The 288,358-nt window shown below is 45.0% G+C and overlaps 1 protein-coding gene and 1 long non-coding RNA gene across 3 annotated transcripts; one reads left to right on the forward strand and one right to left on the reverse strand.

Moving 5' to 3' along the window:
• Positions 1–6,970: 6,970 nt before the first annotated feature.
• LOC146798336 (uncharacterized) lies at positions 6,971–24,503 on the reverse strand. Its single transcript, XR_014968668.1, has 3 exons — positions 24,352–24,503; positions 7,901–8,279; positions 6,971–7,259 (listed from the first exon to the last, which is right to left on the reverse strand). It is a non-coding gene; the product is annotated as an uncharacterized LOC146798336 (long non-coding RNA).
• On the forward strand, positions 23,153–214,238 carry LOC146798337 (RNA-binding protein Nova-2-like). 2 transcript variants are annotated; one of them, XM_085625594.1, is made up of 4 exons: positions 23,153–23,751; positions 79,386–79,529; positions 151,422–151,588; positions 200,988–214,238. In XM_085625594.1, exons 1-4 carry the CDS (start codon positions 23,583–23,585, stop codon positions 202,002–202,004), a joined length of 1,497 nt encoding a protein of 498 aa, XP_085481720.1. In that variant the 5' UTR covers positions 23,153–23,582; the 3' UTR covers positions 202,005–214,238. The 2 variants fall into 2 exon arrangements, with proteins under 2 accessions (XP_085481720.1, XP_085481721.1); XM_085625595.1 differs by lacking the exon at positions 23,153–23,751 and adding an exon at positions 26,919–27,202.
• The last annotated feature ends 74,120 nt before the right edge of the window (positions 214,239–288,358 follow it).

The following is a 288,358-nucleotide window of genomic DNA, read 5'->3' on the forward strand; positions in this document are numbered from 1 at the left end:
GTTGGAAATTATATTATTTTTTACTAGAGGGGTTTAGAGGACTAAGAATGAGGTATTACTGATGAGAGCAGCGAAGCAGCTGACAGAACTGCCTAGAGAACTAAGATTGTGGAATTTCCGCTAGGAACAGAGAGACACAGCTCCGGCACTGTCTAGAGGACTAATAATGAGGAATTACAACTGGGAAGAGAGAAGCACCACACCTTGCAGAGCAGCGCATGCTTGCTGCTAGGCTTGACCTAAAAAGAACCCAGAGGAGCGAAATAAAGGGGCACAGAGTGTCTGGTGGTGGAAGAATGATGCACGAGGAGGAATCCTGACTAGGCATGCTTGATATCTGGCAATCCTGCTGGCTTTAAGAAAAGCTTTGGCCACTAGCAACGAATTATCTTATAAACTGACATTTGTGCGCAAACAGGCAAACGCTTTCCCACTCAAAACAGAAAAGCACAAACATGCCAACGTAGAATGTAATGCATTCAAGAAAACACATAAATAAAAGATGAATGCACCTAACACAAAAATCCAGAATCTCACACAGAAACACATAAAAAAACACTAACTGCAGTGCAGTGCAGACATACTGAAGTTTGCTGTCATAGTCACAGACACACACAATAAGGAGAATTCCACACTCAAACACGGACACTGCATTTGTGAAATTAAGAGCTATTGGCGTTGTAAATGAATTTTTTTGTAATTTTTTTTTTTTGCAGTCAAGTGATTATATTTGCATAGCGATATTGCTATCCGTATGATCTCACGACGCTGAAGAACCAGAAAATAGGAAATAGGTTATGAGGGAAGGAAGGTGGAAAATAAATGACACCAATGGAAAAAGGCATAAAAAAATACGGAAGGAATTGCTGTAAAGGGTCGGGGATAAAGCATGACAGGAGAGTGTGATACCAGAGCAGAATATGTGTGCGAGAGACAGAGTGCGAAAGGGGGTTTAGAGAGAAGTGTGCTTGAGTGGCAGGGAGAAAGAGATGGTTAGCGAAGAATGGGGCAGGGGAAAAGAAATATGAGAAGGAGAGGGAAGCAGAGGGCAACTGCGGGTTTTTAAGAAAGAAACTAGAGCAGAATTGACGAAAGAGAGCTGAGGGAGTTGGCGCATAGAGGCAGAGGAGAGAGTGAGGAGTTGTTTGGGAGTAGTCAGCATTCAAACATCAGCTGAAAGCTTTCAATTTATGTATACATAAATCAGGGCCGGCTCTAGGGTGGTGCGATCGGTGCCACCGCACTGGGCGCTGACTTGGATTGGGGGCGTAATTTTTGCAAGTATATTATCATTTTAGGAGCACCTGCTACAGCTCCTGGCTTCTAGCAATTTTCAGGCATCAATTAAAATGTCAAGATAACTCTGGTGATTAATCGTCTTCCTGGAAGGAGACCGAGGTTTGTCTAGTGGAAGTTTTGACTAATTCTAAGGTAGTGCAGAGGGTTAATATGCCTGCTGCTAAGAACGTGTACCATGCAGATCACAAAGTGTATATAATGTAAATGGGTCAGTGGGTTACTGCCGCTGTCAAGAGAGCTCGTTTTGTTACTTGTAGTTTATAAGTCAGAACAGTGAGCTATTAACTGTCATCAAAGAGCTGCATTCAAACTGCCAAGAATAAATTAGAGATATATGTTTTTTTGCCCAGTCGTTTATTATCCTAATCTTGCAAAAAGGGTTAATGTGGGTAGAAATCAATTCCTACTATTAAAGAGAACCCCTAACAATGGAGTTACGTTTTAAATTCTGAACTTGTGATTTAAAGAATAAGAACTCTGAAACTATACTGCCTACCAGTATCAATGACATGTCACTCCTACACTACACCTTGTAGTCCTATCTGATGTAACATTTTCTATACAATGATTTACACACATATAGATTGTCTCTGTGCAATGTGTGTGTGATGTAAAGTGCTCTGACACCTTACAATGATATGAGTGGTTCTATAAAACTAAATGAATCTGAGAGACAGTGGTTTTGGAGACTTGAGGGGCACTGATAAATGGTGGCAGAAAGGGTATCCGTGGCAGAGGTAGTCACTGGGAAGGGGGCGGGGGGCGCCAACAAACATTGTTGCACAGGCTGCCACTAGTGTGAAAGCCGGCCATGACATGAATATTGGTATGGGACTGTGTCACGAAAATTGCCCAAAAGGGCAGGAGTATTGGTATGAACTATACTCCAGGTTTTAGCTAAGAAATTTCTTTTTTTAAACAAAAACTTAGGATAAAACTTCTCAAACGTGGTATATTGAAAATACTGCTGGTGTTTTAATTTACAAGGTATGCAATGTGATTCAGAAAAATCAACACAAATGTTAATCAGATGCACCCTAATAAAAAATAAAAGCCCATTCCCCAATCTCAGGCATGATACTGTAGGAAAAGATAACAAACTGACAGATTCTTGAGTAAATAGTGTGCTGGTGGGTATCTTTAATATGGTAATATTTCACCGTGCACTTGATTTGACGCATCCTATTGCAAAGTTATTGTGGAACTGATGCTTGCCTTATTAATTAACTAAATCCCCCATTCCAAAATGGCCACAACTCTAGTCCGTTATTGTTGTGTATGCTCCCGGAGTCTTGAGCATCATGCAGGCTCATATCCCTTTGCCATCGCATTTAAGAGCTCTTGAAACACATCAGTTCAGGATGTGCACTGTATAAAAACTTCCCTTTGCCATATTTTGACTCCATCGGAGACCGCTCTTGATTCCAGCTCCTTTGCACACGGCCCCTCGGCCCCAAGACTGCACCGCACTTTACCTAGAGTCCCTGGAGGGACGAGAAAACCGGCGTAGTGGTCCCGCAGCGCGGGAGACCGCTCTTGATTCCAGCTCCTTTGCACACGGCCCCAAGACTGCACCGCACTTTACCTAGAGTCCCTGGAGGGACGAGAAAACCGGCGTAGCGGTCCCGCAGCGCGGGACGCGCGCGGGGCGTGCCCGGGCTAGGCCCGGGCCAAGACGTGCCCATCTTAGCCCGCCACAGGCCAATGTAGGCCGGGCGTAGCGGGAGACTGCTCTTGATTCCAGCTCCTTTGCACACGGCCCCTCGGCCCCAAGACTGCACCTCACTTTACCTAGATTCCCTGGAGGGACGAGAAAACCGGCATAGCGGTCCTGCAGCGCGGGAGACCGCTCTTGATTCCAGCTCCTTTGCACACGGCTCTCGGCCCCAAGACTGCACCGCACTTTACCTAGAGTCCCTGGAGGGACGAGAAAACCGGTGTAGCGGTCCCGCAGCGCAGGAGACCGCTCTTGATTCCAGCTCCTTTGCACACGGCCCCTCGGCCGCAAGACTGCACCGCACTTTACCCAGAGTCCCTGGAGGGACGAGAAATCCAGCGTAGCGGTCCCGCAGCGCGGGAGACCGCTCTTGATTCCAGCTCCTTTGCACACGGCCCCAAGACTGCACCGCACTTTACCTAGAGTCCCTGGAGGGACGAGAAAACCGGCGTAGCGGTCCCGCAGCGCGGGACGCGCGCGGGGCGTGCCCAGGCTAAGCCCGGGCCAAGACGTGCCCATCTTAGCCCGCCACAGTTCAATGTAGGCCGGGCGTAGCGGTCCCACTGCGCGGGAGACTGCTCTTGATTCCAGCTCCTTTGCACACGACCCCTCGGCCCCAAGACTGCACCTCACTTTACCTAGAGTCCCTGGAGGGACGAGAAAACCGGCATAGCGGTCCTGCAGCGCGGGAGACCGCTCTTGATTCCAGCTCCTTTGCACACGGCCCTCGGCCCCAAGACTGCACCGCACTTTACCTAGAGTCCCTGGAGGGACGAGAAAACTGGTGTAGCGGTCCCGCAGCGCAGGAGACCGCTCTTGATTCCAGCTCCTTTGCACACGGCCCCTCGGCCGCAAGACTGCACCGCACTTTACCTAGAGTCCCTGGAGGGACGAGAACACCGGCGTAGCGGTCCCGCAGCGCGGGAGACCGCTCTTGATTCCAGCTCCTTTGCACACAGCCCCAAGACTGCACCACACTTTACCTAGAGTCCCTGGAGGGACGAGAAAACCGGCGTAGCGGTCCCGCAGCGCGGGACGCGCGCGGGGCGTGCCCGGGCTAGGCCCGGGCCAAGACGTGCCCATCTTAGCCCGCCACAGGTCAATGTAGGCCGGGCTGGGCCACAGCTCTTGGTTGCATTGTGGAGGAGCACTTGATTTACAAAGCTACTGTAAAACATAAAGGGAGCGGGTAAGTCTTGTGCCGTCTGGCCTCTATTTCATCTTAGTATCGCAATTAATTGACTGACAGCGATCTCTTTGGCAGCATATATTAAGACATCGTGAAAAGGAAAACTATGTGCCAAAAAAATCCCCATAAGGAAAGCAGGGGGGGGAGCCACCAGACTCTTCTGAAATATCTGACTGGAGCTATGGGGGCCATAGAGCAGCAGATCTCATCTGTAGAGGAGGCTATAAATATCGAAAGATCTGGGCCAGCAGAAGAGGGTGATGGGGGGGGGAGACTTCAATCCCTCCATTAGATATTCCTGAAATCCTTGAACCCAGTGTTAGCATCAACGGATGCATTGCAAACCCCTCTGAGCACATCACTATTTGCGAGCCAGAACTAGACGGTGACCCCCAACCACCGACTAAACGAATGCGGAACACTACCAATCCAAAAATGTACTTAATTAATATTTCCTACAATCAGTCAGAAGGCAGAGCTGTTACTAATAACATTGTACCCGGCATTGTGCGGGACAATATTTCCCAACAGATCAAACCAGTGATGGAATCACGAAACCGCAGGAACAACACTAATAAAGGTCCGCCGTATAACACTCCAAAGGATCTGGTGACACTAAAGAACAAGTTTGACATTCTGGACTCTTATTTACGTGAAACATAATCCGATCTCGTCAAAAGAGTGGGTACCATGGAAGCCACACTTTCAAGTCACATGGTAATTTGCCAGTCGGCTACTGTAAGACCTAAATTACCTTACTACGGGGTCCCTGTATTGGAAGGACAAGCAAACAACTTATCTGTAAAGGCAGTTACTATTCCCAGTATTAGCACGATTCCAACAAGTCAAAATCAGATACTTGCTAATACCGATGTAGGCATTAAATTAACGTCCCTACCCGCAGATCCTGTACAGGGGTCATTAATTCAGGTGTTAAATCTACCAAATATTGGAACTCCCCTCTGTCCTGACGTTGCCCTCAGGTCAGGCCAGCAACAGAAATATCATTCAGGAATCTACAATCGTCCTGTTTCAAATGATCCAGCACTTGATTACAACCCAATTGTGGAATCTAAGATAGTCTTGGACCTCCCTCCTGCTGTGTCCCCATATACTATGATTCTGGCCAACGTCCTGCGACTACGTGCCGGGGCCATAGAACATTGGGATACATTAAGGAATAAATCACTGTTCTGGCTAGGCTCTAAAACTGGCCCCACAGATAACCTCTTCCATAATTTCAAAATGGCCAGAAGAGTCAGCTGGTTAGGGAAGGGCAAGAAGTCTATGCCAGGGGACTGTGTGATACTGACTTTTAAGTCAATAGAATTGGTTCACCACATCTTGTCAAGGGCGGGCGCGTCTTCTATTTCCTTGCATGATATCAATGTGGTCCCGCTGGGCTTCTTTTACCAACCTTCTAACTCCATATATTCACACCCACATGATAGGGAATACCATATGAGGCATACACTTTATAATGTTCCAGTGCAGAATCGTTATGACCTCTTCTGTCATTTGGAGCAGGTGGACTGACGCCCTAAGAACAGAGAGGGGCAGAACCTGCCGAATAGAGTCGTCACCATAGATATGAGACCAATAGCACAGGGACTAAGGGCCATATGTAGGTAGAACAGGACTTGTGATTCTGAAATTGCGATTTTTCGCGAATCGCAGTTTCAGAATCGCAAATTCCGATGTAGGTATTTTTTCGCAAATATTTTGCGATTCCCAAAAATTCGCAGAATAATTTAGCGACTACCCAAATTGCGATTCCTTGATTGCGAGAACGCAATTAAGAAATCGCAAATCTGGGAATCTGCAATTCAGGTGCAGAATGATGACATCACACCCAGGAAGTGTGACTGCCCATGCTGCACCTGATTGCCAGCAGCTGTGTTAGAGCCAGTAGCTGTGTGAGAGCCTGTGCAGAGAGGAGAACAGTTGTGCTCAGCTACTGAAAGCAAGCCAAATGGAGTCCCAGGGGCCAGAGAAGCAGTAGGAGGAACCACCAAGGAAAAGGAAACAGAAATTCAGTGAAAAGGAGCTGGAGGTCCTCACCCAGGAAGTTGTCAGCAGCCATGATCTCCTGTTTGGCAAAAGTTCCCTACGTGTGCCAGAGGCCAGAAAACGCAAAATATGGCGTGACATCCAGGAAAAAGTTAATTCCATTGGCGTCACACACCGCACAGTCGAAGACCTCAGAAAAAGGTGGTCCGATATGCGGCAAAGGTCAAAGGAGAGGGTGGCTACAAGACTGGCCGAGGCCAAAATAAACGGTGGTGGCCTGTCCACAGCAACAGAACCACCGCCCTCGGAGGAGCTGGTGGAGGGCACACTGCAGCCTGAAAGTGTGAGTGTAGTGGCTGACTTGGACAGCTCCAAACACACAGACACCAGACAAGATAAGATGCATGCCAAAACCCCCTGATACATCCCCAACCCTCTCACACACCCCAAAAGGCAACCTGAGTGCAACTCCAGTACATGTCCACCAGCACACCCAGAAATGTGTTATGGGAGATGTAGTCACATGCACTGATAACTGGGCCAGTGAGACACAGCCAGGTGGAATAGGAAGGACTTCATCATGCAAATAGGGAAACAGACAGATAGTACCCATGTGAATTTTATTGTGTAAACTATAATGCATTACAAATGCGAGACAGGAACACAGAACTAATGTGTGCCATTCAATTCACAGCACCACCACCAACACAGGAAATCGTGCCTGAATGTGACGAAACTGCTGAAATGGAGGACGAGGCAGGGCAGAAGGAGCAGGGCGAAGCCAGAACTTTAGACTCTGCACCATGCAGGCGCCGCAACATTGTATCACCACTGCCACTGTTGGAGGCACAGGCACCAGACACAGCAGCAGAGCAACAGCCAGTGCACAGGCAGCGTGCAGGACAGCAGCCATCACAGTTCCCTGAACACTCCAGAGTAGGGAGAGGGATGAGACGCAGGGCACGGCCGTCTACCAGCAATGCTCCTGCCGAAGAGGACACGGTGTTCTCGGGCCTTGAGGGCAGCATGCTCAAACAACAGCGCCTGCAAGTGAAGGGGATACGGTCAATACAGCGGCAACTGGCAGCACACTACCACAACATGACCGAGTTGCGGGCAGGAGTAATGGCCATGACTGGTGCTTTGGAGGGACCGTGCAGGGAGATTATGAGGGACAGGGCAGCCCGGCGCAGGGAGAGACATCGCCTCCACACACGGCTGGACTTGTACACTAGGGCAGTCAACCGCCAGTCAACCGCCACATCCCTGCTGGCCAGAAGATGTGTGAGCATGCAGCGTGAGATGGCCCACTGCTGGCAGGACGTTGGCAGTGTCCTGGTGCAGTCCAACAGGAGCAGCAGCACTCCTCCAATTCCACTGGACAGATGCCGGAGTGCACGCCAGGGCAGAGTGGATGATGACTCCAGGGAGGGCACTGCGCAGACACAGCGAGGGGCAACAGGGCGTGCACGTAGGAGGTGAAGGGACACCAGGGACTAATGGCCATGTGTGACGCAACACAGTCCATACTGACTCAGTGGCTGATGGCACTTATTGCGCTGTGACACAAACATGTGCAAGCACGAACTATAAAGTCACGATGTAAGATAGATGTATTCCTGCAACTAAGGAAATAAACATCACTGTCAAACACCATTCAGTGGCATTGTGTCCTCATTACTCACTTAGAAGTAGTTCTGTGTGATCTCATCTCGTCTCATGCGCCCGGCAGCCGCACCGGCTCCACCTGCTGGTCTGCGATGTGGAGCTGGTCCCTCCTCATCTGATGATTCTGAGTCTGTCAGATCCACTGGGGTTCCTTTTTTGGTAGCGATGTTGTGTAGCATTACACAGGCAACCACAATTTTGCAACATGTCTCAGGGCTGTACTGTAGCGCACCTCCACTCTTATGGAGGCATCGGAAATGGCTCTTAGGATTCCAAAGGTCCTCTCAATGGCACAGCGTGTAGCTCTGTGTGCGCTGTTGTACCTCCTCTCACCTGCAGTTGCTGGATTCAGGTATGGTGTGAGGATGTAGTCTCGTACAGCATACGCACTGTCACCTGCAGGGTATAAGCAGATTCATGTTCAATACTGTCCTGCCACTGCATCACTCTACTGGTTCTGTGTCTGTTTGGCATGCATTTACCTAGCAGGTAGCCCTCTCCAAATTCGCCATTTGTGAGTCTGCGATGTAATGCACTGTGGCGAAACATGAATGAGTCGTGTGTGCTATCTGGGTATTTGGCCACAATATCAGTGATTATATGTTGGGCATTGCACACTACCTGGATGTTCAGGGAAGGATATGACTTTCTGTTCCGAAAAACATACTCATTCGGTGATGGGGGTGAGATTGTGACATGGGTCCCATCTACGCAGCCAATGACATGGGGGAATTGGGCAATTTGGTAAAATTCCTGCTTGGTCTGATCTAGTGCCTGTTGTGTGCTTGGAAATTGTATGTGGTGATGCAGCCTCTGTACCATTGCATCAAGGAAAGCGTGGAGGAAGCGCGAAAGTGCACTTTGCGAGACACCTCCTGCTGTGGCAATGACCCCCTGAAAACTCCCTGATGCCAGGAGGTGCAGTGAGCACAGGACCTGAACATGGGTGGGAATGGAGTGTGCCCTGCGTTTGGGGTGTTCAAGTATGGGTGTAAGCTCCTCTATTAAATCCAGGATGCTGTCTGGGTGCAGCCTGTAGTTCACATGGATCTCCTCCTCGGTCAGTTGGAAGAGGGTGATGCGTGCTCTGTAGATCCTTTCCTGGCGTCTCCTTCTCTGTGTGGCATCCCTGATTCGCAGCCTCCTGGCTATCACGTACAGGCCAGCCATGGTGGGAAGTCCCAGTGGCATTGTGGGCCTGTTTAAATAGGTTGCACATGGTTACCACCTGCTCAGAGTTGGTGGTAATTGAGAAGTGCAAATTTGCAAATTTCGTGGATTCGCTAATTGCGATTTTTCTGTACATATATTTTTGCGCATTCGCTATGTCGAGATCGGTAATAGAGATTTTCGCAGTTGATGTGACGCAGACTGCGATTACGCTAAATAATTCGCAGAATCTGCGTTACGCAAAAATGCTAATCGCTAAATTAGCGATTCTCATTTTTGCGCAACAGAAACCTTTCCTACATAGGAGCGGTCTGTTTTGCGATCGCAAACACCCTGATTTTTGCAATTCGCTGTGTTTGCGATCGCAAAAGTGCTTCCTACATATGGCCCCAAATGTTTTGGATTCCATAAATGATATGGTAAATTCATCTATAACCTCAGAGATGGCTATACAGGAGGATGCTAGGGAAGCTATTCTCTCGGCCTTAACCAGCACAGTCCTTGAAACAGTACGTAAAAATTCAAGCACAGTAGTCAATCCTGCCTTTAGCTTAGATAATGGTCTAATAGTGTCCCCCAAAGTGGGCTTTGTCACAGCAGCAGAACCAAACACAAGTGTGGCAAAGGAGAAGTTCACAGATTATATTTGTAATACACTGTTTTGGAATATTGCAGGCCTAAAGTCTAAGATTGTGAATCCACAGTGGACAGAGTTTGTATTCAGGTTCGACATTCTATGTCTGCAGGAAACATGGGCTGAAGATGCGATCCACCTCAATGGGTTTAAGACATTTCAGTCGCCTGCAGTAGCATCAACGCATGGGAGAGCAATGGGTGGACTTTCCCCCTACATAGCATATCATACAAACCTGTTGAATATAGTAACATTGGTCACTGATTGCCACTTTCAAATAATAGGGTCCGACTTGGATAGATCTACTGGTCTATTGATTGTGAAAATTTACAACAATGCTCTGCGTAAAGATCAGGTTGAAATGTTGAGGGCCATATCCCTACATGTTATCAAGATCCAGGAGGCCTCCCATAAAGATCTTTTAATAATTTGGGGGGGAGATTTTAATATCAGTCTCTGTCAGCATTGGGATACTGGAGTTTGTGGCCTTGGATATAATTGCGAGACTAGCCTCCCTCATTTTAATCACTCTGGTCCAGGGGAGATTCTAAATGATATTATGCTCACTGGTGATTTGGGCTTTGCAAACATCTTATGTAGTTCTCCGGCCCCATTTAGTCCAACCTTCAATGGACGTGGACTTTGTTCCATCATTGATTTTATTTTAATTTCAGCAAGACATGCTTCCAGACTTATAAATTTCCAAACTCATGACATCGCCCTTAGCGACCATTTCCCGCAAAGCATTGGAGTTAAGTTGAACCACAGACCAGTCAAAGGGAAGGACTCCTCTACTTATTGTGTAAATGATGTCACTCTGACAAGACAAAATGGCTATACGTTAAGCTGGAAAAAAATAGACCCAGACTCACTCATGAATATGGTCATATCTAATTGCAGTGAATCTATTAATAAATGCACAGGGGGAGGCCATACAGCATCCGAAATAGTGGAGGGGTTTTCCGTCCTATCTAAATTTATAGGTAATTTTCTACACGTAAATTCTAATAGGAAATCTACTCAAAAGAAAGGGTGGTTTGATCACAGTTGTAATAAAGCTCATTCCAATCTCAAATCTGCTCTTCATAGTAAGCCTCCAAATAATGATAGAATAAAAGAAGCGAGAAGGGCATATCGAAACGCCCTGAAATCAAGGAAAAATAGGCTAAGGGAGGAGGCATGGAACAATCTCCGAACTACATCTGAATTGAAAGACTCCTCAGCGTTTTGGAAAGCGGTAAATGCCCTGTTTTTAGCCGACGCAGAGAGGGCAAGTATAGAGATAGCGGTAACTGGAAAGGAATGGGTGGACCACTATTCTAAACTTTATTCTACTCCTTCCCCCGAATCAAGTATTACCGACTTGGAGGGCGATAGGATAGAATCTCAGATTGTTAATTATCACTCACAACTTCAACTGGACCCTAAAGAGATTGAGGAGGCGATTAGATCGAGTAAGAGTGGCAAGGCTCCAGGGCCAGATGGCATCCCTGTGGACCTTTTTAAATACAATATAGCCTTCTAGGGACCTATTTTAAGCCACGTTATCAATGCCTGCATATCGACTAGTCTTATTGCTACCTGGAGCGAATCGATTTTGGTCCCGATTTTTAAAAAGGGGTACAGGCATAATCCTGCATGCTATTGCCCCATTTCGCTCCTAGATTCCACGGTTAAAATAATTGGAAGGGTAATTTTATCTAGAATACAGACTTGGGCAGATGAGCACTCCATCATCAGCAATATTCAATATGGCTTCCGAAAGGGCCTGGGAACGATAGACCAGTGCCTAAACTTAGAATTAATTACCACCAAATATACTAAGGCTAAAGGGGCCCTCTTTATTTAGCCTTTGTGGATTTATCCGCGGCTTTCGACTGCGTTATCCACAATAAACTATGGCCGATTTTAGAGCAGCTAGGAGTAGAATTACCTCTAATTTCCTTAATGCGTGAATTTTATATCGAGGCGAGAGCCATGGTGCGCTTTGGGACAGGGGGTGAGTGCACTGACTGTTTTACTGTAGGTAGAAGAGTACGGCAAGGCTGTGTCCTGGCACCCCTTCTTTTTACCCTGTATATTAACAACTTAGATCTGACTTTGCGAAAGGAGTGCCAGGACCTGCCGGGGCAGGGAATTGCCCTCTCCCTGTGCTAATGTATGCTGACGATGAGGTGCTCGTGGCCCGCACCCCAAATAGTCTCCAGACGGTTTTAAATAGATTTGTAAATTTTATGTCTAATTTGGGACTTACAGTCAATTCATCTAAAACATTTATACTAAAATGTGGTATGGGGAGAAATAGGAGCCGCACTTTCTTCCTTGAGGAGAATAGCTTAACCTGTACTAATACTTTTTCATATCTGGGGGTTCTTTTCGATCGCACTGGTTTATGGTCAAAGGCTGTAAATTTACGAAGAATGTTGTTTCATAAGGCCCTGACAGCTCTGAGCAATTTTAGTAAAAAATTAGGCAGACATCCCCCATTGAACTACTCCACATTTACAAAGCTAAATGTGTATCAATAGCGACCTATGGAGCGGGTATCTGGGGATATGTAGACGTGACTTCTATACAAAAGACTGAAAACAGATTTCTTAGACATCTGCTTGCTCTTCCAGCAAGCGTTTCTGCTTTTAATTGTCACATGGAGTCGGGCCTATCGCATATAGAAGATGTCCTTGGTATTCAACCATTTCTCCTCTGGCATCATATCTGGGGTGAACAACCTTTACAACGCAACTGTTACAACGCACTACACTTACAACAAAATTTTTACAACGCAACATCCACTACAACGCATTCCATTACATAGCATGACACTACAACGCATGTTTAAAAACTACCTTTACAACGCATTCCATTACAACGCAATCCAACACTTACCCTACTGTTGCACCCCCTGGAGTTAGAATAGTAATTTTTACCCCTATACTATGCGTTGTAATGGTATGCGTTGTAAAGGTAGTATGCGATGTAATGGAATGCGTTGTAAAGGTAGTTTTTAAACATGCGTTGTAGTGTCATGCTATGGAATGGAATGCGTTGTAGTCAATCAATCAATCAAAGAAATTTATAGAGCGCACTACCTACCCGTAGGGTCTCGAGGCGCTTCGGGGGGGGGGGGGGGTGCCGCTACTGCTCGAACAGCCAGGTCTTGAGCTTCTTCCTGAAGGAGAGGTGGTCTTGGGTCAGGCGCAGGTCGGCCGGGAGGGAGTTCCAGGTCTTGGCGGCCAGGTAGGAGAAGGACCTTCCTCCAGCAGTGGTTCTGCGGATGCGTGGGACGGTGGCGAGGGCGTGGCTGGCAGATCGGAGGTGGCGTTTGGGAGCGTAGAAGTTGATTCGGTTGTTGAGGTAGCTCGGGCCTTGGTCGTGGAGAGCTTTGTGTGCGTGGGTAAGGAGGCGGAAGGTGATTCTCTTGTTGACCGGGAGCCAGTGCAGGTCTCTTAGATGTCCGGAGATGTGGCTGTGACGTGGGATGTCGAGGATGAGTCTGGCTGAGGCGTTCTGGATGCGCTGGAGTCTCTTCTGGATCTTGGCGGTGGTTCCGGCGTAGAGTGCGTTGCCGTAGTCCAGTCGGCTGGTGACGAGGGCCTGGGGGACGGTCTTCCTGGTCTCTGTGGGGATCCACCAGAAGATCTTCCGAAGCATGCGCAGGATGTTGAAGCACGATGAGGAGACGGCGTTGACTTGCCTGGTCATGGAGAGGGAGGAGTCCAGGATGAAACCCAGGTTGCGTGCGTGGTCTGTCGGTTTGGGTGCGGTGCCCAGGGCGGGGGGCCACCAGGAGTCGTCCCAGGCGGAGGGCGAGGAGCCCAGGATGAGGACCTCCGTCTTATCTGAGTTCAGCTTCAGGCGGCTCGTCGTCATCCACTCGGCTACCTCTCTCATCCCTTCGTGCAGGTTGGCTCTGGCGGCGGCGGGGTCGTCGTTGGTCAGGGAGAGGATCAGCTGGGTGTCGTCGGCGTAGGAGATTATGTTGAGGTTGTGTTGGCGTGCGATGGCCGCGAGAGGGCTCATGTAGACGTTGAAGAGAGTCGGGCTCAGTGAGGATCCCTGAGGGACGCCGCAGATGACTACGGTGGCCTCTGACTTGTACGGTGGTAGGCGGACTCTTTGTGTTCTTCCGTCGAGAAAGGAGACGATCCATTCCAGCGCCTTCTCCTGGATTCCGACGTTGCTGAGGCGCTGTACTAGGGTGCGGTGGCAGACCGTGTCGAAAGCCGCGGAGAGCTCTAGGAGGATGAGGGACGCTGTTTCCCCGTTGTCCATCAGGGCTCGGATGTCGTCAGTGGCGGCGATGAGGGCGGTCTCGGTGCTGTGGTTGGCATGGAATCCGGACTGCGATGGGTCGAGGGATCCATTCGTCTCGAGGAAGGCGGCCAGCTGTTTGTTGACGGTTTTCTCGATGACTTTGGCTGGAAACGGGAGTAGAGAGATGGGGCGGTAATTCTTGATTTCGGTGGGGTCTGCTGTAGGTTTCTTGAGTAGAGCGCTGAGTTCGGCGTGCTTCCAGCTCTCGGGGAAGGTGGCGGTGTCGAATGAGGTGTTGATGATGTCCCGCAGGTGGGGTGCGATGACAGCGTCGGCTTTGTTGAAGACGTGGTGAGGGCAGGGGTCGGTCGGAGATCCGGAGTGGAAGGAGTTCATCGTGTGGACGGTGTCTTCGGTGTTGACCGGGGTCCAGGCGCGGAGGGTGGTGGTGGGTGGCGTTGCTGCGGTCGTGGCGTGGGTCGGATGGGTGCTGAAGCTGTTGTGTATGTCCGCGATCTTGTTGTGGAAGTAGGAGGCGAGGGAGTTGCAGAGGTCTTGCGAAGGGGTGATGTCGTTGCTTCCGGCGTTGGGGTTGGAGAGCTCTTTCACGATGTTGAAGAGTTCCTTGCAGTTGTGTGCGTTGTTGTCCAGTCGGTTCTTGAAAGCCGTCTTCTTGGCGATGCGGATCAGTTGGTGGTGTTTCCGGGTGGCAAGCTTGAGGGTGGTCCTGTTGTCCGGCGTGGGTTCCCTTCTCCAGGCTTTCTCGAGGGCGCGGCAGTTCTTCTTGGAGCTCTTGAGTTCGTCGGTGAACCATGGGGCTCTCTTGCTGCCGGGTCTGCTGGGCGGGGTCCTCAGTGGGGCGAGTTCGTCCGCGCAGTCGCTGATCCACTTCGTGAGGTTGTCGGCGGCCTGGCTGGGGTTCGCTGAGCTGGCCGGAGGGTGCTGGCTCAGGGAGGCGGCGAGCTGGTCGGCTGTGATCTTGTTCCAGCTTCTTCGGGCAGCCTGTTGCTGGTGGTGGTGGATCGTCGTTCTTCTGAAGGTGAAGTGGATGCATCTGTGATCCGTCCAGTGGAGTTCTGTGGCGTGGCTGAAGGCGATGTCTTTGCTGGATGAGAAGATGGCGTCGAGTGTGTGTCCGGCGAGGTGGGTGGGGGTGGACACCAGCTGCTTGAGTCCAAGGTTGGCGAGGTTGTCGAGCAAGGTGCTGGTGTTGCAGTCGTTGTTGTTCTCCAGGTGGAAGTTGAAGTCCCCCAGGTGGATGTAGTCGGCGGAGGGGAGGGCGTGCGGGCTGACGAAGTCGGCGATGTCCTCGCTGAATTGAGTGCGTGGTCCCGGAGGTCGGTAGATCAGGGTGCCTCTGAGGGTGGTCTTCGGGTCGGTGTGGATCTGGAAGTGCAGGTGTTCGGCGGAGGGTGGGGAGTTGTCGGTGCTGGTCGTGATGCGGATGGTGTTCTTGTGGATGATGGCGATGCCTCCTCCCACCTGGTTGGCGTTGCGATCCTTCCGGGTGATCTTGTATCCTTCTGGGATGGCGATGGCGATGTCGGGCGCTGAGGAGGCGTTCATCCAGGTCTCCGTGATGAAGGCGACGTCGGGGGCTGTGGTGTCGATGAGGTTCCAGAGTTCGATGGCGTGTCTGTGGACGGAGCGGGTGTTGAGCAGGATGCACTTGAGGTGGTTGCTGCTGGTGTTCGGCATGGCAGGTGCTGGTGTCGGGCAGGTCCGGATGCAGGTGAACTTGCATGCGTGGCAGCTGAAGGGTCCGTGGGTGTGCTTCGGAGTAGCTCGGTAGCATCCCTGGGTTCCGCCGGTGTTGAGTGCGATGAGGGTGGCGGCGTTGTACATCAGGCGGGTCGGTCGGGGTCCTCGAGGGACAGGGGTCCTGGCACTGGGCACGGGCCAGGCGCGGACGGGCGCAGACGGGCTTACCTTTGGCGCGCCTTCGGCGCACAATCGGCGCGCCCGCTGCGCGTGACCGCTGCGCGTTCGCACGGTCGCCATATATGGCGAAGTGCGCGGGTGGGCGGGGCAGCTGGGAGGCGGGAGCGGGGAGGGATACAGAAGGCAAAAGGGGCGGGGCTTAGCGGCGGTGGCGGGAAGCGGGGAGCGGGGAGGGAACAGAGGGACAGAAGACGACAATGCTGACAATTAAGAGAAAAATGAAGAAATCACACAAAATAAAGAATACAGATCTAATTAGGGTTGACAGAAGACAGCAGGGCACAGGAGCAACCACGGACCTCGAGGCTCGAGGGAGGGGGCGTGGTCAAGCGGCAGCAGCCGGGCAGCGAGGCACAAGGCGGAAGGGGCACACGCAGCAGCTGGTGGCCGTGCGGCGCGGGGGTGTCCTACAAGTAGTGGATGTTGCGTTGTAAAAAATGCGTTGTAAGTGCATGCGTTGTAAAAGTGTGCATTGTAACGACATACATCCCATATCTGGACCACAGAGCAGACCAGCTTAAACCGCCAAGTGATAAGAGATTGCTGCGCGTTAGTCGGGGTCTCTCATATAGGATGGCTTATGCATATTAAAGATTTTTTGCGCAAATTGGTTCACCCAGAATATTTTGATAACCCCAGTAGCTTGACTAAACTAAACTTAGTTGCCTACACTATCTCGAAAATATAAGACTAAACAGAGAGATCCACAAAATCTCAGTCCTGGCACACCAAAATATCCTCATTACTTTCAAGATACAGCCGTATTTAACATATGTACCCCTTGATTTTGATAGATTCCTATTAACACGCTTTAGGATGTCTATTGTGCATAGGCTTTTCAGCTTCTCTACAATTAACCCCTTCGATGCGCATGACGGAGCGGTTCCGTCATGCGCATTGGTTGCGATGTGCGGATGACAGAACCGCTCCGTCATGGCTCCGCCCGCGCACAAACCCTTCAGCACAGCGCGGTAATCCGTGCCGCGCTGAAGGGGTTAATGACTGGTCCAGGCAATTGTCTAATTGCCCTTGCGATGGTGTGTCCGCACAATCTACCATGCACGCCTTATTTTTCTGTAAATTTTATATTTACCAGAGGAAACGGTGGATATTCCCGGTGCTCAGAACATTAGGGCTGTAACAATGTCGCCCAGCTTTTTTAGTCATGCAATCTCTGGGGGAAGAGCTCATAACCTTATCAGTCACATTGTTTCTAAAGTCTGTTTTTAAAAGTAGGAAGACCATATTTATGTAAGAAACTGTACTGTAAAAATGTATTTATAACTTCGAGGTCAGTCCTCTTTTATTCATTAGATATATGTGTTTTGGCCCTTGACTGTACTGAATTTCGAATGTGCTTTTATGATTATCTTTTTAATCGAATAAAGCTTGATTTGATTGATTGACTCCATCTATATTACAAACATAGACCACATCTAGGGTGCGCCTGACAGCTGATTTGTCTCTTGCTTCACTAAAGGCATTTTGTTGAGCGGTAAAGAAGGTGCATCTGTGGTCAACCATAGGTATTCATTACATTGGATGCTGCATGCTAGTATGTTGTTGCTTGTGTCTTGGTTTCTGGTCAGTTTTCTTTGAAGTCGCTGCAATCCGTGTTTATCCCTGACAAATTAGCCTTGTCAAATCAGCGTGATTATTTCGGGGGCGTCTTATATAGCTACCGTACACTTTCAACCATGTACACAACAACTGTGTATCATGAATGCGGGCTCAGCCAAACTGGGATACACAGCACTTTGGAAACTGTACCTAGGGGTTAATAGGCAGTCTGCTCTTTATGCCCAGCTGCTGATTAAGAGAGCCCCCCCCCCTTTCTGGAGATGGCCATTTTAAAGGTAACGGTAAATGGAAATGCTCCTGTGGCCACCACATAGCGTCCCTAGATTAACTCATATACCATCTTTCACCCTTGTTCCCTCCTTTCCTAGTTCAGGAACAGTCCATAGGGCAAGGGGCTTCAACACTGACCCACAACCACTGCAACCCAACAGCACAGAGGCTGCCACAAATGAGACCATAAACAAGCAGGAGACCCTGGGCCCTGAGGAAGAAGCACACTGGGTAAGAAGCGTGGATGCCCCAGCACAGGCAGGCCTGGCACCATCTGTATGCACAGCTACAGTGCACAGCCTGCCTGTTAAAATGTGAAGCGCCTTACAGTTACAATATGTGGGCCTTAATTTGAGATTCGTGATATTTAAAAAGCACTTTCTTTGCCACAGAAGCCCTCCCCACCTTCAGTTATCTGCCAAAAGCAAGAATGTAAGAAATATTTTCTAACTCTCCATTTTTCTAAGGCTCCCTGAAATTCTAGAAGCTCTTTTAAAAGTTAAAATGGCTTTCTCGTGTTCTCCTTTGTCTGTATTTCTCGTGCAAAACTGTGTTACAAACATAACTCCTCATTAAGACAAACTCACTACAAATGATATTGATATACAAGAGAATCATGCAGAACTAGTGCAAGGATTGTTACCACTCTAGTCAGAAAAGCATTTTGACATTGGAGCACTCCCTGCATTTTTTTGGGAAACCAAAAGGGATGTTTTTCATCTGATAAACAACATTTATGCATGTAATTAGAACCGTAAAGCATATAAACAGCATCTGTGAATACGTCGGGCTCACATGCCATGGTACATCTCTCCTTTTTTAGGTCTCGCCTGACCCAGCGCATGCGCTGGTCTGGTGAGACTTTTTGAGAGGGCTCCAAAAAGTCCTACCAGGCCAGCCTAGAGCTACAGTGCATGTGCACGGGCGCGCGCACTGTGCTTGACCACGATTACTTTCACTTTCACGGCCGCTTTGATGTTTGATCGCGATGGCGATCACTTTCACGGCCGCGAGGCATAGCCAATAGGTTTTGGGACCTTATAAGTATTTAGCTATGCATCTGTTGCATGGCTAAACACTTATAAGGTCCCAAAGGCGAGCCCTATTGGCTATGCCAATGCTTGTTTTTCTTTCTACCAGTTTTTAACCCTTCTCATTACTCTTTCTCTGTCTCCTCCCCTGTACGTTGCTGATTTTGCTGCACTAGCCCCGGCCCAAACCCCACTGTATCATGGTATATTCTCATGCAATGTTATTCATCATAGGCTTCAGACCCACCTTTATACCCGCTGTTGTCGGAGCCACACAAGGATGAGTCAATTATTGTAATTGTAATTGCATTTATATAGCGCTTACTACCCTTGATCATACACATTTTAATTCATTAGATTTCACAAAATGAATTGGTGCATGTTCTCTACACCATGAATTATCATAAGCAGCAGATCAGTGGTTTGTTCTGGCTGGCTCATGTTTTTACATATGGACTATCAAGTCGTAAACAATTCTCTTTGGTTATGTATCACTTAATCTCACATCCGATTCATACTATACTCATAGTTCCATTCCTTTTATCATATGTTTACCTGGGAGCTTCAAGATAAGACCATGTGACTGTACAATACTATTCTTTATTTATAAAAAACACAATATCTATATTTGATTAAAAAATACTTTTTGTTTCGATACTTTTCTTTGCGGGACCGGGCTAGACGGAGTGACATACGGTGGGATCGCCGTGGATTAGGGGCATATCATAGCCCATGTGCACTCTACTGTTGAATAGAGCAAGGGCGTATCTTGGCCCTCATTTGTTGACAATCGCTAATATAGTGCTTATCGACTAACTTTGTTGTCCGAATACAGACACTTCTTTCCCACTTAAAGCTTGACACCTATCATATAACAGTGGTTAACTTATATAGACTGAATATTGGAATCTGGACATACATTTTCCGGAATCCTCCCGGGACCAACCTTGTTTTCACGTGGATCTTTCAAACAACTTTCTACGATCCTGGTATCTTTTAACATAAGGGTCTCATGAATTTCTCATGATAAACTTGTATAGCTGTTCATTATTTAGGATAGCGGAAATCCTTAAGGACTTAAGCCTTGAAGAAGTTACAGTAAGTAACGAAACACGTGTCGGCTGCCATCATCCTTTGACACCGAGGAGGCCTCAGGAACACGACCTCTAACTGTCTAATATCATTTATCTTACTATGCTGGACTGATTTATATAAATTATTGAGACATGATTTCTTATTGTTAAGTGGAGCATTGACGATTGATAATTAAAACTATTTTGGAATGAATTATTAAGATTGATATTTCTTGTGAGTGGCTATATTGATACTTAGAGAATTATGTTTACTGGTTAAGAATAGAAAAAGGACATTAAGAGTGCCGAGGCACAGTGTTTTTCATGTTTAGCTATTTATATGGTAAATTAAAATAGACGCTCACAAATTAATAGAGGCAGCAATTTTGCAAACATGCAGCAGAGCTTCCGGGACATGAGGACACTTACAGGAAAATCAACGGGTAAGGTATTTTCCCTTATGAAGCCCATCCTCGCTGAAGAAGACACAAAGAACGCAGCATGTCTAGACAGGGTATGCCAGAGCAGCTCGATGGGTTGGGAGCCTGAAACAGAGCTCTGCCCTGAAGGTAGCCCGGTGACTTGCTCTCGCCAGCCCATGGCCTCCCCAGAGTCGATAACATCCGTCCCACATTTTTCTTTTGTTTAAAGCGCTAATAGGCAATTATGTGGGTAACCTGTTCATGTCAATCAGATCCCATTCTCCCCAGTTCTCGCCCATTACTATGGAGGAGTTCATATACGTCCCCGAAAGGGAAAAAGAGACGGTCACATTTCCAGAGGAGCAGTTTGACTGTGATACCCACACTGCCACACAACCTCAATGGAACCGCATTTGTCGACATCCGAACCCACGGAATGAGATCCTCTTCCCTATACACAGCCCCAGATATGAAGAAACCTGACCGCTGCTCAAAGGAATGCACCCGCAGTATCACTGAAGTCACGAGGAGCAGATTCTGATGAGCGAATCCAAAAGCACACAGCAAATGTCAGCAAACTACCTATCGCCTTAAAACACCATCATTGACCCAAAACACATTAATAATGACTGTTTAGTCTCTCCTGTTCAGATGTTCATAGCTCGTGTGTTGGGACACACGTTTAGTGTAGTGCTTTTTCTATGTGCACATCCGCCAGTCTATGGCGTCACTTCCTTTCTGGATACTAGTGTGCGGTATTCCTAGAAGCTCAAATGTGTTTAGCACGCCACAATTTCTGCCCTAGCCTGGACTGGAGTTTGATAGTCAACAGAAATTTATTTCACCAATATCACCAGGAAAAAAATGCAATGCCCTTACAGGAGAAGGGGGAGAGAAGAGGGGCCATTGCACGCTGTACAGTGTGATGGCCAACCAAAATGTTCTCTCAGTGAAATCGTGTGAATGAGAGCTAAGCACCCAAAGTAGCGACATTTACAGAAATGCACCAATAACAAAACAGCATTTCTAAATGGCACATGAAACAACCAATGGCAATTAGAGGGTGTGCCAGAGCGCATAGAAGAGGATGCAACAGGTCGAGGCGCGACCTAAAAAATAATCCAACAGTTAAGTAAGATTCCATGCAAAAGTTTCCTTTCTTTTATATTTGAAGTTTGGAGAAGAGCAGGGGAAGAACAGACACTTTTATCTGTAAGAACGACAACCTGAGCAGAAAGAGCAGACAGTGAGGGATTGGGGGGCGGGAATGTGTCAATCATTAAGTCATTCAAGGGATAAAGTACCCCCTGACGTACGTTATAAGGATATTGAACGTCACCAAAGAGTTCCATAACCATATGCCGAAGGCAGAGTTTCTTTATAAGATTATGGTACTCTGAGGTGGCTTTCAATATCCTTATCGTTTATGCCAAGGGGTACTTTATTCCATCTAATACATGGTCATACCATCACTTTTCCAACAGACCACTTAAAACATTGGTGATTAGCTCTTTCATATGAAAAGAGTGAGCATGTCTGCAAACATAAAGGAAAAAAAAAACTTCTAGTGCAAAATTAAAGACATCAAAAACCAGTTACATATTTGTTGCATACAGATATTAGAAGCAGTTCAATACAAGTCCATTTGTTAGTGTTTTTCTTTTAAACTGCAATTGCCCAGAATATGTGCAAACATGCAGAAAGATTTCTCGATCTAAGGAGTGCAAAAATAAAAATATTCTCTCTACACGTCATTGTAGGCTATTAAAATAAAGCAGAAGAAAGAAAAGCAACATTACGTTTTCGTTGCTTTAAACAGCTGCTTCAATTATGCTCTGTGGCCTGACCTGCCTTTTACTTCAGCTGCTGGCAGCAGCCATTGTAAAGTCAGAACTCGAATGTAATAACTTATAATGGTCGCGGTATGAAGCCTTTTTTATAATTGGTGACTGAGTGTGTCACAAGTCACTGATTAAAAGAAATTAGAGACTTCCGTTTACACAGGGATTACAGTCCCATGCACTGTACAATACTTCGAATGCTCAAGGCTGGAGTTGATATCTTACAATCTAAGGAACTGCAAAACTTGATTTTGTACCCTTCTAGTGTTTAAAGGGACAGAAAGCATTGTGTTTGCCCTGCGTGGTTTTGGCTGAATGCGTGATGTACATTGTGTTCGGGTGAAGTTGATGGATGCCAGGGCATAGCTGTCAATGGTGCTGCAGCTGCAATGGCAGACAGCTCACTGCACCTACAAATATAGCACTTTTTTTAAACTTCCAAACTGGGGATGGGGACCCTCTTTCATTGCGTGTATTACAGCATATGCTACCCTGGCAACTCCACTGGATGGATGGGTCGAGGTTGTGGCGGGGGTGAGGATGGAAGTGTTGAGGTGCACAGCACCAGTGATGGGTGTGACGTTACTCACGTGACCAGCACTGGAAGTTGGTGCTCGGCTGCCAAACAGTGGAAGTCCGCTGGTTTATAAAGTTGTGGGACAGGACTGGTAAAAGTGCAGAAACTGCGACATTAAACGGGGTACCAACGTAGATTTCTGACACAATGTGCAAGGATATTTTATAATAATTTCGTCTTCAATAAAGTAACCACTGTTCCACTCATTTAACATTTTACTAAGAGTTAGCTGTGTTAACTCATCAAGATGTATGGTGTTTAAAAATTTGAGAAGTGTCTTCAATATTAGAATATTTAATGATATCTTTAAGACTGTAATAATCTCAACCTCTGCCAGTGTGCTCCGCGTTCCCCAGACCAATGAGAGAGCAAGGGACAGGGCAATGTGAAAGTCTGTGGCCAATGGCGATGATGAAGGCGTATCCTCTCTGGGTCGTGACGTCAGGGCCGTAGCCCTCGCCTGCTCTCTCCCAGGCGCTTGCGAGGGATGCACCACCCGCACCCGCCCCAGGCAGCAGCAGCAGACTCCAGCTGCATCCGCGTACTGCTTGCCGGGCTCCGCCTCCCTGCGCTCCCTAAACCTGCTCCCTCCCTGCCCCGCATCTTCCCCCATCATCCCCGCTAGATATTAGGCCCTGCGGTCCGCAGCCTGCCCACGGTAGGATCCTTTGTGCCTCCTGAGCATCTTGTCGCTGCCTCCCCTTTGTTATTCCAGCACAATCAGGCGGGCCCAAGTGACCCCTTCCGGACTGCTTGTCTTGGCTTTTTGGGGGGTGAGTTACAAGGATTTTGGAGGAGCAGGGCGAGTTGTGGTTGATCGGAGGCAGTGTGTGCCTCCCCAACCCCCTCCTGCTCCCTGGTCCCTCTCCCCTCCTCCGGTGAGTGTGTATGTGTGTCTGAAGAAGATGATGGCAGGAGGCTCCGTGCACCAGAACGGCATCTTCTCTTCCTCCGGCGGCAGCCCCCACCAGCAGCAGCAGCCCCCACACATGGACTCCGAGCCCCCGGACTCCAGGAAGAGGCCCTTGGAGACCCCCACCGAGGCCACCAGCACCAAAAGGACCAACACCGGCGGTGAGTCAGGGATGCTACGGGCAACGAAGGCTGCTCGTCTCTCTGCCTTTCCGGGATGGGGTGGGCTACCTCCTGTGTGGTTGGGGGGCGCTCGGATCATTTGCGGAGGATGCATTGTGCTCCTGTTGTATTAACTGATCTTGTAATTGGTCTGCAAAGGTCCTCTGCCCGACGTCTTTAGATGTGTTTATATGCTTTGGCGTGGGTGGGAGAGGGCTACACGTCTAGAGAAAGTGGGGTAATGTACGTCCAAAGCGGGTGCTCGACTTCTGCTGCCTGTGGGGCTGCCTGTCCTGCCCCACTCGCATCTGCTCTGCTGCTCTCGGAGGATGAGGGTTGGCATGCCCTGCTGTGAGGTGGAGGTGAGTGCTCATGCAGACATGCCAAACTCCCTCAGAGAGCACACAGACGAAACGTGTGCTCATTGGCTGCTCGCACCCCTGTCCTGTCAACAGCGGAACGAAACGTACTTTTTTACAGGCCTGGTGAACCTTACGACATTCCTGTATGGCACCTTTTGCTTGAGGGCCTGTGTCTGTTTTGTGCCCAATGGTCTATCTTCGGATGTAGGGGACAAAGTAGCCTTGTAGCCCAACTCACCAGTTCGTTTTGCACATAGATGTAACTCCCTCGTCGCCTTCCACCGGAAGACATTGCACATAGTTCATGTGCCCAGGGCAGTCATGAAGGCACAAGCACATACGGGGGCCGCTGTTCTAGCCTGGCTGTGTCCTGACTGTGCAGGTGGCGCCTTGGATGCTGGAGGGGGTGGTATTCTTCTGCCCCCACCCCCCAATGTTCCGCACAAAGCCCGCTGTTGGCTCCCCTAGGGCGCATACAATAGACAGCACGGCCAGCCAACCCGCACACTCTATATTTACGATATCGCGATTTGTAAACCGGCGACTTATCGCCAAGGCCCATCTGGAGTGGGCTGGAATAGGACTTTGTAGTCCCGAAGGAGCATCATTGAGGTGGAACCACAATAAACAATGGGCGCACGTCGGGGAGGGCGAGTCTTTCGGGGTCCCTAGCTCTGCCGTGTTTATATCTGACCCCAGACCAATCGGCCGCGCAGTGTGGGTGCTGTTACTGCCCCTCGGCAGGTGTAGGTGGTTTGTTGATGAGGGGGCAGAGCTGCGACACTACAGGCTCGCGGTGATGGCGCGCGGCATCTGTCTGTGTGTGCCGGGGATGATGGGGATCTGGCGACACTGGCGAAGATGGAACTGCGACACTGAGAGCTGGGCTGGCGGGGGAGGGTGTGTGTGTGGGGGGGCAGGGGATACACTGAATTGAAGCTGAGAGTGCCGCATGGGTCTGGGGGTGAGACAGTGGAGTCGGGGTCGTGAAAAGATACAGGAAGAAGGAAGCGTGCACAAAAGAAGGGTGCTGAATGAAGGAATGCCTCTTTAGGGATGCAGGAAGGCGGGTGCGAGGCGGCAGGAAGCAGGGGATAAGGACGCAAGGAGGAGGCTGAAGGGATGCAGGAAGGGGGGAGCCGAGGCAGGAAGAAGGGTGCCTGGTTACAGGAAGGAAGCTGAAGGGATGTTGAAAAGTGCAGGGTGATACACGGTGCAGGCTGCGGAGATGCAAGGTGCGGATCTGTGGATATACGGAGAGGAGGCCAGAAAGACGCAGAAATTGCAGCTGGGGATGAGAAGGCTGGAAGTGCGGGGGTGGATTCTAGGGGGGTGCTGAAAGGTCGAAGGTTATACTTTTAGAGGCAGCGTCAATAGCACAGTGCCCTACAGCTATTGTTCTAAAAATGGGAGCCTAGCAACAGGAAATGCGGAGGGTTCCTACTGTGCCTGCGGGGACTGACTGTGCAATGGCCGCAGGCATTCAGAATGTGGCAGCACAGCAACCACTGCTGCCCTTCACCCACCCGAGCCCTTCTTTGTCCATCTGTCTTCTAGCTGGCACACTCTGGCACCGCTCTCGCTCTCGCCCACGTTCTCCTTTGTGGCCAGCCATCTCATGTACAGCCCTGCTTATGTATATAGGAATCTGTAACGTGTTAAGTGTATCCTATCCGTCCGTTTCGGGCACCTTGAAGGGACTTGCATTAAGGAATTGTGATTTGGTTTGAGTGGAAGGGGGAGGTGGGCTTTTCATGTCACCGGGGATCTTTGTTCCGGTTGTGTGCGCCGTGCTGTGTACAAGAATCTCCAGCTGTTCTATAAATATTTAAAGATCTTCATTTTGGAAGAAAAAGTTTATTGTTGCAAATTGGAGTAGGAAATGTTGTTGCAGTAAGCAATCTTTCAAAATGAAGTGTCGACAGAAACAGTGTCATGTGTGTCATAACAAAAGTCTCATTTTAACATGTACTTGTATACTGTTGGCATCTCTCAGTGCCCGTTTAGTAATCACATCCAGTCATTCATGGATGTCTATCCATCTGTAGTGTTATTTATTTAAGTGCTGCCATTTGCCTATTCCAATCTTCCTCTTTTTAGACCATTGTTTGTAGAAGAAAATGAGTTCTAAACGAGCATTTGATGTGCATGACTAATGTAATACATTATCTATCTATCTATCTATCTATCTATCTATCTATCTATCTATCTATCTATCTATCTATCTATCTATCTATCTATCCAGTTTTTACACACATATTTAATTAATATTTCATTTTTATTTCTCGACGGTCTGTGGATCGTATATCAATACAATACCCCTTCTTTCTTCCTTTGTCGAGAAAAAAAATATTAGACACAGATATTTAAATTAGGAAACTGTCTCAGAGTGGAATTTATTAGAGTATCTTTGTGCTTCCTGTTGAGACCAAATTACAATTAAAGCATCTAAATGTAATCTTACATGTCAGCCTTTCGATCTATAATGTTGGTATCTATTGCAAAAGCTCTATCTTTATCTACTATCTACATTTCAATATCATTCTATTCCATCAAACTACCATCCCATTCATTTCTAGAGGCGTTCGCTGTAAGGCCAAAAGATTCATATGCAGTAGTCTATATTTAATCCCAGCCTCTACCCTCCTCCCATTTTGCCCGTCACTCTGGCCAATATGGCTGGAATAGCACGTCTGAGTCTATACAGACAGTGTAGGGACTCTGCGCAAGACACTCGCTGCGGATTGGGTGAAAATGACTGCGCTATGCTAAAGGCAGAGGAGCAGGCGCCCTGAGGCGTGCGGCGTGTCAACGGCGCTGCCGCCAGGCGTACGTGGCTTCTGGGGTAGCCGCTGGTTGTGCAGGAAAAAACACCTCCCATTGTCTTTGGCCCCCGTCTGACGGCGGCGAGGAGGGCTCCTTCATTATGTAGGTGCGAACTGCGGGCTTTTGTGACGATGACAACAATAGTCAATTTCACACCAGCTCTGAATACGCCGCAGTCGCTCTACGTCTCCTCCGCCGGTGCCCACTGAGATCGCGAGGGGCAGCCATGCCGTCCAGCCAGAGCCCAGCGGGCGAGCCAGCAGGTGCGTCCCTTTTCCTTAGCACGGCGCCCAGGGAGTTGCTGCGGCAGTGCAGGATGAGCGCGTTTTGGGACAATCCCTGTGGAATAGAGGGGCGGGGGCACGGGGTTCCCCCCATTTTCTACCCGTCCTTTTGTCCCATGCCTCTGAGCACACGACGGTGGCAGATGCCCCGAAAATAAGCAGCCAGGGGGGTTGTTTTAGGTGCATTTACCACTCGGTGTAGGAAATCATTGTGGTGGAGTTTTCATTCATTCAAGGGGTCACCCATTCCACCCTCCCCCATGACAGATTGCCATTCACAAGCACCCTCGCCTACACTAGCTTTCCATTTTCATCTGGTAGAAATTGACGATGAACCAGCAACCTCTAGTCATTTAATTCGGGCGTTAGTTCCTTTTTGCTGCTTTTTATTCTGTACAATCTCCTATTTCTGAGGCAAATGGTTGACAGTTCTCTCTCTGAGAGGAGCCTGAGCTGCTTAATTCTGAGCAGGTCCATCTGGGACGCACCGGTTCCTGCTTGAGGCAGAGCGGGGATGGAACATCCCTTTGTGTAGGCTGCGCTTGATTCTATGGCGAGTAGGCAAAGGCAATCGGGGCTCTTTTCAAAGGTCGGACGCCGGTAAGTCATTGATGGGCAGATGTGAAATGACTCCTGTGTCTCTCGCCGAACAGGCTTTGGAAAATCGTGATGACATTTCTTGGTGCAATAATTGCTTTAGGATTGGGCTGTCTGGTTAGTGGGAATGTGTGCGCCCCAGCTTCCGGTGGTGCAGGTTGTTTGCAGCATGAATGTAAAAAAGGACTAGCAGCAGCTGTCTCGGGTTCTGCTTAAACCGCAGTCCTTGATGACATCATCTCAGAGTCCTCCAGCAGTCAATCGCAAGGGTCCATATGTCTGCCCGCTCTGGCTACCTGGGTCCGCCTCACGCAAGATTCCTGTGTAGTGTGGGTCCACTGGACACAGTCCCATCTTTGCGCCATGGAATCTTGGACGTGTGCACGGGGGAAGGATGGGGAGAGGAATTGGGATATGGGTTCCAGAATGGGATGCTGGTTTCTCTTCCTATGGCATTGCGGCGGTTAGCGGTTGCCGTGCACCGCCATCAGCACCCAATGAGCCTCTTGAGACCGAAGCGAATGGAGAAAAATGAAATGGAGAAACCACTGTTCTTCTGCCACCAGAAACTCCAGACTCCTTAAGTGCACCATAGACTATACCCGTCTGTCACTCAAGTGCTGGGCACCATAAATATCCCCCACAAATGCTTCTCATACATGGACTGTACTTCCAGCTACACCTTTATCGCAATGCCAGTGCAACCCTGAACAGCAACATTTGCTGTAGTTGTAGTTCTACAATCGACACAAAGCCCTGGCAATGCACCTTGAGCAGCCGCAGTTTTATAGGACTTTCGCACATCCACTGCTTTGACATTGGCACCCCTGATGAATTTGGCCAAAGCTTACATTCAGTTTTAGTAAATAAGGCTTCTCTCATGCATTGTGCATCAAGACATGTGGTTCTGCTATTGTACAGCAGGCCTCCTGGATAACCCTATTAAACTATGGGGATATGTGTTGGGACGACGTTTGTTTGCAAAGTCTACCCAGCGCTGCTGTTGCCTGTACCTGCTGCTCGATGTGATAGATGTGCCAGAAACGCCAAGCATGTCTCTAGATTTTTTTACATGTCATTTATTAAGGTTACCAAAATATATTCCTTTGGTAGAGGAGAGGTGACGCTGTGAATGTGTCAGTGTCATCAATTTCAGTTGGGGTGATAATTTTAGGAGTTCTGGGATGAGAAGACCCATGAGAATCAAGAAAAGATGTATACTTTCAGCAACTTCTGGGCACCAGTTAATCAATCAATCCTTTATTTCGGCAAATTGCCATAAAAGCACATAAAACGTGATACATCCGTACAATAAAACCAATTCAAATCATCTCAATAAATTATGTAAGAGAAATCCAATAGAAAATAACAAATAGCAGCATATGAAAAACTTTTATTCATAGTACAAAAATGAAAAATGAGATACATAAAAATCAAATATTTTGCTAATGATCCAGGTGAATGGCATAAAGACAACATAAAATTCATATGATAGGCACCAATCGCATGATACAGACATCGATTGCCTACCAGACCCCTAAACCTAGTCTAGTGCCAAATGGACAGCCCTTTTCTGCCTACATCTCCACATATGCAGTAGGTAATGGTAAACAGCAAACACAATTGCTTGTGCTGTATTTGATCTGAGAATCCTTAATACAATTCTAAAGTCCCTTGCACCCGATAGCAACACAATGGCCGGATCCATTTCTTCCTATAAGCATAGTAGTATGTGTCGAAAAACAGTATATAATCTAAACATTCCTTTGCATCAGGGCAGAAGGGGTGGTTCATATTCTGATCAGAGGAGGGACGATGTCATTTTGCAGTAAATGTTCAAAGTGGCAATGTGCCTATCCGAAATGTAATATATAGAGTTCTAGCTAGCGGGGGGCTCAATCGCATCCATGTACCATTCTAGGGGGATGCCATCTTTAAACACCAAAAAGGCTGAGGTCAAAGAGCCCCCCCTCCCAGACCTATGGAGCTCTCTATCAACATGTTTCCAGTACAGCCCCTTAAGTTTGGGATTTTTTAACGCTACATGTAGTCTCTGGGTTCACCCACAGGTTCTCACACCCAATCTCTGTTAAAGAATGTTTGATGTATCCCAACTATGGGATGCCAGCGCCCCCAGGGAGCTTTAAGATATCACCTAATCCCATCCAATAGGGCTCTTGATCTGAAGGGGACCAGATCCACCTCTGGTACAACATGGGTCTCAGTCTTACTCTATGAACGAGGGGTTTGAATCCTAGATGTAGCCAGAGGGATACAAGTAGGGTGCTAACAGGGAGATTGGTGAGAAGTCATATGAAGAGATTCCCCACCAGCTCCATGTCACTTGCATTCTCATGACCCCAGAGCGCACCACCATATAATGACCCCCACCCCCCCCAGAGCTTGTAGGTTGTACATTTGTGGTGCAGAGGCTATTGGACGATAGCTGGATCCCCGAAAAGCCATAAGAATACTCACATAGTGTTCCAGCCGAAATTTGCGCTTCTGATTTTTTTTTGGGGGGGCAGCCAAAGTGCTCATTATGAGTGTATCCTGAATACTCAAAGGTGCGGACCCTCCCCAAGTGAATGCCATTGAGGACTGGGTGCAGTCGTGTCATATGGCAGGGGTTCGGGACCATATACTTGGTTTTATTAAGTTTGATCTCCAGCCCTCTCTGCCTGCAGAAGACACCAAACTGATCCAACAGGTTTTGGATGCCCACTTCTGGGCCCCTACATTCCAACCCAAAATACAATTTCCCATTCTTGGGCCACTCCTCAAAGAATAATTTTATACATTGCCCATTTAAAAGGTGGTGTGAAAACATTTATTTTTTCTGTGCTGCAATTAAAAGTGTGGGTAGATGTTTTTGTGCCCTCCCACAATAGATAATTGACATTCTTAGACATAGTGCCTCGAAGATCTTTCTTTCCTTTGTTTGTTTCTTACACATTACCAGATGGTAGCCCCTATAGCACTCTAGGGGAGGAATTAATTGGAGGGAGGCATTGAATGAACAATTAAAAGATCACAGAAAAATGTAAATAGGCCAGCTGCACTTTGGGGTTTTCATGTGAGATTTACTCCCTGTGTGTCGAAAACCAATTTTAGTATCTTTAGAGTGAACAAACCCTGACATACTAGCACTTAATGATTTAAATTCATGTCATATCCTTGCAATATTAATAATTATCCACAAAGTTTAAGGGTGGCCAGATTTACTGACATAAAATTAGCTTCAGCCTTTGAGGTGTATTGGCACTTTGCGGTGTGACCACTGGCCTCTATGTGTAGGGACGGAGCTTGTTTGGCGCCATAGCCAAACAGTTAAGAACTCATTTCTAACTTGAGGTAGGTACTTGCTACTGAGGATGAGGAGGTGTTTCACCCATAATCATTGATTTGATTCAACACAGGCACTGCATCTACACCACATTCACTGGGACGTGTTCTGCAGGGCCTTCCTGGATCAGGAGAGGACCACGGAGATACTGCACAGAAAGCCTTCCTCGTTTAGTGCAGTGCGGGTATCTTTTGTAGCTGTTGGAGTGGCTTGTACTCTCCTCAGCAGTTACTTTAGAGGGCCCGCACAGCTGTTGGTTTCTATAAGATTGAATCAAAGGACGTTTCTCGCTATGGAACTGTGTCTTTTTCTAGAGTCAGAACATCTTATCGGGGCCGGCTTTAGCGATGGTGGCGCCCGGTGCGAGAATCATTTTTGGTGCCCCCACACCCCATGACCAACGGCTCGATTCTCTCACTACCACCAGGCATAAGTGCCCCTCATCTCTCCAATCATAAGTTATTACTAAACAAGCGCCACCGCCCATGACGTCGGCGCCCCCTCTACAGGTCAGCGCCCAGTGCGGCTGCACCAGTCGCACTGCCCTAAAGCCAGCCCTGCATCTTATCTTCAGTTTCCCTTCGTTGTATAAAGTGCAGCATCTCTCTAAGGATGGGCTGTAGGTTATAATCCTTCACTAACTGTACAGAATCACAACATCTCACTATCACCTCTTCTAGGCGATTCAGGTGCAAAAAAGCAGCTCAACTGAACATGAATACATTCTGTCCATTTTCATTTCTTCTGCACATTTATTGCATAATGCATTGAACTTTCCCCCGGACATTGTTGCTATCAATAGGCATGAAGGGGTGCATGCCAAGTCCCACCACAGAGACAGGGGTGATATATTCTGTTCTCTTGAAGCAAGAAGCTTCCCATAGATATCCCTGTACTCCTCTGTTTTGGTCTCAGTGTTGGCTACAAGTGCCTCAAAGATGTCTTGTGCACATGCTTGGAGTGAGGGGAGGGTGGCCTGATACATATGCCATGGTCCTAACACTTCATTCTTCTCATTATGTTAGGAGTACAGTCCCTCAGTGAGAGCTATGTGAATCCATAGCCTGTCAGGTAGCGCATCCTGTGTGTTCTGTGTAGTTACCTTTGCCTTTTTTTCTGAGGCTCTTTTCTGACACTTGTACAGTTTCAGTATGCATCTCTGTATACATTGCGGTGCCCATAGCCTCCTTCAGGCAAACGGCTCTTTGTCTTATCTGATGACCATAAGGAGGACATCAAGGTGCCTTCTGACTGGGTCATCTCATTCGTCGGTTTCCTGCCTCCTGTTCTGTAGGTCGTGGGTGGAAGTAAATGCTCCGGAACCCATCTGAGTTTGCTTTGTGTGGAATACAAATTGTAAATCATGTGAAGTATTCCTCCATTCAATAGTGGCGAGAGCCGTCAGCCTCAGAAGGCTCTTAACTCACCTGCAGCGTCCATTCTCTTTATTAAATGTGGTATTCATCTGGTAGGCTTCCTGCTCCTAGAACAGCATGGACAGCCCATCACTCTATCACTCTGCTCAAATTGCCTTTTTTATGAATGCAGCACAACTTTTTCACATTAATACCTTTTTATAATTTTGATGTCCACGTTAAGTGTAATTTTAATGCCACTATATTGCCCTTGCACATCCTGTAATATTCTTGACTACTTTACATTCTCATAGGGGTTACAGTCTTGTTAACTGACCAAAAACAGTCATCTGACCATAAGGTGTTTGAGAAAAAAAAGTCATAAGTCTCAGGAAGCAAAAAGGACGGGTGCAAGCCTGCCCTTGGACGTCTTACCTAAAAAAGAGGAGACACTTCAAGAAACCATGACCTGGTTGTCGAGGAAATTTAGTACGCAATTAAGGCCGTGCTCTAAAATAAAGCTGATTTTTTCATTTGATGCAACGTCATCATTCCGTGGAAGTTCCTGAAATGACTATGACAATTTCAGGAAGAAAATAACCCATTTGTAACATAGAAAGTTATAATATGTATGCAATACCGCCATGCAGAGCACTAGCTTAAAATGGCAGGAAATGCAGTAGCTATACCAGTGAGCCGGACTAGGATAAAGAAAATGGAGAAAGTAGGTTTACACATGAACAATGGGAATCACCTCATGAGGACTTTTTCCCCCCATCTTCTTTAACCTACAAATATACATAATGAGCTCGAGGTCTCTGAAACCTTCGATCGTGACTAGATTAATGATCTATTGCCAAACTAGTGCATACCCTTTAGTTTCAACTGTAAGAGTAATTCAGTATTCAGAAAGCAGGGTTTTGAGTAATGAAAACATTGAAAATTCAAACAAAAATTGAGAATCTTGTTCTCGTAAGATGAATGTCACAAATGCAAGAAGACTCAGACCTTCTATGATCAGAAGTATGCACATGCCTCTTTAGATAACCATCAGGTCCCTGGGGTAGCTGTTTACTTTTCTGTCTGTCCTTTGACGATAATTTTTTTTTTTTTTTTACAGAACACTGAGCAATTTATCCATTAGGTGGAAAGGCTATATTTGGGGCAAAATATTAATTTCTGCTTTTTACAATTTGTAGGAGTTCCCTATTGGTTAATTCACTTAAAAGTGCTGAGGCCATTTGGTAACTATGAGCCAGGTGTGTAGTCATTCTGCAGTCATAACCGCTGCGGTTCGCAAAATCCCTAGCTTGTGACTATAATTTGTTTTTTGCAATGTACTGAACCCAGGTTGCAAATCAGAAAAGCCTTTTTGAACCACAAAATAGGCTTGCTGACTCATTCTAAATTGCAATTAGGCGGTGGCATGAATGTGGAGTCTCCCCCAACTGCGAATCTCAATGAGACGTATCAAGGGATTGTTACAGCAGTTGTGGGTGCAAACCAGTGACTTTTACTGACTCCTCATAGGCGGAATTAACCCATGCACAAAAGGGAAGCTGTCCATGTTACACAACTTTACCTGTGGGAATTGTATTAGGCATCCTTGAGGAAAGCAGGAAGTGCTCCTCTTGACCACTGCCAGCTTCCCCTGATTCTTTTCGATTTTTTTTGTTTTTGTTAAAGCAGCACCTATTCCGTCATTGGAGACAGACTTCCTAGAAAACTATGTCCAGTTTGGTTATGCAAATAAAGGGATGGGGGTCTGCTGTTCCTTGCAGGCACCAATTCCTCCGTGTGTAGCCCCTCATAGGGGGAAGCACGTATAAGGCCTGCCAAATTAATGTTAAATTGGCAGATCAAATTTATGTTAGTTTAGCAGGTCGTCCTGTCCCCCTGAGGCTCAAGAGTTTGCAATGCCCCCTAACATTGGATAGGTTACATCACAAAATGAGGTGCAAATTCTGATCCTTGTGTAAACATCAGTTTGCACACATATAGAAATGATGAGTTTTCTGGTAAACGCCGCACTACTTCAATTTTCCCTGAAAGATTTTAGCGGGTCAAGCATGCAAAAACGTACTGGTGCAAAATGCTGGAGAAAAGACAAAATGTGTGAACCCTGATCTGTTAAATACTGATTTCTCAATTGAAAACTCAGATTAGGGGGTGTTTTGCACACCAGGTAAATACCTCACATTATGCTAATGGTATATACTGGATGCGGTAAATATCATGCTTATTCCAGCCAACTCATAATCTAGGGGTCTAATACCTGTCCGTAAATCTAGGGTTAGACGTTAACATCAATTGTGAACCTGTATATTTGTAAAATTCGGGAGGCATGAATTAGGATCTGCCGGAACCCGTTACTTCACTGTGCCACTCCAGTAGACAGCCACCTTTGTAAGACCTGTGGACAATGCATTGCCCTAAAAAATGCAATTTACATTTGCTATGCTTCCCATTGCGTTCTTTTCCAAGAGTGATTATTCATTTTTTTCACAGCTTTTTCTACCAAAAAGAGACCGAGAAAGTTTTGGATCATGCCTGTCTTAACCTGGGTAGAGTGAAAGAGAGATATTAGTTGATCACACCTTGGCTTTTAATGAGGGACAGAAAGTGCTGTATTGGTGATGCGTTTAGTGAGATGATCTGGCATCATACAAGAAGTGCTATATTTCACATTAGCAGGCACTTATTAAACGATAGCTAATGTAGAGTGCGTGCTAATAGGTTTAGAGGGATATTAGTTGATCACACCTTGGCTTTTAATGAGGGACAGAAAGTGCTGTATTGGAGATGCGTTTAGTGAGATGATCTGGCATCATACAAGAAGTGCTATATTTCACATTAGCAGGCACTTATTAAACGATAGCTAATGTAGAGGGCGTGCTAATAGGTTTAGAGGGATATTAGTTGATCACACCTTGGCTTTTAATGAGGGACAGAAAGTGCTGTATTGGTGATGCGTTTAGTGAGATGATCTGGCATCATACAAGAAGTGCTATATTTCACATTAGCAGGCACTTATTAAAAGATAGCTAATGTAGAGGGCGTGCTAATAGGTTTAGAGGGATATTAGTTGATCACACCTTGGCTTTTAATGAGGGACAGAAAGTGCTGTATTGGTGATGCGTTTAGTGAGATGACCTGGCATCATACAAGAAGTGCTATATTTCACATTAGCAGGCACTTATTAAACGATAGCTAATGTAGAGTGCGTGCTAATAGGTTTAGAGGGATATTAGTTGATCACACCTTGGCTTTTAATGAGGGACAGAAAGTGCTGTATTGGAGATGCGTTTAGTGAGATGATCTGGCATCATACAAGAAGTGCTATATTTCACATTAGCAGGCACTTATTAAACGATAGCTAATGTAGAGGGCGTGCTAATAGGTTTAGAGGGATATTAGTTGATCACACCTTGGCTTTTAATGAGGGACAGAAAGTGCTGTATTGGTGATGCGTTTAGTGAGATGATCTGGCATCATACAAGAAGTGCTATATTTCACATTAGCAGGCACTTATTAAAAGATAGCTAATGTAGAGGGCGTGCTAATAGGTTTAGAGGGATATTAGTTGATCACACCTTGGCTTTTAATGAGGGACAGAAAGTGCTGTATTGGTGATGCGTTTAGTGAGATGACCTGGCATCATACAAGAAGTGCTATATTTCACTATAGCAGGCACTTATTAAACGATAGCTAATGTAGAGGGCGTGCTAATAGGTTTAGAGGGATATTAGTTGATCACACCTTGGCTTTTAATGAGGGACAGAAAGTGCTGTATTGGTGATGCGTTTAGTGAGATGATCCGGCATCATATAAGAAGTGCTATATTTCACATTAGCAGGCTCTTATTAAACGATAGCTAATGTAGAGGGCGTGCTAATAGGTTTAGAGGGATATTAGTTGATCACACCTTGGCTTTTAATGAGGGACAGAAAGTGCTGTATTGGTGATGCGTTTAGTGAGATGATCTGGCATCATACAAGAAGTGCTATATTTCACATTAGCAGGCACTTATTAAAAGATAGCTAATGTAGAGGGCGTGCTAATAGGTTTAGAGGGATATTAGTTGATCACACCTTGGCTTTTAATGAGGGACAGAAAGTGCTGTATTGGTGATGCGTTTAGTGAGATGACCTGGCATCATACAAGAAGTGCTATATTTCACTATAGCAGGCACTTATTAAACGATAGCTAATGTAGAGGGCGTGCTAATAGGTTTAGAGGGATATTAGTTGATCACACCTTGGCTTTTAATGAGGGAGAGAAAGTGCTGTATTGGTGATGCGTTTAGTGAGATGATCCGGCATCATATAAGAAGTGCTATATTTCACATTAGCAGGCTCTTATTAAACGATAGCTAATGTAGAGGGCGTGCTAACAGGTTTAGAGGGTCTACGTTGCAAAAGGGATAAACCAGGATTTCATGCATGCGAATTACTTATTAAGAACCTAAAATACTTTTAACAGGAAAGTGCGAGTTTGGGACTTGCAACAAAAACGGATGTTTTTCGTGAGAATAATAATAAAGATAATACAGTCAAAGCCCTTGTTCATAGCATCAAGATGTATATTAAATTGTTTGTATTCGAAGGGAATACCATTGAATATTCACTATGCTATCACTAATGTGGAACATTGATGCGCCCTATCCGATAGTTTCTATTAAAACAGTGTCACAAGTCTGACCACAAAACACTACTCAGCGGCGTAATCACTAGGAATAAGAGGGATATCCCTCCCTCACCTCGCCTTCCTTTTATCCAAAGCTATTATGAGTCTGAGACTTATACAACTACCCACCCTTGCTTACTATTTATGCAATCCGTGTCCGCCACCCTCCAATCCCCCACAACAGCCTCATCCGGACAGCAGACATAGCAAAAGTGGTGATGACTTACATAGTTCATTAGATATTGGGCATGTGACCATACTACACTCAATACCTGTGTCTTTTGGATGCTGATGAATGTTTATCTAATAAATACAGCCTCATGAAACAGTAAAGGAAGGATGTTTTATGATACTGGTGCCATGAAAGTGGAGGACTGCTGTCTATGTAGACCTTTCCCTCCACTCTTGCTTCTTTGTGCTATAACCCTCTTATCTTCATAACTAAATCCAGTGAAAAAACATCTCGGTATGTTGAGTGCCGGCGCACTTTCTGTCAATCAATGGATGGAGTCTGCCCTTGTTTTTTCTAAGGTGAGCAGTCTGTAGAATTAACGGGCTGTACAACCCATGAAACAACTAAGTGGGATGTGTGAGTCTCTAAATTTCACGCACCGCTCGGAATGGCGTGTCCAACACATGGCAGCATGTTTCTGATTACATTATTTTGTCCGATTGAAACGATGAGGAAAATAATCTTAGCTGGTATTCTAGTGTTGGGAGCACCTTTGGACAGGAGAAGTATGTCATCTTATATGTAACGTTATATAGGTTTCTAAAGCGTGACAAATGCGCACAGGGTTCCATGGCACGAAGGGAGTGGTGAGAATTCATGCAGACTTCAGGAGCTGGAATATGGATGGAGAAAGAGGAACGGTTTGAGTTTTTTCAATGATGTAGACGTTAGGGAGAGTGGAAGCGAAAGCCAAAGTCTGGGTGCTAGGTTAGAGAAAGAGCGGCCACAATGCGAGAACTCTTAATGGGGGTACTACCAGAAGCTTGGCTGAAGAGGAGCGAAGTCTGCAGACATCCTGGTAAGGCTTACATTTATTCATGAGAGATAGGGGATCTGGGCTATAGAACACTCTGTGAACCAGACATAGGGCTTTGAGATGCAATCGGCAGCCAGTGAAGATTCTCAAAATGAGAAAAGATTGGTCTGGAAGGGGTCTGGTTGAAAGTGAGGTAAGCGGCGGCATGGATGCAAGAGGATTTGGAACTGAAATCACAATTAATTTCCAAAGCCACCTTAACATAGACTCTGAATTTCTTTTTACATGCAGACTTTTGAGGTGCATTTATAGTGAGCCTGCCAAACATCTACTGGCTTTTCCTCGCATGTTATATTGGATAAAAAATGTCAAGATGCAATAAAACTATAACAGATGGCTGCCTGTCCCAGACAGTGGGGTCTGTCAGGGTTTCTATGACGGAATCAGGCTTAATATAATGTCAGGGATTGGGGTCACACATGGCGCCAAATTCGGTTTTTATTTCATTCGTTTTTTTATTGGGCCGATATGGCCACTTAGGGGTAAGGTAACATTGTACTTTCTAGAATAACAATCAAAACATTTGCACTGCAAATAGTATGTTTACAGTGGGAGTAGGGCCTAGGGATAATTAGCAAAAACAACAGTTGATGGACAGAATGCAGAACAATGTCATACATTCACCCCAGTACAGAGATCTGGGCCTAAATCCATCGTTTTTTTGCTCACCATGCCGTTCCAGTTTGAACCCAGTCATATGCAAATCAGTCTTGACCCTGTGCCTCATGGGAAGAGTCAGCCCGAACTGCCAAGCCAGGTCCTCCCTGGACTGGAAATAAGCATCTTAGGACCGGTTTTGAGGTTTCTCCCCTCTTCAGCCAGGATAGCTTGATTCCAGTGGCATGGAGAGCACGGGGCCCATGTCTGGGCATACCCTTCCCACTCGGGGTGACAAATGCAAAAACAACAGTTGATGGACAGAATGCAGAACAATGTCATACATTCACCCCAGTACAGAGATCTGGGCCTATATCCATCGTTTTTTTAGTTCACCATGCAGTTCCAGTTTGAACCCAGTCATATGCAAATCAGTCTTGACCCTGTGCCTCATGGGAACAGTCCAGCCCGAACTGCCAAGCCAGGTCCTCCCTGGAATGGAAATAAGCATCCTAGGACCGGTTTCGGGGTTTCACCCCTCTTCAGCCAGGATAGCTTAATTCCAGTGGCATGGAGAGCACGGTACCCATGTCTGGGCATACCCTTCCCACTCGGGGGGACAAATGCAAAAACAACAGTTGTTGGACAGAATGCAGAACAATGTCATACATTCACCCCAGTACAGAGATCTGGGCCTAAATCCATCGTTTTTTTGCTCACCATGCAGTTCCAGTTTGAACCCAGTCATATGCAAATCAGTCTTGACCCTGTGCCTCATGGGAACAGTCCAGCCCGAACTGCCAAGCCAGGTCCTCCCTGGACTGGAAATAAGAGATCATTCGGTCTGAGCTAGTGGCATGAAATGCTTTAACATCATCGCCATGCACACCGCTTCGGCATAGGGGATAACTGCTCATGCCTACGGACGCAGAAGGCTTCGGCTCGGATTTGGAAAACATTTAACCGGATATGACATTCCCTAATAGTGTATAAATCTTGATACCTGGGAGACCTGTCTGATCCACCCATATACATTCCATATTGGTAATGTGTCTTCCTCTTGAACCAGGTCTAGCTGCAGTTATGGTACTCCAATTTCTGTAAAGAGAGTCTGTGTGATGAATACAACTCTAGTTCTTCATCTAAAACCATTTCTGCTGCAGGCTTCATCCACAAATTAAAATAAATCCAAGCAGGCAAATGCTCACTCCGTTCCATCGCGGTGCAGCCCTCTTAAGACATATGCTTTACCATATGTGATGTCAATAAAACAAAGTTCATGCTGCAGTTCCCTTAATCCGCACACCACCTCACTTCCCCCCTTGTACTACAGGGGCATTACTCAGGGTACCAGTTTGCTCTTAAAACCTCTTGGAATTCTTGCTGACTCCTTCTAACTATTCCGACTTACAGAACGATACCTTTGGCTTGGGTAGACTTTTCGGGCAGGTTGTTTGTGTCTGTTAAGCGTAATTGTTTACCAACGTACTGATACCTTGAATTTCCAATAAAGACAATTTAAGAACATATGGTTTCGGAATGTCACTGCTGTTGCACTGTCAAGAGTTTTTGATGTTTAGTTCACAAGATGTGTTATGGTAAATATTAATATATGGTTATAACTCTTTCTTTTTATGCCTATATATTTGTCCCTGTATAGGTGATGGTTCTTCACACAATGAGTTACTGTATGTTCCTTTCTACTTCTGTGTATCATGACATACGAGTGAACAATGTTTTTGTCACTTCAGTGAGGCTGCTGCAGTACCACACTTGCTGGCCCTGATCTAGTGTGGATGTACTGAATGCGTGACACAAGTATTAGGTAATGTTTATTAAGTGTGCAGGAGTGACTGCTACCTTTGTGGAAATGCTCGCGCCCACTGTTCTAGCTTCATACGCAGTGACCAGGAAGTAAGAATGCTTCCGTATTACACTTTCTGAACGTGACAATATGAGCACTAGATAAACACTGTTACAGTGAAAACTCCCAGGGGCAGATTTACAAGCCCCTTGCGCCGCCGGTGCATCACGTTGTGTGACGCACCGGTGGCGGAGCCTCCTGAGTGATATTTACAAGCACAGGTAAAGTCACCCTGCGTGACTTACCCTGTACTTGTAAATATCGCCCCTGTTCACGCAACACTTTGCATGTTACGGGTGTGACATGGGTGTTGCTGTGGGTGTTCCCACGCAACACCCATGCCCACTGATGCATTTCCAGATTTACGAGAAATCGTAAATCTGGAAATGCGCCAGAATGCTACGCAAGAGGTGGCGTAGCGAGGTGCAACGAGGAGAAATGGTTTTATTTCTCCTCGTTTTTTTTCGTCTTTCAATGCATGCTGCATTCTACAGCACAGATTGGAAGAGGAAATCACCTCCATTGATGTTTTTTGTGCACGAAGGTGCCCCTTCCTGCACAAAAACTATCTCCCCACGACATAGGCATCCTTGCAGCATGGTGCAAGGGTGCCTGTGCCGGCGCATGGCAGCAATTTGTGCGCCAGCGCAGGGGGAAGTACAGAGATGCGATATATTGTTGTAAATATGTCGCAACCCTGTGCTTCGCAACTAATGCAGTGTGACGCAGCAAAATGGCTTGCGACACCGCGCTGCATTCGTTTCTTGTAGATCTGCCCCCGTTGTTCCAGTGCAGGGTGTACTAGCAGTGAGAGTGCTCCTGTGTTAGAGGCACTGAGCGCTGCAATGAGAGTGCCCCAGTGTTAAGTATGCCAACTGACAATAAGGTTCCAGATCGACTGACTGATAGCGGATGTGCTCCAGAGCTAGGTATACGGACAGCAAGAGTGTTCCAGTGCTGCGTATGTTGACAGTGATAATAAAACCGTAAAATAGAATTTTGTTTTTCGAAATGAAAAAAAAGTACAGTAAGACGGAAAATAATGTTTCTTTTTGTATACTTCCACTTAATTTATATTTGAAAAGCTTTCTCCTACGTTTTCTAATTGCAATCTACATTTGCAGTTTTGCACCTCATGGTCCATAGTAAATCCGGCAATAGAAACTTTCTGTGCTGCCCCGTTTCCCTTGATGCCCTAAGCACGTGCTGCTTTTGCCTGATGGTTAGTGCAGCCCTGGCTGTGACAGAGGGCCCTGTATCATCTGACACGGGCTCTGTTGTGTGCCTGGCCCCCTCCATGCTTCTCGTTTCCGGGTGATAGTGTCGGCCGTTAGCTGCCCCTCAGCTGTGCGAGACCTTAGCCTGCTAACTGATAACATGAAAAGTTGCATGAAATGAACTGTCACCGAGGTCCATTTTCTTTAGCTTTTTAATTAGTGGCAGCTGAGGTCGGCCTCCCCCAGGTCATAGTCCCAAAGAGGCCCTGAGAGAGCCGGAGTCACAAGTGCAGCGTCAGCTGTTTGTTGGAGGACAGAGTAAGGCGCAGTGCCTAGAGGGGTCGGGTTTGTGACTGTGCACTGCACGCTGCCCTGTGATTGGTTCACGCTCCTCATTGGCCCTGGCTCCTGACACGTGTGTGGTCCCACCACTGCTTGATAGACATGAGGAGTCTGTGGTACTAACGTTCAGTCTTCTTCCCAGAAGCGGCGTCAACCCCTGCTATGTGGTGGAATGAGTGAGGTGGGCGCAGGGCAGTCCGGTGAAATGCGGAGGCAACCCAGATCCTCCTGGTAGTAGTGGTAATGTAAAGAATGTAATGTGGATGATAAAATCACATAACAACAATATTAGGATAAAAAGAGGAAAAATTCAAAATACAGGATTAAATACAATCCATCATACATTATTTGTTAGTATATTATAAAAGTACAATATTTAATATTTAGACTAAGAGTTTGTACAGTCACAAGAGTACATCAGGAGTCTACCTCCAGCCAGCATACTTTATTGAGTCTCTTTACAATAATACGCAAAAACTTTGTAAAGCTACTTATAATATGATTGTGTTTTTACCAGCGAAACATAGTGCCGCAGCTGCTGGTATGGTCTTTCATAATTCCTCATTGAAGACTGATAGCAGATGGTCATTGCACAGGTTTAGCACTGCTGGTCAGAGAAAGCTTAAGTGGTCAGCAGCACGTGCAATGTTGCCTGGGGATTCTGCTCGATGAGCCCTCATATTCTAAAATCTGAGGGGTTTAGTTACAAGTGCCACCGGAACCTTTCTTTTTTTTTTATATTCTGGCAGTGCACTGGGCCTACCCATACCTGCAAGGCCACGTACAGCCACCCTGCTAGGCTTTTCATGGCCTCTTAGATATGGTGTGAGGCAACGCAGCGTAAGTCGGTGCATTGCATCACACTGCGATAGGGAGGCATGCCATAGGTGTTACAATGGATGTTCCTACATAACACCCATGGCGTTTGACACATTCCCAGATTTACAACATGCTGTAAACTTGGGAGTGCATCAAAAGCCTACGCCTCCCCAGGGGTGGCGTAAGGGTTGTGTTTGTGAAGGAAGGTGTCCCTTATTCTAGAAAAACAGCCTGATTTCAACACAGACACCCTTGCACCATGGTAAAAGGAGCCTACATTGGCACATGGCAGCCATTTGTGCGTCAGGGCTGTGAAAGAGGACAGGAATGCACCCTATCTCATAGAAACGGCGCAGTTGTTTCCTTTTTTTTCATAGGGCAGCACAGCAGGAAAGCTTATGGCGCTGCCGTATGCCAAAAATAAGTAAACGAGTCCCTGAGCATTTAACAAACGTGGGCAAAGAAATTCAATTTTTATGTAAGCTTCTATAGACTCAGATCCAAAATGCTGCTCTTGGTACAGCGCGTACAATCTCACCCGAAAAGCCTAGATGTCGGAGCGCTCCTATAGTCGTGTGAGTATTTTTCGGGCTTCACATTTTCACTAACATATCAGTGCTACCAGGTTTGTTAAACTAATTAGTTCAATGGAAACAAACCAAGACAACAACATCCAGAATCCATTAGGTTGTCCCATCAAAGCCTAGACCTGGAAACTGTCCTTGATGGTATGGACCCTGGACCTTCTCCCTTTGGAGGCCAGGCGTACCTTGACTCAGGCCCTAGTAACCTCTCGCATGGACTATGGCAATGTACTTCTTCTTGGTACTTCGGAAAAGAACATCAGGAGACTGCAGGTACTACAAAACTCGGCAGCACGGCTAGTAATGAGATTACCCAGAAGAGTTGCTTCTAAATCCACCTTGGCAACCCTTCATTGGCTGCCCATCAGGAAGAGAATTCTTTTTAAAGCCCTTCTTTTATGCTTTAGAATTATCTCTCACAGTGCACCGTCCTACTTGTCTGACCTAGCTGTCCCATACGAGCCTAACAGAGCACTTCGCTCGATGGGAAAGGGCCTCCTCATGATCCCCCGTATAAAAAAATCCAGAATGGGAGGTCGATCTTTTCGTTCCCTGGCAGCAACCAAATGGAACACCCTCCCCATCAATATTAGGTTAGCAAAAAATGAAGCCACCTTCAGGAAACTTCTAAAAACACACCTATTTGCCCTTTAGGCTCTTCCCCTCCTCTGATCTCTGACTCTATTCCTCAGCGCGGGGATACGCCGGTAGGCGTTACCATGCGCTCTACAAACCCCTTTATTATTATTTTATTATTTTATTATTATTATTTTGGAGTCTGGTCACCACTATACAGGATGATGCTCCTTGGACACCTTTAAATATTTGTACAGAGGAAGCTGGCAGGTTAGGTTATGAGGACAGTAACACCAGATATACCAGGCAGATTTTGCTTCTTGAAAAACACTGGTCAACCTGAGAACTGGATAGCAATTCCAAGATGTTTAGCATTAAACTTCAGCTGCAGGTTTGCCTAGACTTCATGGTGTGGCACAACCATACGCTTGTGAGAGGGGTGATCACTTCCTGGTGGCTTTGTCCTCTCCTGAGCGGGTGGTGGAGTGGAGTTACCTATGTAGTGGAGAGCCCCATCTGGAGGTGTGTGCTACTGCCACTATGGCCAAGTGGCCTGCTAACCTTGTCTCAGAGGAGCCTCCCTTTGGAGAGAGGTCCTTATTTAAGGCTGGGAAAGCTCCAATAAACAGAGGAGGAACGCAAAGGATTTCCATCACACTGAAGGGAGTCCCTGAAATAATGTTTACCTTAGGAGATCAGTTAGCCCTGAGTAAATGGCTACGGTGAGATTAACTGAGTAAGGCATGCTAGCGTGAACTGCAGAGATGTTTCACTTCCCCACCCAATGCATGGAAGGATGTCTCATAAAAAAGAGGATATCAAGAGACAGCCCTCAAGACGTAGGAAGAGGTTGTTACATAACTAGGATGTTCCAAGTGCTAACCGCAGTTAGCTCAGCAACAAAAGGAAAGTATTGATATTGGTTGTATCTGGGACCAGTCAGTCGTTCACAGTTTTCAATCAACAACTATGGGAATCTGAAAGTATGCGGCCTAATGTTGAAGAAATAGGCACCAGAAAAAAGTTCAAATGGATTCCAGACCTAACATAAGCCAGGAAGACATGGGAAAGAACACAGATGAGCCTGTGGGGAAGGCAAGGGAGGCCTTTGATTGACAGACAGGGGGAATATTCGTCACAAAGGCCTGAAATAAATTAACAGTGAAGAGAGTCACTTTACCCTACTGATCATTATAGACCACTACCTCCAGCAAGAAGGCGGTATGCCTGGAAAGTTGCAAAAATAAGTCTCGGGCCAGACAGGTCAGAGTTCCCATTTCACAGGTCATACTATAAACTACTACACATAAAGTGTGAGCCGAATTTTGGAGCAGGCCTGATCTAGTCGTGTGTGTCCATGTCTCACCATTTTCATTGTCACATATTTTCTACAACGTTGTCTTTGCTGGTGTTTTTTTGTTAGCATTTTTATATAGCGCAAACTCGATTCGAAGGTATTGGAGCACTTTACATGAGCTCCAGTTACATCCCACAAGGCCACATTCATGTTTTTGTTAGGCACGGGGAGATTAAGTGATATGCCCAGAATAAAACGTTGTTGAGCCGGCGCCGAAACTCGAACCTGCTTCCCCATTTCCAGAGTCGGCAGCTCTGGTTGTTTCACCACATCCTCTCAACATTCCAATGCCTCTAATGAGTCATGAGAATGAAGAAGAAATTGAACCTGTGTTGAGCGCGACAAAAACGGTGACTGCTATTAATATGACATTGAATTCACCAGTAGAAGTTATTCTGGTACAGGGCTCTCAGAATCCTTGCTTTAAGCTGTTGGTGTCGTTTTACAGTGAGTTTTACAAGCTTTGTGCGATGATGATTACATTAGCATGTTAATAAAGCAGCGCATCTAATTTTGGCGCGAGTCTGCTAATGCATCTGCAGCGATCGACGCTATCACGTTGAACTGTCTGTCAGGCGTAGGCTCCGACCCGGAAGCCAGAATCCCAGTTCTGCTCAGACTCCTGCCTCCCTCCCGGGCTTCCTGGTACAAGCGTTTCCTGTCCGCGAACAATGACCGGAAGGGAAGCTCTCGCTCTATTCCAAAATCCTTTGGCAGCTGTGTTTCGCCTCTCTCCACTTCTCCCACTCGCGTTCAAAGCTCCGGCCCCGAGCTGTGGTTCAACGCTGCCGCCCGAGCTGGGATGCGGCTGCGCCGGCTTTATGTATGTTTTTGGCCTCGGGTCAGTTACGCCGCAGACTTGCCCTTCATGTTCGTTCGTTTACTGCTCTACACGAGTTGGGCCCAGCACTAAGTGCACAGAAGAGCGATTTTGAGACACACGAGAATTAGTACTTTGTTTTAACTCACTGAGAAGGACAAATAAACGCCCTAAACTGTCAATCTCATTTCCTTTCTCGATCAAATCCGTAGAAGATCGCATGACTTTTAAATTAGGCTAAAAACCAGAGCCATTCTTTGCCAGGCCACCTGTCATGCAGTGCTTTTCTTGTAGTGTACATGTGTTAACTTGGAACGGTGGAGGGCACAGCATTGTAGAAGGGTTAGCAAGAGGTTAATGGTGTAGCTTCAAGGGCATAGATGTATGCCATGTGAGACAGGATGGGCGTGATACGGCGTCACGTAAGTGAGAGGTGGATTATCATGCAAATACAAACATAGTGCATGCTGTCACTGAAGAAAGTGGACAATCGTGACACCACTGTTGTATTTTGTGCTGTTCCAGAAAACAGACAGGATTATGGTGTCACTACAAGGACAGAGATGCTCTGTGCTATTAAAAGAGACGAGGGGACAGTGCGACGTTCTGCAAATGCGGCTGCCCGCGGCCCCCGCAGGGGACCACCCTAAGCGGGCGGGCGGCCACCCTTAGTCACATTTGGGCACTTCCCCACCCCCACTAATACAGGGGACTATAGGAAGAGTCCCCTGGCCAGACACGTCACTTCCGGCACAAGGAGGAGGGGGAGGTATTTATGCCTCCCCCGGCCATCTTGGCGTCCTCTTTGCGCCGGACACGCCGTCCAGGGCGATCTGGAAGCATATGGGTACAGAAAGGTTACCTCTGCAAGAGCACAATAGGGGTGCCAGAGCCAAATCACAGGAACCTCGTGTGGAGGGTCCTGGAACAACTACGTCGGCGCCCTGTTAGTCCTTCGGGCGGTTGTGGGCCTGAACAACCAGGGGTTTGCCTTGCTACGCTCTGCCCTGAAAGGGGCGTGAGTAATAAGGGACCAATGTGTCACATGAACCAGTAAGGGGATCACCCGGGATCCAGTAAGGGGATCACCCCCATAAGGGTAGCGCTGATGGGTTTCTCCACAGTGCGTGGCTCATCAGGCGGGCAGGGCAGCATAGGTTTATACAGCTGCCTGCCCTTGGATCGCCCGTAAGATAACCCACCATATTGCATACTTTTGTATGGAATAAACCTGCAGCAATATTTTTCCCAAACAAAAGTTGTGTTGTGTATTTATTTATGCCTGCATACTCTGTTGTGGTAAGGGTGGGACCTGGTGCCATAATGGGACTAGGCGTTGTGCGCTGTCACAGAAGAGGGGAGGGGTTACGATGTAGGAACGGGATGTTGTAAGCTTTCCAGGGAAAAGAGAGGAACTTATAAAATAAGTGCAAGGACCGAGTGCATGCCATTGTGTTGTTTGGAGAAAGGAGGCTTGTGTTGTCAATGCTGGGCCCGAAAAGTTGTGTGTTATTATAGAAAGCAGGATGTTGTGATGTCACTGGAGAGGTAGAAGAATGGTGTTTTGTCACAAAAGTGAGAGGACGACTATACCACTTGAGGGATGGCCGTCAGAAGGGAGAGCTGGGTTACGATGTCAGTGCAGGCCCAGAAGTGAATGATAGTGTAGACCAGAACAGGGCTAAGTAATCCCCCCCCACCCCCCCAGCGCCTTGAGACCCTCACGGGTGAGTAGCGCGCTTTCGAAAACCCCTGATTGATTGCAAGGTAGAAATTCTGAAGTGTCCTTTGAAAGAAAGAGAAGAAAGGGGTGGAGTGTGGTAACTGTAAGATGTCAATTCAATCTGGGTGACAGAGGATGTGTAAGTGTCTAGGGTCTCCCGCTATACAAGCCTCTGAACCCATGGCGCGTCCAGTGTGGTCCTAGAGTATATACTAGTAATATTAATTGGAGTTTTGTTTATGGGGCCAGCTCCTCTCCCTGGCAGGTTTTAAGATCGAAAGTTAGCTGCACTGCTACAAGAATTATTGCAGTGTATTGTGGTTGCATTTTTGTAGCACTTCATACCCCGGCTGAGGCACCAAAGTGCTTGTGGATCGATAGCGCGCTGCTCTTTAGGAATACTGTGTCTGTCGTGTCATACAACGGCATTGTTTTGATATCGTGTTTGGAAACAAGACTGTGCTCTTATGGTAATGTATTGCTGCACCAATGTGTATATTTGAAGCTAAAAAGGGGTCAGTGATAGAGTATGTAAACATTACTTAGTAATACATGGATTGATACAAAGTGTGTAAGTGCACTTTGGCCTTTATGGGAAGTGTTACACACACAATTAATTCCTGGATCATCTCAAAATTTAAGACTGCAAAATAGTGGTTATTTATACAGCTCATACCATAAACTTAGTTATCTCAGTACTTTTCGCCACTCAAGGTAGTCCTCTTACCTACCTCAGGGGAATTAAATGCTCAGTTTGCCTTGTCGGGATTTCAGCCTGTGACATCAGATTGTCCCATACAGCTGCAGGACTTGTATGAGGGTGATATTATGTAATACTTGCAGTCGCTGGCACCTCACTACATACCCACTGGGGATCTTGGCTCTCTGTTAACCCAGCTGAACAACATTCAATCCTTCAAACAAATGAAACAACCGGGCAGCTCTTTGGGTATACAAAGGCCGAGATGCTGAAAAACACGCCCCTTGCTTTTGAGCTGAACCCATCCACATTAAGTTTAGGGAAATGCTGAAAACTGAACTTTTAGGTCTCCGCTTTAACTGAGATTATCTAGAAACGAGGGTCATTTTTTATATATTTATTTTATTTTTGCTTTTTTTTTTATAGCACAAAAGAGACCGAGCAGAGAACTTTACATAAGAAGAAGATAATTACAAAGTGGTGATAGATACTATGTAACATACTGGCATTGTGTAGAAGTAAACAAGTTAAAAGAGAGGGAATCTGTCAGTCCAAAAACGCCACTGAGCCTTAAACGATAGAGGGACTTCTGAGGAACTGTAGTTATTAAAGATTAGTTTCATAACCTTTCAAATGGCGCTCCACACATTGAAACCAGAGCGATCATTTCTTCCCTGTAAACCAAGACTTACTATTCCCGACGGCCTGTTGATTTGCCTGGTTATAGTAGGAAGAAAGGTTGGCAAGAAGTAGCGTTCAGTTCTTTCTTAAAAGTATTCTAGGATAGATTTGTTCATTTTGCCATAAGTTTTGAGCTCCAAACTGTTGTCACATTCCCCAATAAGGCTTGCTTAAGACTTTTTGTATTTTGTGAAGAGCAAGATCTCTGGACAGAAAACTTCGGTATTATGTTACCTCGACTTGCTAAACCATATGTACTCTACAAACCAAACTGAGCAAACATCTGGCCACTATGGTAAGCCATGTTAGAGTGATCAGGATTGGGGTGAAGCGATCAGATCTTGTGTCGGATATTGGTCGAGCTGTAACACTAAGGATAGATTTAAGTGGCACCAGGTGGATTTTGGTATTAATAAATTATGAATCACATTGAAGGCGGCTACTGACCTGGCTCAAGTGAATGCTTATTATTATTCTTTTCATTAAAAAATAACTACCTGGATCAAAACGAAAAATAACACCAAGCTCCCTCTGAAGTGAGAGCTTGATATTTGACCTCTGTATTTGAATACACAGCAAATTTGACAAGATAAGAACAAGATTTAAAGGCCTGTTCACAGAAAGCGTGTTGGTGGAAGAAAATAGTAAACAAGGTTTGGGCGATGGGAGGACGAATTCAAGCTGGGCAGCGTAAAGCAAATAAAGCCACCAAATAGAAAGCCAGAAAATGTGAGGTGCAAACCGCAAAGCCAATGGTAAGCAACAGGGAAATGCATTCCTAAGTCATCTTTCTGAATGACCACAAGTTGTCTTTAGCAAACTAGACAGCTGCGCTGTCTGGTAGACTTCGACCTAACAAGCATTGGCATAGCCAATAGGTCTCGCTTTTGGGACCTTATAAGTGTTTAGCCATGCAACAGTTGATGTTGTTGCACCAAGGATATTGTGCTGCATAACTAAATACTTATAAGGTCCCAAAAGCTAGACCTATTGGCTATGCCAATGCTTGTTGTGACTTTTGCCACATACCCTGTTAAACACAAGAGCGAAGGTAAAATACAATCGGTGGAACTGTTTAAGAGCTGCCAATAGAAAAAGTATTTGACTTGTGGTTTCACATAGTGTCACGTCAGTGCTTCAAGTCGTGTGCATTAACGCAGCATGACGTTAAAAGTTTAGCAAAAGCAACGGAAATGCCGTTCCCACCCCAAAACAGTCTGCATTATTCTAGTGTGAGAACCGTCTGCATTCTCTGATGCCCTCTTCTAGCTGCCCCGGTGACCCCGCTGATTGCCTGCAAGTTCGCTCTGACATGTCCTTATCGGAATTATTCAGAAAAAAATCATTTTTTACGCACACATTTGAATTAAGGCACTTGCCAAAGTTGAAAAATAGGTTGCATATGCGCTGCTTGTTTTCTGCCCTTCCTTGAAAACAAATCATCTGCTGCAAAGGCGATTAGATTTGCAAAGCGAGGACACGCACCCCGGCTAGACTGGAAAGGAAAGAGCAGAGAGGGCGCACTGCAGTGTATTCAAAGTTTCTACCAACCCCTCGGAAAACCACCTGAGGGTTAACAGCAAGCTTATCACTTACTCTGAGAGATATTTACATGGAAATGCCCTCGGAAGTCACTCAAACTGGAGTTGTTTCTTCAGCACAGGACAATGAGCCACTCTGTGAAACCGCCAGGCAGAAAAGAAACAAACGATCGCAGGCAGGTATTTTATGTCACTGGCAGGAGGGCAGTCGCCAGATGGGTGTGTGAACCAGTTGAAATATGTAAATAAGTGTCACACGAAACCCTCGGCTGCAAAATCATCTAATGCCTGTTTCAGCAGCAGCCCAGCCCTTCCGGAAAAAAGAATGTACTCATCGACGTCTAGTGATCCCATTGGCGGCAGAGCATTCAAAGGCAGATGAGAAAAGTTTTCATTACCTGAAAGAAAACAAGCATTGGCCGCCCAGCCTTAAAAGTAACACGGCCGTGAAAGCGAAAGCGATCGCGGGGACGCGCTCTGTGATGGGGAGGGGCAGAGCGAGGCGCGCTGAAGGGCGCCGCGAGGAAAGCCAGTTGCCGGCTGTGCGCGAGCTTGCGTGCGTAACCGCAGGGGCTAGGCCAGGAAAAGCGTGTGGTAGCACTTTGAAAACCCCGCTTACTAAATGTCTCGCCTGAGCAGCGCATGCGCTAGCTCAGGCGAGACCGAAAAAGGGGTAATAACTAAATGCAAGGTGAGTCTGACATATGACTGATTTTGCCAAGGTCTTACAGACTTCAGAGATCTGGGATCTGATATATTGCCCCAGCCTGGAGGCCCTGGAGTCATGGTAACTAATGCATGATGGAACTTTCCTCAGCCCTGTAAACTGGCATCGCTTGTAAAGTGCTCTGCCTCGCCCCCACTGGCGTTTCAGAGGCACGAGACTTGCTGCGTTCCTGATTCTCAGCCGTACCATCCCTTCCGAGACACTAGCCTAACAGGAAGTCTTATCCATAGCCCAGACGGCCTCTGCTGTCGCTGACCAGCTGTGACTTTCGGTGGTAATTCCGCCTAGTGAGTTTAGTGGAAAGGTTAAACTGCTTAATGACTTGATCAGAGTATGAAGGAGGCGACGGGACAATGGATTGGGCTAATCCCACATTTAATTACATTCCAGCGCCCATCTGCCATGCGCCAGACTCGCTAGACCTAGGTGAAACGGAGACCTCTGTTTGGTGGGAATCCTTCTGACGGTTTATTCTCTGTTAATAGACCTGTTAGTCTGCAGGGAACACTGCGGGAGCAAGAGGGCAGGCAGAGGACGCACAGACCTATGGCATGGGGCACAGAGGAGAGAAGAAAACACAGGAACAGGGCCATTGAAATAAACACTCTGCACCAGCGGTTCTTACACTTTTGACAACTCTGGACTCCTACTGAATTAGTTTCCACGATTCAAAACAGAGAATAATACATAAATACACCTAAACTAGTATACTCAAACAAATTCACAAATGATAACATATTTTATTCAATCCACAAACGCAACATATACAAAAACATTTTGTTTTTCATTTTGATGGGAATGTCGGAGTTTTTTATTAAAATGTGGTTTTATTTCGAAAAGACGAAGCAATATGCTAGACTCTAGCATACAACTGTGTCTTTATTGCCCCAAATGTACACTCTTTTTTGTTGGCGCATACCACTGCTTCAGTTGAGCTCACCTAACGACCATTCTAGATTCTGTTGCTCCCACAAAACAAACTAAGGATAGTGACTGAACTTTTAGACTCTGATGTGAGTTCATTCACAGTTACAATTTGACATTTGAACATTTCTCTTTTTATGCATATATACTTTATACTAATATCTTTTCATTTTCTAAACAAGCGCAGTCCCCTGACTCGGTGTTGCAGACCCCTCGGGTTCCACAGACCTCAGGTGAAGACCTCTCCTGTAGACAGTAAAGAGACATTGGACTGCCAAAGAGACTCACTGCACAGAGACAGTAAGACAAGCACATCTCTAACTCAGGAATGGACTGGTCAGGAAAACAGAGAGAGTGGGATGGTCAAGGGGACACTTAGGGCTGAAACACAGACAGAGACTCCATAAAGACAGTGGCTTGCAAGGACATGGAGGGGGCTCCAATGGAACCTATGAACATCAATCACTCTACCCCTGGCAAGGCTGTAAAGGACAGCCGTAAGTAGGGTGCTGTGGGTCACTCGGTCCCCTGGTTCCAGGTGCCATTTACCTCCTGCATCCCGCTACACCCATGATAACAGGCACAAAAACAAGGACAAGCGCGGCGGCCTCTGATTACACTGCAGTTGGACAAGTCAGACGAAAACATAAGGTAGAGAGTGTAAGAACAGGCATAGCGGTGAAAACGACAGTGCAAAGTTACTTGGGCAGCCATAAAAAAAAGCTGTGGAGATGAGAATGCCAACAGATTCAATGTACAGAGACACTGAAACAGAACCGCATCTATCGAACAGGCAAAGCAGCAAACCGCCAGACGGATGCGAGCTGTGTAGAGACACTGAAACATACACACTTAGTTGCTTAGTGTAGGTACATAAGCTGCTCAGAGACGCAGGGGCAGCTCCATTGAGGCATATTAAAGCTACACAGAGACACTAACACACACAGGTCGTTAGACTGAAGCTGAACAGAGACAGCAGAGCATACTTAGCTAGAAAAACACTGTACAGGTTAACATGGACAGTAACACATGCACACTGTGTACAAACAAAGGAATATGAACAGAGGCACTGTACAAACACAGAAAAGCAGACGTCATACTGCACAGTGATACCCAAGATGTACAAAAAATGTAAATGACACCCGTTCAGATGGACTAAAACTATTCAGAAAAACCAAGACGGACCTTTTTAGATCGACCCAAGCGGTACACAGGCACACAAAAAAACACACACGTTAGACATACCCACTTTCGCAGACACACGAACAGACCCAGGCAGATGGAAGCTATTCAAAGACACTCGAACAAGCCTAACCAGGCATAACACAGTAGAAAGAAGCTTAAGCAATCAAATAGAAACTCCAAAGAGACACAATAATACCAATGGATACATAAAGACACAACACACCACACTGTGCAGAGACGCTTGCACCAGAAGACACGTCATGAGACAGAAATTGGGTCATCAACAAATACACCAAGAGAGAGGGATGAAGGGCCAGGTGCAGCCAGATAGAACAATGCGCGGTGACAAATTATCGCTTGCTGCAAGACAACCCCCCTTTAGAGACACAGGAAAAGGTGCAATCAGGCGAAGTCACTGTACATTAATATATTAGAGCAGTGAAACACAGGAAGACTAACACACTGTACAGAGACACAAGGGCATCCTTAAGCGCCCTGCAGATGAGAGTGAGAAAGAAAGGAGGACACACTCCTACGCTCTAATCTGAACAATGAGCAACATTTCCTGCGATTGTTGAGCTCGGGCCGGGCGTCAGGCAGTGCATTGGGTGAGTATTGTGTCATTTTAAAAAGTGGTTTGTGGGAAAAAATAATCTCTCAAGTGGAAAATGTATATCCCGATGTTCATGTGCGCCCCCAAAGGTGCGTGAGTACTTTCATGGAGCTGTGTTTGCCTGCATCGGGGTTCTCTCAGACCTCTGTCACATGCAGTCACTGACCTGGGATTCCCAGCCTCGCTCTGCACATGTTGGAATAGCAGATCTGTGCGCTTTGGCTGGGGTCCAGTGTATCCTAGGGATTAGTTTAAACGCCAGGGCTTGCGGCTCTAAAGATCCCGCGACCTCTGCTGGATGTTGACACAGATTCCGCGTTCATTTCTACTCTGTGATCTCAGCGCTTTGCTCTGCACCACATTTTTTTTTTTAATTTGATAGTTCAATTTCTTTAGGATTTATGTTCATACATTTGGATTTCATCTGGCCTGGGCTAGACAGGCTCTGCTTTGAGTTCAAAAGATTGCTTGGTAAAATGTGATCCGCGGAGCATTGGCTCTGTATGTCATTGGCATGTGTGACTATGGGTCTGATGTGCCAAATATATGGGCGCAAAGCAGATGCTATGTTTTTACAGTGCTGCAGTGTGAACTGGTCTTTTTTGTGATTCTGCAACAAATGATGGACGGAATGCTAAATAAATCAAACACTCACCCCAGTCAAGAGATCTGGGTTAAATACATTGTTCTTTTGCTCACCATGCCACCCCAGTTTGGGCCACCCATATGCAAATCGGTCTTGACCATACTTCCCATGGGAAAAGTTCAGTCCGAAATGCCAAGCCGGGTCCTCCCTGGACCAGAAACAAGCATCCTGGGACTGGTTCCGGGGCATCACCCATCATTAGCCAGGCTATCTTGAATCAAGTAGCACAGCGAGTAAGGGACCAATGTCTGGGCATACCCATCCCACTTAGGGCAAAAAATGCTGTGGTAACAAATGATGGACGGAATGCTGTACAAATCAAACATCCTCCCCCAGTCAAGAGATCTGGATTAAATCTATAATTCTTTTGCTCACCACGCCACCCCAGTTTGGACCCAGCCATATGCAAATCAGTCTTGACCCAGATCCTCATGGGAACAGTCCACCCGAACTGCCAAGCCGGGTCCTCGCGGGACCGGAAAAAAAGTATCCTGGAACCGGTTTCGGGGTATCACCCCTCATCAGCCAGGCTAGCTTGAATCCAGTGGCACAGCAAGCATCTGTATCAGCAGATGTACTGATAAACACATGCAAAACCTCTGTTCTGGAGGAGTTATAGAAGGAATTAAAGAAGGAATAATAGAAATCCTACCTCATGTAAACTAATGAAGTGGGATGCCCTCGATGATCCCTCAGAATGGTTCTGAATGCTGTGACTGAAGCCTGGGAGGGACAGCAGACCTCCGTCACTGTATTTGCATTCACAGAAAGCAAAGATTGCAGACCGTCTCCTTTAAAGTTACAGGAGCTATAACATTTAGAAAACAATTGGCATGATGCGAAGGTACTTTGAGGGAAGCAGTCGCTCTTTGAACCCCAATAATTGAAACAGCACACTCTATTTTTGAGTTGTGGGTCCCAAGAACAGAAGCAGTGCACCCCCTCCCTGGTCTGTAGGGCCCAAGAACAGAAACAGTGCGCCCCTCTCTCAGGACTGTTTAGCCGATCAACAGAAACTGCTGTGGCCATCAGCACGCAGGAAGCAGTCCCCCAGCCCTGTCATCGGAGAGCCCCGGGAAAAAGTAGCACAGTAATCTTTCCGTTTCAGAACACTCCGGATTGCCCTCTCCCTTTTTAGGTCGAGCCTAGCCAGCACACATGCACTGTCTGCAAGACCTGGTGTAGTTACAAAAAGGACTTTGATCCCGCCTGCTGCTTAACATAGGTCGATTCCAGCGTCCCTCTGCTTTGCTGCCTCCTAATTGGTTCACACACCCAACACCTCACTTCCATTGGAGGCAGAGTAGCACCGGCCAAGTACAGTTTCCTTCCTCTTTTATACTTTATCTGGCGTTTTGCTAGAACTTCTTTTTTTTTTTTAATTGCTGCTTGCCCGTCGCTGTTTATTCTTTGAATTTCTCCCACCCCGTTTGCAATCCTGTAGAAGAGGGCAGGAGGGAGTCTTGTAGCCCAGGTGGCCCGCCCCAGTATGTTCCAAAGCCCCTTTTAATGGTGCCCACCTCTTTCTTGCCAAGTGCCATCCGCCGGGCGACCATGCATAGACTCCCGGCATGTTTGCTTTGGCCCTGGTGAACTCCGGAGTCAACAGGGCGGTGACCATTAGGCATGTTGCACCCTCCTGTGGAGCATCTGTCAGGGTGCTGCCAACAGCCCTGTTAAGAAGCGCACATATGCATGTAGCAGAGAGAGCACCACACAAAAGAGAGAGTGAGCTGGGCTGCTGTAATGAAAACAGTAAATCTGCTTCTATATGTTAATAAAGGACCCCTGGCTGCCCCCAGACATAGGGTTAGCATATGATTGTCACTGGGATAATCATATCTTTTCATAACCACATGTAATAAAGTTGTTTTGTGTACTTGGAATCGAAGAGAGACTACATGTCCCAGAATGCATCCGTTTATCAGCTGAAAAGTTCAATCGGGTCTGCACTGTCCATGCAGGACACATTGGAAGACCCTTCGTGGACTGCATGGCTGATTGGGGCATTCAGGCCCGGGTTGGTTACCAGGTTGGGAATGCTATTTTACATTTCTTCCCAACCCCTTGCTGGGTGGCACCTGCCGTTGCTTTCAAAGAATAGCCCCTCATTTCAGGAAACATACTGTTCTTGTCATCTCTGCAGTGTATAATTTATAAGGGTTTACATCCCTGACAATGACGCGAAGCTCTAAGCCCTAGAAAGTAAGAGGTGAATGACACTTAGGATCTTTTGGGATGTCGTTTGGTTGGTCCCGTTGGGGGCGGAGGTCGTCATTCTTCAAATATTTATCTATCCCCCCTTTCCCCCCATAACAGTGCCCTCCCTCCAACAGTTCAGGCGTCCAGTGCCTAAAAGGGCAGTGGGATCAGCACATCTCGGACAAGGCGGGTTTAGCCTGATCTCAGACTTGTCAGAGTAGGGTGGGGGCATGCAATCCTTGAACTGGAAAGTGACAGTTGTTGATAATGACATTCAACTGATTTCTAAATGCTCCAAAACTGCGAAACATAAAATAATGTGCCCAGGATCACACAGTCTGTTCACGCCTGGATGTCGTAATTAGACTTTCGATTTCTTTTATTTGTTAAATATAATGGCATGTCCCATTCTTGTGGGATAAAACATTTAGTAGATTCCTGTTGCTAGATGTGAGGATTGCTTTTTAACTTCTTTGAGATTTTGCAGCTTTTTAAATGTAATATACGGACTGTGGTATTTTTAGGTCTCGCCTGAGCCAGCGCTTTAGCGCTACTCTGGCGAGAGCGATAGAAAGCGGGATTTGGAAGTGCAAACGAGTGCTTTTCAGGCCGCCAACTACAGTGCATGTCTACAGTGCATGTGCGCCGGGCGCGCGCACCATTTGGCAGCCTGCTGATCACTTTCGCGGCCGCTTTGATGTTCTCAGTGAGCCGCGCGGCCACTGAGAACATCAAAGCGGCCGCAAAAGTGATCACCATATGCCAGCCTTCCCTGTGTTGCTTTAGCACTCACCGCCCCCCCCCCCCATGTTACCCGTGTGGCTCACTTTTCATGGCAGCACGGCCAATGCTTGTTTCAATGTGTCATCATCAATACAGCGGCTCACCGAGCGCTGCCTTTTGGAGTCTCCGTGTGCATTTCTGGATGATTTAGAATTTTCGTTTTCTCCCTAATAGGATGAGCTCCCATTACTCACATTCACCACATGAATATTTTTATTTTCTTTCAGTGTTTCCTGCCCCGGTAGTATTTCCTTTCCTCCTACTGATTTTATTGATTTTCAGGTTACTGAGGTAACGGACGCTATTCGCCCGTCCTCAGATTCCATCCCTTGCCATTTCTGATGACTGACGTCACCTGGCCGTCACTGACATCGAGTCTATTTCATGCAGCCTTCTAGGTGTTGCACAGACTCGTGTCAGACCAAATTATTATTTGCATTGCATCCCGTCGAGGGATGCAGGTTTTTCTCTGGGACGTGTTCTTTCGCTAAGCTATAGATTGTCCCCTTGTCTATTGTATGTTTTCTTGGTTCTAGCACGGCTGCTCTTTTCTGTCTCTCCATGTTCTGCCTGATTTTTGTGCACACAATCATTTTCGCTCTGTATTCAACCGTAGTGTCTCTTGGCAGAGCGCAGCTGCTAACTTTCTGTCGCGCTATGTTTTGCCCATTTACAAACACACAATCAGTATCGCGCTGCATCCAGCCATAGTGTCGCGGCTCATCCTGAGATTCTTTTATTCTTCAGCAGTCCATTTTTGATGCGTAATAATTCTCAAATACGGGGAAGGACTCGCATCTCTTTTTACCATAGTTGTTCCTCTTAGCACTTTGATGCGACCTGCCTGGCGTTTTCCTCGTCTCTTCAATGCATCATGTGATTTTAGCAGTCAGGCCACGTCTATTATTTTCTCACATTATTTCCGGGTTTCCATTCGCTCACCTGAATAGAGGGCCCTCTGAATTAGCCTGTTCAAGCATACACAACCCACCGCTCATTAATCTGCAGACTGCACTGCATGCCTGTGGTGTTCACCATCTCTGAGCGCTTACTTTTTCTTTCTGTATGTCTTTCCCTTTCACAGACGATTAGCCTGAACCATTTACTATGACCATTTTGGCAAGTTGAGAACTTTGTTTATTAGAATATGGTATACCTGACCTGATACTATATGTTGGGTAACTTCATTTCACTGTAACTTATTCCTTGTTAGCTTTTTGATGTGGTGTATGTATTCATCATGAGATTTTAATTTGTGATTTTGCTGCTGCATATTATAAATGGGAAGACCTTTCCTCTAGGATACATCTCCACTTTCGACTCCAATGTACCTTTCCATACTAGAGTACACAGGTTTTAACGCAATGTCTTTTCGGACCGCTGGCCTATAATAATATGGAGCAATTGTACGACCAATTCGCATGTCCAACGATAGTTGTTTCTCTTTATGCTTGTGCAACGTTTATGTGGTGTTCATACCCATAATGGCATACTGTATGCAGAAACTTGCTGTGGACATCATACATATGTTTAGATGGACTTTGACCAGAGGGTCCCAACTTGTATATATAAAGGTTGATTTAGTTTTTTGTTTGCGTTCAGGGTTGACTCATGATTGAATGTATACTTTTGTCACCCATGAGGACTAATTTAGTTTTTACTATATCTTTTCCCCCTATACCTTCTTCATCCCTCTTTTCCATTTGTCCTGGACTTTGGGTGCACTTACCTCCGCACTGCACTTTGTTGGTATATATGACATCCTGACTACCCTACACTCCTTTATATCCCATACTCTGTCTGCACTATGCTCATTTACCCTTGTGTTCTTGGTCCCTTTACATTCCTACCTTTTCTCACGGGCCTCCACCCACCCTCCCAAAGTTTTCTCATACCTTCTTGATCTATTTCACTTTCGATACCAGCCTTGAAAAAGCCTTGGCTAGCAGGCCACTGGGCGAACCATGTGTTGGCTGTTTCTGTTTTTACTTGCATTCTAAGAAAATTATAAATAAAAAGGACAAGATTACAACAACCGTTTGCTTCCTTTGTGTACACTATAACGACAGACATGTCACCTCAAGTCTCTATGACACCAACCTAAATTTTGGGAATTCTCCAACCCTGAGATGAAAAGGGATCTTTTTGAAGACACAAAACCTATCCACTTTGTGAACACTTATTTCATACCAGGTGGTCTTTGGGTGAAACCACCGACTAGGGATGTGCTACTGGCATTGTAAATGACAATGCCTTTTATTTATGTGTTTAAGAAAACCTGCAATAATAAAAGGCATTATCACTTACAATACCAATAGGTCAATGTGAGACCTATTGCATTGCAAATGCTTGTTATACATGACATCGTTTCGATAGTTTGAAAGAGCATTGTCTGAGTTTCACAGGCCATGTAGGTGTCCTTATGCACTGTGCTTTCTGCTGTGGCTTTGGCAAAGCGTAAGAAACGGGTGCTCTGTATTTACTCATATGAACCTTACAAGAATGAAACCCAGAGGGAGCCATACCGAAATGTTAACATACATGTGTTTGCAGGTATTATTGTTTGTGCACAGTCGTTGGCTGGTCCTGTGTCGAGGCAGTTACTCACGGTCCACTCTGTTTGCAAGATGACTACACCAATGGAAAGTGAAACTACAGCCCACTGGCCCAGCATGTTTAGAGTTGTTAAAAAAAATCTTTGCATCAAGCGTGTTGTGGTGGGGTAGGACAGGAGTTGTGCAGTTATATTTTTACACCGGGGTTTAGGCTGTTTCTAAGCACTCTCGAAGTTCGGCAGTCATGTGTTATTCCTTAAATTGTGTAATCTTAGCTCCTATAAAAGCTCCAAGGGTCTTTCAGTTCATGTTGGGTGCTATGGAAATGATCTGTTATACTGTTGCCTTTGGTGTTGTTATTAATATTACCCACAGTTCCAGTGTGTTTGAAGAAGGTTAGTATAAATCATCTGCCTTTTCAGCAAAACGAGGGGGAGGGGCCCACTGCGCCTGGTGAGTTCTAATTGGCCTCTAAAAATAAGAAGCATTCATTTTTTATTTTAAACGAATCATTTTTAGCAACATTAGGATAATGAAAGACTGGGGGGGGACATTAAGGGGAAACCTACACAATGCAATTTGCATGTGGCTCTTTATGACAGTTCATAGGTCTCTATGTTAAACTGGGATTGTAATTTATGAACCGCAAGTAACAATTATTTCTGTAAAAATGCAGAAACCCACTGAGCTGTCCACATTCTGCGATCTGCATAGTTCACGTTCTCTGCAGCAGGCATAGCACCCTCCAAGGTTAGTGCCAGGTGCAGCCCGCAGTGCTTAATTTGAGCCGGTGCTTTCCGGTGCTCAGCACCTGGCACTTAATTGGTTTCCGGTGCTCGGCACCGGCACCTAATTGTCAACACCATAATTAGAGTAGTCTACCACATGGTGGCGATGCTCATCTAATTTAGAGATGAGCAGAACAACGGTTGTTTATGAATACAATATACATTAAAATAGTGCTAATACCTGCCTCCCCAGCCATTCCTTTAGCTTTAGGGACTTGGAATAATCTGAACTGTCGCATTTACATGCAAGAGAGATGGTAGTAGTTGTTTTGGCAGCGATGTCAAGGGTGATGGGTGATGCAAGCTACGGTGGCCTCCCGGTCAGAGCACTGCCACTTAATATTTTACAAATTATGCACTGGGTGCGGGTGCACGTGACACACCGCTTTAAACCCAGCCCTAACGACAGGTGTTGCCATCACGGAATGCTATGGTCCTATATTAATTTCAGAAATGCCTAACAAACAGTTATGCCTGCATACTTCGCACCAACCACACATTACTTACATCCATCTGTCTGTCACTGCATACCTCCCTACGATATGAAGTTGTAATTGGTAACTTCTTTTTTTCTATCTGTCTGCCTCCACTTTAGCCATTGCTCACTGTAACTGTCTCCTTGCTGTCAAAACACATGGGTAAAACAGATTGTCATTTACAACGTCAATAGCTCTAATACTTGTTACCTTTATTGCATGGGCTGCTCCTGCAGGTAAAAGCGGTGGGGGGTAGCTGACAGTCGACAACGAGGTAAACTTTAATATAAAAAAAGAAAAACACATACCTTGTGCTTGCAGGCAGACATTATACCCATTTCCTTTGAGAAGAGGCAGGTGGGGAGCAGTCCTTTGATCTCAGGGTCTTTGCAGAACCAGATAGCAGACAGTTACTCCCCTGTTTGAGCGTGGAGATACAGCAAGCTCCCACACATGTTCTCTTGCTTCTGTTGTACAGTAAGCTATCCATATAGACATACTCGCTCTTTTCTTTATTCATCAACACTCCAGGTGACTTGTCCGTTTGGCAAAAAAAGCATTGGCAAAGCCAATAGCTCAACTTTTTAGAACTGAGACCTATTGCTTTGTGAAGACTTGTTTAGGGTGGTCTTTGGCAACTCAATATCTGGCCTCTTAGCTTAGGCATAACTGCGATCAGTGCGCTATAAATGCTGCCGTTAGATAGTTAGTACCCAGTGCCGGAGGGGGGGGGGGGGACACGGACGCAGAACTAGTCCATCATAGCAGATCTGTGCAAATAAATTATGCAAATGATTAATCTTCCATAGCCCAGAAGTGAACTGTTTAAAGGCAAAACACACACACCGCAACACCGAGGTGTACTGGTTATTTCAGAGCGATACTACACCCTCAGAAGTACTGCAGTGCAGGTACTGAGAAACAGAGTCCTTGTATATCAGAAAATATATCCATTTGGATAGTTTGTTCCATTAATGTATCTTTTATTTTGTACTAAAAATAAGAGCACAATGCGATTCCAATGCATTTACTGTAACAATGGAATAGGTCCATTCCATTGTCACAGTAAATCCATTTGCATTGCATTGTGTTCCTATCTCACAAACATGTACTGTTAACAAACGCAAATCGATCTCTATGACAAAATGTCATTGTGAGATTGTTAGTCATCCAGCGCAAGCCATGTTACTGTCTATCAAGTTAATAACATTTACTTTACTAGATCCCACTGATGGTGAACACCAAAAAAGAAGCTGAAACAAAGCAAACTCAGTGATAATTGGAAAGAAATTGTACAGAAACTGGCAAATGAAGTAAGCAATGTCTTTGAGTTCGGGGAACAAAGTCGATCTCTCGGTCCATTATTAGGTGCAGTGGTTCCCTTAGAAGAAGGATATCTCATGACCAAGGGACACTAAAGCTTTGAGTAAGCAGCTCTTTCTAAATAATGAAGGAGGTAGATGTCAGGCTACCCCACAACAAGGATGTACAAGCCAGCAGACACAAAGCTTTCACTCTGGGCAGTGCTCGTCAGTTCGGCTAGCATGTAGGCCACCTAGTGCAGAACCACCACCAAAGCAGCAAGTACAGTGAAGAATAAATAAATATAAGGTGATGCAGGGATATGGTGTGTTTACAAGCAAGAATCACCTTTCAGCTAACACAAATGCATTGGTGGATATATATTTTTTTGAGGAAGGCTTCACCAGCCTGTGGTGAATGGGAAAATAGGGCTCAAGGCTCTGAACCCATTTGGTTTGCATGGTCTTAGATCCTAAAAGATCAGTAGTAACACAGGCCTCAGCAGAGTTTCAGTAAAGCCTCCGGGGTTGTTCCATGTCAAGGGGAAATGGACAGCACTTAGCTCCACACTCTGGAAAGCTCTAACAATGGCGTCTGGGCTTGTCCGTGCCCACAAAGATGTTTACATTGAGACAGGGATCCGCCATCTTTGTGTTCAAGCGCTTGAATTTGGGAAGCAGCCCAATACCAATCACTGTCTGCACAATCCTTTAAAGTCAAAAAAATCAAGCAAACCAGATGGCGCAATGTTTCATTCCAGAAGGGGGTTTCTGTGAAAGGCAGCTGTTACTCTGTTCCCAAATGCATTGTGGTGGACACTGCCAGTGTGCAGCTGGTTAGCTAGAACCCCCAGGCACAATTTCAATATGGAAACCTTATGTATATATCCTAGACAGGTCATGTAAACGGAACAGTAGGGGAAGAAAAGATTGGTGATGGGCCGCACTTATTGGCCTCTGTAAGCAGCATTCCGCCTCCATCTTGCAACATGCCGAAGCTTGCAATCAACTAAGGGTAACCAGGGGTGTAACACAGGCCCCTGCAGCTCCTATGGTGCAGGGGGCTCTCCTACTCTTCAGATGGCCTCAATTCTTCAGGGGACGCTATTAAGCTTAAGGCGAATGAATATATGTGAGATATTGGAGACTCAAGGACCCCTCAACACAATTTGCCTGGGGGCCCCAACCTTTTGCGTTAGGCAACTGATGGTAACCCTAATAACAGAAGCACTGCCAGTGATTTTGAAGCATCTACTTCATAATAAATGTTTCGAAAAACATAAAAATACATAATAACAGCTTAACTGGAAGGGGCACCAATGAGTACTTTGCTACTTGACTTAATTTGTATGGAAAAGGCAGTAGACAGCTTCCTAGGCTGCTGCTACTGCTCCCCAAAAACGATGAAGGCTGCCACCAGCCAAGGTCTGTCTAGAGGGACCGAGAGGAGTCAATACAATCAAGAGGAGTGGGTTGGAGAGGCCTTTGAAGTGTCTCCCCGTCTCAGGGCAAACTAAAGGGTTCCCCAGGGAGCACCAGATTTACAATTTAATGGGTTCCCTTAGCATCAGTGTCTTAAAAACCTTTGTCAAAAGCCAAAGAAAACTGGGAAAATGTATTTGACAAAGGAAACAAAAGGAGGGATGGCATACTTCCATAGGTGTCAGGGACTTTCATGTTTACGGAAAGATTTTGGCAACAATTTAGCAGTAATTAAGTCTCTGAAATTAGCTAAAGTACAAATAAGAACATTCACCTCCAATTCCTATATAAGTCAATGTTAGCCGAACTAGAATGCACTCCGTTCTTGTCGTGCGGTATTCAGAAAACAAGCAAGTCGCCTCCCATGTATTGCCTGATCCTCGTCCGCGGCTCATGGTAAATGGAGCACATCCCAGACTGCATCCTTGCTCTTCGCCTAAACTGACTAAGCCAGACAGTTTGTGGACCCCAAAAGGGCAGGTTTCAGGTACACAAGAGTGTGCCAGTAAATAGTCTCCTGCCCTCTTTTTTCTAAGAAAATGAACTCCTACAAAGCAACAGGTTTTCGGTCCCAACTCGAGGTACTTAACGAGGCCAGGATGAATTAGTGGAAGGCCCCAGAATTATTTTGCTCTGGGGAGGCCTACCTGGAGAGGAGGAGCAGCCTCAAAAAGAACCAAAGGGTGACGGGCTACAGGGATGTGGAGAAAAAATCCAGAATGAGTTGATGTGAATGGCTTTCCTGATGTTCGGTATCCCAGCACATACCAGAGACTCCACTGCCTCTAGTGCAGGGTTTAAACCCCCTGCTATACCCAGGCCCAGCCCCAGAGAGGACTCCTGACCACCAGCTACTGTGGCAGAAACCCCAGGAGAAACTTTGCGTTCACAGTGATGCCCGACCGCTTTGCCTTGTTGGTAAACATCCCAGTCATAACCAGTGAACGCCTTGCTCTACATTCGCGAGTTCCGAGATTGTACTGTCTCTGCGTCACCTTGACCTCAGAATAGCAACATTTTATATAGATGCAGGTGTCGAGGAAAGCCACACATTGGTCTCTCTTTACCCTGCTTTGGATTCATACATATTTCATGAGATGGCTGCTTCATCACACACATGGTATTGGGATGTGGTACTAACTTCAGTAGCCAATGAATGTTGATTTCTCTGGAGAAAAGCTTAATTGATATATGAAATTCACCAAAATCGTTAATATTTGTTTTGTTAATGTAAGTCCACAATTTATTTTAAATAAATAAACAAGACAAGTGCAAGGCCTCTAAGATTGTTTAGGAATTCATTCTTACCTTTTCTGCATTTCTCTGTCTTCTCTAGGTCAAAGTCGAAGGAAAAATAAGTCATGTTCCACATAAGGAGTGCTTGTGCCCCTCTCTCCCCCCTCCCCCCAACCACCAGCACAAATTAAACTCTGGTTAATGCCCCGGATTACTGTACCATTCGACCTTTCTTGTGAGTGTGTTTATTGGTCGTCTCTATTCTTAGTGGGGCAATGGGGGTTTCCCTTGCGTATTTCTTAAAATGGCGTTGCTCCCTCTGTTCCACCGTTCAGACGTGGTCTCCATGAGCGAGAGTGGAGCCCCCTCTATGACCTCTCACCTATGGCCGAGTCCTCTGCCCCTGCAGGTTAATCTGCTTCCAGGGCGCACAGATCGGACCTGAGCAGGGCTGAGAGCCTAATGACTAGCGGTTTATCCAGGGCCTGATATCGGGTTAAGTGGATTGTGTACACCAAAGCCAGCTGTACTTAGAGCTGTGGGCGCTATTGAGAGAGAGTGTGTATTTCAGGCTTGGGGAGGCTATTTTATGATATGCACAATGCTTACGTGTGTGCTTTTGGCAAAGTACCCTGTGCCTTTCTGTGATTGTCTCTACCAATGTGCGGTGGGTGAGGGTTGTGCTTATATTGATCGCTGATTGTCCGCCACGCGGCACCCAACAGCACCAGTATTAGGACAAGCTCTAAAACACTCGCACAAGTCACGTGATGACATTCAAAGAAGTTTCAGTTTGTGTTGCGCAGCAGAGAGTAGTGGGAGAGGATGTGGTCCGTCGGCTGGGCCGACTTTGGTGCTGGAAACCAGGGTTCGAGCCTCGGGGTCGCGTCCACATCTTGTGATTCTGAGCAAATCACTTAATCTCCCCGTGCCTGAATATGTAATGTAAATACGGTGCTCATGTACAGCGCTCCTTCGGGTCGAGTTCGCGCTATATAAAAGATGCAACAAGAAAAAAATAGTGTAAGGTGTCGGTAAACAAAAGCAACATCTTGGGATTTGCTGTTCTGTAGGAAGGTGCAAGTGTAGTGGAACACAATGAGTTGGACATACATTTAGCATCCGCTGAGTTGAAGCCTGCCTCTTCATCCTGTATGCAACAAAGCTTGTGCGGTATGGTTTTTAGTGCTTTCGCCATCATTACAAAGCGGCAGTGTGATAAGTAGGGGTGGGCGGAATTTGCGGAATTAACCTTCGCAAATTATCGCGAGAATGTTTAAAATTATCGCAAACAAGCAGAAATATCGCGAAGATGCGGAAGTTTTTTTCCGGCATGTTCGCGAGATTTTCTGCATGGTTGCGGGTCGCCAACTTACCCATGTGGTTGCTTGCGGGCGCGGCCATCTTGTTTTGAGTTGTTCTCGCGGTGCATGATCGCGAGAAGAAAGACGTGATCGCGCGACGCATGACGTCACTGCGGGCGCGAACTGTCGCGAGACAGTGCAAATGGCTAAAAACAATACAACATCTCATGGAGAACGCGACCGGATCAAGAAAACTTGTCGGCGAACGCAGGGATTCAGGTAAGGCGATCGCGCGCGCGCGAGAATGTATCATTTTACAGCGCGAGCAAGAAACAAATTATCGCCAAGCTGCGGAAACCGGAATTTTTGACATTTTCGCGCTCTCCGCGGAACGCAAAAATGTCAAATTATCGCAATTTCCGCGAACGGAACGAAATTTTTGCCCAGGCCTAGTGATAAGGGAATACCACGGAACCAGTGGAAAGGTGTGCACACGTCACTGAACTCTGAGACTCCTCTGGCTTCGTGTACACATAGAAGCAAAAAACAGGCAGGCTCTAATGTTTGCCTTTTCCACATAAAATAGAAATATCAGGATTTGTAAATATGAATGATGTGCATATTAATGAGAGTTCACAAAGGACTCTTACAGAAGGTTTCCATGGTAACAGCTATCCAAAAAAAGCTCTAGGGCCTGATTGCCTGCGAACAGTGTAGTATGATGATGCGCCGCTTGCACGGTTGGGGTAGAGCTGCGAAGGGAGGTCTTTGAACACTGGGAGCTTTGTAAAATGAGCTCGTCAGGCAGCAGGTGTTATGTTATGGAGTGCCCGGACAGAAATATTAATGTCGCACAGAAAAATGAGGTTCCTCCAACTATGGAAATGATTCCAGAACTAGTTTGATGCACAGAAAGTGAGAAACTGGTCCACGCTGTTCTAACAGAAGGTAGCGCCTAGACACCCCAGGGTATTTGTGGTGCGTTATACATTCTCATTCCATCCATTCCATTCCAGGTGTAATAATGTCACTTTTTAAATACAATTATATTTAATCTAATCGTTATATCGTAAACTGGCTGTTCTTGTGTTACAAAGAAGGCACAATGCCAGTGATAATAGTGAAAGTATATAATATGTGCATTGGTTCTAAATGAGAGTCTCACACTAATAATACGTGGCTCCTGCACAGAAAATAATTGCATTTTTATGAAGGCTTTTAAAAAGCGGGGATGTAGTGAAATGTTTTTAAAAGTAGAAGTGGCATTCTAGATTGTGGTTTAGTATAGTAATAAATGGCTCTTGCACCATATAAACTTTTCTAAACACATTCTCAGAATTAATGTGCAATACTATTATTACATGCCGCTGTTGTACTGTGTCGGCTGTGGTGTTAAACTGGGGTTCTGCACACAATGTGGAGGGATGTTGAGGAAGGTCCTTCCATTGTATATGCGATGGTAAACAGTGACAGATCATCACAGTGTAAGCACAGTATAATTTAATGACATTTTGAACTGCATATGTAATATTCTTAATAGTGTTGTAGAGTGGAGTGTGAGTGTGGTAGAGTTGAGTACAGTGGAGTGGAGTATCGTAGAGTGGAGTGGAGTAAATCAGAGTGGCATAGAGTGAAGCTCAGTGTCATAGAGTGAAGCAGTGTGTCTTAGAGTGGAGTCATAGAGTGGATAGTGTGTCTTAGAGTGGAGTGGAGTGGCATAGAGTAGAGTAAAATGGCATGGAATGGTGTAAAGCAGAGTGGTATAGAGAGTTGTAGAGTGGAATGTCATAGATTGGAGTGGAGTAGAGTGAAGTGGTGTAGTGTGTCGCAGAGTGAAGTGGTGTTGCGTGGAGTGTCAAAGGGTGCAGTGGCATAGAGTGGAGTGACGTAAAGTGGCATGGAGTGACCTAGAGTGGAGTAGAGTGTCATAGTGTGCAGTGGAGTACAGTCGCATGGAGTGACGTAGAGTGTCATAAAGTGGAGCAGAGTGTCATAGAGTGAAGTAGAATGGAGTGTCACACAGTGGAGTAAAGTAGTGTTGTTGAGTGTCAAAGTGGAGTAGAGTGGAGTGGAGTAGAGTGGACTGAAGCAGAGTGGCATAGAGAGGAGTAGCATAGAGTGGAGTAAGGGTTTGAGGAGTGACAGAGTGAAGTTGCATTATAGAGTGGAGTGGTGTTGTAGAGTGGAGTGGCGTTAAGTGGAGTAGAGTGGAGTGTTGTAGAGTGAAGTGGTGTAGAGTGAAGTGTCATAGAGTGGTATAGAGTGTCACAGAGTGGAGGGGTAGAGTGGCATGGAGTAGAGTGTCATAGAGTGGAGTGGCATGTAGTGGAGTATAGCGGTGTAGAGTGGAGTATGGAGGCGTGGAGTGGCGCACAGTGGAGTAAAGTGTCGTAGAGTGGAGTGGCATAGAGTGTAGTGGCATAGAGTAGAGTGGAGTAGAGTGTCGTAGAGTGAAGTGACGTAGCGTCGCATAGAGTGGAGTAGAGTGTTTTAGAGTGGAGGGGCGTAGAGTCACATAGAGTGAGGCAGAGTGTAGTTGTGTAGAGATGAGAGTATTAGAGTGAAGAGGTGTAGAGTGTGGTAGAGTGGAGTTGCATAGAGTGGTGTGTGCATTGTGTGGTAGTGCACTACCATTACAGCAGACACATTTTCAATTGAAATGACCATTACATTTGCACAGACATACAGTTTTACTGATAAGACTATACAGAGCACAAACGCTAATAACGGGTTATTGGCATCATGTAGAGCATTGATTTGTTTTGATCCTTTTAAAATAATAGTTTCCATCACACCTCAGAATTATAAATAAATGTGTTTCATTTGTGCTTTTCTAATTCTGATATAATCTGAAATATTTGTACAGTTCATTTACAGGCATTCACATTTTGTTGTGTGCTAGAAACAAATAATATCCTACAACCTTTTTACATCCCCATACCCATCAAGATGGTCTCATAAATCCTCTCACTTTGCAGTCAGAAAAATAAAAGTAAATACGAAGCTCCTTGGAAGACAGACCCTAAAAGCACAGTAAATGTGAAAAGATAACAACACAATCTAAAGGCTTGTAACTGCTTGTTCACTTCTGAGTTTCAGCATGGTTAATGTGGGAGTGTTTCAGCACCCCTTCTCCCCTACGTCCAGTGCCTATGGCATGGGAATGACATTGAGGAAAAGGATTGCTTAAGTTATACTACTAGTCAAGATCACTGACCAAAATAAATGAGCAGATAGAACATTGTTCCTCACAGGCACCTGATAGTGGCAAATATACGTAGAATGAGTCAGGCAGAAAGATAGGAGGCAGGACACTTTTCAAAGAAATACAGCACATTTATTGTTGTGAACTCGCATACAAGGGAGATATCTGAAACCACATCCACTTTCCTGGAGTGCTTCACACAAAAAAAGAGTTCCTAGAAAGCAAGCCCTTGTGGAAGAATACAAAGAGAGTAGGCTTGGGGGGAGTCCGCAGAGTTAAGGGGACCTCCGTGAAGTAACTGAAAAAATCCACCGCACTATGTGGCGTTCCGCAAGTAGTGGAGTGTGTTAGGTTGCTCCCTTTGCGTTGTTTTTAGTACGGGTGTTTGTCCCGTGCTGAAAAATCAGCACGAATGGCACCATGCGCAGTGCAAGAGGGCGCAGCTTCTTTCTGCCGCTCGAGTAGATGTTCTACTCGAGCAGCAGCTTCCTCAACGTGAATAGAAGGTTTCTCAACACAAGTGGTAGGGACCATCCGTGACTCCCACGATGAGAAATATCGCTGGGTGGTAGTCTGGAGTAAGATTTCCGCACTTGCGCTCACCAACTTAACGTTGGTGAGCAAGGAAAAAACTCCACTCCGCGGAGCAGAGTTTTTTTTAACTCTGCGTGCCCTGCGGAGCATGGAGTGGGAAAAACTTCACGAGCGTAACGGATTTTCACGCCCAGGCCTAACAAGGAGCCAGTCAGAGAGATGGTAAACAAGCTATGATCCACAGGAGTGACAAAGACATACTGGATGGCCTAAAATTAATAAAGGCAGCAAATAGAAAGCAAGCAAATGTGAGTTAAAAACCACAAAGCCACGGTAAGCAATAGTCAAAATGCATTCCCTGGGAAGCTTTCAGAAAGCCTCCCAAGAAGTTTTTTTGCAACCAGACAGCTGCACTGTATGGTAGGCTTCGACCTAAAAATGACAAAGTAAAGTATAAGCACTTTTGTCTTAAGTGTGGTTACTATACTGTATATGAAGTATTAGTGAATGTGATTCCTGGACTGCTTATTGGGTGTCATAAAGTAAGATTCCAGTACAGTTGGTGCTCTGTTATTTAGTTACTTTCTTGCTCTGCATGTACAGTGATTTTAGGTGAGATTCTTGAACTCTCTAAGTAGTTTTGAAAGAGTCATTTGCACGGTATACACTATGTAATCAAAGGAGTTACTCTTGTGCGGTTGATATATGGTGTTTTATAATTTTTTTTTTTTTTTTTTGATTTTCAAAAACCTTTATTGGTGAAAAATAAAGGAGGTACACAGGGCCGCCGCCCGCAGTTCGTTGAACAAGGATAGGGCTCCGCCATACGAGCGGGTCTCCTCTCTGTCACTGACACAGCCATTCAGCCCACATCCCGGAGGACCGGCGGCGTCTGCATTACCCACCGTATGCCAAATATAACCTACTTAGCCTGGCTGCGGTTGTCATCTACGCCACTTCTAGCCCATTTGGTCGCCTACGGGTATCTCGGGGAGTCATAGACTGTCAGCCAGGACTGGCGAACCCAGGAACACGGTTCCTGAACAGTGTGTACTGTGTTATCAAGTGAGGTTCTTCCATTGTCTATGCAGAGATATTAAGTAAGATTATTGCATTGAAAACACACTGTTAGGAGATATTTGTGCACTGTATATGCAATGTTTTTAAAAGATGCTCTTGCCAGTGTGTGAGCGGATTGTAGAGTTTCTCCATTACAGAGAGACTTTTGCACTGAAGGGATAGTGTACTAAAGTAGAATTGTTTAACAGTGAAAGTGGAATTATAAAGAGTGAATTTAGCCCAGTGAACACTTTGTCCCTCTATGTGAGTTTTGGACATACGAGGTGTTTTTTGCACAGTGTGAGTAGTGTTGTAAAGCAAGGCCCTTGTACAGTAAGATTACATAATATTTTAATGAATGAGAATATGAAGCAAGAATTAGCATAACCAGAAGGGCTTGGCTCAAAAAGGCTGAGCTCTAGGCTTTAACAGTGCTTTTTTAGGTCACAGCCTACCAGACAGCCCAGCTGTCTGGTTTGCTAATGATATCTTGGGGACATTCAGAAAGTTGACGTAGGAATGCATCCTGCCCGTCGCTTACCATTGGCTTTGTGGTTTGTAACTCACATTTTCTTGCTTTCCATTTCCCTACTGAACAGCAGCCACACTGGTGTACAACACGGCTAAAACATATTGGCAAAGCCAATAGCTCTTGCATAAGCGAGACCTATTGGCTTTGCCAATGCTTGTTTCATAATCAGTTGCCCACAAACACATGTATCACCGATTCCAAGACTGACTCTGACGTGTTCTTATGCATCATGAAACAAGGGTGGATATTTTGATATTTTTAATTTACCATTCTAACATGGCAAACGGCTATGTTAGAGTAGTAAGCTAAAAGAAAATGTGTGCACAACATAGTGTGCACCAGCACAAAGAACAGAAGTGAGTGGCCCATTAACATCTTGCAGCTGCTGGGCCATCATCAGCTTTAGGGAATGTGAGTACAAAGAGAGCACACTGCGGGAGCATTGGAACAAGTGGGGGAGAGCCCAAGGAAACACATGCAATAACGAAAAAAGATTCCTATGAAGGAGCGCAGTAGAGGGATATTTGTCAGATCACCGACACAACAATGCTCCTGGGTGGGACAAACAAAATAACAGGGAGGAAATTAATTGAATCAAGAGCAGACAGCAGAGAAAGAGAACAAAGCCATTCATTTATGAGCAGGGCGCTGACCCAAAGCCCAGTCTAAGTGAATGTTATGTATTAGAAACAAAAGGTCTGCCTACAGACAGCTAAAGTTGTTTGTCAGCGACATCTAAATATTTAATTCAGGAGCACCAGTGAAGCAAGTATACCAGCGGGGATATTGGACATCAAAACATATTCCTACACTTAAGCATCTTTACTATATATTGCATAGAATCAACTTTCAAGAACTTCTTCACAGAAGAGACCGCCACTGTCCATCTCAGAGGACTCCCCAACTCAAAACAGGGATGCCTATATTAACCATTAAAGCCCTAGTACATTAACTCACAATTCTAACCCCACAAAGTCCACAACACACAAAGCTGGAGCATTGCATTTCACTTGCCCTCAATCTTATCCTTACCTCCTCACCCAATTGACACATCCAGTATCATATGGGAACTTACAGCATCTGTGTGACCCATTCAGATTTCAGGAGCTGACCCCAAAATAAAAATTTCGGAAAATGTAAACATGATAGTCAGAGACATAACTATGCTAATTAAGTTCCAGACCCTCAGTTTATATTTTTAATGAGTGCTTTAAGTTCTTTTGGAAGAAAATGGCGTGAATTGGGTACATAGAGAGCACAGTTTGGAAAAGAGTCAAGTTTATCAACATATAGAAATGTTGTTACAACAACGATGACATGAAAACATCTCGACGTGGCTACCTTAGCTTTCAGCGCTACACTAGGTCATGCCCTATGTTTGAAAAGCTGCAACCAAAGGAAGGTGTTTTTATCAGGGCATTGTCCTTGCCCAAGAAATAAGTTCCTAAGAATGGAAAAGGTAGAAACGTGTAGCAAGTTTCTTGCTTATAAAATTCAAGACATTCAATTAGGTGGGGCTTTCGGTTTATTTGGAAGCATGCACCGCACTTTGGTCATGGAGCCGACTATGCTAGCTTTGCACAGTTCAGGAAGAGTTTCTATGGGTTTGCGTCTATTTTCCACGTTGGATACTGTTGCAAGAAGACGAGGTAGTAATCAGTTTGACTCATCAGTGCCTATTATCACCCATTTCACAGTCACTTAATTCTGACAATGTTTACCTAGTTATTCCAATCTTATCTCTCACTTCCAGGTTTGAAGACATTAGATAAGTACACAATGTTTTGTGGATTCTGTCTGTAGATCTTACATTGAGGGGCAGAGCACATTCCACATCCCACGCCTCACTCCCTGCTTGGGAAGGTCTTCTTTTGTATTGGCAATTGCTCCTATAATTTCTTACTGATCTTTCTCTTAAGGGGCCTTCATCCTACCCAGGCCGTTTCTTATTATTTTATAGAGATTGTAATCCGCGCACATTTATAAAGACGAAATCTCTTCTCGAAAACTTGGCATGTGTATCCTATTTCCTACCTCCTTCTTAGCGGATCTCAACATCCTAACTCGTCCTTATTGAGTCTTCATACTCCCTTGACATCTTCACAAGACCTCTTTGTCAGCTTTTCTTGTTGAAATGTCCTCATTTGATTGTTGTCTCTTTATCACATTAGTCTGATGGTTTATCTAGTCGCTCACTCCCACTAGCGAAGGAACATCTCTCCTACTCCATCTGGTGCAGCAGCATTCCTGTTTCTTGACACAGTGATCAATGTCCCCCAAAAATGTATACATCTACTCCTGGAAAGTGAGGCAGTAAACAGTGAGGTTCACTTCGTAATGTGAGCATGCGTAGGTGTGGGAAAATTGAAATATCCCTCTAGGGTCCACCTAAATGGACAGTCTTCACAAGTCATCCAGAGATACGAATAAAGGGGAGTATGGCAATTGATGAGAGCCGGGGTCTGTGGTTAAGAACACTCCTTTTACTGTAATTCTCCCGGAGCCCAAAAATACACCCTTCAGGTTCTTATCCTTTAGTGGGAACTCACTGTCAACCATGTTCTGCCCACCAAGGAACTGCTGGTACAGGTCGGCAGCTCCTCTTCTTTTGTGTCTAGGGAAGCCGGCTGCCAGTGGATCAAGAAGTTCTGCCATCTAGCCTTTCAGCCCTTGAGTTACCTTAGCTCTAATCCTACATAACATGCTTGCACCCTCACTATCTGAGTCACGCCAGCCAGCAACAATTACACATCTGCAATCAATGCGGGGATTGACAAGGCAGAGGCCCCACAGGACTCCTGGCAGCACTCATTACATCAGCTCTGCAGAACTCTGAGTCCAGCTCTGGACTAAGAGCCTCATAATGAGTTGGCCAGACTTTGCTACTTAGATACTGGAGGTCGAACATTAAAATTACTGGGCAGTATCTTCAAAGTAAAGACTATCTGTTACAAGATTTCCCCCTAAAATGGGGTCGCGACTCAAGACCTGGAGTCACGGTATGCTTTACTGAGCAGTTTTTCTCCATTTTGGCCACCAAACAGACATTTTCAGTTGGCTCCGAGCAGGTGGAAAGTGTTTGCAGGATTGCCTTAGGGACGTAGAGGGGTGGGGTATGGGGAAAGAGTTGTAGAACACATTCGCACCTGTTCAGAGGAACATTTCATATAACCCAAATCCTAATAAGGCCTAAGATGTACTCATTCCTAGAATGTTACTCTCATGCATGTATGGTGAGCCAATCAGAGAAAAGTACTCCCTCCACTTATTCAAGACCCGATTACCATATTAGCTCTTGCATCTCCCTTCCTTCCTGGAGGAGATTAGTAATTAGCTTCATTCCTGTAGTCCCACTCGGCCCAGTATCCAGATCACGGTACCAAGCTGAGAGAAGTCAGAAGATGGCATAACGTCTTTCCTTTCTTTTGAGTCTGCTTGCATGCATCAGACTGAATTTGTATATTATAGGCTTGACCTTTATATTATCTATCATATCATGTAGCCCCTATTAATCTTTAGACCTAAAGAGAGAATTTCTCTTTAGGTGTGAGTTTATCTGGAAACCAGGTCTCGAGTAGGTGTGAGGCTGCGTGAGTGTGTTGCCCTGGGAGGACTGCAGGCAGCATTCATAGGTGGAACCTGAGCGTATGTGTGTGTTTGTGATTGGTTGAAGGTCTACAGTAGTGTAGAATCTCAGTGATGTAAGAATGTCCTCCGACTAGAGTTCCGCTCTGACAGGAAAGTCTGAGGGGAGCTGGTGTCCTTCGGTCTCCTCCCAGAGTGTGGGAGCATTGAACAGCAATGTTTATTTGTACAGAGTTCCATTGTCTGAATGGAGCTCAGAGGATGCAACAGAATCTTCCTGGAGCCCAAGGACTTTGCAATGTAGCAGTCGTGTAATTGAACCTTCAGTTTATCCAGTTATCTCCTGTTAGTCCTTCTCTGCACCGAGGTACAGCTATTCACGCAGAGGACAAATCTTGAGGAGTCCAGCTCTTTATGACTTCTAGAAGGCAATAAGTGGGGTCGCAACTGACTAAGCAAAGACCATATTGGTTGGATTATGGTATTGATGGGACACACCTTCATTTGCTTAAAAAATATCCCTTAGGATTAACACGCAGTTAAGTAATGATTCACAAACTCTCACCAAGGAGCCACTACATGCGATACTCAAGTGCACAAAGAAGGATTCCCCCCTCACATCACTACACATAATTCCCTCTCCAGATTGTGAGGCTGTGGCCACTTGGTAGGGTATGGTACTCAAGCAAGATAACAGGAACGTCAGGGGAGCATTATGCCTTGACCAAGAGAGAGTGAAGCTTGCAATGACAACAAGTAATAACGAAATTGGATGTTATTTTGAATGGTTGTCATCCATGTTTATTATAGAGTTTTATAGAAACGTGTGTCTCCCGCCAGAAGCTTCGTCCATTCGCACATATACCAGGTGCACCCCGACCCATGATGCCAGCTTTCACCTGTTCAGGGAATACCGTATATCAGCATAGTAATGTACCTCCAGTGGAGGTGGTTTTGGTTGGTATGGAAACAAGCACAGTATACCTATTCAGCTTACAAAGATAAGCAAGCCATTCGCATTATTATTATTTAGAAATTTGTAAAGCGCTCAGCTACCCCCAACGGGGGTGTCCCGGCGCTGACAACAAGAGAATAAAAAGGTCCGGGAGGGTGAACTGAAGAGGATCGATGAGGCTAGGTGCGAGAGAAGAGCCAGGTCTTCAGTTTCCTTCGAAACAAAGGCTCTGATGTCAAATCCCATATCATACATACATTTCCCAAGTCCATGTTCAGAAACTTTTAACAATTAGAGAAATAAGTAAGGAGTCCTAGAAAGCTCCAATGTCATACCCTCCCCATTTCATAAACTCACAGGTTCAATTGAAGGCAAGACTTATCTTTAATTTGCAGCATTGCATCCTGCGTGAGGGACAGAAGATGTTCATCTCTTTCCTGTACTACACATGCATGGTCCCAGAGAGCAGTGTTGGCCCTGATTTTGGTCAAACTGTCAGGAGGGAGCTAGCTCTTCTAATCAGCAAACTACAGCCTTGCTAAAATGCTGTTGTGTTGGATATAAGCAAGTGACTGTCACCCCACCACACTGACCACTCACACCCAGTGAATGCCCTCATCTCATTAAAGATAAGTCTTGCCTTCAATTGAACCTGTGAGTTTATGAAATGGGGAGAGTATAACATTGGAGCTTTCTAGGACTCCTTACTTATTTCTCTAATTGTTAAAAGTTTCTGAACATGGAATTGGGAAATGTATGTATGATATGGGAGGGACCCTAGCTTGATGAGAGACAGATCTCAATAGCGTCTTTCCTCATTGCTAGAGTTACACAGAGTATTCCAGGTTGCGTCAGACCTAACACTCGCCCAAGAGCAGGATATCTGCATTTCAAATCGTTTGTTATTTTTTTTGATTAAACTGTTTTTATTGAGAAATACCAGAAACAATACAGCAATGCCTTCAAGGCTCGGCATGTCTACAGGTATACAATCAGCATGAATTGATAAACTGCACATAGACAACACAATAGCACGTTATTCTGACAAGTCTGCAATTGCGGTAAATGTTCTCTGCATTTCGACCCCACTACGTCGCAACTCCACAGGCAAAGCTCCCCTCTATATGTATTCCATGCTGCCCATTTACGATCCCATTTTTTGGGGCAGCCTCTGTTTTTAAATACATCCTTTTCGGCAATCATGGCTCTATCCATGTCGAATCGTTTCAGTGAAAGCCCTGTCCACCCGGCACCTCATTGAATATTTGAATATAGGTTCTTATTAGTAATTGTATGTGAGAAGGAGGAGCCAACCCTTTATGCTAGGTGCACGTGGAGTCAGAAAGCTTCCAGCAATCAGAGATGATTGGATGATTTACACAATGCATGTATTCTGTATGGCGGGTATTCGGGTAAGCTAGAATTTGGTGGGGGACTGCATGCATTGTGGGCTGTTTTTACAACTAGACGTGTTATTATGATGCAGCTTTGAAAGTGCCTAGCCAGTATATTAGCAAAAGATAGCTATAATTTGCAGTTTGGATCCATTGTTTCTAATGATTGGTTTTGGTAATAGAAGAAATATATCTCCCTCAACCTCAGTGCAGAGGGTTACTCTTGACAGTGTATAGTGGGGTCGATTTTAGCATTATATTACCAAGTCTGCCCTGCCTGTCTGCCTACCTTTGCTACGTTAAGTTGTAATGTTATGTTATATAACATTACTGCGGTTCTTATATGATGCACCTATATAACAGGTAGGAGTTTCAAGTGATCTTGATTAGATGAGCAGAGAAAGTACATAGCTGAATGTTGACGAATGCAGTGAGAACAGGGGGGAATATGCTGGGGTGTATGTGCTCTGGAGTCAGCCGTGCTTTACTTCCTGAGGGCTGCACACATTTATGAAGCTTATCTAGAAAAGCTCTATCTTCTGTCTAATAATGATTAATGGAATCTATCTATCTATCTATCTATCTATCTATCTATCTATCTATCTATCTATCTATCTATCTATCTATCTATCTATCTATCTGTCTGTCTGTCTGTCTGTCTGTCTGTCTGTCTGTCTATATACATTTTTTAATTTCCTCGTTTCCTTAGTCCTTTTTTCTTTTGTTGCTGTACAAAAGTGTTTAATGAACAGTACAACGATGAAGCATGTCTAAATAGCTTAGTAAGCACGTGGCTGACTTATGCACGCTGCTCTCTTGCAGAAGAAGGGGAGTACTTCCTGAAGGTGCTGATACCCAGCTATGCAGCGGGCTCCATTATTGGGAAGGGTGGCCAGACCATTGTGCAGCTGCAGAAAGAAACCGGTGCCAGCATCAAGCTCTCCAAATCAAAAGACTTCTACCCAGGTAAGAACTAGACATGTAAGCAAAGATGGACACCAGTGGGCCCGACTGCTCTAGCTAAATTGTTAAGACACGATGGGACTATCACTTCCATTATTCATTTCCATTGCTAATGTCTGGCCACCAGGTTAGAAATCCTGGGCTGGAATTTGTGGCATGGCCCACTAAAATCAATCAGATTGTTAGTACATTGCAGAAGGACACTAAAAAGCTTCTGTCTCATTGACCACTAACATTTTAAAATTGTAACAATCCCCAATATGGACAGCAAATTAGCTTGCTATTATTTGGCTGTCAGAGCAAAAAATAATCCCATCAGAAAAAATACTGGAAGCAAAATATTGCAAGATAAAATATGGCAAGAATACATTTGCAATGTCAATGACTGGCAAAACAAGAGAAGAGCTTCAACCTTGTGAGCGGGTTGGGTGACAGAGGTTCTCTCCCGCCTGTGATGGAGGTCTTTTGTGGAAGCAGACAGCATCACAGAGGTGACAACCCAGAATAAACATGGCTGTCTTGTGAGGAGAGGAGTTGGGGTTGCCACTCGTGATGTGTACAGGTGGCACGAATCCCTGATATTAAGAGAGGTTTGGAGGGGTTAAATATGAAGGGAGCTCTGGCTACCATGTGTTCCTCTTTGCAGGATGATCACAGGGAGCTCAGTTGCTTCCAAATCAAATTTGTTTTCTTCACTTCATTTTAAAAGTTATGATATTCTCTTTTGTAATATTTGCCGCATTATTTTGTTATGAGTTGGATTTTTTTCCATTGAGGGGAAGAAACAACCAAAAAGGACCTGCATCTCAGAAAACAGCGTGTAGAGCTCAACACACAGAATGCTTTAAACCTCTGTTTTAAACATATACAAAATCACCTCGTTAGAGATGGATTTTCTAATGATCAGATGTGGACTCAATTAGACTAATTACCTACTCCCACACCCAAATCCTATTCCAGATGCAGCACTGGTATGAAAAATATTCCCGCACTTTACTCCTGTACCTGATGAATTAGTGAGCCTCTATTCTCCTGTGAGCACTGTGTATGGGTCTTTAGTCTTTACCACTGTAGTCTCTGTGTTGGAGAGGCAGGCAGATTCAAATAGGAACACCAGCTTACTCCCTTTATACATTGGCTTTCCGGTGGTAGTCAGGATGAGGTGACAATGGTCACTCTGTCGGTGGGTTTGAGACTAGAGACTTTATGACAATTGTAACTACACCCAATAAAGTTAACGTCTAGACAAGGATTTATCTTTTAAAAATAAATGTTCTTTTTTGCACATGGGAAAATTTAGCAGTTAAAATCTGGAAAACCTTGGAAACACATATTTTCAACATTCGGGGTTGGGATAGGAACACAATTATGGTTCTTATGCCATGGCATAAGGCTTCACAGTGCAAATAACTTGAGGTCCCACGGGCAGTATTAGGTTAAGGGAATAGGTTTGGGCTGGATTAGCAAAATTCGGTCATGCACACAAAAGGTAGAGGACGGATTAGAGGATATAGGTGTTTTCTATGTATTAGGCTAAGGGATTTTTCATAAAAAGGGCATAGGCCCTAACCCACCAAAGTCGCATGCCTCATCATTGGCTCCTGAACCCACAAACCCGTTGATTGGTGAGTGCGATGGGCTCCACCTGTAGCTCTTCAAGAGGTTGTGTTACTTGTTTGTTTATGTTTGACGCCTTCCAAATGGTAAGTTGAACGGGTACCGTACTTCTAAATTTAAAATGCAACATGGGAAGATGTTAAATTTTTTTTGTGCTTCCTCGTCACTTCTATAAAACAGGATAAACAAGGGCTTTTACTAATGCTGGTCCCTGGTATGTAATATCGCCAACATATTTCTGTCCCGTATTTGTTGGGCTATATGGGCCCCAGGCGTTCAGCAGGCTGGTGGTCTTTTCTAATAGGTTACATACTGACTCCTCATTGTCCTTATTAGTCTTAACACGTCACAGGTCACACTCAGGGAAAAGAAGAGAAATCTTATATCTTACTAGATTTTCAGACATTGATAGGACAGGACAGTAAAGTGTGAGAGAGCCACCTTGCTCGATAGGGTTATGGGTTGGGTACCTCTCTGGCAGGCACCGTTGGCATGTTGTGAGCCAATCTGTGGATTTATGTTTTTCCCTGGGTCACTGTCCTAGTCACTGAACACATTTCAGGGGAGGCCAGTGGCTGTTCCAATTGATCTGTTAATGCTTCCAGAAGGAAGACAACTGGTAATGGACTTAGTTAACGCAGGCTCTCGAAGGGTACCAAATACAGAGGCCCACTAGTATTCTTAGATGGGGCATCAACTATACCTGGAGTACCCAGAGGGCCCACCGTTTCATGACCTGGAAATACGACGCTCAAATTTAGGATCAGGGTTCCTTCACAACTTCAGAATGTGTTATATCTAACATTGCTGGGTCACCGAAGGGCTTTAAAAGAGAGCCAGAACGAGATCAACTAGCCCCAGTCAAGAGACTCTATCCGAAGACTGCAGGAGAAGAGGAAAAACATATTTGTCCTTTTCAAGCAGCTAAGAGAGCAAGGAAGACATGCTCCCAAAATGTCTGGGGATGGTGTGCTAGGAATCTGGGGCAATGCAGGATCAGCAAGTACTGGATAATATCTGCATTGGGGGCCCTTTCTAATTTATGTTACAACGCTCAGAGATGTTTATATCGAGTCCCATAGTTCTTTGCAATCAGAGATCATCATTTTGTTTGTCAGTTACAGAGGAGTGCTTGTAGATTATGTAGTAGATTTTATATGTGGTGCAGGTTTATAGTGAGAGCTGAGTAGAATGCTAAAAGGAGTGAGAAATGCTGTCAGATTTCTTAAATCCCTTCATCAGTCAGAACGTGTCATTAAGGACACTTTTCAATGGGATGTGGTGTAAAGCCAGGGTGAATCAATTTGTGGTGCCAGGTTCAAAAATCGTAACCAGGCAAATCCGATTGGAGAGCGGAACCACAAGCTTACTTGTTGCGCTTGACAAAGGGGGAGGGGAGCGGCAGGCACCACATAGTCCTGGGAGGCAGTGCCATCTCTCTGAATTGGATCGCTTTCCTTTCCAGACAAAGGGATTGGGGCAGCTGATGTGGATTCGGCCTCACACAAACCAGGCACTCTGAGCTAGGGGTCAGCGTATGTCCAGCTAGATCGACAGGTAGAGAGGCCAATCATCACAATCGGTTTTGTCAGTAGCAGGGCTCAAGCTGAATGTACGCTGCAGTAAGAAACCATCCGGTAGAAATCCTTGCACATTAGATCCACCATTTTGTGCAATGTGCCCTCCCAGGTAACACTGGTCACACCACACCCAGTCTCCAAGAATACCACACATGAACACAAATACACAACACTCAAACAAGTTGCACATAACACACCCTGGTACATATATGCAGGGGGAGTGAAGGAAACAGGTTGTGGGGGATTGAGTGGATTTTACAAATAGAGTGTAAGAAGCCACCTCTCGCATAGGTTCAGGCAACATGGCCAGTGCTCCACACTAACATTTTAACTTCAAATTACCTTTAATGTATCCCTAGCTTGGTGTTAGGGACAATAGGAATCCTCTAATACAGCAGATGTTACTCTTTGTGGAAGCCCCTAGCAAGAAAAGCCTGGTGTTCTGATGAAGAACATTAGCAAAAAATGGAGCATCTCCAGTATTATAACAAAATGGCGATTTTCAGGGCAGGTCACACAACAAATCGAATAGCTGCCGGATGGAAGAAATGTCCTTATCATGCTAAGACCTTTCGGTCTGCAGCTCATCATTCCATGTCTGTTTATATTACACCTTCATTCTGTCGCCCATACAACTGGAGAGCTTTACTGGCATATGCAGGGGACTTCTGCAGAAGCTTATTCACTGCCTCCAGCTCACTCCAAACACAGGCTCATGGTTGATCTCCAGATCCTGGACCCACTTTTTACTACAGGCATGTTTTATCAATTCTGCATGGCTTCAGAGCCCTACAATTATGCAAAAGAAATTGTAGATTCGGGTCCATGTTGACATCAGACTCAAGTCCCACATCCATAAAAACAATTCAAGATTCTGTCAGTATGTTGTCCCGTCCCCCCCGTCCCCCCCCCAGGCTCATCTCCTGGTTACAAATTAAGGTCCAAGCAATTCTGGGCTTTGTCCATCCACCTTCCCCTTTACTCCTGTTAGCAGAAAAAGTGTCGCCAGCCATCTTGTATTTATACAAGGATGCTCTGAAACGGTATCTTGGCACTCTGTGGCACAATACACAAGAAAAGTAAGCGCATTGTAATTGACCTCTAAGCCAAGAGTTCCTCATCCTGATTTTATTCACCTGGAGAAGAAGTATGCGTTGGCAGGCCAACAGAAATTATGTACAGTTGACAAAGCGGGTACGTTCTGTTCTGAATAGACTCCCATCAAGCTCCCCTTTTGGCCAGTCAAAGTCTCTTTTATTTGTGACATGGTATCCTGGAGTGACCAACATTACCCCTCCTCAGAGGTCAGGTCAGTGTCCTGGAGGGCAGCTGTGGTGGACATGCCTCATGATGAGCCAAATTGATTATGGAGAAAGGATGCAGTGGTTAAGCAGTTAATTAGTGCAAGTGAAAGGAGAGCAGATGGATTCCCTCGCCTCACCCCCTCTCATGGCCTGTGCATACTCGCCTCATTCAGTGAGCCCTCTAGGGTAAATGGGGCTCTCCAAGCCAGCCAAAACCTCCCACACGCCACTAGCCTCCTTTGCATAGGACCAGCTGTGCTTCTGGCGTCATGCCCTATGCATCTGACCATTTCCATGGTGATGCTAAGGAAGCACTGTTTTCGCAGCATCATAGCTCCCACAATGCATACGTCACTCCCATGTCCAGCACTCTTCTTGAAACTGCCCTGCCTGCCTTTGTCTACATGTTGGGATCAGACAGAGATGGGGCTCTTAGCTGTTGGCGGCAGGCGGGAAAATACGAGTACTAGGTTAAATGGGCCTGTTGATCTACACCTTTCTTTGTTCTCATTGTCAAGGCACTGAACTATAATATTTTGTTTTTACATAACTTTTGATACCGCAGTCTTTATTGTGTCCTAGCACTGTGAAGAACCAGGTTGATGCTATTAAAATGAATGGTACGTACTCATAGCACAGATATCCCATAGCTGGGCACACACACACTTATTAAATGCATGCAAAGGAAAAGTCTACTGGTGAATAACTGAGACCATATCATTTTTGTTTGGAGAAAGTTATGTTGCAGGTTAACTTGATAAGGAAATGGGTTAACTCACAGGTGATCCAAGGGCAGCCAGTGACGATATGACCTAAGCTGGCTGCCCGCCTCATTAGCCAATGAGGACCAGGAATACACCGCATCTGATGCTGAACCTTTGGGGGTTCACCCCATATCTGAACGGCGTAGTCCAGGAAAAGAATTCATACAGAGGCAGAGCGTTCCCAGGCAAGCCCCCAGTTGTTGAGGCTTACAACTGCCCATGGGAATAACCAGGCATGATCTCTTTTATCCAGGAGTCCTGCTGTAAGGACTCCCACGGAATTGGCATGAAGCCCCTATGAGCTCTTTCTTGTGGTTGCTTTAATCACCAAAGACCTTTAGATTATCCGCTAACTTTGGCAAGCCTCAGAAGTGGCAGGCACCTGTACTAGGCCCCCCACCATTGCTTTTATCCTTATATGACCTGCATTTATGTATTGTTGCATTTGCCAAGCACCTCCTTGCTCAATCATGCTTTGACAGCCAATACCCCCAATGTATATGTTTGTCCAAGCCCAGCTATTCCCCTTTTTTTCTTGGTGGCAAATTCAGCTTGGCATGCCCCCCAAATCACCCCACAGCCACTGGTTGCTCCCATCCCTGCAGCGGTTGTCTAAAAAGTGGAACCAGACGCGTGCAGGAATAAGACTCATGTTTTTTAAACGTGCTACCAGCACCAGTTTTTTTATTTCTCATCCTCTGAGTGGCCCCAGGGACCCCCCAAATCTGATCCCCTGTGCTAGCTCATAAAATGGTCCTTTTGGTTGCACTTCTGAAAAACGTTTCCTATTGTTGTTGTTTCCAAAATAGGCTACTTTCCCTCTACCTCTCCTTACCCAGCAAATGCCCAGGCTATTGAGCACATCATTTGTAGTTATATACTAATGCTGAAACTATAAGGTTAGTTCACATTATTATATGTCGACTCCAGAAGTGTAAATTTGTATTACGAGTAGCAGTGATTGGAGGCAACATGGAGGCAACTTGGCTAAATTGTTGCTAGTAGTGTGGAAACCTTTAAGGGTGGCTCAGATGGTTAAATGCTCTGCCCTGAGTCACAGCATGTGTTATAAGCACAGGCATTGGAATTATGCACCCGGGTAGGATCAAACTACGTGAAAATAAAAGGTAAATTACGTGGCATGGTGCAGCATATTTTGTGTTAGTATTACCTCATTATTCTGACATTTTGCATATGTTAACACCTTCTGTGTAAATGTTACACACCATAGAACCTTTGTGACCCCAAATACAGAATGTAAGGAATGCAAAGGTGACCAGTTAATCTTTATGAAGGGCCTCCTACTGCGCAGAAACATGTGTTGCCACATTTTTAGTAACTTTTGATCTCTTTCAGCCAGAAACAACATCTTTTGTTTTTTAAAGCTGCAGATTATACAGTAGGTGATAGATTATATGAAAAATGTGACAGTTCTACAAGTCAGCTGAAGACTCCACAACTGCAAATTTGCATGATTCCCTTGCACCTGGGAATCAGTAGCAAAGTTCTGAGACAGCTTGGCTGTTCTACCAAGAGTCCTGACAAAAACATATTGGGTGATGGTTTCACTGATGCAGAGGTTGAACAGGATGACTTCTGACAACCAAAGCCTTACAACTCTGGGTTTACTGGTACCAGGGTCTGAGAGCTGAGTGTGGGGCATTGTGAGCCAGCCGGGACAAAACGTGTGCCTATGACACACTACAAGCAAACTTCAGTGAAGTAGTTCATTTGACCTCATCTTATGAATTTTGCAGCAATGGGGGCATGGAGAAGTTATATCGGTGATGAGATGAACTGGATAATATTCAACTGTCAGTTACTATACTTTTAGCAAACAGTTTAAGACCTGGCTGTTTTGAGCATGAGCTTGTGTTGCTGTCCCTTGTGGTCTGCATTAGGCGTGCTGGGAAGCCTTTTGTATGGCAGACGTGTATTATCAGTTCGCGCTCTCACCCAATGAGAACTACCCCTGGAGCAGTGCTCAGAACCCAAAGCAGCCTTTGCAATTTTCCCCGACCAGCCCCTAGGAAAACACTGCCCGGCCCCGAGAGGCTGGAAATGCTTGTTTGCTTTTTTTGTTACTGGGAGCCCGTATTGCAGCACGCTGCAAAAAACAGCCTCCATCCTTACAGCCTCCCAGGAAAATGCCCAATGCATGATATGGCCAGTCCGGCCCTATCAGGGCTTTAATGTTAAGGGTACCCATCACCCTTGAAATTACTTCAGTGAAGAGGTTTGGCCGCTACAGATGTCACCAATCCCTTCAGCAGCCCAGATCATCTGACGATAAGGATAAAGTGGATTGGCCGGTGTACAGCCTGGCAGGTTCATGCTGCACTAAGCGGCCGCCAGCCCAAAGTGTCGCCCTGCGTGCGACGAGGGCAGCCACATTTTGTCAGTTGCGCCAGCTCTGATGGGAATCGGACCTGCTTCACAGACATTTCAGCATTCGCACAGGTTCTCGATCAGAGGCACAGCTTCTCACTGCCCTAGCTGTTGCGTAACACAAAATGATGGCCCCCTGCAGAATGTGATGAGGAGCCCCTGAGTGAATGATGAATGGGGCCCCCCTGGGAGGTTTGGGGCACCTGAAGGGTTAACCACCTGCGGCACAGGGGCTGCGTTACACCCCTGTGTCTTGGATGTGAGAGAGTGTGTGGGTGTTCCTCTCACACCATTCCGGGGCGGGGCGGGGCGAACAGGTGATACAGGTGATCCTATCCAGTACAAGCATGGGATGATTGCGGACATTTTCAGTGCATTGCTGACATGGTGAGTATTCTCTCACTTGGCATTTGTAACACCACGTAGCGCACAGGTACTGGACAAGGGGGTCATGGTTTTTAACAGAGCTATCCCATGAGCCGCGTGGCTGGACAGTCAGCCTCTCTCGAGCCTCTTTCCTCTGTTCATGTGGCATTGGCCGGTGAGGATGGTGAGGGACTGATTGGAGGCAGCTGTAATCTGATAAGAGGGCTGCACTCCAGCTCCTAATCCCTCCCTCCAGCCATTAATCGAAAGAAAGCGCCTGGTGTTACCCGGGAGGGGTGTAGAGAGGAGGATAAGCAGCTTTGCCCCTCTGGCTGCTTCCATTGGATGATTACGGCCTACAATCCCTGAGATGCGTTTGGAGGGGGCGGGGGAGGGGAGGGCTCGATAGAGCAGCTGGGGGACCAGAAACCTAAGGCCGCACCATAGCAACCGGGGGCTTTTCACTTTATGTTTTTCAGAAGCAAGAATGTTTTTACCCACAGGATGCACAACTAGAGTAACCTCCTCCTACCAAATCCACAGACCAGATCTCCTGCTCAGTGTGACTGTGTCTGAAGACCCAGTGCAGTAGGACTGTTTCAGAAAAAACAGGTCTGTGAAGTCTCAAGTTCACATGTGCCATAGATGAAAAAAGAATCAACTTTCTGGATATAACAATCTATGTACAAGATGGAAAATTGGAAACTACACTTCATAGAAAAGAAACATCATCAACTTCTATCTTGATTGGCACAGGTTTTCACCCAGACCTCTTTGAAAAGTATTCCCTATAGTGACCTTTTGAGACTCTAAAGGAATTGTTCCAACACTCAGGATTTTGAATCTAAATCTGAGGATACAAAACAACGTTTAAAAAAAGATGATACAAAAATATAATAATTCAGAAAGAATTATGAAAGATCTAAACAAAAACAAAAGAATGGCCACACTGTTTACAAAAAGGATCAATGAATAAAGGGATCTACTGATAAGGAAATAAGAATAATTCTAACCAATAGCAAAAAAAGCCATGAAATATTTTTTTCAGAGACATTGTAGTCTCATCAACCAAGCTCCAGATATAGAAGAGAGACCAAGATTGACACTATTGACAACTAATAGTAAAACATCCTCATTAAGAGAGAAAATGGTCAGAGGTAGTTTTAAGACCAGGACACAAATGACGTGGTTAGAGAAATCAAGCAATAGCTTTGCGAAAAAATACTACATGCAAATCATGTACGATTGGAAAGAACACTAAAGATCATTAAAATTACCCATAAGATTACATGTGAAACCTCCTTTGTGGTTTACGTCATATGCCATTGCAAAGCATTACATGAAATACCATGAGGGAAATTGGAAATCAATGCATTATTATGAATTGCCATATTGTGAAGGCTGAAAGAGGAGGAGATAGGACGGGACTGTTATGCCAACGGAAATCTAAATACATTATTCGTCTTCAAACCTTTGACTTGATAATGGTGAGGAGCTGTTTGTACATCTGTACTTTATTAACTTCGAATCCCATAATGCCTCTTCGCAGAAAGCCCCCTAGATGCCAGGGATTGTTTTTGAATTTTTGCTAAATGGGTGGGTGTGGCCCTCCCAGCCATCGGGCCTAACCCCCAACCCTCCCAAAAACACCCCAGCAGTCTGTATGCCCCGTCAGGGACAGATTTGCGATGTTTTCCCCGATCTGCACCTGGTGGGGGCAGAACACACTCTAGACCACCTGGGAATGGGTTTTAGGGGGTGCCCCCATTGGAGTAGGATAGTGCTCACCTCCCACCAGGACCACAAGTCTTTCTGCCCCCCAAAGGCAAATTGGAGGTTCCTACCTCCAATTTGCCCTATTTTGTAGAAGAAACAGGTGGGGGCAGCTTGCCTAGGCATTGGACCTGACCCTACCTCCCAAATGACCCACAATAGTCTTTCTGCCTCCTCAGGGGACAGATAAGAGGTTTTTAAATCCAATCTGCCCCCTGGCTCGTTTTCAGAAATATATAGCTTTCCTGGATCACCCATGGATTTCACACGGACTTGCACCACAAGCTGGAAGTAGGTTGAAAGCACAAAAAATAGGAAAAATGGGCAACCTCTTTGAAAAATGCCAAAACAGTAGTAAAAAGATAGTTTTTTTGATTCAGATCTGCATTTTTTTTTAAAGCTGGGAAGATGGTGACTTTAGCACATCAAACTGTTTGTTGATTCCATTGTTATGAAAAAAAGCAGATTCTTTTATCCAGAGCACTTTTTTTTCCTATTTTTCCCCAAAAACCTCAAAATGTAGCTATATATCTTGGCTATTTTCATAGTCCCTTCCAGGGAGGGAAACAGCGTTTACATTGCATGTGCTACAATGCATGTGCTTACAACGTGGTTGTTACAACGACCGCGTTGTTTCAACGCAAGCCATTACATCGCAAGCCGTTTCTACGACTTGCTGTAGGGGGCGCGCTAAACTAAGGAATAGTATGATTTACTATACCAACACCTTCCCTACTGTTGCACACGCTGGAGTTGGAATAGTAAATTATCCTATTCCTAAGTCCATCGCGCCCCCTACAGCAAGTCGTAGAAATGACTTGCAATGTAATGGCTTGTGTTGTAACAACGTGGTCGTTGTAACAACCGCATTGTAATCACATGCATTGTAGTGCATGCGATGTAACATCGCTTATACTTCCAGGGGAATCCACAAACCCTGGATACATTTGGAATCACCAGGATGTCGGAAAAAAAGGACCCAAATTTGGCATGGATACCTAATGTGGAAAAAAAGATATGCAGGCCTAAAGGCGAACTACCCCAAATAGTCAAAAGAGGGCTCAAGGGACTGCTGGTCATGATTGAGGTGCATTATTAGTTATTCCTTTGGTCAGAGTAAAAGAGAGGCTTGGTAAGGGAAAAGTGTGAAAGAAAGGGACATTGTAAGGGGCTAGGGGGTTGTATATGATGTCTGTGTTCATGTCGTAGTATTAGAATGAAGGGTTGTCGTCAGGAAAGATGTTCATAATCATAACTTTAATTCCTGTTCATGATCAAACATGATGCCTAACCCCCTCATTCTTTGTTCCTATCTTTCTCTCTCCTTTCCTCTTTTTCACTGCCCTGTCCGCCACTTTCCTATCTCTGTTTATTCATTGACATCTCTCCCTGTATCCCTTGCTCTTTTGCCCCTGCACCCCAGTCCACCCCCCGACCCCCAATGAAAACGTGCTTCTTCCTCCACAATGCTTTCTTCTGTGCTGTCCCCCTACAAGGCTTATCAGTACACACTTGAGATGGAAAGCACAATTTGTGTTGCTATGGTGCATGAAAGCGTTGTCGTGGCAACTCACAAGGAGATGGAGAACACCTCAGAAGTGGTGAAAATGTGGTTTCAATGAAGGCTGGTTTAACGCATGCATGTTTTGCCCTATGTAATTGAGTGCGTGAGATTGTGTTTTGGGGAGGGTATGTTTACGGAAGCGCATATCTTTCTTTTGTATGAGACTCTACGCCTTTTTATTGTTTGTACGTGTGCGTGTATATACATCAGCGTGGGGTTATGCATGCATTCACATTTGTTGACTTCTATGTTTTGGTTGTCTGGAAACACGAATGGAGATGCTGTGCTGTCATATGAAGGAATACTATAAATTGTTTCTAGTATAATTGTATAGGAAGAGTATGTTACTACCATTATTACTCCTGGAATGCAGTTCATGGGGAAAATATGCCTGTGCTTTGCGTATGCAATTGAAATAAAAACAATACCTGACTGAGTACATAACAGGAGCATGTATCACTTTCTGTAGTGTATATAATAGGACTAAACAATGTGTAGTGTATAGGATACAAATGAGGTCAACATCCTATCTGTTATTACTTGTCAGTAAAGAGCATGTTCTATCTTGGATATGATGGACATAAGCAACATTTTAGGTGGTCTATACAATGGGATCAAAAAACACATTCTGTACTATAGAGATGAGAATAAGGAGCATATGATAAAATGTAAGTAGTAAGAATAAAATGCACATTGTACAATGTATAAAATTGAGGCATTGTGTTGGTATATCCATTTTTAAATACTGTTACAAAAATAACAGCAAAATATTGAAATATTGACTCAGGTAGGTATATGTAAGTAAGTATAGGCTTACTATACTTATCTATATATATCTATATATATATAAAATACAGAGGTGGCAGTAGCCACTCCGTAGTTATAATCAGGGTTACCAGAGATATGAATTCCTCTCATTTTTGCCCCTTAATAACTTAGCACCCTTTGGGGAAGGCTTGGATGTTTAGCTGCAATTGGTCATGGAGTGCACAGAAAAAAGGGGTTATCAAAATACATTTGCTGTCCAATGCATTGTACATAGACTGTGTATTTGATGTAGTGCAAAAACGGTCCATCGGATTTTACTGAAATTTGGCAGTATTGAAGACTATGGTGTGCAAATGATTCTTTTTGTGGTTGTAGAGTTATTAGCATTTTAAACTTAGTGATATCTTTTGGCCCAATGGTTTTGAGGTAGTACTGCAGTACATAGTGATGACAAATGATTGGATAATGACATAGTGATGACAAATGATTGGATAAAAATTGTAGGCAGCCATGTTGTTTTAAGGGCACATTGTTAGTTCTCCAGCTTCGGACATTAACTATATTTAAAAAAAATATTACGGAGTATTGAGGTACTACCTAGGTACTACAGAGGTAGTACCGCTGTACCTTAAAAAATATGTCAAATTGTTTTTTTTACACTGTAATATACAGTATTTAACAAATATAGTGTACTCCAATATCTTTACATATTTTATAATCTAAAAAAAGTCTACGCATTACTGCAGGAATGCCTACAATTACAGCGTTACTTAAACAATTTACAAAAGGTACATGTACATGCTAGGTACTACCGCAGTTCTGCGTAAACTGGTCAAATAAATATCTAAAAAATTATATTTAGCCATCCCCATATCTATTTTCTCTGTAAAAAATGGTAATATATTGGGAACAACAATAAAAATTACTATTTACCTATGTTTAAGGTCCTAAGCAACAACAATCCTGAAGTCTGCTGAAAGGATTATGGCTGCCTTTTAAATTTGTAAAGGCAGGCATTAGCCAATTATACATGGCCTTGTTACCACTATATACTACGGTATAACATTAACTTACTGTGCTATACCATGGCATAATATATCACTAGGGGACACATTTGTGATTCTATTGCATTACCTTTGTGTTGTGCATAGTTTCGCAAGGCCAACGTAATGATTACGCAATATGTACCAAACTACACAAAGCCACATGTGTTGTCCTGCTTTGCTTGGTACATGTACAGAAACACAATACAGCCCAAGTCGCTGTCTTTCATTACTATGCACACCATAACGTACAACCCTCCAAAATGTCAAGTACATACATACCCCTCTATACTGTACTTTACTATACTATACACCATTGAGCTATTCCACTGTACAACACTGCAGTGTATACCACTCCACTGTACGCAGCTCGACTGTACATGACTCTACTATACAATATTCCGCTCTATGCCATTCTATTTGGCGCTATTCTACGATGTGCCACTTCACTCTACAATACTCCATTCTATGCTATTTTACTGTATGGCACTCCAATGCACGCGACTCCACTGTACTCCACTCCACTGTACGCCACTCCACTCTACACAATTCCACACTATTTCCTTGGATGACACACCACTCTGTGACACTCTACTTACTATATGCTATTCCACTCTACTCCAGTCCACTGTACACCACTGCAGTATTCGCGACTCCACTGTATGCAAGTCCCCTGTACGCACTATAATGGATGCCAGTCCGGTCTGCGCCACTCCACTGTACGCAACTCCACTGCACACTACTCGACTATATGCTATTCCACTGTACACTACTCAAATGTATGTGGACCAGTCAACGATAGTCCATTCTACGCAATTCCATTGGACACCACTCCTTTGTACAGGACTCCACTATATGGTATTCCAGTTTATCACACTGCATTTTTCACCACTCCAGGTATGCCACTCTGCTGTACACTACTCCACTGTACGCTAATCCACAGTATGCCACTCCACCATACTCCACTAACGTGTACACTATTCTGGTTTATAGCACTCCACTTGCTGCATTCAAGTGTGAAGGATGCTTAATTTGTGAAACAATGCATGCCGGTGTTCAAAGCTTCAATGCGCTGCTAAGAAGCCAGCGGCCCATGCATGCAATTAAATGTTGACACTCCCAATACCAAGGCTGTGTAGTCTATATTCCACCTTGTACCTCTTTAATCCACTAATAGAGACTCCCTGTCCCTTTATATTACTCATGTGAGTTCCTGCTTTCTCCCTTTATGATGCGTTTCCATTCTTCTGTTCCTCTGCCTTTCCACTTTGTTTATTTTTCTCTCTCTTGCTCTTGTTAAATGTCAGATGCAGAAAAATAGAAACTGGTCTCCAAAAAGGAGTGCCAGTGGCCCCTACCGGCAACCACTGGCTTAAATTAGGTACTGGATGGAATGAACACATCTATTCTAATGCCAGTCAAGGTGCTGCACTCTTTCTTTAAGTCCCTTCAATGGAATGTTGTGCCCAGCTATGTCATAAGCAGGACCGGACTAGGAACCCAAATCAGGCTTGGCAAATGTTGTCAGACCAGTCCCTGTACGGTGCATGGTGAGTGCAGCTAGCGAGCCTGACCACTACGAAGAGGGTTAGGGGGGAACTTCCCCCAAGAAGAATTGGGCAAAAATGGCACATCCTACAACACATAGTTCATTATATATTCAATTGTATTGGCTTTTAAAGTATATTACATGATACCTTTATAGTGCACCATGACAGGGCAATCTTTGTTGGGACCCTTCAATGATTCCCTCACTATCACCTTCCAAAAGTGCCCCGGATCTGTCCATAGCCCCTCTTTCACATGTATTTCATTTGTTTTATACTGCCTCTCATACCAGTATAGGGTGTCGGATCACTTCACATCCACACAAATACAGTGACAATGAATCATACGTGTTTAAATCAGTGTATAGAAAATGTTACATAAGACAAAGGGGACTACAAAGTGTAGGATTCATTTCATCCTCACTTTTTTTTTAAGAATGCTTGGCCTGGAGAAACACAAACTCAAGATTCAGAACGTAAAGCAGTGTTTAGGGTTGGCTCTACTATTAAGAATGTATTTATATCTAAACAAGCCCTTTTTAGCAACATTAGGGTAATGAAAAAAAACATAACTTTCTAATCTGTATCATGTAGTTTGCATGAAGCTCTTTGATCACACTTTGTTAGAAATGGGGCTCTCTAGCTGGCAAAGGTAGGTACCTTTGTCCAAGTTAGGACCCTTCTTCCTAGTCAGGGTAAGGGGGATACACTTCTAAAATAACCCCTGCTCACCCCCTTGGTAGCTTGGCACGAGCAGACAGACTTTTCTCAGAGGCAGTGTGTAAAGCATTTGTGAACACATACAGTAATACAGTGAAAGCACTACAAATGAATACCACACAAGTTTAGAAACATTATTCATCTTTATCTAAACTAAACAAGACCAAATAGACAAAAATCCACAATACAGTAATACAAATACGCGTTGGTTACTTACTGCTGCACAGGGGAGGTAATGCGTTTCTTCCTTACCAGAGAGGAGATGAGGCTTCGGTTTCTTACTGCGCGGGGAGTTGATGCGTTGGTGTCTTACTGCATCCCCCAGCGATGCAACACACCTGGCTCCTCGATGCTATGGGCCAATCCAGGATGATTCTTGGGTTCTTGCAGCTGCACAGCAGGGCTTGCGCCGGAATCGATCTCAGACTTCGGAAATCGGTGCACTCGATGCAGTGTGCGGCGATTTCTCGAGCCGCATCAGTTTCTTCGGCAAAAAGGGAAAAGGGAAGGTTAGGGCCTGGCAAGTGGGTGCACTTGCCAAGTCGACATGGCAATACCAGACTGCACACAGGCTCTGCAATTGCAGGCCCAAGACCTAGTTGCAAGGCTGCTTGTGTGGGTGGCACAATCAGTGCTGCAAGCCTAGTAGCAGCATTTCATTTACAGGCCCTGGGCACACACTGTGCACTGTACTAGGGACTGACTAGCAAATCAAATATGCCAATCATGGAATCACCAATCCATAACAAAACTTTACAAAGGGAGCACTTGCACTTTGGCACTGAACAGCAGTGGCAAAGTGCCCAAAGCATCTAGACCAGCAAAAACTAAGTCCAACACACAGCAAAATAACAGGAGGCAAAGGCAAAAATAAAGGGGAAACCCACACCAATGATGCCAGGTCTAACACACTTCATGCTCACTGTAGTGGATTATGATTGTAACTTAGGAACTGTACAGTAACAAAAGGGTCTCTGTGACAAAAGCAGTAACCCACTAAGCAATGCACATAAAATATTGTTCTCTGATCTGCATGGTACACGTTCTTTGTAGTAGGCATATTAACCTTCTGTGCTACCTTAGATGAGTCAAAACTGCCACTAGACAAAACTGCGATCCCTCCCAATCAGGCACATTAATCACCAGAGTTATCTTGACACTTTTACTGTTGCCTGAAAACTCCTGGGTTTACAATGACCTCTGCAGCAGGTGTTTCCTAAACTTGCACTGCTACAAAAAACGGCCCCAATAACAAATCCGACCCTCGACCCTTTTAGCCTCCTGAAGAAACGCCCGATGCTCAGTCCGGCCATGGTCATAGGCTGCTGAAAGGCCAGACAATGCCTATACAGCTTGTTGACTGTCACCCAGGGTAATGAATCGGTATCTTATCATGTTGTCCGGAGCAGCTTCTGCCCTCTTAAGAGTCTGAAACCTGTTTGGAAGTCATCAAGTGGTTGTTTGTTCTATGGGCTCCTGCCTTTCACTGGTTATTTCCCTTTCTGGTTTTTCAGCTCAAATATGAGAGGTTGAGAATTGGTCTCTAATTAGAATCTGAGATCTGCCACTGGTTTCTTCAAAAGTGGGGTGATGATCACTCCTCGCTGTGTCACTGAGTAGGGAGGCGTTATATTAGTGATGGTAGGAACTACTTTCTTCGTACATACTGCTGCATATGGGTACATTGGCTATTTAGAGTTGTTAATTTTCTGGACTAGGCTCAAAGCTTCTTAGCATGTCAAAGGCTTGCAGGTGGTCAGTAGTGGTTCAGATGGTTCAGTGGCAGCTGTATGGAATGCCAAGTGTGTCATTTCTTATCATTTATTCCTATTGCAAGTGTATTTGACCCCCCGGTGCTCCTCTTATGCCTTTTCTATTCAACCTCTCAGCTGAACATACTTACAAACTCAAATTGCATAAATCTCTAATTTTCGCATGACCCTTAAGAGCAGCTCATTCAGGTCTTCAAATTCTGGCATTCACGCTAGTCAAAGTAAAACTACCAGAACACCAATAGAATACACAGGACTGGAGATGGCCTCTGGCACGGAGATTCCAACCAGAAATCTGTAAAGCGTGCTGACAAACCAAGGAATTGAAGTCTGTCTTTACAGATAAACGATTGTTTTCAGTATATATCAATAGAAAGCACACATAATACAACAAGAAATATGCTGTTGAGACAAAACAGCTCAATAGATTTTACCATGTTTGTTTTACCTTTAGCGGGCTGGCCCAACACAGGCAGAACAGAACAATAAAGGTAAAGATGTAAACAAACTGTTGACTGTTCAGCAAACAGTGCGCAGAGTGCTCAAGGTTTCCCATTCTAGCCCTTGTCAGACCTGAGTGTTTCACCCAGGCCTGTTTTTTTTTTTTTTTTTTTGTTGCTTGCATTTCTTTACATATAATTGGACAACAAAACTACAAGTATCAGAATGCAGGAGCCGAAATACAATGTTCTTGAACTACCATTAGATGACATGGTACAAAGTCAGAACTCATTATGTGTATTGAGTTTGGTGGTCTCCGTCACTCGCCCCCTGTCCCCGTGCACCACACAAGATACCCTATGAGCATTTGCGCCGTATACCTACTGCAGGCTGATGCCCCGACTGAATGTAAGCACTGCACTTGACTGTTTGTAAAATGTACCTATTGAAGCCAATTGCACATTTGCTACATTTGTGCATAGTCTAGGTAGACACGCAAACTGTAAATACTGTGCAGTTTGTGTGATGTGCTTAGCATTTTGAAGGTACACAGAAATACACAAGCATAGCTGTCAAGACTCCACAGGCCTTCTTCAGCACGTATCAGCTTTTTAGCTTACATACGTTTTCTTTCTGGACAAGGTAGATTGGTTTTTAGATCTTGTCCACCTGGCAAAGCAAGCTGTATGGTTAGAAGAGACCTATTGTGGGCTTACCAGAAGCTTACAGTGGACTTGCAGCCCGCCCATTGCTTACCATTGGTTGGCTTTATTATTTGCTTGCTTCTTAGTCATTAGTTTTCATTGTCCATCTAGTTCCATCTTGTGTTTATCCTTCCCTTGGAGCCTGTCAAACATCTTTAGCTGCCTTGTATCCTTCCACTGCTCACTTTTAGCGAACAGCTTTGTTCTAGGCATTTGTGCTGTAGATACACATGCTTTGCATACTCCTGTCATCTAGTGTTGGGTCCGGATGTTTGCAAGTTGTTTTTATTGGAAGAAGTTTTTTCCAGTCATGAGGCAAGGTGACTCTTCCTTTCGGTGATAGTGCACATGGGCATCGACTCCATAGATTGTTTTCTTTCTGCCATTGGGTTCGGACGTGGTTTGCGCTGCTCCGGTTTGAAACCATTCTTCGGGATCCCCTCAGTGCGCAATTCACTGTACCCTCATCAGTATTGTTTTCTTATGCACTTCATCATTCTCCGCATGTCAAGAAATAGGAACCTCTTGATCTTTGGTAGGAAGACATCGTCGGCGGCCTTCGGGCCTAGCCACATCGGTCGACTTACACCCTGTTCCGTACTAGCCAGTTTTCTGCCAATGTAACGGACTCCGTTTCAATTCTGCTTGGTGCCACTCCAAGTATCCGTGCACTGACCAACATAAAGTCTGCAACTTGTGATTCTCACTGGAGCACAAGGAAGTAGATTGCGACGCTTGTCAATCGCTCTGATCGAAGAAGACTTTGCAGGATTGTCGGGGTAGACGAAGGGACATGCAGCGGCAGAACATTGAGCACACCCTCGATATTTTCGGAGAAGATAATTAGCATGAAAAAATGGAGAAGTTGGCAGCGGAAGAGGAGGAGAACTTCACTATCCAAGAATCGGATTCAGAACTGGAAATCGAGTTACAGTCCCAAGACGTTCCAGTGGGACAGGGTACCGTGAGTAAGAAAGCCCTTTTTCCCCTCAAACTTTCTTCCATTAAACATAAGGCTTCTGGGACACCACTGCCTTCTTGCTATGGCCAGCACCGAGACACTGCTGCTAACCCATTGCCCTTGGGCTTGGCACCGAAATAGACACTCAAGCCTTCCGGCTTAGGACCGAGTCAGGAAAAACTACCTTTGGCACCAAAACCTTCAGCTCCAAAGTAAAAAAAGGACAGGGCCAGTTTGGCACTGAAAAGTTCGGCACCGAAAACAAAGGATGTTCCTCAAAAAACCCCTTAACCGATCCTGGAGATTATGTGAGAAAAACTGGATCCTAAGCAGAAGAAAATCTACATTAATCCAGACACATATAAGCTAAACATGTCACACATTCCAAAACGAACACTCCTTCAGAGTATATAAGTTACACAACTCTTCTAAAGAAGAAAAAAACATGGCTGCAAGTCCTAACCACTCTGTTCCTGAAACCTCTCCACCATCTTCACCAGGCCCAAACCCTTTAGACATTACACCACAGGGTTCTCCACACAAAAGCCTGTTATTGAATATAGAGGTGATGATAGTCCACCACCAATGGATCTATGGAATGATCACAACTTTGATCCTCCTATAGATAATGATCCTGACCTATACCCTACAAAGCCATCACCTCCTAATGCAACACAGCATACCAGGAGTTAATTTCTAGAGCAGCATCATACCATAGGGTCACACTACTTAAGGAGTCCTTATAGAAGGATTTTTTATTTGAAACTCTAGGAACATCACATAGGACGGCACAAGCTTTACCTATGTTAAAGGGCATGATGCAAACTGCTGATTTTATTTTTAAAGACCCTGTATTTTAACACCCAGGGTTTACAAGAAATACAATCTTCCTCTAACTGATCCAATTTTTATTAGAGGACAGTCGCCTTTAAATTCCTTAGTTGTGTCCAATGCTCGGAAAAGGGCAAATTCACAAACATCAGCAAATGCACTGCCTCAATCATTTAGACAGGAGTGTTTGGGACCTGTGAATAAACTACAGGGGCGGATATTGTGCACTAAAGTTATATTCCACGAAATAGCAAGCACCCACCTGGTTGCAACATTGAAGTCTACTCTTGGGTGGTGCATTAGGTGCCTCCAGAAGGTGGTAGTTGCATGGCGAGTCACTGAGGCAGCCCACATAGGTGTGGGTGCAGTTTGTGGCTCCTTGAGCTCTTGTTGCAGCCCTCCACTGTGGTGCAGAGATAGCCTATATTGTAGTGGGTGCAGACGGTGAATGGCCCTCTTGGAAGCATTCAACCTATGAAATTAGCTCATGGCTCCCCCCTCCCCCTTTGACCCAATGAAGAGACAATCCATGCGAGAGGTGACCGGCAAAGTGCAAGACCCGGTGAAATCAATTAAGTGTTCCAGGACTCACAACTATCAAGAGTCTGCAGGCGGCTATAAGTCTGTGAAAAAGGAAGACCAGCGGAATGTTTTCAGCATACAAATAGATAAGAAAGAAAATAGCAACCCAAATGCGATGGTGGGTACGACCATGCTGGAAAATTATAACTTCAAAACAGACCCCTCCATCTTCTCTCAACAAAAGACAGTCAAAGAAGACTCTAATGGGTCTACCTTGAAGACCTCTGGTGACTTTAACTCTGACTAACTGGCTCTTCCTTTGGATCCAACGGTGACTCTTCAGGAAAAAATCTATCCTTAGGGGAATTCTCCATTACATTGCAAGACTCTCCACAATCAACCAAGACGCATCAAATTGCAGGGGTCTGTTTAAGTCTGCGATAAGGTCTCAACCTCAATCTGCCCACTGTTTTCCCCATCCGTGTTAAAAATTCACTTTGGGGAAGGGAAAGCACTACGATGACAAGTGGAAATGGAGGCCCCACCACAGTTCAATACCCCAGTACCTGAATAAAATGTTTTCACTACCAAAAAGAATCAAACTCCCCAAAAAAGATAAATGGTGTACAGGATAATTTCTCACATGCAGCCTCGATTTCACCTTTGTGATCGTCTGTCGTACCCACAGAGAATTTCCTCTGTAATGAAAGCTTGAAAGCCAAAGACATGGACAAATTGTCAGCAGAACAATTTCCACAGCTGGCTGAGATACTATAGCAGATATTAGGGAACTCAAAGCATTAATGAACTCACAAGGCACAGCTCACAGGGAGCTCCACAAAGAACTCAATAAAATAAACAATAATATCCAACAGCTTAACACCAGATTGAATCAGGCAAAGGATTTCTACTATTGAAGACTCTCAAAACAAGATGAAATCATCTATGATAAAAGATAAAGCTAAAATACCTGAACTGGAGATGAAGCTGGAGGACAGAGAGAATAGATCTCGCTGCTCAAATCTTCGTATCGGAGGGGTTCCAAAAGTAAGAGAGAATGGCCAAGATGGGATGAAGTTAATCTCTGATATGATCAAACAATACATGATTTCTGGACATCAAGATAAGATAGAAGATCTCTCCATTATGCACACACATCGAGTGCCTTCCTCGAAGCCACCAAATTCCAGATGTCCATGCACCTTTGTGGTGCATTTTGGAGACTATGGACTAAAAAAAGGCGCTCCTATCAAAATCCATCCATAGCAAAGGGGTTCAGACATCTGACAGTTTTTCATTAAAATTTTGAAATTGAGGCTATGATCGATCTCTTCAAACAACAGGGGATACAAGCGGGACTGGCTCAGCAATTCAAACTTAAAGTTCCGTTTGAGGGACAATTTTGTGTCTTGATTTCAGTGAAACATGCCTATGAGCTTTTGTAGTCCATCAGCCAGAAGAGGAGAGATATAAGGAACTCTTAAGAACTTTTAAGATCATATCCCAGAAGTTATGTACCCATGATAAAGCATTCACAGCAATGAAATACTTTCTTTTCAGGGGTCTACCCCCTTTTTTTCTCTCTCTTTCCCTCCCCCTCTTTTCTCTTTCCCTCTTCTCTTTTTTTACTCCTCTTTGGAGGGGGGTTCTTTTTCTATTTTTCCACAATAGCCACTGTAGCTGTTGCCAACGGAAAGCAGTCAGGGCTCAAATTCAAGGTACCCAACTAGGGGGGGAGCAAGGGTCAGAGTGGGCTCGCTCTCCGAGTGCAGGGTGGACTAGACTCTTAGAGATCTTTCTTCTTTGGGGAGGTGGTAGTTTAGGATGGAAAGGTGTGAGGATTTTTTGATGGCACCAAAAAAGTGTAGCAGAATTTATAGATTTCATAACAAAGAAACCAATTCTATCCATAGTAAGATATGGCTCTTAGATCATTCAGAATTATTTCATGCAATGCCAATGCTTTAAATAGCAGCATTCAATTTTAGGGACGACACTAGTTTGGTTCAGATCATTAAGAACGAGCGTAGTATTTTGTCAAGAAAGCATCTTAAAGCCAAGACTCCTCCCTTAGTTGCACCAGGCTATATTCAACAAACATTGTTTGCTTCTTCTCATGCAGCAATTATAGGGGTAGCAATTTTGATTGTTAATAAATTACCATGGGAGATACTCGGGTAATCAGAGATCCAGGCACCAGATGGATTTTGGTGAAATCTAAGATTGAAATTCAACTGATAAACTTCGTAAGCTACTATGGTCCCGTGAAGGGCTCACCCGCGGCTTTAGAAACCATATACAATATTGCAAAAGGCACACCTGTCTCTCTAGTAATGGCGGGGGGGGGGCACTTTAACTTTGTGCTGAAAATCATCATAGATTTGTCTCGCATTGACCATTGTCAGAATAAACCGTCTAACCTGGTCCAAAAGGAGATATTTTCCTATTCTTCTCAAATTTGCTTTCCCTCCAAGTATCAGTCAGTCACTGCTACAAGATCTTTATTCAAATGTTAAGGCCTGTATAGTTATTAATAATAAGCCGGCGGCTGGTCACTATCCAGTAAGGAAAGTGCTGAGGATGCCCAATGTCACCCATGTTTTTTTTTCTTTATTTGTTGAACCATTCTGTGCTATCTGCCAAGATCATTATATTAGTATCCCAGTTAATGGAGCGGTCAAACTTAAACTTCATGCTGATTACATGGTTTTATATTTAGCATCTGAGGAAACAAATATTTCTACGCTCCTGCAAAGTATAATGAATTTACGCTTTTAGGTGGTTGTAAGATCAACCACACAAAATCTGAGGTTCTCCTCAGCTGTTTACCAGAAGGTTTACCAACAGCAACGAAAGTCTACTACCTTTCTCCTCGTCCTATAAGATATTTAGGAATGTATGTCTCTCCAAAAATCGAGGATTTGTTCACACTTAACTACATTCCCACACTTTCAAAAGTGCGTCATTTATCAAAACACTGGCAAAGTCTGCCATTAACAATTGTCGGCTGGGTCTCTGCTTAAAATGACTCTTTTTATTGTTATTTGTATTTTTATTCACCAATATTCTGAGCAAAGTTTCACAATACTTTTTCAACACAATCGGTTCCGAAATACGTCATTTTATTTGGCAAGGAAAGGAGCCGCAGCTTAAAATTCAGGCCATTCAATTGGATTTGAAAATGAGGTTCGGCACTTTCAAGACTAAAAACATACTATTAGGCCGCGATCTTCTAGATTGACCTATAAGAGCTGCAAAAACATATTGATATTAATACCCCAGATTACCTATGACGTCTAGATATAACACCTTGGATTTATTGTGGATTGATTCAACAATATCTGGGATGAATGTGAGTTCCCTCTGCTTTATTACCATCTGAAATTGATGGAATGTATACCTTTAAGATTACGTTTAGGTAGCAAAACACTTAGACTCTAGACCAACTTGGGATTTCGATGGGTGAGAGATTCCTATAAAAACAATGAATCTATTTAATGGTGGATTTTTATCACGAATAACCCAGCTATTATCTGCTTTTTTCTGTTTAGTTTAACACAAATTTAAAAAAAAATGCTCAACCTATAAAATAAGCATAAACCTATTATCTGAGAAAATCAGTAAGGACTAATCGGTGTAGGAAATTGGTGTAGAATTTTATATCTAAGAATTGTGGACAAGATGAGTCCAGATTTTTTTCATAACACAGTTTTTTTTTTAAATAGGCTGTAAAATTGATCTTGTCCAATAGAAATGTCATAACTGCCTGAGCTCTAAAGCCATTCGCGTTGCCAATTATAGGAGAATAGTGTTTTGAGTAAATGGCTCCTTTATTACACACCTGTCATGATTAAAAAAATGCATCTGGTGCATCATCGGCATGTTTTAGGTGCGTCCAGGGGAATGGAGATTGGCCTCATACAATATCCACCTGCACTAGAATAAGCCAATTCTGTCAGTGACCAGATCTAGAGAGATACAACCACCACACAGATAGACAAGTATATATATATTTACAAACATTTATGTTCTTTCAAATGTATATACATAGGAAAGATGAATATACAGAGATTAGGCAAATACGGAACTACTAAAGCAATAACAGAGATCCACGTATATATGCAGGCCATATGCATGGAAATATGCATACAATCAAACAGAACATGAATATATAGGCATTTAAGCAGTGATCAAGCAGAGGTACATAGCAAACACTACACCAATCCACAAATGTTCACACTCCCAGGCTAAGGACATGGAGAGGCACAAACGTGTTTCAACGCAGGCAGTAAACAAATAAAGAGAGACGCATCAATCCCACAGACACACAGATATATACTCAGGAAGATTACAGATATTGAGACACAACAATCAAACAGCTAGAAAACTTGTATGAACAAAGGCAGGCAACAAAGAGACATAACAGTTACACAAGACACTGCAGATCATGCTGGGCCTTCAATCAGAGAAAGTCTGGTAATACTTATCTAAATTTCACCTAAATATGATATGCAAAATATTCAGTTTGCTGCAACAGCTTGGGGACATATACGTATAGCATGCAGGTAAATGGCAACATATTTCTCTAGAAATCCCCACAAAACATTGTTATTCAGGCGAAGAACTAAAGCCGAGATATTAATTGGTCCAAAAATTCACTCATTAGTGAATATTGCCATATTTTGGCATTAAACAGTGTGGTCATTCATTTTTGCGATATGCAAAAATGTAATAAAATGGTTGTCCCATTTGTATTTCGACTCAGAATGTAGTCGAGTTGGACTCAGACAAAGGAGGTTGATTTCTCATTCAAGTCAGTGTAATCAATGTAAGATTGGAGATCATCTTTCCATTTACAGGCAAAGGATTAAGGTGCTTCTGCTTTGAAATAAACTAGAAATATATTCTTACTCTTCAACCGTAAATCCAACAATTCAACCATAAGCAATGAAAACTCCTGCAGTAAAGTCTAACAAAAATGAATGTGTCCTCATGTAACGCAACTGGTACTATCTAAGGTGCTCTGATACCCGAAACCGGGTCAAGTATGCGCTATATAAAACTCTGTTAAAAAAAAAAAGTCTGTTGGCCAAATTGGTGGTGGTGGTCACTGTGTTTTTTCTTACTAAAGTCAAGATAGTGTGTTGATTCATATTTTGAGTATTTTTTCAAAGGTTCCACAGCCACATCATGGACTCCTATCATCCCTTCTAAAAAAGTACAACGTTTCAAAAGTTGATTATCTGCAAAAAGTAATAGACCAACAGACCAGTCTATTTAAGCAAAGTCCTTGTTTAGTCAGTGGGCTCCCAGAATGATTGGAAAACAAAAAAGTGACAGATCACATATGGTATGTTCAGTAAGCTGCAAGCCCTGAAGAAAATGCCATCATCATGTTCTTTAGTCTCATGTTTCACATTTCACAAGATCAACCGAGTATAATGACTCACATTAATGGATTCTCCTCTTTCCAGATGTAGAATTTGGAACTAATTACTTAACACTAAGGGTCTGATCACGATGCTGGTCAGACTTCAGTCCGACTGGCACTGTGGCGAAAGCAGGACTGCCCGACTAGAAGTCAGGGGTCCCACTGCCCGCATTACGATGCGACCGCCTTCACTGCAGTCGCAATATGTATACTTTGCAATGCAGTTTGTGCTGCGGGCTACAGCACACGGCTAAGTACAAAATATACACATTTTAAACATCCCTGCACTATGTGGCAGGCACCATATGGAGCCTGCCACATGGTGCAGGGATAGTTAGGGGGCACCATAGGTGCCCTCCAGGGCCCATAGCAGAGGGCCAGTGAGGAAGGGGACACTGCTAGGGGCCCTCATATCAATGTTGCCTTACTTTTCATGGCGGGTTATTCACCAGGAAAGGGCTGGCGGAAAGGGACATCCTAATGGCTACGGCGGTGCCTGAGCAGGCACCGCCCCATTGTAGGGAATAGGAGTACAACTGCCACACTGACAGGATCCTTGACCCTGTTGGACGCGGCAGCCAGGAACCGACTGCCTGCATCCTAATGCAGCAGTCGGATCCAATGGGCTGGATGGCGGTGGTACCGCCACCGACATCCTGACGGTGGCAGTCCCACCACCATCGTAATCAGGCCCTAAATGTTGTTGGAGGCATTTGTTCCCCAAAAACTAGATTCAATGAGTACCTTCACCTTAAGCCCCGACATCACCCTAGGGCTAGTATCTACAGGGACCATATGGTTTATCATCTGGTTTTGTCCATACGGTTGTCCAACCCAGCCCTCTTTTTTAAGATCTATGTTTGGTGCTTCTCCTGAAATTGAGACATTTTCATGCATGATGAGCTCCTTTGATGTAAGGAAGACAAAATATCTTATTTGCGTCTTTTTTCCTTCCTGGACACGTTATGAGGCGTACAGACATTATATATTATAAAGGTTATTCCTGATAAACCGAACCTTGCCGAATTAGAACTCAGGGAGTCTGCCCAAAATCCTTTGATCGATTTGTAAAGTTAGATTTATCAAAATGCTGGTTTGTTTAAAATATTGCATTTTGGATTTAATGTTCGCAAAGCTTTGATTGTGCAGGTGCCTATGCTGCCTCAAAACAGATCCTGCAGGAGCCCTGTTCCCCGACAGGCGATTGGGAACAGGTAATAACTGTGTCTGTAAGATCCGAAACCTAATAAGATGTCTGTGCTGTCCAAAAACGACCTGTGTGACGTCATGGAGCAGCGTTGACCTGCAAAAGCTGAATGCCACATTCATTGCTTGTTCCTTTGAAGACTGAGGCTGTCAGATATGTGTGTAACCTGAGAGATGGCTCTGCTGTTGAATGTCTGAGCCATCACTATCTTTTCAGACTGACAAATAGTTCTACTTCCCAGGGTCAGTGCCTACTGAACTGATGAACTGGAGTATTGGTGTATTGTTTTGGGACTTAGTGTTAAATAAAAGCAAGGAAATCTCCTGTCCAAGGTGTGAGACTATAACATTTACACGCCATGAAAGAAATGATTCCTTCCAAGGTCAGAGCCTGTAAAATCACCTTGAAAGAGTAATAGATGCACTGTTACTCCCTGAGAAGAAATACTCTGTTTGGCCTGAGGAATCCTCTGTACGATCGGTACAATCTGGAAGAGAACTAGTTTGCAGGGGCTGACCAGCTAGAGTAGTAGCAGCCTGAACGACACTACTGCTGCTGTCCGAGGCCTGAGCCAACCTGTGCTGAGTAAAGCAGGCCTCGGATCTCTTAGACCTAGGCTCGCAGGATCTGCGCAAACGAGGGGTGTGGGGGGGGGGGGGGGGGGGGGGGTTAGCTCTGATTTCTCAAGCTTGGACCTGTGAAATTTGGCATGTCCCGAATAGTAGCCAGTCCAGCTGAGGTCAGGCTGTATACCTCAAAGGATCAGCAGGGGGCCTGAGATCTCAACATGTGAGCTCATTGTCAAATGAATAATGGCTTTATAAGAGTGAGGCATACAACGAATGTCTGTATTCTGCGGGTTAGGGCTCATAACTGTAGCCCTGGCCTTCAAGGTGTTTGAATGGTGCAAGTAAAGCCTGAGACGTAATTGTATCATGGGTTTAAAAATACACTTTTCAATGTTGAAGTTTGTATGTCACTCCCTCTTAATTCACAACAGGCTGACGAGAGAGAGGGGGCGAATTATGAGAAAACAGCCAGCACTAGACTGCTGAACGACATGTGTGCCCTTTTATGCACAGCGAGTGAGAAGGAGCCGACACCGACTGCCACACGCATCCGGCTTGCATCCCTCTCTCCTGTGCATCCCGTCTCCCTGCACAAGTAAGCAGGGCTCTGAGCACCATGTAGCATTTTGATTTCAATGGTAGTCATTTGGACCAGAAGGATCCCCTTGGAAACCCGCATAGGATGCTAGGCTCCGCTTCCCTGGCCTTGTCCGAGCCCCGTTTCTTCTTTATTTTTTAGTGATGTGCTCTTAAAGGGAAGACGAGATTTTTTTCTCTCCATCTCACACATTGCCGTGTTTGGTCAGCCATCAACTCTGAGAAGGGGTTGCTTCCCATCTCTATTGTGGCAGCACATGCTGCATAAGGGGTGCTGGTAACCATAGAAACTGCACTGCGACAATCTCGGTGTAGGCCGTTTTAAGGCCCGAGCTTAATTGGAGCAGCGGGTGGGAGGGAGGAAAGGATGGCTAAGGGGGAGGACTGCAGGTTGAGGGGGCTGAAAGAGAAATTGTGCGTGTTGCCGCAGTAACGTAGACTGGAATGGCGATGCGGCATAGCTCCTTCTCCCCAATGGGAAGATTGTTGGGTTTCAATGGCGGCCGTGTTTTTTTAATCCCGCGGAAGGTGAGGGAGCTGCTGGACTGCGTGACGAGAATCAAACATCACCCAAGGGTGCGAACAATGATAGAGGGGCTGCCCACCGTGCACTGCGTCACACACAGCCGAACACACAACCGCACTCCCCATCGAATAGGGGAATCCATTGTGTCCTGAATAGAAACAAAGACTCTCGTGGAAAACAGGGACCTGCCAAGAACAAGGAGGCTTGTCCAGCGCCAAGATTAGGCCCTTGGAAATGGGAGGGCGCGCACTGTGCGGATAGTCCCCTCCATACATCCCCATGTCCTTCTGACCTAAACGGATTTATTTTTGGGTAATTGTATTTTGGTTTCGCGCCCAGGCAACCTCTCGGCAAGGCAACATGGAGTCATTCGCTCAGCCCTGCGACAGTCCCTCCACTCAAGTGTTAGATTTGAATACCGTGCACAGAGTGACACCTGTGTAAGTATCTCTGGTGAGCGTAGGTACGACTAAGGAGAGATGTTCTAAGCACCTTGACCAGCGTTATAGCAACTGAATGAGTCACATAGGCCCTTCTAACTTAATGACTCTCTGATGTTTATAAATGCCAGTCACTCTACTTGGTGTGGCTTATTCGCCCCCCTCGTGCTGTTGGTCTCTTTTATGAAGTGCTACCCATGAGTTTGGCGAGCGGCGGTCACAGGTGCTCCTCTCCTATCGTCTATGCTTTAATCTGTGGCATAGATTGTGCATATATTGCCTCTGAAAACACTACTCCGTGACTGGTGTACAATATAGTCATACAGGGAGGAGACCTGTGTAAGGCCCACCTCAGTGATTCAGTGCTCCTCACTGTGGGCACTGGATGCGTTCAGATCATTTCTGCATCTATTGGCTGAGGTCTCCAGTGGCGCCACCATTCCTGCCCCGCTGTTACTTGCGTCTGTTTGAAGCGCTCATGAGAATGACGGACTCTGTATCCCCTTCTCCTCTTCCAGTCCAGTGAAGAAGTTTTCTGGTATAAGGCTTACTGAGAACTTCATTGGCTCTTGAAGCTCGGACTAATTCATTTTGAACATTTAGTGTTCTTGAGCATGCGCAGTGAGACAACAAAAATCTACCCAATTGTAAGGATTATTATAACCCTATCTGTTGACACCTTTGGCAATTAATAGGAACTCCCCAGGCCCATTTAGCCTGCTATGTTCTCTGATTTAAATTCCCTGATTTCTCAAAAACCGGAAATTCTACTTGGTCGCAAACTGTCCGCTCTGTGTCCATCTCATCTCTATTTGAAAGAGGCTCAATTAGTGTGGTCTCAAACTGAGACTATTAACCAAGAGTGCCACACAAATAGTGCGTCATCAACTACGCTGAAACGACACCGCATACATATGGAGCAGGGACCTAGCTTAGTACATCAACGAGTGAGATTCTGGGCTTCCGTCTTCCTCCTGCCTATGACACATAGCAGCATTATATTCTTTCTTTAGGCTATTTCTTATGCTGGGGTAGTTGGAAGGGACAGAACAGACAAGACAGAAAGTAAGAACAGGACAGGAGACAAACATATTGTGAGTTCACAATATGTCTTCCCTTGTGATGTTCAGTCGTATTGCCCAAACCCACTCCCCTGACAGTGTTTGGTCACTGCTCCACCTACATTTCTAAAATGCTTTACACGCTGTCAATAACACACAGCAGCAGCACGCCTACCGCCCAGCTGAAATCACATGAAACCCCTTGGCCAGCACAGTCCTTTGGAGCCCACTCTAACCTGATGACACAGCTCCTCAATGTCCATGGCATCCAAGTATCTGGTGGACACCATGGCTTCTTTACATTTAATCTCATCATGGCTGTTGGGAAGTTTTATTTACTTAAATAGTGTTGAAAAGTATGGACCAGGCCCAGAGCAGCGTCAGAGCGGTCTACATGAAAGATGAAGCAGTAGAATAATTATCATGAACAGTTTTGGTACCTAGATGGAGTTTATAGGCCCCTAATTTCCCACTGTTTAAGTTTCTTTCCTTTCCTGTATTGAGCAATTTAAGGATACACGACCAAACATATTCATTGATGGGTGACAGGACAATACTGAGAGGGGTGTGTAAACCTTCCTCAGTGAGTTCTTCTTCATGTAATATCTGTGCCTCCAGCATCAAAACATAGATGCCAGAAATAATCCTTCAGTGTTTTTTTTCCTAAAAATGGGTATGTATTACTATGAATCGTATTTGTTGTCTTCTGTTGAACATACCTGTCTGAGCACCATTCCAGGCCTTTCTTACCCGTCCCCGTTGTGTGTCCCCAATGCCCAGTGGGGCTATAGTGCCTGCTTGAGGGCCATGGCTGGCTACCTAGATGTAGGGAGCTCAGATATGGCAAGAATTCTCATTGTTACACAGCTTCCATTAGAAGCTATTACCTTGAATAACAGGTCTGAAATTAGGTTATCTACTTTTATGATGTAACAACAGTAGGAGGTAGACGTTTCGCATTGTTGTTACTTCCCCTGGAAAAGTGTTCATTTCCCCAAGTTCCACTGCTTTGCCTAGGTCTCGGAGACCCAAGCGAGGCAGCATAATGCTATTTGGCCATCTCATCCGCCTTTTTCCACTTCTCTAGGGCAGTGGTTAATTTGTAAAAAAGATAAGTGCCAGGGCTCTTGCACCAGCCCATTCCTCCTTTTAGCACGGCCTAAAATGGAACTACCTAACAACCGTGAAAATGGGGAGAAGATGTAGCATTATGGCCAGAGCTGCCGACTTCAGCACTGGTGAATCAGGTTCAAGTCTCGGCTTTGGCTCTACATCTTGTGATTCTGGGCAAATCACCTAATCTCCCTGTAAATTAATGTGTCCTTAGCTAGTGCTGATGAAAAGCGCCGGTGTTGATGCTTAAGTGCCGGTGATCAGCACCAGAAACCACCGGCTCAAATTAAGCACTGCTCTAGGGTTTCTATAAACCCAAGTGAAGCAGGAGAAGTTGTGTACCGTGTCTGTGCCAATTGACACATTCCCTTTTCAGGGAGGGTTACCGCAGACCTTCTCTGACTGGGGAGAAAAAGAAGCGCTGACCAGTGGCTCTCACAGAGCAGATGTCAACACGGTGCCAGGTCTTCGCTCTTAATGTGAGAATGGAGAGTGAGAATTTGGACGGGAAGCGGGGGAATGCAAAAGCATCCTAGGCATGAGGGTTGGTATCCTTTTCAATTTGGTTGGGGCTGTTATGCAGAGGATGAGGTGGGTGGCAGACGGCTAGGTATTTTTCAATATATATTTAGGTGGGTACCAGAATACTAGGTTTGTTTAAAAAAAAAAATATATATATATATACACACACACACACATATATATTTATATTTATAGCTGGGTAGGGCCGTGAGCAGTTGAAAGGAGGGCACTGTGGTTGGATGACAGGATTACCAATCGTTTTAATCAACTATTTAGCAAGAGTGAGGGTAAATTTACATGGTGTTGGGGATGAGCGATTGGATGCCCTATATTTTATTTTTATCTGGGAGGGGAGGACATTTTATGCGTAGCTCCTCTATTACTCTTCTGCCCCTGAGCAGGGGCTGTTGATTTGGAGAGGCACACATTACATAAGATGAATAAGGATGAATACAAAGTAAATAACGTGGAGGTATTTCTTCCTGGGGTCTGGGTAACATCATAGAAAACTCAATATTTGTTTTCAATGTCTATTTGATGTCACTCTGACCCCTCGGTGAAAAACATCCCTATTATTCACTGTTACCCTTCTATAATCCTGTATAAGAGTATTCGCTTTATACCACGCACTATAACACCAACACATGGACACTGTTTTCTCTCTCCTAGCTTCCCAGGAGATTTCTTCCTTTGATCCTTCAAATTCCATTTCAGACAGCAAGAATTTGATTTTAGGGTATCTAAAGTTAAAGAATGTACTATATCAACACATCGTGTAATATCTTTTCCTTGGTGGTTAAACCAACCCTCTGGAGTAGGTTAGGTCTTGCATTCCCTGCAAATCAGATGTGCTAATGTGTCCTCCTAGTACTCTAGGTAACAAATGCTTGACTTACTGGTCCCTAGGCTTAGGCCCTATTCACACATAAAATGTATTGTCTTCCATATCTCACAGCATATCCCCTCTTCCTGGTGGGGCATGAAAACGCTTGGCATAGAGGCCTCCCGCCCTGGTCCCATGCCTGCTTCCTCCATGTATATTATTCACCAGCTGTGCGGGCGTCTGCTGCGTTTTAGCACCGACAGATAGCGTTCTTTCTTTACTTTCTACTCCTTCAGCTCGAGCTGGTGCTGACTCTGCTCCTACTTTTGCTGAAGCTGCATCTCCAGCACTTTGCACTGTTGTTTGGAGTCCACCTCCTTCAGCTTGGGCCATATGGTGAACCACTTTCTATCTCTGCTCTCTGATGCTTGTTCTCACCCTCAGGTGTTTCTCGGTGAACCTTGACGAAGGTAACAGCGACAGCCTTCGGTACACATATTTGGAGCAAATGGCAAAACAGATATGTAATTGTAGTGGCTAAAAGACTGCTTTATTCCTGCTTATTCCCGAGCTAAATTTGAATTTATAAAATATAATCCTCTCGCCCTTTGCCATCAACACTAAAAATATCTCTACACGCCTACTACGTAAACAAAATAAAACACTATTATTTGCTGGTATGTTTTTGTACCATGACTTTAGGATCAACATTTTGGTAACCTTAGGACTCCACAGTTGCTCTTTCAGCCCTCACTGTCCCATGTAAAAACCTCCCTGTTCTTCTCACAGGGTCCTATGGTGAGCTTGTCTACACATTCACCATGGTTGCCATTGTTTCTACCCCCAAACTCTCAACCGACACAATTCAGACCTTCTGTAAACTTTGTCTTAGCCTCGTAGCTGGTTGCCCTCTGTCTCAAGAGTGGCAGTTACTATCAATGGCAAAAATTGTCCAAATGTATAAAAAGTTGTCTCAAAATATACAGCCAACTTCCACTAATTCTCTGAAATACCAGAGAATTTTATATGTAGGTGGGTGGCCTACATGGTGTCAATGGCAATATGTTAGCTAATAGGCCACCATAAAAGAAAGCTTTGACACTGATGTCCTTGCATATATCAACAAAGGGAGGGAGAGGTGGGTAAGTTTAACGAGGTCCAGTGTACAAACCCAAACGACTGGTGAGACAAAAAGGGTACAAAGTTCCTCAGGTCAGTGGAGAAAAAAAGTTGTGATTTCAGCAAAAAATGTCGTATGTCATGGATAGGGGGAAACCCTTTAGTTGGAACTAGGGCCCTCACACACCCAGCAAGCTAGGTGTCATGCTTCATCATTTGAGCCTGCCCCTCGTCAGGTCGGCGCTGCAATTCCTGACGGGCTCCCAATAATGAAATAATGAAAGACCTACCCCTACCGCCGGACCTGGGATCCCAGGTCCGGCGGTAGGGGTAGGTCTTTCATCCCACGCGTCGCACGACGCAGGACCCACGTTGGGAGTCCTTGTTACCCGCCGGAGACTGCTGCAAGATTGCCTTGCTCACGCAAGAGGTTACTCCTAAGCACCTCTCGGGTATGTAAAACACACATACCTTGTTGTAGATAGTTTATGTTTTTTTGATCCTGACGAATTGCCGTGACCACTTACTGGCTTTATAGGCAAGAAACATGTTGATCCTTTTGAGAGTAGGGCATACACAACTAGCGTCATAACCACTAGTAGCTATCCCCACCTCACGTTTCCCATTTCTTTTAATTAGGCTGTTTACCACTCTATTAAATACATTTTTTGTGGACTAACAGTACCTATTTTATCCTTACACCACATCTACACATTCTAGGGCCCCTTACCCCCACAGCACCCTTCGGCAGGAACAGAAGATCCCCGCCAAAGAGCCCCATTATTGGGAGCTCGTCAGGAATTGCAGCGCCGACCTGACGAGGGGCAGGCTCAAATGATGAAGCATGACACCTAGCTTGCTGGGTGTGTGAGGGCCCTAGTTCCAACTAAAGGGTTTCCCCCTATCCATGACATACGACATTTTTTGCTGAAATCACAACTTTTTTTCTCCACTGACCTGAGGAACTTTGTACCCTTTTTGTCTCATCACTGATGTCCTTGCCTCAATGACCAAAAGAGGGGACGACTAATCCCAATAACTAACAATATTCACTGAAGAAAACTCTGACCTTGGGTTCCGGAGCAGTATATAGAGCTTCAAGCCCCGCCATGGGTAGTGAGTGCTCATAATTATAAAACAATGCAATATGATGAATTGCATGTTTTTGAAAATCAAACCCTGACTCCTGTACAGATGATGAAGCTCTATTACATTTCTTTCCCAAATTTATGGAAACTGTTTGTGAAAGATGTTAATGCCCACAGAATTCCCCAAAAAAACGAAAGTGAATGAATGGTTTCATAACGGCTGTAAAAATGCAAAGAAGGATTTGATGAATGCGTTAAAGAACAACCAGAGAATAGAGAGTATCGAAGCTAGATGGAAATATGCTGAGGTTATTAAGACTAATAAAGCTTAATGGTAGGTTAGAATTTGGGAAGATTTGTTGGATGCTTCAAAACAAAAGGACACTAGGCGTTATTGGCACTTGGTCACACTCAATGGACGTAGAGACTCAGCCTGCCCTGAAATGAAATGAAATGAAAGGGGATTTATAAAGCGTGACTGCTGCCCTAAGGCGTCCAAGCGCTGAGTAGAAAAACCGGTTCACTGAGGGACTAGCTAAGGGAGACAAAGTGGGGAATTAGTTCCTGAACAAGAAAGTTTTTAATTCCTTGCGGAAGGAAGGGAGGATGGGATTGGATCTAAGGGATAGGGGAAGTGAGTTCCATAGCTGAATGCCATATTTCTCCGGGGGAACGGGTCAAGCATTTTTCAGCTGTATATGCAGATATAATACCATGTGAAGCTAAAACAGATATTTTACCATCTCCCTCTATTGAATTGTCTAGAGGAGAGCTTGTGCCATTTGTGCTAGAGGAACCCATAGCTGCAATTCAGGTCCAGTATCTTGGGAAAGCCCCTGGCTTTGAGAGAATCCCAGCCGATCTATTTCATTCTGAACTCCAGATCTGGGGACTTTATGTAAATTCCCTGTCCAATGCTTTAGTGGAAGGAGCTCCTATCCCAAATAAATGGAAAAGTGCAAAAATAATCCCAATTTTCAATAAAGGAAATAAACTGGCACCGGGAAAATATTGCCGATAAGTTTGATTGACAACATACAAAAGATTTATAGCATGCAAATCCTAACAAGGGTGTGGGATTGTACATCCACAAAACAAGTGTTATCACAGGTTCAGACCCAATATAAGTACAATTGATCAGACCCTATGGTTTTTGACCATTACATTGAAAAAAGTGGATATTGACTGGGGGTTGTTATTTGTAGCTTTTGAGGACCTACGTGCCTTGTCCCAAGGGCAAAACTTTGGGAGGTCTATGGAAGGGTTGAGGTTCCTGCAGTTTTGTTGTCTCTGAACCAGGTTTTGTATACTGATAACTTTGCAAGTATTAGTTGGGGACCAGGTGGGGAATTGACGGAGGATATCCCAGTTAAGTGAGCCGCCCAATAGGATGTGTCTTGGCCCCTATTCTCTTTTTGCTAGACATAAGTGGATGTATTACCTACCATTTAAGTTGTCTAAATGACTTGCCCAAAATGTTGGGACAAAAAATACTAGGTCTTTTTTTTTGCAGATTATACTTTTCTCCTTTTCAAAACTGCACTTTGCTCCTTTTCAAAACTGCACAATGCTTATCTATCTGCCTGGGGGAATTCGGTTTATTCTTTAAAGACCATGAATTAGAAATAAACAGTAACAAATAAAAAACATGACATTTAGAGCCCGTTAAAAGATCATGGGTAAGGTCATCTTAGAGGGTGAGATATTAGGCAGGGTTTATGAATTTGATTATTTGGGTGTGAGAGTTAATGGTTCCCATAGATGACTATCCAAGATAGGTAAAAGTGTATTGACTCTAAAACCCACAATCGGGTCCATTACCAGACTTGCCAACAGGGCCTCTGCCATTGTTACCTCAAAAGCTATAGAGACATTTAAGATGCAAGCATGTGGGGCAGCTTTGTATGGGACAGACTTGTGAGGCTATTGCAAGCTTGACACACTCGAAAAGGCTGAAAATGCCTTCATAAAGTCTCTTTTGAGACTCCCCACTAGTGCCCCAACACTCCCATTAAGATTTGAGCTAAACCTTAGTTGAATCTCGGACATTGCTTATATTGAGGTCCATTCAATATTGGGATTAGGCTTTGGATAACTGGAGACCTGTCTCCCTAAAAGGGATTGTTTTAGAGCACTATTACGTGGGCAATCAGTTAGCAAAATTCGCTCGCTATTACACATAAAAACTTGGTTACTAAAGCTAGCGATGAGTCATTACTGGCTCTATCCCACTGCAATATCTGTAGGTGCTTATGAAAGCTAAAATAGAGCTATTGAAATTTTGTTCTAGGAGCCAAATTATCTGTTGTTTCACAGGCAGGGTTGGCAGGGAATGCCCAGACGTGGGTCCCTTGCTCACTTTGCCACTGTATTAAAGCTAGCCTGGCTGATGAGCGGTGTTACCCGGAAACCGGTCCCAGGATGCTTTTTTTCCGGTCCCGCGAGGACCCGGCTTGGCAGTTCGGGCTGGACTTTCCCATATGGAACAAGGTCAAGACTGATTTGCTTATGACTGGGTCTGAACTTGGGTGGCAAAGTGAGCTAAAGAACGATGATGGATTCAACCCAGATTTGTGACTGGGGGTGAGTGTCTGAAAAGTTTCAGCACTCTGTCCATTTTCTCTTTGTGTTTACTTTAAAAGGTAAAACAGTTCTGTCCTTAGAAATCTATAGATGTCCCACTTTTTGAGCAAAGTACCTTAACTGTGTCAAAATTACAGGACGAAAACAGGCGCAGGGAAGGTGATGCATCAGTTCATTACTCGCAGGGAAGGCGAGGAGTCAGTTTGTTGCTTCAGGGGAGGTGATGCGTCAGTTCCTTACTGCCAGTCAGGGGAGGTGATGCGTCGGTTCCCTACTGAAGAGGAGGTGATAAGTTGGTTTCTTACTGCAAGGGGAGGTGAGGCGTCGGTTTATTACTAAAAAGCCCAGCGTTGTTGTAGATTTGACACACAGGTGCGATGCATGAGAAAACCCAGGTGCTTCAGGTCGATGCCGCAGCGATCCAGAAGTTGCATTGATTTCTGTAGCCACAGACAGGTGATACGTTGATTTTTCCGGGCGCACAGCAGGGCCTGCGTCAGAGTCAGAGAGGAAGATTTCTCAGGTCGCGAACAGGTGCTGCATCTGGATTTTCAGCGGCACTGTGGCGATGCATGTGTTTTTTCAACCACACCGCGGTTTACGGTGACAAGAACTGCGGTGGAAGGGCAATGCATGGATTTTCAGCAACTGGAGCAGCAAAACAACCTCCAAGGGCTCAGAAACGGAGTTTGGAACAACAAGACAGGTCAGAACTCCCAGCAGTGTAGTTCAGGGAAGCTGCGGGTGAAATCCTTGTGTCCCTTAGTCCAGAGAACAGGAGCTAAGCTCTACATCAAGCCCCTAGATATCTTCTCAAGCAGGATTCACAGCAAAGTTCAGTCTTTGTCCTCTTTCAGGTAGATGCAGGCAGCTGCAGGGCAACTCCAGCAAAGCAACACACAAAGTACCTTAGATGTGTCAAAATTACAGGACAAAAAAGGAGCAGGGAGGTGATCCGTCGGTTCCTTACGCACGAGGAAGGTCATGCGTTGGTTCTTTGCTTCAAGGGAGGTGCTGTGTCAGTTCCTTACTGCAAAGGAGGTGATGCATTGGTTTTGCACTGGAAAGCCCAGTGTCATTGTAGATGTGGCACACAGGTGCGATGTATGACAAAACCCAGGCAAGACATGGCAATGCGGCGGCAATTCAGGTGCTGCGTCGATTTCTGTAGCTGCATATAGCCACAGATAGGTGATGTGTTGACTTTTCCCGGCACACAGCAGGGCCTTTGTCGGAGTCGGAGTGGGAGTTTCGGACTTCAGAGAGTCAACCAGCGGCAGTTTCTCAGGCCGCGAACAGGCACTGCTTCAGAATTGTCAGCCACTGTGTATGTTTTTTAACTGCACAGCGGTTTGCGGTGAGAAAAATGTTGCTGGAAGGGCGATGCATGGATTTTCAGTGACAGGAGCAGCAAAACAACCTCCAAGGGCCCAGAAGTGGAATTAGGCACCACAAGGAAGGTCAGAACTCTCAGCAGTAGAGTTAAGGGATGCTGCGGGTAAAGTCCTTGCGTCCCTGAGACTTGAGAACAGGAGGCAAGCTCTTCATTAAGCCCTTTGAGATCTTCTCAAGCAGGATTCAAAGCAAAGTTTATTCTTTGTTCTCTTCCAGGTAGACGCAGGCAACTGCAGGCCAACCCAGCAACGCAACACACTGCAAAGGGGTAGTACTCCTCCTCACTGCTCTTCGGCCCTTCTCCTTGGCAGAAGATCCTCTTGGTCCAGAAGTAATCTAAATCACTGGGGTTTCAGGTCTAATACTTATACCCCTTTTTACATTTGAAGTCTTCGTTCAGAAATTCTCTTTTGCACAGTAAACCCAGTTCCATCATCCTTGGTCCAGCCACACTACAGGGGTGGAGACAGCATTGTGCAGTGTAGCCACAGCCTAATCAGGTGCTAGTGACAACTCCTCCAACCACTCTAGTTCAGGGTGGCGCATCAGCATATGCAGGGCACACACCTCAACTCCCTTTGTGTGAGTATCTGGAGTGAATGCACAAACAGGCCACTGTCAATCTAAATTAGATGTTGATTCCACAGGCAGGCAGAGGCACAGGATGGTTAAGCAAAAAAATGCACACTTTCTAAAAGTGTCATTTTCAAACACACAATTTAAAAACTACCTTTACTATGATATGTGTTATTAAAATCTGGGAGCAGGGAGCACAAACTCCAAATCTCTAGCTGTTCCCAGTTGAAAGTTACAATTGCAAAATGTTACAAGGAAGCTCCAATGATAGCCTGTGGGAGAGCTAGTCCTTGCAATAGTGAAAAACAAAATATACTGAATTTCACTAGCAGGACATGAAAATCACAGCAGTGCATGTCCTACTTTTCAAATACACTGCATCTTGCCAGTCAGGGTACCTTGGGCCTACTTTAGATGTGCCTCACATGTAAGGAAGGGGAAGGTTAGGGCCTGGCAACGGAGTGCCCTTGCCAGGCTGACATGGCAGTTTAGAACTGCACTCTGGCACTGCAGTGGCAGATCTGAGACACATTTGACAGGCTAATTGTGTGGGTGGCACAATCAGTACTGCAGGCCCACTAGTAGCATTTGATTTACAGGCCCTGGGCACACATAATACACTTTACAGGGGACTTACAGTAAATCAAATATGCCAATCATGGATAACCAACCACAATCGAAATTTGCACAGTTAGACCTTCACTTTAGCGCTGATGAGCAGTGGTTAAGTGCTCAGAATACCTAAACCAGAAAAAAGAAGTCCAGCACACAGTCAAAAATACAGGCGGTAGAGGCAAAAAGACAGGAAAACCAAGTCAAGGATGCCAGATCTAACAGACTATCAAGCACTGTGTACTTGAGATGATAACCGCATGTCAGTTGTCCTCACGGTTCCCACATAGGATCAAAATAAAGAAAACGTCCTTCCATCCACAGACCCTACTCGGTGTAACATGCTGCCCATGTAGACAAGAGTTTCGGAGTCCCACATATTGGTAGAAAGCACTGGCGTAACGAAACTCAAGGGGGCCTCCCTGCAAGGCACGTGGAGAGGCCCCCTCTGTGCTCAATCAGGATCCCTGCAGCCAGAGTGCCCTGCTGAGGGGGCCCCCTGGAGCTTGGGGGCCCCCGCACCGTGGGGGCCTGTGTTACGCCCCTGGTAGAAAGGTCTATATAAATGTTGTAATACAATACATCTAATATACATCTTTAACTGTGGAGCAACAGCACAACATATTTGATGCTGTTGACTGCAGAGCACCAGCCTGCCTGTATGAGCATCATTTTCTTCACTATATTACCCCAAATACTCTGAATAGTTTTTGGGCCTTTACATAGCATCTGCACACTAAAGTGCACAGAAACTCAGTGTCCTGGCTCGTGCAACACACTTCTTGTGTCACTCAGTTTGATTTTTCCAAGTGCCCGGACAAGAGTGCTAAAAATGCTTTGGCGGCCTGCACCTGTCAACCTCACTTCAAACCCATTCGCAGAGGGCACGGAGTGCCATTCTGCTGCCAGGGTGAGATGTCTGGTCCACGCAGATGTGTTTGGACTGCTTCCAAAAGATGGCTGTTACCATCTCACCAAAGTACAGTACTAAGCACTTTTTAATTGACGAATTAAGTAATTAGATAATGGTATGTCTAATTTTAGACAGAGGCCCCTTCAAAATGTTGTAGAAATGTTTCTGATTTCAATAGTGTTGGGTAAGCCACTGAAAGCTCGAGCCAGATGTCGGACTGTGGCTCAGCTCGAGGACTCTAGGATCCTTGAGCCCAAAACGAACTGAGCCTTCATGTGGCTTCTTATTGCCACCCACACACTAACCTGGGGAGAGGAGTTGGCCTAAGGGCTAGGGCGCTCGACCTCGGACATGGGGAACTGGGTTCGAGTCTCGGTAATGACGCTGAACATCCTGTGATTCTGGGCAAATCACTTAATCTCCTGTGCCTAACAAAAAATGAATGTGTGTCCTCATGTAACAGTAACTGGTGCTATGTAAAGCGCTCTGATACCTGATTGGATTCAGGTCAAGTTCGCGCTATATAAAACTCTGCAAAAAAACAAAACTCATGCTCCAGCAGTTAGAGACAAGGCATTAACTTTGATGCACAACAGTAGGGAATGATACCCACCTAGTGGCTGAATTGCACAATGTGAAAACAGAAAACCTGGGGTCAATCGTGGCTTCCCACTTGACCAAAGTGTATGATCCGCCTGTTCCTATGCAAATTATTTAAGTGAACTTCCTTTTTCATATCAAATGTGTGAGTTAGGATGTCAAAACTCTTGTGATTGATTTTTTAGACTGTAATGTGTAATAATAATATAGGCTACATGTGTGGTTTATAGGATATGCTCACTACGCTACTGGAGTCAAGCTATCCTGGCTGAAGAGGGATGAAACCCCGAAAACGGTCCTAGGATGCTGGATTCCAGTCCAGGGAAGACATGGCTTGGCAGTTCGGGCTGAACTGTTCCCATGAGGCACAGGGTCAAGACTGATTTGCATATGGCCATGTCTGAACTGGGGTGGCCGTGGTGAGCAAAATAACGATGGATTAAACACAGATCTGTGACTGGGGGTGAATGTTTTGCCAATGTGCAACATTCCGTCCATCATCTTGTGTGTTTTATAGGATAAACAGGACAGCTGACGCCTCTTAGTTCGCTAATGATTGTCGTCAGGGCAGGGGGCCAGAAAGACATGTTTCTAAGTTTATGTTTTTAACACACTTTTAGTAATGCCTCTTAATGCAATAATAAAAATGTGATGTCCAAAAGTTAACACGTTCTCGCCTATTCAAGAAACATACTAGTTTGAATGTTGATTAGACTTTATCACGCTTTTACATTATGTTTGTTGCATGAATTAAATGCAAAACAACGTCATGGCTCGGCCTGTACGTGAGCTCTCCGAGCCAAGCCAGACCCCCAGCTCCACTCTGGATTGGCTCTCCCTATTAACGTGTTGGCTCGAGCAGTCTGAGATTTGAAAAGTCAGGAAGTCGAATTGAAGTGAATACCCTCCGTACACAGTGGCAGATTTAGCTATGCACCATTCAATTAGAAACAGAATTTTGTTCGACTTTACGGAAGTGGTTTATTCAAGCTCTGCTATGTTGTCTCTGCTGTAATTACAGACTCTGTATAGGAAATTGGAAATAACATCTCAGCATCTCGGCCCCTGCGATCATCCATTTAGTTTTGGTTACAATTTCACGTTTGGTGAGCTAATTGCTGAGCAATTTTTAGCTGCCTGCTAATTTTAATTAATATAGTTAGGTACTGGGCCGAAATCTACAAAGAAAGCCTGCCTTAGAATAGAGGCTGCATTTGGGTAATTGGATTAAATAAGGGAAAGGGGACATTGTAATTATATATGACTGCAGCTCGGAGAAGTAAGTTTCTCTCACTCCTTGGGGGGAGTAACCAATTGATGGTGTGCTGCTTTTAAGTGCAGGAGGGCGAGGGTACTGATATAGCAAATGTGTTATTTGTCTCAGCTCTAGGCACTGATAACTGGTGCACAAAGAACTCGGCACTCATTAAAGGTGCCAATTTTACCCAATTTAGTGGTACTTCTTTTATGAAATTTTGGGGGCGTGATGCAGAGATGAAAGTCTTTGTGGACTAACAAGGATTCCGCGTTTTGTATTAAACACAGATCTCTGCACTGGATGCATTAGTCCACTGAGCAAAGCTACCAGCTTTATATGACATTATAAATAGTGAAAAATAAACGCATCTGAATGCATATTAGTTTTTAGGTCTCGCCTGACCCAGCGCATGCGCTGGTCTGGCGAGACTTATTGAGAGAGCTCCAAAAAGTGCTACCAGGCCAGCCTAGAGCTACAGTGCATGTGCGCGGGTGCGCGCGCCGCCCTTCACCGCGATTACTTTCACTTTCGCGGCCGCGCGGCCACGCGGCCGCTTTGATGTGTGATCGTGATCGCGATCGTGATCACTTTCACTTTTGCGGCCGCACGGCTGCTTTGCATAGCCAATAGGTCTCGCTTTTGGGACCTTATAAGTATTTAGTTATGCAACTGTTGCATGGCTAAACACTTATAAGGTCCCAAAGGCGAGACCTATTGGCTATGCCAATGCTTGTTTCTTTCGTTGAGAGCAGAACAGCTGCCATTTGCTGCTGGCTCCTTTCTTTCTAAACAAGGTGTTTTTGTTCACTTTTTACCGCTGCGAGCTGGGTGCACACTATCTTGGAGTGGAAATCAAAAAATAATTGTCGTCAAAGCACCATGATACATGTGTACCAAGTGACGCACGGGAGTATACAGCTGCGTCTGTCGTAGGGTCCTGACGCACACGTGTGCATGCTTGATGAAGTATGTCTGATTAGACATCATCACACTGTATTTTTTGTCGATAGGATTGCAAATTGGCAACAAACATTTTCCTTTTCTTTTTGCCGATACTGAACATAGGTAAAAATCATTATCAAAGCCAAAAGATGAGGCTTATTGGCTTTGCCAGTGCTTACTGTAATGTTGTGCATTTGACATCATGAATCGGCGAAATCGGTAGTTTTAGTTCCGCTGTAATTCTCTTGCTTTGGCTCTCAAGGGTGGAGTTTACGGTGCATATATATGGGTCTGGTCCGAAATGGGATGTTTCACTTGTGAAGCTGTGGTCTGGCAGAGTGCTGTGCACTTTGCTTGTGGTATGATAGTGTGTTTGGCATGCTGAGTGTGTTACCGCTGGGATAATGCTGGGTTTGGCACAATTAGGAGATTGTGTGTGTTTCTTTGAGTTGTCGGTTTCGCACAGCGGAGTGTGCTATTTGTGGTCATTCTGTGGGTTTGGGTAGAATATTCCCGGGAGACTCTCACAGAAATGTCCATGTTTACAGAATGCACAATGGGACGTGTTTTAAGCGCCCGCTATGTTTTTTCCCTTGGCCACAGCTGTCGTTTCCTTCACGGTGCCACATCTCTGAGCCCCGGAGAACAGTTGTGTGGAAAAGGGAGCAGAGGAATGCAGGTTTACTTGTGAGCTCTGGCAGAGGCAGGGGGTGGGAAAGAAGGGCTTGAACTGTGGTGTCATGGCCTAGGTGGCATTAAATGTCGCCAGCGTCTCCGGATTCATAAGATTGAGCTTTACTTTCAGCCCATGAGCCCAAGGGTTTAAATGATCTTCTCGCTGTGTAAAAACAAACAATGTGGCTGCAGTGAGTTTTAAGCCGGACTGGAGACCAAACTGTTCAAACCAGCATCCCACCGTAGGAAGCCTCAACTAGAAAGGGGCCTTGGGGGCATGCCTGGATCATGCTAGTCCATCCAGCACTGAAAGCTGGCCCTATGCCCGGATCATGCTAGTCCATCCAGCACTGAAAGCTGGTCTTAGTCTACTGAGAATATCCCAGTGTAGCAGAATGGGCTTTCGAGCCTCGATAAGAATCTTCTCTTCATATGGGTAAATGTCTCCTTGGTAATTCCAAGGTCTGTAATATTAGTTTTTATCATTACTACCCTGTCTGGTTCTTCCTCTGTCGACCTTCGGATGCGAAATATTAAAGGCTGAGTTGGCTCTACCTTGTTTAAAATGTTGCATGAAGCACATTATACCCCTCAGCTTTGTTGCTGCCTATGTTAGGATACAGAAGTGAGGAAATGGTGGTAAAAAGTAACATAACATGTAAAGTGAATAAAGGGAGACATTTAGGGGCATATTTATCAAGGTTTTGCGTCTACCTTGTGCCACGCCAGGGGACGAAATGGTGATGCAAAACTTAAATGAGATTTTCAAGCCAAGCAAGGCCACACTACAAACAGAACACTGAAATTGCAGGACTAAAATAACAACATTCGAATGACAACACTAAGCCCTGCCAAGTACCATGTATCAGGGGTTAGACTAACGCATTTTAGTGCTGGTGGCCGCATCGCCGCACTAAAATGTATTAGTCACGCATTTATGGACCTCCTCCACACTGTGGAGATCATGAGGCGCTCTATTAAATAAAAGCATCCTGTGCTCAGTGCTGGTTATTCACCACTGTGACGCTCTACCTGCCCAGGCAATTTACAGCGGGCCTGGAGGCATACCCGTTGCTGTCGTGACCTGGCATAGTGTGCTGGAATGGATATATTGTTTCTCTGCCACGTGGCAAACATGTGTCTTTTGCCATGAGTGGGGTCCAAGTAAGTGGGGTCTGTTGGTTGCCGTCACTGGGGGTGGGCTTTGAGAATGTGCAGATGTCTTGGTCGTTGAAGTTGTTGAAGATCGTCTTGATCTTGAGGTATAAGAAGGCGCTGAGTCTGTTGCAGAGGTCTTGGGAGGGAGGGACGTCTGTTGTTTCGCTGTTGGGTTTGGCAAATTCCTGTATGATGGAGAAGAGTTCCTTGGAGTTGTGGGCATTGGAGAGGATTCTGTCTTGGAGGAAGATCTTTGTGGATTTGATGAGTTGGTAGTGTGCCATGGTGGCTGTTTTGTAGACCTTGCATGTTTCTGAAGTTTTGCTGTTTCGCCACGTCTTTTCCAGACATTGGCAGAAGTGCTTGGATACTTGGAGTGCCGTGGTGAACCAGTTTGCTTTCTTGTTGTGTCATCTTGTTGTCTTCTATAGGGGGGGTGAATGTGTCGGTACAGTTGGCGATCCTTTGGTGGAGGTTGCTTGCCACAGTGTTGGCGTCTGTTGTAGTTGGGGTGGGGTTCAGGTGAGGGTGAATGTGAGGTGTCCCTCGGAGACTTTGTTCCAGATTCTGCGTGGAAGGCGGTGCGTGTGCTTGTGTGCGGTGGGTTTTTCTAAAGGAGAATGGATGCAGTGGTGGACAGTCCAGAGCAGTTCCATGGTGTGGCTGAAGAAGATGCTGTTTCCTCCTGCGAAGACGGGGTCAAGTGTGTGTCCTTCTGTGTGAGTAGAGGCGGAGACAAGTTGCTTCAGTCCTATGTTGGTGAGGTTCTCAAGGAGGGCGGTGGTGTTGGGGTCATCGTGGTTGTCCAGGTGGAAGTTTAGGTCTCGGAGTAGTATGTAGTCTGTGAAGGAGAGGGCATGGTGTGCTATGAGGTCGGCGATGACGTTTGTGAACGGAGCGCGGGGGCCAGGTGGTCTGTACACTAGGGTTCCACGGAGCATCGTTCTGGGGATGGTCTGGAGCTGGAAGTGGATGTGTTCCATGGGGGTGGGGGGGAGGCGTCGTCAGAGTCAGTGGTTGTCGTGCAGAGGGAGATTTTGTGGATGATGGCGATTCCTCCTCCTGGGTGGGTGGGACGGTCTTTTCTCAGGATCTTGTATCCGTCGGGGATGGCGGTTGGGATGTTGGATGCGAAGCTGGCATTGCTCCAGGTCTCTGTGAGGAAGGCAATGTTGGGCGTGTGAGTGTTGAGGAGGTCCAAGATTTCTGCAGGGAGCGCACATTGAGGAGGATGCAGTTCAGTTGTTTGTGTACGTTGGCATTCGGTGGGGTGTGGCGGCGGATGGGGTAGCTCTGGTCGCAGTCGGGTCGCAGACAGGTGCAGATGGGCTAGCCTTGGGGTCGCCTTTGGCGCGGCTGCACAGTGGCGCCATTAAGTAGGGGTTGGTGAAGGAGATAAGCTGGGAGGCGGGAGCAGCACGCTGGGGGAAGGGGCCGCAGGGGCAGCAGCGGGGGAAGAGGGCGCAAAGCAGAGGCAAAAAGAGAAAAGAGAAAGAGGCAAAAGAAAAGTGAAAAGAGGCCAAGGAAAAAAGAAAAGAGGCAAAAGAGAACAGAGGACACAGAACAGAGCGGAATAGCAGAAGAGCAGGGTGCTCTTCCACTAGACCACCAGGGATGAGGCGCAGGCAGGAGCCTGTGGCTGGATGATGGCCTTGAATACCTACCTGGCAAGGAGCTCGGGCTCAAGGGCAGAACCTTAACGGTGAAGCTGCACGGGGGGAGAGCCAAATGTTGTTCAGTTGTTGACTAAACTACTGTTCATCACATGCCCTCTTTCAATCACGTGACACGCTTTTGCGGTGCAGTGGCACAAGGATCACCATGACTGCCCAGAGGAAAGCAAGCTGAGACAAAGCACTACGCAGTGCAGATTGCCTAAGGATTTGGGGCAGTGCAGCCCCTAGGACACACATGCAGCAGCCCCTCTCTGCTGAAACAGATCTTTGAGAAGCTCTTTCCTGCTTGCAATAGCTGTAACAGAGCATCGTAAAATCTGAGGCCAGTCTTGACAGGCCTGACCTCTCTCCTGCAATAATCAGCAAAGCAGCACCGTTGTCCCCTAGCCCTGTCTCAACCTGGCCTGAGTCTTGGCATAGGTGAGCTGAACACTAGGAATGTAATTGGAGTTAAGATGGACTGGGAAGGGGCAGGTTGGATATGAATGGATTTAGTTCTGATGGATATGTGGTGTTTGAATGTACTGGGTGGGGCAGGTTGATTCATATTGGGAATGGAGTTCTAGGGTATTGGGTAGAGCCAGGCTGGTTCCAATGGATGTCAATGGGGCTAGAATGTACTGAGCAGGGCCATGCAGGTTCTGGTGTAGGGGAATGAGGCTTGAATTGATTGAAATGGCTACTGTTGATGGCTATTAATGGGGTTCGAATAGGCTACGTTGTGTAAGGGTGTTTCTGCTCATTGTGAATGTGGTTAAAATATACCATAAAGAATTAGGCTAATGCTTCTGAGTGCTCCAAAAGGTTATCATTTTTTATATTTAGCTCTAGTCTATTTTGCTTGGTTTTATTTGCATGAAAGTGTCATTCTAAGTGTCACACATTTGGTCGTTGAATGTCACTCATAAGTGCTTTGAAACCATGGAAATGTCACACATAAGCAGTCTGTACACCTACCAGATATGGACTTGCGGGTCTGTCATCAAACCGCTGTAACAGCGGCATGGAGTGCGGCTGCACTCCCACGACGTCAAGCATGGCTCATGTGAGGGACTGGCACGCGGACCGGAAGCTAATGTTTAATATCATGGTTACACATTTGTTTAGCAGTATAAATCAGGTTACAAGGGCACTAAGTAAGTGATCTTCCATTTCTGGTGCTTTGCAGCAGTTTTAAGATCTTCTTAAGGTTTCTCGTTGCACAAATGGATGTAAGTTCTGATAGTTATATATGTTTTCCTCGTCTTCATTGCTTGATTTTGCTCACAAGAAAGTGTCACTCATAGTTGTTGAATGTCAATCTTAATTTCACTGATATTATGAAAAATGTCACACATAAGCTATCTGAAACCTTGGCAGCTATGAACACTACATATAGAGCATTACAATCACAGCTATACAACTGCTAGAATGCAACTACTGCACAACAACTACAACACTATAGCTGCACTTCCGAGAGTCCAGTGTTTCTCTTGTGCCAGATATAAAGAGACCATGCTAAAGTGCAACTCTTTACTAGGTTATTCTTATTGCATGTGTTAAAGTTTGCCATATATATTACCGAATACTTGTATTTAGTTTAAGCACAAGAATCCTAAAAGATTATTTCAGAGCACCCGACAAAATGAAGCAACTAGACCATGATTCCCCACAAATTACCACTACGTGTCACTTCATCTTCCCTAAACGTATTTGCTACATATCTTGCCCAAACTACCCTCTGCCCTCGATACTAAAGAGGGCTCTGTACATTTGTCGGTGGATCTTCATACAAGGGCACACTTCAACAGCACTTTCCTGTTTAGCTAAATGTTGTAAGGGGTTTGCAAGCCTATCTTGTTACATTAAAGGTAGACTACTGCTTGATGATATTACTTTTTGCAGCCAAAGGTCTACGTTATAATGTGAACAGCTCACCTAGTCATATAATTCCACAGATATACTGTACAAAGCAGCATAGCTATAATTGGAAGTCCTTTCATAGCTCGCACTTTGACCCCACCACTAGCTCTGCCCAGTGGACTCAGCTTGAGGGCTCATGAATTTCTGTAAGAAACAAAATTCCACTTTCCCAATCCTTACTATTTTCTATCCCTTACTTAGGATAATACATCTTCAAGTGACGACAAGCTCAGGAATTAATTGGATACACTAGAGGAAAAAGGAATGGGTTTGCTAGAACAGAAAAAACGTTCATAAATTTGCAGCAGTCATCAATAAATAAAGTTAAGCTTGAACTACAATAAGTGAAGGAAAGGCTACAATACCTTTGATTGCCCAATAGAAAAGAGGGGAGAGAGTTGGATTAAGAGGCACGCTGTAAGTGGCAGGAGCTGAAATTGAAATGCTAGTGTGTAAATAGCTTCTCAGAATTGAAAAAGTAAAGTGAGCAAGCGCGGGGATTTGTTGGGCTTCTCCCCAAAGAAAATGTTGGAAAATGTGGTCAAATAGCTAGGTTAGTAGTGCATTTTAAAATACATTTTCAAAAACAGGCACACGTTTGACAAGCAGTTCTGAAGGGACATTGATCCGGTTACTTACCAGTACTCTTCAATTACTGTAATACAATCGAATTAGACCTGTCATCCTTAGGATGGTCTTCCCCAAATGTTTTACCTGCTTCCCGCCTCTTTTTGCTGTATCTTTTTGTTGGCCTTAGGACTCTGAACACTTTACCACTGCTAACCATTGCTAAAGTGCATATGCTTCTCCCTTATGCATAGTGACATTGGTGTATACCAAATTAAAACTCATTGCCAAGCCTTAAACTCTCCTTTTATTACACATACATCACCCCTAAGGTAGGCCCTATGTAGCCTTAAGGGCAGGGTGCTGTATAAGTAAAAGCTAAGACATGTGCTATTTAGTTTTACATGTCCTGGTAGTGAATAACAGCTAAATCTGTTTTTTCTCTACTGTGAGGCCTACTCCTCTCATAGGCTAGCATTGGAATTCCTTAGGGTGCTGTATAAGTAAATGCTAGGACATGTACTATTAAGTTTTATATGTCCTGGTAGTGAATAACAGCCTAGTTTGTGTTTTCAGTACTGTGAGGCCCACTCCTCTCATAGGCTAGCACTGGGAACTCATTAGAACCCTTTTAATCTGTAATTCCCGATCAGAAAGGAGTCGCTGCATGATTATATTTTAGAAATGCCTTTTTAGAACGTGGGCATTTCTCTGCTCTTACTGTTATGTGTGCTTTGCAGCTTGTCTCCAATACACGTCTGGGATGGATGACAGCTACACTTTGTGCATTACCTCTATACAACCACAAACACATGAAGGGTGGGTGTGACAGAGAACATATCTGCATTCATCTACATTATGATAGCTCTTCCTGGGCAGGAAGGGGGGCTGTCACTTACACCTGATTAGGCAATGTCCTGTTCCCACACAAAGGGCTGTTTACACCCTACTAAGAGTATGGATGCCAGGGATGGGAAGAAAGGGGGACCTGTGCACTTCTAGGACCTGCTTAGATGTCAAAGTCACTCACACTTCAAAGACACAACTGGGTATATGTACTGGGGCTCTGACAAGACAGTACACTTCTGGACCTGGGAAGAATTCTGCCAGGAGTAAAGACCACTGTGCTACAAGGATTGCTACTCTGCTTGACTGCTGCCCTGGAAGAACTGCTTTTCTGCTTTGCTGTGCTTCCTTGCTGCCTGCTGATCTTTGCCCTGCCGAGGACAAGGACTGGACCCACCTTACTTAAACCCAGAGTGACTCCAAGGGCTTGCGGGATTGCCCCTTGTTCTGAAGTCTTAGGGCCATCAAAGACTTCCTGCAACTCTACAGCAGCACCTGGACTGTGAGTCCTGCCCTGACAAGTGGCGCCAATCGAGTCCTGGGCCTTTGAAAGGAGATTTCTGCTGTACAGAAGCATCAAAGTCGATGCAGTGACCACTTTGCGTCAATCGTAACAGACGCATTGCCCTTCGATGCCGACGCAGGAGCTGATCAAAGACATATATTTAGCAATCCAATATCATTTGGACTGATTGGTCATACCTGAAAACAGGCCATGCTAAGCCGGTTCTCAAGCATCCTCAGGGGCTATAGTGAAAGGGGTGGGAGGTGCGTCAGGGTGGAATGTTTTCCCAATCAAATAATATTTGATAAGCATGGTTTCTAAACAGTGCATTTTTCTGTACCCTTTCCTAAAATGTGCCTGGTATGCTACTAGGGCTAGAAAAGAGTCACGCTAGCATTTCACCCATGGGATGCTAGTTGGGGGACTGTTTCAGAGGTGAATGGCTGCCATTATCCAGCCCTAAAAGTGTGTATTAGTTCTATCCTTGATTTAACCCCTTGCCAGTACCCACATTTGGATGAGTAGTCTACTTGCTCCACAAACTGAAAGCACTCCAGAGTAAGCCGGTGGTACGGTGCTTACAGCTCCAAGGACATGCGTCCTCAGGTCAGGGCCCCCTGTTAGCTGTAACCTTAAGGGTATGGGAGGGGGATAGCATATTATAAGTTGCTTGCATTTGAATAGGGCTTTAATACCAGGAAACCTAAGTTTCTGACATTACAAAGATGCTGGTCATAACTGTGCAGTTTGCCATCTAGAATGGCAGTGGTGCTCTACGTCCCCGGGTAATGTGAACTCTGAAAGCATTACCGAGGGTTCTGTGTACCCCAGGGAAATGGGCTCCCAAGTATTTAGATGATTTAATTTTTGGCATGACATTGGTGCTTTGGATACTTGGTATATGGTGCTTTACACACTAGGTTAATGTAATATCTGCCATGGCAGTGTTGTCTAACAGATTAGGTCAATGCAGAAACTACCTTGGCAATGTGTGGTTTTCATAGACTAGGATTACAGTTGTTGATCTATGGGCATAAATGCCTGTCTCTGAGCGCCAAACGTCCAATTTCCTTTTTGAGCTTTCTGCTGATGGAAGATTGTGGGAATACCCCTTTGGAAGCCCACTCTTCCAAGTGTTCCCTCTCGCAGCTAGATATGGTGGATGTGTTCTTCGAAACTAGGCATGGCAATGAATTGCCAGTAAAAAGCTTTCTTTTGACCAATTTACGTACTTATTTGACAATTCACTCTATCTCTTTTTGACTATCGAATTCCTCAAGAATCGGTACCGCGAATTGGATGGTTTGCCCCACCAGTGATAGGTACTGCCATGTAGGGAGCCTGGGGTAGGACGACCCTGTCTCTGGGCCCCTGAATTCCTGGAAAAACACTAATGTTTTTGTTTTAACCAGTTGCCTATCATGTCCATTGAGTATAAGGACCTTGAGTGGGTGGTTCGGCACTACCCCACCAATTACGCCTGCTACTGCGTAGGTTCTCGGGGTCAAATCTATTCATGAAAGGAGACGAATGGTGAGTACAGGTAAACGGGTAATTCATAATTTTTGTCTCATACTTCAGCTACATGAGACTGATATTGTCTGACATGGAAGATGTGACGGAGAGGTGGTCAGTCAACTTGAAAGGGGACTGAGCACCCTGCTTGATGTGCTCGTGGGGATCATATCAGCAGAGAATCCCTCCCAGCTGCTTCGTGCTTGCTGCTCACTGCGCAACCCTCAAGTTGGCTGATGCGTCTACCCCACCTCCAACCAGGCGGTAAGCGAGCCATTCTGGCTGCTGACTGCAGGTCCATTTGACCAGACAGGAGAAAATAATGGCGCCTGCAGGTTGCAGCCGTGCAGTGGCGCGTGATCTGGAAATAATAACAGCTTTCTTATACTGCATGTAAGATGCATCACAGGCCCTCCAGGCTGAACTTGGCCTCATAGCATGCATCTAAAACGTTCTTCACAAATGTATAGCTTCCAAGTTGCTTAAACAACCACAAAAAAAAGTACAGACTTGCTACTCAGCAGCAACGAAAGAAGGTCAGATGGCGGTTGACATCTATGGGTTAATGGCAGGAGATCTATCATTGGTTGATCTGTGTCGCATGTTTGGTGGCTTACTGCTACTTTTCCCTGGGTTTATTGGTACGGCATGTGCCTCAGATTTATTTGTCTTACTCCTCCCCTGATTGTGCCCCACCACCTTAGTTGCGGAATGTAACAGAAGGGGACACAACAACAACAAACACCAGAATGTGCCACATACAATAATTTGTTCAACTACCTTTCATTGTAAAGCATTGTTTGTTGCTTAAAATGGTCAAATATGGCTTTGCATCTATGTCTATATATATATAATATAAATATATATATTTTTTTTACCTCTATATGCTTGAAATGCAGGCTCACAACTAAAACTGCAGACCACTACTGTATCGATCAATTTCCAGAATATGCCACACTCAATAATTTGTTCAACTCCCTTACATTGTAAAGCAGTGTTGTTTGCTTAAAATGGTCAAATATGACTATGCATATATGTGTGTGTGTGTATGTATATATATATATATATATATATATATATATATATAATTTTTTTTTTAACCTCTATATGCTAACCTCTATATGCTTGAAATGCAGGCTCACTACAGAAACTGCAGACCACTAATTGATTGACCAGCTTCCTTTTATTGCCCTCTATTGGGCTTTCACAAATGAAGAATTGCATGCTGGTATTAGTAGTTCAAACAGTTTCCATTACATCCCTCCAGTGGGTGTTGTGACGCCGCAAAATTAATTCATAATTGTCATGCCCTTCAGTCGGCCGCCAATATCAATTGCACAGTTTGTAATTTTCTATTGGTCTGATGTTCCATGTACGGCTTAGACTATTCCAAACCATCGACCCGCTGGCTATGCAGCGGGTCCGTGGTTTTGAATAGTCTAAAAGCCCACTAGGGGGCAATAAAAGAAAATTGGTCAATCAATTAGTGGTCTTCAGTTTTAGTTGTGAGCCTGCATTTCAAGCCTGTGAACAAGAACTGTGGCAGTCCGAAACGCGTAGGGCAGATGAAAGTACAGCAGAATTGGTTGCCGGTTTGTGCCACAAGATTGCAAGCAGCCTGATGAGGAGTGCATCTTTATCGGAGGACACAGTGAGGCATATTTATTTATATATATATATATATATATATATATATATATATATATATATATATATATATATATATATATATATATATATATATATGTGTGTGTGTGTGTGTGTATGTGTATATATATATATATATATATATATATATATATATATATATATATATATATATATAACCCTAACCTTCCGGACATTCCATGGTAACTGTCCTAGTTACCTGAAACAACGGCTTCGTACTTATAAGCAAAATCGCCTACTGAGGTCTAATACTTAAAACCTGCTTTGCATTCCTCGAGTTAGGAAAGCTCGGCACCAGATCTTTCACGGCGGAGGTAGCCAAATTATGGAACTCTCTGCCGAACCACATGCGTCACATTGATTCTGAACCAATATTCAGGAAAACTGCGAAAACGTGGCTCTTCAGTCTAAACTAATTCTCGAGGGTCTGTTGCTGTGGCACCTGTGTGGCCCACCTGTTGTTATAGCGCCGGGACACCTCAGTTGGTAGCTGTTCCCGCTTTATAAATGTCAGTATTATTATTATTATTAGATATGTCCTCTCACATACAAAGTTATATTAAAACTGTTTTATCAGTGACTCAATGTGTTCCTCCCCATAAACTCAGCTCTGGGGATGCCACTGGGTGGCTTCTCACACATTTGGGCATTGCTTATCTCTGTGGGGAGTGATCACCAGGCATTTGTATGGTAGAAAAGCAGACTGAGGATTCTTAATTGGTGTTTCTTGCATTGGCTGAGATTGTTAGCAATTGATCAGCCTAAAAAGGTTACTGAGAAAAGGCACAATTTGGAGGAGACATGTGTCATTTAAATAGAGGATCCTCTTGGAGTGATCCCAGCCATATTAGATATTCAGTAACTGATTGAAAGAGACAATTCCTAAGAGGATGCTCATGGACTTGCCTGATCCAAATGGGAAAGATAATGACGAGGAAGAGTTTAAAGGCAGGTTCATACAGGGGTCTGTCCTGATAGATGATCTGCAGCATATTTGGTGAAATATGTCCTTCCATGATGAGCCAGTGGAGAAGGAATCAGAACCAAAAAAAAGATCAGGCGAACCTCCCGCAATGTGATGCATTTAAGAGGCTGAATGGAAGGAAGTGGAGTAAAATCCTTTCCCAAGTGTTCTGTTCAGAAGATATCCTATTTAGGGTATTCAGATCAGTTTCCTACCATGTACAAGTAGATTAATCAATGGCATGATTAGTGATGCAAGGCTCTACAATATCGGAAGAAGCTGTTGACGCAGCTGACAAAAGTGTTGATTTGCCAGTAACAAGAGCTTATGCAGCATAACGTAACATTTCTATCATGGCAGCAGCCTATTCCAGCTAGACTATTCAGTCTTTAAAGAATTTCATGAACTGGTAGAACAACTGGAACAGGGAGCAGAATTGACTGCCATATTGGTGATGATGGAGCAACAGGTGCACTTCATCTTGATTAAATCCCATGACTCCTTAAATGTGTCAGCAGCGGGTTCTTTTATTGCTGTCACACACCAGATCTTGATAAGTTAATTGAAGGCTGGTGTGATACACAAACGCCTCTTAATGAAGGTCCTTTTGGGGCAAAACATTGTTCTGAAGTTAGCTAGAAGACTTGGTTAAGGGATTGGAAGCATTCTGGAGGAAGATCATGTGGAAACTGCATAGCAATTGGGCTGGTGTTTCAGGTTAGGAATTCAAATTAGCCCTTTCATGGAAGGTGTCATTGCCTTTTGTGAAGAAAACCCAGTCTCAGCAATCAAGAGCTAGCTTCAGGACATGCTCAAGTACCACCTAAAGCATGACTATGCCAGGACATCAGAGGAGTATCCTGTGGAAGGCAGACTTTTTTTTCTAAAGGAATGGTGACAAATGGTCACTGATCTTTGGGTGCAGATTGTGCACGAAGGATACTTGAGAGTGTTTTAATCTACGTCACTAGACTGGCTCTGTTATACTCTTCTTGCTGGAAAGCAAAAGAAAACATTGGCTTTACTGAAGGGAGTTCAGAAATTGCTTCAGAAAAAAAAAGCAGTGAGACCAGTTACGTTCCATCGGGGGGGGGGGGGGAGGGGGGGAATGCACTTAATTTTCCTGCTGGTGAAAAAGTTATCCAGATATTTCACACTGATTCTGGACCTCATAAAGGGGAATTCCTTCCTTCCTCCAGGAAAATTCAAATTGCTAACCCTTCAATCAGTTTTTCCATTGATAAGGAGTAGAGATTTCTTTAAGTCTTTGGATCTGCTTGAAACACATCTCCAAGTGCCAATTCATCAGGCATCTCAGAGGTATCTTATTCTTTGCATAGTAGAACATTTTCAATACAAGGCGCCTGTTTGGCTTATTATCTTAATCTAGAATGTTTATTATTAAAGTGTTAGCACCTTTGGTGGGAGATAATCCCAATAAGGGAATTTATTTTTTCCTTACTGGATGATCACTTATTCGAGTGGTGTGGCTCACTGGTTAGAGGCAGCGGACCCGGAAGCAGAGGTCGGCCCGGGACCAGGGTTCGATTCCCGACGCGGCAGGGTCTTGGGCCAAGGTCAGCGGACTCGATAATTCTCGCCTCGGTGCCTACTCTAACCATGGATCCCACTCAGCAACTCTGGGCAATAGCTTGCTTAATCTCCACTTACGGCCCCATCAGTGCCGGGGATGCTTGTCTTCACCTTGGAGATGCCCAGTAGGGACCATCTCACAGGGAAAGCCAGGATGGGTTCCCCAGCGGTATACAGCGCCGGGACGCCCCGTTGCTGGGGCAGCTGTGCGCTTTACAAATATACAACATTTACATTTTACTTCTTCTCTTTCTAAGGCACAGCAATATGTGGGGGAAGTTTGCGAGCTAGGTCCAGAGTCACAGATTTTCGGTAAATCATGCAAAGTCACAATTAACACAGACATAAGATCTCCAAGTTATAGGGGATCATTTCAACAAGGATTTGAGACTTGTATTCCTTTCCATAGCTAGAAGGCAAAAATTAGTTTTGAAACTGTTAATATTCTTTAGCCGCAAAACTCTGAAAGTCAGAGACTGGTTGAGAGTACAGGGGTTGATAGCCGTGGCAGTGACCATACTTTGTTGGACGAGATTACATGTATACCCCAAGATAAAGCATTTGTAACTCCACTGCAACACAGAGTCACAAAATTACAAATAAGAGGTCTCATTGACTGTGCAGGTTCAACATTCACTCTACTGGTGATTGAGAGAGGAAAATCTATTTCAGGATGTCTTCTACAAGTGGTGCAAACCAGAATTGTGTACATGGATGTCAACACTTTGGACTGGTGTGCTACTCTAGAAGAAACTTCAATCAAGAGGAAGTGTTCAGTTTAGAAAACAAAGACATCATATAATTGGAAGGAGCTGGAGGCTATTAATCTCGTTCTCTAGGTACTCTGTGCTAAATCAGCATGTGCAGGTCAGGACAGTCAGAATGGTGATGAGTTATGTCAGTCTTAAGGGGAATTGTCATATTCAATCTGTGAGTTTCCTAGCACACAAGACTGGTATTATGGGAGAAGACATCTGCAGTCTTTGAAAGCAGTTTACTTAACAGGGATAAAGAATTGGACAGTAGGTCATCTCAACAAAGTGGTCCCCCTCTCACACATGCCCTATAGTTGACAACAAGGACATTCAGCATTTGGTGAAGAGGTTTGGGTTAGCATTGCATCAAGGGAAAATGGTGTCCTTCCCTTTTACTGCACAATTATTTGTTGCCCAGTGCCCTGGAAAGCTGGTACAATGCTGTTCAAGTGGGCCAAATCTCTTATGTATGGTTTTCTCCAATATACATGATCCCAAAAGGATTTCAGATGATCAGGGAGGATCAGAAAACACTTCTTTTGGTCGCTTCTTACTAGGAATGTCGCCCTTGATTTCCACTCTTGTTCCAACTAGCAATTCTTCCCCATTGGAGAATTATTTTGGTTCCATACCACCCGAATAACCTTCAGCTTCCACAGCAAGTGTTGTCGCAGCTCCAGTTAGTGACATGGTTGTTGGGAGGTTGCTTTTACTGGCTAGGTGTTTTTCAGTGAAATAGATGAATTTGTTCAGCAATTGAGACACAACTCCACATTGAAGCCAAACTCTCGACACTAGCAAACGTTTGATAAAAGGTGTAAATATAGGCAGTTGTCTGGATTGTTGGTAGAACCTATAAATATTTTGCATTTTTTGAAAGTTGGTTTCATGATGGGGTTAGCCACCTCAACTCTTAGGGCCCAGTGCGTCACTGTAAAAGCATATAGAAACTCTCATTTTGAATTCATAGAGCCTTTTGTCTCTAGATTGTTAAAGACGTTCTTTTTTAAAAGACTAGTGCAGCATTCTCCTGCTTCATCATAGGATTTAGCATTGGTTTCAAAGGTATTACATCAGGTCCCTGATGACCCTTAAAAGCAGGTAGATTTGACGTTTTTGACATAAAAGCTATTTTTTCTCGTGGTTGTTTCTTTGGCTAGAAGGATTGGAGAGTTGAGGGTATTTCCAGAGCTTTTTTCCTGAAAATAAGGTTGTGAGCCTAAATCCTCAGTTTGTGCCAAAATCCCTTCAGGCTGTCAATGTATCAGCGATATAGTACTGCCTGCAATATCTTTTCATTAATTTACTTCTGAAAAACAGCTGTTACATACCTTAGGTGTGAAAAGTGCGCTCAAGATTTACTTGTCTCAAACAGAGCCTTATAGAAGGTGGGAAGATGTGTGTGTCACTGCTGGCATAGTGGGTTAAGGATTAAAGCCATCAGATTCTACCCTTAGTAGACAAAGCAAATGATAATTCCAGCATACAACATACAGGGCTGTCCATTCTCAAAAAGGTACAATAAAGTTCAGCAAGGGGAACTGCGGCTTCATGGACTTCTTTAAGGGATCAGTGATCCCATACATTTGTAATGCAGCTTTGTGTGCTAAGCCTCACAAAGTTATGTAACACTACAGATTGCAGCTTGGAGGAAATGTTCTATCTATTTTTGGTTCTACAGTATTAGGCTCTCTAATAAATGCATAATCTGTGGTTGCGTAACTGATTTGTGTTTATTGGTGTATTTAAATTCATTATTACATATTTTATACACAACAAGAAGAGATGTTTGTGATTTATGAACCTGATTCTTGCTTTGGTATCAACTCATGACGTAAGGACTGTGGAGAGGAACACTGGCAAGGAGGTAATCGCCTGTTTACTTGCTGACAATTTTTTAGTTCTCCCCCTCGCTTTCAATACTTCTTAATAGAGGCAGTTCTGCTTACCCAGAAAACCAATCGTAGCTATGCCAACATTATAATAAAACTCCCCTCCTCAACCCTATCTGGCTTACATAGATTATGATTTTTTTATGAAATCAAATCAAATAAAAGTATATTTGACTTATCAACAAGAGCAACCTCAGATCCATGGTAACCTGGGTATACAGCTATAACCACAAAACAGTGGCTTTCATTGGTATCATACTTTACCAAAATGTAATTTGTGAGCAATTAGTACTGTTCACAGTCGATGTGCAACATAAATAATGTTCGATTGCTCCTCACCGTTTAACAGATTTTGACAATTTTCAACAAACCACAACATATATAATAGAAAAAGTGAAAAGATCAAATTGTGTGAGACACAGTACCAACAAACAAAGTTCAAGAGGCCTCATGTGTGTACATAGGTCCAAGCTAAACCATAATAAAGTGTTGCGAACGTGGGAGATGGTAGGCAATAAATGCTAGTGGCATATGTAGGCTAACGTGGTGCACTAATGTAATGACTCAAGTCTGTGAGAGATGGTAAATGTCTTGTTTTTTCCTTGTTGCATCAATGTTATGCATAAAACTGTTTAAATATGAAACAGCAGGACGCTACAGCTAATGTTAACATGCTAATTTTGCCTGTGCTACTAACCATTGGGGTAAACTATGTTGTACATTTTGTTAAAAAACATCTTTGTGCATAAATTTGAATTGTGAATGTACATGCACGACCCGATATGCGGAACAAACCTGAAACCAATAAAACAAATTTAAACAAAAAAAGAGGCCTGATTTGTGTAACAGGCATAGCCATGCTGAGTCCATTAATTATGATCCAAAGTTGTTTGTTGTAAATACACAGTTTGGTCTTTTCACTGTTCCTATTGTATATGTTGTGTTTTTGTGATTTTGCTCACTTGGGACACATTGCACTTTAGCACTTGTATATCTTAGCCAGAAATTGTTACAGATTGATAAACTATGAGTCTTTTGATTGAAAGGAATGATGATCTATGTATGGTGTACATTACCTGTGAAAGGTAATAATTGCAGACAAATTAGATTTATTTTAAAGAATAATACCAATGAGAACCACTGCTTTTTCGGTGGCTACTGATGCACAGGTGGTAGCAAAGAGGAAACCTTCAGATGTTTGAATGGAAAGCGGGAGCATTGAAGAAGGTGTTTTTTTAAAACTATCCTTTCATGTCAAGATGCTCTTTGAGGAAATGCTTGAAGAGATTATTACCAAGGCTTTCAAACATAGAAAGCATGTCATTCCTCAGAGTAAATATTCCTCATCTTCATATCCTCAAATATATTCCAGGGCCATTTTTCTCATTCTCCTACTAAAGGATTATAAATCTTTTTCCTAACGCAAGAAAAAGGCTTCAGTTTGTGATGCAAGCCAAGAAATCTGACCCTACTGATCATCCAGAACAATCGGAGTGAAGGCCCTGACCATTACAGTTTCTTAGCATCCATGAGGTCTGTGGATGGGAGGATTTAGGAGTTCACACAAGCCTGAGAACACAACATCAGCGATCAGTGAGTCTTGGTTGTAATTCGACATGGTTATCGCATAGACTTTACAGAGATTTCTCCAGAGATAGACTTGATTTCTACTCCAATCCCAAAGAATCCATCAAAACGGAAGACCCTTTTGCCAGGTACTCTGGACCCTCTGTGAAAAAAGGCCATTGTGAGAGTTTCTACTTCACAGAACAGTAAGGGTTTGCATTCCATTACCTTTCTCATCCAAAAAGTATGGAGTTCATTCAAGCCAGTGCTGGATCAAAAGAGGGTGACCATCTGGGTACAAACAGTCCATTCCAAGATAGTGAATCTCCAGTCAATAATTCCAACGATAAGGGAAAAAGACTTTCTAACCACAATAGATTTACAAGATGTGTACCTCCATGCTCCTATTGCTGTAGAACATCAGAATCGCTTGGGTTTTGCAATAACAGGGCGTCATTTCCAATGATCAGTTATCCCTTTGACTTGAAATCGTCTCCAAGGATATTCACAAAAATGCTCTCTTCTCGGGTAGCTTTGTGTCCCAAGGAGGGCATTTTCCTACAACGTACCTCAACAACTTGTTCATTCACGCAGCTTCAAGAGACTTGGTCCAACTTCCCACTCTGAGGGTTCTGGAATTGTAGCAACTACACGGATTTTACATAAACTGTTTAACGTCATCCCAAGAAAGACTCTTTGTCGGAGTTCGATTCCATACAACCTAGGGGTTGGTTACTCTGCCTCAGGCAGAGCTTGTAAAGTTCCAGTTTTTTTTGCACAGAGAGTTTGTTTGTCATAGGAGGTGCTTCAACAGCTTTGGTGGTAGCTGAATTCTTCGACCAACCTGAAGAGAGTTCCCTTATCTCCTCCAGCTCACCTAGACATCTCTACAGATGCCAGTCTTTCAGGTTTGTGAACATGGCTCAAACATCATCAAGTCAAGGGAGGATGTCACTGGGCTAGAGCAGGAAGTCCTCAAATTGGAGGGATCAAGAGGCCATTCATCAAGCCTTGTAAGCGTTTTCTTCTGAAATCTTGGCGACGTCTGGATGAACAATGTAACAACCATGGCCTACTTGAGCAAACAGGGGAACAAGATCATACTCCTTGGTAAAAATATCAAACATATCATACAAGCTCTATCACAAGAGAATCATGTCTGCCTCAGCAGTTCACATTCAAGAGGGCCTGAATAATGTGACAGACTCTTTGAGCAGAAGAATTCTTTCTTCAGTGAACTTTTGCCTTCATCCTTCGATCTTCTCATAGATTGCCCAAAGACGGGGGTCTCCAGTGATAAATGTATTTTCAACAAGGAAAAATTCTCTGTCAAACCGGTATCGTTCCCAGAAAAGGGAAGAACAGGTATGGACTGAAGATGCTCTGTCATGCAGGTAGCCCTCCAGTCTCCTCTTCTCCTTTTCTTTTTTTTCCTCTCCTTCTCAAATTTCTCATGAGGGTCAGGAGAAAGAGAACTACTGTGTTACTGACTGCGCCAACTTGGGAATGCTTGAGTTGGTTTACTCTACTGATATGAATTAGGTAGGGGGAAGAATGGAGACCTCCAATCAGTTCAGCTCCAATAATCTTTTCAATCTTACAGAGGGAGGCATGGGGATTGAGAGGTTGGGAATGGATAGGGTCTTAATCAGTGAATGGTGTGGTGTAAGGCAATTAAATGCCTCTACTATGAATGTATTCTAAGTTATGTTCTTCCCTGTAGATTACGGATTCACTGAATCTAAGAATCTCCACTCTGTGAGTTCAGTGGGCATTTATAAGAGCATACATGTCATCATGGGATAACCTGCTTGATCCTGAGGGTTTGGTTCCTAGGTTTTTTAAGGGAGTATTTGAATATTCAATCTCAAAGTCCTTTATTCGATCTTACTCATAAGATCATAAAAGTGTTTACAGTCACAGTTTATAAAAGACATAGTAAAAATAATCATAAACCCAGGTATAAAAATAATGCAAACATTCATTATATCATAAAATCGAATTAATCAATATGAATACAATAAAAACATGATAAGCCATCCTGCTACATCTTAAGGGCCCAGCTGCTTTCTCTTTTTAAGACATGCCCAGAGAAATGAGGCTATAGAAAAACAATTTTGACTCTTGCAAATTGGTACAATAAATTTGTGTCGTTCTTGACAATAAAAACCACAAAAAAACAAAACATGGGAGATCATTTTGTGGGGACTTGTTGTCACAAGGACATACTGAGAGATCTGAATGTTTATATTGCTTCCCTAGAAATCCTATCATCAACGGGATTTATGCGAAATCTCAGTAAAATGTATTTGTGGTGTTAGAGTGTGACATCAGCCAAATACAGAAAACTTCCCTCCATCAACACTGGTGTTAGTTCATACATACGAGCCGTCTGGGTGTGGCAGTTTTTTCCCTTTCTCAGATATTGTGCCCTCAAAATGAATATCTCAACCAGTTTTTGCTTAGACATGGACTTACAAGTAGAGGGGTCCTTAAAAAGGCGGCCTAAACGAATGGCAGATAATTCCAACTCCACATACTGTAGCCACTTAACCCTACTGTAATTATCTGACTTTAGAGTGAGTGCTATCAAGTTTTGCGTGAGGGGAACTGTCACCCTGCACCAGATAGAGTGCGACAGTAGGAGTGGTGCCATTTTAATCGTGTCAATGATGTATGGTAAAGCCAATTCCATATGCAAAACATAGTTTGAATATGACTGTGGAACGGAAGTAAAAGACTTAAACAAATTGTTCTCTATGGACTGCAGAGTATCACAGGGAGTCATCCCCCAAATCGCTGCACCATATACTGCTGCTGCCTTAGTTTTAGCATGGTAATTTTTTTTTCATTGAGATCAGAGGTTTGATTCCCAGCCTTTTAGAGAATGTTTTCAGTGCCATAAGGTTTCTCTGCATGCCCAATGCTCTTCCCTCTAGTAATTTAGACCATGATTGGTTTCTATCAAAAAGAACTCCTAAATAGGGGAACGATCCCACCACCTCAATCTTACTGGAGTCCATAAAAAAAGAAGGAGGTCTGTCATGTTTCCCACCCCCGCAATGATAATAAAAGATTTGCTCTGGTTGGCCTTTAGATCTAATGATTCCATGAAAGTTGCATAGGCAGATATAAGATACTGGAGCCCGCTCCCAGTTCTCGCCATCAATGCTAGCATTGGTAACCGCTGATGGTTAGCAAACACAGGGACGTCCAAGGCTGCGCCCTCGAGATGTTTTCCCACGCCATTAGTGTAGATGGAAAATAAAAATGGTGCCAGGACGCAGCCTTGTCTTACCCCTCTCAAGATCTTAAATGAGCGGGTACACTCCCCGTTCCTCCTATAGCGGACTGAGGAGGAGGCGTCAGAATACAACTGCCTGAAGAAGTCAACCAATGCCTGATCTATTCCCATCACCTCCATTATCTGCCAGAGTCTAGGGTGGTACACGCAGTCGAAAGCTGCAGATACGTCCATGAAGGCAAGATAGATCTTCCCACCCTTGGCTCTGACGTATCTTTCCATGATCAATGACAGATTCAGGCATTGGTCTATTGTTCCTTTTCCCTCTTGGAATCCATACTGGGTCTCCATTAAGATGTTTTTACTCCTCGCAATTGCCTCTAGTCTCGTTAAAAGTAGGCGGCCCATAAGTTTGGCCGTCGTATCGATCAGCGAGATCGGTCGATAACTTTCGGGATTATTTTTGTCTCCCTTTTTATGAATGGGGACAATAATACTTGTTTTCCAGGACTTAGGGGGGCCCACTAAGGCGATTTTACTATAAACAGTAGTTAAAAAAGGGAACCCATATATCCATGTTCTCAAAGAAGAAATCCATTGGGACACCATCGGGCCCCGGGGCTGTCCAACTGCTGCATACCTCAATCCCGTTCCTGACTTCATTATAATTGAATGAAAGATAAATCTCAGGGGTAAAGGTTACTGATGGTGATACGTAATCAGATGGGAAGAAAATGCCTTTGAAATGAGCCACCCAATCCTCCTCCCCCACATTAACATCAAGGACTGGGTCATTTGGAGTTTTAAAATGCGGGCCATTTAATATTCCCCAGAACTCCTTTGAGTTACCTGAGGCCAAGGCCTGCTCTAAATTTACCCAGATTTATATTTTAGTTCCTTTTCCCTGTTTTTCCTCACCGCTTTATATTCCCTTCTACGTATAGAAATTTCTGAAATATTTCTAGGCTTGACCCCGAAAGCTTTAATAAGCTCTTTCTTTTTCTAGGAACAAATAGAGTCAAATCAGCCCTTCCCCCTTTTCAGCTAGTTAGGGCTGTGCTTGACAAGTGATGTCCTTATACATTCTAAAAAGTCTACAAAGGAAGATACCACAGACTGGAGGTCGTTGTCAGGATCTAAACAAATGCTAATGGTGGGAGGGGCACTCCTGATAATTTTTGGTATGACCTTCTTTTTATCAATTTTTGGCCACTTCAGTTGGTATCCATTTCGCCTTGCTAATATTGGTTGACCAATTATCTGAGGGTTTGTCGCAAACTTCTGGATACATTAAATTTCACCCATTAAAATCGCATGATCACTAAAAATATTGAATTCAGTAGTTACTTTACTACATCTGATATTTAAGGGATTTGAAACCAGTATAAAGTCAATAGTCAATTCCTGGTGAACCCTACAAAACGTTGGAAATAGGGTATCATTACTAGAGGCTAAGTTGTTGACCATAACCATATTTCTTATTGACATTAAGCTATTGAGAGAGTTTCCATAAGTATTATGCGAAATGTGATGGACAGCATTGCCCCTCATATCCCCCACAGCACAAACCCTCTCTAAATTGTGTTTGCACGGATGTAGAATAAAGTCTCCCAACCATAGAATGTTAAGGGCCACCTTTTAAAAAAAATAAAAATAGTTGCCTTGTCAATTCTGATAAATTGTATATTCACCTAGCTCCCCCTTGACAGTTTCCTTCTTGGAACCTTGGTCCTCTGGGCAAACATTGGAGAGAAATAGATATCAAGACTTTGACTTTTACATTTTTCTTTTTCATTCATGATCACCTTGGCAAGGAGGTTGGGGCAGTTGACAGCACTCTCATATGAAACTCCCTTTTTGCCAGGTGTTTGAGGACAGTGTGATTTTGGGTCCTGTTCCTTCCTTCTGAAAGTTAATTCTTCCTTCCACAAGAAACAAGAGGTGATCCTTTCCCAATTTTTGCATTCTCTTTGTTTTGAAGAACTCCACAATTTTAGATGTTTGGAGAGCCCTCCAAATTCACCCTGAGAGAGTAGCTTCCTTTAGAGTATCCACATCTTTATTTGTGAATTTAAACCCCATACTAAAAGGGTATAAGCCATCTGTTGCTTCACTAAGCCGTTAGATTAGATCCCTCATTGCTACGGCCTATTAGGATATTTAGGGTAAATCTACTGAGGTATGCGAACTTCTATTGCGGAGATACAGTGTGTCTCTATGTCAGAGATTTGTAGGCCAACTACCTGGAATTGTCCTTCCACCTTTGCGAACCACTAAAGGATTACACAGGAAATAGAAGTGGGCAATGTATTTGGTTCATGCGTATTGGCTTCTATTAAGTAATAGAGGCATTTTCTTTCCTCTCTGTGAGTGTGTTTCTTTAATAAAACTACTATTGTTTTTAAGCATACAAGGTTGAATTGTAGTGGTTTTGTAAAACTCAAATAATAAGTAAAGAAAGTGAGGGGGACAATAGGGTAATTCTCAATTACTTACAGGTAATTGCATTACTCTGAGTCCTTCTCCTCGCTTAAATTACTTACACCCCTCCCTCCCCCTTCCAGTAATCCAAGGCAACTAAAACAGAAGTATGCAGCGGTGCTTTTGAACGAACAGGAGGAGGGGGGTCCTTTTTATTTCAATGTTGGCGTGACTACGGTTGGTTGTCTGGTTAGCAGGACTGCCTTAATTAAGTAAGTAATGAAGGTAAGGGGAAGGATTAACAGTAATGCAGTTATCGGTAATTTAAACATTACTACTTGTCTAGGTCTCTCTCCCCGCAGTCAGAGTTTCCTATCCCTCACTTCCCTTAGTTTTGGTTTCACTTAATAGAATAGCTTGGATAATTAAAGGAAGTGGAATAGCATCCTTCCTTTTTATGTAAATTACAGGTTGTGGCAAAGGAGGTCAGCCACACAGGGGAGGGATGAGAAACAGATATGGGTTTGTTTTGGGCTTCAAGACTACCTCTGTCCACAGGAAATTCTGCTCATGAGATAAGACCTGTGGAGAGGAAGACCTGGACTGGGAGCAATCCCCATGAACGAAGGGGGCCTCAAGGGCCAGCGCCATAAGCCACGCCGACCCCCGGACAGAACAGGTTCACGGTGCCTAGCCAGCACCCGAAGCGAGAAACCTCTCCCCCCCCCCTCCCCCCCCCCCCCCCCGTAGCGACCGCCACAGAGGCACCGGCCCCCACCGGGCAAAGGGGACCCGAGCGCCATGCAAACCTCCCAATACAGGAAGGGATGGCACAAGCCGGGAATGATTTATGGCATGACACGCAACAACATGCAATATATATACTGTATTCCTAACAAAACTGCGGCCAACAAATGACCACCACAAGATAAGAGTGTACGTTGGCTTATTTATGATGAGGAATACAATGTTGGAAATTGGGGAGGAGGCAAAGTCCGGGGAACCCGTGACTTTTCTGCGACAAGGTAGACCCCCAAAAGATTGTAGAGAAAGATGGACCAGGTCCACATTCCCAGGAAGGACACTATTTTCAAAACTCATTTAAAATCTTAATTGAAAGGCAGAGCCTGCAGCTTCGGTTTTGACACGCTTATTTCAGCCTCAGCAGCTCGTAAGAGCGGGATCTGTCAGGAGCAGCAGCTGCGCCATTGTCGCTGGGGCAGCTGGCGCGGGGCCTTCTGGGACATGCTGTCGCCCGCGTTCTGCTGCTCGTTTCCCCCTCCCGCTTTCACAGCTGTGAAAGATTAAATGAATAACCTCTCACCCCCGAATTACCGCTACCTCTCAAACCCCCCGAACCGAACAGAGGTTATACATTCTCTACTGTTTGATATTAACTGAGAAGTCACCCCGTTAGTTTTCAAACATATATTCCAACATTTTCAAGCAGATAAGTGGGAGACTTTAAGAATGTATTTCCCAACTGACATATATAGGAGCAGAGGCAATCGGCTTGAATTGGGTCTATTGGCATGCACGATGACAATCAGCATTTCATTTTTCACTCTTTTATGATATATTGACACAAAAAGTTGTAAACTTTGTTTTCGTTTGTGCAGTTTAGAAAAATAAAATGTGGAATTCCTTCACATTCTCTAATCTCATCCTCCAAGAATTCAGGACAAAGCGTTAACCTTTGATGTCAGAGGTAATTCTTGGAGGGGGAGATTGGTGTGTGAGTGACATTGAGATGTTGTATTTTTGTCAGTTTTACAAAACTCCGTATCGGGGTTATGCATGTAGGAATAGAGAGGAGACTACCCTTGAAATCAGTAGTCTCCCGCCGGAATCGGGAGGGTTGGCATGTATGAGAATGGGGCTGTTGTGTAGATGACTTCGTTTTTTGTGGAACTGACTGGCCTACTGGCGTTTTATCCGGCTGCAAGGTTAGTGTGGATGGGAAAGCAGTTTGTGGGGATGCAGAAGGGGAAGCAGCGGAGGGAGCAGTGCCCCTTGACTACCCCTCTGAGGTGGGTAGTGAACACTACGTTTTCAGCAGTGCTGCAGTCTACAGATTTATGAAAATTGTAGATTTTACCTGATCAATGCCTGCTTCTTGAGAAAAGAGAGATTTTCCATCAACCCTTTAACCCTGGCAAGCTTCAGACATGCAGCTAGAGTTAATAACCTATGCTAGTCCCCTGGAGGCTGGTGACATTGATAGAACTGACTAATTCGTGGGATGTCTTTTATATTTCATGATGTAATCAAGGACTGGCGTCGCACACTCATTGCCTGTGTTGTGGAACCCATCTCTTGTTAGTGTTGGGTCCAATCAGCATGCTGCGTAAGGACTTTAAACCTGACATAGTCTCCCTTCTTTTGGTCAGAGGATGCTAAAGATTATGCAGTCATGCATTGGATGGGTGCTGCTCATTTGGCCAATCTATGTCATCGGGCTGCCCCAACTCCTGCTCCTTCTCCTAATCTCACTCAGTTTTTAATCCCCTCAAAAGCCAACATCTCCAGATCTCATATAGGGCCTTATGTAGGTGGGCTGGCATTTACCACTTCATAAATACCGAATCATACCGATTCGGTATTTATGAAGTGGTAAATGCAATGTAGGTAATGAGTTGGTAAATATTACCGATTCGGAAAAATTTGGTAATTACCGAATCGGTATTTACCGATTCGGTAATGAGGCATACCTTCCCATTGATGGGAAGGTATGCCTCATTACCGAATCGGTAAATACCGATTCGGTAATGGGGGAGCACATGCAAGGGTGGCAGGGTGTCACATTGACACCCTGTTGCACCCCTGATTCGGCCATGTGTGCACATGTGGCGCACATACATGCCCTAAGGGCATGTATGTCTGCCACATTGCACACTTAAACGTGCACAAAAATGCTTTTTTACACATATTCGTCATTTACCACCAACCTTTAGTTGGTGGTAAATAACGAATCCCCACACCCACCACACACTCCCCCTACATCTCATTTCATGATTCGGTATTTACCGAATCGGTAATATTACCGATTCGGTAATTTTACCGATTCGGTAAATACCGAATCATGAAATTCTCCCCCTACATCTCAAAAGCCAAAACACCGGTCGGTAACGGTATAATTACCGAAAATCGGCCGTTACCGACCGGTATTTGGCTTCCTACATGAGGCCCATAGTCTTGTTCAACACTTCCAGTTCACCTTCGCGCCTATTTCCTTTCTAGTCCCTCCTTTCTCCCTGTTTACCCTCTCCCTCCTTAGTGTATCGCAAACTGAAAGAAAGCCATATTTTCAGTCTTGAAGAGTGGTAGACCATGCCTGGGCCATCGTGTCCTATTCTAGAGGTCTTATCTAGAGACATCAGTGATATAGTTAGGACTCTAAAGGACAACCCTGAAGCATAATCATTAACGTTAGTTAGTGGTCACCAGGGGGTCAAAGCTGTGACCCCTGTTTTGCCTTTTGAGACCCCTGGCACTGTCTTTGCGACCTTTATCATTACAGGAGCAACGGGCCCAAAATGAGAAAGCATGACTGGCATGTTCATTCAGAAACTATGGCCTCGCTGTGCAGTTCTCTCACATGCACTTCAATAGTATGTTGTAATTGTCTCAATATTGTTGGAACACTAAAGATTGTAAAGGAAAAGGGGATTAATATTAACAATGAGCTTGGAGGCTCTTGTACCAATCTTTACTCAAGAAATTATGCCTGTTCCATCTATGATTTCAAAGCGCAAACACATAATTGAGTTGCAGGGTAATACAGCACACCAGTAAAAATGTTATGCACTGCAGTGAAACATTTGCATATTGTCAAAGTAACTACAATTGAATGCACCACAATAAAGAATATCAAACTTGCACACATTTGCAAATCAGTAAACTTTATACAAAACCACTGTTACAAATCACACAGATCTTAGAAAGCGGGTGCACAAAAGAGCGGTGGTTCTTAAACTTTTGACTTCTAGGGATCCTAACTTAATCATTACTGGAACCCAGGGACCCCCACAGAATCATTATTGGAATCCGGGGACCCCCATTGAGTCATAACTAGAAGCATTTTTGATTATTTGAATGTCAAAACAATTCACACAAAAAACAGAAACAAGCATTCAGCAAACAAATACAGAAAGGATTAAATATTTTATTTAATTTACAAACAAATATAAAATAAATCTAAATTTTAACAGGAGAAAGCTTTTCTAAATTCAATTTATGATACTCATTCTCCATACTATATTCTGTTTGATACACTTGCACAGCTCCCACAAATCAATCTGAGGATACTAACTTAATTGTTAGACTTTTAAAATTTTTATTTCTAAATTTTGCATTTTTATTTTAACACAGTTTAATAATGTGTTAATATTGTTTAACTTTCTAAGCAGTCTCAGACCTCCTGAGTATCCATCGTGGCCCCCAGGTTAAGAACCACTGCAATAGAGTATTTCTATGATACATTATATTTGGAAATGTGCCCATGGTATTTCATAGCTGCACCATTGGCCTATCATAACCGCCCTCCAGCTGATGTTTCTTGTTTTTTATTGCTTTAGCAATATTTTGATATTTTGATAACCTTGCACTACATCTACATTTCCAGCTACTTCAGGGTGCTAATTGAAAATCAGTCAAGGGGAGTTAGAGTTCGATCAGTAAAGGAAATCCCTCCCCAGTATTCTTCAGTCATTACCCTCGGAGATGTAGGGCTCAGTTGAATAGTCTAGAACAAGAGAAACATTGTAGTTAGATTCAACCTGAGGCATAGGTTGAGCGGGGTGTCATCCTGTCGTTGTGCTCCCATTCTGTGCCTATTCTACCTTGCTTCTGTTACACTAATCTCTCACCTTGGCCTCCGTATTCATGTTTCACCTGCTGTCTCCACAGGTACCACAGAGCGGGTCTGCCTCATACAGGGAACGGCTGAAGCCTTGAACGCTGTGCACTGCTTCATCGCTGAGAAGGTGCGGGAGATTCCACAGTCAGTGGTGAAGCCAGAGTCCCTGAACCTACTTCAACCACAGACCACAATGAACCCTGACCGTGCAAAACAGGTGAGCCAAAGCCACTGCAGTAACCACAGGTTGTGGCATTCCACCCTAGGCTTTGTTTTCTAGAACATAAATCTCATGCCCAGTTGGGTGTCCAGAGCACTTTAGTGATGTAGATTAAAGAATAAGATCCTATGTGCATATAAATAAAAGACAGGGACAAGTTACTATGGTGGGAGCTGTGTTTGATGTTACTAGGTGGGATATTCTGGATAAAGGAATTGCCATCAGGAAGTGGGTAGGAAAGTCTTTTAAGGAGATTCCTGAACCGCAGGTTTGGTTCCTGTCTGGAGATGTCATCCAGGCTGTATCAGAGTCTGTGTGCTTTGGAAGAGGTGGTGGAGAGAAGTCTGTTTGACAGTTTATTGCAAAAATGGATGATAGACTGTTGCACTGGTCTGGAGGGTGTTCCACTGTGTACGTACCTCGGTGAAAGATTGTAGCCCGGGTGCCGTGGTGATGGCCAGTGCACTGATAAACAGTCTTGATGCTGTAAAGATGGTCACTAGGAATTTCTAAGTCTCCTGTAACCTTCTAGGCTCTCCTTAGTATTTCTTGAAATTGATCAGATTTTGTCTAAACTTATTACATGGTAAGAGATATGGCACATGATAATTGATAATACGATTTATTCAGGTTCAACCAGGGTCATGTGAGGGTATCTGAAGTCTCGGTCTTTATAGAGCCATGCTCAAAATGCAAACTTAAACATTTTAGGTGCTCAGCATTTGTCTATGTGTTCACAATGTCTAGAGCTAAAGAAAGTGAGAGAGAGCCCAGTAAATATAGTGATTTAGCCAGGATCACACACTTGGGTAAAGTGAGTTTATTGTGACTGGAGCTCCTGTCTCCTTGTTCTGACCATATGATTTACTTACATATCCAGGATCAACCTAATCTTGGTCCCAGGACCTCATCTTCCCCTTCTACTCACCCTAACTCTGTAACAGTCCTCAGTAATTCCATTCCTCCTCTATACATAATAAAACAACCGAGGGCAAGATGGCTCCGTCAATTAAATGATTGCTGCTGCCATCTGCAGTGATTTGCAGCTCCCCCATATAAATCCCGTCAAGCCCTTCTTAACCTTCCAGCCTTCTGAGGCACCATAAAATTAGGTAACAGTGACGCCTGCTATTTCCTGCACTTAGAAACAGAAATGAAACACCAAAATGTATATAAAAAGCAGACTTATATCCAGAGTCCATCGTGCGACTGCTCTTCCTGGGAGTAACTAGACCACATCTGACCCACCGAAAACCTTGTATCGCCTGTTGTTTTTGTGCTTGAGTTACCTGTTTACCACAAAGTCTTTGTTTCCATGTCTCATGGTCTGGAGTATGGCGGCCAAGCCGTTGAGTGAGGGTACAGTGGATATCAAGTAGGCAGGTCAGAGGAAAAGAAGGAGCAGCAGCATACACAACTACAGCAATAAAATGCTCATAATCATGGCACTCACTTGCAGGAACCGAATAAAGGAAGGCAGATCACCCTCGGAACAAATGTGCTCAACGGCCCTGGGATTTCCTATCGGCGCATGCACCACTCAACTCCGATTCTGTTGTCTTCATTTTCGAATGGATCCCCACCTCCTCTCTGATAGGTGCGACACCTCAATCTGCTTCCTCACACATTTGTTTTTAAAAAGAACTTTATTAGCATATAGGGATATTACATAGACTACACATTTCAGTAGGAGTCCATCTTGAGATGTCCATCTTTACTCCCTCACTAGCCACATATAAATGAAAGATGTACAGCATATTGCTTAATCAGCAAACGCAGAGATATATAGGAGAGAAAAATGGAGACCAAAGACCACAGGAGTCTTTTACAAATACAATTCTTAACACATATCCATATTCAAAGGAGCAAATTGCTAACGTCAACAAAAGTCTTGTTATACTGGAGAGAGAAAACGGTTTACATTATCTACAGTACTCCATGCCATTATATAACAAGTTTATCTCCCTCACCCCCATCCCAACCTGCTTCCGTGTTAGGCCAGAACTTCAACTGAAAGAGTGAGATATTGTAAATGATCCCTGGTCATCTCAGTGACCCGTCAGCCATCACCCTTCGTTATCCACCTTACAATCACCCCTCCAAGTTTAGAGATACCACCTCCTCAGCAGCACCTCCGGATATAGGCGGTGTCTGCGGTTCCCACAACTCAGACAGCACAGATGACCAGGCCAGAAGGTCATCCTCAAGCTTTTCATCCCTTTGTATGTGCTTCATTTGCACCTCTTCCGCAGTCGCCCATTCACACATATCTTGCAACCATGCCCCACAAGTAGGGGGTGCAGGTCTATGCCATGTAATAGTGATACATCTCTTTGGCAACACAAGGCCCAAAAGGACACATTTTTGCTTCATTTCTTTTTTTGGGGGGAGGGGAGAAATCTGAGCAATACCTGTCCGATCTGCATAGAAATCTCCCACCCTGAGGCCCCTTTAAGGCAGGTAAGTACATCTCCCCAGTAGCAAATCAGGGACGTACAAGCCCACACCATGTGAGTAAAATCACGCTTCTGGGCGGGCAGGGTATATCATGTGTGGTAAAGTAAGTCTGATGTACAAAATTGAAGGAGTGTGAAGCGCATTGGAACTAACCGTTCGAACACCCTCCTGAACGTTCACCCATTCCCTTGCCGACAAGGTTTCCCCTAACAAAGCATCCCATCTTGCCTGTATGGGAAGAGCCACCTCCGGTGAATGATCATGTAAAGCCTGGTAGAGATGAGATATTAACCCTGGGCCGTATAGAGCATGACCATTAATATATTCGTTTTAGGAGGTGCCTCTGGAAAGGATGCCCACACTTCTGGTGCAACACGGATACTTTCCGGTATTGGAGATATTGTCCAACTTCCAAATTAAAGGAAGTCATCACCTCCTCCCACGTCCTAAAATGCCGATCAGCATATAGGTCTCTCATTAAATGATAACCTCTGTCCTTCCAACGCCGCAGTGACATTGACTCGACGATGCATGAGAAAGGTCACACCCCCAGAGAGGCATATCTGGTGCATAGGGGGTGCAACGCACAACCTGCCTGACAAAGCTCTCCCAGCTGATCGCCACATGTTGTACAATATAAGGGAGTGGAAAGGGAACTCCAGTGCCAAGCATCAAAAGGGTCAGCAAACGTCGTCTACCGCATGTGCCCACTAAAAGTTGTTTCTCTCAGTTGTCACTGTCATCCATTGAGTGAACTGTGTGCTGCAGTGCTGCGTGCTGCAATTGAGCAGCCATATAATAGAACTCCAGATGGGGAACTTCAAGTCTGCCCCGACTCCACATCTGTATGGTGGTGAGTCCCACTTTCCTATGTTTGGAGCCCCACAGGAGGTCCACTATCAGGCTATCCAGCTACGAATATAATGTCTCGGGACCACATAAAAGGCCTGCAGTAGGGCATAGAGACAACGCAGTAATATAATTTTCACTATTGCAACCCTGCTTATAAGGGACAGAGGTAAGTCTCTCCAGAACTTAATGGAACCCCATATTCCCTCCACCACTCTCCCAACATTAAGATCTTAGTATGCCGGAACCGTATGGGCGAGATGAACCCCCAGATACCCAGCTCCTGAGGTCACCCAGGAAAAGCCCACCTTGGGTAGTACATCCCTGGGTATTCCCACCAGTCTCTCCAAGAGAATCCTCTTAGATTTAATCAAGTTAATTCGGAGGCCTGAGATGTCTCCAAACTTCTGCATAACCTTAAGTGGGATAAGCGTAGAGTAACCTGGTTTTTAAAGGTATACTAAAGTGTCATTGGCATAGAGTGAGACCATGTGATTGTTCTCTCCAAGGGATATACCCAAAACTCTTTCATCATGCAGTGCAGAGTTGCCGCCAATGGCTCCATGCTGATTGCAAATAAATGTGGTGATAGAGGGCATCCGTGACGGGTGCCCTTGTGCAGCCTAAATGGATCAGAGACCAGTCTTCCTGACCATATTCTAGTCAATGGAGCAGCATAAAACAATCAAACCAATTGAATGAATCCTGAATCCAACACGTCGGACAATCTGTCAGATAGAAGACCAATATACGTAGTTAAAAGCTTGCTCTATATCTAGGTGCACCAGGGCAAAGTCATCCTCAAAGAGGCACAGAGCATGTTACACATGCGGTAAGCGCTGCAAGTTATGAATGGTACTAGGCCTCGGTATAAACGTGATTTATCTGAATGTATAATAAGGGGCATGTGTGGGAAGAGGAGGGCCACAAGAACTCCACTAAGGATTTTTACATCTAGATTCAGGAGTGATATCAGCCTATATGACGTAGCAAATGAAGGGTTCCTATCGGGCTTCGGGATCATGGTCACCAAGGCTTTGCACATGGAGGCCAGCAAATAATTGGTATTGAGCACCTCGTTATAGACCTCCTATAATGGAGCAAATCAATTATAAAATTCAGCCGGTATGCCGTCACTAATGGTGTTCTTGCCAGGTTTGAGACGCTTAATTGCCAAAAGGATTTTCTCCTTAGTGATCGGGCCGTCTAAAGTCTTGGCTACCTCCAGGTCAAGTCTTGGGAGGTCAACAGATGCAAGAAAACCCTGCACATCTTCCTACTATGGGAACACTTGTTCCACACACATTTCACTGAGATGTGCAACAAATACGTCATTGATCACTCGTTGCATATATATTAAGTCTCCAGATTTCGTGTCTAGCTGTAGGACAGGGGTCTCTGAGGTCTGATGTCTAATCAGCCGGGCCAGCAAATCTCCAGTTCTATCCCCCTCCATGTGTAGTCACTGTCGATATGCTGTATGTGTATGTTTTTCTAATCTATGCCAGTCTTCCGACAAGGCCTCTTGGGTGTCACACCACTCCGACAATTTATGAGTAGCTGAAGGCAATGCCACCTACAACCTGTCCTGGTTTTTGATATCTAGTTCTAACTGACGCTGAACCCTGTAAGATGTATTAATACATACTCTTCTAAGGATGACCTTCATGGCCTCTCACTCAAACGCCCAGGGGGACACAGACCCCCAGTTTTCTTCAAAATAATGTTCCAGCGCATCAGTGACTACCACCATGAAGGAGGGGTCCGTCAAGGCCTCCGCCCAGAGGCGCCACAGGGGTATTGCTGGACGGTCATGCACTCCCCCAATATTGAACAAGACAGGCGAATGGTCTGAAAGAGATTGGGTTAAGTAGGTGATCCCCCTAAGTCGCCTGAAAGAAAGCAATAATCTAAGTGACTGACGGTACCTGACGCAGGAGTGTGGCAAGAAAACAGCCGTGTCGCAGGGTGACACTTTCGCCAGAGATCACACAGTTGCATTCCAGCTAGTACATCCTTGAGTGCTCCTGTAAGTCGTGGGTTAGTATGGGGTCTTGGAGGCTCCCGATTCAGTGTCCCATTCAGGACACAGTAATAATCCCCTGTTAATATTATCGCTGCACCTAAATAGAAAGTCGCTGCCATCATCACTGTAGGAAAAAAATCAAGGGGCATAGACATTAATAAAGACAAATCTCTCGCCCCTCCAGTGTCCCATGCAAAACAACGTATCACCCTTCTAGTGGTTGTTGAATTTTATCATTGATTTGCTCCATTATAGGAGGTCTATAACGAGGAGAAACAAGGGCCCAGTGCGCTTGCTCAATAGTGAAAAATTTACAGAGCCTTTTGGGGACCAGGACAGTAGTAATCCGTTCCTCGAAGAAAGGTTCGTCAGACTGCCCTTCCACTTTCTCCAGGAATCCCACAAGGCGCAGATTTTTCCGACTGCCCTTCCACTTTCTCCAGGAATCCCACAAGGCGCAGATTTTTCCTGCAGGGTCTCCCTTCTAAGTCTTATACACGCTCATCCAAGTGCACCGCTTGTCTTTGGAGGCTGGTGACTGTGTCTTGGGGTGCATGGACACTCGTTTGCAAGGTGCACACATTGTGTTCTGTATTGGTTACACGGTCAGACACCTTGTGCAAATCACAGCGCAGTAGATTCACATCATTGGGGACAGAGTCAATTTTGTTGACTATTTCGTCTCGGGTGTCTTCCACCATCACTGACAATAACCAGGCAACAAGAACAAACAGATCAAAGATGCCTCAAGGGATTTCAGCAGGTTATTTGTAACTACAGTTGATGCCCAGGCACCACCCACTGCGGTCCAAGCTCAAGACCCATCCAATGGCTTCTTACAGCCAGGTCTTTATGCAGTCCCCCCAGATCTCGTGGTACCCACACTGGTAACTGTCAGGCCTAGGATGTGGCACAGGGTGCCTGCACAGAGCACCACCAGGGTATTGCAACCAAGTGCAGAACCAGCAGCCCCTCAGGCAGGCAATCACACCCAAGTGCAGAGGCTCTCACACCTCCTAGGGCCCTTCCCCTAGCATGTTCGTAGCCCCAACGTTGGCACACTCCCCAAGGGCAAAGCTGGCGGTCACCCCCTCTATAAGGCTCACTGTCACCTCCTCCATATAATTCCAACATTCACTGTCCTGGCCTTCGGCAGGGGTCACACCACCAGACTTCATAAGGGATTTTAGTATAGCCCCCCCATGGATTTTCTTTCAATGCAGACAGAGGGTGGGGTTCCTCTCCTCACTTCTTTCTTCTTTTTCCGTAAAGGATCTTCTCACCCATGGACCTGGATGGGTCATCCCCCGCCCCACAGCTGCAACTCTCACGGTCCCAGTAGGTGAAGGGCTCCCCACTTCACTCCTGAAGGGCTTGAGACAGCCTCCATCAAGTCCCTCTGCATCCCCTTCAACAGTATCACTCCGATTAGGGGCCACCAGCATACGTCCAGAGCCTCGCTGCTCTCCTAATTCAACCAGGGGCTAGCCAACACAAATTCGCCGGCTGCGTCAGTGCTTCTCCGCAGGTCCGTCCCTCACCGGTTCAGTACGGGTCCCAGGGAGGCAGTTGACTGGTTTTCTGCCTCCTGCACCACAGCTCCCAGCCTCCCAGAGTTTCCGGTTGCCCCTCTGGAGCACATCAGGCCGGCACCACCGCCTCCAGCCAGCCTCCAATGTCATCTACCTCACAGGGACAATGGCACTGGGCCGTTTCATAGGCCGTACCATGCCAGAGCAATCAATTAGCTCGGTGCGTCAAGATGGAGCTCCCTGGTGCACTGCGGGGCAAGGCCAGTGTCACGGCTGTTCATCCGGGGGAGTCTCGCGGTCAAGTGCTGCAGGATATTATTCGGATTTATTCTGTGTTGACGGGAGCGCCAGTAGAGACGTCTACTCGGCCATCTTGCCTGGCCACACCCCCTTCCTGAAACATTTTTTATTCAAAGTGCTAGGCAGCCATGATCCAGTTCACATAGGAAAGTAAATTAGATGAGCAAGGGAGCAGATTTGAACATCTTTAAAGTCAAGAAGGATTTCAACATCAGCCTTTACCTTTATCCCATTCCACTCATCTGCAGAGTGAAAAGCTTTGGTTAGCACTTTGTGGTTACCTAATGTTTCTAAATGGTTCAAAGCTACAATCCCACCTCTTTTACAGAAAAGGGCCAGTGGCAACTGTTTTTCAGATGCAGTATAGTATTATGTATTTGTTTAAAAACAGACATCACAGAAAGTGTTATGAAAGCCCAAAGAAGTGGGTCCATTACAACGCACATCCACCTATACACAAACCACACCACAAATATCACAATAAGCACATAGTCTTCTTCCATTTGAACAAATTTGAACGTCCACTAAACTCTACTTTGAACATATCAACCTTAACTTGCAAAACACATTAAGGGCAACTAGCAGTCAATCAATCAATCAATCAATCAGTCTTTATTCGATTTAAAAACAATCATAAAAGACACAAACATAGTACCTAAAAAACATACATTTCAATAAATACATTAAAATACCTTATTAAAAAACCTTGTTAAAAAAACATTAAACACTTCATTGGACTGACATATAGTTAAAAAGATTTTGGAATTAAAATTGTCCCTAACACAGCATAGAAATAGGGGAAACCCAGACACAGAATTCATTAGAGGCCATCAAGGGTACGCTTAATTGATTTTCTCCGCAATGCCCATGCCCAGCCCAGATATTTTGCCAATGCGACAGAGACTAATGCCAAGGAGCTAGTGCGCAAAATGCGTAATGCTACAGCGCAGCTCCTTGTGCCGAGAGATTTACACATTGGAGTAAGCCAAACACGTCTAGGAATGGAAAATGCCGGGCAAACAAACAAAAAGTGGGGAGATGTTTCAATCGCAGCCCCACATGCAGGGCACTGCAGTTCCGAATTCCTAGCCCACCTTCCAGTCAAAGATCTAAGAGGCAAAGAACCAGCTCTGAACTGGAAGTAGAGTTTTCTGTCACCCACATTAGTCACCACATCCCAGTATTGTTCCAGGCTGGGGAAGTCTTTGAACTCCAGAAAGTTCCCGGACATCCCTGAAGCTCTACTCAAAACCTGGGAATCAATTCTTTCCCAGTATGCTATTTTGAGAGAGCTTTTTGATGTAAACTGGGCAGTAGCTGGGTCAGACCACATCCCTTCCATACCCATGTCTTTTAAAGACTCATGCAAGTTCTTTAGCCACTCGATTTTATGAAAGACATCAGATTTTATAATGTCCTTGAGGCCATTGGCATAATGAGAAAGTTCCGGAGTAGTCCAAAGCCTCCGCCAGTATAAAACCGGACGGAGCCTTGCAATATCCTTGATGGACCTCCTGCCCAGATCATACCTAAGTGGGATCAGAGGGGTGCTCTGGGGAAGACCAGTTATACTACGTAGGAATTTGTGCTCCACACTTGTCAAAGTCGCTAGCTGTTCAAAACCCCAGAGCTCCGCCCCGTAGAGGACAGAGTTTAGGGCCTTTGCTTCATAAACTTGCAAAACCGGGCTTATTGGTTTAGTGAATGACCTGCTAAATTCCCTGCTCAGGGCACCAGTTATCTGCTTAAATCGCAGGGAGGCCATTTCAAGATGCCGGCGCCAATTATTACTATTTGAAATTTGCAATCCAAGATACGTAAAATTGGTTACTAATTCCAAGGGTTGCCCATTCATGAACACTCTTTTCCCTTGGAAGCTGCTGTGAGGGTTAAAGGCCATAGACTTCGTTTTTGCCACATTAACCTCTAGACCATGGTCAAGGCAAAACTCATCAAACAGGCGAAGGGCTTTTTGCAGACCATTAGATGTTCTAGATACGATTAGCGTATCGTCTGCAAACAATAGTATGGGGATGGAAACACCAGCCAACCTTGGAGCGTCCGTATTAACAGAAAGCATGAGTTCAACTATCCCATTGATATAAAGTGAGAAGAGCGTGGGTGCCATAGTACAACCTTGCCTCACACCACGCTCAACCGGGAACTCTGATGTAACCTCTCCCGCCCCACCCCACTGAATCCTAGCATAGTTAGACTCGTGGAGACGCATCACCATTGTCAAGATTTCCTTGGGGATACCTAGTCTCTCAAGGACTGCCCACAACCGATGGCGTGGAACAAGATGGAAGGCAGCCCTTAAGTCTACAAAAGCTACATAAAGACTGCCGTTCCCCAATGTCACCACCTTCCAAAGGAGCTGGACAAAGTAAAAGACTTGGTCCACCGTGCTGGTTAATTTCTGAAAACCAGCTTGGAAGGGTGACAAAATGTTATTATCATCGATCCAATCTTGCATTTGGTTCAGGACCATCCTCCCTACCACCTTCTGAATGGAGTCGATGAGGCTAATTGGACTATAGTTTCCCGGGAGCGTCCTGTCGCCTTTCTTATATACAGGTATAATAACTGCCCCCCTCCATGATTTTGGGACTGGCGCGCCTACAGCCACAGCGTTTGCCAATAGAGTTATATACTTGCTCCAGTTATCCTTATTGTGAAGAAAAACGTCCGAAGGAACCCTGTCCTGGCCAGGGGCGCGTCCACTGGTAACTGAGCGTAGGGCTCTATTGGCATCTTGGATGCAAAAGGGACCCTGAGAGAAGAAGACATAATTTGGCACCCATGCAAAATTAAACAAGATGTTACAAGCATATTGAGGTTTGAAATATTGAACCCACTCTGCCTGTGAAACGTAATTAGAGGGACTATCAGGCCGCCCACCACTGCCCCACTTAAGAATGTTCCAAAATAACCGGGAATCTCGGGTATGGCAGGCGTTTTTTAAATCAAGCCAGCGTTGCTCATCCCAGTTTTTTTTTGGCCGTTCTTACAGCTTTTTTATACGCTAGTCTGGCAAAACGGATACACTCCTGTCCACCATTAGACAGAGCTTTCACCAGGTTGGTCCTAGCTTCTCTACAAGCTCCATCATACCATCTATTTTTCTTAATTGGGGCCTTATTCATGTTCCTCAAGGGCTTCATAAAATAGGAACCTATTTCAGCAAACAACTTGTCATGACATGCAGTGACTTCAATGTTGCCGGGGTCACGGATTAGCATACCCTCAAGCTCAACAATAGAATCAACTAATTTGCTTTCTATATCGGTAATGGCCAGGATGTTATGCTCGAGCTCCCCCCACTTAAGTCTACGCATATTAGTAGATAGAGTTACCTCAGATAGGCACGGGACCATTTCACTAGCTATTAAACGATTACTAGACCACCATCTGTGAGCTACACAGATAGGGTTATGGTCACTCTCAATTCTAACCTCAACAACCATGTCTAAAACTGGTTGCCATAGTTGGAAGCTACATAAAACATAATCAATCCTGCTAGAATGTCGACCATTGTCAAATGTCTTCGCCCCTTGTTTGTCACCTGGCGTTCTCCCATTCAAGGCCCTCAAACCGTACTCAAAACAAAGAGCGTTAGCCTGGACAATAGTCTCAGTCCACCTTTTAATTGGACTGAGATCAAGCACAGGTACTCCCCATAATTGGTCTTCCATAGCTTCATCGCCCCACCCAGAGTCAGTGTCTAGGAGCGGTTCGAAGGTGATATTAAAATCCCCTGCCACAACTATTTGCCTCCCACCTGAGTGCTGTTCAATGAGGGAAACTAAGTAAGCCAAAACCTGGGAGCCTGTCCTATTAGGGTCTCTCAGATACAGATTGTAGATATCCAAGTTACCCTGGATCCCAAGTGACACCCTAACTAATTGGATATCATCGGACCCAGTAGGTATTGCAAAAGCCTCAGGAAATATGTCCTGACGAACCCAAATTGCCAATCCTCCCTTTGGGCGTCCCCTTAGACCCGAAATTGCGGGGACATAAAAGTTCAAAAATCCCTGTAGGAACTGAGGCTCACAGGACCAAGTTTCCTGGAAGAGGCAGACATCAAAGTTGCCTATATAGGCTAACCATTCCGGTGAGTCCATTTTTGATTTTAAGCCTGCAATATTCCAGGATACCATAGACCCCCCCTCCCTTCCTCGGCCTTGGACGTGAACAGAGTGCGCACACGACTGGTCGTGTCCACACTGTAATTCCGCAGACAGATCAGGGGTTATTGCAACTACATCTGCTATCTCGTCCGCCCTGGTAACAGGGGAGTAACATAGATGTTGGTTAAGCTTAAGCCCTCCCACTGGGATACTTAGATTAAGAGGCGTAAGAAGTGACTGCGTCCCAAGTGCCGGTCAGGCAAAAGCTACAGAGGAACACAGATCATTTGCTTCCCAATTTTCCAAAGCTGGACTAAATCCTACAGGAATATTGGGGTTAGCATTATAAAAAAACCCTAAATCATGTACTCCAATTTTTGACTGGTCGCAAGCCAGTGGGGAGTCGCAAATATAATGCACTGTACGACTATCTCCAAAGTTGACAATAATGGAGTCCCCAGGGACGTCTTTGGGTCTTGGGCCTACCCAACTAACCCTTCTAGTAAAGAGGATCTTTCCATCCAAATGATTTGGAAGCGGTCTGTTCCTATTTAACCAGAACGTAACTTTGTTTTTTAGTTGTTGATATGATTCCAGAACACCTTCCTTTAGTTCCGGGACTCCAGTCAAAACAGCTACATAAGGAGTACAGGCAGGGGGCAGATGAATATGAGCCCTAGGCGATATACTGTTTTTAGCCCCAGGTTCCAAAGACCTTCCTTTTTTAGCAGACTTTTTCCCAGCATTAATACTTGACACACTCGGAAGGTTGTCTCCCACGTTATCAGCACATTGATTAATAAAATTATCAGTAACCTGTGCCTTAGGGAGAACAACCTCGGGTGTGACCCCGGGCGCTACTTCATTAGCAGAGGATACCAGCGGGAGGATAGGGAGAGTAGAGGACACCCCTACAGGATTGTCCCTTGCCTTGGTAGCTAGTTTAATAACATTTTTAAGTGAGCAAAAATTGTCCAAAACAGTTTGTTCTAATCTATCTACCTTCTCACTAACTAGCTTAATCCTTTCCAACACAGGAAGTATTAGAGAACGGACCATTTTTTCTAATTCGAGAATCATATTACTCGATTGGGACTGGTCTAAATGGCAAGTAACATTCCCACTCGGAGATAAGGGAACTTCGCCCTGCATTGCCCCCATTGGAGATTTTCCCATAACATTAGGGTGTTTAGCCTTTCTCCCTCCCTGGGACACCCCTACTCGTTTCCTCTTAGCATTGGGAGGATTTACAATTCTTTTACTAGCCCTTGTCTGCGGATGGATTAAAGCAGATTTATTGGAAACGGGGGGGCTACGGGTTGTTGTAACAATGTCGCCAGAGTCACCCGGAACATCACACACAATACTACAGGACTGCGATGTAGAAGGACTGGCCCCAACATTCTCACGTAAAACTAGATCGCCCCCATCCTGGCCCCCTTTCCTCAAAGGAGATTTGGCCACTGCCAAAATTCCCAAGGATGAGCGTCTAGCTTGCGCTAGCTCTACAGACAAGCGTCGCTCCGTTATAGCAAGTTCGTGCTCTAGACATGATACAGCTCTTGTAATGAAATGGTCAAGAGTACCGGTCACAGACCCACCCCCACCGGTGCGTTTACCTTTGGATGCCATTTATACTAAGCATACAAAACTAGAGCCAATATAGTCGTTAACCAAAGGACAAAAGGTCAATTAAAAGATTATAAATTAAACTAGCAGTCTCTTGAAGGCTGTGAGCTGAGGAGAAAATCCATCTCCTATGAGATGGATGCACACCCCATGAGGTTGGTTGGTTGGACACAAAGCCACTTAGTACAGAAAAAAAGAGATCATGTGGATGTCTCTTTTAATAGTTCTAGGTAGAAAACGTTAAGTTTGTTTAGAAAAATTGAGATCTTTTATTTGCCCTTGATATCGAATCTGCTGTATTTCGAAAGTATGGTGTAGGCTTCTGACCTTCTTGTGCTCTTACTAAGTCCCTTGACTTGTAGACCTGGAACCAAGATTCAACAATAATCTTGACATCCAATTGGCTGGGCAAACAACATTAATCAGCAACAGAAAGTCAACTCATTAGAAAGTGTTTTGTGTGCTCTAGCTGTTAGGTTTTGCTAGCTGAAGACTTCGGCAGCCATAATTTTGCTTATAAGCCTGCAAAGTTTAAGAATATTCCGTAGTATGGTTGCTGACATAAAGGAGTTGATATGAGATGACACCTCATGAAGAAAAAAGGTAGGCCTGGCTTAGAATATTTCCTATTCAACTAAATATGGTGGACATCTTGCAATGGAGCAGATAAGACTTAACAGTAAAGCAAAATTAAATGAATAGGAAGGTAAAATTAACACACTAGCTTTTTGCAAAGCTTACAAGGAAGCAAACCCGATTCTAACTGATCAACATGAATGCTAATTAGAAATATTTATAGCATATTATTAGGTCTACTTGCAGAGTGGTGATAACAATCTGAATTCCATGTACATATAAAACCCCAAGGCAGTCTCAAAAGAAGACATTGTTTCAACTTGTGTCAATACTCATTTCATAGACGTCATGTGGATGGGAGGCTGAGTAGGCTTTGCTGGTATTAAAACATATGAACTGCAGATGGACCAAAAAAACGTCTGCCACCAGTGCATTATCTCACTGATCCCTTCTACGCGTGAAGCAATATTAACGCAAAGGGAAAGAAATGCAGATCTATCATGGTTGCTTAGTTGTGCTAGTGTATCTTTTTCACAGCATGTTGTTTGCAGAGTGGGCCTTTTCTTTGACAGGGTATTCCTGGAGTTTTCTTTTATTGCATGAAAGAGCCTTCCTTTCAACCTTCTCAACTCCCCACTCCCTCCATAGACCTCGAAACAGGTTCTAGTACATCTACAGAGCCACGGGTTATTATTTAATTTATAAGAGTGCAACCCGAACCATCCCATTGAGTTCCCCGAAGTGGCAACCTCCTAAAACCCCAAGGCATGTCACTTGATGTAAGGGTTTACATGTTGTTGCATCGAAGCATCAAACTGAGCTCCCCTTTTATGCTACAAAAATACATGCATTAAAATCTCAAAGGAGGAATAGTGCCAGTGATTAGGCAATGTCTATTTATTGTTCTTTTCAGTGCACACATTTCTGTCTTGTAGTGCTTGTCTAGAGGTGTTTTCATGTCCCGATATGTATGACATAATCAACCATTATAAAGGCACTGAGAAATTCTGGTTAAATGTATGCTTATATTCTAATCTCGGCTTTTGAAGGTAAACGAAATGCATGATCTGTGACAAATAATTATATTGCCCCTAGTGGAAGAGGTGTGGCGCAGCGACCAGGGTGCCTGACTCCTGACTATGGGGATCACGGATCGATCCCCGGGGCGGACGGCAGGTTAGCCCAGCACCATGTGACTCTGGGCAATAGCTCGCCTAATCTTCCCGACGGCTCCCAGCGCCGGGACACCACTTCGGAGGTAGCCGTGCGCTTTACAAATACTGGTATTTCATTTCCTTATCTGCCAAAATGAGGGTCCCTAAGAATGTGCTAAATGTCCTTATGCCTCTGACTACATTGCGTTTCATCGCACTGCCCTCCCTTACATACAATCATATCAAAATGTTGACATAATGTCAATTGACCCTGGGGGCTGGCCCTGACATAAATTAACTGTGCAGCTGGAAAAGAAGGCACATTTCCTTTGGGGAGTTGAAATCTTTTATGATTTAATGTAAAAGTTTGAAAAACATAAGCTACAAGTCAAACTAGACGAAGGCATGTGATTGCATTAGTTTGTAAAGATAAGGTATTCAATACATTACGTGTTGTGTTATGTTATGTGATGGTTTACAGATTTGTAGAGTGCGCTATCACTTGAGAGGGTATCCCGGCGCTGTGCAGGTGTGAATCTAGGCATACCTGGGGCCTAGTGGGACTACTTGAGCTAAGTCACAAGCTTCTTGCGGAGTTCAAGAAGTGAGGATGAGGCTTTTATCTGCAGTAGCCGGTCGTTCTATGCTTCAGGAGCGACGTACGAGAAAGCCAACTGCCAGATTTGGTTTTCCTTATGCGTGGGATTTGTGCAAGTAGGAGTTCAGACGAGCAGAGGTCTCTGGAAGGTTTGTGAAAGCAGATGCGATTGTTGAGATATGCCGGGCCAGTGTTGTGTAGCGCCTTGAAAGTGTGGGTGAGGAGTTTGAATTGTGTGTTTTTGTGGGAGCCAGTGGAGTTCATTCAGGTGCGGAGTGGTGTGAGCGCAGCTAGGGGATACAAATCAAGATCAGTGCAAAAAAAGCCCTTCAGAAAATCAATTTGTTAAATTAATTGTGGGCAAAAAATCACTATTGAATTGGTTGCCGACAGAGTCTTGCTTATGTGAAAATCACCTTGGGGACCAAGAACCGTGATGGACTCTGGGAGAAAACACAGACCGCCCCATTGACGCATGGAAGAAATACAAAAAATATACACACAATTGCGCTGCACAGGGATCCCCTTTGCGCTTGAAGCTCAGATAAATCTGTGCTGACAGAAGGAAATTGCTTCAGGCCCTGGCAGGAGAAAGCCAATTCCCGAGTGGGGGAGAAGGCCAGCATATTAGTTATGTCCCAGCTGTATTTTAAACCTGCCATTAATCCCAAGGAAGGTTCTATTTGGCCAGCCGCCAAAAATCGAACCAATTTATAAAAGTGCAAAGTCGGAGAGATAGCGCGGTAATAGGCTTCAGCGACTGGCAGGAAGGCAGTCTCAGCCTTGGGCAGGGCCGGACTGGGAACTGAAATCAGCCCTGGCATAATTTGGCAGACCAGCCCCCGTCAAATTTGGCAGACCAGCCCCCGTCCAGCGCGTAGCGAGCGAGCGCAGCGAGCGACCCCGACTGCTATTAGGGGGGTTTAGGGGGGATCTCCCCCCAAGAAAATTTTGAAAGACAACCTACCAAAATTGTGAATTTTACAGCACATTTTTCATTACATATTCAATTGTATCAACTTTCAAACCACAGTAAATAGTAGATGATGACCTTCAAGAGCACCAGGTTACCCACCCAGTCATATGTACCCATAGACATTCTTTCAGAGAGCACCAAAAATAGGCACAAGTAGTAAATCAGAGAGAAGTAAAAGTGAGACCAGCCCCCACATGGTGTGTATCGAGCAAGCGCAGTGAGCAACCATTACTAGGGGGTACTACGGTGAAAATGGACCTGCTCCTAAAGGGCAAAATGGATCCTTTATCAAGCTTATGAGTGAACAGGACGTCTTTCTCGTTATCTCCTCCAAGTTTCTCCCCCCAAATTTCCATTATTCCCCCCTTTCCTTTCCCTCCTCTCCTGCATTTCCTGGCTTTAATTGCATCACTGGGGGATTTCAACATATGACACTGGCCTTGTAACCATAACATACAATTATCTCCTTTATCAGTACAATTTAGTGATCTTGTGCCATGGGGGGGGAAGGGGTCACAGTGGTGGACATTTAGTGTGGTATGGTAAATCTGGTCCCATTCTCAACAGATCAGTATTACAATTATTCAGAGATAGCAACGAGATTGTTGAGCAGGCAGTGCAATGCAAACTGTAATGGGAATGTTTTGTAAAGTTAGGTAGAAACTTCAATGCGGAAGGTCGGTGTTATTTCTACGAGACTGCGTGATTTCTGCTACTGTACGGTACCTGTGCCAATCAATGCCTCTTAAGTGATGAATGTGATCTGGCCTCAGGCTCTCCTCCTTACTGCAGCATGATGTTCTATTTATATAATTTTGTAGTGGCAGGCCACATGAAGTGAATCAGTGTAAAATTGCTATAGATTTCGCATATTTGTGTGATTACATATTTGATTGCCGGCCTCAGCGAGGTAACAGTACTTGCGAGATAAAGAACACAGCGCGGAAATAGAAGCCACTGTTTTGGGGGAGGTCGGAGATTATCTTGTTGAATCAATGTGCTGCTTCAGAATGTACAACCGCCTAAAAAGCTGCACCGTATAGAAGTGCGCGATCCCGGCTACTTGGAGAAGTGTCCAATAGCAATTGGTTTCATCATGACAAAGAAGTAATACCTTTCCTGGAAAGGTATTACTTCTTTCCTCCCCTTCAACACTGAAGCGACCAATTTCGGCTTTAACTTGCTGGTATAATCACGCCCTGCCCCCCCCGAAACCTCCCTCACTGCACCCACCAGCACGTCACCGCCTCCCTGAGTGTGTGTCTGTTTATGTGCGCCAGGGTCAGGAGGGAGAGTGTTGTTTGGCACATGGCTGCCAAGTGCTAACTCGCTAGCCAAGCGGAACTGATTGGGGCCGTTTCGGTTTCCTCACACAGCAAAAGAGCAGGCCCTAGCAGCAGGAGGCGACTTTCAAAAGAGACACTAGCACTGAACACGCAAGTGCGCATTTTACCAGCGCAAACTCCTCTCTTGTGAAATCCGGCCTGAAATCCGGAAAATTAAACAAAATATAGGTCATGATTCATGAAGCAACTGAGCCAGCGCATAGGGAACGCACCGAGGGCGACCTTCAACAGATGGAACTGATACAAGGGTACAAAGACCCATTAGAGGTCAAAAGTTACATTGAAGAAGATGGTAGCAGCGCTAAGCCCTTTACTCTATAACCTGCACCATAAGATGTTAAATTACAATCCTATATCAGAATCGCGAATGATCCTGGAGCCCATAAGACACTTCTTGTAGGCTAGCTTCAAATTCTGTTCGCATTAGTTGGTGAAAACTTTATTAAGAAGAACGTGCACGAGGGGCACACTTTGGAGTGCTTTAATAAAATGCTGCTCTCCCGAGAGATGTGATTTGTCTAGTACTGTTTTTATTTAATGTATCCCCATAATGGTAGCGAGAGGAGAATGTTGCTGCAAGGGTGTGGCCCTAAAATAAACACCATCTTTAAAGAAAAGCAGCTGCCACCTTTGACTTGCCTATGTCTGTGTTTCAATGCAAGGCCCTCTTCTATGTTGAGGTCACTCGCCGATATTGTTGATGCGATGCTGAAATTACTGAGATAAGTAAAGGCATGTAAATATTGTGCGCAACTCATCATCTTGTCGCTGTGTGCCTTGAATACGAAGCACACTTCCTACAGCGAATACAAAATCAGGCACCGTGTTAGCAGCCGGTTAAGATGAGCTGTCTCTCAGCACACTACATCGGTTATTTAGCGCGAACACTGACTGTACATCGGTTATTTAGCGTGAATACTGACTGCACAATCACAATGACATCTAGATACAAGGAAAATCCATGTGCACCACACAATAATTTGACACCGAATTGAAACATCTAACCTAATTCAGGAAACAATGCGGACTACACTACAACAACCACCCTGATGTAAGGATTGAACGCGGCGCCGACCAGGCTGACTGCCACGTGTTGGTAGTATGTTCTGTTAAACTCGGTAATCCACATGGCTCGCACTCCTTCCCAAAAAACAGACTTATCTTTCATGTTCAGGACAAAGCCTTTGTCCTGAACATGAGCTAAAAAAGGCCCCCCACGTTAGCCTAAGCGGCGCAAGTGCCAGAGCCCAGTGGCAACACCAGGCAGTGGCCAGTGGAAAACAAAACAAAAGGACTCAGTCGTGTTAAAATTTTTTTTTACATAAATAAACTCTAGAAAGCCCTGTTGTCTGCTTCAAATATATTTTTCAGCACAAGCCCCAAGTTGGGGCTTGTGCTGAAAAATATATTTTAAGCAGACTTGCTGACCCCAACCTTCGCCCCAGTTACAGCCCCCCAAGAGTCAAGCAGCACAACAGCGCCACCAATGGGAGCACAGTCACACGTATCCACATTGCTGCACTAGCATAGCCAGACTCTCGCAGGCACAGGCAGGCAGCCACCCACCCACCACCACCTCGCTCCGGCAGCAGTGGACTCTGCCGGTGGAAGGAGGAACCAAAGGGTTGCCTGCAAAAGGAGGGTGTAGGTAGCAGGCCCGGCTCCAGGAATTTTTGTTTGGGTGGGCCAAACGTACATTCGGGTGGGCCACTGCTGGCCCGATTTATCGCTTATAGATCTAGCCAGGCCTGCTTCTGGGCCCTACTTTTATCTCTCCTTAGTCTTACAAGGTACAGTAAAACACACTCTTTCTAAATGTTATCACTCTAAAAAAGTTCTTTTCTTCCATGTAATGTCCCTTTGATGGGAAGAGGAGGTTTCTAAGGTGGGAGTATCTAGCAAGTGACTCTACTCGGGCTCCCTCTGTGCGAGCCTGCAGGGAGAAACCCTCTTCATTACTACCTCCACCTGACCCATGACTGTGCAGCGCACTCCCTTACAGACTTGATTATCCACTTTTCTACCACCCCTCTCCATTGCACCTTATCTCACAGCTGACCTTGGGACCCAGCCCCATATCAGGCACCATCGGGCTCCACTTTCATTATTCCCAGTAAAAAACAAAAGTAAAATCACCTTCAAACTTGAAACATTGAATATAGCAGTAAATGTAATCAGCCTGCATGTTAAAGTATGCTCAACAGTTGTACTAATCACCTGACTGTTAATTAAATGAACACAAACAGAAAGGCCATGACAGGGCCGGCTTTAGTGCTGGTACAAAAGTCTTTTTAACCTCTTTTTTGACCTCTTTCTCTGTAGATAACTTACCAACCACCCTCCAACAGTGCTCTTCATCTCTCCGTAGTCACTCCCCCTCATGGCCTCTTCCTCACACCCTAACTACCACCCTCCACCAGTACCTCTCATCTCTCTGTAGCTCCCACACCCCATGACCTCCTCCTCAGATTCCCTCACTGCTCCCTCCACCAGCGCCCCTCATCTGTCCATAGTTCCCCCCACGCCCCACCCCATGACCTCCTCCTCGGCTTTCCTCGCTGCCACTCTCCACTAGTGCCCCTCAGCTCTCTGTAGTTCCCCCCACCCCGTGACCTCCTCCTCTGACTCCCTCACTGCCACCCGCACCCTTCATCTCCCCGTAGCTCCCCCCCACCCCATGACCTCTTCCTGGTATTCCCTCACTGCCACCCTCCACTAGTGCCCCTCATGTCTCCGTTGCCCCTCTCTCATATCCATTCCATTTGTTGTATTGCACTACTCATATGAGTGCAGGGTAGGGTGTCACAGTACTTTACATAGCACACATTATACAGAGACAATAAATCGGTTTACACGAAATGTCACAAACTAATGAGGATTACAAGGTGTAGAAATCAATTCATCCATTCTGGTGGGTAATATATTTTATGGGGGTTTGGTCGGGGGAAGAGAAGCACAAACTCATGACTTTGATGACCGTTCATAGGTCACTGTCTTATGTTATGATAGCAACTTCTGAACTGCAAGTAACACAAGGATATCTGTGACAAAGGCGTAACCTACTGAGCTATTCCCATACAATTCAGTTTATCTGCATTTAAAAACTACCAACAACAGACAAATGGTTGCTCTGCAGCAGCCAGCAGGATCGTAAAGACAAAACACGAACCATCCTGGTAGGTAGTCAGGGGCCGCCCAGGGCGCTAGTGCTGCCGCTGCGCAGAACCGGCCGGGCCGGGGGAAAGGCCTATACCCTTTGTTAATCCCGGCGGGATTAACAAAGGGTATAGACCTTTCCCCCGGCTCGGCCGGTTCTGCGCAGCGATTCCTTCCCGGCCCCTCGGCCCGGCCCACAGAAGTGACAATTTTGCATGTTTGGTGATAATAAATAATTCAATTGCCTAAAGAGTGACACACTGACTCACCTCTGCGTGCGGCGGCCGGCGGGCGACGAGTCGACGACGGATGGACAGTCCCGGACTCTTGGTACTAGAAATAAATTATGGGGTGCCTGTACGTTCCCTGTCTTTTTAGTGGCTCAGCTGGCTGTTGTTCTGGAATGCTCGGGTCGGGGTCACGAGTCACGCGCACCTTTTGTTGGAACCCCAATGTGCATGTCACCACAAGGTGGGTGAACTGAGACCGCGCACACGCGGGGGCTGGCGCCGACGGAGATTTCTGCGACTGCGCAAAGCGCGCGAGCGCGACCCTGACAACCCACCCCCCAATATTAATGCAGGTGATTAATAAATGATTGAATTTGCAGGCGAATGCGGCGGCGCTGCCCAGGCAGAGAAGAGAGCCTGAGAGTGTGTGTGAACAGTGATGTGTGCGACAAACGCCGTTGTCGCGTCCGCGCGTCGGACCTAAAAATCGGCCCCCTACCTAAAAACCGGCCCCCTACCAAAAAAACGGCCCCCACCCCTGGCAGCCTACCGGGGGATTGCCCGGTGCCCGACATTGCCAGTCCGTGCCTGGCCTTGGGGTGGAGTGTGGGACATGGAGGCGCGGGAGAAGCAGGCCCGGTCTGTCCTTCATAAGCTGAGTGAAGTGCCTGCACAAAATGGCGCAGCGGCTTGGCCTAAATTAAGGAGTTCCGTTTCACCCACTCTCAAAAAATGTATGGTCCATGAGGGAAGTGTGCCCTACTCCCTATCACTAACAGTTTTCTATGGGCAGGAAGCGCTCGCTGCAGCTCACAGTTCAATGCCTGCCCTGTGCTTGTGATGGAAGGTCGCTGTGTTGCACCTTATGATTATAAACTGTGTCGAGGCTGATGCACCTGTTGTGTGTGACGGCCTTTGGAAGATGGATGAGAATGTTCGGTGTGTGAGAGGGTTGCTAGTACCGATGCAATTTGTGCTGTGCCTGTTCCTTGTGTGATGGGCGCTTGCCACTTTGCTGCTCTTGCTTTTCCTGTTGTAGGTGCAGGCCTCTTTAGCCCCATCTATGTGTATGAGGGACAATCAACACGCTGAAGGCTGCATAGAGCCTGTTCTGCGGGCACCTAGTCTTCTTGTCCATCCCGCTGCCCTGCCACAGCTCGAAGGGTGCTTTCTGCTGCAGTAAAAAATGTTACAGTTTGCTACCACCATGTCGATTTGATAGAGTAAAATTGTGAAAGTCTAATTGTACTATAACGATTTAAGAAAAAATGTCTCTTTTAATATACAGTTTATCAAGTTCAAATAGAAGGAAGAGCGCAAGAAAGGGAGGGGCTTAAATCATACTTTTTTTAATTTTAAGAAGACTCTGGTGGCCTTACCCCAGAAAGGGAAACTTAAAAAAACAGCAGAGGCCAAATAATATCCACACGTGGGAATGCAGAAATATCCCAAACACTGTGTTCAATCCCATCTAGCCAACACTCTCTTTGACAGCTCTTACCAGTACTTACAACACTCATTTACTGGCACTTCCAACACTCAAAACTCATGCTAGGACAAATGGGTACAATATACGTGAACTGGTCGGACAGACAGGCATGCTTGCGGGTAAACCATGTGCGCTCTCACATATCGAACATTGAGGTCATGTGACCAGCCAGTGATCCGCTCTGGATGCGCTCAATCCTGTCCCAGAATGCCAAAGAAAGTGTCTAGATACGTATATCCTAGCCAGCCCAATGACAATAGCTGTGTCTGAGCTCCAGCATGGACCAATTAGGTAAGCATCTCATCCGAGAAATATGCACCTGTGCAGCTCCTACATCAAGAGGCTGTAGTACTGGTCTGCCTCGTGTAGTGTTTGCCTCAGATGCACCATCACCGGACTCAACAGAAATCGGTATTTATTTATTTAAAATTTTGCATATTGCTCCTTGTTTCTTTCCCATCACAAAGCTCTAATTGAAAGATAGAAATGGAGAGCTAGATTCAAGGCGCTGAAAATAGGGACCATGTCCAATATTCTTCAGTCACTGCTCCAGAGATGACAGCTTTAATCGAATGGGTGCGTGTACAGTTTAGTTTTCAAACCGTGCCCGAAATTGGTTTATAATTTGGGGCTGTCCTGAGGTTTGTGTGCAGTAAGTTCCACGGTCGGGGTCCAGGGACGGACAGGCTTCTTCTTCCATGATTCTTCCTTCTGGAGGCTCTGAAGGTTTGTTGTTGCAGAGCAGAGGTTTCTTTTGGGTACATAGTTGAGATCCTCTCTGTTGGTGGTGCCTCCACAAGCATACCCAAATCCAGTGTTGCACTTTTCCATTAGTCTCTGTAGACCAGATTTCCACATAGTTTCCTCTGATCGTGGAGCATGTCACTGTTACAAAGGCATTTTATCAGACACCCTGTTGTCTTTTGTCCATATCCACTATCAATTCCTGGACTGATCTCAATTATGACCATATTGAATGGTCAATTAGGACTCAGAGTCAGTCATTTTCCATAGTCTCATTTATGACAAAAGCCTAGACTCTAAATAAGAAAGTTTGTTGGCCCCATCAAAGAAAGTAATTGCCCCAATTAAAGGATTCCTATCCCTCTAGAGACACTGTGCTCATTGTATGTTCTTTAAAACAAGCATTTGTAATGCAATAGGTCTTTCATTTTTTAAAGTTAGAGCTATTGGCTTGGTAAATTATATTGTTTTTTACTAGAGGAGATTAAAGGACTGAGAATGTGGAATTTCCTCTGGAAAAGAGACAGCTGCTGCATTGCCTAGAGGGCTTCAGTACGGTTTAGAGGACTAAGAATGAGGAATTGCCACTGGGACCAGAGAAGCAACTAGCAGCACTGTATACAGGACTTAAAATGAGGAATTACCAGTGGGAACAGAGACGCAACTGCAGCACTGCCTAGAAGACTGAGAATGAGGAATTACCAATTGAGAGGAGCAGTCAGCAGCACTGCTTAGTGGACTTAGAATGGGGAATTACCACTGGGACCAGCGAAGCAACTGCAACACTGTTTAGAAGACTTAAAATGAGGAATTACCAATTGAGAGATGAAGTCAGCAGCACTGCTTAGAGGACTAAGAATGAGGAATTACCACTGGGAACAGAGACACAGCTGCAAATCTGTGTAGAGGATTTAGAATGGAGTATTTACTAACAGGACCAACGAAGCAGCATGCAACACTATCTAGAGGACTTAGAATGAGGAATTACCACTGGGAACAGAGACACATCTGCAGCACTGCCTAGAGGACTTAGAATGAGGAATTACCAACGAGACCAGAGAACCAGCTAGCAGCACTGCCTAGAGGACTTAGAATGAGGAATTACCTCCAAGACCAGAGAGGCAGCTAGCAGCACTGCCTAGAGGATTAAGAGTAAGGAATTACCGACGAGACCAGAGAACCAGCTAGCAGCACTGCCTGGAGGACTTAGAGTGATGAATTACCTCCAAAACCAGAGAGGCAGCTAGCAGCACTGCCTAGAGGACTAAGAATAAGGAATTACCACTAGGACCAGAAAATCAGCTGCAGCAGTGTGTTACAAAGGTACCTTCCTATATTTATATTGTAATGGTTTGCGATGTAACAACGCGGTCATTATAACGACCGTGTTGTAATGGCATGCGATGTATCGCATGCGATGTAAACAATGTTTCCCCTACAGAAGTGATTGGGACTCAGAAAGCGCATGTGCACACACAATGGATATTACAAATGGAGAGCTTACAAAGCAAAAGTAAACAAGCAGGAGAGAGGCTGTGGCGTGACCTCCACTGCTGCCGACTTCAGACCTGGGGAACTGGGTTTGATTCTTGGAATAGGTAGTGCCTTAAAAAATAAAATGTAAATACATGACTATTGGTAGTGCCTTTAAAAATCAACAAGGAAGGGTCATGGGAAACGAGAATAAGCAATTTAAAAAGGAATGCTGGCAGCTGCACCGAAGGAGCAATGATTTGTGGGGACTGGGAGGACAGTGGGAAAGAGGCCGGGAGGGTTGTGGAACAAACAGAGGGGGGTGAGCGAAGGATGACAGCAACAACAGGGAAGGAGGGTGCTGAGATGCATTAAATATGGCGCAAAGCTGAACACACACCGAAGAAGAGCCTAGGAGGGATGCTGTGTTAAAAAAGAGTCCTTAAGCAGAAAGTAAAACAGCGGAAGCAGACAAGTCCTGTGGCAATACTCCAGAGCCCACAAAATACATACAACAGATCATCCTGCAGCGCAAGCGCTGTAGGCTCGACCTAAAAACGGGCAACATTCAAGGTAGTTCCATTTTAATAAAATACACTTTCTCAGCCACAATGCATCACCTAGATCATGGGTACTCGCAAACACTTTCCCAGGGGCCAAAAGATTTGGCCTGTGATGTGACCAAGGGCCTCACTGGAGTCAGCAGTGGCAGTCAGGGGCATGAAGGTGGGGCTTCCCCGCAAAGTGTGTGTAAGGGAAATGAAGCACATATATCTAGTGGCTGATTGAGACAATGAGAAACCAGAAAACCCAGGATTAATCCCAGCTTCCACCACTTTACCCAATTGTGTGATCCTAGGGGATTGTTTTATTTCACTTTCTCTCCTTTTTTTCGTAAAACATGACTGCAGGGTGTGTGCTGTGCACAAACTTTTCCTGTGTTTGATTTAATAAAGTATAATGTTGTTCATGTATAGTTATAACCCAAGCCACTAAAAGAGTGCACGTAACAACTGACTTGTCTCTTAGGGCCAGATGTAGGTGGCCAAATACCGAGTGGTAACGCAGAAATTCGCAGAATTTCTGCGTTACCGACCGGTATTTGGCTGAGTGCAATGTAGGTGAGTTGAAACCTACTTGCAAAATAAGGAATCGCAAAATAGCGATTCCTTATTTTGCTCTTGCAATTAAGGAATCGGAAATACCGATTCCTTAAATGCAATGTACGTAGCACTAAAAATAGTGAACTCCAGCCTTAAGGAATCGCTAATTACCACCAATTTCAAGTTGGTGGTAAGTAGCGATTTCCTTTGAAAAAGCACTTTTTTGCTTTTTAACATGTGCCATGTGGCACACATCCATGCCCTTCGGGCAGGTATGTGCGCCACATGTGCACACATGCACATTTCAGGGGTGCAACCGGGTGTCCTTTGGACACGCTGGCACTCTTGAAATAGCTCCCGCTATTAGTGATTCGGTAATACCGAATCGCTAATAGTGAATATCTTCCCATTCATTCCTATGGGCCTCCTAGCCCATAGGAATGAATGGGTAGGTATTCCTGAATAACGAATCTCAATTACCGATTCGTTATTAAGGAATGTTAAGGAATCGCTAATATTTTAGCGATTCCTACCTACATTCCATTTAGCAAGTCCTTAATAGCGATTCGGTAAAAATCGCTATTAAGGACTCGCTAAATACAAGTTACCTACATCTGGCCCTAAGTTCAGTATTAACATTGGTTTTTTTTTCTTCAAGAAACTTTATGTGTTTTTTAATAATGAAAAGCAATACAGAGGAAATGAGGAGGGAGAAGAAAAAAACAAATAAAACACCTGACAATTGTGTGATATGTACATAAATGTGATACATACAATTGCTGAAATAACAATAGACGTAAGTCCAGTTCTCAGGGTGTAACAAAGGCATTTGGTGCTGAGCCATGGGCAGAATATAGAACTGGATGAGATGAAGCAAGTGTAACTGCAAGGTGTGTACCTCTCACGAGCGACCTGATGTGGTGTCGAAGAAGTAGGTGGGTAGGAGGAGCAGGGAAGATAAGGGGAGTCATGATAACATGTATGGGCTGTATCGAGGATTTCAATATGTTAGCAAGAAATGGGATTAGTGATTAGGAGGAGATTGAGAGATTTCCCTTTGGGAGGGCGTGTTGCAGATAAGAAGGACAAATGTACTCCAGATACTCTGGGGAAGAGCTGGGCAACCTCTTGTATAAGATTGGGTTATGTGCATGCTTTGTAGATAGGTTACCCAAGCCCACCCGGTATGATAGGAAACATTTTTGGTAGATTTCCAGTCAAGTAGTATAAGCTTAAAAGCGATGGTTAGCAAAAGATCAAGAAGGGAAAGGTCCATGGCAGACAGGTGAATTGGGCGATCTGCCAGTTTGGTGCCGAGGAGGATGATTGGAAAGGATAGTGGAATAGATGTTCCAACAATCTTTTGTAGCTGTGAAGACACATCCACGATGCTATTTTGGGAATTGTTGCCTGGAAGAAGGGTGGGGGAATTAATGTTTCTAAATTCATGTTTGAAAACTATCACTTTTAAAAAAGCAAAAAAATGCAATGCACTGATATAATCTTATGTACTAAAGTTAAATGGTACTGCATGCTAATGAAATACACTTTTTGAATTTTGCAAAGACTTTATCATAGTTTCCCACTTGTGCTGCAAGATGTCTTGAAGGTGTTCCTAAAGTTAAGCGGTGCAGGACTCCTTAGTTACTATGGACCTCATTTAGAGGTTTTGCCATAGGTCTATAGGACCTTGCGGTGCAGGACTCCTTAGTTACTATGGACCTCGTTTAGATAATTTGCCACGGTCCATAGGACCTTGCGGTGCAGGACTCCTTAGTTACTATGGACCTCGTTTAGAGGTTTTGCCATACGTCCATTGGACCTTGCGGTGCAGGACTCCTTAGTTACTATGGACCTCGTTTAGAGGTTTTGCCATAGGTCCATAGGACCTTGCGGTGCAGGACTCCTTAGTTACTATGGACCTCGTTTAGAGGTTTTGCCATAGGTCCATAGGACCTTCCTGCTGCGCTGCCCTACAGCAAAAAAAAGGTCAGGAATGCGCCGTATCTATCAGATACGGCGCATTCCTGTTCTTTTCCCCTGTGCCAGCATACAAAGGGCTGCCATGCACCAACGCAGGCACCTTTGCACCGTGGTGCAAGGGTGCCTGCAATGCAGGAATGAATATTTTTGGGCCTGAAGGGAAAAGTGACCTTCCCGTGGTGCAAGGGGCCTCATAAGTGAGGTCTTATGTTTCTTTAACAAAGCCTCTTAAAGGTTTCTTTAAAAAAACGCTTGCCTTTTCATTTAACATTTTTTCAAAGTTTAGTGCTAACTTCGAGTAAACCAGCTCAGTGCTGCAGTGGACCAGGCTGCGCATGTAAAGGTCAGGAGGGCCGCATGCAACTAGGCCCTACTTTGAGAATCAATTACCTAGATAAATACAGCACTGCAAAAATATATCACTGTATTGTCTCTAATGAACCCTAATCCCATAGAAAGGTAAATAAATAAATTATAATATATACTATAATAATAATATATTATAATGTATATACTAATATATAATTATAATATATTATACATTTTTAAGTGTTTATCTCAGAAAGGGCCGCCCCCCTGAACTATACAGCAAAGAGCAGCCTCCCTCAGGGAGGGATAAAGTCATATCGAGAGAAAGAGAGGAAGAGTGTGTGTGTTTCCACCTGTGTGAGTGTGTGTGTGAATGTCTGTAATATTCCATCTGTGCCTAGTTGTACATATGTGTATGCCTTGCTCTAGGTCTGCCTCGCTCTCCTTTGTATCTATGCATCTTTGGGTCTTTGTAGTCCCCGTCCTTACATCTCGCCTCAAGCCGTCCGTTTGCAAAAAGGCCTATTGTCATCTTACAATGGGCCTAGAAGCCGTCCATTGCATTCAATTGGTTGGCTATATTGTCACTTTCATTTGCTTGCCTTTTATTCACCAGATTGTGTAGGCTTTACTTTCTCGTTTGTGTGTTCCTCTCCATCCCCCTAGAATATGGCCTTTTTCCTTGTGTCATTCCACTGCATAGTTTTCTGGCACTTGTTTTTCTTTTTGGTTAAGCACTCCATGAGAGTTCATGTGTTTTCCAGCTGTTTCTTCATATACTTTGCTTCCTCCGCCTGGTCTGTGTTGCTCTCGCTTACCCATGTTCTTCTTCCACTCTGCATTGCTTTGTTACCCAAGTGCTACTCACTCCCTAGCTCTATATTTTTCTCTCTAACAGTGTTGCCTCCACCTCCATCACCCTACGATTTGATTCCAGCCCTCCAATGTTGCTTTGACTCCCCATATCGCACACTTTCCCCATGTTGCTTCCTTACCCTGCTCACTGTGTTGCTTCTCGCACCCTCCATGTTGCTTTCTACCACCCCATTTCAAAAGAAATTGCTTTCATATTATTTTTTTATTTAAGAATCCAACTCAGATCGATAAATTAAAAAAACAAAAGTGTGTCATTTTGTAGGTGCGTGCAGTTGAGGTACATGCTCCCATAAAATGATGTCATAGCATCTTCCTTTTTGTTTGTTTTCCTCTTTAGCAATGCTGCACAACATCAGGGTTGGGGTATAGGCATCTCAAAAAACAGTGGCAAGGCCGATAGGTTCTAAATGGTTGGCCTATTAGATTTGACAATGCTTGTTTCTTTTTACTTAAGCACTCAATGAGACTGCAAGTGTTTCCCAGCTGTCGCCTTTGTGTGCTTCTCTAGCAACCCAGCACTCCATGTTGCTTTCTCTAGCCTGTCTGTGTCTTACCACCCTCAGTGCTCTGTGTTGCCCTCTCCCTCATGCGCTTCTCCCTCACTCCCTTGTTTTTTTCTCATGTGCTTTAACTCCTCTCGCCGTTTTGCTTCCTTTCTCATGTGCTTCTTTTCCAGTCTTGCTCAGCTGCCTTTAGAATTATTGCATTTTTCTTGTCCACTAACTTTCCCCAATTGCTTCCCCTCACCCACTCCTCCGAGGCGTGCCACAACTTCCCCAGGCATACCCAGACATATCCTTTAAAAAAAAATAAAAAAAATTGTGAGGGGCCCAGCAGTTGCTATTTGCTGCTGGCCCACTTTGCAGTTCTTTTGTTACTTTCATGCTAAAATCACTTTGTTTGACCACCAGTTTGAATCGGTAAATAAAAAAATCAAAGAAAATCGCAGCTGTCCATGACAGGAATACATGCATGTGTGTTGATGTTGGTATGCATATGTCATTACACATGTGGCCTCCAACAGCATACCCGCAGCTACGTCATCGCGGCTTTTCTTTATTTATTTACCTTTCCACAATGCTGTCCAGCACTGGCAAAAGCATTTTTATTTTTACCGGTGCTGTGGAGATGGGGCATAGTGGGGTAGATTGGAATGGAATGGGGTAGATTAGAGTGTGGCAGATTGGGATGTGGTCAAGTGTGGCAGATTGGGATGTGCTCAAATGGGGCAGAGTGAGTGGGGTAGATTTGGGTGGATTGGGTTATTGAGGAATGGGATAGATTGGGATAGAGTGGGGAAGAGAGGAGTAGAGTGTGGTAAGCTAGATATGGGTAGAGTGGACTGGAGTAGAGTGTGGTAGATTGGAGTGTGGTAGATTGGTGTAGATTGAGGTGAGGTAGATTGGAGTTGAGTGGAGTGGGCGTAGAGTGAAATAGATTGGGGCAGATTGTAGTTGAGTGAAATGGGGTAGATTGGAGTGCAGTAGATTGGATTGATGTAAATTGGGTTAGATTTGAGTGGGGTAGATTAGGGTAGGGTTGAGTGGGACAGAGTGGAGTTGGGTAGATTGGGTTATGTTATGTTAGGTTGATTTGTATAGCACACTAATCACCTCAGAGGCTATCCAGGCACTTGGGTAAGGTGTGTAGGTGTGTGGTCCCAAGTTGCTTATATGAAGAGTCAGGTCTTCAGATTCTTGCACAACTCAAGAAGTGAAGAGGAGGCTCTAATGTTTTGAGGGAGGTATTTCCGTGTCTTGGGTGTGATGAAGGAGAATGAGCAACCTCCAGTTTTGCCTTTGTGGGTGCGGGGAGTGTGTGCGAGTGAGGCAGACCATAGGTGTCTGGTGGGTTGATGAAAGAGTATGTGTCTGTTCAGGTTTTCTGGTCATGTGTTTTGTAGGGCTTTGGATGTGTGCGTGAGAAGTTTATATTGGCTGCGCTTGTTAATTGTTAACCAGGTTAGCTTCCCGAGGAGCGGTGTGATGTGGGTGTGGGTGTGGCATGGGCAGGCGAGTATGAGTCTTGCTGCTGTGTTCTGGATGGTCTGTGTAGGAGTTGTTTGGAGATTTTAGCATAGAGAGTGTTGTAATTGTCCAGCCTGCTTGTGATGAGTGCTTGTGTGATGGTCCATCTGGTGTTCTGAGGCAACCATTTGAAGTTCTTTCGCAGCATGTGGAAGCAGGAGGTGCACACTGCATTGACTTGAGCCGTCATGTTGAGCTTGTCATGTAGGTTTATATTTTGATTTTTTGCATGTTCTGTGGGTTTGGGTGTTGGTCCTAGCTCCAACGACCACCAGGTGGAACCCATGGAGAAATCTTGTTGCCAAAGATCAGTACTTCCGTTTGTCCGAGTTGAGCTTCAGGCAGTTGGTTTCCAGTCTGCTAACCATGGTTCTGATGGTGTTTGTCTTGTCCATTAGGGAGAGGATGAGTTAGGTGTCATTGGCGTAGGAGATGACGGTGATGTCTTGTGATCAGATGACTTTGGCGAGCAATCTCATGTATATGTTGAAAAGAGTGGCATTGAGGGACGATCCTTGTGGGACATGACAAATCAGTTTCTTGATCTCTGATGTGAAGGATGGCAGACTGACCCTTTGGGTTCTTCCCATGAGGAAGGAACAGATCCATTTGAGAGCAGGTCCTTACATGCCAATCTTGTGGAGTCTTCTGATGAGGGTGTTGTGGAAGGTCATGGAGAGGTCGAGCAAGATGAGAGCTGCTGTTTCTGCTTAATCCAGGTTGCTTCAAATGACGTTGGTGACCGAGAGGCGTAATGTTTCAGTGCTGTCATTCTTTCTGATTCCTGATTGTGTGTTGTCTAGGAGATGGCGATGTTTGAGGTGGGTTGTAAGTTGCTCGTTATTGGCCTTCTCGATTACTTTGGCTGGATAGGGGCGCAGGGAGATGGGTTAAAAGTTGCTCAGTTGATTCAGGGTGGCTGTGGGCTTCTTGAGGAGGGTGTTGATTTCAGCAAGTTTCAATTCATCCGGTAAAGTGGCGGACGTGATGGAGGTGTTGATGATGTGGGTCAGGGTGGTGCTGATTGGTGATGTTCCCAGATTGTAGATGTAGTGGGGGCATGGACCCGTTAGGGCCCCTGAGTAGATTGTCCGCATGATTGCTGCTGTGTCCTTTCTGGTAAGGGTTTCCATTCTGTCAAGTGGCCATCTTGCTTGATGTTGGGTAGGTTAGCAATGGGGTTGGGTTGATGTGTGGAACTGCTGAAGATGTTTGCAATTTTGCTGTGAAAAAAGTTGGATGGCTTGTTGCAAAGTTGTGGGAGGCAGTAAACCTGTTGACAGTGGCTGAGTGAGAGGTTAGAGTGGAGTGGGGCAGAGTGGGGGGTAGCTTGGGGTTGGGTGAAATAGATTGGAGTGGGTAAATTGAGGAGGATGGTAGTGTATTGGAGTATGGTAGATTGGGGTAATTTGTAGTGGATTTGGGTAGATTGCAAAGAAGCAGTGGTCACTGTGAAACATGCAAATGGGCCGCATTCTTGATAACAGTTTTATGTGCATGAAATTACCAGGTCACAGAGATGCAGCTAGTCCTACCAATAGGGTGCCTTCCAGTGACCCTGTTGTTTTTCAGGCAGTGCAACTTAGTGTCTATGTTGGGATTGATAATGGAAACAGTGAAAGTACATGGGTAGAGTGTTTACTGCTGCTGACTGAAACAGCACTCACTAAAGCCCTCCCACATTGGTGCATTAACCCCTTCGGTGCTCATGACGGAACGGTTCCGTCATGAGCCACGGTTGAGCTGTGCTCATGACGGAACCGTTCCGTCATGACCACGCCCGCGCAAGAAACCGTCAGCACAGCGGCGGAATTTGCGCAGCATGGAAGGGGTTAATGGCTCAACAATTGCAACAATGGAGGGCTTCTGTTAAAAAAAATTAGCAGTGTCACTGTAACATCTTGTGATTCTGGGCAAATCACTTAATCTCCCGGCATAAACTGATGCACGTGTAAAGTGCCCAATGCTTTCCAGCTAACTCGAGTTTGCACTGTATAAAAATTTATGAAAAAAATAGTACATCATTTTACAGAGGGAGCAGCGGACGGACGCTAATTAAGTTGAATCAATCTGTACTTCAGCCATGCTCCACACAAACACAAGGACGTCACGCAGCAGTAAGTGACACCTTGCAAGCACTGCCAAATGAGAGGGCAACAAAGAAGAGTGATAAGGATGCCAACAAATGGTAAGTAATGGGTGTGCTTAAAGCCCCGTATTAGAGAGCTTTTCATTTTTAGATACAATAGATCAGGTTCGACCAAAAATCTGTGGTAAAGCCAATAGGTCAACTAGGCGAAATCTAGTGGTTTTACCAATGCTTGGCAATGCTTGTCTTTCGCCTTCTCTGCAACTGGCCACTTTGCATGCTGGGAGACACAGAGTGGACAGCATCCCAGTGTTGCTCCCCTACTCAGATGGTAGCAGAACACATGGGGTCACCATAGGTGTAGAAGACTACTCATCCCTTTGTTTTATTGCCCTGGGCATCAGGAGAGTCTGAGTATATTGTGGTAATTTTCAAGGGTCCTCACAACCTCAGTGAGCTAGGGGTAGCAATGCAATGTCTATGTGTACGCCTATCTGTATCTGAGACCTTGCTCGTCTTAGCATTGTCTCTCTGCTCTCTTTATGTTCCCCTTCTGTATGCCTGTTTATCAGCAGCACTTCTGCATGGGTCTCAGTCTCCACGTGTGTGCGTTTGCCTCTGAAGCTTTCTATGCTTGTCGGCCTCTGCCTTTCTTGTTTATGCTTTACCTGATTTTTGTTTCTGTAAGTGTGTCTGTCAGCTGGAGGATGGTCATTGACAGTGCAGATGTAGTTGTTCGGTCAGGGCAGCGGTGCGAGAAAGGGGCAGCTGAAAAATAGCAGAGCAGCAGTTGGTATAGGTTGCAGGGATGTGAGACCAGATAATCCTTTTAGGCGCCGGTCCCCACTCTTCCTCCGCCTGGGTTTGACCCATGTCTGGGGCTCTTTGCTCTGGTCACTTCCTGCTTTGGTTGGCACTAGTCTCCTCACTCCTCAATCTTCCTCTTTATGGTCTATCTGTCCATAAGTTATTCCTAAAACTCCTTATATTTTATATATCTTCTTCTTTTCTTCGTCTGGTCACTGGCACCTGCTCTGTTGGTCTTTCTTTTACTCCTTTTCTTTTAATTCGGTTGTACTTTTTACCGCGGCAAACATGTAAATGAAGTGCAGAGGAGCTCCCTGGTTGGGAAGAAACCATTCCCTACTTAAAGCCGTTGGGGATGGTGAGGGGAACAAGAAAACAGGTCATGGAAGCCACATCTCCTGGCAGGCGCTTGACCACTTCCATTTCTTGTTAACAAAGGAACAATTCTCTCTAATGTGACTAAAATGAAGTGGTCGAAGGCGCCCCACAGCAGACTTAATTGAACGAGCCATTCACGTCCTACTCGTGGCAATAAAGTACAGCTAGAGGTGGCCTGTGACGGGCAGGCTATGGGGCAAGCCAGTAACTCAAAGGGCTGCCTGGCGAAAACAGCGACATCGGTGGATACCTTACCTGTTCTCTTGGCTCAGCCTATAGGAGGGTGAAGAACTTGAGTAGTGTCTCTGACAGAAGGTCTGGGACAATGAAAGAAAAGCGAGGGGCAGGGGTGTGGAGTACACTTGAATAACACAAGGGTCTCCAGAGAAACAGCCTGGGGGCACCGTGGCAGCACCTTGGGCGTTGATGTGTGGTAATGGAATGGGATTACAGGGGCCAGAGACCAGTCCCCAAAGGACTGTGCAATATATGAATGAGTGGGGGCATCGCTTTTTGTGTGCCACCCCCACAAAGGGGAACTCTTCCCACTATAAAACAGGTCAGGTGATTACTGAATGCTGCAACATGTTAAAGTACCAGCCCCTCAGTAAATCAGTGGGAGAGAGATCTGTGGCACCGCTTCAGAGGTTAGTGTCCCCCACAAGCCCAGCTTTGAAAATCCGTGGGAGAGAGATCTGTGGCACCACTTCAGAGGTTAGTGTCACCAACAAGCCCAGCTTTGAAAATCAGTGGGATAGAGATCTGTGGCACCACTTCAGAGGTTAGTGTCACCCACAAGCCCAGCTTTGAAAATCAATGGGAGAGAGATCTGTGGCACCACTTCAGAGGTTAGTGTCCTCCACAAGCCCAGCTTTGAAAATCAGTGGGAGAGAGATCTGTGGTACCACTTCAGAGGTTAGTGTCCTCCACAAGCCCAACTTTGAAAATCAGTGGGAGAGAGATCTGTGGCACCACTTCAGAGGTTAGTGTCCTCCACAAGCCCAGCTTTGACAATCAGTGGGAGAGAGATCTGTGGCACCACTTCAGAGGTTAGTGTCACCCACAAGCCCAGCTTTGAAAATCAATGGGAGAGAGATCTGTGGCACCACTTCAGAGGTTAGTGTCCTTCACAAGCCCATATTTGAAAATGAGTGGGAGAGAGATCTGTGGCACCACTTCAGAGGTTGGTGTCCTCCACAAGCCCAGCTTTGAAAATCAGTGGGAGAGAGATCTGTGGCACCACTTCAGAGGTTAGTGTCCTCCACAAGCCCAGCTTTGAAAATCAGTGGGAGAGAGATATGTGGCACCACTTCAGAGGTTAGTGTCCTCCACAAGCCCAGCTTTGAAAATCATTGGGAGAGAGATATGTGGCACCGCTTCAGAGGTTAGTGTCCTCCACAAGCCCAGCTTTGAAAATCAGTGGGAGAGTGATATGTGGCACCGCTTCAGAGGTTAGTGTCCCCCACAAGCCCAGCTTTGAAAATCAGTGGGAGAGAGATCTGTGGCACCGCTTCAGAGGTTAGTGTCCCCCACAAGCCCAGCTTTGTAAATCAGTGGGAGAGAGGTCTGTGGCACCACTTCAGAGGTTAGTGTCCCCCACAAGCCCAGCTTTGAAGGTAAAGAAAGACAAACAGGTGTTTGTCCCGTCAAAATCAGAGGTGAAGGAGAGAAGGCTTATTCAATGCCCACATTAAAGCAAGGAAATGTGAAAAATCCCACGTGTCTCTCCAGTCAAGAAATAAAGGGAGAAAGGGTGTACATACCACACGTCCAACAGTATCACTGAAAGACAGTTGAAAGAATGGCAGAAGCAGAACGGCCGAGTGTGAAGAAAATCAAAGAGCAAAGCATCGGTGCTGCCCCTCAGGAAGACAGGCTGTAAAGTGATGGGTGGAGGTGACTCTGATAGTGTTGGGGAAAGGTAGAGAAGTGTTTGGTGCAATGCTCTCATGGCCAAATGAACTCCTGTCAGTTGGCACAAGGAAGTTCACTAGTACCTAGGAGCTGCGAGAATTAAGAGAATGAACGAACATGTGTAATGTTGCACCGCAGGCTACAGAGATCGACCAGGAAGTAGTCTGACATTATGAGGAGGATCAAACTGAAGGAGAAAACATAAAGGGCAAATAAGAGTGATGCAAGCATCCTCAGAAAGAGGTGCAAGAATGGTAGAGGTGGGATTTGATAAGGTGATGAGTACTGCTTGGAAGGGGTGGAATTAGACGTCAAGGATGTATGTATGTGCAGAGATGGGTCGTCACAGGGGCAGAGCAAGAAGAAATGGACAGGGTATGGCAGAAGAAGATTCATGTCAAAACTGGGGGCTCATCTTCCAAACAGGGATGAGAGCCAGGGGAGCTACGTGGGCCGAGCAATATGCAGGGAGGATGAAGAGGCATTGGATGCTCCCCAGAAGGAGGGACAATGACCACAGCCCAAGAAAAACAACCAATGACAGGCTAGCCAGGGTGAAAGCAGTGACAGTAAGATGCCCCAAGATAAATGAATGAAGAAACAATGCGTAGGGTGACTGAAGGGTATTAAGTGACGTGTGAGTTACATTTATCCTGAGGGGCATGTGGTAGAGATCAAAAGGGACTCCAAATAATGGGAACTGCAAAGCGATGAAGACTTAAGGAGTAGAGGGAGTAAGAAATGGCAAGGAAATGCATTTGGCACAAAGCCAAATTGGGTCCCATTTCTGGAATGTAAAAGGAAAAAAGTAGTGGTAGTAAGGGGAAATGCCTCTGGACTAGAAGACACACTCTGAGACATCTAAGAGACAAAAGTCTATCTGTGGTCGACAACTGGAAGGAAGGAAGTCTGTTCTACTGAGATGCAGACTCGCCTCAAACAGTCTTGCGAGTAGCATTTGCAAAGATAACACAGAGTAGGCTAACTCCAAAAAAGAGAAGTTTGCCTAAAAAGATATAAAAATAAATTAGACTCAGATGTTCTACATTCCAAGAAAGATGTGGGTGGACAAATGTGTGTACATCTTTAAACTATTACACCAGGAAATTAGACCTAGAGGTTTGAAGAAAGAAGAAACAATGCTAATCCAGAGACCTAGGGTGCCTGTGGATATTGAAGAAGCACTGGTAATCCTCTGGGTCTGGTGCAGTGGTAATATGTTTGTACATTTTATTACAATCCTATTCCACAAAAATAAAACAGGAGTAAAAAAGAAGTGTTGCCTGAATGTGGTGGCCATGGTATTGGAGTAAAAAATGTTAATAAAAAAAAACAATAGCGTAGAATTTTAATAGAACAGTATGGATACATCCTAGCAAGGGGGTGTATACTTAAAACAGCTGTAGATCTCTTTGCCAAAGCTTGTTTCCTTTTGCAGAGGTTAATGTATGTTTCTGATGCTGTTCAGCATGGGCAAAAAAAAACGTACCTGTTCAAAATATTGAGACAAAAAAAAAACACGATTGAAGGCAGCGAAAAGAGTCACAGCTAAATAGAGATCGGTAAGGAAGGAGAGCTGTTTTTTAGGATAATGCATATATATAAAATTCAGTGAAAAAACCATAGGTTTCACACATGTTATAGTTAGCTGGACATTTTACTGATAAAAAACCAATGAAATTCCCCCGTTATAGTTAGTGCAGGCAACTATAACTCACGCGACCGCAATCCTCTGCTGATGACATATGTGTCTTTATGAATAAAAAATATTTTTAATATATGTATAGCTAAAATTTAATGGAAGAAGACATGGGCAAATAATTGTCTAAATACAGTATTAGCATCAGCAGAGGATTGCGGTCGCGTGAGTTATAGTTGCCTGCACTAACTATAACGGGGGAATTTCATTGGTTTTTTATCAGTAAAATGTCCAGCTAACTATAACATGTGTGAAACCTATGGTTTTTTCACTGAATTTGCAAGGTTTTTTAAATGCTAATTCCTAACTATAACGTGTGTGAAACCGATGGTTTTTTCAGTGAATTTGTACGGTTTTTTAAATGCTAAGTTACTTTACGCCATTCGTGGCGTGCGCGCCCACTTAACGCTTGACGAATCCCCCCGAGACTTTCAGGATAGGAGCGGAGCATAGCGCCCCACCTATTTTGAAAATTTTGCGAGGATTCGTCGACCGGCGCCAAAGTTATTCCAAATAGAATGTTGCGGATTTCCTATGGAAACGTGGTCCTAACTATAACTATCTACTGGCGACCGCCAGTAGATAATAAGTGCTAAAGCCTGAGGAAATGCCTGGGGGCATTGGTCAATACCCAAAAGACTTTTGAAATGATTCTTTGGGGAAGCAAGAGGGGGGACATGGATAGGAATAGCCAGGAAGGAGCTAATGGGACCTAGGACGTAATGTCCAAAATGTTTAAAAGATGTGTCGGTGTGAATATAACATAGTAATAGGACAACTGGAATTATATGGCAATGAAAGAATAAATTATGTGGCTGGGTTGAGGAAATCATGCAGCAAGATAAATGGCAAATTATGTAGCAATATTAAGATGCTATTTTGTCATTGTAACACTGGGCAAAAGTTTCACCTCAGTACTAATTTAACACTTGAATACAGTAACTGGCAATTGAAAGATGACCAGTTAACCTTTGTAACCGATGTGCCACTGAGTGGCACTAAGTGAGGAGACTGTATCAGTAACTTTTGATCCACTTGAGCCGAAAAATGTTTTTGTTTAAATGTCCAAACTAAGCAGCCGATGGTGGGTTATATTGGATGTGTGGTAAATCCAATATTGAATGGAAAGGCAGAGGTCATAATATTGCATAGTTCCTTTGGCGCTGCATATTGGTTAAAGTAGATATTCCTCACTAAGGGGCATATTTACAAGCCCCTATCGCCACCACAGCGTCATTTTTCAAAGCGATAGGGGCTTTGCCTTATTTACTAGGCAGCGTTAAGCAACTTAATGTGGCTTAACGCTGCCTTGTAAATAAGGTCCCCTTTCACGCTACACTTAGCATAAAAGGGTCGGGCAATGGGTGTTGCGGTGGGTGTTCCACCGCAACACCCATTGATTTTGACGGTGCCCCATATTTACAAGGGAGGCGTTAATAGGAGGCAGCGCCAAAATTAAGACCAGGGAAAACATGGTCTTAACGTGGTGAAACGAGGAGAAATGTTTAATTTCTCCATGTTTATGCTGTTTCCACGTGTGCTGCCTTGTGCAGCACACATAGAAACAGCAAAACGCCATTGATTGTTTATGTGCAGGAAGGTGTCACTTCTTAGTAAATATGCCCCTGAATTTTCTTTCTGTCTTTAAATAAAGACCTAGGACCAGATATATCAAGGTTTTGCGTAGCCTGCATGGCTTGATAAATCTAGAGTAATGGCATTTTTTACTCTCGGCAGGCAGGCGTTCCATGGGTGGAGTGTGAGAGTTCCCAAGCATCCACCCATGGATTTTGGCTCATTCCCAGATTTACCATTAGTAGTAGACTTGGGCATGCGTCACACTGCAAAGCCTCACCAGCTGAAGCATAACGAGGAGAAATATCTTTATTTTGCCTTGTTTTTTCCTAATGGTAAATATGGAGCATTCCTGCCCTTTCATACAGCACAGTAAAGTGGCTTGCTGTGTTGCGCTGCTTGAAAGAACGATAAATCTTACCCCAAGGCCATAGGTGGAGGGAATGTAGAACTATGGATCTGTGGCTGCTCCACTGTCATGCAGTACAGTGTGTTGCACACTACAATGTGGGAAAGAGCTGGAAAGACCCTTTGAGAAAGTAGAATTACCTTGGGCTGGGTAGGTGGGGGCTGTTGTTTCCTCTTCTAGAATTAAACAACAGAAGCCATTCTAAAGAAAGTGCACTGGGGCTCAATAGGCATTTGCATACACTTCTGATGCCTCCAAGGCACTTTAGTGTTATAGTGACGATCAGATGCTTCCTCATTCTCTTCAATACATTTTATAAATTATATTGTGCTGTGCACATTGTGTGCCGTTGTGACCAATTTGTGTGCCATTGTGATGGACCATTCCCTCATTCGCTTGGGGATGTGGCCACATCAAATGAAGGAATCCTCTGCGATTGCACCCACACTGTAATATATATGAAAACACATTATCTAAGAACCCATCAAGAGGCACACTGATTGTACGCCACTTACAGGTGGGGCACAGTCAGTGCGCCTGCTGACGGCACTCCCTGGGTAAGGGCTACAGGGGTTCTAGGAACCATCTGTTCTTTCCCTGCAAGCAGGTGCAGAAAGCAACCACTGCACTCCACTTACCGTTCTGCAAATGCTCCTAATTTCTGACCTGCATGCCTTTACATGGCAGTACCGAGGTCATGGCTCAGCTCTGCTGAGACTCCTCATTTCTAACCTACAGCACTTTCTCCTATTCTAGTGCCCCATTCACAACTGTTTTCAGTTGTATATAATGGGACCCACTCCATCACACCTTAATCATGAGCTGCTGTTATCTCTTCTTCCAGTTCCATAACCAGTGGTGGCCGCTAGTTACCAGGGGTGGCAGGGGGATGTGGAGAGGTCTGTAAATAGGAAAAAAACAAGAAAAAAGCCACTTACCTTCAAGACGGCCGTCTCTTAGGCTGGCCGCCGCCTCTCGGCCTGCTAACCGCCACCTCTCGCTCCTGTAAGCAGGAACAGGAAGCACCCAGGCTCCTGACTCCCCTAGCCAATCACAGCGCTGTGATTAATCTGAGCACTGTGGATCTGCACTCAGGCAGGGAATGGGAGCCTGGGGCATGTTCTCCACCCAGGTTGTAATGCAGCCTGGGTGCAGAACATGCAAAGTGCGCATGATGGTTTGGCCGACCTGAGAGTGCCAGTCAAAGCCTCATTGCATAGCTTGGAGTTAGCAAACCAATCCTCCCCTGCTCTGGCAGTCCAGCCCAGGCCCTGCCCTGCACCACACCAGGAGAGGAAAACAGAAATGATAAAAACACTTGTTATTATAATTTTAGCTTTCTTTACTGCTCTGTGAGCAGTGGGGCGACGCTCCTCCACCTTAGTGGAGGAACCGCCACTGCACTCAGCTTTGTGCATCACAGTCCTGACCTGTCAATGCACCCTGACCATCACTTGTGCCAAACTATGACACACCACGCGGGACATTTTCTACATCAAGTCGTATTTCAGGAAGTCACCTGGAAGCCGATATTAGGGCAAGAGAGCAAGGGCTACCAAGGAAGGAAGCCCAACGAGTGCAGATGGACTATAGAGAGATGGCTCTTTGTGATGTTCATGGATGCTCTGAATACTAAGGCCTTGTGTTCAGCTGCCACTGGCACTCGCTCAATTTAACCTCTTTCAGCAGGGGTGGTTTCAGGCTGCCGGAAAGGAGCATATTCGGGTGTGAAATTGGCTGATATGTTCCTCCTTTTGAATTTCTTTCCTTCCAGCTGCCTGCCTCTCACATCTTCCCCCAGCTTGGTCTTTGTTTCTCCTCTTTTTTGTGCTTTCTGCCTCTAATTTCCAGTCCTCAAGGCATCGCATTGCACCAGACCCATCCTGCCTTTCTTGGCAAAGCTGGCTTAGTGCAACACCTGCTTTGATGCTATTGCCACAAAATCAATGGCTATCTCATAAAACCATAAAATGTGCATTTTTATGCATTTTATTTCTTTTTTTTTAAAGTGGCGAATCTGCAGTGCTTAAATTTGTGTTGGAGCAAGGCCACGCTGCTGACCCACAATACATCTATTTTCTTCTTAATAATATTTGGAGGTGAACACTTTGCTTTAAAGCATGTGCTGGCATCAGATATGAGCTATGGAATCAGCCAACTAGGCTAACTAGTGACAGGTAACCAACCAATGGCATCAACAGTAGTGGCTGGCTTGTACCGAGGCAGGGCAGCCCAAAAAGAACACTTACCTTTTATCTTGCAGCGCAACGTCCTCCTCCCTCAGGTGTCTTCTCTCCTCACGGAAGCTCCTGATACAGAAAACTGTACTACCCAATCCTGGCGCTGCTTTCACAGCACGAAAGCAGCACCAGGATTGGATAGAGCAGGCTCTCCCAGTGCTCCTAAGAGCACTGGAGGCCCTTACTTTCTCTAACTTTAAACAGCTCATGTCTGGCTGGCCGTCCCAAGAAGGCCGGCCAAAGAGACAGCAATGGCCCTGCCCCGTCCTGACACTTAGTTCAGGACGGGTTGCTGAAAACTAAAACGGTAATAAATTAACTTTATCGTTTTATTTTTCAGCTCTGGTGCTTGTGGGGCGACGCTTCTCTGCTCAAATGGAGGAGCCAGATCATGGACATCGACCAATTTGCAAATGGCATCCTCTACATGAGATTTGCGATATTGTGCAGTTTTTTTATGATTTAAGTAGACATTTATACGTATCACTTTACTTATAAGTAATAACCAGATTTTAAGTCACTCAAGGCATTGAGTGAGGTTTATAAGCCTGGTAGTGGGTGGACCCACATGGGGGGTGGATCCTATGGAAGATTAGGCCTCATGATCTTTAGTTTGAACCTACGTCTGTGAGTTCGTAACCATGGTTACATCGTTTTGTATGACTCTGAAAGTATTATCCCTATTAGTCTAGCTTATTTCATTTGGTTTAGTATTTTGGGGTTGTGTTTGTCCTTATATTCTGCATGTGCTACTAGTACCCACTTGGGTGATGTGCACTATAGGTGCTATCAGTCAGTCACTGACTGCTAAATTCTGGTTTTAGGTTGTAATCTCTGAAGTCTTCTTTGGAAAGATTGTATTGTATTGTGATTTACTGCTAAGCTGTGTAGGCATATGGCGATAATGGGTGCATTTTGTGTCAAAGACTTACATTTTAGGATGTAGAGTGCCTTTGTGTGTCTGTGTGTGTTCGCATATGTGTCACTGCCACCTAATTCTCGTATGCATTCTGTAAAACTGCATATGAGAAATTGGTAGCCAGGAAAGGCAAGCAGTGTGGTAGATGAGGGTCAATCATAGAACTTAGACAGCAATCTTTGAGGTAAAGATAAGTATGGGTTAAGGTAAGCAGGGAGTCAGTATCAACGGGGTCTGATGAAAACTGAGTGATAAAAATAGAGTCAATCAGAAAAAGAGACTGATGTTTAGCTGGCTAGAGAGATGGTCTGTGAGAAATAGCTAAATAGATAGATATTGATCTAGCTTTAGCCAAGGCCCACAATTTGGTCTCCCGCACCAGAAGCTTCAGGCGAAAGAACATTATTCATTTTAGGTCTCGCCTACAGACAGCTTTTGTCTGTTGTCAGAGACCTGTTGTTGACAAGAGAACCACGTACATTGCATTTGGATCAGCAAATTGCTTACCACTACTTGACTTTTTTTGTCAGTCTTATTTGCTTACACTTTAGTTGATGGCTTTTCTTCTTTTTGTGTTTCTCCCTCTTCTGAAGCTTGGCTTCTTTAACATCTTTTGGATTGGATAACTTGTATCCCTCCACTGCTCACACTAAGGGGCCTACTTTTTAAGTCTGCCTTGACAGCACATCTATCTACTTAACTTAATGTTACCAATTCTTTATGATAAACGCAGAGTGGGTTTTGCCAATTCCCAGAAGTGGATAACCCTCTCAGCTCATTCTTTTTATTTTTTATTTAAGCTACCCCATTGCTTCCCGAAGTTGTTGCACAGTTATCTCGTGGGCGGGTTAGCTGTGTTTACTTTCTCCCACATCCCTGCCAGCTCCACTATTGCTCCCTGCCCCTCTACATCTAGCCTTTTTATTTATTTGTAGTTTTATTTCCTTTTTTGGAGGGTCTGGCATCTGCAATTTGCTGCTAGGCTGCTCCTTTCACTTTCAAACTCATTTATTAATTTTTTTACTGCTTCTAGATTGGCATCAGTCATCATCTTCAAACAGTAAAAAAGAAAAAGGCTGCTGCCTCATGCCATATACACACACAAACATGGTGATGTATGTGCAAATATATGTCAGTACGGTGGACCACTGTTGTATCATGATGCATATTTGTGCATGTGTGATGACGCATGAACATATACACATCATTGTTCCTTTTTTGTCAATCCTATTGAGCAAAAAGCATTGGGAAAGCCAATAGGTCTGCATTGGCTAAGCCAATTGGCAGTACCTATTGGCTTTGCCAATGCTTGTTATTAATTGCAGTCTAAGTGGAAAGAAAGAGTTGGAGACAAAGAAAGGTCTACACTTCTACAGAAAATAGGGGAATGGACAGCCTTGATGGACCTGCTAGTCTTTGTCTGTAAGAAATATTTATTGATTCATGCATTTATTTATTTTGTATGGCCGGTACGCATAAGCCTTGGATCGAGCTTGTTCCCCACTCTGCTGACAAGTGTGTCTTCGTAATCCCTATGTTTGTGATAATGGAGCACATGTGGTTTAAGTGTTAAGTGAAGTTACAGTTAACTCATCTCCAGCCCACTCTGTCCATTTTTTAAATTCTATACCAACCTGTTTCTCCAGATGCCTTCTTCCATCCATTTCCTCTCCCCTGCCAGATTTAATTATTCTGCCTTCCTCTGCTTTCTCTTTCCAATGTATGCTTTTTTTTGCACACTTTGTTTTAAAATGTTGTCATCCCCATCCCTCCATATAGTCCACACTCTCGACCAATCTTAAGTCACCTTATCTAAGTCGTGTTTTACCATCATTCTGTCTTTCCTTCCTTCTTTATTTCCCTCTGGCTCTGGTTTCTCCCCCGTCTGCCTCTCCACCACCTGTCTCCCCTTTCTTCTGCTTGTCACCTTTCCTCAGTTTCTCCCCATATGTTTATTCATTCTGTTTCATCTTTCTCAGTCTTTCCTCCTGTCAGCCTCACCATCCTCCTATGTCTCCTTTCTACTACCCACCTCCTTTATTATATTCCTCTTTTGTCTGCTGCTTTCGTCCCTATATTTATTCTGTTGTCGAAAGACCTATTGTGGACAACTCCAATACTTAAAATGGACGCTGGGCCAGCCATTGCTTACTAAGGGTTCACTTTCTTGTCAATCTCATTGGTTACTTCTTATCTTTTGGCTTTTCTTCCTCCTCCTGTGTTTTTCCCTTCCCTTGCATATTTGCCATCCTTTTGATTAGATGGCTTGTATTCCTCTACAGTTATTTGCGGTTTTGCTATAGACGGCTCCACCTGTCTGTCGCAGACAGTAGTGAATGCAATACTCCACAGTCAACTCTTGCTCATGATCAGATGGCTTTCCTGTGACTCTCCATTGCCTTCATATGTATGGCTTCCCTTCCTGTCCCCCGCCTCAGAGCACAGCTCTTTTAGCCTAGCTTTTGATTGGTAGTCTAGGGTGTAATCTTATACTATTGGCATTATGCAACTTCTTTATTGTGTGCTTTTTTAGCACCCCATTACTTTGTTTTTAGGGCACATATTCGCTCTTTGCTTTTATTTTGAGATCCTCCCCATAGGGGGCAGTTCTAGGATTTTGGGGACCCTGGGCAGAAAGGGAATGTGTGAGACCCCTATAAATTGCATGCAACCTGGCACATTCAGGACTGTATGCATCTAAATATTTGCCCCTCCTACTGAAGCTGCTTTGTGCCAACCCTTCCTGGGATGCAGCACCTCCTTCCCAGCCACCTACTAGCACCTCTTAGCAGCTTAGGGCTGAATGTGTGAGAGTTTCTTTTTATCACAAAGGGTTAAAACTGTTGCCTCTGAATGGGCAGCTTGGCAGGAGGCCTGATTGCAGGGCAAACCTGCAGGGTGTGCCTCCTTGCAACTGGGCCCCTAGGAGGGCCCCATGCAGCTAGGTCTGGCCTTGCAATACCACGGTGCGAGGTCCAGCGGGCAGGGGCTCTCCCTGGGCTCAATTGCAAGGAGACACCTTGCTCTCAAATTAGATGAGCAGGGATCAGGAGGGGACCAGTGTGCCACGGTCTGGCTGTGATGCACTGGTGCGAGGCCTCGTGTTCGTGGGCTGAGAGCGGGCGCTGGGCATGAACACACAGCCTTTGCCTAGCGCTGGCTACCCATCCCTCATCTCCCATCCTCAGTCCCAATGTCCTTCTGCTACATGCCAGATGGCGGACTTTGTGATGTCTTGATGTCCCCTTCCGCTATCGCTCCCACCCAGTACGCCACAACTTTGTGCTGCAATATTACTATAGTATAGAAATCATTGAAAACATTGCTTTCAAGATGGCTGTCACGTGGCATGATGCAACATTTGTTGCATCAGCACGTTGTACCAATGCAGGGGATGACGCAGCTCTTGTTGCATCATTCGATCTGGCAGCCATCTTGAAACTATAGAAGCTAATGTTTTCATAGCTTTCCATTCGTTTAATATAACCTCTCAGTCGTAAAGCTGATTGTGTTGTCCACTGAATGTTGGCATTGCCAATGCTTGTTACTTTTACTTTCGGTGCTCCATGGGAGTGCACGTTTTCTAGCTTTCTTCCCTGTGTGCCGTTTTGCCCTCCTATACCCATCTCGTCGTTGCCTTCCTCACTACTCCCTGTTCCACTCAGCTTGTGAATTTGTTATTATTGAACCTGCTCTTCTAGAACCAGCCAAGATTCCTGATACTACCATCTCGCTCTCCTTCTTCCCCCCACTTGGGTTAGTTAGCGGCTGCTTGGTAGCGTTTACTTTTCAACATCGGCAAACCCAATGGAAAACCACTGGCGTTGTCATTGCTTTTTCTTTTTTTGTTTGCCTTCTGCTATGCTATTATATTGTTTCTCTTTTCTACCGACCCTCTCTTTCATTCCTCTTCAAATTTACTTTACTGCCGCCCGTCTTTCCTTCTGCCTTTCTGCTCTCTTCTATTTCTGGCTCACCTTCATGTTTTTTTCCTAACCTGCCCTTCTTCCGTATCCCTCGGCTCATCCTCCCTCGTGTAGCTCATCTTCCAATCTTCGGCCCCTCCCACCAGCCCCCCAGGCACCCCCTCCTCTCAGCCGCCCCCCTTCTGTCTTGTCCTGAATCTTCCAGGATCCTTCAGGCAGGCTGACCCTGTTTTCAGGCTGTCGTCTCAGTGGAGCATGCCTCAGTTTCCATGGTGATAGGGGCAGAGAAGCAGGCTGGATTCAGGACTGTGAAATATAGGAGGGGAGGCAAGGGCAGCGGGCGAAAAGACACAAGAATCAAAGGGGGTGGGGCGAAGGGTCATCGAGAGGCAGAGACAGGAAGCTCAACGAGAAACAGAACGGGTATCTTCTGACAAAGGCCTTGGGGAGAAATGGAACATGTCCAAATGCCCTTTGACAGAAATGTAGGTTTGGGTCAGACGTAGTGATATATCAAGTGACAAGTCAGGCAAGACAGGCACGTGATGAACTCTGCTGAAGAACAGTTCTCATTCGAGGGTGGTAGGGCTCACTCTCTACCAGCCTTTCAGCTACACCAGCCTGTTAGGAGGAATGTCGGACTATATACCGGTGGCCTGATTGCCCTGGCGCAAGTCTGCACCCGCATTTCTAAGCTGCATAGTGTGCACAAGCACAGAATCAATTTTGCATCGATTTATGGGCCAACCAGTCTTATTTTGCGCTGTTCAGTTTCTTCCCATGTGATTAAGTAGGGTTCAGGACGATTGTACGTAGTTATGGGGCTTGCGAATTAATAAGAATATGTTACAATATCCAGCTGCTTTGAAATCAAGTGTGCTTGTGATGTGTACATTTTTGCATCATCACTGGGGGTAAGTAGGAGTTTTATGGCACAAGTATAGTCTAGCATAGTTTCAAGTTCATTGGCTGCCTTTATATCATTGAAATTCCCCATTTTCCCAGGTGCACTTGCTCGCAAAACTTTTCCAATCTGGCAAGTTTCCCTGCAAGACCCAGTATTTCCAAGCCTCAGCTATTTTAACCTGAAAATACATAAAGAATAGTTTGCAAACTTTAGACAGTAATCATAGAGTTCAGGAGCAAAAAGTCCCAATGAGGATTCAAAAGTCATTAAAGCTTTTGGTTCTTCAACTGGTCCTGCCAGAAGGATGCAATCCTACCCATGTTGAAGGCCAATTAGATGCTTCCCCATCAGGAATGCGTATAGGCCCATACAGTGAACAATAGGACCTGGGCCTAGCTAAGAGAGGAAACTCCTGCCAGGGTGGGAGGGAGGAACTGCACCGAGAGAGGCTAGGTGTGTTTTTTATGCTGCGAAAAGTCCAGAAATCAAGCAGAATAACGGCCACAGAATGTAGATTCATAAAAAATTGTTCTTTGTTAAAATAAAGGAGATAATAAAAAAAAAAAGAGAGTTGTTTGGTTTTAGTTCTAGCTATGACTTGTTTACTAGTGTAGACATATGAAAGTGTGGACTCAAGTTTATGCTCACTAAAAATACAATTGTAAACAGAAATGTTCAGACATTTAGAAAAGTGCTGGTACCTATAGTACCAAGTGCAAAATTTGTAATGGAAGCCGCAGACTCACATTTTCATTTTCAAGTGGTGGCTGTTGTCTGTGAATCTTGAAATTGGATGGGCTGAGAGCAATGGTCCAAGTTCTACAGCTGTTCAGACAGGACCTGAGAGTGATGTCGAAATTGGACAAACTATGTTCAAGAACTTTTTCATGTAAGTTGATTCTCTTGCTCTGTTCCCGGATATTTTGAGCGAATTTTAGCCATGTGTTCTCACGCATGAAAATCTGTCGGGGGTCCTATGCAGGAGAATAGACCTGTAATAATGACTGTTCGGCCTGGGTAGCATTGATTGAGCAACTATGTATCAGTAGAGGGGATCCCATAATCCTGTACCGCGAGTATGACTCTCGATAAAGTGTCCCATAAACGTTGGTGATAAGAACTATGTAGATTATGTTCAGATGTGCAGACGGTATATATTAAAAAGAAATGACTATATATGCCAAAAAAAGGGCATGTTTATGGCCACGTTTGCAGAGCATCAAAATTTGGCCCATGCTGTATCCTTCCATTGTGAATTGTTCCCCTATGGGACTCTTACTGATCCATTATTTTATTGAGAACCAGAAGTAATATGTTACTAATCCTTCTTCAAAAGGAAGATAGGCAGTGATTTCACTGTTGTCTGTAGCAAGGTGTTTCAGGCATAGCTTTTTGAGTCATTACTTCAGGATCAACAAATCACGAAGTACCTGAGATTGCGCACATTTTCACACAAATTACTGTAAATGGAGTGGCTATTAAAAAACCTAACAACATTTTCTTCCCACTCTTACTTCATGATTGTTGGAAAACTTTTAGTAACACATTTTGTATTTGTCCCCTACAGGCAAAGTTAATCGTCCCCAACAGCACAGCTGGGCTGATCATCGGCAAGGGCGGTGCCACAGTGAAAGCTGTTATGGAACAGTCGGGTGCCTGGGTACAGCTCTCTCAGAAGCCTGAAGGCATCAACCTGCAGGAGCGTGTAGTGACCATCAGCGGCGAGCCTGAGCAGATCCACAAGGCAGTGGACATTATTGTCCAGAAAATTCAGGAGGATCCACAAAGCAGCAGCTGCCTCAACATCAGCTATGCCAATGTTGCTGGCCCCGTGGCCAACTCCAACCCTACTGGTTCACCATATGCCAACTCCACCGATGTGATGCCAGCTGCAGCTGCTGCTGCCTCTGCCTCAGGGCTACTGGGACACACTGGTCTGGCGGGAATGGGTGCATTCCCAGCTGCACTTCCTGGCTTCACTGGAAATGACCTTCTGGCAATCAGCACGGCTCTCAACACCTTGGCCAGTTATGGCTACAACACCAACTCTATGGGCTTAGGAATCAACTCGGCAGCTGCATCAGGCGTCCTTGCTGCTGTGGCAGCTGGTGCAAACCCAGCAGCTGCAGCAGCTGCCAACCTCCTTGCATCCTATGCCAATGATGCCTCTACTAGTGCAGCTGCTGCACAAGGCAATCCAATGGGTGCTTTTACCTTGGGCTCACTTGCTGCAGCCACTGGTGCCAACGGTTACTTGGGCGCGACCTCTCCACTGATGGCCAGCTCCCTCTTGGCAACAGAAAAGTTGGCAGAGAGCGCCAAGGATATGGTGGAAATTGCCGTCCCAGAGAATCTGGTGGGGGCTATTTTGGGGAAAGGTGGCAAGACTCTGGTGGAGTATCAGGAGTTGACGGGAGCCCGAATTCAAATTTCCAAAAAAGGGGAGTTTATCCCAGGCACCAGGAACCGGAAGGTCACCATTACAGGTTCGCCAGCATCCACGCAGGCAGCGCAGTATCTCATCAGCCAGCGGGTGACCTATGAGCAAGGAGTCCGTGCCACAAACCCACAAAAAGTGGGGTAATAAAATAAACCCTGTCCAAGAAGCTTCCCCCTTATTGGAGGCTAATGTGTAGAGTTGTTAGGGCCAGTCTGGGAGGACCAGCAGGAACACGTCAAGACAGAATTCAAAGAAAAACAAATGATCACTTGCTTAATATATGGTTTGCCAATGAACCCGTTGACAATGTGTGATATGTATATATGGCAGTTTTTGTTAATTTTAATAGAAAACAAAAAACAAGTTTGTTTTACCGTCTATTTCCCCATATCTTTTTCAGCTATATGTTCTCTTGCAATCTATGCTTAGTGCCTCCGTCTCGCTGTGGGGTTTCAGGAGGGTGGGCGAGGGAGGCAGTTGGGCGAGCTAAACTTGCTTGGGGATTTTTCCTGCTGCCTGGTTTCTGTTAGTTCGGGTGTTCTTGCTGGAGGACAAAGTAGCAGTGGTTATTTCAAACCTATTATGAAGCAAACTCAGAAAACCTCTAAAATAGTGTTGTAGGATTATTGGGAATGAGATCTATTTGAACACGACAGGGTCTAACATTAAGGCTCTTTCAAATGGGGCACTGTCTTACTAACATACAGACTGAACTTCCTCTCGATAACTTTAGGGGAGAGTTATTCCAGAACTTCTGGGAGAGGGCGCCAAAGTGTGTCCAAATAATGCTAATGTATTTAAACCAGCTCAAAATTTAGGCCCCTTTATCACACATGTGGAAACAAATTAACCTTCCTCCTTGATTATTTTCTGTTGGGTTCTTTCTACTTCAAAACGGAGTTAGCTGTAGTGTTTGTGTACAGTTTAAGCTTGGATATGGTTGCCACCTGTTCTGATTTTTGAATCACACCCCCAGATGATCGGAGCCAAAGTAAAAAGTGTAGCTGGCATTTCTTTAAGGAATAGTATTTCAAATACTATTCAAAGGGTCTTAGGCCTGCCCCTGTGAATTCCTTTTTGTGCGCCCTCCGACAATAGCCTGCCCCATGCCCACAGCTGATCTGAAGTGTTCTTCATATCTGCTAAAGGAAGGTGACAGCTCATCTTTCTTAGAATTGTGGCTGAACATTTGGCATTATGTGGTAAGTTGTAGTTACCGGAGTTTCACCTTGCAGGGTTTCCCAAATACGCTTGGGAAAATAATTTGTTTTTCTGAGTGGAGAAAGACCTCCTTGAGTGATAGATAGGGTTTGATTAAAATATTAGTGAATAGAACCCTGCCAAAGTTTCCCTCGAAAGCCTTTACCGACTGTAGTGACTTATTTTCATCACCTGTCAAAGATGAAGAGAGTTCTTCCTCGTATTAAAATGTAAATTGATACTTGTATAGCGCACTACTCACCCACAAGGGTCTCAAGGCGCTTGTACGAATACCGCTGTGGAACCCATCCTGGCTTTCTCTGTGAGGCGTCCACTCCTGGGCACCCCCAAGGTGGAGGCCAGGCATCCTTAGCGTTGTGGGGGCCGTTGTGGAGATTAAGCAAGCTATTGCCCAGAGTTGCAGAGTGGGACTCCATGATTGGAATGGCACCGAGGCAAGAATTATCAGGTCCGTGGAATTTTTTTGAGCCCAAGACCCGCCGAGGCGGGGAATTGAACCCTGGTCCCGGGCTAGACCTCTGCATCAGGGTCTGCCGCTCTAATCATTGAGCCACACTTCTCCACATTATTAAGCAGGCACTTGAAACAACAACATGGCACGAGGCACCCTTTGATATTACACATCACTTCCTGTGAGATCAACCTCAGAGACTTCAGACATGGCATGTTAGGAAACTGCCTATGGCACTTGAGTGCACTTACCTGCATGGCAAGGCTGGAGACATCCTGTGGTACAACAGGCCACGAGCTGTAACACTTTTGGTGGCAGCAGGCAAGGATTTGATTTGGCATGTTGTCCCATTAGGACACTTTGTGTTACAGCTTTGTTGATAATAGTGTGGGGGGGGGAGGGGTTGATATATTTACTCCCTATAGCAGAAGATAAATCACAATTTCATGAGTCCCGTTTGGCCAAGTAAAACCCAATTATTTAACCCACATACGACTATGACCTTTCTGAATTTTCCAAAATCCAATTCTAGTGTATGTCAGAGTGGAAATATTAATTTAAATTTAAATTTAAATCCAGTTGGCACTAGCATAATCCAATGTATTCCCTTTATGTATTACAGAGTGCATCGTTAAGCACCCCAACTGACATTGACATGGATTCTGGGACATGCAGTCCTTAATTGATAACACTGGAACAAATACACAGAGAGGGACCGTAAAACTCCTTTATTTTAGATTTCAAAATTAGTGATCAAAAGATGTCTGAAGAGTAGAATTGCATTTACCAGGGTGTCTCCACCCTCGCCTTCACTGATGTATCAGGGAACAGAGGGTATTACATGAACAAGCCTAAAATGGACAAACTGACTTAGTGGCTTGATGCCATTTTTGAAAGATATGGCACTTGAATAACTCCTGGACTCTCAGGATAATTAATGCTTGACGCGGTATATTACCAGAACAGTATTATATTTGAAAGAACATTATATTAGGGGCGGGATGGGCCGTATAAAGAGGGTGTTATTTATGTAAGGCAAATTTTCTTTCCACTAAATCATATTTTTAGATCAAGTACTTATATCCCGCTACAGCTTCCGCAGTTAGGCTTATAGTCAGCCGTCCTGCCAGTTTAGACTCAAGCTGATTCTCTAACCTGCTGTACATACTATCAACAGGCTGGGCTTCATCTGTAATAAATTCCTCGACACCAAATAGATTATTACCACAGAATGTAATGCGAGTGCGAGAAAGGTAAATAACTGGTGTCACCTATTAGTGTAAGAGTCAACCTCTGTACTAAGCCGAAAGCCCTGTTCATTTTCTATAGAGTAGCAGGTGCTATACGAAGTGCCACGTGCTCAACTTGATGGTTCTGGGGTCAAAGGTAACTCTTAACAATTGGTTGCCAAAAAGGAACTACCCAAACGTTTCAGAGCATTCACTGTAGCAGCGGAACCTCCTCACTGGGGCCGCCTTCATGATCCATGTGATGGTGCACACTAGAGGATGACGTCTCATTATCTTGCACAAGAGGCTGCACACGTTTGCGTCCGCGAGGCCGTTCATTCCCTTTGACTTCTGTTCCGTGACTGGGTGCTGCACCCACACAAATTCCACGTGGCTCCGATATCCAAGCAAGGTATCCGACTCTTATGTTATGAACACAAAGCACAGCACCCATTCTGTGCTTCCATTGACTCAGGAACTTCACCTAAGGCCTTTGTAGAAGGCAGCAAAAATAAATTATTTATTTAGGAGGGAGTACCCAAAGTAAATTGGCAAGAAGCATGAATTCCTTCTCTTATCTTTCACGTATATTGATCTGATGAATAGACCCACCCCCTACCAGTCCACAAAACCAGTTGCTGTGGATTACACAGTATTAAGAAGATACGTGAACTCTGAGATCAGGTGAAAGGATTCTCCAATGACGTAAAATGCACATATTTAGGTATATTTATTGGCCTGTTATCTGTCAGAATAGAATTGTTAACAGTGATCAACACCTACTCGTTAGCGTAATTGTCACTTCTTTCCCCTGCAGTCCAGGGAAGCTCTCAGGTCACCAGAAAAAAACAAAATACACCTGGATCCTCATATGCTATCTATTCACTCTGGTCTTTGTAGCCTCTGAGTACATGCCCCTAACTCCCAAACTTTTGATCACATGTGGAGTAGTCTCCCTCCACAAAACGACATAACCGTAACACTCAAGTGTTTCGACCCCCTTTCGTGGGATATCTCTCTGAATCATCTTGGCCCCCCCACAATATCTGTCACACTCACACACCATTTTTATGACACCATTTGTGAAGAACTCACCAAGCCCAAAACCGATGTCCCTGGGTTGGACCTCAGGGTCCTTCGTCATTCCACTCTTGAGAGATGGTGCTCCAGGTTTTCAAAGGATGCTGCCTAGTCTTGCCTTGCCCTTACAGAAGATCACCTTGAGCCAAGTTGCTACGGAAGCTGGTCAATCTGCAGTGATTTGGGTAAAGCCTGATCTTGGTCACACAGATGCTACCTCTCGTTATTCACACACTGTCATGGGGTGCCATGGTTTCCAAGTTTCAGGAGGCAATCCTCCTATTCACCAGGAGTACTCACCGAAGTTTTAAGCCTGTCCTATTTCTTCTGGCTCTGAGGGTATTGTCTTTTCCCCTCCTTGTGAGTGCTAAGTATTGTCTCTCAACGGTCTAAGTCCAAAAGGTCTCTAGTGTGCTGCCTCTCTTTCCCATCAGACCCGTAAGTAGAAGCTCCCAGAGAAATGGTTCCAAGAGGCAACTTACATTCTCTGCAACCAACAAGAGATAACATATAGCAACTTTTCACCTCACTTTAGGAGGCAATCCAACCCTCCGTCTACGGTGATGTCTTATTATTTCTCCTCTTTCTGTGCACAAAATACTATTTTCTCCAGGCGACTACCAGAAGTGTTTGATCTGGTGTGCTGAGGAATTCAAAATCAGTTTGCCCATCAGTTGGCATCAAAGGGAAATCAAAGGACAGGTGGCACCCTTCCTTATGCACTGCATACATGCTGTCTGGTAGGCGCTGCTGTAAAGGACAGGAAAAATAAGGTTTGTACTTATGGAAACAAATTGGAGATAACATTTATTATCTGAATATAGCACATTAAGGTTGATGAATAGCCATTTTAAATAACAACGCCACAGCCCCATTGAGGAGATACTCAATAATTTAAGATGTAAAAGAGTTTGCAGAAATCCCAAGAGAGATTGTAGAGATTGTAATATTAGTTCTGCTGAGCTTAGTATGTGAGGTTTTCCTAACCTCCCATCTTAATTAAATCATCCCCACATACTTGCCCAGGCAGCTCAAGTTTTTAATATTGTCCTGCCAAAGTATTGAGTCCACAATCTCAACCACCCCAAGAACCATGAAGGAAAAAATCAACCTATCTATCTATCGCAGTGAGCCCACTTCACTGACGAAGCAGGCACGGACTCCTGAAAGGTGCAGGATTTAATTTTATTATCTTAATCCATTAAATATATTAAAGCAAATGCATCGTCCATGACGCGTTTCGACCGTTCACACGGTCTTGATCACATATATATATAATCAGGTTTCGTGTATGTGGAGATGAGAACAGTACATTTATATTTGCTTATTTTCATGATGCAGTAGTAGTCAAGATTCTGGATTCAATACGTTGGCAGGAAGATATTATTTACCGATGCAAATCTGGGCATTGTAAAAAATTAGATTGTTGCCATTCTTGAAGTTCATGGATAATAAGGGTTGTTGAAAATTTGAAGCGAAAATAAGTTTGATCATAATCATTTGGACGGCAATGATCGAGGAACAATTTAGTTCTCTGTGTAGAGCTGTTGAGAGTGCACCATTCATGCTACCAGAGCGCCCTTAGCATGTTTCAAATAGCACGTTCGCCACGTAGAAAGGGAAAAAATGGCCAGACTAGCAAAGTTAATTTGGGCAAAAATCATACCTAGGTCAGATACTCCCAGCAATATGAATTTTATCCCAATGTAGAAACGTGATGATAAATGTAAAGGAGGTAAGCTTGCATATTGGGCAGTGCCTTCTGAAGCAAGTCGGGCTGGTCACCTCTATTAAATGCGGAGGAGAGCCAGCTGAATATCTTGCTGTAACAACCTGATGTCTTCGTGTACCCCATGCCCTATCCCTGCTCTGATTTCAAAAGATTCTTTTGTAGAGATCAGAAATGTGAAATAGTATCAAAGATAAGCAATATAGTAGCATTGTTTGCACTGAGCATTAAGTACACAAACAGACGAGTTGCTTCAAGTGAATAGGAGTTCACCTTACAGCAGCAGTGCAATGCTATTTATTTTAGAAGTACATATTGTTTCTACTAAATTCATGTAAATTCCCACAAATAATTCGTTTTTAGGCAAATCCTTCATCCTTGTTTATGAAATCTTTTCCAGAAGGCGACTGGTATTTTATAATAGTGTTAATCTTCAGTGCATCAATGTCTAGTCAGCTTTCTTCATTAGACATTCATCTAATAGGTTCTAAGTCAGAATATCTTTAACAAAAATGTTCTATGACAGAAATATTGTGTCCTAAATATACTTTACAAACATATTGTCCCATTGGGTAAATATTTTCTATGATTATTCCATTTGGGCGATATTGTGCTAAACGATATTTAGGACAAAATATTTATTTCATAATATTTTCATTGCGATATTCTAGTACTATACCACCTTGTCTCATCTGCCATGTTTAGCTATACGTCTATCATGCCTAGTCAGCCACCTTGACTAGCTAGTCATGTTTACTTAGCCAGCCATCTTGTACTGTCTTCCAACCCTAGGTTTGTCAGCTCCTTGGATAGCCACCCTTGATTTGCAGATATTAATCACACCCGGTCACTCAGGTTGATGAGGCCGCCACCTTGATTGGTCTGCTAAATTTGGTGAGGCATTAATCTTGTGCATTAAGCAACGATAATTGTGCCAGCCTTGTGATAGGGCAGCAGAATCAAATACATGCTGTCCTGTCTGATCAGCCTTGGCGGCCATCTTTAAAAGTTGAATATGTTTGCTTAAGCAGTCATGTTACTTGGTAATAGATGGCAGGTCTGTCAGCTTTCTGACCTATCCAGCCACTGAACTAGCCTAACCAGCCCTTTTTATTAGTCAACGACCTCATATTGTCAGGTATCTTCATTAGTCAGACATGTAACTTTGCCTTGGAGGACAGTTTGATTATGATGGATGATATATGAGAAGTCCTCCAAACCGCACCGGCTGGCAATTTCATTCCATTCCCGTTCAACGCTCGCATTTCTTGTAGTGATAATTCGCCATTTCCTGTTTTTTACCATCTTTTCTCCCACCTGTCATGCAAGTGTCCCATTGCACTGCTGTTCCCAAGAGCACTGTTTAGAAATAATTCAAATGTAGAAAAATGCTGCTGGGAGTTATCGTAACTTTACATATCAAACTTGCAATGGAATAAGCGAGAGAAAGAAATGGACAACATAAGAAAAATAACATGAGATCTTTTGTGCCAAAATACATGTACCTGCTATGGTTTTATTCTTTTTGCGGTTTTTAAAGAAAAACAAAAAAAGAGAAATCAAAGAAGGCTCACTGTATATCAACCCATTAACAAGTGCCAAACATAATTTAAAGAGAAAGTGTAGCCGTTGAGATAAGAAATATAGCGTTTTTAGAGCGTTTACAGTTCAAGACTACTGAAAAAGTAATCATCAAAAGAGAAAAAACATAGCACTATAGTATGTCTAATAATTATCGACGTTTGTTAGAAGCTTTTTTAAAATAGTACAATTTGTATTTTGTGATGTTTGACATGAATTCTGCATGTCGTGTTTGCATGTTCTTATAGCCGAGAAGCAGGGGGTTGGAGAAAGGGGTATGACTGTGGTCCTCTGATCTACTAACGATGCCGGCTGAATCCACAAAGCACTTTTTAGTATTTCAGGGTAGAGATTTGGCTCTTGTTCCCCATGTTCTCATCACCCTTATCCCATTTCCCACACCCTTTTCCCCTTACCTGGCCTTTGACACTCCTATGGCAGCAAGATGGGTGCGGAAAGCCTTTCGCAGGTGACCAGGCACGGCTGTGGGAGCGGAGATGCTGCCTCGACAACTGCCATCAGTGCCCAGGGGCACGGGCTCCGAAGGAAGGAGTTGAGGCTATTGGCTTGAGTTGGGCATGACCCAGAGGTTGCTTCCTCACTTTGGGACATCAAGGTGAGGCGTATGACGTGTAACTTGGTCAAGTGCTCTCTATGTCCCGCTAACACCTGATGGCAAAAGTGCAAAGCTCAGCCTGTGTTCAGATCCCTCTGTACTTACCTCAGCGCAAGCAGGAATGGTATTGTTTTTATCATGGTGCCATGAATGCTCCAGTCTACCTTGTACCTGTGATCTCTTTTACAGGCACATTGGCTTCTACTGCTGTCCTCTGCACACTGTTTGCCGGCGCTGTGGAAGCATCAAGCCTAAGGCCCTGATTGCAGTTGGCCCGATTCATCGGGATATTTGTGTTAACGCCTGCTATCGGGTTTACGAAATTATGAATTGTGCAATAAGCACAGCACTCCCTCCATACATTCCAGCCGGCAAAACCTGCTGCAATGTAACGGGGGGAAAATACCCTTTTAATAAGACAGCAGATTTTGATGGTCTGCATGCTAAACCCCATTTTTCGAGCACAAATCATAATTGGGTGCTTTCTACAACCCCTTTTCTGCACCAACCGTAATAGGGGGTCTAAGAGTGACATTTTATTTCTCAAAAAGCAGTACCTCTCGCTTTGATGTTGCTAAGAACAACTTGTTGACCCCCAATAAGGTCAACAACTATCAGAGTGAAACACCATCCCATAGCTGATAAAGGTGGTCAACAGAATCCCAAACCTGCATCCTAGCCAAGCTTCTCTCAGCTGTTACCGACTCCATGTGCACAACTGAAGAGGGAAAATACAAGCACAGGCTGAGCTTTATGCTATAATGTTTCTCTGCAATGGTTTACAGTGGCCCAATGTGGAAGAAACACTCTTGCTTTTTACCAGCAAACCCAAACTGGTTCTATCAGAGCCTGCATAGGTTAAGGGGCTACAAATTCGCCCTGCAAGATTTGTTAACGCTTTGTTCCGGAGGTATATTTTCACGAATTTGGTTTTGTGGCTCAGCACGAGCTGTGTAAATTTTGTGCATTTAACTGTGAAGGTGGTCTTCCCAGCCCAGAACAAGAGCCAACATGTAGAATTTTTAGAAGCTTTGTTCACTACCTATGGAAAAGGCATAGGGATGAGAAGAGGGACCCACTAACTGAGAATGTTAGCACTGAGCAGACACATTTTCCAGCGAGCAAAATGTAAAGAAGGTCTGGAACGGCTCAATGATGTTTTGTGGCAGAGACTGAGGATCCACTGGTAAGGGTGATTTTTTTTTGCTCTTAGCATCACTTTTCAGCAGAAAGTGGTGTTTGATGGCTGAGCGTAGTAAGAGGGTTGCTCAGAGAAAGGTTGGACTGTGCTGAAAAGTCCTCTACTATTTTTGCGTTTAGCCATTAGCGCATTTTGCTGAGAATGGAAAATGTAGCTGATCAAAAACAGTATAAGAGAGAGGGGACAAGTACACATGGAGTAGGGGAATAATCGTCATGCAGAGTGAATACTCTTGAGGTTTGCTGGACACCATGTTGCTGAATGTACCGGGGTTGGTTTTTCTGGCCTTCTAGTTTCATTTGTATTCACTGATTTCACAGACACTTGATTTTAAAAAGTCTCCACAAGTTATTCCACAAGCCAGAACCTGCATCTTTGGGTATTTGGTTTTAAGGATCCACCCTATTGTTAGTCAAACACAGGTTCTCCCTACATTTTACCCTCTTTGGACCTGCTTTCACACATGGGCATGCGGAGGGTAAAGGGATGAAATACAATACAGTGAGATCTGGTCTTTGGAGATGACAGCCTTTGTCTTAGAAGAAAGATGCACCAGAGAATTTTGTAATTGTCTTTTACTGGAGCTGGGGGCATGCTTCTGATATCTCTGTTTATATCGAAACCTTAATACTCAATAAGTTTAGGACAAGTACTCCCAACACACATCCTCTATAGTGTATTTCATAAATCTATTTACTGCATACAAGGGGTAAACATGTGTATTTTATAGACTGTTGTTCAGGGTCTGCTTCTATGACTTTTCAACTAACAGTGTCACACACCAACAACAGTCTTCATGAAGGAAAAATATGAAGCATTTATTTAAGCATGTGTTTCTGCAACTGAGGCTTTCCCTGATGTAGTGGAAATAACCTTAGAACATACAATAAAAACGTATGGTCTGCCTTATGTATACAATTTTGGCCGTAGCTGAAGGGGTCGTACAGGTTCCCCAATGACCTTAATTGTTGTGGGGCAATATTAAACACAAGTATGGAGAGATACAACAGCAAACTCCCTAGGTGTCCTTTAACCTTAGCAATTTGAGAAGACATTTACAGCATAGCTTGATTCGTGATAATGTGCTGTTAAAAAACCTTTTACATGTCAAGAAATATCTTGAAAGCATAGATTCCCCTTCTGTTAACTAGTTAGCCAAAGCCATTTAAGTTGACATTGTAGCCCAGCAGAGCACATGATAATGTCATCAAACAACGTGACCCATTGGTGGGCATCTCATGATGGTCAATCACATGGTGAAGGAAATCGCCACACTGTCTCACCCGACTCTGTCTGACGATCACTTTCCTCAGTCTTCATGCACCATTGTACAGAGCGTTGCATTGCATGGCAGAACATACATTATCCTCTCTGTTTTATGGTGTGTATAGATATATAGATGCAGCCATCTAGCATAATCACACATTGGAGGAGGTCTCGCTACCATTGGGTCATGTGCCGTTCCGCCTTTCTCTAGCATTTTACCATGTCACCGTCTTTCAGTCCTGGCTAGCACTTGCCGACCAGCCACTTCGCTCCTCAGCCTGTTGCACCTCTTGTGTATCCCTCCCTCCCTCACCTTTTCCCTACACCTTTGTGCCAATTGAAGGAAGCTCATTTCAGGCTTATCAGTTTGGTTTTTACTTTTTCTTTCTTCCTCTTGTTCTTAATGTGTGTCTGGACATCCATGCTGCAAAAACATAAAATGTGAGTTGTCAGAAAAAAACAGTAATTTTAAAACAGTAATTCAGTCGGCGTGGGAACTAGGCAGAATGGCCGGCTATACCTCTGGACTGTTTTTATCCTCACCACCCTCATCTCAGCATCAAGGGACATGATTGGTTGTTGCACCATAAACGGACACAGCCATTGGTCACCCTCAAACGTTGGTCCATCCACTGGGAAATCCATCTAGAGTTATCTAGAATCACACCACTCCTGGACGGCCATCTTGTCAACTGTCTTCTGAACTTTGACCTTATGACCTCCACCATCATTGAACTTTTAACCTCCCTTCTGTGTCCATAAACCTGTGTTCTTGGGATTTTTCCATCATTCATATCAAACAAAAGAAAACAACCTCTATATACGATGTGCAATTCTTACACTTAGTAAATAGTGTGGACATTTTGCCTGAGAGAATTGTCTGACTCACCACCTTCCATTATTTCATTGTAAATTTCCTAATTTTGTTAAACTGTTGGGACAAAATCCTCATTTTTCTGTTCAACATCACAAGGCATGTTTCATAAAACTGTTGGCTGTTAGATTGCCAGTTTAGTCAATCTGCTTCCCACAATTATTTCCAAAAATTAATTAAAAACTAATATGAAGAAAGACAACTAAACTTGGAATTAAGGGTGAGATGGGACTAGACACTAAATCCGTATCTATGACACTACTTTATAGTTTTAGACTTCCTAAAACATTTGTCTAGTAATGTGGTCTTGGTTGCTTTTAAATGCAGTATCGCTGTATTAACGAGTTGTGTTTTAAAAATAGAACTTAAGAGTGGTTAAAAACCCACAAATCTTCAATAGAAAATATATTTTAATCAACAGTCACCTAATTAAATTTGTTTTAGAAGTGGCTGATATCTTAAGTCCAAATTTGCAACCAGACAAGGAAATTCATAATGAATCAGAAACAATCAACATAGTTGCTATGACTGAATGGGATGTGGATGTACCCTGGGATATTTTTGTGCAGCCAGAATGTAGTTGCTCATAGGTTTGCAGAAATAAACAAATTACCGGGGCATTTAGCAATCCCTCAACAAATTTCCCATATGTAGAAGCCATCCTAGTGTGTGATCATGCTAAATAAATTAACCACTTAAAAACAAGAAAGAACTAGGTTCCAGCAGACATGGCATGATTGGAAACAACTTGAGATATCCAGTACTGATTCGAAGATAAGAATCTATGTTTTTCAGCAGAAAAGCTAGCTGGAGTAGCACTGAAATTCTTAAACAGCCAACATATTGTATGGAACTGTCTCATCTATTCATTAAAAACCTCTTTATAAAACAAAATATAACTATTTATTTTAACATTTGGAAAAAGGGAATGACTGGAATATGTTTTATTGTTAGTTTTTAAAAAAATATATTAATTTCCATTTTCATGATGGAGTAGTGGTATATTTAATGTTTTAATAGTTGTGTCTGTAAAGTAAATTGTGTATTAACTTGTGGCTAGTGGAGTCAGCATTCTAGTGCTAAGATAATTAACTCATCTTTCTATCATGATAAATGTTCATTTCAGCATTGCTCTCGTCTTCCGTTGTCTTTTCTTTGCATTTTTCACAACACTTAACTCATTACTAATGGAGTGAGACCATGGCCATCATGAGAAAAAACCTCTGCTGTTCTTTAGAATGTCAAATGCATAACTTGAGCTACACATTGTGTCAGTCTTCAAAGTTTCGTGTCTGCACCTTGTTCGACCATCGTGAAACACTGCACACTATGTGCCAGTTGTATTTTAATTTACTGTATTTTGGAGATTCATGAGATGACACTCTCCACTCACTGTTGGTCTCATAAATTATAGTATACACTTTGTATCAATCACTGAAATTTAGACTCTGCATTTCATGCTGGCCATTTTAGAGCAGAGTCAGCCCTTTGTGTCGTGCACGTTGAGAGTCGTCTTAGCTGATATTTGGTTTTGTGCCACCTCTTTTGAATCAGTGTCTGCCCTAGTAGTTACCAAAGGATAAGGTAAGCTCTAAGCTAAGCTACATAAGCATTACATCTTCAATCACTCAATCAAGATACTTTTCTTGGAAGGTAACTATAAACCATACCAATCCAAATGTCTCTCCTGTTCAGAGATTACATGGTATGTTTAAGGAAATTATTATAGTTAGCCACAGTTTGTAAACTAAACTGTTAATTATAATTCAATTGAATATCATAAGGTGAAGTCATACTTTTCAGTGGCCAGCATAAGCAAGTCTGCATGTATACATGATGTTAGATTTGATTATAAGCTTCAAGTTCGAGAGAGAAAGAGTGGACATTCCTTGTGTAGAGTGTATTAGAAAGAAACCAGGCCAAAAACCAGTTGAATCATAATTTTGAGTATTAGTTCTAGTTTTCTCTTCCATGTTGCAGGTGCAGAATGTATTTGCCACAAAGAATCCAGGGTATTAGAAATGTGTTTGGAAATATGTCAGGAAGCTGGCTCTGGAAAACTTTCCAGAAATTAAATTATGTGTCAATTCGATTCAAATGTACTTTATTTCGGTTTATAAAACCATAAATTTACAAGATAAAACATTTAAAATGAACATTAAAACTCCGTCACTAAAATTGGAACAACCAAAAATTTATTTTTATCAAAAAGAAATTCATACGTGATTATAAAAGGCAAACAAGTATTTCCATAACTAAGCACAAATTCATACAAGACAATTAAAGGAATGGTATTAATTAAATATTTTTTCTACTGCATTGTACAACCAGGGGCTAGATCCATCTAGGTGACCCTTGACCCTACCTACTTAGGGCTTCCTTGGATAGATCTAAAAAATCTGAGCCCCCACTTAATTTGGCACTTGTAGAAATGTCTCTAATTATAACACTCAAAATCAATGGGGAATGGATCACTTGTACCTGCTACCAGGGTTCAGGTGGTTCTATCCATCAATGCTTAAAAAACCCTCATTCACGTAGACAGGTCGGTAGGCGGTATATCTTGATTCTCCACCTTAGTCAGATACGTGACAGCATCATTATTGGGTTTATTTCATGCTTCCTCCACCTGGAGGGAACCACTGGTTATTTCAGTAGTGACTACTTCTTTGTCTAAACCAATAATTTCAATCAGCACTTCACGAGAAGGAGTCAACTCTGATTTTACCCACAAGTGTACCCAGTATTTTAGAACTCTCAAATGAACTACTGAGTCCACCCTATTGAGTGCTATAACAAAGGGAACGGGTAAGAGAGGAGCGCTTGTTGATAGATTACATTTAGATCTAACAAATTAATTTTCTTCTGTAACAAGTACAGTGGTATTTGCACAACCCCACACCTCCAGTCGGATTAGAGCCCCAGCAAGTGCTGTCATCCCATACATTTCTAGGACTGGAGAAGTTGTTCTACTAGAGGTAGCTTTGAATTTCCTTACAGCAAGTACAGCCCTATGCTGTAGGATCGCCCTGCTCTGTTCTAGCCGTGGCTGCCATGTCAAATATTCAGCCAGTCTGACACCCAGAAAGTTGATGTTTTTGACCTTTTGAATGGGAGCACCTCCCATTGGGGGTTTATTGCCATATATTTTTATTTAGACAAAACCACAGGAGTGTAACCCGTAGACCCAACTGAGATCAGGGTGATAACAATGTAATTGCAACAGTATCTCAGTAGGAGTTATTGAATTATTTGTAGTCGTATGTACAAGACATTACAAACACACAGAGAGAAAAAAGAGGCTGCAACATTTTTTTGATTAATGCGCCCGTAGGCGTCATATATTAAGGGAAGATTAACAAATTATAACAGCACTATACGGTCCAATTACCAAAACAACCCTAAGGGAAAAAGTGTACAATGTGCTCGTGACATAAGTGTGACGGCGCAAGTGACAACGTGTATAAAACCATATTAAGGGGCGCAACACAGTAAATACAAAATATATACAAATTCAAGGTTCCAAGCAACAATTTCAATTATTCATTTGAAAGTTCTCAAGGAGTAATTTTCGGGAACCAAAAAGATCAAAGAGCGCCAAAAGGATTTGGAGCTGATGGGAACAGGTCGACGACGTTTCGATCCTTAATAATTCCGGATCATCCTCAGGACCAGGGTCGTTAATTTCAGGGAGTGCTGTGTAAAATAAAGGTCAGTATCAGAGCGGAGATGAACCGGACGTAGGGAAAAAGAAAAAGAAGGAAAGAGGGGAGTCTCGACTAAAGCCTACCTGGGACTCGGTTAGGGAGGGTTCCGGGTAAGTTGATACAAGGTCACGGTGTGTCCAGGAGAGACATCAAAGGACTCGGGGTTAGTTCAAGCGTCTCTGGGAAACAAGAGGGTGAAATAAGCCAGGGAATAGGGAGGGTGAATGAGCAGGGGAGGATGAACGGCGGTAACGTATTGTTCACTTACCGCGGGCAGGAGCGGAGCAGCGGAACCGGAGGGGCGCAGAAAGGCTGTTATAATTTGTTAATCTTCCCTTAATATATGACGCCTACGGGCGCATTAATCAAAAAAATTTTGCAGCCTCTTTTTTCTCTCTGTGTGTTTGTAATGTCTTGTACATAGGACTACAAATAATTCAATAACTCCTACTGAGATACTGTTGCAATTACATATATTTTTATTTAGCACCGCTGATCTCTAATCCTCTAGATGAATAAAAAGGAAGCCAAGCAATCTAAAAGAGCCTTAAAGCCCAGGGTTGTCCTAGATAATAACAGAGTGTCATCAGCAAACATCAATATCGGAGTGCTGGAGCCTTCTGATTTTGGGTCATTGTGGGTACAATTGGCAACATTGTGTGTCATGTGATCCACCACATTCCTCAGAGTGCCCCGTTCCTCTGGAACCACAGATGAGGGCATAGAGGGATCATGCATCCTGTTAGTTTTCATGTACTGCTTTGAATCTTATCACTGAATCTGACTAGTGGAGGATGAGGTTTTTCCTACACAATTTTGTAAAGTTTTTTTTTTTTAAAACATAGGCAATAATCCTGAAGTGATGAGGCGTGCAAAGTTTAATAAATAACAAGTCGTTGGGGAAAACACCCTGTTAAAGTAGGTTTGCAGGAGAAGATAAAAATAAATCTTTTTTATTTGGATAATAATTCTTCACAAAAAATGGAAAGAAGCACACCTCTGGCTTCTTAGGACTTATGTACAGAAACTCGGTCCTTTCACCAGGCCTCTATCCTCATCTCTTTCCTCCTCCTCTTGCTTTTCTTTTGAACTAACTCCTTCCTCCCACAGGTATCCTCTGCGGAACGACAATGGTTTCATGCAGGTGCAGGTAAGCGCGGTGGGGCGGGGCGGGGGGTATTTGACAGACAGAATAGGATTTATTTATTTATTTTATTTTCCTTATTCTGTCATCTGTCGACTTTCACCCTCCCACCCCGCCCCGCCTTGCCCAGCCCCACCCTACCAAGCTTACCTTCACTGTCTGCAGCTGGTTTCATGCCAACAACTAAGCAAATCAGTGCTTAGCTACACAAGGATCACACTATGGTATGTATTTAAAATATTACTTGAGACTTAACAGTGCCTCGGGAGCTGGCCTTCTATTGCGCCTAAGCATACTCCATATACTGTTTACTCAGGGCATAACAACCTCCCTGGTGTTTAAGCGTCTGTTGCTCCTGGGGGACTCAAAACAATGTGTTTTTGTTTATGCCTGTGATGAATTAGGCTCCAACCATACCTGGGTAAACTACCACCTAAAACTCCACCAGAGTTGTGGTCTTTGGAAGACTTAGAAGACTGTCTAATTCAAGATAAAGGTAAGCTTAAATTCAGAAGAGCAATAAGGACTCAATATTCCACAAATTTGACACATCTTACCTCAAGCCATAGTGGGTTGTATACGTTGCCTGCAGAGCTATCCCTCACACTTCCTTGTACTCTGCTTCTTGCATAAGATGCCACTGCATGCCACTGCAACAATTCTGGTCTGGAGCACTTTGTCCATACTTACCACACACCACAGCTCAACACTAAACAGATGGCACTCACAATTCATCGTCCATTCACTAAAAGATTAGGTCACCACCTACTCGACCAGTTGAGGAGCATTTTGGGGCCTCCACGAGAGATATGAGTGCACTCTGAAAAGCCAAGATATAGTTACACATCTACGTGAATCAGCTGTGCCTTCCTACTGGTCTTATAAAGGCATTTTAGGATCCCATTGTTGACAAATGATGTAGTGCTTCTCTAAAAAAAAAAAGTCTTTTAACAAAAGTGTTTTTTGGAGAGAAAAAAATTGAGGAATTTGCTGTGACCTGTAATTGGATAACCTGATCTCTTGCACGGCACATGACACCTAATCGACCAATAGAATAGCATCATTTCCTACTGAGGCTGTGACCGAGTGTATAGGTTTATGCCTAAAAGATTTTCCTGCTATGTAGATCTGTCAAACCAATGGCAGCATTTCATCAGAATTTCGTTTTAATAAGTTATCAATAGACTTGAAATATATATGACTACTACACTACCGTCATTGGACATTCATCTTAGAAGTATTGGAAAATGAACGGAAAACATTGGCTCAAAATATCATGCAATTTGCATACGTTATAACTCAATAGACAAACCACAAACTGTGTTCCAAATTTATTAGTATGCTATAAATTCCCATAAGTCTGCAGATATATTGCTTTGACCGAAGTAAAATAATTTTTTAGAATGCATATTTCATTTACATCCCCATAAAATATAATTATTTATTTTGTCAGTGTTTTCTAGATTGCTAGTAAGAGCAAACATGTCATCTCTGATTCCCAGAAACTTGTTACCCAAACTGTTTATATTACTGCAAAGCATTACTTTTAACCCCTTCGCTGCGGCGGAAATTCCGCCGCAGCGCTGGGGGGTGCGGGGGGGGCAGCGCGGTGGCGCGGTGCTCATGACGGAGCCACTCCGTCATGAGCCACGGTTGGGCTGTGCTCATGACGGAGTGGTTCCCTCATGACTCCGCCCACAGCGCTAATCGCCCGCACAGGCGGGGAATTAGCGCCGCGTGGGCGGCGCGGCCGCCAACGGCCGCAGCATGATGGAACCACTCCGTCATGAGCACACGGCAACCGTGGCTCATGACAGCGTGGTTCCGTCATGAGCATGGAAGGAGTTAAGCTTAGAGTACACAAAGATGGCGTGTTTTAAAATTCTTGCGGATAGGTAATTGGAGGTCTAAGTAATAAAGAGTGTCACAAAAGATGTACTTCCCATTGACAAGAAAAGAAGCATGTTGGCTCAAGCTCACAGCAAAAAATTGCTGCACAGAATGACAACAACATTGTAGTGAGGAAGGTTTTGCTCCAATCTAGGTTAATTTTGGAGTATGGAGCAAACCAATACTACAGTCTATAAGTAACATAAATAGTAAGCAACAAAGGGGCATATTTACAAGCCCCTATCACCATCACTGTGATGGCAATAGGGGCCTTGCCCATATTTACAAGGCAGCGTTAAGCCACTGCCTTGTAAATAAGGCACCCTTTCACGCTGTATTTAGCAAGAAAGGGGAGGGTAATTGAAGTTGCAGAGGGCCTTCCACCGCAACACCCATTGATTTTGACGCTGCCCCTGTTTACAAGTATTTATAAACAACAGCGGTCCCTAGGCATCAGTTGAGTAAAGAAGGAGTAAATAAGGACCCAATCAGTGCTTATTTTCAGAGACTTGTCCAGCCGGACAGTGGTCATAAATTTTTACTAATAAGGTAATGTAGACAACAAAATACAAAAGAATTCTCAAAGTAGGACACAAGCCTGTGTACCGTACAACAGATAAGGAAGAAAGCTTTTTACAAAAGAAGTTGTTCAGGCGAAAAAATGTTTGTACAATGAGAAAAAGGTTGGAGAATAAGATTAACAAACATTACATAGAAACCCTTATGTACATAGTATGATGTCAATAGGAACATATAGGGTATATGCAATTGTCGACGACGTTTCGATCCACACACATAATACTGGGATCATCATCAGGACAACATAATCAAAGCCTGTGCATATGACCGGAATCGGGATGCTCTTGTTGTGAATTGCCCCTGTTTACAAGGGCAACGTAAGTTAGAGGCAGTGCCATAATCAAGACTAGGGAGAACATGGTTTTGAACAGGCGAAACGCAGAGAAATGCTTTATTTCTCCTTGTTTTTGCTGTTTCCATGTGTGCTGCCTTGTGCAGCACACGTAAAAACCGCAAATTTCCTATGATTGTATATGTGCAGTCGGGTCCCTTTTCCTGCACATAAACAATCATTTAAAAAAATGCTGTTGTGCAACTTCTATGTGTGCTGCATTAAGCAGCACACACACAGAAGTTACAAAATGGCATTTAAAGATTGTTTATGTGCAGGAAAGGACACCTTCCAGCACATAAACAATCTTCTACTCAACACAGGCACCCTTGCACTATGGTGCAAGGGTGCCTGCGTTGGCGCAAGGCAGCTAAGTTAGCACCAGCGCAGGGGGAAACGCAGGGCTGCACCATATTCTAGTAAATATGGTGCAGCACTGTGTTTCTAAAGTGCGTTGTTAGCTTTCTTGGCTTAACGACACGCTTCACCACTTTATTTTAAATATGCCCAAAAGTGTTGAAATAATTCATTCTATATTAATTAAATGTTTTATTTGTAGTGCTCATCGTTCATCTTATGGCATCTTAGAACTAAGAAGAGATCAATAACTTAACAAGTACATATATGAAAGAAGAAAAGGAAATCATAAAAATCGGCCAGTTCACAGCAGAACTATTGTTTCCCCTAGGTCTGAAAATAAATCTGTGATTGCTATTTTAAAATGTGAAATCGACCCTGGTTGTCTCAACGTTTTTTTGTAATTTTTGCCCGCATGAGAATCACAATGCACCTGAAGATAAATACATATTTTTAACTTCAGTTGCCATTACGTTGTTCGTGACTCTTCAAACCAGATTCGAGAGTTTTTTTTTTTAAAGGCTCTATATTTTTGCAGTTTCATATAGCATGAACCTGAAAGTATTGGAGCGCTTTGCATGAGTACCAGTTACATTACACAAAGACATGTTAATGTTTGGTAGGCACAGGGGGAGATTAAGTGATTTGCTCAGAATCACATGATAAGCTATCGCCGAGACTCGAACCTGGTTTCCCAGTTCCAAAGTCGTCAGCTCTGGACCTTATGCCCCATCCTCTACAGAAACACTGGAGAGGCGCTGAGAGGGAAATTGGAAGTATTCTCAACGCCAAGGTGATAAATGCTTTCATTTCACAAAGTGAAAAAAAGCATCTGAAGAACAATCATAGAACTGATAATCGTGATGCCAGGTTCCAGAACTTAAGCTTGTGAAGTTTAAGTTTATATATTTAAGACCCAAGTCGAGCTCTTGATCCATAATTCACTATTTAAGTATCTAAAAATAAGTGTGTCATATTAAAAAAACCAATAAGGCAAAGTAAACTAGCATATAAGACTATACTAGAACAAAACTCATAAAAATCACTATAAATTGTTACATTAAAAAGTATGGCCAAGATATTTAAAAAAAAACAAAAAGAAAAGCACTGAAAGTCATTGTCACCATAAATATTAGTTTAGCAAAGTCTTGTAAGCTTCAGAAATAAAATCTTACCAATAAACATTTTTAGATCATGGTTGAGCAAAATTAATTTACTGTATTGCCGCATAAGACTTACATCCCATCCTGTGCAACTCCACACCATAAAGAGATACAACAAAAATGCAATGTATAGTCTATTGTTTGAAAAACATTAAAAGAATGATGATAAAATATAAGTAAAGCAGTATGCTTACATTGTAAACTGACACTGTCTCACCATTCCAGAAGTGAATAAATTCAATGTAGCATGCATACTTCTAAAATGTGATGGGCAATCTTAAGCAGAAAGAAATACAATTGTTCATTTGTCAACATTGCAATTATTCTCAATTATCATTAATACCTTTGCACACACACAAAGGCTTAAAAATGTTATACAGAAAATAAAAATGAAAGATTAGTCACCATCATAGTAAAATTCTGATACCTTTATTGTCTTATCCAAAATATTTTATGTACTCGAGCCTAAATTTATAACCATTCTAAAGAACACAAACCTACTTCCTCATTGGAAGTTCAAAACTTGCATAGGTTCCAGCATAAATTTGACCACATGATTGAATATTTTCTCAGTGTAATATTCCCACACTAAGCATGAAAATAAAGCTTGTGCTCATAGACTGATATTATATTCACAAAATCAGCAAAATAAATACTGCATGGATTAAGAAGACCTGGGCATAGTGTGATGATAATTGTTAATGGTTTATTGTCTGCTTGACATGCGAGTCATGTTTGTTCAAGTAGTACCTTGTGTAACAAAATTACTGTAAATGCTGGAGAATAACTTTCTCATGAAGAACTACGGACAACTGGTTCTAGAGAAATTTTCAAGTAAGGTTGCAGTGTCATTGATGCAAATGTGTGCCTATTTTAAGCTTGGCAGCAGCAATTAGGTCAACCCCCAATACTTAACTCTTAAGATTCCTTCTTGCCTTGACTTCTGGCATCCATAGAGACCTAACCTCGTAACGTTTCAAGCATCTATTCATTGTTTTGCTTTTGGGATTCTCCATAGCCTTCCAGGGAAAGGCAGAAAATTCACTTTGGGGATAATTACATAGCTCCTTGATATATAACAAGAGTGCTTTCTCAGCTTGCTTGTAAACTGCTGGGATCCAAAACTCTAAGTGGGTCACATGTTGGGGTGGTGAAGGAGTTGTACATAGCAACTTGTGTAGGCTGTTACATGCATTAACATTAAGATAGTTATTAATACTAGGTAGAAAACAATAGAAAAGAGATGCCGCAATCTGTGCCTCATAAACTTGCAACAAACGTTCTATAGATGCGCCTCAAAAATTGATTGTTGATATGCGAGATGCCCGTGCCTGTTTTAGCTGTAAAAGTTACTAACTTCTTAAATGAGCCTTCTGGTTTAGATTTCTGTCAAAAGAACTCCTATATACTTATTTTCTGGTAACAATCCTAATTTAACAACATTTGCATACTATGAAGAAGAGTATTTACCTTTACTAAAGTTCAAAATCTTCACATGAGAGTTTATAATTAAGAAATTACCATGCCTGTAAACTATCAGAGATTGCATTAATGTTTGAAGCCCTGTGTGTTTTATCAATTAGAAAAGTTTGTCAGCATAAGGAAAGAGTGAACTTGTGGCGGCATATATAAAAGGGTCTTTCAAAAAGTTCAGAGGTCAGAAAAGAGCTCAACTAACAGTGAACAAATTGAAGACCACTGAATCTGTGCCATGCTGCTGTTCTAGTCAATATAACGGAAGCAGGGTAAGTCTCCTTTCACCACATTGTCTCTTTTTTAAACTTGAAATGTCTTTCACTGCTAATAATTAAAGTGGAAGGTGTTCTTAAAGGAAGGCCTCATTATGTAAACTAGAAAGAACAAGAGTCTTTTTGTACCCAGAAATGTATTGGCTGTGCATGGAGGGATGAGGGCTACACATAACACAAGGCAAGACAAGTCTGTCTAGCACAGTCAGGGTAGCAACCTATCAAGGGCTTTGTCTCTCACCCTTACATGTACAGGGTGCCCATCTCACTGGGCTCTGAGCTGCGACCCTACTACGGCTCGTCCAAATGGTGCTTGCCTATTTTTGAGACCCTGAGAGGGGCTTGGGGCATGAACCCCTGCTCAAACTTCGGCTTCCCCCAGCCTAGCAGGAGTAGATGGAATCTGGGCGGTTTTTTTCATAACAAATTTAAATCAATTGTAAAGGTACAAGGTGGGCAGTGCCCGATACAAACAACATAAATGGCGATTGATGTAGAAAGTACCATATATTTAAAAACCATAACAAATTAGCCAATTGAACATCAGGCTGTGAACTGAGTGGTAGGACCGAATCCCACTGAGTACCAGCAACCACATGTATCTAGATGTATGTGTATCAACAGAATCTGGGCATTTTAAAGTTTGATTAGTTTCTGCAGAGGTTGCCAGTTCTTCCACATCCTTCCTTGTTCCCACACCATGACCGCCACTCCTGAAAACTACAAGATTATACACCATGACCGTGCCAAGAAACAAGGCGGAGGCATCGCCATCATCTGCAAGGAAACCATCAGATGGACCATCACCAGCGACAACCCCACTTCTCTCATGGAACACCTCAACTTTCTAATACAGACTGATGCGAATAACATGGTAAGAGGCTCCCTTGCCTACAGACCACCGGGACACCGAGCAACCTTCTGCGACGCCATCCCTAACCTCATCGCCCCCATAGCAATCGACTCTCATCACTACGACCTACTCGGTGACCTCATCTTCCACAGTGACGACCCCCAACTATGCCAACTCCATCGCACTCCTGGAGAACATGAACAACATCCGCCTCACCCAACTGGTCATCAAACCCATGCACAAAGCCAGACACACACTCAACCCCATTTTCACCTCCAGTGACAGAATTCAGCCATATCTCAGAACTTACCTGGACTAACCACACCATCGTACAATTCACCATCAATGGCGCCAGCACACCATCACCAGCCGTCAGATCTCCTCTCACCACAGCAGGAGCAAAATCACCAAAACTCAGTGGGCAATGGCCCTCACCACCTCCCAAGCAGAGGCCTCAGCAGACCCCAACTAGGCCGTCCAGAACTTCGCCGCCTGGATCACTGACAGGGTCACCCCACTGAAACCTACAAAATCCAACAAGAACCCCAAACATGCCAGCTAGTACACTCCAGAACTCAAGACCACCCAGCACAACTGTCATCAACTAGAAAACCAATGGCGTGCCAGCAAGAACCCCACAGACAGAGCAGCTCACAAAACTGCCCTCAGCAAATATCACCAGCACATCAAAGAAGCCAAGAAAGGAGCCATCACCACCGCATCAAGTCCGCACCCAACCACACAAAGGAACTCTTCAAAATTGTCAAAGTATTCTCCAAGCCGACAGCCATAGATACCACCATCCACCCATCACAAGAACTTTGTGACACCCTAGCAGACTACTTCCACAGCAAGATCACCAACATCTACTACAGTTTCAGCATACAACCCACCACCCTCATCCCCGACGAACTCAACCAACCAGTGAACACCAGCCAAACCATCGCCACCTTATGACGGTTCACCGCCCTCACCACCTCAGTCATTATGTCTTCTATCCACTACAGAGCGCCCACCAACCCCTGCCCCCACCACTTCTACAACGTTGCAACAAACCCTATCTGCACGCAACTCACCAGCATCATTAATACCTCCATCTTCACAGCAAACTTCCCAGACAGATGGAAACAAGCAGATGTCAGACCCCTCCTAAAGAAAGCCTCCGCTGACCCCAAAGATCTCAAAAATTATTGTCTGACCTCCCTGCTCCCCTAATGGCCAAAGTTCTCGAGAAAGTCATCAACCAGCAGCTCACCGAATTCCTAGAACAAAACCACCTACTGGACTGGATCAGGATTCTGTGCCAACTACAGCACTGAGACCGTGCTGATCACTGCCACTGATGACATCAGAACACTCCTCGAATGTTGAGAAAGCATAACCCTGATCCTCCCTGACCCCTTCGTGGTGTTTGACGTAGTCTCCCACAACACGCTCATTAACAGACTCCACAACATAGGCATACAGTAAGACACTGTCAAGTGGCTCACCTCCTTCCTCACAGGACACACACAGAGCTGACTGCCTTCCTTCACCTCAGCACCCAAAGACATCATATACGGCGTACCACAAGGATCATCCCTCAGACCCAGCCTGTTCAACATTTACATGACCCCCTTGCTGATGTCGTCAGATCCCATGGACTGAACATAATCTCCTACGCAGATGACACTCAACTGATTCTCTCCTTTTCCGAGGACCCCCCCCAACGCCAAAATTTACTTCTGCAACGCCATGACCAATGTAGCTGAATGGATGACAGACAACTGCCTCCACCTCAAATCCAATAAAACCGAAGTGCTGATCTTCAGAAAGAACACCTCCTCATGGGAGCACAGCTGGTGTCCTGCAGAACTTGGACCCACACCGACCAACCATGCACACAATCTTTGCATCATCCTTGACAGCCAACTAACCATGAAATGACAAGTTAATGCAGTCGCCTCCTCCTGCTTCCAAACACTTTGAATGCTCTGCAGAATCTTCAGTTAGATTTCAACAAACACCAGAAAGACCATCACCTAGGCCCTCGTCACCAGCCGCCTTGACTATGGCAATGCCCTCTACACCGGCATCTCCACCCAGTTCCTTGGGAGACTTCAGAGCCTACAGAATACTGCAGCCAGACTCATCCTGGACCTCCCCAAATGAACACATATTGCCCCCCAACTGAGAGACCTCCACTGGCTCCCCATCCAGAAATGATGCCAGTTCAAGATCCTCACACACGCCTACAAAGACCTCCATGACCTAGGACCTGCCTACCTCAACAACTGACTGAACTTCCACCAACCCGCTAGACACCTGCACTCCTGTTCACTCGCCCTCGCACACACTCCCCGCATCCGTCGCAGCCACGGCAGTGGTCACTCCTTCTCCTACTTCACTGTCAAGACCTAGAACGACCTTCCCCTCCAGCTCTGTACAGCCCCCTCGCTGGCAGGCTTCAGAAAGATACTCAAGACCAGGGCTGGAATGGGAACCAAAACCGTTCCTGGCAAAGTGCTCGGCCAGCCCCCCTGGGGGTTGGGGGTGCCGCCGAGCTTTTTGCCAGGGCCAGTTTTCGGCCAATTTTGTTACAGGGACGATTTTGCAGCTATGCTGCAAAAACGGCCCTGTAACAAAAACGGCTCCCTGGGGCCCAAAATCGGCCCCCACCCGTGAGGCTCACCGGGGAATTGCCCGGTGCCCGCTACGGCCAGTCTGGCCCTACTCAAGACCTGGCTCTTCGAAGGAGACACAGCACCCAGATACCCCTGGGGGGACAGTGTTGCGCATTACAAATGCTGTTTGTTTGATTGATTGATTCATGGGGTGTATTTGTTCAGCATGTAGAAAGTATCCCTGCTTTAAAAATGTGTATGGCTGCTGTATTTTTTTTTTTTAAATATCTTTATTTAACATTGCACATGGTTCAGATATGTACATTGCAAGTAATATGCTTTTTGAAAATAATACAGTGGCTCAATTTGGCTTAAGTCATGGTCACTCATCATTACTCTACATACTGAAAGCGATAGGTGCTTACAGGAAGTACAGCAGTTCTCACAGCTGAAGTGTACAAATTGCCATCCCAAGCCGCTAGAATCGATTCTATTAAATGTTACCCAGTGCAATACCCATGTTACCCCCACACTAGAACCCTCCCTACCCAACACCCAACAGAACAAAAAAAATAAAATGCCGCTTTGTAGACTAACCGCCACGCTGATGTACCTGCGTCCGGTGTGTGTCGGGCCTAAGAACCCCAATGAGGGGCTTGCACCGAGGGGGGGGGGGAGGAAGAAGAGGGGGGAGGACAGGGGAGCAAGGAGCAAGGAGGGGAAGCAAAGGGAAGGAGGGAGGGACGGGAGAGAGGGGAGTCAGATACACATCCGGGGGAGGGGGAGGTGAAAGCAAAAGAGCAGCACTCCTATAGAGCATGAATGAATGGTCCCGAGACCGCCTCCCACTACCCCACCGTACCGCTCCCCCGTGAGCTGTATTGTGTTACAGCCGGCTCGACTTCCTCCCCCGCTTTAAATTGTTCTACAAGGCATGCCCAGTCCATTGCAATCGGACGCTTCCACTGTCCCCTAGTCTCCTCCCGGTATAAAGCCTCTCTTTTAGCTACCGCCCATCTGCCCACTTCCTCACGCCAAGTGCCCACCCGCGGCGCTAGGGTAGACTTCCAGCGTTTTGTTATCATACATTTAGCCAATATTAGTGCCAACCCCACAAATCTGCGCATCAACTTTGCTTTTTTAGGTAGAGGGAACAAGCCTAAGAGGCAGGCCTCGATGGTGTCCCATGGAGAGCGCTCTGTCAACTCCTCCAGGCCCCGGACAACCTCAGACCAAAACCCCCGCAGTCGTGGACAATGCCATATCATATGTAAGAAATCAGCTTCAGGTGCCCTGCAGCGCGGACATGCCGCGGATGTGTATGGCTGCTGTTTATGTCAACAATTGCTGTTCTTCTCCTTTAGGTATCCTTCTACTCATTAGAACTGAAAAGAGAGCCTGAGGAGGTTTAAAGTCCTGCAGGGACCAACTCCTCAAAACTAGAAGCAACAAAATACAGCAAGCCCCTGGGTCTAAACAAGAAATAGAAAAGAGAACAAAGGAATGTTGGAATGTCACTTTTATAGGAAGATTGCCCTCACCCACCGGTAGGTGGCATGCTTCATCATTAGGAAACCTCCTTGCATTGCAAACCTGGTCGCAATACTGGTTACAATCCCCTCTCTGAGAGGGAGGAGCTCAGGGATGTTTTCAATGTAACAAAGAAGTCTCCTAAAACCAATAGAAGAGCAGGGTGTGGCGAGGGAAGTGAAAAAAGATAGATTGTGTGTGTGAGATACAAATTAATTCTAGGGTGCACCAAATAGTTTTATTGGGGCTTCGTAGTTTAGGGCTAAAAGCAAGTACTATGAGAGGAGGAAAGTCAACCTTTCATAGTGGTGGTCAACATGTTTCTGCTTCATACCCTCCGTAGAGGTGTGGCGGCTTTTATCAGGAAAAAAGTAGAATAATTGTGAAGAAAAAGGTGGTTAGTACTTGTTTTTACCAGGTTCGCAATGCGAGGAGGTTTCCCAATGATGAAACCAGCCACGGCCCCTGCAGGTAATAGCGGTAGGGCCAGCTGAGGGTGTGTGGATTTCGAGAGACGACCATGAGAGAAAATTAAATAAATCATTAATTTTCCCTCGTGGTCGTCTCTTGAAATCCCCCCCCCAGCCAGCCTCACCGCTTTCACCTGCAGCGGGCGTCGCTGGATGAAGCATGCCACCTAAGGGTGGGTAAGGGGAATCGTTCTATAAAAGGGACATTCCAACACTCCTTTGTTCTCTTTTCTATTTCTTGTTTAGACCTAGGGGCCTTGCTGTGTTTTGTATCCTTCTACTCACTCAACACCATCTGTGGCTGGTGCAAATCACTTTACAGATTACTGTGCCTTCTTTAGCCTTCTCTGGCTCTCCCTTTTTGTTGTACTGGCGCATAGCATCCTGTTCCTGTGGTTAGTCCTTATATACAATTTGCATATCTGTACGTCACATACTCTCACCCATCACACCACCATTCGCTCAAAATAAAAAAACAACATTCTTCCAAGAACACACCCTATATGGTGCGGCTTGCTACCTGTGTGGGTAAACACTTCAGTGTCCTATGTAAGGTTAATAAGCGCTATCTGAATGCTACAATAAGTATCCCCTAAAGTAGGCGGGAAACACTCAGAAGCCAATGCATATCTTATCAGATGTGGGAAAGGCAAAGATACAATTCTGACTGAGTCTTCATCTTTGATGTTGGGGTACACCAACAGTTTAATCGAAGCTGCATCCAGTTATTTAAGTAAAGGGCATAAATCAGAGTAAGGTGTGGTTAATCCAACTTCTTCCACGACCTGGGTCTGTTGACTAGGTAAAAATCAGCTTTGATGAGCAACAGGGCCTCGTAGGCCATCAAAGACAGTGCTAATTATTTTTAGAGAACCCTTTGTGGAATCCTGTTTGGATTAGGTGACTGTACCATTTCACTCTAATCAGTGCTCTAAATCCAGCTAACACTTTGAGGGATGAAATGGAGGAAAAGGAAACACTTCCAAAAGGAACCTTCATTCACCAAAAAGCAACAAAACGTATGGTATTAGAATCGAGAATCTGGATGCCATGCTGCTGAACTATAGCTTATGGGTTTAGGGAGTCCGTAAGAGGTAGTCAATTATTTGTATGGCCCAAGGAAAGCTCTTCATTCATAATTTAATGTTTCAGAATGAAAAAAGAAGGGTGTCAAATAAAAAAAGCCAAGAAGTGAAAGTAAAGGCATGTACAAAGCTATACAACAAACTCAAGAAATCACAAAATAACCTTACATTAAAAACCGCTATGGGTAAGTATTGTTTTAATGACTAAAACCAGCTGAAATTGGGAAATTTCAGTATCACTACAGGAACCACAACAATTTGTTTCAACAGAAACTTGGAAACATCAAAAACACATTTTCACCAATAAACATATTTACATCAGTGTTGCGCTGTATTAATTCACACTTGTACTGATATGCTGTAGGAAGGAAGCCTTGTCCCACCTCATGGATGCCCCAGTCCACACTGAAACATGCTTGCTGAGGAAGAGCATGCGCACAACAGAGCCTGCCCCCCTTAATGCAGTTTCTATACCTGAGTCCTACCCACCCACTTGACTTGACTGAACTGATCTAAGTGGTTCCCGCACTCTTCCTAAGTCATTCTTTGATTTCGATTGCTGGCTTCCACCATCTTCTGACTCGGAGTAGCAGTTAGTGGCCTGCTTTAAGAAATGGTGCTGAGTCAGCTCCAGTAACCCCTAGATACTGGTCATTGTTTATGATTCCTTTTACTACACGTATGTTGAATCAGTTTCTTTATTGACCTAGTTTTTGTTCTTATTAGCTGTCTCAGAGAATCTCAAATCTGGTGCAAAAAATGAAGGAGAACAGAACTGAATTTTACTTTAATGCTATAGTCCCCTAGCAAGGTGATCCGTTCTGTATGACACCATCTTACATCAACGTCCAAGCAGGTCCCCAAAAGGTACTCTTTACTTAGTAGGGTTCCATAGTTCACTGTTAGAGGTGTATCACAAACCTAAGCCCATTAGCAATGGCACTGGAAATAACTTTGAGGTGCAGGCATTGGTGTCATTTAGGTGTCGCCAGGGATCGCATTTGCGGCCCCTAGTTTGGCCCTATCCTAGGAGATCACTAAAGTAGCACCAGGAATGCTAAACTCAGCTTCCCTTAGCTTTATGCTTTAATTATGTTTAACTTGCAGCCAACATTAACATGTTGCCTGCCCTAAAAAACATTCAGCAGTGAAACTACACAGCACTAAAACAAGATGTTACTATTTGTGACCTGTAGTACATGGGCTGAGCTGCTTTTTCAGTGTGCATCTCCAGCAAGGAACCTAGCATATTGATATTGAATTTTTTACTTTATAATGAGAAATAGCACCGAAAAGCACAAAGTGCTATTGGGGGCATATAGTTGCTCCGGACTACGACAGAGTGGCAAGTTCAGGCCAGTCACAATGGGGCACCGGCTGGCTACAGGAACCCAGTTAGGCTCTCGGAACAGAGTACCTTAAATCTTGGTTGCAGAGTGTTGTGTGGATCCACATCGAAGACGAGTCACGCAGCCGAGGCGATACATCAGTTCTGAGATGCTGCGAGACTGTGGTGCGATGTCCCGTTGCATTGACGTTGAGGGGTCCATTGTCAAAGCTTACGATCCGAAGTTCGGTATCGGGAATGTAATGCACAGCTGAGGCAATGCGTTGTTTCCTTGAGCCATGAAACTGCGATGCAGAGCTTTGACGTCGTCATTGAGGGTGCTGTTGATGAGAGATGTGAAGACCTACACCAGGGAAAGTGTCGCACAGTGGGTGTTCTGAAGCTATTGCATGGGTCCCAAGATGTGGGTTGCAGTGGCGATACAAGCCTTTTGAGACTGGTCTATTCCAAGCAGCAGCAGTGATGTGGCAGTTCTGCTAGGCTCAGCTGAGAAGATGCATCGGTTCTGCTCGAGGATGCGTCACCCTGCAGAGAAGATGCGTACGTTCCTATGGCATGCAACTAGGCCCACTTCCAATGGTCCAGGACTGGGGTGGCACCACTTAGCAGAGTAGACTCACAGATGGCAGAGTCCAGGTGCAGGTGTTGAAAGCGTGTTATGTTCCTGAGACTTTAGATCCGGAGGCCAGACAACTAACCCCTGGAGTCACTCTGGCTACTGGGGTCAAAAGATGCATGTCCAGTCCTTCTCACCCACCCAGGCAGGAGGGCAGCAGAAAGCAGATCAGCACAGCAGAGTAGGAGTACAACAGAGTGCAGTCCAGCAAAGTGGCAGTCCTTCAGAAGGACAGCTCTCCTTCTTCCTGGCAGAGTATCCACAGGTCCAAAAAGGTACTGCAGTGATCTTTTATACCCAGTTGTGCCTTTGAAGTGGGGAGAAGCTTCTAGAGGCATGATTTGAAGTGCACAGATGTCCTGCCTGCCCTGCTCTGGATCTAGGCTAACTAAAGGACGTATGCAGCCCTTTGTGTATGGACAGGACACAGCCTATTCAGGTGTAAGTGTGGCTGTGCCCAGCTCCTCCCTTCCATCCTGCCAGTGATGGTCCATTGAGATACATCTAAGCTCCCATTGTGTGTGGCTGTCTAGGAGGAATACACAAAGCCCACCTCCCAGTTACACCCAGTCAGTCAACCAGAGACAGGCTTCAGGCACCAAATGGCTAAAGCAAGAAAATGCCAACTTTCTAATAGTGGTTCTGTTGGGTAGTACAATTGCTGTGTTTCTGTGTATTTAATACAAAAGCAATGAGATCCCTCAAATTATTCTCAATAAATGCAAAGAATGTTTAAGACAGGTCAAAAACATATGATAAGAACACACCAAATTAAATTGTACTACCCAACAGAACCAACTGTTCGCTATATCATAAATACCCAGGTTCTGAAAGACACAGGGTCACCCCATTAACTCTACTGAACTTTCTAAAAGTGGCATTTTCAGAATGGTAATTTAAAATCTGAATTCAGCTTAAATAAGGAGGTTAAATTGGTATTCCAGAGACACCAATCTTAAATTAGAGATATCTTCCCATTTGGAAATTACACTTATAAAATGTAATAAGGTAATCTCAAACTTATCCTATGGGGGATATAGGCCTTGCAGTAGTGAAAAATGAATTTAAGATTTTTTTCACCACCAGGACATTTAAAACTTAGAAGTGCATGTCCTGCTTTTTAAATACATTGTACCCTGCCCTTGGGCTGTTCAAGACAGACCCTCGACGTGACTTGTATGTATTAAAAAAGAAGGTTTGGGCCTGTTCAAAAGCTTTATGCTGGCAGGTCGAAAAAGCAGTCTAAACAGCAACTACAGGATCTGCAAAGGCAGGCCTGAGACATGTTTGACAAGCTACTTATGTGGGTGACACAATCAATAGTGCAGGCCCACTAGTAGCATTTAATTTAGAGGCCATGTCAACATGTAATGCACTTTACGAGGGACTTATAAGTGAATTAAATATACAAATTGGGTATAAGTCACTTTTACCATGTTTTCAGGAGAGAGCACACGCACTGATTGGCAGTGGTAAAGTGCACCAAGTCCTACAGCCAGCAAAAACAAATTCAGCAAAAAGTAGAAAGAGGAAGGCAAAATGCTCAGGGGTGAATCTGCATAAAGGGCTGTTCACCTTCATAATACATAAACCCAATTTAATAACCCAGGGAGTCACCACAAAGTGGCTTCATAGGATCCTGGGAATCATGGCTCCCTGCTTTAAAGCATTCTTTTCACCAATCTCTTTGCCAGAAGGATTCAGATATACCCGGCAGCACACTATAAGTCCTACACACAGTTTGCTCAGATACTAATGTAGGGAGAGATCATAGATGTCCCTTTTTGCTTGTACCTAAATGCCAACCTGCAATTAGTCTGCCCTTATTTCCTGGTTAAGTTCAGGAGGTTCTGTCTGTTGACTTCTATTCGCATGCTTAGGTAGGAGTGTTGAGACACATCCAAGAACTTGATTATCACACACATCAATATAGGCATATTATGAAGCAATAGATGAGGGTGGTGTTGGAAAGTGCCCCTTTTTGCATTGTTGCCCCCTACTTTTTGCCTAATGTTGATGTACTTTCACTAAGTGTGCCGTGTATTGCTGCCAACCAGGTACCCAGGACCTATGTTCTTTCCCAAATTGTACTGTTGCAAAACCCAATTGGCAACTCTTTGGCCACATGTAAGTCCCTTGTAAAAGCTACCATAGGTTACAAGGGTACTGTGATCAGGGAAGACCTCTAAGGACTGCAGCACTTATTGTGCCACCCTTAGAGGCCCTGTAGCTTTACACACAGACACTGCCGTTGCAGGCTGCGTGTTTTTATGCAAGAACTAAGAAAATAGTCGACATGGCACACATTCCTCTGTGCCATGCATACACACCACTTCCCTGGCATAGCTAAGCCACCCCTCTAGCTGGGTGCACTATACTAGTGGTGAGGGTACAGGTGCATGAGCCCTGTACCCCTACCATGTCTAAGTCCATTTCTTAGACATGCAGTAATGGTATAAAGAGTATATGGTCTGGGAGTTTTTCATTACGAACTCCACAGCACCATTGTGGCTTTACTGTAAACTAGGATGTTTGGTATCAAACTTCTCAGCACATTAAACCCACACTGATGCCAGTGTGGGATTTAATGAAAAAAGGCACTCAGAGGGCATCTTAAAGATACCCTCTGAAAAACAACCTAACTCTAGTGTCAGCCAGCTGCCACCACCAGACATGTTTCTGGACCCCTGGGTCGAGAGACGGCTGCTCTCAGTGTCCTAAAACAAAGTTTAACCTGGGATGAGGTGCCAAACCTCTACCTCCAGGAAGGGCAGGGTTCACCAAGGGGAAGCTTCAAAGGCTTTCCGCCTTGGTGAGCTACCCCAGCCATTTTTTGCTCCCTGCAACAGGCCCCCAACCAGTTCTAACCCCCACTTTGGGTGGGAGAATCAGTGAGAAAACCAAGTTAGGAGGAGAGGTGTGAAGACCTTTTCCTACCCCACCCCTCAGGTGGGGCAGGCGATGTGAAGCACAACTCTCAGTCCCCGCCATTTTGCAGATGGGGGGACCCAGCCAACCAGAGTGAGGCTTATGCCCCCCTCCCACTGGAGGGTGGCATAATAGGGGGTGTACCCACCCAAGGAAGGGCCCCTTTGGTCCCAAACTGTACCTACCTGTAACACCCCTAAATTTAGTATTTAGTGTCAACCCTGAACCTTGCCTCCTGAGACAAGAAGAGAGAAGAAGAAGGACCAAAGAAGCCGTGCTGAAAGAAGAAGAGGAGGACACCAACTGACTTGGTCCCAGCCCTACCGGCCTGTCCCAACCTCGAACCTGCTCCAGCTAAATCTCGGTGTGTCCTGCAGCCAGAAACCCCCAAGAACATGGAGGACCTGCCCTGCCTTCCCAAACCAGACTTTGTCTCCCGTGAGCACTGGATTTGCTCACCAACAGACTCTGGCTCCGGCTAAATCTGTGAGTCTGCACCACTGTGCACCCGATGCCCACGAACCTAGTGGCCCAACACCATGAGGAGGTGTGAGAAGTTGGCCTGGCATATGCTGTTCCTAGTTATAGGGACACCTCGCACCAGTCTAATTCGACTCTTATTGATGATAGGTTTAAGACAACCTTTAAAGAAAGCTATCCTAGTGGTAGCTGTGGAGAGCAGCTTTCAGGCTAAGTCTTGAAGGAGTGTTAAGCTTATTGTTTTACCATAATAACCTCTTGAATAACCAAATGAAAGAGTAGCCCACACAGGTATATATATAAAATATATGTATTTATTCTAGACAGAATCCCACAGTCACTTTATGTGACTCGTGGCAAAGTTACACTTCAAACAAGCATTTATAAACACAATAAATAGCACAGAAATCAATGGGCCCCAGGGGGGGACCAAACCATATACTAAAATAGTGGTATAAGAACCACGACAATTCTACAGACAATGCCTAGGGCATTCAGGATCGCTTGCCCCTTCAGAATCCACCCACTGTTATGAGGAAGGGGACCCACGGGAGACGCGTGCAGCACAAGAAGTTGCTATCGGGATCCCAATGTTAGTCTATGGAGAATGTCGCGGTTGAATATTTAAAGATAAAAGACACTTCTAGCAGGAGTACAAAGTTAAGGCTTGAGACTTAAGGATTTGGAGAGCCCACTACCACGGGAGTACCGAAGTACCACTGTTACCTGCCCCAGGGAAGCCGGGTGCATAGGTCGATTCTGGTGTCGGGTCGCGGGCTGATTTTCAATGGAAAAGTAGTCCAAACTGCTGCTAGCCAAAAGCGTCCATGATGTCGTGAAGATCTAAGATGTAGAAAATGTAGAGAAGAACCTGAAAGCAGAGGGGACAGAGTCTGGGTCACGGCACAGTGACCAGGGAGCTCACAGGAAGGAGCTCGTGGATGTCGGGTGCTTCAGGTAGAGATGGGTGCAGCTTGGCTCTGCAGTCACGGGCTCCGGGAGACTTCAAGGAAGGCCAGCTTCTGGAGGGCGACTGTCCCACATTGGATGAGGGTCGCTGTCGTGTTAGTGTCCCGATTGGATCCACTAAGCCTTGGCAACCGCAACCCACGCAAGATGAACAAAGCAGCTGCTGGTGCAGACCCACGAGGTCTGAGGGTGCTCTCCTTTGGGGAAAGCGTAGAGCAGGCCTGGAGCAACCAGGGGAACTCTTGTTTTTAAGGATAGGCCTCCGCTAGGGCCCGCAAGTTGAGAGACAAGGGACTGCGGGAGGCGGCAATTTGGAGTGCGTAAAAGGGCACCCACGGGCCACCGGAGGGGGCTAGGGTGCTGGTCTTTGGCACAATTGCTGTAGAGTGGTTGGCTCATAAACGGGCCAAAGCACAACTTCCCCACTGGTCAGGGTCGTGTGCTATGCAAGTAAAGGCCGGGGTCTCGGGGTATTGGGGATCTCGGCACCCACGCAGTCCACGGTGCCCAAACTCATTGAGCACACTCACTGGCCTCTGGGATGCCCTCAAGGGTTCTGGAAGTCGTCGAAGTTCGTGAGAGCAGCGAAGTTCCAACCGGGTCACTTGCAGTGTTTCAGGTGCCTGCCAAGCAGGGGGATAACTCCTTTATCCCAAGGGAGATTTCTTCAGTCAGCTGGGCAGCAGCTCGTCGAAGGTCGGTTCTTTAAAGTTCCAAAGTAATCTGCTGCTCTGGGGCCACGTTATTCACATATATCCCCAAGATTAGGGGAGTGTCCAGAGTAGTGTCCACCAATGGCTGGTGAGGCGGGAAAGGGTGGCTACACCCTCTCCCCTTTGTGTGTTTCCCACCTGGGTGAGGGGCAGGATGCCCCTGAACCGGTTCCAAGCGGTGTATGCAGAATTAGGTCTCTGCAGCTGCCTACGTGCAACTCTAAAAGGACATTTGGTGCACCCACCCGGTTCCAATCCACATTATCCTGTCTGGGGAGATGCTAGCACCTCCCTGCCACAGGAGCCCTATTGTCCAGCTGGCAAGGCTGGGGTTTTCCCCAGCAACAGCCAGCCAGGGTCGTGTAGGTGGCGGGCAGTAGCCATTTTGTGTAACTTGTACACTTTTAAATTGGTGTCTACATTCTACCGCTTTTCCTATATCGCCCTTCTAGCAAGGGGGAATCATACCCTCATGCCCATGGCTGGACTGGGGGTATGATTCCTACATGTTTGACACCAAACACGATATGGTTCTGTGTAGCCATTCTCAAGTTATCGCGATGACGCAATTTACTTATAATGCGGTTAAGAGTATATGGTATGGCTACACTACAAACAACCCAGTAACGATTTTACGAAGGTTGCAGAGAGGCCCTACTCAGGTAGGGGTCCCCCCTCACACATACCTCAGCACCCAGCCCTGTAGGATTACCAGGGCCTGCCATAGGGGTGACCTATGAGAGTATATATGTTGTAATGGTGTGGGATATAGGGTACCTACATCCCTGTAAGGGGTGCTAGCACCACCTTACCTAGACTACAGTAGTGGTCTGGTGGTGTCAGTTGGTATGGCTGTCCCAGGGTGGCACAATAAGTGCTGCAGCCCTGGTAGGCCTACTGAGGGACCCATGCCCTGGGTACCTAGGGTACCATCTACAAGGGACTGGTAGGACATGCCCAGCATCCAATTAGGTTTGTACCTAGAGTACTCACAACAGTTTTAGGGAGAAAGCAGATAGGCTGGGGTCCTGGATAGCAGGATCTCAGCCAGACTAGTCAAAAACCACTCAAATACCAGGCAAAAAGTTGGGGGCAACCATTAGTCAGATTCCACCTTCCTACAGGAGGTCTCCCTGGTGATCCTGACCTGGGATCTGGTGATCCCTGACCTGCCTCAAGACTCAAACCGACGCCTGCAGCACCTGTCTGGAGGATCCCCACGACTGGGACCGGAGCCTTTAAGAAAAACCTGACGCCAAAAGACAACCCTGCACCCGACGTCCCACGGCATTGGATGGCCCAACCGATAGTGTCTCAGCATCCCCAGGCATCTCACTTACCTCTCCAACCAGTGGTCACCTCCAGAAGATCTTCGTCTCCGAGCCTGCAGTGTTTGTTGTAACCGGAGAATCCCTGTTGAAATCAACAGGGCACCCGACACGAAAACAGCACCCGACACCAAAACAGCACCCTGCACCGGGCCGCCCCTGTACCGCCGTGGGTGCACCTTGTGTGCTAAATCAGATCCCCTTTGCCCTGAGACTAACACCAGGAGCTTTGCTACCACACCCTTGTGGCCTGCTCATGAACAGTCACCAACTAGAGGCCCCCTATCCTCATGGATAACATTGGGCCTCAGCACTCTACACCCAGCCGCCCTAGTGCCGCTGATGTGCTTTGAGAGTGCATATTTGACCCTGGGGGAACCCTTGGTCTAACCCCAGAAAACCAACTCCTAAAGTACTTTCCGGTAAGTTGATAACATTGTTTTCTCCCATAGGACTGCATTGAACTGCTTTCTTGAGAAATTATTCTGTGTGGAGTTGGTTTGTATGAAACCCTAAGAAACTGCAAATGTACAAAAACTAATTCACTTACCTTTCTTCTAGGAAATGTCCCTGTGTGAGATATATAGGCGGATCACACTGAGTAGAAAAAGTAACTTAAAAAGTAATCTGATAAGTAATGTACAAAGTAATCTCAAAAGTAACTGTAAAGTAATTGTTACTGTTGACTTACCTGTAAACAAACCAATTGCATTTCAACTGCTATATACCTGCAAAGTATTGTTTCATTTACCTGCACCAGGCCTGGCTTGGTTCTAGAAATAAAATAACTAAATAATATTTTTATACAAACAAATTGTTCTGAGTTCAGTCTCTGAGTGTGTGAAATCATTTCTTGCCTACGTGTGTACAATAAATGCTTAACACTACCCTCTGATAAAGCCTTACTGGTTGCTCACACTACCACAAATAGAGAGTAAGGTATTATCTACTTTTACCTCTGCCCCTACCTTTGGGGATCCACTGGACTCTGTGAACACTATACCTTACTTTGTTATAGTATATACAGAGCCAGCTTCCTACTTTGGTGGATCAGCGGTAGGGTCTACAACTTTGCATTTGTTGCAATGACTTGGTCAACAGCTGATCACACAACAGAACTCCTAAATTGTCTTTAGAAATTATGATTTTTGAATTGATGACATTTTTCCAAATTACTAAAAGTCTGTTAGGGCCTTGCTTTAAGTCCCTTTAGAATTTTTGAAAAATAAAAGCTCAATGAGGCTAGGGGTAAGAGGGTTAGAATTGTTGTTTTTAGAATGTCTCTTAACAAGAACCCAACTATTAGTGAAAATATCACCAATGACATAGAGAACCTGGTTGAGGCGCTCGACCTCACTCCTTATCTCAACTTAGAGTTCAGGGAGATAAGGGCTCCTTGTAAACTTAACAACATTTCCATGAGGTCCCATCTCTCTAAACAAAAGCTCCAGGAGCTGTTGGCAGGTATGCTAAGGACCATCCCTCTGAGCAAGGTGAAGACCTCTTAGATGATAACAAGGATGGGGGGGGATGAGGATACCTTCCAAACCCCCTTTTCTTCCTTAGGAGAACAGGGTACCTGTTCACCTAACTCCAAGAATACAACTCATAGTACCTATACCTCACACAGGTGGGTCAGGTGCTTCTGACTCCACTGAGGACATTCTCAATGAGGAGACCAACCTCTTAGTGAGGCTGACCAAGAAAGTAGATCTAGAGACCAGACTCCTGGCTCTAGAAAAAGAAAGAGCAGAGATGGGCTTAGCTCCCATCAATGGTGGCAGCAACATACTAAATAGGGACAGAGAGCAATCTTATGATCCCTAAATCCCCAAAGGGATTGTCCTCAAATTCGAGGAAGGTGATGACATCACCAAATGGTTCACAGCATTTGAAAGAGCTTGTGAAATAAGAATAGTGAGGAAGTCACACTTGTGGGCAGTCCTTTGGGAACTGTCACTTGTAACTGCAGGGATAGACTCCTGGCCCTTACAGGGGCAGATGCTGGGTCTTATGACCTCATGAAGAACACTCTTTAAAAAAAAATATCTTTATTGTTCAGCTTGCAAGCAGTAAAATCACAGGACACCCCAACAAGAGGAGCATTATTCCAGCACCAATTGGTCCATCAAAAGGTATCTATACAAGCCGTTTTTGCTATTGTAGAACTCAACCCAACTCGGACAATTCCCTCAACTGCCACCCCCCAGCCCCGGCACTTGGAATAGCATTTCAATAAGTCCTGAATAGCCCAGTGTAACATGTATAATAGTGTTCAACAATCCCTTCTCCTTATATATATAGCCCAGCACAGCATACGGGGTATTAACATAGGTCTGGCTTGCCCAGTAGATACCCCGTGAGGGGACCCAAAAAACCTTTGGACGAGATGCCTCCGATAGATTCTCCACATAGGTGGCCAGCTGATCCCTACAATACAACAAATCATGCATCCACTGTTTCACTGTTGGAACAGCTTTAGCCCCCCACCTCTGTGCAACCACTCGCTTAGCAAATAACGTGGAACTGGCAACCAATCTCCTGTTACAGGGTTTAAGCTTGCAAACCCATCCCAACAGACATACAGCAGGCAAACACCCTACAGGTTCCATGACAACCTCCGTAAGCACTTGTGTAACCCGTACCCAAAACCCGGCAATGCCTGCACAGTGCCAGGCCAGGTTTAGGAAATCTGCGTCATCCTGTCCACAACTGACACAACGCGCACTCTCCCTTAGCCCAAAACGTCGTAACTGAAGTGGGGTATAATAAAGTTGATGTAGATGTTTGAAATGTTTTATTCGGAGATTGCAATTCGCCGTCAGCCGTCCTGTCAATTCACAACAACATTTCCATTCGACCAGTGTCAGAGAGGTACCCACTGCAGTCACCCACCTAGTATATGAGGGGAACTCTGCTAGTTCAGTCTCCCTAAGACAGGCATTATATAATTTTGTGATCAAGCCCCTTCGTTCCTCCCCCACAAGCACCGCCTGCAGTGCCCGCAGAGTGTGTGGTTCTGCCGGGAATTCTGGGTAAATATCACGGATGGCTTGTCCCACCCGCACATTTGTAAATCCCAGCATCAGGCCTGCGCCATGAAGGCTCTACAGATCCGAAAGCGCCCGAAACTGGCCCTGAGTGTACAGATCTCCTAGGCGAGTTATCCCTACTTTACTCAGCATTTGCAGGGCAGTTTGTTCCAGTGCAGCCGATATGTCCGGATGCGCCTCAATCGGCAATTTGGGGGCATACAGGTAATCCAGCCCTACCCTCTTAGCGAGTGCACTCTAAGCCCAGGCCGCACAATGAGCCGGGCTGATTTCACTCCGTGGACCACCCCCTCCACCCATCAGGGCTTGTGCAGCCAGAGGCACCGGAAGAACCGAGTCCGCCTCAATTGCCTTGTGTGGCTGGAACCTCTGTGGGAAGTACCAGAAATGCACATATTATGCCTGAGGGCATAAATATTATAAACGAAAATCTGGGGCCTCAAAACCACCCCGCTCAAATGGCACTGACAAAACCTTCCAACTGCACTGGGGCTTCCCACCCCCCCAAGCGACCACGAGCAGGACCGACTCCTAGGTATTAAAGAGCGCAACATTTAATCGGATAGGGATATTTATAAACAGGTAAAGAAGTTTGGGCAAAAATGTAATTTTTATTATCGCAATGCGATCCACAAGAGAAAGAGGTAGCCTAGATCAACGTGCCGCTCGGTCAGTAATCTTATTGGTATGACCATAATTAGCAGAGATGACCACTGCAGGGTCTCTATTCAGCCATACGCCCAAATACTTCACCGGGTCGGTTGACCACTGCAAGGGGAAGTCCATCTCGATCTCCTGGGTACCGGCCGAGTTAATGCCTAACCCAGAAAAGTGCTCAACCGAACATATTCCCTCAGTAGCTCCGGCAAATAAGTGGCAGGCTCGCGCACATATAGCATCATATCGTCCGCATATAATGACACCATTATGGGTCACTGACGGAACCGCAACGTCACCTGGGTGTGTCGTTGCCGCAGTTTACAGGCCAACGCCTCCAATGCCAGCGAAAATAGCTTGGGCGACAGTGGGCATCCCTTTCGCGTACCGCGTCTGATGGGAAATGCCTCAGAGATCCAGCCATTCACGTGCACCCGTGCCACCGGTGCATCATATAGGAAATGGATCCATTTTAGGAAGAACAGAGGCAAACCCATTTGCAGGAAGACAGTGAACAATGTACTCCCACTGAAGGGAGTCGAACGCCTTCACTGAATCAAGCAGAACGGCCACCGCCTGAAAATCCCGGTCGAAATAATGTAATGTGGAAAAAAATAGTATGGAGGTTTTGGGTCGTGGACCTGCAATGCACAAATCTCGACTGGTCCGGCAGGACCAGATTGGGGACCAGAGGCTGAAGCCTGGTGGCAATCATTTTTGCCAAAATTTTGGCATCTATAATAATAATAGAGAGGGGTCTATATGAGTCACAGGCATTCGACTCTTTACCAGGCTTTAAGAGCATTACGATCAAGGCTTCCGTAAGGGATGGAGGCAGATTGCCATATTCATACGCCTCCACAAATTCCTCCATTAGCTGCGGCGCCAGGGCATCAGAATAAGTCTTGTAAAACTCGCTTGGCAAGCCATCAATGCCCGCTGCCTTGCAAGTAGGGAGGGACATGATTGCCTGCTTCACATCCTCCACATCAAACGGCAGAGTGAGATACTCTTGTTGATTGTTGGACAGCCAGCCCAATTCTATTTCATCAAGGTAGTCAGTAATCTCACAAGTGGATGGCTGATTGCGTTCCTCATATAGTTTAGAGTAGTAGTCCAATACCACCCCACTGATTTCCGTATTACCGAAGTGCGCCTCTCACCTGCCTCGTTCACCAGCTCGGTGATGTAGGCCTGGCTACGAGGTGCTGCCAATTTCTGCGCTAGTGAATGGCTAAGTCGGCCCCCCTCCCCATAATATCTAGCAGTACACCTCCGTTATCTATGCCGCAGTTCTTGATCGACTGTCTCGTTATGTTCCGACACTAGATCCCGGATTTCTGACAGTTTGTCATTGGCGGGGCAGCTGGCATAATCACGCTATAAAGTAGGTATGTCCTCCGCAAGTTTTGTGATCCTACGGCGCAGATCTTTGAGCACCCCGGCCTGCGCTCCAATGCAAACCCCCCGGACAGTAACCTTAAACGCCTCCCAAAGAACCCCGGCGCTGTCCACAGTTCCAACATTGCACCCGGAAATAATTGTGAATGGCTTCTCCAACGGTATGTTAAACACCGACAAAGATGACGGCTGCAATCTCCACACAAAAGGAGGCCTCCCACCCCCCGGGACCTGCAACGCCAGCAGAACTGGCGAGTGATCGGAAAGGGTTTTAGCCAAGTGCTTAACGTCCACAGCCCACGTGCAGGCCGCCTCAGACACCAACCAATAATCCAGGCGGGACCAGGACCCATGCACTGTAGAAATAAAAGAGCTCTCTTTGACCCCAGGGTGCCTCAAGCGCCAGACATCATACACATAACCAACATCCAAAAACCCCACAAGGGTATCAGTGGACTGGCGGTGGCACGGAGCCCCGCCTACCCCCCGTCCACGTTAATATCCAGACACATATTAAAATCCCTGCCCCAAATAATTTCAGCACTAGGAAAGGCAGATTTCCTACGCCAGATATCCGCAAAAAAGGAGGCGTTATCCACATTCGGACCATACATGTTCACCAGTAGGACACTCACCCCACCCAGCGTGCCACGCACAATCACCAGTCGACCCTGCTCATCCCTGTCTGTGCCGTGGACCTGGAATGGTGTGCCCTTCTTGACAAGAATCATCACCCCCCGGGAATAGGATGAGTAAGAGGATGTCATTCTAACTTCGGCCCATCTGGTACCTACATTTTTTTCAGTGAACGCAGTCAGATGTGTCTTCTGCAGTAAGGCCACATTCCATCTATCCAGAGACGCTAATACAGTGTGGATTTTCTTTGGACTGTTGAGACCGCGCACATTCCAGGTTATAAACCGGAACTCACTACCCATGGTGCATGTGAGCCAACCCAACATGAACAGTGTGAGATCCGCCCCTGTAAACATTTCGTCCGGGCTCATATAAGATACAGTTCACAAGTGCCAACTCTTCACAGCCCACACCCCAACCCACTTCAGCACCCCCAACTTGCCAAAGCCATCCCAGTTGCATCTTAGCAAACCCCAGAAATCCCAACAGAAACACAACATAGTGTGGGGAACTCCCATATAGGGTGCGTCAGAGTGCTACTTTCCTCCCACTGCGTAGGAGGTGGCTGATCAGGTCTAGTACCTGGGTTACGATCCAATAGCAGGTCCTTAACTGTAAAGCATCCAATCCAATGTGCATATACCATACAAACATTCGCCTGTCATAGATATGAAAGTCAGTGAGCGAGAGGTATGTCATATAGAGTGAATCCCGCTAACAAGAGGTGTCGCCCAGCAAATCCAAACATTGCCCTTTCCCACCAACAACATTCCTCCTCTCCATGTTCAGTCTCGGCATCACGCCGGTGCCTCTTCAATTGTTTTGCATGCTCCATCGCCACCTCAGGGGTCGAGAATATTTTGAAGCTTATTCAGCTTTAGGTGTGATCCCCCCTCAGGTCAACATTATACAACAACCGTGAACCTAGGGGCTAAGTATAGAATGAGAGTGCCACCCAAGAAAGAGTCAATTCGTGTCTCTCTGTTTAACATCATTGTTCCTCCTCATCTGTGGCAGCTTTGTCCTCCTGTCGTCTCCGTTTCAGCTTCTTGGCATAGCCCATCGCCGCCCTGGGGGCTGTGAAGATCTTAAAGTTACCCTCCGACACGCAGACGCGCAGGATATAACATCGCATATGGGATACTTTCAGACTGGAGGAATGTTTTTACTGACCCGAACTCCCGGCGCGCAGCCTGGACCGCCACCATGAAGTCCGGGAAGAAAGACAATGCTTTCCCCTGATGACAAATATTGCCCTTGTCCCTAGCCAGCCTCAAAATGGTATCGCGATCCCGATAGTTCAGAACCCGGGCAATTATAGGACGGGGCGGAGCGCCCGGAACAGGGCGAGCAGCCAGAGAGCAATGGGCGTGCTCAATAATGAACATGTTGGATACGGTTTCAGGGCCAAAGATTTCCTTGATCAGGCTCTCAATAAATGTTTCCATCCGTCCACTATTCGTAGATTCGGGAAGACCCGTGATGCGAATGTTGTTCCTTCATAACCTCGCCTCCAAATCCTCATTCTTAGCCTGGATAAGTGCTACCTTTTCCATATTAAGCGACTTACGGGCAACCTCGCTGAGACCATCCTCCGTGGAGGAGACCCGCTGCTCAACTTCCCCCATTCTTGCATTTTGTTTTTCCAGCTGCGCAGCCATGTGGTCCAGCCTGTGCGTAATAGTGGACATGTCACATTCTATAGACTGGAGGCTTTTTTGCATGGCCATTAGCGTGGCCTCGAGCGTGGATGGCCCCTCCCCCTGAGCATCCGCCTCGGAGTCCGATGACGCTTTTTGCTGGGTCCTTCCAGACTTACGCGCTTCGAAAGTGAGGCGAGGTTGCGACTTATTAGGCTTCCCCATGATGACTGCCGGAAGGCACAGGCCACAGACCGTAAGTTGCGCAATTCAATAGCCCACCCCCAGAGACGCAGGAAGCACTGGCAGGGCACCCACACCAAAGAGCACCCGACGCAAGGAGTTCACCGGAATGGTGGAGTGGAGCAAGGCACCAGTATCCGTAGGAACCTCCTGTCGCGCGCCAAGGTGCATGCAACACCGTTAGCCAACTGTAAAGACGTGTCTTTATTAATGCAGCTTGGTAGGCCATGTGGACCGGCAGAAATGAGGGAACAGCAGCAAGATAGATGTGCACAGAACAAGAGCACAACAGTGCCAGCAACACTTTCAGGACAACAGGGGCAGTGTCCACCCTAAACAGACCCACTCGTGCTCCACCACCACTCCCCGTGCCACAGGCCGCAGCTCGCAGAGCACAGCACACCACTCAGGCCCGCACCCACCTACACAGCTACAGGCCCAAGCAAGGCCGCACCCCACTCACCACTGCCCCGCAACACAGGTCGATGGCGGCACTCAGCGATGTCCCAGGATCTCCAGGGGACCAAGCAGTCTCGAGGCGCCACCGCACCACAGTGCTGTCTGTAGGGCTACTGCACCGATGTGTGCAGCGATGTAGGCAGGGGCTCACGGGAGGCTGCCCAACACATCGCCTCTCTCCCGCCCGCTCACTCACGGGTCCAGCCGAATTGTCCTCCGCTCACCGCCCCCGGCCGTGGGATTGTACAGCAGCTCACACGCAGATCAGCTCCCTGTCTCTCCTGCGCTGGCAGCGTCAGCAAGAGGGTGCCGACCCAGCGGCCACCGGGGACTCAGGGATCGCACATGCGGCAGTGCTGGGCCGGGTCAGTTGCGTTTCCCCTCCACAGTTTCACACTCACAGAGCTGCTCCGGGTGCAGCGTGGTGGGAAACAGCAACAGCCAGCCACCGGCACATACAGGGTGCCCCGTGCCGCTCCAGCCTCAGCAGCAGGATCAGATCAGACAGGATCGGATGGATGCACCACCTCCAGCTCCCAGGCGATACCATCAAACTGCAGCAGCAATCGGAGCAGGAGTAACAGGGCAGGTCAGTCCCAGACACCGACCGCCGCCATTATTCCTCTAAGCCGCCGCATCTTCCTCAGCAGTCTTTTGCCGTTTATCATGCCCCCAGGTGCGCAATTATTGTGCCAGTAGCTGCGAGAGAGGTCACTCCATATCCAGCGGTCGATTTTCACTGGGGATGTGTCACCATAGTGCAGATTTTGGGCGGATTATTGATCAGCCGGGCAGAGCAGCACTAGCCATTTCGGCTGGCGCCCTCTAGCGCCCCCATGAAGAATACTCTGATTGAGGTCTTTGGACTCACAACTGAGGAATATAGAATTAAATTCAGGGGGGCTCACAAAACCTAAAATTAATCCTGGATTTACTTCGTTGATTACTCAGTTAAGACGCTAGATGGATGATTAACTGGAAATAATGCGCATGATTTCAATGGACGTTACAATCTTTTTATGAAGGAACATATTTTGAGTAATTGCACTAGTGAAAAGTTACATTAACATTTGGTAGACCTAGGTCTAATTTCTCCCCAAGAATTGGGAAAGAAGGCAGACCACTGGGTCAAGACTAGGGTAACCAAAACAGCCACTGGTGGTGACCAAATGAAATGGGTTACCAAACCTTCCTAGGGGAAAGGGGGTGAGAACCCCAAAGACAAAAATCCAGAGTCTTCTAAAAGGTCCCAAAAACTTCCTCTAGGCGGTGGGTTCCAAAACTCTTCCCAGTTCAATGGCAGGTACAAAGGGAAGAACTTTGATCCCCTGAAGGCCTGGTGTTTCAACTGTAAGAAGTTGGAACACTTAACTGGAGATGCTCCTTTCCTAGCAAGACGTCCCCTAGTTCTCCTTCACTTAATACTGGTGTAGCCAATCTCCAGATGGGATCAACTGTGTGTCCAGAGCAAATCAGGGTTCACACTGAAGAAGTTCTAGGCACTGAGGGTGAAATTGAGTTTGCCACTTTAGCTGTGTGGCCACCCAACTTAAAGAAATATTTGCAATACCCCTGGATAAATGGGACTAGGATAGAAGCCCAGAGGGATACAGGAGCCAGTTTCACCATGGCGAGAGGCGAGAGACAAACTGGTTTCCCTAGAGCAATGCTTGATTGGAAATTCTTATCTAGTCACCAACTAACCATGCCATGGCTATGGTGACATTAGACTGGGGGTGGGTGGGGGGGGGGGCGGAATCAGGTAGTGGTCGCTCCAAAACGTCCAGCTGCCTATCTGCTTGGAAATGACCTGGAGACCTCAGCATTGGCTGAGGTAAATTAAAAAACCCATGCAGCCATGCTGGACATCCCTGAGATTGTGTGTGTCAAGACTAGACCACAGAGCCAAAAACAGGGTGAAAAAGAAGTGTTGGAGCCTGAAAGTGTGGCCCGACGTTCCAAGTGGAAAGGTAGGGAAGACTGGGAAACAAGCTTCTGAACAGCCAAAGACTCAGGACCCCTCTCTTTAGGGAGAGGATTTGGAATCCCAATAGGGAACTGAGCTCATGGAACTTGACCCTTACCAGGTTGAGTTTTTCTGCCCGGGGGGGCCACTAGGAAATAGCTGTGCCTTGGACAGCAGACCTGTCCAACTCTTGAAAGCCAGAGGCAGTAAGCTGCTGCACAGGAAAAGGGAGATGTCAGTGGTACCCACAAAGTCTATTGAGAGGAGGGACTCCTGTATACTGAGGCCAGAGATCCAAACGCTGGTGCCACTAAGAGAGTGGAACGTGCCTCAAATGTACACTTTGGCTCATGACATCCCCCTAGCTGGGCATCTTGGCCAAACCAAGATTTGGGAAAGGCTAGTCAGCCATGTGTACTGGCCCTAGATGTCCCAGAAAGTAAAGTAGTTTGTCAGCGCCTGTGTAACCTGTCAAGCCAGTGGCAAAACAAGTGGACACCCAAAGGTCCCCTTAATTCCACTACCAGTGGTTGGGGCTCCATTTGAAAGGATAGGTGTGGACATAGTGGGTCCACTTGAACCTCCCACAGCATCAGGGAACAAATTCATATTGGTGGTAGTGGATCATGCCATCAGGTATCCTTAAGCAATTCCCCTTAAGACTACTAAAGCTCCTGCAGTAGCCGAGGCATTCGTTGATGTCTTCACCAGGGTAGGGTTTCCTAAGGAGGTGGTTTCAGACAGAGGGTCAAACTTCATGTCTACATACCTCAAACACACGTGGAGAGAGTATGGAGTACAGTACAAGCTTACTACACCCTATCACCCACAAACCAATGGTCTTTAGGAAAGGTTATACAAGACATAGAGGGGCATGATCATGGGCTCCCTGAAAAACTCAAAATGAGATGGGATGCCCTCTTGCCATGCTGGCTTTTCGTCTACAGGGAGGTGCCTCAGAAGGGAGTAGGGTTTCCCCCTTTGAACTTCTATTTGGCCATCCTGTTAGGGGACCACTCTGTCTTGTTAAAGAGGGTTGGGAGAAGCCTCTCCAAGAACTCAAAGAGGATATTGTGGGTTTTGTACTAGGCCTAAGGTCCAGAATGGCAGTGTTCATGGAAAAAACTTCCAAAAATATTGAGCCCAGCCAGGAGCTCCAAAAGCACTGGTATGACCAAAAAGCTGCATTGATGGAATTCCAACTAGAGCAAAAGGTGTGGGTTTTGGAGCCTGTGGCACCAAAGGCCCTCCGGGACAAATGTAGTGGCCCTTACCCCATCTTAGAAAAGATAAATGAGGTGTCCTACTTGGTTGACCTGGGCAGAAGCAGGACCCCCAAAAGGGTGATCCATGTGAACAGCCTAAAGCATCTCCATGACAGGGCTGACATAACCATGCTGATGGTTACTGATGAGGCTCAGGAGACAGGGAGTGAACCTCTCCCTGACCTCCTCTCTTACAGTCTGAAGATGGGTCAGTGGATGGAGTTGTCTATTCAGACAACCTCACTACCCAGCAGCAGGCTGACTACAAGCAAGTCTTACAGCAGTATGCTAATCTCTTTGCCTTAATCCCTGGTCAGACAAACTGATGTACCCATGATGTGGACACTGGGGACAGTCAGCAAGATGCTGGAGTTAGGGGTTATTCAACCCTCTGAGAGCCCCTGGACCAGCCCAGTGGTTCTAGTCCCCAAACCTCATTCACAGGGTAGAAAGAGAGAAATTAGGTTATGTGTGCACTATAGAAGACTCAACTCTGTCACCAAGACAGATGTTCACCCTATCCCAAGAGCTGATGAGTTGATAGAAAAATTGGGTGCAGCCAAATTTCTAAGTACCTTTGACTTAACTGCAGGGTATTGGCAAACTGGCATAGCACCAGGAGCCAAAGAGAAAACAGCATTCTCCACTCCTGATGGGCATTATTATTTTACTGTTATGCCCTTTGGTTTAAAGAATGCACCCTGCCACCTTCCCAGGATTGGTGAACCAAGGCCTTGCTAGATTGGAGGGCTTTAGTGCACCATAACTTGATGATATTGCTGTCTTTAGCTCCACGTGGCTGGATCACCTGATCCACCTGGGGAAGGTTTTAAAAGCCCTGCAAACTGCTGGCCTAACTATCAAGGCATCCAAATGCTAGATAGGGCAGGGAACAGTTGTAAACTTGGGAAACCTTGTTGGCGGAGGTAAAGTGCAACCTTTACAACCCAGGATCCAGGTCATTCTGGACTGGGAATCTTCACCAACCCACACCCATGTCAGGGCATTCCTTGGCTTAACTGGGAACTATAGGAGGTTTGTGAAAGGGTATGGGTCCTTTGTGACACCCGTCACAGAACTCACCTCCAAGAAGGTGCCCAAAAAGGTAAACTGGATAGTTTGCTGTCAAAAGGCTTTTGACACCCTAAAAGAGGCAATGTGCTCAGCACCAATTCTCAAAGCTCCAGACTACACGAAGCAGTTCATTGTGCAGACCGATGCCTCTGAGCTAGGGATAGGAGCGGTCCTATCCCAGACCAAAGATGAAGGCCAAGACCAACCTGTTGCTTTTATAAGTAGGAGGTTAATCCACAGGGAGCAGCGTTGGAGTGCCATTGAGGGAATGCCTTTGCTGTGGTTTCATCCCTAACAAAGTTGAGACCATACTTGTATGGTTCTCACTTCACAGTTCAAACTGACCACAGACCTCTCAAATAGCTAATACAAATGAAAGGTGAAAATCCTAAACTTTTGAAGTGGTCCATCTCCCTACAGGGAATGAATTTACAGTGGAATATGGACCTGGGACTGACCATGCCAATGCAGATGGACTCTCCAGGGGGCACATCAGCAAGGAGGCGATATAAAATTATCGCCGCTTTGGCATCCGTTTTCGGATGAAAAGCGGCGATAATGTTATCGCCTTATCAGCAAGGTCACGCTATCGCGTGAATCCTTGCATTAGCTCCCTTTCCCGTAACGCCCACCTTTGCATCTCTAATGAGATGCAAAGTGGGCGTTCTGTCCCAAAATAACTGGAGAAATGTCGCTAACCGACATTTCTCCAATTATCAGTGGGCACGCTCACAAGCATAGCGATAAGAAAAGTAGCGCTAACCTTTGTTATCGCTGCTTTCCTTACGCCTACTTTTAGTTTGACTTAGCCATTAAATCCAATGTAAGGTGGATATCATGGCTAAGTCTGCCCTATCAACAAGCTATCGCCAAACTTTGTGAGATTATCGCTGGATTTCTAGCGATGATCTCACATTTGGCGGTGAGCGCTTGGAATTTTATCGCTTTTGAGATAAGCGTTGCTGATAGCACGCTATCTCAGCGATAAAATTCCACGTTAGCCGGCGATAATTATCCTAGCGCTAAGTGCGCTTAGCGATAATTATCGCCGGTCCTTGATGATATGCCCCCAGGTTCTTCCACTTAAACAATGAAGAGTCTCTAGGGAAAGTATAGTCTCATCCTCTTTAATTTGTGGGGTGGGGTTGTGTAGAAAAGGGCCCCTTTTTGCATGGTTGCGCCCACTTTTTCCTAATGTTGATGTACTTTAAACGGAGTATTCCCTCGGGTTCCTCAGTCGATAAGCCACGATCAGGAGAGGAGAACAGTCATACAATCGCTTGCTTCCCTCAAATTTCACAAGAGGACCTGGTTAAAATATTGACAAAAGTCAAGTCAGGGTATCCAAATGACATCCGTTCAACAAAGGTCCTTAATGCGGTATGTACCGAATTTGCTGACCTGGTACTCTCTCTCATGAACCAATCCATCAATTTGGGGTTGGTCCCCAGGGCGTTTAAGAGAGCAATTATTGTCCCCCATACTAAAAAAAGTGGGAGCAGATCCCTCAGATATGAAAAACGTTCGCCCAGTATCTCTTTTACCATTCTTGGCAAAAGTTCTGGGGGCCATGTAGTCACCTTTGTTCCTTTATTGAGGAATCAGGGTTCTTGTACTCTGGTCAGGCGAGATTTAGGTCTGCGCACTCCACAGAGGCGGTGATCATGTCAGTTGTTGATGACATATGAAAGGAAGTGGATAGCGGTAATACCCAGGCCCTGGTGCTACTGGACCTGTCTGCAGCCTTTGATACGGTCAACCATGCTATTTTAGCAGATCGGATCTGGGCCGCAGGGTTTCGAGACACAGCCCTGAGGTGGATTACCTCTTTCCTGAGCGAGAGATCCCAATCAGTTAGGTTAACCTCCTATGTGTCATCCGAGGTACAGCTGCATTATGGAGTGCCTCAGGGATCCCCTCTATCTCCTCACCCCTTCAACATTTACATTGCCCTTTATTAGCTATATTAAGAACAAATAAATTAACATCTTCAACTACGCGGATGATATGCAACTACTATTTACAATCAACGATAGCCCCACATCCAGACGACAATTCCAGGAAACTTTGCGGTTCATCTGGGATTGGATGAACTATACCCAGCTGAAATTAAACTCCGACAAAACAGAGATCTTCATCACGAAGAGTAAGGTGGACCGCTGGGTTCTATCACTCTGGCCCAGTGAGATGGGTTCTCCGCCTGTCCCTAAAAATGCGGTAAAAAGCCTTGGGGTCATTATTGATGAGGATCTTTCGTTTAAGCAGCAAGTAGGCACTGTTACATCGGCAAGCTTTTAACAACTGCGGCGCATTAAAAAGAATAGGAAATTTCTCACTAGAAGGCTCTGATCTAGGTAATAATAGCCCTAGTCACGTCCAGAATTGACTATGCCAACTTGCTCTACTTGGGCCTCAAAAAAATCCTTCTGCGCAGACTCCAGTTAATTCAAAATCAGGCTGCCCGACTGATATGCTATCTGCCCAAATATGGCCATATCTCCTATGTCATGAAAGACCTTCACTGGCTGCCAGTTGAGCAGAGGACCAGGTGTGCTGCATGGTCTTTAAGGCCCTGAATCTGAACTGCCCTGCCTTTGTGAAGTCACAGATCAACAAGTATTTTCCTACCAGACAACTGAGATCTAGCCATCTACCTTACTTGGTGGTCCCACCGTGTAAAAAACAACGAATGGGAGGTCGTAGGTTCTCCATTATTGCTCCGCGAATCTGGAACACTTTGCCAGTTGTCCACTGCAAACTACACCAGATTCAGACAACTTCTGAAAACTTGGCTGTTCAAACAGGCTTACCAATATTCAGGGACTTAGGCTGTATTAGCATTCCAGCGCCAAGAGACCAGTTGGTGAATGTGCGCCTTAGAAATACTCAGTAACATAACATAGCATAACATAACTTTGACTGAGTGTGGCCTGGGTTCCTGCCAAACAGGTACCCAGGGCCTATGTTTTCCCCTCAACCGTACTGTTGCAAAACCCAATTGGCAACTCTCTGGCCACATGTAAGTCCCTGGTAAAAGGTACCACAGGTATCAAGGGCACTGTGACCAGTGAAGACCTCTAAGGGCTGCAGCACTTATTGTGCTACCCTTAGAGACCATCTACCTTTACACACACTACCGTTGCAGGCTGCCTGTTTTGGTGCAAAACAAAGTGAAGAGTTGACATGGCACACATGCCTGTGTGCCATGCCCACACACTGCTGTCCAGGCATAGGTAAGCCACCCCTCTAGCTGAGTGCACTATACCAGTGGTGAGGGTACAGGTGCATGAGCCCTGTACCCCTACAATGTCTAAGTCCATTCTTAAACATTGTAAGTGCAGTAATGGCATAGAGAATATATGGTCTGGGAGTTTTTCATTATGAACTCCACAACACCATAGTGGCTTTACAGAAAACTGGGAAGTTTGGTGTCAAACCTCTCAGCACATTAAACCCACACTGATGCTAGTGTTGGATTTAATGAAAAATGCACTCGGAGGGCATCTTAGAGATGCCCCCTTAAAAACGACCTAACTCTAGTGTCCTGGCTGAATGGCTGCTCGCCAGCTGCAACCACGAGACATGTTTCTGGATCCCTGGTTTGAGAGACTGCAGTTCTCGGGGTTCTGCAACAAAGCACATCCTGGGACAAGGTGCCAAACCTTCTCCCCCAGGATGGGTAGGGCCCACGGAGGGGAAGCTTCAAAGGCTTTCCACCTTTGTGAGCTACCCCAGCCATTTGCTGCTCCCATCAACTGGCACCCACCGGTTCTGACCCCCACTTTGTTTGGGAGAATTGGCAGAAAACCAAGTTAGGAGGAGAGATGTGCCCACCTTTGCCAAACCCACCCTTCAGGTGGGGGAGGTGAAGCGAAGCACAACTCTCAGTCCCCCCATCTTGCAGATGGGGGGCCCCAGCCAACCAGAGTGAGGCATATGCCCCCCTTCCAATGTAGGGTGGCATAATAGGGTCTGTACCCACCCCCAGGAAGGGACCCATTGGCCCCTACCTGTACCTACCTGTAACACCCCTAAATTCAGTATTTATGGGCAACCCTGAACCATGCCTACTCAGACAAGAAGAGAGAAGATGAATGACCGAAGAAGCTGTGCTGAAAGAAGAAGATGAGGACACCAACTGACTTAGCCCCAGCCCTTCCGGCATTCCCCAACCTCAAACCTGCTCTAGCGAAATCCTGGTGTATCCTGCAGCCAGCAGCCCCCAAGAACCCGGAGGATCTGCCCTGCCTTCCCAAACCAGACTTTGTCTCCTGTGAGCACCAGATTAGCACTGGATTAGCTCACCAACAGCCTCTGGCTCCGGCCAAATCTGGAATCTGCACCACTCTGCACTCAACGCACACGGCCTGGGTTTGAGTGGCCCAACACCACGAGGAGGTCTCCCCAGTGATCCTGACCTGGGATCTGGTGATCCCTGGCCTGACTCAAGACTCCAATCGACGCCTGGAGCCCCCGTCTGGTGGATCACCCCCCCCAACTGCGACCGGAGCCGGTTAGAAAAACCCGATGCCAAAAGAAACCCCTGCACCCGACGTCCCACGGCTTTGGGTGGCACAACCGACAGTGTCTCAGCCTCCCCAGGCATTCCGACTTACCTCTCCAACCGGTGGTTGCCTCCAGAAGGTCTTCGTCTCCGAGCCTGCAGTGTTTGTTGTAACCGGAGAATCTTCATTGAAATCAACAGGGCACCTGATGCCAAAACAGCACCCTGCACCCGGCCTCCCCTATGCTGCTGTGGGTGCACCTTGTGTGCTATATCGTATCCCCCTTTGCCCTGAGACTAACACCAGGAGCTTTGCTCCCACAGCCTTGTGGCCTGCTCGTGAGCAGCCATTACCTGAGGCCCACTATCCCCCATTGAATAACATTGGCCTCAGCACTCTGCACCTGGCGGCCCTAGTGCCGCTGAGGGTGCTTTGAGAGTGCATCCTTGACCCTGGGGGAACCCTTGGTCCAACCCCTGAAAACCAACTCCTAAAGTACTTACCGTTAAATTAATAACATTGTTTTCTCTCATAGGACTGCACTGAACTGCTTTCTTGTGAAAATTGTTCTGTTTGGAATTGGTTTGCACAAAACCCTAAAAAACTGCAAATGTGCAAAAAACGTATTTACTTACCTTTCTTCTAGGGAACGTCCCAGTGTGATATCTAGGCATATCACACTGAGTATAAAAAGTGACTTAAAATGTAATCTGAAAAGTAACGTACAAAGTAATCTCAAAAGAAACGGTAAAGTAATTTTTACTGTTGACTTACCTGTAAACAAACCAATTGCATTTCAACTGCAGTATACCTGCAAAGTATTATTTTACTTACCTTACAAACAAATTGGTCTGAGGTCAGTCTTTGAGTGTGTGACATAATTTCCTGCATGAATGTGTACAATAAATGCTTAACACTACCCTCTGATAAAGCCTTATTGCTCGCACACACTACCACAAATAGAGAGTAAGGTATTATCTACTTTTACCTCTGCCCCTACCTTTGGGGACCCACTGGACTCTGTGCACACTATACCTCACTTTGGTGTAGTATATACAGAGCCAGCTCCCTACACCGGGCACTCAACTATATCAAATATGTGGCCTTGCCATCTAACAAAGGAGCAATGGAACTAGGCTGTCGCCTAGAGAGGGTGTTGGATCCTCATCTAACAGAGGGGCATATCTACAAGGGGATTGAGCCACCGGAAGCTCACTTTTACTTATGTTCCAGTGGCGCAATGCCCTGCTCCATATTTACAAAGTGGCGTTAAGCCACTTTTTGTGACTTAACGTCGCTTTGTAGATATGGTGCCCTTTCACAGAGGTATCCGCGTAAAAAGGGGCGTGCAATGGGTGTTGCTGTGGGCGTTCCACTGCAACACCATAGTTTTTTTGTCACTGCCTCATATTTACAAGGATCTGTAAATCTGAGGCAGAGCCAAAAACTAACGCCATGCAAAAGCAGGTGTTAGAATGGTGCAACAAGGAGAAATACTTTTATTTCTCCCCGTTTTTGCAAAACGCAATTAATGATTGTTTTTGTGCATGAAGGTGTGTCTTCATGCACAAAAACAATCTTTAAATAATGGCGATTAGCTACTTCTATGCGTGTTGCAGAATGCAGCACACATAGAAGTAGCAAATCGTCATTATTTATTGGTCACCTTCCTGCACATAAGCAATCATCCCTGCAACGCAGGCACCCTAGCACGATGGCGCAAGGGTGTCTGTGTTGGCCCAAGGCAGTTAATTTTAGCACCAGCGCTAGGGAAAACACAGGGGCGCACCGTATTCTTGTATATATGGCTCATCCCTGCGTTTTAGAATGGTGCGGCGCTACAAAATTTGCAGCAGTGCTGGGCAGTGCCATTTCCTTGTACATATGCCCCAGTGTCTTCTAATGTTCAGAAAGTCTTCAAGAACAGAATTAAGAATGCTTGCTTCTCGGATATAGGAGCTAAAGAGCTTTGTGGTCTCCTACTTATGTAATCATTGGGAAGCTTCAAAGGACAGACAACCTTTTGTCTCTAGGCAAAATTACATGTGCAAGCTCCTTGATGGGCAACACCCCCCTTCTCTTTCTGAAATTGGGTGTTCCCGTTCGGAAACGCAGCTAGAATTAAGTTAGACTATTAAACAGTTGAAATTAGTTACGTATTAAAACTACGAAAAAACATTATTAAGAATTAAGCAGATTTCATTGCAGCTTGAAATAGAAGAAATACTAACAAGAAGCGAATAAATACGTTTTATACAGTTTCCTTAATTTAACAATTAACATTTAGTGTGCAAAGCTGAACAGATTGTTTTACAGGCTTTTGCTGTAGCTGGGATTGCAGAAAACATATAGCCATTCATTAGACCATTCTGAAACCTAGGTATTGTAAAAATATGAGCTATGAACGAGTACAGGGTTATTAGCGGAGCGCAACAAACAAACCGCATAGACATGAATCTACTTGGTTTGCCAAAGAAGGCTACAGCGAGAGTGCCTTAAACTGACCTCTCTTCTGAATCTGTAACCAGGTAAGAGCAGTAAGATGGCAAGAAATGGGTGAAACCCGGTTCAGTCCAAGAATTAATCAGACAGCTCAAGAGTATATGTTTGGAGGCCAAAGTAGAGGCAATTGCAATAATCCACACCAAATAAAATTATAGTTTGCACAATTGTTTTGCAGAAATTGCTTGGAAAGGGGAATGATCTGTCTAATTAGCGTGTGTCAATCTGAGTTTTAAAACATACTTTGTGGTCCACATAGAGACCCTGTTAGTAGCACCAGTGTTTTCATAATACGATTTTGAAGGTAAGAATCAGTCAATAGTGCACATTTACCTGACCGAGAAGTAAAGTGGGAAGGTCTGCTGCTAAAGTCTCGTCTTCGCTTCTGCCTCGTGGTTACTACTACACACTTCCTGGTTGTGCCGGGGAAGCAGCGTTATTTGTTGTCTTGGTCTAATGGTCCACAGCTAACGAGCAATCACAGCTGCTATATGAAGCAGCCGCATACGTGGAGTTGCCAGCGGTGCACAGATGGCGCACCTAAGCCCCTCCCTTCGGCCAAACCATGTCCAGGGACCATCAATGCCGGCTTCCCAGGGTCCACACAGGAGACCCGCTAAGAGGGCGGCCGCCCTTAGTGCCACAGAGGGCAGCCTCCTAGTGTTTGGGACCGCAGGGGTCCGGTATGCAGTGTCACTTCCGGGTAGAGGGGGCGGGGGGTGAGGTATATAGACCTTTACCTGCCCACTGGGCGCCCTCTTTGCCCACTACCCTGACCCTGGAGGAGTGACGGCGCCCCGTTAGTCCTACGGGCGGTTGTGGACCTGAGCAGCCGGGGGTTGCCTGGAAGGCTCTGCCCCCCTCTGGGGCATGAGCAAAGGAGTGGACTGGCGGTCCACAGGTGGGAGGGTTCGCCCCTCCCCTAAATCTGACTAACACCGATTGCATTGGCCATGGTGTAATTTGGCTCATCAGGTGGCAGGCGGCGAGGGGCTGCCTGCCTTAGGATCGTCCGTAAGCTAACCCACCAATCTTGGCATTGTTGTAATGCTAATAAACCTGCAGCAATTTTCTCCACAAAGGTGTGTTGTCTGATTATTTCACTAAGAGATTGCTGTATGGGTGGATGGTGAGTGTTGCCGATATTGGCACTATGCAGCTTTATTATAACTAGCCCGACAGTTGTCGCAGCTTTAAGCGACTCAATGAGGACACTATGTGAACGAGCTGCTCAATATGTTATGTTTATTCTAAAACTGTCGAGCGACTAATAACCGACTAATAACCGAACCTGCCCTGTACACAACAAGTGTTACTAATCGTGCCCTTTCTCATCTCTCGGAATAAGTTGTGTTCCAGTATGTTTCGTGAAACCTGGCACTGCACGTGCGTGTCTTCTGATGGCGAAATCCAGTCAGGGACATCTTAAGGATTTTGGGGGCCCTGGGCCAAATGTATTTTGGGGGCTCCTGTTCAGAACAACTTTGAATTTATTATCCAATTTCAGCGCTTTCATGCCTCCTTTGGCCAGGTATTTGACACCGCACAGGCACACTCGTCCATATTCTAAATGTGTTTACATCCATCAAGGATATTGACGTGTGTTTTCAATATTTTAACACAGCAGCAGCTCACTAATATTACTGCAAATATTTTCTGCGACACCCTCCCATATCTCATATGTGAGGTTCTGTTTTGATCTGAAGGGAAACTTTTTTTAGGAATGTTGCATGAAAACGATATTTCAATCAATCTATTTAAGATTTATTAAAGGTCATCAGTGCAAGACTCTCTCCAGAACAGAGCTTGCTCAATCAGGGCCCCCCCTGACAGGCTGGGGCCCTGGGACAGAGCCCACTTTGCCCATGCCTTAAAACGTCTCTGAAGCCAGTTTACAGGGGCTTTCATTAAAGCCCATTCAACTTTTGCTATCCGTCACCACAGAACCGAGCTGGCATTGTTCTATAGGCTGGACTTCCTTTGTGTAATGGTAGCATGGGATTCTAAGTGAATTAGTTCCACATGATTATCCACGGAGGAGGTTCAGCCGTGATTTTTAAACAATCATTAAAATGTAAGCACCTGTTAGCAGATATTCAGGATGATTTGGACGTTTTGAAAGTTAAATTAAATGACCCTTCAAAAAGTAATTGGCATATTTTCTTTGCTGTAGCCCCCCAAATAGCTGCTTTAACTTTGGTTGGGAAGAATCTTAAGTGTGCCCCCCCCCCGCTTAGTAATAACAATTCAGTAATTGATGACCTGAACATATATTTTGAAGTAACCTCTGCTGGAGCTCAGCGTAAATTTACGGAGCTAGCTGACGATCATGGTTTCTCCTGCCTTCCCATCATTCATTCAACGCATAAAGCAGAACACACGTTGGACTTAGGGTGCTGTGACAGTGAGGGTTGTACCAAACACCTCCCTATACAAACCCTGTTGACTAATCATGTTCTGAGTACCTTTTCTTGAATTCTAGCTCATCAATGCCCAACAAACACGTCTCAGGCGTTGTTTAAAGCTTGAAAAAACCTTAATCTGAATCAGCGGATGGTCAGGGATGTGGAGTAAAAAGGAGGGGTACAATAGTCCTGAGGCCTTAATATTTAACTATAATTATGCCAGACACAGTTTTGTGGATAACAAATGCCCCATGTAAGTCAACCTTTAGTCTAAGATGTCAGAAATCAAATAATTAGTTTACTGCAGGATTAAAAACGAAAAAAGATAACGCAAAATATCAAAATTGGAGCCCGAGTTACTCAGAACACTCTAAACCTGTTTGAATATTACTAATAACATCAACACAATGCCCTTACAGGCTCTAACAAGAATGTAAAACATGTGTCAGGTGGTGCTTGTATGCATTCCAGATTGACTTGGATGGTACTTTACGAATCCAAAACTGTAATACTATGCCAGGAATGGTAAAAGACTTTTTGTTATTTTTGAGCTCGGCATGGATGGCACTAACTAATTCTATGCTTAACGACTTTACTGCAAAAATAGCAAACAGCTTTGTCACTTTCAAGCTCAGCGTTGGTGGCACTGTGCTCATTCTATGCACAAAAATGTGCTAGAAAAATAGAAGTTTGAAGTGAGTAGATATTGAGTATAGGTATTGTTGAGTGCTCCATATTTGGGAAATACCCAGAGTTTTTTTTTGCATATTTCTGGCAGCAATCGAAGTCCCTAAGGCCTTCAAACTTTTGTCGGTCGAGCCCCCCCCCCATCTAAACCTTTTTACACGTCGAGCCCCCCCCCCCACCACCACCACCACCTGACAAAAAAGTTCTGGGAGCTGGTATTCTGCATCATTGATGGCTAGTCTCTCCTGCAGAGCCCAGCTGGTATAGAGCAAATAATATTAAATAAAGTAAGAGTGTTTAGTAAACTGAAGTTTTTGTAGTGCATGTGCTTATTCTAAAGTTCAAATGAAAAGTCTCCAAAAAAGAAATTAGCACAAAACATTACATTGGTGCTTTATTTTTCACATAAAACACAAAATGTAGGATAGATTAGCAAAAACACTCCCAAAACACAGGTGTGGGAGTGCCTCTTTTTCTTCACAGAGACAATGTGTGGATGGATTCTTGCTTCTGCCATCCTTAGGTTGTGCTCCACTTCCAGTCTTGAGCAGTGCCTTGAAACGGGAGTGCTCACAAAATGTTGTAATATATTTTTTGCAGTTTTATATAGCTCGAACATGACCCAAAGGTATTGGAGCGCTTTACAGGAGCATCTTTTACAATACACAAGCACACATTCATTTTTTGTAAGCACAGGGAGATTAAGTGATTTGCCCAGAATCACAGGATGGTGAGCAGACATCAAGAATTGAACCTGGTTTCCCAGCTCTACAGTCATCAGCTCTGACTGTTGTGCCACATCCTTGCCCCTAAACAAGATATCAGAAAAATAAGTATCTTTGATTCTGGAATAAAATCTGTTGGCATCTCATTCTGGTTATATATCAAAAAAGAGTGGATCACTTGAACCTGTTATCCAGGGTTTGGTGGTTATTCGACCGTTCCTTAAAAAACCCTCATTCACGTTTTTAGGTGGATTACGTGGCGGTATATCTTGGTTCTCCGCCTTTTTAACGTGATTGCATCATCATCGGGTTTAATGTTGTGCTGCCTCCGCCTGGAGGAAAACCACTGGATAGTACAGTAGCGATCAGAAATCAAAAAAAGGACAAGGTGCTCATGTGTCGTGATACAGTGGAAGTTAAAAAATGGGGATGTTTTCTCATGCTACCTGGACTTTACACTTTATTGTTGTCTGGTGCGTGGAAAAAGAATAAAAATTGAGGAGATTGTGCAGCAAGGACAGGTAATGTGTCCGCTGTACAGTCAGTCCAGTGAGTGGGTCGACATGTTTCAGCTCTTTACGTGCCCAGGAGGGTCAGGCGAGCTTTCATCAGGACCAGGGGGTGTTATCTTAAAGGGGGATATTGTCCACTTTAAGGGTGAGGAGTTCGTGTTATATTTCAAAAGATCTCCTAATGGAAGGTTTTGTACCTACGGGGAAGAAGGAGGGCGAATAACAAATGGTAGTGAAAAAATATCAAAGAATTCTTATTTAAAAACAATGAGGGTTGTTGGTACCCAGAGTACACGACGAGAAACATGCAACATGGCAATTCTTTATATATACAGTAAGTTCTGCAAGGTGAGTTCGAACACGCCGCTGGTTACATAGCAAGTATAAATGGCAAATCTTTGTGATGATATCTGTATGTGTCGTCTAATAGGATACAATGTGTGGCGAATTACAGACAATACGGGGAAAGAATCCGGGTATACATATGTGGAATGCTCGATAGAGTCTGCTGTTTTTCATGTACTCTAGCGGCATTGTTAACGTGTAAATTCATGCATTAACTCGGTCTGTGGATGAAGAAGCAACCGTAGTGGTGCTTCTGATAGCCACTCTCGCATAACATGTTTAGGCAGTACTAGTAGGCTTGGATAAGAACACAGAGAGAGAGATGGCACACATCATACGTAGATTAAGTAAACAAGTTTTGTTAGAGTAGCCTTCGTACCTTCAAAGCTCGGATTTCGGGCTTCTTAGGAAGAGTGGCAGCGTAGTGAGGCTGTTAGAAGAGGTCAGGGGAGAGGGGGGAAGAACAAAGTCAGATTTAAAAAAAGCAAAGAGATCTAGAGTTAACGTTACGTGTCTCCGTCTCCAAAGTCTTCTCCATACCGGAAATCCCGCTCTGCACGACTTGTGCTGACGCTGTCTTCCTGCTTGGTGGAGAGTGCCCGGACTCGAACATTTTTATGCAGTCAAAAGTGAAAAAAGACTGTCAAATTAGGGCGATGGTATATACGACTGTAGTTTTATTTACTGTCTTAACTTGTGCGGGACACTGAAAACAGTAGAAGAGTGTTTCGCAAGCATATGTTACTCTTGTACCTGTTATAATAAAGATAAGGTTTGGGACAAGACGTGATTGAAGGGTTAGTGTCAATCGTTAAGTTGTTGATAAAGTTAAAATTGAGAGATCACTTGAGTCTAACCATGCATGACATATAATACCGGTCATAGGGTTTAATAGTTTTTGATATGTTGATAATAGACATATTCAGAAAAATGTATTCGTTCGGTATTTATCGATATTTCTCGATTGCCAGAGAGGTTTCTTTGATAGATCGAGTGGGTAACATTCTGCGGAGCTTCATAATACGGCATTTGGGTGAAGTGGTCTTAGACATGTTTATGACACACTCAGCCAGGGCACATCATCGTTCAAACCTGTTACATTCGTTTTGAGACGGTGTACCCATCTTTGTTCTTGTATAAAGAGACGTTTCTCGACATTTTGAGACCCAGCCACCATAGATTCTATGACAATCCATTTGAGGTCATCCAGCGTGTGTGGGTGGTCAATAAAATGACTGCTCATTTTGGTAGTGTGACGTTTACATCTGACGTTGCTTCTATGTTCGCAGATTCGCTGTTTTACCTTGCGACACGTCATTCCAATGTATCTCAAATTGCAAGGACAGGTAATCATGTAGATTACATGGGTGGTGTTGCAGTTGGTATGTTGTCTCATCTTCCACATTAGGTCTGGTGTCAGTTTGATGGATTTTGTTGTTTCTGTGAGATGACAGACTGAGCAGTGTCCACATGGGAAATGGCCTACCACTGGCGGTAGGTTCCATAGAGTACTTGTGGTTGAAAGTGTCTTATTTTCTGAAGGACGAGTGTGTACTAGCATGTCCTTGAAATTCCGAGTTCTCCTGTTCGCGAAGCGTGGTTTTGGCCAGTTTAGATTGCCAGAGGTCAGAATGCGCCAGTTTTTGTTAATTATTTTCTTGATGGTGTTACTGGCCGTGTTGTATGTTGTTACACATGTTACTTGGTCAGGTGATGGTGTTTTAGGTATCACTTCTAGCAAACTCTCTCTGTGTTGATTTCTTGCTCTCTTCTGGCATTTATTCACAATTTTCATGGGATAATCGCGTTTGAGTAGTTTTATGCGTAAGTCCTCCGCTTGTTGTTTGTATTCACTCAGCTCGCTGCAGTTCCTTTTTAGGCGCAGGAACTGGCTGTAGGGTAAATTTTCTCTGAGTGGGCGGGGATGAAAACTGTTGAAAGAGAGAAGGCTGTTCTTAGTCGTGGGTTTGAAGAATGTTTTAGTCTTGATGGTATTGTCAGTTACATAAATGTATAGATCAAGAAAATCCAGATGATCTTTGTTTGAATTTATAGTGAATTTGAGACATTCGTCTCGTGTATTCAGCCAAATGTGGAAGTCTCTGAGGTCTTCTTCTGTTCCTTCCCAGAACATGATGATGTCGTCAATATATCTCTTCCAGAAGGTGATCCTGGTCTGGAATGGGTTGTTGACGTTCTGGATATGTATTTTTTCAAAGTTACTTACATATAGACCTGCCACGCTCGGCGCAAATGTGCTTCCCATGGAAGTACCATGGCATTGCTGGTAGAGAGTGTTGTTATATTCAAAGTAATTCTCTGTCAGAGCCATTCTGCAGCATTCTAGAACGAAGTGTCTGGGGGTGTGGTATTGCCAATCCTGTGAGAACAGTAAGTCTTCCAGGGTATTTAAAGTTTCTTGTTGCGGCAGACTGGTATAGAGGCTTTCCACATCTAGTGAGACCAAGATCATAGTTTCACTTAGGAACGGTTGATCTTGTAAGAGATTCAGCAGATCTCGTGTGTCTTTTAAGTAAGTTGGAGTCTGTTGTACCATCGGTCTTAGATATTGATCTGCAAATTGAGAGAGAGGTTCTAGAAGAGAGCCTATTCCGGAAACAATTGGACGCCCAGGTGGTGGGCGTTGATTTTTGTGTACCTTTGGTAAGGAATAGAAGTATGGTATGCGTGGGGAATCCGTTCTTAAGAATGAAGCCTCATTCTTAGTGATCCAGTTGTTTGTCTCTGCTTCCTCTACCATTAGGTTGATGGTTCTTTTTAACCTTGGTGTTGGGTCTTCTCTGATGACTTTGTAGAATTTATCGTCAGATAGTAATCTTAGGCATTGGTTGTTATAGTGGTCCTTGTCCATGATTACTATGCCTCCGCCTTTATCGGCTGGCTTTATGATGATGTCATCTTGTGATCTTAGTTCTTCTAATGCTTTCTTTTCTTTGTTGGAGATATTTGTGAAGGATTTAGTCGTCATCTTGTTGATTTCATTTATCTCTTTCATTACTGCCTGTTCAAAGGTCAGGATTTCTATTGGTACCTGATGGTTCAGGGGGCAAAATGTAGATTTTGGTCTCAAGGTGGTGTCTCCAAGGTTGGGATTAATCTCTGTGCCTTGAAAAAATGCTTTTAGTTTCAATGTTCTACAGAATTGGGCAACTTCACTTTGTGTTTTAAAAAGGTCCAATGGTGGTGTTGGTACGAAGCCCAGTCCTTTATTAAGGACGTCTTCCTGATCTTTTGAAAGGATAATTTTCGACAGATTGAAAATTAGTGGGTCGTGCTGGTACTGGGTTTTTCTTTTGTGGCGTTGGCCATACTCCTTGTCAGTATCTGTCTCTCTTGGTCGGTCCAGGTGACATTTCTTCGTCTCCCTCGTTGGTTTGTGCGGCCTCTCCCTAAAAAAGTCGGTTGTTGAACAAATTGGCCCATGTAGGGACCTAGTTGTGGCGGTGCTGTTTGGTATGGATTGATCCAGCCTTGATAATTCGGGGTGAAGGGGTGGAAGAGTGGGGGAGGTTGTTCCCCGTAATTAGGGTTGCGCCAAGTGTTGGGTCTTCGTCGTTGTTGTCTTCTGTTTTGCCCTCTGAATTTTCGTCTTGGCATATTATCATCCCCACTCCAGTCTGAGTTGTTAGAGGAGTTACCACTGGAGTCATTATCAGTTTGGTGTTCCGATACTTCATAGTCGTCCTTACTGTAGGGGTGCATTTTTTCTCATTCTGGGCAGTGTGCCAGTGTGGGTGCGACTGTGGTTTGCTACAGTGATACTGTGACAGGTGCCAGGTGCCACCGCCTCAGCACGTTGCAGCAGAAAGCCACGCTTCCGGTTTTAGACATCACATGGATCGAGGAGAGCTCCAGTGGGCAGTCTCCCCTGTGAGCTGTCCCATTTCAATCTCTGCCCTCCCTGCAAGTTTCAACAGCAGCTAGGGCTGTGGGGTCTGATTGCATTGCTGAACACTGATAATCCGTAGTTCCCCTTTGTCACTCACCTCCACGCAGACATGGCTGAAGAGCATAGGCACGCGAGGCAGGACACAACAGTGAGATATGTTATGGACGCAGATTTTATCATCATGTGAGAATTGACAGTATCTGAATCGGTTGCGGCAGCCATGTCAAAGGCCTTAAAAAACATACAGGACCTTCTGTCTGACCAGTTTCGACTTGCAAAGGGTCGCAGTTTGGACACACCCTGTGGGTGCAGGAGGGTCCCCAAAGTGTGGATCAGAGATCAGAGATCAGAGAAATACGGAACAAAGGCATACTCTTTTGACAAGTTGCAGTTGCGAAGACCAGAGGGATGAGGTAGCTGCTGGGCCCAGTGGTGTATTTTGACCAGATAAGGGTGCCGCCCAAAAAGGGGCTTCTGACTAAGGCCTGGGGGATACAAATGCATTCACATCAGGTGCGCAACGCCCACAGGACTCAAAGGGTTTCAGCGCCCCCTTCCCTTGTCGTGTGTGTCAGCCCGGGGTAAGTCAGGTTCCTGGGCACACACACAGACAGTTTTGGAGCTGCCAGCCGCACCCGAGTACTTCACAGGTCTTTAAAAGACCATTTACGCGTTAACGAGGTTTTGTTGTTTTTTCACCCCTTCTTAGAGCCCCTGCATCTCCACTCTTCCTATTGCTGGAAGAATTAGTACCCCCCCCCCCCCCGACAATGTTGCGCCTCTGGCCTTTAAAGACCTGTGCATCCAGACACTCTCAGCCGAGCCCCCAGCAGCTGGAGCTGCAGCAGCCCAGGCTGAGATACACAACTCGCGCCTGGAAGTAACAATAGAAGGTGAAGTGGTGGGGTGAAGTGCGCGCCCCCCAAGGGGGGCACGCCCCACAGTTTGAAGACCTATGCCCTAAAGGCATTATTTTGCTAAGAACCAAAGGTTAAAGTAAAGTTATAGTTACCCCTTTGTCGTGTACAATTTTCTCATCAATAATTTCATTGCAAATGTTGCATTGATATTATCAATTACATTAATAAAGTAATGAGTGATGTAATATGTGGGGTAAATAGCAGTGTATGGCAAGGGCACATGTTATAATTACGAGTTATAGTTACTTGAGATAACTGAAACTATAACTGCTAAATTCCTGTGTTTTTTTAAATTTTAAACTTTTTGTTGTTACTGAGCATTTCACCTAACTTTAATGTTACTTTAACCTTTGTCTTTTTTTGTGAATTTCTAGGGTTTCTTTTATCGGCAGGTAATATTTGATTACCATAAAGTATATTTGATTACCATAAAGTCAACCCACCACAACGGCCAGGTCCTGCTTCAAACCCCTCCCCAGGCATCCGACCTACCCGAGGCCAGCCAACCCCACATTGCGCACAACCTTTGGCTGAGCGCAGCGAAAGGTTGGCCGCAGGGCCTGTGGCCAATCTACCCAGAGACAGCAAACCCCACACCGTGCATGGCCTTTCGTTGTGCGTGGCATGGGGTTGGCCAAAGGCAGGCAGCCACCTGGAGGCTGTCGATCTCACGCCGTGAATGGCATTCGGTTATGCATGGGATTGGCTGTGCTTGGAGCCTGGCTCTCCGTCCAACTCCACGCAGGCAGCCAACCGCATGCTGTGCATGGCCTTTGGTCATGTACAGCAGGGGTTGGCCACAGGGCTTGGCCTGCTGCCAGGCACTGTGGCAACCCCCTGGCAGGCTGCCAACAGCATGCCATGCACAACCTATGGCGTGCATTGCTTAGGCTTGGCATTTGGTCCCTAGGGACGCCAACCCTCCCAGCCAAAACGTATAATTTAAGCGGAGGGGGGTCACATTCCTCATTCCTGATCCTTAATTGTCCGACAGACCCCATTTCTCTGGGCCAAATTCCAATAAGAAGGGGAGAGTGGCCATGTGGACCCCCTCCCTGAGCCTCGAAATGCCCCAGGCGCCCCATCCCTCTGGGCCAAATACAATTAAACAGGGGAGGGCAGTGTGCAGGCACTCTCCCTGAACCTTCTTGGGCATTAGGGATCTCATCCCCAGACCCAAATTCTAAGGGGAGGTATACATGCGACTGCCCGGGGTCATGCCTAAATTATAGATTTTAGATGGGTGCCTCGGTGCTCACCCGGGGCAACCACCGTGTTGGGGGCCCTGGGAAGACCCAGGGCCTGCGAGACGCTAGCCGGCTCCCCAGATGGTGCAGAAGGGAGCAGCTGTTTTTTATTTGCTCCCTGTGGGCAGGAGAAATATGTGTTCTGTTTCCCTGCCTGCAGGAGTGCGGGTAGGGAAATAGAACAAAAGTCTTCTCCCACCCAATGTGAGGATGTTCAAAGCTACCACCGGCTGGTTGCAAACTTTCATGTATGCTCTCTTCTGGCGAAAGATTTAAAACTGCTCCAGACAGGCTAGCGCAAACATCAGTAGTGCAGGCAGGCAAACTATTGTGTCCAGGGGGTGGGCTACCCGGACACAGTAAGTAAGTCGGTCCCTGGAGATGGGGTCAGGGGCCTTTTAAAGCAAAGGAAGCGGGGGAACGTGACCTCCCTTTCTTATTAAAAGGCACACAGCCATCTGGGGATTGGGTCCCTGAGGCCCTTTAAAGGCTCTAGAGGGGGACCGTGCATCCCTTTCCCTTTTTTGCTGAATTTGGTATCAGGGGATTGGGTCCCTTTGGCCTTTTAAGGTTCGGTAAGGGGAGCCACATGTCCTCTCCCATTAATTAATGTACTGGGACCTGGGGAATTGGGTCCCCAGTGCTGCATCCGTTTGGGGATGGGGGCTTTGCAGCACCCTACCCTTAATTAAGGTACCTGACCCTGGGGAATGGGTCCCCTGGGGCCTATAATGGGCTGAGGGAGTGGGGTCCCACTTACGCCCTATCACAATTCTTTTATAAAGAAAATGATGGGCAATCATTTTTTTTTTGCTTGCTGGGGGATCCCTCAAACCCAGTCGTCCAGATATACAGATATTCTTGGAGCTTAATATCTCCACAATTACTGAACAGATTTACACAAAATCACAAAAAGTACACATTTTGGAACAAGTTCCAGATTCCTGGCAAATTTGGTGTAATTGTGCTCAGCAGTTTTTGCAGTAGTACTTCTTAAAAAAAGGCTATAGAAAATGCACGTGGATTTTGATTTTGAAACGCCCCTTTTTTCTCACCCCTGCTTGATGGATCATCCAGAAACTTTCCATGAACAAACAAGTCAGAAAGTATCACTTTTGGGAAAAATTAGTGCAGATTATTCAAATGGCGTCAAAGTTATTAGCAAATAAAAAAGGCATTTCTTATATAAACGCTGACCAAACTCTAACTACCCAGTGGCAACTGCCACAGATATATTTAAGCGGGGGTTGTGAAAAAAGGGGGGTAAAAAAAAAAGTAAACTTTCTGTTGCTTATTGCAAAATTTGGGTTTTAAATTGGTACTAATTGGGTGCAACAATGCCCAGAGAGTGTTGCCAAGTTTAAAAATGACAACTAAATGAAGTAATACTATTACAAAATGTGCCACAATATGCCACATAATTTGGCTTTTCTTCTCGTCAGTCAGTCAAATGCTTTATTTCGGCTTGCATGCCATAAAAGTTTCCACAATCACAACTCATCGCCAATAACCATCATATAAAATATCTTCTTTAATTAATTTCTATAAAATTGCACTGATTAGCTTTTAAATTAATAACAACATTAAAGTCACATGCAGACACAACCTCTGTAAGTTTAAAATACAAATAAAATATATAATGCATAGGTACAACAACTGAACAATGAAATTAGTGGATCAATCTCAGTAAAATCTCCTCAGTTATTACAACGTCATAACCTTCTGTCTTGGGCTCTTTTCCGAATGCACCACATGCAGCCGAGAAACTTAGCAACAGTGCAGGTGAACAATGGTCTTGAATCTGATTTGAGAATTTGCATAGCCACCTGGTAATCACGTGTGCCCATTTGTGTGCAAATTGGTTTTAACCACTTCGATCTAGGCCGTGCATAAGCCGGGCATGCGAACATAACATAGGCCACAGATTCCTGTGGAGGACTTGCACCTAGGGGCAATTTCCTGATACTGATGTATTACTGTGCCATCCACTTTGAAAATCGAGCAAAGGAAGGGTGCCAAGCCCAAAGTGAATGTACAACTTTCTATCATGTGGTGTATGGATTAGGTCTCGATAGGGCTCCAGGGAGCTAGTCTGTTTGTGGAGTCTAAATTATACTATTAATTTCTTTCAAGAGGATTTCCCACAAGCTTCCTGTGCAACCCACTCCCAATAGTACCTTTCTACTGTACTTTATTGTACCAGGAATGTGTTAGGGTTATCCCATGCTCCCTGTAGCGCTATGTCTGTAGAAGCCTCCTAATATTACGCAACCAGCTGATTTTATTGCATTTATCAAAGCGGACTACATCCGTCTTAGTGTTGGCATATAGAGAACATTCCGGTGTCGACCTGATTCTAACCCAAAATAGCAGTGGACGAACCTTGGCAATATCATTGTTCGGTCGCCTACCCATATCCAACAATAGGAGATGAAGTGGGGTTCTCTGGGGTAACAACACCAAACTTCCTAAGAATTTATGCTCTGATCTAGCAAGCTCCTCTGTTTTATCAAAATCCCATAACTCTGACCCATACAAAGCAGAACTAACTGCTTTTGCGTCATAAACTTGCAGGGCGGCGGCTACCGGTTTACTTGATGAAGAACGGTTTTCTTTACCCAAAGCCCCTATAAGGTGTTTATGTTTCAGGGCATTCTTCAAAACATGCAGCCTCCAGCACATTTTTCAGAAAGTTTAATACCTAAGTATTCGAATGTGCTTACTCTTTCTAATGGTACCCTTCCCAAACTTGGCCTACCCCTATATGTTTTGGGGGGTTTAGAGTCATAAATTTAGTTTTGGAGGTGTTTATCATTAAGCCCCACTTATCGCAGAAACATTTGAATCTATTTAAAAGTAGCTGTAGCCCCCCCTCCCGGCTTTTCTTTCTGTATAATTTACTAAACCCTGCCGCATAATTCCAGTGGCCCTGGTTATAGTTAGCGCTGTTAACTATAACTGGTGAATTTTCTTTGGATTTTTTAATTCAAAATGTAATGTTTACATTGACAAATTCACTTAACTAAAACATTACTTTAATCTTTGTTTTTGTCAGTGAATGTATATATCACAGCTCCAAATCCCACCAACAGCTGCCGAACTCTTAGGGCGGGTGCCTCTCATTACGTGAGGGTAGGACTCATGTTACAAATTCACGCTCCAACAGGTGAGGCACACGCGGAGTCACTTTCATCAAACATTTATTTAAGCATACGCATTTCAGCGATAAGCCTTCCTCAGTGCTCCAAATGCATGTTTATGTCACAAAACATTGTGTTCATTTACATACTATACACACCCATCTTATTGGTGAGTTTAAAATGATGGGCAGCAAGAAAGAACGGCAGAAGTCCAACAATAGGAGATGAAGTGGGGTTCTCTGGGGTAACAACACCAAACTTCCTAAGAATTTATGCTCTGATCTAGCAAGCTCCTCTGTTTTTATCAAAATCCCATAACTCTGACCCATACAAAGCAGAACTAACTGCTTTTGCGTCATAAACTTGCAGGGCGGCGGCTACCGGTTTACTTGATGAAGAACGGTTTTCTTTACACAAAGCCCCTATAAGGTGTTTATGTTTCAGGGCATTCTTCAAAACATGCAGCCTCCAGCACATTTTTCAGAAAGTTTAATACCTAAGTATTCGAATGTGCTTACTCTTTCTAATGGTACCCTTCCCAACCTTGGCCTACCCCTATATGTTTTGGGGGGTTTAGAGTCATAAATTTAGTTTTGGAGGTGTTTATCATTAAGCCCCACTTATCACAGAAACATTTGAATCTATTTAACCCCTTCAGCGCTGCGCGGATTCCCCCGCGGTGCTGAAGAGTCAGAGCGCGGGCGTGGTCATGACGGAACGGTTCCGTCATGAGCACAGCTCAACCGATGCTCATGACGGAACCGTTCCGTCATGAGCATGGAAGGGGTTAAAAGTAGCTGTAGCCCCCCTGGCTTTTCTTGCTGTATAATTTACTCAACCCTGCCGCATAATTCCAGTGGCCCTGGTTATAGTTAGCGCTGTTAACTATAACTGGTGAATTTCCTGTGGGTTTTTTAATTCAAAACTTAATGTTTACATTGACAAATTCACTTAACTAAAACATTACTTTAATATTTGTTTTTGTCAGTGAATGTATATATCAAAGCTCCAAATCCCACCAACAGCTGCCGAACTCTTAGGGTGGGTGCCTCTTGTTACGTGAGGGTAGGACTCACGTTACAAATTCATGCTCCAACAGGTGAGGCACACGCGGAGTCACTTTCATCAAACATTTATTTAAGCATACGCATTTCAGCGATAAGTTTTCCTCAGTGCTCCAAATGCATGTTTATGTCACAAAACATTGTGTTCATTTACATACTATACACACCTATCTTATTGGTGAGTTTAAAATGATGGTCAGCAAGAAAGGACGGCAGAAATTTTCGATCAATATCGGCTGCCATGTTAGAAAGGCAATACTGAGTTCATAATGAAACGTTGACTCCTATGTCCCAATAAAACTTTCTGTCTCAATGGGTAAGTATTCCAACATTGTCCTTACTTCAACAGCATGCTGCATTGCATACCAGTCACTTCTTGTGATTTCGCCCTGCATGTTGGACATTGACTTTCCAACATGGCAGCCGATATTGATCGAAAATGTCTGTAGTCCTTTCTTCCTGCACAGAGGTTTCGGGGCACCGGTCATAAGTTACACGACGCACTGCCCTGTCCCACACCGCAGGCTTGGCCCACCGGCAATCGGAGCTATCGACTCCAGTTCGTCAGTCGACGACAGCGCTTCACCAACGGCGACGCTGAAGCCTGCCCCGTGATCTGCTAGCACTGCAACGAGTACCGCCCCACTTTGCATCGCAGCCCTGGTCTCACCTACACCACTGGACACTGTCTCGGAGCCGCTGCCTGCACTGCGACCTGAGGGCACAGCATGCCGCACCACTGCACTTCACACCACAGCCCCTATGCCCGCCGGCACTCCCAACTTAAACCACCGGAGTTTGACCTGCAACGCATGTGACTTCAAGGGCCCGACGACTCTTGCACCAACCTCCGGGACCGTCACCTGCTGATGCCGGCTCAACGGAGCTCATCGCAAGGTCCCAGATTCCCTGCATTTCTAAATATACTGTTCTGGGGGTCTTCCTGGCACCATAGCTGGCCTGCTATGCTGCAGTCAGCCAGAACTGTTGGATTTGTTTTTTCACAACGCCGTGATAGCCCAGGAGAGTGCCATCGACTTCAAGGAACTGTTTTTAAAGTCTATTTTTGCTGTATTTTTGAGTATTTTGAATAACTGTTTGTTGGATCCTTATTGTTTTGGTCTTGTTTTACGCCAATAAACATTGGCTATTTTTCTAACACTGGTGTGGTGTCCTTTTGTAATGTTTTCACTGTATTACTGTTAGTTATGTGCAAATGTTTACACACTGCCTCTGAGACAAGCCTGACTGCTCGTGCCAAGCTACCAAGGAGGTGAGCAGGAGTTATTTCAGAAGTGTAACTCGCTTATCCTGACTAGGAAGAAGGGTCTCTACTTCCACATGGTAACAACTTGCCAACCCAAATCCACCATTTCTAACAGGCGTGAAATATCCACAGCCACAGATATCACTAACTTATTTTCTTAAATTTCCCAACAACTACTGAACGAGTAACACCAAATAACTGAAAGCGTGATCTGCATAACCAAATCATCCTTTCTGCCAAATTTGGTGTAACTCCGTCCAGTGATTCAGATTGTGGCTTCGACTACCGGTCCTATGAGAATTAACATGCAAAATGTTCTTTTTTTACCCCCCTTTTCTTGTCCACCACTTCTCCAATCGCCCCGAAACTGCCCTAGAAGAAATTGGCTTCTTTGAGGCAATACGATTATGTGTGCAGGAGGCCAATATTGAAGGATTAAGTGCATGGAAGAATAGTGCAATTGCAGTGCATTATGGATACTATGGTCCACAACTCATTATGGGATACATCAGTGACAATGCCTAGTTGGTGCTAAACAAGCAGAAGTGATTTACTAGATTAAAGCATATATAGTTGTAAATATTTAATGATTACCATTGTATTTTCACCAATGTGCCATTAGAATGCAATGAATCCATGTGAAGTCCCTCTTCCGTGTCTATGTACTTTGTGCTTAAAAGGAGAGCAGCTGACTATCATGAATTTACATATGATAAAGACCCCGAGGGGTTCGAAACGTATCATTTTTGATAATGGACTCTCTCCATCAAATAATGTCTACTCGTAACTGGATGGTGGGCTAATTTTCTCTGCAGTTGTTTTCTCCAATATTAATGGTGATGCCCATTGACAAGCCCTGATGAACTTTGTTCCTTTTGTCCCCAGCAGGACAAACAAAATTGATTATGTGGACACAGTCGCAAGATCAATACAAGTAATGTATGGATGAAGCTAAGCCGCTCCAAGTAATGTTATAAATATCACCGCACCAGAACAGGGCACTTTATGTATTCAAACAGTGGAGAAGTGTGGCTCAGGGGTTAGAGGCAGCAGACCCGGAAGCTCAGATCGGTCCTGGACCAGGGTTCAATTCCCCGCCTCGGTGGGTCTTGGGCTAAAAAAAATTCCACGGACTCGATAATTCTCGCCCTGGTGCCTCCTCGACTCACGGGTTCACACTCTGCGACTCTGGGCAATAGCTTGCTTAATCTCCACAACGGCCCCTCGCGGCGGGATGCCTGACTTTCACCTTGTGGATACCCTGCTATCTCACAGGGGAATACCAGGACGGGTTCCCTAAGCAAGTGCCGGGAAACCCACAGCGGGTAGCTGTGCGCTATATAAGCTCAACTACATTTACATTTACAAACACTTTAAATGGTTTTTGCACATTGCATGCTGAGCACTTTGTAGTAATGCGCTATTGTAACATCAGGAACTCAATTTCCCAGAAATGGAGGGAACGGAAATGATGATTCTATGAGAGGACAACATAAACACTGGTGAGGAACTCTTGAATTTTAACCCGTGAACAAGTTCCAGGTGGACCGAATTGCGTCGTTAGTGGACATCGGCTAAAAAAAAAAGTATCAGGGCTGGTCCGTCATCACCGCCTGTCCATGCTAGCTCCAGCTACCATGCCTCATGGACCCACAACCATAACTGACTAGACAAAGTCTGTAAGCACAAAATATGCACATTTTTAACAGACATAAAACGATCGCCGCTAAAACTGGCACAGTACTTGTTAGACCAGTTCACCTTGACGCACAAAGCACTTTAGAACTGTTGTAAGCGCAACGTCCAAATGTGAGTTTTAAACACAATGCACTTTGATGATTTTAAACGCAGTTTTTATTCATTGCATTATCATGGTACTTTACAATCATGTGTATGCTACGGTTTTAATTAATAATGCATAATAAAATGTACTTACTTACTTAGAATTGCGTCGGGCGTTACATTTTGTATGCATGGAAAAATAAACTTAGCAGATTAACCTTTTACCATGAGTTCATCTCGTCTTTGTCACCAATCGGTGACAACATTGGGAAATTTATAATCCAGCAGGGTCCTGATAGGAAGAACGCACCCAGGGCCGTTTCTACCATTAGGCAACTCCCTAGGGCGGCAAAAGGGCTGGAGCGGCAAAAGGAAGTTGGGACATTTGCCCTGGTGTGCGCACAATTCGTGGTTTCCGCAGCGCCTACAGATGTCTGTAACAATTAGGGCCACCATTCATTCGTAGCGCGAATGCGCTCCTTATGACGGCCCTGTTTCTTTTTTCTGGCCTGCCCCCCGAGAGAATGGGCCAATGATCTCACGAGGGGCAGACCTGTCATCGTTTTTTTTTTCACTTTTGAATCCCTGCATTTGCCTTGGCGCGTTCGCGCAGTATACCCGGAGTGCTGTTGCTGGAGCTCGAGAGAGGCGGAGTCAGGAACGTCAAGGCAAGGACTGTTTGGCCTACCCTGCAGCCTGCTTCTGTTGCGCATGGGAGTCCCTACGTGCCCAGCAGGTGTATTAAGGTAAGATCTGTGGTTGAAGTGTCCACTTTTCCTGCTCTGCCGCTGTCAGCTGCCCCCCTCTCTTTCTTCCTCTTATTCCCTTCCGTTCTGTCTCTCTCTCGCAGCTCTCCACTTGCTGACAACTATGCTTCAACCTGTTCCCGCCGTACTTGCTTCTCAAAAGGGGCCGCTTCAGGGGCTACAGCCTCTAGCTGTCAGCACGAGCCCAGGAGGAAGGCACCAATAACCGGCAAGCACAGTTTAGTACGCCAGGCTCCGCAGGCATGTGACGTGCGCGCGACGCACCCAGGCAAGTTCCTGGGTTAAAACCGGGCCAAAAGCGGGCCCTTCAGCAGCCGTACAAGGCTGGGCTGGGTCCCACTCTTTGCCCCTTGCTTCTCCCTCAGCACTCACAATAGGGAAGCGCTAGTTACCGACACCTAAGGCACAAGGTAAGCCCAGTTCTTCAATATCGAAGTATCCAATAAATTCTATGGGTGCCCTTGACAAAGAAATACCCTCAGTTGAACAGAGTCTAGGTTCCTGTAACTGCACTGCCGGGACATCAAAAATTCCCTCCACATTGCCGCCTTTTCCTCCACAGGCCTCGGGGACATCTCTGGTTGTGCGGTTAATGTAGCTAACGGGTGTGTTCACCACACTTCAGATGCAGTTCATTACATTTCTCCCTCCGAATCTTTCACAGACCGCCTCTTAAACACATAAAACACTCGATCCCAGCTTCAATAAATGTCTCTTACCCTCGGTTTCCTCTACTTTCCTTCATTAGTCCCCCTGTGAAATGGATCCAAAGATGGAAGGAACACTTTTGTTGGAAATATCCTCATTTTCTTACATCTTTCTGTTCCAAAGTGCAGCCTCGGGGCCAAGAGAAAATAAGGTGCAAAACACAAAAAATAAATAACAAAATAAAGCATTACAGAGTGGCCGCAAATTGGCCAGTTTGGTTTTATTCTCACCCAAACACATTAGTGCCACTTTACAGAGTTTGCCAGTGAAGCGCTACTTTCTTTTTCTAGTCATTCAGCATTGTTTTTCACGGGTGTGGAAGTGCACCATTCCTGGAGGTTCTGCAATACCTGGTTGATGACTGGAGTGGAAAACTTTTAATGTGATCCTTATCAGCTCTTTTCCTTATTTTAGTTTATAAAATGTTTACTGATGCTCTTTGTTCAGGGATGTTGTCTTTTTAAACTATACTACTTATGTTTTGTAGGAATTTAAGCAATGGACATTGAAACGGGTAAAAGGGCGGGGGGTGGCATTTTTCAATTCTCGCCTAGGGCGGCAAAACACCTGGAAACGACCCTGAACGCACCGCCATCAATGAACAAGTGCACTAGATTCCATCCGAACCAAGGCGCAGGAGTGGAGATATACTAAACAGGACGGAGGCTGCCACCGTCAGCCGCGGTGCGTCCATTAGGGCGTTGGGGCGGAGCCCCCCCCCGCACGCAGCTCCCTCGGCGTCTTTGAAGTTAAGTAAACTGAATCAGTTTACTTAAGTTCAAAGACGCCGAGGGAGAGCTGACAATCATGTCAGTCAGCATGACGTAGGACCGCCCACTCCCTTCAGAGTCTGAAGGGGGTGGGCGGTCCGGCGTCATGTTGACTGACATGATTGTCAGACGGACCAGGGGCAACAGGCAGCAGCACAAGTGCGCATGAGTGGGGAAGGTGAGCGAATGTTCGCGCCGTGCCCAGTCATGCGCACTAGTGACTGCTCTGGTTGCGCATGCCCATTAGGAGAGCGAGGGTTGAGCAAAGGCTCAAACCTCGGTCTCCTAATGGGAAGGCGGGCGAGCAGTAACCATGCCCTAAGCCAATCCTGGCGCTGCTGGCAGCGCCAGGATTGGCTGAGCCTGAGAGGGGCTGTAGGCGCCAAAGGACCAGAGGCGGCGCAGACCTGCTCAGGACCTCAGGTAGGAGTTTTTAATTTACTTTCACACTCCCCCCTCCCCCCCCCCGGCCCCCACTCCCACGTGACACCCCCCCACCCCCGCGACACCCCCCCGCGAGCCGCGACTGCCTTTCTCATGATACAGCAATTCTCTGGATATCATTTATTATTATATTGTTGCTTTTTAAGGCTTGATTACATTTATTTCCTGGGAAAATGGAGTTTAAATGGTCCCTGTAGGAATACTGATGTCTTTTGAACATAGCAAGATGACTGCCGGGTTAGAATCCCTGTATACGTTTGTTAACGCTTTTTACAGTCCAAGTTACTATTACGTTTTTTACTGCTATGTTGGTTAAACATCATCTATGTCCATACACATCGTTTTAAATCAGCATACGATTTTCACACGGGTATACTTTGCTTTGTCACACAATATAACTCTTAGGATGTTATTTTTGCACTAACACGTTGAGACATGTGTTTGTATTGTGAGTATAATGAGAATACTTTATCGTGCAGATATGGAGTTCTGACGGCCCTTATAGGTTTTATTGAGGATATCGGGAGAGAGTAAGATGTTATGACTTGGACTTAGCAAAATTATCAATTTGGAACACTTAGGATCATTTGGGAATTAACGAGCAAATACCGATGTTAGTATTTAAGCCCGACATAACATGGCGCCGGGTTACAGCCTGATAGCTACACGAGCACGAAGGAAGTACTCCTCATTGAGTGACAAGGCCGGTAGACAGGTAAGAATAACGCTGTACAATGGGTCAGCTATTTGTGGGGTAATCTTTATATTTAAAAATATGTGATTTGTGTGATGTGTTTATTGGGCACAGATGAGCATGGCACATGTGTATCGGTATTCGGCACGGCTGCGTGTGGGTTGATTTGAATATTTACTTTACGGAGCGCATTGGCAAACAAGAAACAAGAAACTGACCGACAGTACGTACTAGATGCCATACAAAATAACTTAACGTGGATAAAAACAGATTTATAAAACTTTAAAATCGCAGGAGCCACTTTAAAGCTTAAGGGCAACAAAAAGATACAAAAATTGAATGAGTGCAGATTTTGTGCAGTTCCTTGTTCGCAGATACGTTTTAAGGCATGGGCAAAGTGGGCTCTGGCCCAGGGCCCCAGCCTTTCAGGGGGGCCCCTTGGAGCCAGGTCTGTGCTGCAGATTCTTGTCCGAATGACTTTGAATAATTCTTAAACATATTTTCTAAATACCGTTTTAAATTATTTTAATTGAGGGTGATGTGTGAGAGTGCATTACAGATATTTTGCTGAGAAAATGTTGTGTTTATGTTTCATGCAACATCCCTAAAAAGAAGTTTCTTTTAGACCAAAACAGGACCTCACATATGAGAAATGGGAGGGTAGCACACAGAGATTATTTGCAATAATATTAGTTAGCTGCTGCTGTGATACCATATTGAAAACACATAATTATATCTGAATATTAGATATAAACACAGTTAGAATTTCAACAAGTGTGTCTATGCACTGTCAGTCACATGTCCAAAGAGGGCATGAAATAGCTAAAAATGGATCATAAATTCGAAGCTGTTCCAAAGAGGGGCCCCAAAAATACCTCTGGCCCAGGGCCCCCAAAATCCTTAAGATGTCCCTGCTTGTTCGGCTTAGATTTGTGTGAGTGGCCATGCTGAGACAATATAGGCTGAATCAGGAAGCAAGATAGCTGGTGCATTTACCCTCTAGCTGCTATTGCCTTTCTGCATCACTTAGCCAAGAACTGATTAAGCAAGAGGAAAACCATTTGATTTCTCTGGGCTGTGTGTAAATAAGACGAAAATAACGCACTGTCTCCAGTCCTTCTAGAATGGAAGTACATAAGACACTGCTATCTTTCTCGGTTAACCATCTCGAGGTGAATGCTCACATCCGTAGAACTCAGAGCCTACATTTTAATAACATGGAGTGGCTGATCTGTGGGATATTCACGCCAAGGTAAGGTTCTGGGCATCTCGATTCGAGTCTTCATTGTAGGGACCCTATTAACAGGGGGAAACATCTCTGGAAATGATAATGGCCAGAACTGACAAAAAATCACTTTCGTGACTGAGGTGCTCATTGCGTTTATTGTGCTTTAGGTTCTGCAAAACATCTCTACAGACAATTATTCATAAGTTTCTTTTCCACATGCCTTAGCAGGCGGCTGTGCAAATTCCAGCCCAGGCCCACCGCATTCTGCAGAGACGTTAAATATGTCTCTGGATTTAAGCTTACATGTGGCCCAGTCCACCACAGGACTGGGCACAGTTGAACTTCATTTTCTATGGGAAGTTAGTTTAAGTGCCTTTAGGGGAGCTGTGATCAGCTACGCTGTACTGTCTCAGTGTGGCTCATGCTACGGCTGCACTCCTGTCTCCACCAGTCACTCTACGTGGTAGAGGAAGTAGGTACTGGTTTTACATTAAAAGTGTTTTACCTTCTATTGCGATGGGGAAAGTTTTTTACAGCCACAGACGCTTACTCTAGAGTTCTGGCAATCCTCTCCGTCCTCCTCGCTCCCTTCTTTTTCTTATCCCTGCTCTCTCCCTTCCTCTCTCTATGCTCACTCCCCCCTCTACCCTTCATATCTTCTTTGTCTCTCCCTCCTCCAGCCCCACATAGACTGACTCCTGCCACTCATTCATCAGGTGCAGGCGGGTGGGTTGTCCATAGCAATAACAACAGAACAAAGTGGGAGAAGGCCCAAGGGAAAAAGTTTAAAGACCAGCAGGTTGTAAATCCCCTTAACCAAATCACTATAACACTAAACAACCCGGGTCTGGTGCTGAGTCAACAGAGATAGACAAAAAGCATATCTACTGGTTCCGACATCTCTAGTTAGAAAAGAACCCTTCTGGGAACAGAACCCATCAATCACCGAGGAGTCAGTGTGTTGTCATCATCTGGGTCTGTCTCTCTTGATACACCGCAACAAGTCTAGGTGGAACGACCTGTTTGCGAGTAAAGAGAAATGGCATACAAGGGTTGCAGTTAGATCTCCACTAGAGATGACAAAAACCAAAAAGTGAACTCTCGCTCACGTGAAAGGGGTTCTAAAAATGCAGCACTAAATCATAAAGAGTGAATAAAAATGGCTAGGGGAACTCAAAAGTGCTTTAATTGGTAGAGTACCTCTGCCAGAATTAAAAAGCAAAATGGCAACCTAGCATAAATACATTGTCATTATGCTCATTGTCCATAGTATCTGGTCGACATGTTTCTGCCCGCTGCGATCTAGATAGTATCAAGGGCATTCATCAGGACCTAATTTGCTGCTACTATGTAAAAAGTGTGAAATTATAAAAATATAACAGACATTCCTACCACCGGTTGAACTCTACGGATGTCAAAACCGGATACCTAGGAAAGTAAAGAGACAAGGATAAGAAAATGCGAGAAGTTATCAATGTCGACTAAACCAGCAAACAACAGTATATGAATACCGTCCTGGAAAGCACAAATAATGTGTCATATACATCCACTAATTTGTTAGATTGTACTTACCCCAAAATTCTGGGTAATACCCTCACCTCAACCTGGTTTCTACTCAGGGAAGGGGGCCCCGCTCTGATAGAGAGGAGAAGAAAAAGAAAAAGGGCTGTTAAAAAACATGCCCAAATCTTCATACTCCCCATCTAGATGGCTAGAAAGTATAGAATTTGTCCATGTATAAAGTAGGTGGAGGCAAACGTTAATGGCAGTGAAGTCTTTACAAAACTCTAGCGAATTACTTGAGATCAAAGAGGGAAACTTTAACACTTCAGCGTTAGATATAGTTTGTAAAAACAATGTAAATTAGAGACCCAAGGTGCTCTTCTAAAAAGCGCCAGTGTTAGAGGCTACTGTATTGTCCAAAACAGATTCTAACTAAGAAAGGCGATTTAACAGTGTGAGCCATGCTTACCTCTCCGTCGGTACCCCGGGGCGGTCTATGAGTAAAGACCGGAGGTGCCGACGTGAGCGAGAGGGAATGCTTTATAGCAAGCTAAAATGCGAACAGGTGGGTCTGTTACACCGGGGTGACTCCGGCGCCGCCTGTTGTATTAGGAACGGCGTGAGGACCCAACTCACGCCGTACAGTAATGCGCATGTGTAGTAAGTGTGATATTGCTATGCCTGAGAGTGCGCATGTATTGTATTAAAGACACTACTCTAAAACAGCTCCCAGGCTACACGGTGCTTGTAGATTGTCTCTCACACTTGCACGGGATTAATTTCCGAACAAAGGAAAAGTTCTCATGTGTATTAACTGAAGTGAGTAACCCGCTATAATCATTTTGGAAATTGTTACGTGTGAAAAATAACGCGAGAGCCTTAAGGGGACATCACACGGATAAAATCAGCTGTGCATGGAAAAATGTGTATTGACTGTGCCCCTTGCCTGCGCGCATGTCATATCTATATGCATACCATCTCACCCAGCTCAGCCAAAACAGTAAATGTAGGGCCTGGCCAAACAGACAGAAACCATAGGGGTTAAAGACGAGACCCGTTACAACTAAATTATTATCCAACATGTCAGTCATGGGAGAACCATGGTGTGTTTGTATTAAGATGCGACGTGTGAACAGAAGGAAAAAGGTTCGCGGATAAATTCAATTATGTATATGTTGACTCGTTGAAAAGACCTTCAAGTAAACATATCGAACTCTGTGCACCAATCTCACAAATGGAGAGGAGGGGCTAGACCTGTCAAACAGGATAAGACATGCAGAACAAAGTGTTGGCTAAGGTGAAATAAATTAGGGACATACTCCTGACTACCCACACAACTCATAGCAAAAGCCAGGGAATATCGTCATTAAGTCCTGTCACATCTGAATGTAGACGATAAACCCATTTCTGTTCTCTACAAAGGAGAAAACGTTGGATGTCCATAATGTGTTGGGGAATATAGGGTTGTTCGAGTATTACCCAACGTAGGTCTGTTTCTCTATGGCCTGCTGAAATAAAGTGGTTGGTGAGTTTGGTGGCACTCTTCTTGCACCGAATAGTGCTCTTATGCTCCGCAATCCTAAGTTTAATTTTGCGAGAGGTCATCCCCACATAGTTCATTTCACAGGGGCACTTTATGAGATAAATAACTCTCTCACTGTTGCAGTTGGTGTGTTTGTCAAGCCGCCAAGGTCTATTTGTCCCAATATTAACCTCTGTGGTGTGTGATGTCTGGGGGCACACCGAACAATTCCCACAGGGAAAATGGCCTTTCACTGGAGGTAAACCCCACAGGGGCACAACCTCAGATCTCTGGGGTGCTCGGGGGCGTGTGTGTATCAGTTGATCCTTGATGTTCTGACTCCTTTTGTAGGCAAATAGAGGAGGAGGCAAAGTCTTCCCTTCAATTTTGACTACTCTCCAATTCTTGAGGATGCTCTTCTTCAGAGCATTGGAGTAGCTGGAAAAAGTGTTAACACAAGTAATCCTGTTTTCCTCAGTGTTAGGATTACAAATTCGTTTCTCCAGGAGAGCCTCCCTGTGATTGTTGAAGGCTCTCTTCATAGATGTTCTTACGGCTCTCTTGGGATAATGTCTATCCAGTAGTTGAGAAGAAAGTTGGTTGGCATGCTCATAGTATTTGGAAGTTGTTGAACAGTTGCGCCGAATACGGAGAAATTGCCCAAAGGGCAAGTTCTCTCGTAGAGATCTCGGATGAAAACTCTGGAGAGGTCCTATGGAAACAATTGAGAACTTCCACTCATGGTTAAACAACAGAAATAATTTTCTGAAATTTACCTGTGTGGCTTCGAAAAAGAACCTTCCATTCTTAGATCTTTTGATCAGTTCTCAGGATGGCATCCTGACTACAGAACTATATAGAAAACCGATGGCTCGGAACTCGTTGTTACACTTTCAGAGTTTTCATCCGAGATCTCTACGAGAGAACTTGCCCTTTGGGCAATTTCTCCGTATTCGGCGCAACTGTTCAACAACTTCCAAATACTATGAGCATGCCAACCAACTTTCTTCTCAACTACTGGATAGACATTATCCCAAGAGAGCCGTAAGAACATCTATGAAGAGAGCCTTCAACAATCACAGGGAGGCTCTCCTGGAGAAACGAATTTGTAATCCTAACACTGAGGAAAACAGGATTACTTGTGTTAACACTTTTTCCAGCTACTCCAATGCTCTGAAGAAGAGCATCCTCAAGAATTGGAGAGTAGTCAAAATTGAAGGGAAGACTTTGCCTCCTCCTCTATTTGCCTACAAAAGGAGTCAGAACATCAAGGATCAACTGATACACACACGCCCCCGAGCACCCCAGAGATCTGAGGTTGTGCCCCTGTGGGGTTTACCTCCAGTGAAAGGCCATTTTCCCTGTGGGAATTGTTCGGTGTGCCCCCAGACATCACACACCACAGAGGTTAATATTGGGACAAATAGACCTTGGCGGCTTGACAAACACACCAACTGCAACAGTGAGAGAGTTATTTATCTCATAAAGTGCCCCTGTGAAATGAACTATGTGGGGATGACCTCTCGCAAAATTAAACTTAGGATTGCGGAGCATAAGAGCACTATTCGGTGCAAGAAGAGTGCCACCAAACTCACCAACCACTTTATTTCAGCAGGCCATAGAGAAACAGACCTACGTTGGGTAATACTCGAACAACCCTATATTCCCCAACACATTATGGACATCCAACGTTTTCTCCTTTGTAGAGAACAGAAATGGGTTTATCGTCTACATTCAGATGTGACAGGACTTAATGACGATATTCCCTGGCTTTTGCTATGAGTTGTGTGGGTAGTCAGGAGTATGTCCCTAATTTATTTCACCTTAGCCAACACTTTGTTCTGCATGTCTTATCCTGTTTGACAGGTCTAGCCCCTCCTCTCCATTTGTGAGATTGGTGCACAGAGTTCGATATGTTTACTTGAAGGTCTTTTCAACGAGTCAACATATACATAATTGAATTTATCCGCGAACCTTTTTCCTTCTGTTCACACGTCGCATCTTAATACAAACACACCATGGTTCTCCCATGACTGACATGTTGGATAATAATTTAGTTGTAACGGGTCTCGTCTTTAACCCCTATGGTTTCTGTCTGTTTGGCCAGGCCCTACATTTACTGTTTTGGCTGAGCTGGGTGAGATGGTATGCATATAGATATGACATGCGCGCAGGCAAGGGGCACAGTCAATACACATTTTTCCATGCACAGCTGATTTTATCCGTGTGATGTCCCCTTAAGGCTCTCGCGTTATTTTTCACACGTAACAATTTCCAAAATGATTATAGCGGGTTACTCACTTCAGTTAATACACATGAGAACTTTTCCTTTGTTCGGAAATTAATCCCGTGCAAGTGTGAGAGACAATCTACAAGCACCGTGTAGCCTGGGAGCTGTTTTAGAGTAGTGTCTTTAATACAATACATGCGCACTCTCAGGCATAGCAATATCACACTTACTACACATGCGCATTACTGTACGGCATGAGTTGGGTCCTCACGCCGTTCCTAATACAACAGGCGGCGCCGGAGTCACCCCGGTGTAACAGACCCACCTGTTCGCATTTTAGCTTGCTATAAAGCATTCCCTCTCGCTCACGTCGGCACCTCCGGTCTTTACTCATAGACCGCCCCGGGGTACCGACGGAGAGGTAAGCATGGCTCACACTGTTAAATCGCCTTTCTTAGTTAGAATCTGTTTTGGACAATACAGTAGCCTCTAACACTGGCGCTTTTTAGAAGAGCACCTTGGGTCTCTAATTTACATTGTTTTTACAAACTATATCTAACGCTGAAGTGTTAAAGTTTCCCTCTTTGATCTCAAGTAATTCGCTAGAGTTTTGTAAAGACTTCACTGCCATTAACGTTTGCCTCCACCTACTTTATACATGGACAAATTCTATACTTTCTAGCCATCTAGATGGGGAGTATGAAGATTTGGGCATGTTTTTTAACAGCCCTTTTTCTTTTTCTTCTCCTCTCTATCAGAGCGGGGCCCCCTTCCCTGAGTAGAAACCAGGTTGAGGTGAGGGTATTACCCAGAATTTTGGGGTAAGTACAATCTAACAAATTAGTGGATGTATATGACACATTATTTGTGCTTTCCAGGACGGTATTCATATACTGTTGTTTGCTGGTTTAGTCGACATTGATAACTTCTCGCATTTTCTTATCCTTGTCTCTTTACTTTCCTAGGTATCCGGTTTTGACATCCGTAGAGTTCAACCGGTGGTAGGAATGTCTGTTATATTTTTATAATTTCACACTTTTTACATAGTAGCAGCAAATTAGGTCCTGATGAATGCCCTTGATACTATCTAGATCGCAGCGGGCAGAAACATGTCGACCAGATACTATGGACAATGAGCATAATGACAATGTATTTATGCTAGGTTGCCATTTTGCTTTTTAATTCTGGCAGAGGTACTCTACCAATTAAAGCACTTTTGAGTTCCCCTAGCCATTTTTATTCACTCTTTATGATTTAGTGCTGCATTTTTAGAACCCCTTTCACGTGAGCGAGAGTTCACTTTTTGGTTTTTGTCATCTCTAGTGGAGATCTGACTGCAACCCTTGTATGCCATTTCTCTTTACTCGCAAACAGGTCGTTCCACCTAGACTTGTTGCGGTGTATCAAGAGAGACAGACCCAGATGATGACAACACACTGACTCCTCGGTGATTGATGGGTTCTGTTCCCAGAAGGGTTCTTTTCTAACTAGAGATGTCGGAACCAGTAGATATGCTTTTTGTCTATCTCTGTTGACTCAGCACCAGACCCGGGTTGTTTAGTGTTATAGTGGGTTGTCCATAGCGCCAGCCTCGCTCTAACACTAAACTCTCTAGGAGCTAGTACCTCTCACTTTACCGAGATAGGGCAGGTGAGTCGTCCATAGCTCCAACCCAGCCCTCCTCTTGCCCTGTGTCACGCTGCTCCCGGTAAACGTGAGAGCAGCAGCACTGCAAAGAATAATTAAAGCGCCAAATGCATTGTGCTAGCAACAGTAATTATTTAGAAAGAATGACGGTGTCATCATGTGAATGGAAATTAAATCTCTGACCTTCGTTTGTGGTTGTCTATGCTTTGATGCAAGGAAAACAAGGATGTGATTTCTGCTGAACTGTGAAGCGCCCAATAGGGGGTTTCTTCTAGTCCAAGGTAGGTCTGTTTAAAATGTTGGCAATTGGTTTGTCTGCAGGGAGCGCCGACATTTGTGAGCTACTTATCTTTAACTTGCATTTTCAAGAGCAGCCTATGTGCTGTTAAATGAATTGTAACGTGCATCTGGCGATTATTTTCAACCCTATTGTTTTAAAATAATGCAGTCAGGCTAAATGGATGGCACGTGTGGAAGCAGGAATGAAGCA

The sequence above is a fragment of the Triturus cristatus genome, chromosome 9 (genome assembly GCF_964204655.1).
Source record: "Triturus cristatus chromosome 9, aTriCri1.1, whole genome shotgun sequence".
Taxonomy (NCBI): Eukaryota; Metazoa; Chordata; class Amphibia; order Caudata; family Salamandridae; genus Triturus; species Triturus cristatus.

Bases quoted from the DNA above. Each gene is read 5' to 3' on its own strand.
- LOC146798337 (XM_085625594.1), top strand. From the start codon at position 23,583: ATGATGGCAGGAGGCTCCGTGCACCAGAACGGCATCTTCTCTTCCTCC. The intron at 23,752-79,385 runs GTGAGTCAGGGA...GCTCTCTTGCAG, and splicing joins CAAAAGGACCAACACCGGCG to AAGAAGGGGAGTACTTCCTG. The intron at 151,589-200,987 runs GTGAGCCAAAGC...TGTCCCCTACAG, and splicing joins ACCCTGACCGTGCAAAACAG to GCAAAGTTAATCGTCCCCAA.